The sequence below is a fragment of the Phoenix dactylifera genome, chromosome 3 (genome assembly GCF_009389715.1).
Source record: "Phoenix dactylifera cultivar Barhee BC4 chromosome 3, palm_55x_up_171113_PBpolish2nd_filt_p, whole genome shotgun sequence".
In the NCBI taxonomy this organism is placed as follows: Eukaryota; Viridiplantae; Streptophyta; class Magnoliopsida; order Arecales; family Arecaceae; genus Phoenix; species Phoenix dactylifera.
In genome coordinates, this window is record NC_052394.1 from 16286029 (window position 1) to 16491087 (window position 205059).

Genomic DNA, 205059 nt, shown 5'->3' on the forward strand with positions numbered 1-205059 from the left:
TTTGACTCGTGACCGGATCGGAATTAGGATGGGATGTGAATACTACAAAAGAGTAGGGATTAGATTTTGGAGGATTGAGGTATTGCCATTTTTCTATAGAATTGAAATGAAATTTAGAATTCCTAAACCAAATGATTAGAACGGGAGTCACTCATTAACATTTCAATTTTAGAGTCTAACTACCCCCAACCAAATATACCCTATGTCTCTATCATAAATAGAAAAACAAAATCCGAATTCTCTATCTAAATTGAGGGTGCGAAAAGAATGATCGATCTTGGTTCATGACGTGGACTATTGGATCACACATTGCACAGATCTTCAAGCACTCCGAACATTTTTATTCATCCATCTGCATGGATCTCAAAGTGACTACTATATGATCCAAAAGCGGATACGCGTGAAGGAAGGTGAATCCTTCTTTCACACAAAAGATACACCCCCCAACCCCACAATTGATTTGAGGACAATAATCTCTCTCTCTCTCTCTCTCTCTCTCTCTCACTCAGTTAGTGTATAAAAGTGATTAAATTTTTAATTCTAAAAACTCTAATTTTGTCGAAATTCAAATATCTTTATAATATTTTTAATTTGTTTTCAAAAGAACTTAAGTATGCTATGTTTTTTTTTTATAAACGAGGGAATTGTAATATTTTTTTATAGCATAACTCTAATTGCAAAAGGTATTATCAGATTTTAATGTTAAAACATGACATTGAGTTGAAATTTGAAGAGTGGCATATCTTCTACGACCAACAACATCGTAATGTTAGCTTTTACCTAATCTAAGTTCCAATTAATCCTGATTAAACTCTAGCAACAAACATAATGATGAACCTGATCTAGATTAGACATGCCAATTACTTCATGAATTTGATTATGATCTTATGTCATGCTCAAAGTGGGAACAAATTAAAGCAAGTCCAGCAAACATAGGATCATTTTAATGGTATGAAACAACACGAGTTTCTAAGTCATATTGTGAGATTCATAATATGAGCGGTGCTTCAATCCTAGCACCTATATAACATGGAGATGGATTCTCCCATTTCACGCCACAAGCAATAAGTCATTATAAGTCTTTCACTTTGTTTTGATCGCATACTATAAACACTTCACGAGGAGAAATTTTTGCCTACACTGCATTCAACAGCATGGCCATGCATGCAGCCAACGACGGCCTTTAGTTCCTACGATGGTGCACCGAGATACATGCTTAATGAATGGAGCTCAGAAAATTGGCAGCTATTATTGGTTGCATGCACCACCATGAGGGTCTCTCATGCTTGGCACATGAAGCCAGATCCTCATCTCCATGGATCTGAAATCAACATGATAAATATCAACTGATATTAGCTAATCTATGTGCTCCTATGTGCAATTATGCATCATTAAATAAAATGGTTAGCATGCCGGATTTTCTTTCTTTCTATTTTTATGACAAATAGCCGCTGATCCAATTCGTTGGCCAAAAATATCATATTTGTATCTCTTGCAATTTGATAAGCTTTTTAATCTCCTATATTGTTGGAATTGTGAATAAAAAGCGCAGTTTACATAGACCAATCATGCAATGGTTATTTAAGGGACTGCATAGACAAAATATTGCAGCACTCTTGATTGATTGGAGGATGGATCTTTATGAAATATAAACTAGGTATTTTCTTGGGAATTTGTTTCACCAACCCTACCACATGTTAGTTGCTGATGCTAAGAGCTTTCCATGGTTGAAATAACAGGCCCTAACCCTCCATAAGTTCTGGGTGGTGAAGAACAATAGGCATGCATGCTGGGTTTTGTGAGTATGATTGAAACAAATAACCATGTCACCTTTAAAAAAAACTTGCAGCTTTTCAATCTTTTTCCAACACTGGTCTAAAATAAAATAAAATAAAATAAAATCTCTTTAAATAAAATAAAATATAATATTTCTTGAGGTCTGTGTTCTACCTACGACATCTATTAGACTAAGCCAGACAAGTTGAGATAAAGTGGAGGCCAACCTATGGGGTCCGAAAGTGGTGCAAGCCCGTTCAAGCTTATTCATTTTTGCCCATCCATTACACTCCGTGGGAATTGCTATGTATCCGTTTCTCACGTTGGTCACTTGCAAGCGGTCCATATCAACCTACCATATCAAACCAACTAAAGAAAACTAACTCCACCTCCAAATGAGGCCAACCATCCGCAAACATCCCTTGTTTTTCCTTCTATAACAACCTGCGTCTCCTCTCCAATCTCCATTCCCTTTAAGCAGCCTTGGGTTCTCCAAGGGTGGTGTCACTCCTCAAACTACCCAATATGGAGGCCTTAGGCCGCTCCCTACCCTTCCTCTTCCTCCTCCTTTTCTCCTCATCCCTTATCTTTTCATCATCAGCCCTCTCCGATGCCGAAGCAGCCTTCATCGCTCATCGCCAGCTACTTACTCTTCGAGAGAATGGGGACCTCCCTGACGATTTCGAATTTGACATCAAGATCGGCGTCCGCATTGCCAACCCTCGCCTTCGCCGCGCCTACATCGCCCTCCAAGCATGGAAGAAAGCCATCTACTCTGACCCCCTCAATTTCACCGGCAATTGGGTCGGCCCCGAAGTGTGCACCTATAATGGTGTCTTCTGCTCCAAGGCCCTTGATGATCCTAATGTCACCGTTGTCGCTGGTGTCGACCTCAATGGTGCCGACATTGCTGGCTATCTTCCTGTCGAGCTTGGCCTCCTCAATGACATTGCCATCTTCCATATCAACTCCAACCGTTTCTGTGGCGTCATCCCAAAGAGCTTCTCCCGCCTCGCTCTCCTCCACGAGCTCGATGTAAGCAACAATCGCTTTGTCGGGTCCTTCCCCATGGTTGTCATTGGCCTACCCAATCTCAAGTACCTTGATCTTAGGTTCAATGACTTTGAGGGCCCCATCCCATCAGAGCTCTTCGATAAGGAGCTCGATGCCATCTTCCTCAATGACAACCGTTTCAACTCCCATATCCCTGAAAACTTCGGTAACTCGACAGCCTCCGTCATCGTCCTCGCCAACAACAAGCTTGGAGGGTGTATTCCAACTAGTGTTGGAAGAATGGGAGCTACCCTCAATGAAATGGTCTTGATGAATAATGGGCTGGTTGGCTGCTTACCATGGGAGATTGGATCATTGGGCAATGCAACAGTGTTCGATGCTAGCTGGAACTCATTAATTGGAGTGTTGCCCAAGAGCTTTGTCGGGTTGACCAAAGTTGAGGCATTAGATTTTTCGCACAACATCCTCACTGGCATCGTACCAGAGAGTCTTTGTCGACTACCAAGCCTCATCAACCTTACGTTCTCATATAATTTTTTCAAAGGTGAGGCTAAGGAGTGCATGCCAGGAGCAAGATCGGATATTGTGTTTGACGACATCAACAATTGCCTTCCAAAGAGGCCAAAGCAAAAATCTGCAAGGATGTGTGCACCAATTGTGAATCGTCCAGTGGATTGTAGCCGATTTAAGTGTAGAGCTTCTCCCAGCATCCCCTCAAAGCCATCACCATCTCCGAAGCCGACGAAGCCATCTCCATCTCCGAAGCCTGTGAAGCCATCGCCATCTCCGAAGCCAGTGAAGCCATCGGCTCCAAAGCCAATGACACCAACACATCCATCTGTTCATTCACCACCACCAGTTCAGTCATCACCTCCACCATCTCCAACAACAGTGCACTCACCTCCACCTCCACAAGAAAAGGAAATAGTTGTCCCCCCAGTATACTTCCCACCACCAGTTCAATCACCACCCTCACCATCTCCAGTGTACTCACCTCCACCTCCATCACCAAGTGACACTCCTATAGCTCCATTGCATTCTCCTCCGCCACCGCCTTTGGTGTTCTCACCACCACCACCACAATCCACGGAGGCACCTGATACACGTGTTCACTCACCACCACCGCCGACTCAATCTCTTCCCCCTCCAACACCAATAAGCTCACCACCACTACCAGTGTATTCCCAACCTCCTCCAGTACACTCAGCACCCTCTCCAATAGCCCAGTCTCCACCTCCTCCAATCTTCTCACCACCTCCTCCGGTGAACTCACCACCCCCACCTAATGTCCCTTCCCCACCTCCTCCAATGAGTTCACCACCCCCACCAATTGTTGTTCACTCACCACCACCTCCACATGTCCAATCACCACCTCCACCTGTCCACTCACCACCGCCACCCATCTTCTCACCACCCCCTCCAATTCACTCACCACCCCCACCAGTGGTCCATTCTCCCCCACCTCCAATCCAGTCACCACCGCCACCTATCTTCTCACCACCCCCTCCAGTTCACTCACCACCCCCCACCAGTGGGTCCATTCTCCCCCACCTCCAATCCAGTCACCACCACCACCTATCTTCTCACCACCCCCTCCAGTTCACTCACCACCCCCACCAGTGGTCCATTCTCCCCCACCTCCGATCCACTCACCACCGCCGCCACTAGCATCTCCTCCACCACCGATGCATTCACCCCACCACCAGTTGCTTCTCCACCACCATCACCTATCTTCTCCCCACCACCACCTGTCTTCTCTCCTCCTGCACCAGTCTCCTCACCTCCACCACCACCAATTTCATCTCCTCCACCGCCTCAAGATGACTTCATCCTTCCACCAATTAGTGGAACAAGCTATGCATCACCGCCTCCACCAATCTACGCAGGCTATAACTAGATTTAGTTAGCCCTCTGTTCTCTGAGAACCACAACTTCTCTTAGCAAATTGTTACGAGAAAGCAATCTCCCACAATTTGTCATATTATAACGGAGCACTTGGTTTTTACTTTTTTATATATGGCCATTCAAAGGAGGGGGCAGGGCAAGGCAACAACTTGTAAATCTATCATTTCTTCGTTAAATGAATCTTATTTAAATGTTCATATTTACTCTGGAAAAATATGTGATTGTGAATTCTACTGATTTTTTTTTAGGGAAGACTTATTTTAGAACCAATCCTCCCTAGTTAGTTTACATAAACTTTATTTTGTCATGCATGCATTTATAGTGTGCTTTTCGAATAATAGATTGATGACAGCACAAGTATGTTTTATGCTTCATATGAGGTCATTGAGGGTAGCAATTAGGGCTCGTTTGGTTCGCGGGAAGCATTTTCCTTTCTAGGAATATGATTCCTGGGAAACAAATTCCTAGGAAGAGGATGCCTAGGAAAGTATTTTTGGCATGTTTGGTTGACCATGGGAAAGTGACAAATTTCCAAGGTGCTTATGTTTGGTTGGCCATCCACTTTCCTAGGAAAGTTATATATAATTCCTATTATGCCCTTAATAAAAATTAGGTTTTAATGCCTCTTTAATGCTTCTTTAATACTGAAGGGACTTTTTGGGAAAAAGTAAAAATGAAGTGATTCCCGCCTCATGGGAAAGTAACTTTCCCATGTTTCTCATGGGAAAGACTTTTCCATGAAATGTGGGAATCACATTCCCATGGGAATACAACTTTCCCTTCTCTCTCCTTTGAAAACTCCAACCAAACAAGAGGCATCTCATTACTTTCCCGTTGACCACACTTTTCCCCCTTCTTTTCCCGCGAACCAAACGAGCCCTTAATGGGAAGGGAAGCAAATAGAATGATGCGAGCACTTTGAGCGTGACTAAGATAATCGCATGATATTGCACATACCTATGTTACATTACTACCAGCTAGCTAGTCAAAGGTTATGTTCTCGTCGAAGTTCAGATGACTAACGAGAAGTTACTTTTCTAGAACTGTGGCAAAGATGTGTCTATGCCGAGACCGAGAAATACTGGCTAACACTAGTTAATGGGGTTTTCATCTCAGTAGATGCATCATAAACCAAAGCACTTATAATCACAACTTTCCTTGGGAATTTTTATTTCTATCATCTGGGAATGCATGTGATCAGAATTTAACTGATCTATAAGCATTGTCTGAACTATTTGCTGTGGATCACTTTATGATACCTTACTCTCCAAGTTCATATTAAGTGCAAACTTTGGTGTTATTATTAGAAGTTTTTTCTAGTGTTTTCTCATAGCTTTCATTTATATGTTAGCTAGCTGAGGTTTTCCTTTCCCTTTTTCTGGAGACCCTCTAGCAATTTGGATGCCTTTCCTAGTAGGGGCTATCTTTGTATCATCTTAATGACTTCTTCATCACTGTCCTTAATTGGTGCAATTTCCATGCTAGTTCTACATTTCTTTCAAATTCCTTATCTTCTTATTTTCGTCTCTTCTACTCACACATACATATGTTAACATGTCCGGGGTATCAAAGGATTGCTTGTCACTGCTGCTGCCACTGATCACCAACAGTTAGATGGTCATTCTACGTGAGAACATTCTTGCAGTTTCTCCTTGATCTCCTCTGGTGGTGGTTCACATATTGGTTTTGTTCCGAGTATCATGGTTGATGTGGATCACTACAGGAAACTAGGCCTTTCCCGACTTACTTTTACCGACGCTAGGGGAAAGCGTCGGTAAAGGTTGGCTCACAGCCAACCTTTCCCGACGCTTTGGTACAATGACGCTATAAAGCGTCGTTATAAGTTTGAGAAACAACGACGCTTATAAGCGTCGTTAGAAACCTTACACTACAACGAATGGGAGTTTTGGGGACTGTGTTTTCCCGACGCTAGGGAAAGCGTCGGGAAAGTTTGGCCTAGCCCAACCTTTGCCGACGCTTTTAATAAGCGTCGGTAAATCCAAAGAAACGACGACGCGTTGATGCGTCGGTCAAATATTTAGAATCTACGACGCTTAAAAGCGTCGTTAGGAAACATTAAACCCCCCCACCGCCCCGTCTCCTCCATTTTCTATCGGTCGAGTCAGTCGATGCCCTAGCTCCATCGCCGTCTTCTCAGCTCCGTCGCGATCCGTGGCTTCCCCGCTGCCGTCTTCCTCCTCCTTCTCCTCCTCCTCCTCCTCCTCCTTCTCGTCCTCCTCCTCTTCTTTGTTTTCAGGGCTTGCAAACTGATCTCACCTCCATCCGTAGCCTCGATCGGCGATCGAAGATTCCGCTTCTCCGCCGCCGTCGACCTCGCCGTCGTCTGAGGTAAGCCTCCTCCTCCTCCTTCTCTTCCTCCTCCTCCTCCTCCTCCTGTTTGTTTTCTTCTTGTCTTTAACGCTCGCCCGGCCCCCTCTCCTCATCCTCTCTCGGTCGATGCCCTAGCTGCGCGCCGACATCAAACCTCCATCCCGAGCCCTAGCTACTCGGCGGTCGTCTGAGGTAAGTGATCCTCATACTCTCTTTTAAGATTCTTGACAACCTTTCTAGAATTACTGAACTAGATAGTCACTAGTTTCTGGTGATTTACAGCCGTCAAAAGCATTATAGCATAATCTGGAACCATAGTGTTTTTGGTTTTTAGCATCAAAAGACTTGAAACTAGTTGATTGCTTGTAAAATGTCAAAGGACTAATAGAGTTGAAGATTACATGTCTGATGCTTTCAAGCTGACAGACTTGTAATTGCCCCCTTTCCTTTACATCCTGTTTCTGAAGAGAAACTAGCATGATTTATAAAATAATATATAACTCTTACTTTGATATCTATACTGAACTGGTTGTCTTAAATTGATTGCTGTTGTGATAAATTGTGCTCATTCAGGTTTAATTTTGTCATGTCCGGTTTCACTTGATGCATCCCTGAACTTGTATGAAACTAAGGATTGTTTTGGCCCTCGCCTAGCCAAGTGATAAGGATATCTCCTATGGTTTGGGTCTATATGGTTTGTTGGATCCTTCACATTTACATTCATGGCGCACATGAATTGGATATTTTTCTTGCAATCATTAACTGTTTTATCGGAATTAGTCGAGGAAAAATGTCTGATCGTAGATCTATTTGGATTTTTGTGTTTATGCCAATACTTGGGTGCAGTTTTTAGATGCTTTTTGAGAACTTTTTTAAGATCTTCTAGGCAGCATATGGGTCGGGAACAGAACTGGCATGAGGCTTGAAATCAATCAGCATTTTGGAAATAGGTATGAGCATAAAATACTTTTTCCAGTCAAACTTGTTTATCCCAGGATAACTATTCTAAAAAGGTTTTGGTTCTACATCATAGTCCTATTGTTCTTGAAAATCCAGTTCATTCCAGAAGGGAGAAACTAGTTATTTTTCACTATCATCTTCTTTGTTTATTAAAAACAACTGATTTTCACTTCTGGCTACAGATTTACACTTCTTACTAGGAGAATGACAATTTCAATATCCTCTCCTCACATCAAATTTTACCTCTTATTGATTTCGCTCTGTGCAGTCTTTCATTCAAAGCCAGTTTAAATTCCATTTTTTTTTCCCGGTTATAGTTTAAACATCTGATAAACCTTAAACAAGTCCACTTTCTCTGAAGACTTTACTTTGGTTGTCACGACGACCATTTATAAGAATGGATTTATTTCCTTCCACCTGTTTGATCTATACATAACAAAATATCTAGGTGAGCATATATATTAGAAATGAACAACAATAGGTTACTTGCATCTTTTTGAAAACCTAGAATAATATTGTACTTTGCAAGTGATAAAAAAATTGCTAATGATCCAAAAAATGACTCAAAAAGATTTTATATTTTGATTTCGTATTGGTGATTCATACCCTAATTTCGTTTAATATTTTTTTATGTTACTTGCAGTTCAATCAGTATTTTAATAGAATGGACAAAAGTTGGATAAATAAGTCGAGATCCAGTGCCGAATATTTGAATGGAGTTCAGAATTTCGTTAAATTTGCTTCTGAGAAATCTGAAATGAATGGGAATATTTTTTGTCCATGTCAAAAATGTGTAAATTGTTATGCTATCGCTCCACAAATTATTGAAGAACATTTGGTATGGAATGGTTTTCTGAAGGGTTATACAGAATGGATATTTCATGGAGAGTCTAAATTGTCGTCTTCATCTAACCAACCCTTAGTTATAGAACACACTGCTAGTATTGGATCTAGTAACACAGACAGAAATCCTGTTGTAGAAGATGATATGAGGGGCTTACTCAGAGATGCTCTTGAACATAATATTAGAAATTTAACAGATTTTAGTGGAGAGCAAGAAGGAGCTCCAATAGGTGATGAGCTACATTTTTGACTTTGATGTAGACAAAATTTGTCCTTCCTGCAAATAGTCATGATTGGGTGCTGAAGTCCGTCAACCGCAAATGGAAAGAATATAAGGCGAAGCTAAAGGCGGATTGGAAGCACGAGGGCATGACTGAAGAGGAGGTGGCCCGTGTTTGTCCTCCAGATGTAATCTCTCATCAGTGGAGGGAGCTTGTCCACTACTGGTTTTCCGAGAGAGCTCAGGTTGTGTATATTTTTTCAATACCTTAGATTGTATTTACTATTATTATTTAGATTAGAAATTTATACATTTTATGCATTACATTGTTTATTGTTTTTCGGGGAAGACATATTCCAATATTGGTAGAGCTGCTCGAGCATCACAGACTGTTCCTCACACTTCAGGCTCCATGAGTTATGCGAGGCGTAGAGCTGAATTCGTAAGCTTTCTTGAAATAATTTAAATTTATTTTAAATTATTCTATCATATAGCATGAATACTCTTGAAATATACTTTTTGTTGTAGATGGATGATAATGGGAGGGAGCCTGGTAGGGTGGAGTTTTATAGGATGACTCACACCCACCGAGATGGCAGCTTTGTCCGGGAGGAGTCAAGAGATATAGTTGTATGTATTCATCTTTGGCTTGTGCTGTATTTTTTTTGGTTTTATTATTGGCATACATTAATTTTAATTTTTTTTGAGAGATATAGGATAGGGCAACAAATCTTATTTCGGAGCGCGTCGGGGGGTCATCATCATCCGACGCGACCCATAATATTGAAGCTGAAGTGCTCGCTGAATTGATGGGCCAAGAGCGTTATGGTCGAGTGCGGGGTTACGGCGTTGGAGTTACCCCCACTCAGTTGTCTTCAGTGGGCACATATACAAGAAATGCCAGAGAATCTAGTAACACTGCAGAAGTTCGTCGGCTTCAAGCAACTATTGATGAGTTGAAGCAAAACCAAGCAAATTTGCAGTCTCAGCTTACGAATATTTCTTCCATGTTACAACGGTTTCTTCCTTCTCAGGTAATTAACTTTATTATATTTCAATACTTTACATATTATCAATTATGATATATGGGTTGATGTATCACATTATTCCTAACTTTTATGTTTTCTCTTTCTTTTTTGTTGTAGATTCCTGATTCTTCAAACGCTACTAGACATGATGATGATGGAGCTGAATTCCGTCCCTGATGCATTCTAGATTATCTTTTATGAGTTTGATATGTATATGTTTCTTATTTTTCAGAGTACATTGTAATTTGCTTTTTCAGAGTACATTGTAATTTGTATGGCAGCTTTTCTGATACATGAGTTAAAAACATGGAGTTTTAATCAGATATATCAATATTCATATTTTGACTGATCTGAGTATTTGTGTCAATGTATCAATGTAATACAGGTTCATATTGTTATAATATATGTTTTGTAATTTGTATTTTATAATACTGATTATTGTTTTATTTTTTTTTAAATCAGGAATTCCTTGGGAACTGGAGGGCTGTGCCTACTAGTACTGGTAATTAAGCTCCTCTAACCTCTCTATCACGCCCTTCTGCGTCCCCTTTTGACAGGATGGCCTCTCATCATATCCAAAATGAGTTAGCTATTTGCTGAGGCTTTATGTAGTTTTGGATCACCAAAAAGGGTGGCCTTCCGTGAACTGGTTAGTTTTCTTGATTCTATTGTGATGTGTTGGTGTGTTGATTAGATATCCTTTTGAGTTCTTCTTGGTTAGTTTTCTTGATTCTGTCGTGATGTGTTAGTGTGTTGATTAGATATCCTCTTGACTTCTTCTTAAATCTCTCCTTCCACATGGTGAGCTTGTTACTAATTGAGACCCTAATTTAGTTTGGATGCAGAGGGTCTACAACTCTAGATCTAAAAAGGTGGTCTTTAGTGTCCAATTTTGTTTACGCTGTGTAGTTATTCGTTTATTAAATCCTCTCTTGTGTTTGGTAGGGCTGATGAGATGCAACAAGAGCTGTAGGCTAAGATGGATCAAGCGAGGCAACTTCACAGAACAAGAGGAGAAGCTCATAATCCATCTCCAAGCTCTTCTTGGCAATAGGTAAAATATCAGCAAACATGCCTTAGATCCCGAAAAAAAAAAACTTTAGAATATATGAGCTTTCTTTGCACAATTTGAGTCAACTTATAAATTAATATATGTTCTTATCATATAATATGAAGTACTTTGGTCCTAGGCTCACTGTGGTTTATGCCTATATTGGTGTGTTAGAAATTAGTTTCTTTTGGGTGGTAACTCTGAGGAAACTAGTGAACTTTACTCGATCTTATATGCCCGTATTTTTTTCTTTATAGGCTTTCTCGGGAATGAAGGCTTTCCGATTTTTTATATTATAAATAGTTTTCCCCCAGGATAATTAGAATGTTTCAGAAATTAAAAATTGTCTTTGTTGAGTTATAAAGCCCAGGAATCAGAAATTTGTGAAGTGTTGCTAAAATATCAGCCTTAGAAGAGGTTGTGTGTTGGATTCCCCGAAGCAGTAATCAGATTAAACCAGTTGTTTGGCTCTTTTTTTTCTTTTGCTAACACTTCAATTAAATTTTCTCAGACCCAAATCCAACCCAAATGTTGGAGGAAGCCTGAAAATTGTGAGGTGCTTCTAGCGCCCTTTTGAGAGAACTAATATAAGGATTGCTCAAATATCAGCCTTAAAAGATGATGTGAGTGCTTGATTATTAAACCCTCTCCATGCTAGTCTAATTCTGTATCTTGGATCACAATTAATCTTTTATACCTGGAGTGACGAAGCTGCATGGCTCGGAAACTGCGAAGTAGTAGCTGTAGGTCCAACTGATTGCTTGCAGTGATACATTAAATGATGGTGGGTTCACTGCTTTGAGCTTTACCGCAAGTCTGTGAGTAAGAATCAAAGAGATTGCTAACCAGACAGGGAGTTCAATCTATAGCCTGGTGAAGTAGTCATGAAACTTGACCCCACATTTGATGATTTATAGGGATTTGAGAATCCGTTTACATAGTTATACAAAATATAAGAAAGAATCTTTTGTGGTTTTCTGGTTCTAATTATTGGACTGCATTTTATATGCAATGGGACCTAGTATAAAGCTTCTCATTTGTGCAATCTTATTTCCATGACTCTTCCCCCAAACTGCAATTATATGTTAACGAGGTTGGCCAACAGGCCTAGTTTTAGGATATATTGAGCCAGGCCTTGAAATATGCATATTGAAAAAATTGAGTTTCTCAGCCCACTCCCGGCCTATTAGAAAGCAAGAACATTTGTCATTGTGCAGTACTGAGGACTAGCAGCAGAGAGGCGCTGTTAAAGCATTGCAGTTCCACTGTATTGTTTGCATTGCTTTGAGCTGATATAGGCAGAGGTCTAACCATTGCTTTTTAACACTTGCCTTCTAGGCTATAGTTGCAAGAAACTTTGTCAAATTACTGTGGATATTCCATGTGATAATTAGCAAACAAGTTGTTCACAGGGCAAGAAGTCATGTTTATTTCATTGCCTATGTAAACTGTTATGCTGCAGCTTAAGTTTTGTTATTTTGAATGCAGAATGGGATCCGTGGGGTGTTCCAGATGATTACGAATGTGAAGTCATTGAGGACGATACTCCAATTCCGAAACATGTTCCTCAACACCGACTTGCTCCACTTCCAGAAGAGTTCTACAAGACGCTGGAGGCGGTAATGTCGAAACCTGCTCCAAAGGATGAACCTTCCACTCAATCGAAGGCTTAAAATTATGATGTTGTTTGGCTTGAACAAATTTTCATATTTGGAGCTATTGTCATGCCTCTTGGTTGCTGGCTTGCTGCTGTGGCTTTTATGTCAATGTTTGTCATGGATAAACTGGCTTCCTCTTATGAGAAAAATAATGATAAGAAATACCTGCTGCTGATGTATCTTTAACTGATGAACCTTCATTGCCTTAAATTTTTATTGCCATGGGTTGAAAATTTATGCATGACTTTGGTAGATGTGGTAGTTATGATTTTGCTTATTCTGTGAAATGAAAATTTTGTTTTGATGGTCTCAAGTGCTGTAAATCCCGAGAAAGCCTATAAAGAAAAAAATACGGGCATATAAGATCGAGTAAAGTTCACTAGTTTCCTCAGAGTTACCACCCAAAAGAAACTAATTTCTAATTGCTCTCTGTACACGGATTAAAGAGGTCCATGATGCTTGTGCCGACGCTTTATAAAGAAGTCCCTGATGCTTGTGCCGACGCTTCGAAAGCGTCGGCAATTGAGCAATTTCCGACGCTTTAAAGCGTCGGGGAAAACTTAATCTGGGACAACGCTCGGAGAAAATCAGGAATTGCCGACGCACATAAGCGTCGGTAAATCAGGATGGCCGACGCAAAAAAGCGTCGGTAAAAAAGGAAGTGGCACCACCGGCAATTGAGGAATTTACGACGCTTAAAAGCGTCGGGGAAACCGACATCGCCGACGCTATATAAGCGTCGGTAAAGCGATGTTTTTGCCGACGCTTTACTCAAGCGTCGGCAAAAACTTTTCCCACTCTGGTATATCCGACGCTTTGCCAACGCTTGGCTTTGCGTCGGGGGTATTTTAGCCGACGCTAATTAGCGTCGGCAAAGCTCCAAAAATACGTCGGGAAAGGTCCTTTTTCCTGTAGTGGATGCTTACTGTGGAAAATAATGACAGAATGAGACAGTAAATTCTGAAAATTCCCTAAGATACAGTGAAAGAGAATTCGCAAGAAGAATTTGTTCCTGTGATTTTTCTTTCTTTCTTTTTTTTGCTGCTTTATATGACTTTTTATTTGCATGCAAAATACTATTTCTGCCAATGCCTTGTTGATTTCCCCACTCTTTCTTTCTGTATACTTGCTTCCCTTCAATTCTTATCTCCTTGCTGCTTTGGTGCCTGCTGCTCATTGTGTCAATGTTTGTTTCATATGCTTTGGTCTTCAATTGGATGTTGCTGATGATTACTGCAAAATGCTTCATGTTCTACTTTCTATGGATATTTCCAACATACTGATTTGGTACAACTGTGGTTGCTCTTATTTCTCAAACTCCAAAGTTACCCATGAATCTCTTCTTGAGATCTTACCACCGAACTGACCTTCTGCGCTCTTCGAAACCTTTTCTGATTCGGCAGAATGGTAGTTTTCAATCTCATTTGAGTAGGTGAGAAGTATCGAGCTTTCATCCGATTTCTTCAGCTCAGGGATCCTTGGGACCACCATCAAACCGAGTCCATAGGGAAGACATATACTTCAGTCATGCCCTAAATGGCGAGTAATTTTTTTAAATTATAGTGCTGCTTTAAGATGTCATGGTGGATGTGGGCCTATTTGTGTGTGAACATGGATCCTTCTGCAGGTTCTTCATGCTTAACTTGACAGAACTGCAATAGCAGTTCTAAGCTTTATATATTTTCCTTTTATCTCATGAAATCTCACCACATCATCATAATCTTGTAGAGGGGCATAATATGATCACAGCTAAATGCTTCAGAAGAGAGGATGATGAAGCTGCATATTAATCTGGCACAGTTCAGAGTTACACTGGGCAACAAGAGGAATAATTTGGAATAAGCGTGGCATTAGTTGTGTTCTACCACCAAATTATCTTCTTTTTTTTTGCTAGGAACCAATTTATCTTTTATAAAAGTGGCTGATGAAACAATGTTGTCCTCATCATTTGGGTCCACTATTTGGTTGATGCAAAGTCTTATAACCCAGATCTTGCTTTTCTGAGCTTTCTATTGGGAGGTCTATTTTAAGAGATATTGGCCGTATGAAACTATCTCAACCAAAATAATATTTTGCAGCGGTAGTATTGGTAATGCGTACCTCCTGCCATAATTGTTTAAGTATTTTGATTAGAGTTTATCCAAAAAAACTTGAAGGTGAAGGAGTGTTCTAACCTATGCCTCCGCAAAAGCCATAAAACCAATGGATATCACAAGCTTAAAAAAAAAAAAAAAAACTAGGCTAGAGACCCTTATCAGATAACCAAAACATCGTTCGCTAGTTTCTTTTCATCAAGAAAACTATCTTAAACGTAACTATATTTAGTGGATAGTTGCCTACCATCCAAAGTCATTCAACAACTAAACCTTATAGACCACATAGAAACGTGCCCAACATTTGTCAAATCATGTAAGTACTTAATTTGTGGGCACAATTGAGAAAACAGAAAAGAAGGATCAACTTGAGAGATCAAAGATGATCTCTTCCTTCAAAGAAAAGAATTAAAGATGGGAATTCAGATAACAAATAGAAGGAAAGGAGGTACAGAAATCACTACAACTTGGGTTCATGCAAGTCAGGCTTTTGGGCTGAAGGCAATGCTGGTTTTACTACATTACACCCACTCTATTCATCTATTATGCTCTTGAATTTCTACTATCATGTAGCAGTTTCGCAGAAGTGATTAAAACATAGAAATAGGTTACACAAAGATATAATAATTTCTTGCTCATCCCAATAAGAACTTGCATATAATAATTATCCGAAGATGCTAATTTTTAATCTTTGGCATCATATTTAAATATGTAAGCATCAAAATAACAACTTACGAGGCTCGTCATCTTGTTATTTATCTATAGTTCTTGCTATCTACTTTCACTAAATATCAGGATAATCTTTGCTAATTGTACATAAAAGGACTTCCTCGGCCAGTGAAGTGCCTGTTAGGTTATTTTGCACTATAGTCCAAAACATTATGATAATTAAAGTGCCGGCGTATCGAGCTCCCTTTCTCAGAACAAAAAAAAAGAAAAAAATTTGGCGTCACTCCCTTCCTTTACCCTCCCTTTCTTTTTTATTAAAAAAAATCTGGTCTTAGAGAATTATCTCCAATTCCATCTATCTCCTTCAAATTTGGACATAGTTATAATGGCCAAACCACGTTTTTACTTTTTGTAAAATTTAACTTTAAATTTACATGCATCCAATTTTGTCGAGGTGCATACCCACCATCATTAAAGCATGAGTCTAAATTTTGGATCAGCATGTCATAAAATGACCGTTTGAATAAATTAAGAGTGAATAACTACACTCGAGGCAATTTCTTGTGCACATTATAAGTTCGCTAATTACAATTAATGAAGGAAATGTAGCAGACATAGAATTAACACCAACATAAAATACATTTTAATCAGCTAAGAAAACTTTGTATAGGAGATTCAAAAAAAAGTGTACACAAAGGCAAACTTTATATAAGCTTATAATTGAACATTGCAAGGAAGGAGACCCAAGCAAGACATGGCTTGACGAGATTGCCAGCAATCGGATTCACCCGGTGGAAGCTCTGAGAGCAAGCAAAGAGAGTGGCGAAGAGGGTGATGCAGACCGCCAGGCCCATCCTAGTGGCGCCGAGCCGAAAAACAAGAGGGCCCCAGAAGAGGCCCAATAAGAGCTGAGCCACGAAGAGGGGCAGGGTGGTGGGCTGGCGGTGGAAGCCACCTTCAGCCCAAACAAGCCAGGCTGAGAGGCCCATGAGGCATGAGGTGGAGATGGAGGCAAGATGGAAGGCCCACATTGGCAGGTGCCAGAAGGGCTTCGAGACGGTGGAGGCAGCGGTGCCGGAGATGTAGGTGGTGAGGGCCGTGAGGATGAAAGGGACGGCGATGGCGATGGCGAGTGAGCGGAGGCCTCGCTTGGCCATGGCCAGCTTCTTGGCCTTTTTATTCTTCATAGTGGTGGTGTTGGTGGTGGTAGTGGTGCGTTCATCTTTGGGCCGGTGTTTCAAGCTTTGGGAGGCCATGGGAGAGAAGGAAGGGAGGGAGGGGAGGTGGTGAAAAAGGAGAGAAGGGGAGAAGTGGAGGAAAAGGTCATCGAGGCCATGTTATAAAGGAGCTAGTGTTACTCTGGGGATGACACATGTAAGAACAAGGGGCAATATGGGTTCGGAGAGGCGTAGCACGTGTAGGAGTGGGTTGCCAGCGATGCATGGATGGATTTGGTCCAAGTCGGGTGTCTAGATTGTATAAATTAATGGGACAATCTTATCGAGTTCAAATTCTCTTCGGTATAATTTTTGCACTAAAAAAATTTATATTCTCATAGGTAGCCACCATATCTAGAGTATGATAAGGCACCGTTAGTGTGATGCATGGTACATTGTGGCTGTAAGGACCCGTGCGGGCGTGTGTTTAGTCCCACATCGGTTATTCGCTGGGTAGATCTTGGATATTTATACAGGATCAAGGAACCCAAATAATAACTTTCGGCTAGCCATTTTGGGTGAGGTTCTGGGTTGTTACAAATGGTATCAGAGCGGATCCAGCCCATAACCTATATGAACTAGGAGACACTGCAGCACAGATCCATTGGGGCTGACCACGGGCCAATCGTGGTGTTTGTGATTAGATTTGAATAGATATGAACCCTTGGCCTGACGAGGACGTCAGGGCTTGAATGGGGGGAGTATGTGAGGATCCGTGCGGGCGTGTGTTTAGTCCCACATCGGTTATTCGCTGGGTAGATCTTGGGTATTTATACAAGATCAAGAAACCTAAATAATAACTTCCGGCTAGCCATTTTGGGTGAGGTTCTGGGTTGTTACAGTGGCGATGAAGAAAAACCGTCCATCTCTGCAATAGATGACATGGTGAATATCCATGATGGTATAGAATTCTACGATGCAAAAGTAGCATGGTTGAGAATCCTCCGGTGATTGGTGGGTCCCTCCTTTGCAATTGAGTTGGGCTGGTGAGAAATGAACCGGATTCACTTTGTTCTTATCACTCATCAGGCAATATACACAAAGAAAGGTACATGGAAACTGATTGCTGGATCGGTTCATCTATTAAACATGGCAAAGCCATGTAATGCAAAAAGTGGTTTCATGGACGTGACACTTAGATGCCCTTCTTAGCTTGCATACAACTTTGAGACTTCTAAGCTACTGCTTAGAGGAGAAAGAAAGATCAAAAAAAAAAAAAATTGAGCACTGCCAACACAGAAAGTTGGGGTCACATTTTTGCTAATGATGTGAGCTTTTGCCAATGGATAGAAGTTTTATTAATTATTCACCACCACGAACAAGAGCTTTCATCAAGATATGGATATACTAATGAACATGTTCATTATGAAACAAGATCTTAAAGGTTCAGTTACTACTCAGTAAATATGTGTCAGATACTACTCAGTAAATATGTGGTTATGTGCGGGCGTGTGTTTAATCTCACATCGATTATTCGCTGGGTAGATCTTGCGTATTTATACAGAATCAAGAAATTCAAATAATACCTTCCGGCTAGCCATTTTGGGTAAGGTCTTGAGTTGTTACAAATGGTATCAGAACGGACCCGGCCCATAACCTATGTGGACTAGGGAACACTGCAGCTCGGATCCATTGAGGCTGACCACGGGCCAATCGTGGTGTTTGTGATTAGATTTGAATAGATTTCAATACTTAGTCTGACGAGGACGTCGGGACTTGAACGGAGGGAGTATGTGAGGACCCGTGCGGACGTGTGTTTAGTCCCACATCGGTTATTCGCCGGGTAAATCTTGGGTACTTATACCGGATCAAGAAACCCAAATAATACCTTCCGGCTAGCCATTTTGGGTGAGGTCTTAGGTTGTTACAGGTTATATTAGAAGAAATGAATTATGTAGATATAAAATTTTGGCTAATCCTTCAGTGAGAAGCCTTCTTCTGACAGTTGTGCCCTATCTTTCAATTATATTTCCGGCTTTTCAATCGAGTGGGTAATGCTGGCTCGAACTCGATCTTGATCATGAGTTCAAATATGAAATCTAGACATCTGAATCCATTTGTGTCAGGATCTAAGAACATCTAAAGCATACCAACAGAAATATAGCTCAGATTTTTGTATCTGAAGTAATCATATTTAATGCTCTGAATCAAACTGCAACTGAACCTCATGGTTCAGCTTATCCCGTAGTGTTAAAAGACTGCATGTGGCCTTCTATGATTCAGGAGAAGTGGCCCTGAGACTGCTGGGTAACTAAGTTCCTTGCAATGCCCTACCAAAAGGGCCATCTCTTGGAAGGAGGACCACAGACCAAAAAGATCAATCCAATTAATTGTCTCCTGCCATCTTTTGGACTATTCTGTGGATGGATTCTCTTTCATATTCCTAAATTGATTGGTGATCACAGGTAGCCTGTCTCTCAGTTTCATGAGGGAGAGGGATAGATTTGACTATACTCGAATGGATCTTCACTTAGATTCGATCAAATCTATATCGAAAGATAAAGGTTCCATATCGATGAATGATATAGCGGCTCAGGGAAATAAAGAAATGGTGAACAGTGGCTTGATGCACTCCTGGCTGAACTGGGTAAATAATGGCCAGCAGTTATGGAATGGGTCTGTTACATGGGGAAATATGAGATCATGCATTATTGAATTCTTGCTTGATTCCAATGTCGAACTCCTACAAAGAGATATGCTTGTTCTTTAGGTTTGAATGGAAACATTAGAGCCCAAAAGGAGCCTCATCATATAAATATTTATATATGTGACAGCCATCCACTTTTTTTTCATAGGAATCTTCCTGCCATTAAGGTCTCATAGCACATGGACATTATTTAATTACAGAACTTGGGTGTTTTAGGTTTGAAACACTCCTACCCACAATGCAAGTTGTAATCTTAAATTGCAGGATATCAATGTCCTGCCAAAACTCCAGCTGGCTATGGCTGGTACTTGTTGGAAATCCATAGAAATCAGATAAGAAACAATTTGAGAAGAGGCATGAGAAATATAAACAAAAAGTTTTTTTTTTTAATTAAAGGCCGTTCTAGAAGTAGTTTATTTCAAAGTTCATAACTGTGATATTAATATTTTCTTATTAGACACCATCTTCCATTGCAAAGGAATTTGTACAAGAGTGGGTGGGTACCAATGGATTAGTGTATTGCAACTCCCCTTGTTGTGATTTGAGGTAGAAACAAGCTAATAAAGACAGAAATAAAAGCTCTAAGTGGACTAATAAGGTTTGAATTATAGGAAATTGAAAACGATGTCGCAGCAACCATTCAGAAAAAGAGGAAATCTTAAAATGAAGAGAGCATTTACTTTCTCAAGCTCTAATTACTCGATGATTTCCCGACTGGTGTCGAGTCTCTATCATTGTAGCTTTCCTCCATGGGTAATTGCCCTAGCCCCATATAAGTTCTTGATAGTTTCAATTAATTTGAGTTAAAATGACATGAGTTAGTTTTTTGTTTTTTTACATCTATCTTGTAACATTAGGAAAGCATGAATTCTTCAATTTAAAATCATAAGCATTTTTTTATTTATCATATTATAACAAGATGTAATGAATTGTCGACAAATATTGAGATAGTAGTTGAGGAAGTGATTATAGATTACTTACCATAGATGAAGAATGTATAGTGGTTCATGATCCAAAGGCATCTTGATCTCCTAGGTTATTTACAGTAACGATATCTGCATCTATGTATATATATATATATTTTTTTTTAAGATCGAGAGGGGCTAATCCCCATGCACCCCAACCCTCGAGGCTGACTCCAACAGTAATTGAATCCTTGTCCCCTTCCCAAGTAGAATGGTTTGGTGTTAAAATCAAATCTTATACACCATCAAAGTCTTCTCTATCCTACATTGCAATCTAAATATTAGTTTCATCTTTGGCTAATACTTAAAACCAATCTTCATGTGCAAACTATTTCAAACAGTTTCCTCTCACTTACACACCATCTTAAAAAGAGGGCCAACTTGGGGAAGTCAAAAGAAATCACTCGTGAATGGTTAATAATATATAAAAAGATTTTTTTTTCACATGAATACCCCATTAAAAATTCAAATTTACGTAAATACTTTCTTAAAATTTATATTTATTTCTGTATTCTCATAAAATACTATTTTTGCACAAATGCTCCTAATATAACTGTTCTTCTAACACCGTTAATAAAAATCATATTTATTTTAATTAAAAATAAAATAAAATTTTGAAATTTTGTTTTTGTCCCCATCACAATTGTCGTATAAATATTTATTTTTATACATCTGCCATTTAAGGATATTTAAGTTATTTTAATTTGAAACCGTTAATTTTTTAACAGCGTTAGATGGCACGGATATATATGCAAAAATAAGAATACAAAAATAGAATAGCAAAATAATTATTCTACAAGAATATATATATATATTAATATTAATTTTGAAAAAATATTTGTAAAAAATTGATATTTAGAAGGGTAACCCTGTTAAAAAAAAACTCTATATAAAAATCCAATCAAGGTAGGAGAGAGAGTGAGTAACAAAACCATAAAAATTTATAAAAGGTAGCCAGTCCACATCACCCATTATTGGAATTCAAAGTCGTGGAAGAGTTCATCTCTCTTTCTCTTTTTATCTCTCTCTCTTTTTTTAACAGGCCCTACTATAGTTTCCCCCGTGCACATCACATGGGTGGTTACTGACGTTAGAATTAAAGTTCACCCATCCCACCGAATCACAGCCGTTAGAACTCTGATAAAAAAGTACTTCTCTAATAATTTATACAGCAAAGTTTTAGATGCTCTTATTACCGTTTCCTTTCCCTTTATTTTATTTACCCCCTTTTGGCCTCCCATTCCTTCCTTCCTTCCTATGCTTCCTTCTCTTTTCCTTTTTCTTTGACAAGTAGAACAAGAGACGCCGACCAACCACCCAAATCAACAGCAACACTCTAATTCCCTACCAAATGAACTTTAATTAAGCTACTTAATTATCATTACCCGACACCCAAAAACCAAAAAAAGTAGAAGAATCCTCTTAATTCCATTAAACCAATTTATACCAACCAGTAACTCTAATCATAATTTTCTAAGATAACATTTGTTTTATAAACAGAAAATTCAACAATATTTTACTTACATAAATCACAATATGAGCATTGGTGGTTCAACAAAAAAAAATCATGAAAGATTAGCACTCACAATTTTTTTTTTTTTTACATTGATGGCATATAAAGCATGGTTACAAATACAATACAACAACAGCAGCAACAATAGCAAGCAGTATCAATTATTTATATAGTTTTGAAGAGGAGAACAACAACAACATCACATACCAAATTAATCTCTCTCTCAAGTTTTTTTTTTTAGCGAAGAACGGAGAACAGGGGGAGAGAGAGAGTTAGCGCCGGCAGCGGGTTATGGCAGAGCAGCCGCGGTTGTAGGGGTTGGCCTGGGCGCCGGGGCGGCAGTTGTAGTAGGAGGCGCCGCGGCGGGAGCAGGGGACGTTGTTGCGCTTGAGGGCGTTGTAGGAGATGTAGTTGGAGGTGGCCAGCATGCGGCGGGCCACGTCGGAGCTCAGATCGAACTCCTCCCCGGCGAGGCACTCCGCTATGGTCCCCTGGCACGTCGACAGCCCCGGGATCCAGCTCAAGGGCGCCGCGCCTTCCCCTACTCCGCCGCCGGAGTGGGAAGCGCCGGTGGCGAGAAGGAGGAGGAGGAGGGAGAGAAGAAGAAAAGGAAGTTCCGCTCGTCTCGCCATGGAGTGGTCGTGGCGAGGAATGCAGATGAAGTGTTTGCTTTAATTCCTCTCCTTCCCTCTCTCTCTCTCTTAGAAGAAGGGGAAAAAAAGGTCTTTTTATTTTCTACTGGTATCTCTCTCTTTACCTCAGCTCCAAGCAAACAGAGGGAGAGGGGAATGGAAGAGGGTGTCTGGGGGGAGAGAGAGAGAGAGAGAGAGAGAGAGAGAGGAGGGGATTATAAGGGCTTGGAGTTGGAGTGTGATTAATTGGGATTGGTATTGTGGGGGAATTACAAGGTGTGGCCTTTGACTTGGAGGGCAGAGGGGGTAGAATGAAGTTCACTGCACTGGCGAAGGAGGTGGAGAGAGAGAGTGTAGTAATTCTTTTTCTATTGTCTTCTACTCTTATGTTTGTAGTTTGTACTAGCTAGTGGACAAATTCAGTGACCGTTACCTATTTGTATTTATTTTTGTATTTGTCCACTAAATTTATTTGTCCTTCTGTGTTTTTTTTCATATTCACTTTGTCAAGGAAATTATTTGTTAAAGGTTCTTGTGTCTAGATATATGACATTTGTTTCAATTAAATTAATCAATAAGATATCATATGGTTGTGTTGCCTAGAAAGATTCAATTACATGCTACATTTCGAATGCTTACAATTGAAATTAAAATTATAGAAAAGGGCCAATTAAAATTATAAAATTATTTGGTTGTATACAAATAAAAATTGCAATTATAATCACAAATTTTTTATTTGGTTGTTTGATGTAGCAAGAGATATAGTTATCCTTTTTTTATTATAATATAATATTTATAATATTATTTTTACAATTATAACAGAAAAATGAAATACTGTCGCAACACAATTGCATTTAAGACTTATAAATTTACATTTAAGATGAAAGACCAGATCTCTAGATTGCAATCCATCTATGGGCACAATTTCTTTATGTAGGGAAACACATCTATTAGGTATATGAAAAAATTATTGTGTTTATATAGCACTAGAATTGCGTCATGCATGTGCATGCATACATGGGAGATTGTGATTAAATGTGATTTCATGAAAAAATTATTTACTAATTAGGCTTAAGAAAGAGGGGTTAGGCGACCTGCCGTATTTATTTCTTTTCAATTTTGAGTCTCTCTCTAATTATAAAATATTAGTTTTAACAAAAAGTTTTAAATGCATAAGCAATCTAATTAAAAAGAAAACTTAGAAACTCTATAGCATTCTAAAACTTCAGTAAAAGATAAAGCAAAAAGATATTAAGAAAAATAAAAAAAAATTGTGGGCAATGGGCCCAAGATGCATATAGTAAAAGAAAAGTATTATAACTTTTTCTTATAGGAGGATTTTCCATTATATACAGTAGATAGTAGATGGTACATATATTAGAATTAAATCAATAAGTTAGATAATGGCCACCCTTAAGGCAGGGTGCTCTTCTAGGAGCGTTAGTGCTATTGGGGATCAAAGTTAACATAAAAAATTTAACAAAAAGCTTAATGAGAGCACACAGCGTGGTGCCCTAATTTAGATATGCAAGTATTCAAGAATGGACAATTATAATACAATTAAATATTCTTTTTCTCTGAATTTTTTTAAAAAATTAATAAAAATCTACTCCAATCAAAATTGAAAATCCCTAAAGCCTTAAAATTGCAGAGAATTTTTTTTTTTGGTACAACGGTGGCTCATATGCGACGATTGTGAATACAGTCAACAAAATCAGAAAAAAGAAGACAATACAACACATGGTCTATCCAACTAAAGCTCCAGAATGGTGAGCTACAAAGGAGACCATCTAATTGGTAGCGCTATTTACCTTCCTATAGGCGTGTGAAGCCGACGAGAGATTATACTCATCTAAAAGTCTACGGATATTGTAGAGCAGCGGTCCTAGCGCCGCGTCTTTGACTCGGGATCCACTCTGTCTTAAAAACCATAACTACTTCAATAGAAAAGTGGAGAGCCGCGTCAGTGATACGGAGCGACCCTCACATCCTTTTGAAGGGCCCCACCAAGAAGCGTCGGTGTCTCCGCGTCCTCAATGTCCCCTGGAAGCAGTCTTCTTCCTCACTCTCCTCGTCTTCTTATCATAAAACTTTCGTCTTCTTAGTTTAATTGCCAAAACCCAATGGAATTAAACCCAGCCACATTCTTTCCTCTTTTCCTATGTTCTCCCACATGCCGCCATTTTCGCCTGGCCTACACTCACATCATGCAGCCTGCCAACTCTTAGACCAGATAAATTAAGCATCAACCACCCCTCATGGGAAAACATAAACATTGACTTCCTACCTTTCTCTTAAGCCTAGCAAACTTTATTAGTTTACAACAGTGAAGAAGATGACTTTGTCAGAACCTACTTTTGTTGTGTCCACATTTAGAAGAAAAGATAGTGCTGAAAGATTCCATAGGCAATGTTTCTACTTTATGTCCATCTTGTTCCTAATGATTAAAAGCTTGGGTTGGTAAATGTTGTATCACTGATATCACAAAGCTGATGGCAAGCTAGAATTACAAAATTGATGCAATTTTTGGTGGTATTCATGTATGCAATTGTGAGCTTAAAGCAAATGGATGACCACATTAATTTTCATGGCTCACTAATCACTTGAGTGGCATTCAGCAAAAGTCTATAGGAGAGCAAGGTGGCAAGATGTGTCTAAAGGTAGCATCTTTTGAGTTTTCTTGTCATACATTTGCTCGATCTCTGACGATCCTTACAACTAGATGTTAGTTCTTTGCTGAAATTTTCATGATCCTTGACGGTTTTCGCATCCATGCACATAGTTGATTGGTGCTTTCCTATTCAGAAAACCATGAGATTCAACTGCACCCAACTATGAGGCCTGATTTGAGGCCTAGGTTTTCATAGCAATGATTCACTTGGAAAAGGCTTTCGCAACATAAATGAATGAATAATTTGCAACACAAGAAGCTTCGGAAGAAAAATTGTACTGCAAACATTACATAAACTGGAAAGGACAATTAACATGATTAATATCCTGAAAATAGGTGGGAAAAATTGTAGCTTTGTTGTGCTAATTTGATATTAGGTGGACTTTTTTCTGTAAAAACCCCAATATAAATATTTAATGATAACACAATCTTTGGTTCACACTGTTCTCACCAAGCAAAAGCATCACTAAAATTATTTTTTCAGAGGAAGTCTTTAACCAAAAGCATTGATCTCAACAAATCATGAGATTAATATGAAAACTTGGTCAATTGAGTGTATGCATACTCAAAATAAACACATGACTGATATAGACTTCCCAATTTAAAAACCTTTGAAGTTGGTGACTGAATCAGCCCTCCCAGCTTCATCAAAAAAAAAACAAAAAGAAATCTGCCCTCCAAATTCCAGAAGCCAGTTCTGGTCTTCTCTATAAAATAATCACATCAAATAGGAGCTGCCACTGGCGATAAATCCTGTTATAATAAGAATCAGAAGAATATTTTTTCTAAATATTACAGAAGCCTCAAGCATAGCAGCAAGGCCTCATGATTGTTAGCCACCAACTACCTTGCATCACCAGTTTAGAAACCTACTCACAACTAACAAGTTTGAAACATTCCAGTTGTTGTATTAGCTTCCGGTCTTCAATCTTGCCAAGCCATCAGCAACTTGTTTGCATCATACATGTCGGGTACATGAAGTTTCAGACAAATGAAATCAAAGAATCATTATATACTGTAAATTATCCATCTTACTCCTATCTTGTATCTTCTTTATATACATAATATAAGAAAATATAAAATACTTAAATAAATCCACCTCATCCTATTAATTTAAATTTTTGGGACAAGTGGTAATTTTAATATGGTATAAGAACAGAGGTCCTAAGTTCGAACTCTATCTCCGCACTCTTTAACCTCATTATTAAAAATGTCACATGTTGGGCTGACCCATTAAAGGGAAGTCCGGCCCATATGTGAGGGGAAGTGTAGGAAAATACAAAATATATAAATAAATCTATCTCACCGCTCTTTAAAAGAAAAGGAAAAAAAGGAAAAGAAACAGAATGAGAGCTGCTAAAAACTTTAATTGATCCATCAAAGGAATCAGTTTGCATTACCATCTACCAACACGCACTTAAAAGCCAAGAGTGGAATAGGATTGAGAATAAAGTTCAATGGAGGGAACAAGAAGTTTTGTACTGCAAGCAGTATGAAATACCATGATAAATGAAAGGGAGGGAGAACATACTGAGCAGCAAGTTTGACACGAACTTAGCAATCCCTACATTAAAGACAAACCCTAAAGGAAGCTTTTTATGCCTTTTAGTCCCTGCATCAAAGAGTACAACAAACCATTATAACCTAATCTACCATTATCATGTTCGCAGACATCGAAGCATTTAGAAATATGTGAGGTGTATGAGAACTAAAGGAAATTATAAAGTTTGTGTATATAAGATGATGATTGTTCAGGGATATAGACAATGAAAAAGAAAGGCATAAGCACAATGCATTTCATTAACATTGATCAAACAACTCCGCACCAATATTGATCAGACAACTCCTCCTCATTTCAGCTCTCATGCCTTGTCATTTCTTTGTTACAAGGTGCCTATCATGTAAGTGTTTTTATCCTTCTTCTTTTAATGGTGTGTCTGCACTTTTACAGTTTACCTGTATTTTTTTCCTTTGCCTTTTGATGGACAGGCTCAGCTTCCACTCAAAGCTACTAAACCTACCTTCTGTCTGCACTTCCATATCTGAAGCCATGTCACCTTCTCCAAGGGAGTGGCCTTCCATAAATTTTTCTGCTAAGTGTCTATTCTTGATGAAGTCCCTAAACGCCTCCGTTTTAGTTACGGTTCTATGTGGTTGATACCTTTGATTAGTGCTTTAATATCTCAAGTTCACCATCCCCAACGGGAGTATTCTACCAAACAACCTTTGTCTAGTATCTACCTTTTTTAAAGCTTCCCAAGATTCCTCGCTTTTTATTGTGGTTTCATCTGTCCTATTGTAACCCTTTCCTCCTGTTTTTTTCCCCTCCACTTTTGCTCCTGCACTGATTGATTCTCTTGTCCTTGCTTTGTAGTGTTTCTATCATAGCGTTTGAGTCCTCTTCCAGTACAGATGATCAGCTAACAATTTTGCTTCTTCTCCCATGACATATATCTCAATCCAAAATTTACCATCTTGGTACCGGACTTCGTGCATCCCTCGCAAGATATTATCCGCTTTGGGGAGGGGTTTCATAGTCTCTTTCTCCCGCATGGTTTTGCCCCATAAAAGGCGCCTTGCGAGGGAAAGGGTTCCCCCATCCATTTAAGGCACAGACCTTTCCGCTACCTAGCCGATGTGGGACTAAGTTCGAAACTCTTTATTCCCACAACAGTATAGTATCGGTATAATATGCTATAAATTTTTTTTAGAATCCGAGTGTCGGTACGCCACTCGTATCGGATACTGGTACCGAACAGATACGATATGCCTTATACCACTCGGTTCGGACTGCTACGGCATATCTTGTCTCAATTAACATGCCTTGGATAACTAGAATTATGATATTGGCCTTGCTAACCGACCACATCATCATCCTTAGCAATAGATGAAACAAGCCCTAGTCATTGTGTAATTGGCTCAATGTCGTCCCTTAATCTACACAATTACAATATATTTTTTGCAATTCTTAGTGCCGTTGAGAAACCTCATTCGGCCGTTAAGCATGCATAATTAAAGATAGCAATAGGAAAGAGGCTTCAAGTGCTTCACCGTACTCCATCTTATTCATTTTCTCCTCTCTAACTCTCTTGTTAGTTGCCGTTGGTTGTACAAAATCAAAAACATACTCGAATGGCTGGTTTAGCACTACATAACTTATCTAACTACCCAAGATTATATTATAGTATGACATCAAACTATAACAATCTAGAACATTACCTAAAAAACTAGTAAGAAAATATAATTTGAGTTCCTTAGTTCTACATAAGTACCCAAAATCTTTCCAGTAAACAACTGATGTAGGACTAAACACACATTAGCACGTGTTCTCACATACTTTTCCGTTTAAGCCTTAGCATCTTCGCTAGATTAAGGATTCAAATCCATTTGGATTGACCATGATCTGCTCGTGGTCGATCCACATAGGCTCCTGTTGCAGTGTCCTTTAGTCCGCATAGATCGTGGGCTACATCCGCTCTGATACCATTTATAACAAACGATAATTTACTTAAGAAAACTAACCGAAAGGTATTATTTAGATTTCTTAGTCTCGTATAAGTATCCAAGATTTCTCTAATGAATAACCAATATGGGAGAAACACACATCTGCACGGGTCCTAACACAAACTATTGCAATATTTGAATCAGTGATTTTATGGAGAATGCGATCATTTTGTTAAGTTGATTACCATTTGCATTGTTCGATTGACCTAACCATACAATATCGTTCGTGTGCCTACAGTGTGTTACGAACCAATGTTGTGTCAGTGACCATAGGTGTAATACAATAATTCATTTTCGCACTTGCTGATGAAGCTTCCAAAATATTATATATGAAAAAAAAAACCTTACAATAATACGTGAAAGGACCTCTTTATGATTTCGAGTTGACCTAGCGGCATTCTGTTTCAAATTTTCACGCGTTGTTGCATCAGGGCATCTCAATTAATGGACAGAGGACTAGGGCAATTCAGATGAATGCTAAAGATAGAACCCAAGAAAAGACCGATTCCTTCTCCTCTCGTCCCAAGCCAAAGGGAAAAGGGATCGAGATCACCGAGCAGTTTCCCCTTGAACTCCCTGCACAGGCAGTTTTGTTTGCGCAATGCCAAGAAGTCCACTGGCAGCTTCGATCCACTGCGAGGTAACATGCTGAAAACAAGGGCGAGCTATTTGGCAGGAGTCCGCTGCCTAGCTTTTTATCTTCTGTGTTTTCTTCGTCTAGCCAAGGTTTCTTCATTTGGTATTTTTCTATTGCGTGTCCTTTTCCGCCTCCGTCCTTCCCTTCCCTTTCCTCGCTGTTCAGTTTCCTGAGCTCGTTGCTGTCGTCTCTTGCAAGAACCTTTGAAAAAATCCTTCTTGTTCGGGTAGGCGCTCGTGATAGATAAAACGACTTCTGCTTCGGTTGCTTTCCAGCTTTGCCGAATGAAGTTAGTCACCTTCCTTTTCTGTTTCCGCTTTCAGACAAGTAGCTAAGTCGTCTTAATCCAGTGACGAAACTCCTGCGCTAGGAGAAGCAGCGCTCAATCCCGTCGCTTCGTCGCTCAGTCCGTTGCTTCTTCCCTCCTCTTCTTCCTTTCCGGCTCTATACTGATTGTGATTTTGACTCCAAATTATAACTACCATTTTCACTCCAAAATTCAAATACTTGATGATCAAATCAGCTGAAACTGTAGTGGATCATGCAGTCCAACTTCCGGGGCAGTAACTTCCTAAACATGCAAAGGAATTGGTACCATCATTGGTCACGAGAAGCCCTCAAGATCTAGACTTTTCCCCAAATTCAGATCTTTTCAGGATTAAAAAGCTGGCTTTGCCACCGCCAATGTTCAGAGTGAAAACCAGAAACCGGAAAGCGCTAATCTTTCTAAAAGCTGCTTACGGCTACATAGTCAGGCGCAGAAGATTTTTGCTATTTTCAAAAATAAAAAATAAAAATATATTTCATAATGGTCAAATATATTTTAAAAATAAATATGAAGATGGCGGTAAGCCAAAGTGACGATGCCGTTGGTTATAAACTTGGTGGCGAGATAGTAGAGATGATGATAATGACAGTTGTGGCGTTGTGGATGTAACAATAGTGGTAGCGATGGTAGTGGCAATGGTGTTGTGGCAAACGACATTAACAATAAGACAAGCAATGATGACAATGGCAATGGTATGATGGTAGTAATAACATCGAGATAATGGTGATGACAGTGGTGATGGAGATGGAGTATCGACAATATGGTAGAAGCGATGATTATGGCGGCAATTGCAGCAGCAAGGGTGGCGGCGGCAATTGCAGCAGCAAGGGTGGCAGCGGCAATTGTAGTAGCAAGGGTGGCAGCGGCAATAGCAGATTGCGGCGATGGTGGTAAAAAGCAGAAGTTTCTTACTTCTAAAAATATTAAAAGAAGAATTTCTCAATTTTATTTTTTAGACATAATAAAAACTAATTTTTAAAAATCAAGTATAAAAATAATAGTATTAAATATATTTTTATTTTTGATTTTACATTTTATTAAAAAATAAAAAATAAGAAATAAAAGTGACAAGGTCTCAACGTTCCCACTAGATGATATTGAAATCTGGGGGTGGTTTGTGGTCTCACCCTTCCTTTGGAAGGGGGAGGCCCAAATTGATAATATTACTGCAACATAATATAATATTAATAATATTAATATTATATTATATCATAATACATTAATATATTATATTAAATAATTTATTATTATATTATATTATGAAAAGTTAATTTATGCTAATAATTATAATATTTTATATCTTTATTATTGTATTATACTATAAATATTATATTATATTATATTATATTGTAATACATTGATATGTTATGTTAAATAATTTGATATTATATTAAATTATTATCTTATAGTATACAATGTTATAGTACTATATTATAATAATATTATATTACATTACAATAATATTATATTATATCATATATTTATGTATTAATAAATATTATATTTTATTATGCTATGTTGTATAATACTACATAATGTCATTTATGATCATTTTATCATACCATAAGTACTTTCTCAGTTTTTTTACCAAACACATGTTAAAGTGCTACATCACTTTTGAAATGTAGTTATTAAACAGTAAACAACTTTTTATAAAAACTCTACTTCGGAAAGCTCTATTTCCAACAGTTTTACTTCCAAAAGCTCTACTGCCAACAACTTCCCCAAACAAAACCTTGGTGTCCGAGGCGGGAGTCGGCAGGGGGAGCGAAAAGGCCACGAGGATGAGATGAGTCTTTTGGGCTCTAAGACATGGGAGGAGAGGAGGCTCCATGTTTGGCACCAGAGAAGCTGCTGCTGGAGGGCAGCAAACGAAGAAATAAAATGAAACATAAGGGGATTTAGCATTTGAAAGAAAATATAACAAATCTTAAATACAATGCTCTCTCTACTTTTCTTGTTTTTTTTTAAAGTATTTTCCTGCCATTGTTCAAATCATTGTATTAGAAAGCCAAATTCGCACCCAATCTATTATAACTAGATTGGCTTCAGCTAACCCATATTCAACCCAATTATAAAAGACCTCTCATCCAAACCCATTTATTTCAATAGCTTGGTAAGTTCAAGTCAAAAATTATCATCCTTATTTACATTGCCACCTTAATCATACCTACCTTGTTCCAAACTTATATAAGCCGCAAAATTGCCATAGTCTACATATTAACAAACTCCTTGCGGCGCATTAAGTTTTTAATTCAAGCAGAGGAGGAAGCTAATGGTGCATGTCTATATTATGTGTGTTGCTTATCAATATACCTACATTCTTACAGTTTCTCTTTGGCACGGATATGGATGAGATGTTAGTCATATACACAAATTCATGTCCATATTTATTAAGAATGAATGAGTGTGAATATAAGTATGGATATAAATTAGATAGTTAAGCTTTATAATCACCATATTCAAGATATTATTACATATAAGGTAAATTAAGTTAAAAATATGTTAACATGAGCATTTAGTTTTTTAAAAAAATTATGAGAGTTATATAAAATTAAATAAATAGAATCGGATATTAAAATACGGATCAAATAATTGTCTATCTATTTCTATTTCCGCTTTTTTTTTTTGATGAATCTAGATACAGATAAGCAAGATCAATTTTGCCGACCCGTACCTCCCTATATCGATTTTACTGTACTAGTAGGGTATCGACATGGCACAAGGATTCAGTATAGCATATGGACCAAACTCGTTCGTATTAGTCTAAATAGAGTTGAACCATCCTTTATCGTCTAGTTATAGACGGTACCATTACTAAAAGTAAAAAAAATAAAAATAAATTATAAAATTTTCTTGAAGTTTACGTTTATTACATTTATGCCTAATGGTTTGTAAAATGTATACTTACATTAGTTAAATTAACGACATTAGTGAAATTATTTATCTTGTATGAAAAATCAAAATTGTCTTTGAGTGAAAAGGAGAATACATATATTTTTTTTATGTTCTCGGGTAGTTGTTATGTCATTCAAGATTATTTTGGTTATTTTAATTTTTTTTATGTGGCATTAAGGTCCATTTAAGATTAACGTTTAGACTAACGTTTTGTAAAGTTATAGGTTAAAATATTAGATAAATATAAATCTCAAGGGGTAGTGTAGATTTCCAAACTATTGAATGTAAGTGTAACTTATTCCTAATCTTAGAAGAGTTTTATAATTTACTCTTAAAATAATATTGGGTGCCTTTATCGCTATAAGATATATATTCAACTGTATTGACCATATCATACTGAACCAGTAATGTATTGGCATGATCTTCAGTCGAAATTACGAATCTTGGGATACAGATGCCAATTAGATACTCAATTTTTTTTTCATATCCGAATAGTACAGATATGCACATGGATCTCGATAAATATTATTTGGTCCACTTTTTTTTTTGGTAAAATAAAAGAGGGGAAGGGGAGGGACCAGCCCACCCGCGTAGCAGCCCCCACTAGGCCCCCCTTCCACCAGGAAATGTTCCATACAGGTCACAGGTTTTGCGTGCCTTTCCCGACCCGTGGGCTCACCGCCTCACGTATGGGTACATCTGTTGAGGACCCCCCATGAACACCGCTACTGGATTCCACAACTAAGGAGGAGCCCGCGCCCGGATGATGCCAAAGGAGGGTCGTGCAACGATCCTATCAGCCGAAGCCTTTCCGTCAGCATTTCCATCAGCTACAATGTTTCCACTTTTCTCCCAATTCCAATCAACTAGTCCGACTGCCCACCCTATTTTGAGTGGGTGCTCGCAAGGTCAAAGTCACATATACCCCCAAAAAAGAATGGGGTAGCTGAGCGAAAAAAACGGCATCTGCCAAACTAAATATCCGGGCCAACTACTTTGCTTGGAGGGGTGGCCGAGCCTTGGCCAAGCCCTTCATTCGGCCAAGCACATCAATGGTTGGCCTATGCCATGCATGCCAAGTCTCGGCTGAGCGCGGCCAAACTCGGCCAAGCCCACTGTGCGCAGCCCCGAGCTGTGCCACGGCCAAATTCGGGTGCAACCCATGCTGCGAGCGAGGTTCAAACCAAAGAACCTCGCCAGCTACAGTGTGCCAGGCGAGGTTATGGATGCTGAACCTCGCCAGCTACAGTACCGGGCGAGCCTAGGCCAGCAGACAGGCCTGGCAAGGTTCAGGCCAGCGAACCTCGCCAGCTACAGTGCCGCGCGCCTGCTAGCCCGTCAGCACGCCCGTGCATGCCCGCCAGCGCGCCCGCCCGACCAGCTCAGCACACCTGGCGAGGTTCGGCCCAGCGAACCTCACCGCAAGCCGTCCGCGCCCGCCCGCGCACGCGCGCACACCCGCGCACGCGCGCACGCCCTAGTGCTCTCGGGTGAGGTTCAACCTAGCGAACCTCGCTAGAGCCCGCGCCGGCCGCGCCTGGCAGCGTGCCCCTACACGCGTCCCGCACTCGCCTGCGTGCATGGCCATCATACCGCACGCCCATGCCGCACGGCAAGGTGGTGTTGAGGACCTTCCATGAACACCACCGTCGGATCCCACAACCAAGGAGGAGCCCGCGCCCGGATGATGCCAAAGGAGGGTCGTGCAATGGCCAAACTCAAGATCCGGGCCAATTACTTTGCTTGGAGGGGTGGCCGGACATTAGCCAAGCCCCTTCAAACTTGGCCAAGCCTAAGCCAAGCCCATTCACCCATGGCCAAGCCTTGGCCAAGCCAAGGCTCCCAATGCTTGGCCAAGCATCTCCAAGGTCGGCCAAGACATGGCCCAAGCCGCGCCCGTGCATGCCCGCCGCATGCGCCCGTGCGCGCCCGCGTGCGCCCCGGCCACGCGCGCGCCGGTCGCGCCCGCCCGCTCCCGCTCGCAAGCACGCGCCCGGTATCGGGCGAGGTTCGCCCGCCCGAACCTCGCCAGCTGCAGGACTGCGTGCGTGGGCCAAACCTCGCCGGTCGCAGGATCGCGCGTGCCCGACCACATGCCTGCACGCGCGTACGGCCGCACGGCGCCTGTCGGCCCACGCGCGCTCGCTGCCGACTACGCCCGCATGCGCGCGCCCGACAGCGGCCTGCTGCGGCCGCCCATGCGCTCCAGGCCCCTGCCAGCGCACCGAGCGAGGTTCGTGCCAGCGAACCTCGCCGAAGACCGCGCCCTGCCAGTGCCCCTACGCGCGCCGCCTACGCCCTGCCGCGCCTCGGCGCCCATGCCGCGCCCTGCCGTGCCGCCTGCTGTGCGCCTTGCCCCACTGCCTACCGCGCCCCTTGCCGCGCCGCCTGTCGCGCCCGCCGCGTCCCTTGCCACGTCACCCGCCGCGCCCTGCCGCGCGCCCCGACGCCCTGCCGCGCGCCCTGGCGCCCGGCTAGTGCCCCTGCCGCCCTAGCCGCACGCCCAGCGCCCCTGCCGAGCACCCAGCGCCCTGCCAGCGCCCTTGCCGCACGCCACAACCTGCCAGCCGCGCCCTGCCACGCCCCTGCTGCGCGCCCTGCCTCCCCCAGCGCCCACAGAACCCTGTCAGTAGCCTTGCAGCGCCCAAAGAAGCCTGCCAGCAGCTGCCATGCGCCTAGCGAGCCATGTGCCTAGCCTGCCCAAAAGCCTTGGCCTTGGCCCTTAGCTACTTGGCCAAGCCTCTAGCTTGTCATGATGAGGTTGGCCCATCACTTGGCCACTTGGGCAACCTCATGAAGTCTATAAATAGGAGAGATTGGGGAAGCCATGGAATCTTTTTGTCATCTTGAGAGTCTTGAATTTTTGGCCTTAGGCTTGGAAGGGCTTTGCCTTATTGTATTCGGTCCTTGAGCTTGCTCTTGGACTTCGGCTAGGGGAGACCAATCATAGTTTCCTCTAGATTTATGCTTGTAGCTTCATTTGGGAAGAGAATCAATCCTTTAAGCTTTCCTCTATATATCTTCTTGTGAGTGATTGTCTTCTTCTCAAGTCAAGGGTCGGGTCAAGCTACAGCCAGTAGGCCCTCCCCTTGTCTTGGTTCCCATGGTCACTTAAGAGCTTGGCACATCGCGGCACAAGCTTGATCCACCACGGCCTTACCCGTTCAGCCTGTATTCTTATATTTCTAAGGCATCCGCAAGGAGCCAAGGTGCAAGGTTTGGTGTGGCGACTCGGGGCCGAGAGCCGCCCTCCAACAGGTGGCCTGCGCGCGGCCAGCGCCAGGCCAACCCTGCCGCGCCCATGCCGTCTAGCCCGAGCTAGGCCCCTGCCAGCGCCCAACCAAGAGCCTGGCCGCCCATGCCCTGCCGTTAGCACCCTGCTAGGGCCATGCCAAGCCCTGTCCAGCCCTGCCGCGCCCATGCTGCCCAGGCCAGGCCAGCCAACCTGCCCAGCACCAGGCCATGGCCAGCCAGCCCCTGCCAGGCCGAGGCCATGCCCTGCCAGACCATGGCCCGCCAGCCTGCAGCCATGCCCAACCTTGTCCTGCCGCCAGCCAGGCCATGCCCAGTGTTTGCCCAGGCCCTGCCAGCACCATGCCGCTTGCCAGGCCATGCTGCCCAGCCTGCCAGCCATGTCCATGGCCCTACAGGCCCTGCAGCCATGTCCATGGCCTTGCAGTTCCTGCAGCCATGCCCATGCCCTGCCAGCCACTTGCCATTAGCCTGCCAAGGCCTTGCCACAGCCATGCCTTGCCCAGCTTGCTGCCAAGCCTGCTACTATGCCCTGCCAAGACCTGCAGCAGGCTGCCAAAGCCAAGTCAGCAGCCACTATGCCCTGCCTTGCTGCCAGCCCTGCCAAACCTTGCTGCCAGCCTTGCCAAGGCATGCCACACCCTGCCAGCCACTGCAGAACAGCAGCCACAGCCCAGCCATGCCAAAGGGTTGCAACCACCATGCCAAGGCTGCAGCCTTGTGCCACATGTCACCTAGGCCTTGGCCATGTCTAGGCCCTAGGAAGCCATGCCTTAGCCTCTTCTTGGGGCAGCCACATGGGGACTTGGAAGCCTATAAATAAGCCTTGGAGAGGCACCATTGGAAATCTTTAGATCTTTGAACATTGTAGTCTCTTGTATTTCAGCCTTAGGCTTGGGAGGGCTTTGCCCTATTGTATTCGGTCCTTGAGCTTGCTCTTGGACTTGGGCTAGGGGAGACCAATCATTGTTTCCTCTAGATATTTTGCTTGTAGCTTCATTTGGGAATAGAACCAATCCTTTAAGCTTTCCTCTACATATCTTCTTGTAAGTGATTGTCTTCTTCTCAAGTCAAGGGTCAGGTCAAGCTGCAGCCAGTAGGCTCTCCCCTTGCCTTGGTTCCCACGGTCACTTAAAAGCTTAGCACACCGCGGCACAAGCTCGGTACACAACCGGCGTTACCCGTTCGGCCCACATTCCTATATTTCTGAGGCATCCGCAAGGAGCAAAGGTGCAAAGCTTGGTGTGGCGACTTGGGGCCGAGAGCCGCCCTCCAACAATGGTGTTTTCATTGAGAGATTTCATCAGGAGAAGTTCCTAGAGAAGCTCCATCGAAGATCTCTCTTCCTAAGAGGTAACGTCTAAAACCTCAAGAAAAATTCAGATTACATATTGGGTTGAGTTAGGTGCTTTACTTTTCTTTGCATGCCTAGTAGTGAAGTTTACTTCTTACTACGTTCATATTACTTGTTGAATTTGAGAGGGGGTACATTAGAAGTTATGTTGCATGCAAGTAGTGCTCAAATTTCTGCATTTATCTTTCCTATTAGAAAAAGAGGTGAGAGCATTTTTGTTGTAAGGATAACAAATTGTTTTCTATTTTGCTCATCATAGGGATGGTGCTAACGGGGAGGCTACTAGTAGTACCCGGCATTATTTGACCCAACTATTCGGTGTTAGGGTATATGAGGGACGGCACAAGAGGGAGGCTATTAGTAGTACCTCGTGCCCTTCTAACTACACCGGGCAGGGAGCAAGTAGAGCAACAACACGTTTCTCTCGGGTTGTGAGGAACTTTATCTTGTAAACTTTTGATTGTAATGTACAACCCATGTTCAAATAAAAGAGGAGGGCCGGATCTTTCCGTGGGTGACGGCTAAAGGAGGTTTGGAGTTAAAATGTGGGATGAGGATGCACGGCTTGAGGCCTTAGAGGAAAAATCTTAACTCCTAAACCAAACCCTTGAAAGTCAAAACCAAGCCCTTGAGAAGGTATCCTCTACCTTAGCCGATGTAAATGCCCATCTAGAGAGGTTGGAAAGGAGAGTAGAGGAGAGTGGAAAAAAGAGGGTGAATAGAAGGGTTGAGGGAGATGAGCATTGGTCGCACGCCTCTCGGCGGGGCCAAGTGAGGGATCAAGAAGAAAAGATAAGGGGAGAAAGGAGAAGAGAAGAAAAGAAAGAGAGTTGGTGGAGAGAAAAAGAAAGAAAAGAAAAGCATAGGAGAGGCCGGTGGGAAGAAGCCCAAGAAGAGGAGTATGGGAGAAGTCCTTGGCTACATGAAAGAGGGCTAAGGAGGCCTCAGATTGACCTCCCCCAATTCGGAGGTGACAACCCATATGAATGGCTAGACGAAGTGGTGCTATGCTTTAAGGCCTATGAAGTTCCAAGAGCCAACCGGGTCACCCTTGCTAGCTCCCACCTTGAAGGGAAGGCGAGACGGTGGTGGGAATGGATCCAGGATATCTATGATAAGGAGGAAAGAAGGCTTGGTTGGAACACATTTGTGAGGGAGTTTGTATCTCAATGGGGACCCTCATCGGTAATCAACCACCATGAGCGCATGGCCAAGACTAAGCAAGAGGAGAAAGTGCAAACACGCACCAAACAAAATTTCAGCAACTATGCATCTTCTTCCTTGCAACCAAAAATCTCTTGCGAAGACAAAGAAGAAATTAAAAATGGCAATGAGGACCAACCCGAGGAAGTCAAGAGCTTGCCAATAGAAGAGCCACAAGTCATTGAGGAAAGAAAGTTAGGCTCCAAGCATGAGGATGAGTGGAGCACTGAGCACCAATGCAAGACCGAGCAAGCATCTCTCCTAGAAGTGGGTGGCAAAGAAGAAGCCATCAAATCTGAAAATTTAGAAGAAGAAAGTGAAGCGCTTGAGCATGATGATGAGGTCGGACATAGTACAAAAGAGGAGAAGGTCGAGCCCCCTTTGCATACCATGCAAAGATCGTCCATCCTTCAAGCTACAACAAATGAGGTACCCTGGCCTTGCTTGACAAATTTTGCTTCCTTTGATCATATTTTGGTACCTTCCCAACCCATGGAGCAACACAAGGAACATGTGCGAATTGTCATTCTTTACGTCCTGCAAAACGCATCTTAGTAGCGGCTGGGAAGCCTTCGATACCGGGGACGTTGTGATGTCCGTTTTGGATATGCACCACTTCCACATCAAGCTTGCAATACATATCCTCACCCAACCGGAGTTGAAGAGCTTTGCCCTCATTACTTTGGGAAAGGAAATGGAGGATGATCAATCAAAATTTGAGGCCATGATTAATTGGCCCTTGCCCAAGGTTGAGCCGGCATTAAAAAGATCCTTGGAGTTTATCGGCCAACAACATGATGAAGGCAACCGGCAAGAAGAAGAGTTGGAGGGGCTACCTCCAAAAATTTGAAGGTTGCTTGAAACTCACCGAGGGATCTTAAAGAAGGAGAAAGAAAGAAGAAAAATATGGCAAGTGTTCATTCAATGGAAGCTATTTGAAAAGACCATGCCAAGGTTACCAGGCGGTATCCACACTATATCCTTGAGGACAAGGATAGTTTTCAAGGGAGAGGGAATGTTGAGGACCCCCCATGAACACCGCCACCGGATTTCACAACCAAGGAGGAGCCCGCGCCCGGATGATGCCAAAGGAGGGTCGTGCAACGGCCAAACTAAAGATCCGGGCCAACTACCTTGCTTGGAGGGGTGGCCGAGCCTTGCCCAAGCCCTTCATTCGGCCAAGCACATCAATGGTTGGCCCATGCCATGCATGCCAAGTCTCGGCCGAGCACGCCCAAACTCGGCCGAGCCCACTATGCGCATCCCCGAGCCGTGCCGCGGTCAAATCCGGCCGCAACCCATGCTGCGGGTGAGGTTCAGACCAAAGAACCTCGCTAGCTACAGTGTGTCAGGCGAGGTTCTGGATGCTGAACGTCGCCAACTACAGTACCGGGCGCACCCAGGCCAGCAGACAGGCCTGGCGAGGTTCAGGCCAGCGAACCTAGCCAGCTACAGTGTCGCGCGCCCGCCAGCCCGTCAACACGCCCGTGCGCGCTCGCCCGACCAGCCCAGCGCACCTGGCGAGGTTCGCTGGACCTCGCCACATGCCGCCCGTGCCCGCTCGCGCACGTGCGCGCGCCCTAGTGCTCCCGGGCGAGGTTCGGCCGGAGCCCACGCCGGCTGCGCCTGGCAGCGCGCCCCCACGCACGCCCCGTGCCCGCCCGCGCCTGGCACGGGCCCGCCCGCGCGCGCACCCGCACACGCCTGCCCGTGCGCGCACCCGAGCGCGCCCGGCACGCGCCCGCCTGCGCGCGTGGCTGCTGTACCGCGTGCCCATGCCGCACGGCAGGGTGGCCTGCGTGCGTACAGCGCCAGGCCAGCCATGCAGCGCCCATGCTGGGCGCCTGCAGCGCTCATGCCGTCTAGCCCGAGCCAGCGCCCAGCCAAGAGCCTGGCCGCCCATGCCCTTCCGCGAGCACCCTGCCAGAGCCATGCCAAGCCCTGCCCAGCCCTGTCGCGCCCATGCTGCCCAGGCCAGGCCAACCAGCCTGCCCAGCACCTGCCAAGGCCATGCCCTGGCCTGCCCAGTGCTGGGCCAGGGCCAGCCAGCCCCTGCCAGCCCTGCTAGGCCGTGGCCATGCCCTGTCAGACCATGGCCAGCCAGCCTGCGGCCGTGCACAGCCTTGTCCTGCCGCCAGCCAGGCCATGCCCAGCGCCTACCTAGGCCCTGCCAGCACCATGCCGCTTGCTAGGCCATGCCGGCCATGCTGCCCAGCCTGCCAGCCATGTCCATAGCCCTCCAGGACCTGCAGCCACGTCCATGGCCCTGCAGTTCCTGCAGCCACGCCCATGCCCTGCTAGCCACCTGTCATTAGCCTGCCAAGGCCTTGCCACAGCCATGCCTTACCCAGCTTGCTGCCATGCCCTGCCAAGACCTGCAGCAGGCTGCCATAGCCAAGTCAGCAGCCACCATGCCCTGCCTTACTGCCAGCCCTGCCAAACCTTGCTGCCAGCCTTGCTAAGGCATGCCACACCCTGCCAGCCATTGCAGAACAGCAGCCACAGCCCAGCCACCGCAGCTATGCCAAAGGGCTGCAGCCACCATGCCAAGGCTGCAGCCTTGTGCCACATGTCACCTAGGCCTTGGCCATATCTAGGCCCTAGGAAGCCATGCCTTAGCCTCTTCTTGGGGCAGCCATGTGGGGACTTGGAAGCCTATAAATAAGCCTTGGAGAGGCACCATTGGAAATCTTTAGATCTTTGAACATTGTAGTCTCTTGTATTTCGGCCTTAGGCTTGGGAGGGCTTTGCCCTATTGTATTCGGTCCTTGAGCTTGGTCTTGGACTTGGGCTAGGGGAGACCAATCATAATTTTCTCTAGATATTTTGCTTGTAGCTTCATTTGGGAATAAAACCAATCCTTTAAGCTTTCCTCTACATATCTTCTTGTGAGTGATTGTTTTCTTCTCAAGTCAAGGGTCGGGTCAAGCTGCAGCCAGTAGGCTCTCCCCTTGCCTTGGTTCCCACGGTCATTTAAAAGCTTGGCACACCGCGGCACAAGCTCGGCACACAGCCGGCGTTACCCATTCGGCCCGCATTCCTACATTTCTAAGGCATCCGCAAGGAGCAAACGTGCAAGGCTTGGTGTGGCGACTTGGGGCCGAGAGCCGCCCTCCAACAACGTCACCCCAGCGCCACCTTGGTACAAGTGGAAGAAAAGCATAACCGCCAGCAAGCCATCCGGGCGTGAGGCATCCGGTCCCCTAATTTAATCGACGCCCGCGCGTTTCGAACCCAGGCAACTTGGGCGGAATTATCGCCTCCTTACCACCAGGCCCCTTATTTGTTCCGCTTTCAGCTCTACCTATGGGCATCTCTCTGGAAGCTTCTTGTGTCAAAGTTGAGCTTCTAAATGTTGGGAAGGAACACTTTGCACCTCTTCCCAACATTATCGTCAGCTTTATAAAATTACCCTTTGTGGTTCTCAGAGCTTGCTACAGTCATTTCTCACTCACAACCAAGCTCCCCTTTATCAGATTCAAATGCTTCATCAATTAAACACTTCATTTAACTAATGTAATCATGCATGGAAAAGAAACAATGAGAAATGAGAAATCTCAAAATATGAAGACTCCTAAACAATAGTTTGATACCTGGAGGTTGCATTTATATCTGGCATAATTATAAGGAGAAGAGCAGAATTGAAATTCAATAAGTTAGGGCAAAAATACAAACAAGACCAATCCAGAAAATTTATTCTTATCGCAAAATTTGACCAATGCAATCTAAAATAACATTTTTCTCTCTCATTAGCTGAAAGGAATAATAAAAAAAAATACTGGGAGCTAATAACGTTATAGGATCTGTATTGAACTGTATTAATCATATCATACCCAACCAGTAATATTCTGGTATAATTTTCGGTCGATTTTACGAATGTAAAACAATAATTTTCTCTCTCATTAGATGATATAGTTTAGATATAAAATATTTAACTAAGGGATCAGATCTAAATTTAGGAGAATCATTCTTCACAATCTCAATAATCATGTTCTCTTGCTTGAGTCAATTCAACATTAAAGTTGGCTGGTATATTTTTGATGCACCTCTGAGTCTAATAATTGGAGCCAAATTTGAAGTGGACTTAAAAGCATATCATGTTCCCTTGTCAAATTAGGTCTTGGTCTAGCCATGTTTCAGCAAACCCACAAACACTCATCAACCATATTGTGGAGTGATTGATTAAAACCCCATTTGATTTTGATGAGCTCAAAGCAATTGAGTATATCTTGTGATTACTAATGAATTCAATTGAGTGTTTCAGTGAAAATCCTGTCTAAGTGTTTCTAGACTTGGTTCATAGTATTTTGGATAAGTTAAGAAGTCTGCATGAACCAATGTCTGAGACACGAGTCGACTCCCGAGTATCACGAGTCGACTCCAAGCGTATCAAGTTCACTGGCACGAGCTCGAGTCGACTCCAGATTAGTACGAGTCGACTCCGACTGAGAACAGAAAGAGGAACAGAAAGCTTCATCTCAGAACCTGTCAACGAGTCGACTCCTGAAGTGCGCGAGTCGACTCCAATGTTCACCAAGTCGACTCCAGGGAAGTAAGAGTCAACTCCAAGCAGTCACAGGCAGAAAAAGTCAGAGAACGATTTTCGGACTCTGAGATTCGAGTCGACTCCCGCAGTACACGAGTCGACTCCGAGATTGAGCGACCATCAACAGACAGAAGACCATGTTACTGCCTCTGAGATTCGAGTCGACTCCCAGACAGCTCGGGTCGACTCCAAGACAAGCTACACGTCAAAAGGCAGAAGACCAACTTTCGGAAACTGAGAGCCGAGTCGACTCCAAGGAGGTTCGAGTCGACTCCAAGACTGGATGAGCCAAACGACAGAGAATCGAGAGTTCGGGCTCTGAGATTCGAGTCGACTCCCAGGACAGTCGAGTCGACTCGAGTGGACAAAATTCAAATTTGGATCCACGGACTTCAGTGGATGAGCCGACTCCAAAAATTGCCAGGACAACTCCAGAAGTTGGCGAGTCGACTCCAGGTCAAGACGAGTCGACTCCTAGTCAAGACGGCAACTTCAATTCAAATTTGGAACAGTTGTCGAGTCGACTCCGGAAAAGCGTGAGTCGACTCCTGCTACAGCCGAGTCGACTCCTGATCGCGCGAGTCGACTCCAACCCACCAACGGTCATATTGTCAGGCTGCGCAGAGTGTGCAGAACGGCCAGAAAAAGCAGAGTAACGGCTAGTTTCCGTGGGGATTGGCTTAAATAGCCACAGAGGACTGTAGCAAGGTAGAGAACAGATATTCCACTCCAAGCATTCAAGTTTTCAAGCTCTCCAAGTGCTCTTAAACGAAAAAGGGGAGATCTGCATTTACTGCTCCAACAACTTCTTCCCAACAATCAAAGCTTCCTCCTCCTGCATTCAAGTCGACCACTCTTTCAAGAGGAGACCGGAGTTCCAGAAGCCATACCTCTTCACCAGCTTAAAAGCGTTTGAGGGCTTCTAACTCCTTTACGATTATATTGTCTTAAATCTGCTTTTTGAGAAGCTATTTTCTGTTTTCTTCTATCTCTTGTATTTACTTGATTCAATCGGGGGATTGAATCAAGGGGTTTAAGGTTGGTTGGTGAGCCAAGTTAAAACCAACGTGTGTAAGGGTTTGATTGTGAGCCCGGGAAAACAATCGGGGTTGGTTCTAGTCGGTGAGCCTGGAAAAACCGACCGAGTTCGTTGTGAGCTCGTAAAACAACAAGTTTGGTTGTGAGCTTGCAAAACAACCGGCTGTAATCCAAGGGGGTTATAGTGAAATTCCCAAGTGAGACTTGGGGAGTGGACGTAGGAGCAAGGGTTAGCTCCGAACCACTATAAAACTTTGTGTTTGTAGTGCATTGTCTCTCATCTTCTTCCCCGCACATTACTCACAGCACTAGGCGTTAATTAAATAACTTGCTATAGTTTTTAATTAATCATCCATAAAGTTTTAATTAGTCAAATTATATTAAAAACCCAATTCACCCCCCCTCTTGGGATGTCTATCTGGGCAACAAGTGGTATCAGAGCCAAAAACTCTTCCACTCAAGAGTTAAAAGATCAAAATGACAACCCCATTTGGATCTTCTCACATTGAGGGTCAGTCCACCCAAAGACCCCCTTTCTTCAATGGATCTGACTACTCATACTGGAAGGCTAGGATGAGAATATTCATCCAAGCCCAAGACTATGAGATGTGGTCCATTGTAGTAAATGGGCCATACATCCCATCCATATACGTAGATGGTGTTAAGGTACCTAAACTTGAAATGGACTGGGATGAACATGACATGAGGAAGGCACAATTAAACTCTAAAGCAATGAATGTCTTCTATTGTGCCTTAGACCGTAATGAATTCAATAGGGTCTCTACTTGCAATTCTGCAAAAGAGATTTGGGACAGACTTGAAGTGACCCATGAGGGCACGAATCAAGTGAAAGAGTCCAAAATAAATATTTTGGTTCATAAATATGAACTATTTAAAATGGACTCTAACGAAACAATTACATGCATGTTCACTAGGTTTACTGATATTGTCAATGGCCTAAAAAGCCTTGGCAAGAACTATACTAACAGTGAACTTGTCAGAAAAATCCTTCGGTGTCTACCAAGGTCGTGGGAAGCTAAAGTGACGGCAATCCAAGAAGCTAAAGACTTGAACAAGCTTCCACTTGAAGAGCTCCTTGGATCCCTTATGACGCATGAGCTTACCATGAAACAACACAACGAGGAAGAGTCCTCCCATAAGAAAAAGATAATAGCTTTAAAATCTACTTCTTCTAACAAGGACTTGTCTTGCAGCAGCAGCAGTGAAGAAGAAGAAGATGAGAAAGATGGTGGTGAGGCTCTTCTTGTGCGCAAGTTCAAGAAATTCATCAACCACAAGAAGTCCTATCATCAAAGGAGAGGCCCCTCAAATTCCTACCGCAAGGACAAAGGTAAGGAAAGGGAAAGTGAGGGGACCGGCTGCTATGAGTGCAAAAAGCCGGGACACATCCGAGCTGAGTGTCCCTTACTAAAGAAGAGCAGCAAGTACAAGAAGAAGAAGAAAGCCCTTGTCACCACCCTATCGGACTCCGACGCATCATCTTCATCATCGGATGAAGAACAAGAAGAGAAGGCCAATTTCTGTTTCATGGCCAACGAAAATGAGGTAACTTCCGATACGCACTATGATTTTTCATTTGATGAACTTTATGATGCATTTAATGAATTAATGGTAGAATATAAGGCTATAAATCTTAAGAATAAAGAACTGAAAATAACTAATCAATCATACCTACATAAATACGATAAATTAGTTAAGGATAAGGATTTAATCACCAAAGAAAATATAGAACTTAAAACAAGCAACCAACTTTTAACTCAAAAGACCAACACCTTAACTAAAGAAAATGAAAAACTAACTAAGGAATTTTCAGAACTTAAAAAATATAAACAAACCTTAGATAAGGATCTTACTAAAAAACTTAATGATCTAAAAGCCGAAAATCAGACACTAACTAAAGAACTTAACAAATACAAACCCTTAGTTGAAAGATTTACCTATAGTTCTGAAAAATTAAACATGATACTAAATAGTCAACGTGCAGTGTTTAATAAAGCCGGTTTAGGATATAAACCAAGGAATAAGCAAAAACTTCTTAGTAACTTCTTTGTTAAAGCTGGGGAAACAAAAACTAAGAAAATAACCTGCTTTTGTTGTGGTACAGTAGGCCATAAAGCAAATGTATGTAATTTTAGGAAAAGTAAAACTAAAAGAAAAATTAAAAGGGTATGGGTTCCAAAAGGAACCAACTTGACTAACCATGAAGGATCCAAAAAAACTTGGGTACCTAAGATGACATGATTTGCTTGTGTAGGAGTGTCTTGCAGCCAAGGTCAACAAAAATTGCTGGTATTTGGATAGTGGCTGCTCAAGGCACATGACGGGTGATAAAGACCAATTTTTCACTCTTGAAGCTAAGAAGGGAGGTGCTGTGACGTTTGGAGACAACAACCAAGGTCACATCATTGGTATTGGTAAAGTTCAAATCACCCCTTCTACTTTTATAGATAATGTTAGATATGTTGATGGTCTTAAGCATAACTTGTTAAGCATTAGTCAATTATGTGATAAAGGATATGATGTTATGTTTAAACCATCACTGTGCATTATAACAAATACTAATGATAATAGTTTAGTTTTTAAAGGGATTAGACGTGGAAATGTATATGTGGTAGACCTAGAAGACCTTGCAAAACATAACCAATGTTTAGTTGTTAATGAAACTAAAGATAATAATGCTGGTTGGTTATGGCACCGTAAGTTAGGTCATGCAAGCATGGACACAATAACTAAATTAGTTAAAAGAGATTCCGTGATAGGTTTGCCAAAGTTAAAATTTGAAAAGAACAAAATCTGTGAAGCATGTCAATTTGGCAAACAATCTAGGAATTCTTTTAAACCCATAAAATGTGTCTCTACCTCTAGGCCTCTAGAATTATTACACATGGACCTATTTGGTCCAACTAGAACAACAAGCCTAGGTGGAAATAAATATGGTCTAGTCATAGTAGATGATTACTCTAGGTACACATGGGTCATGTTTCTAGCACATAAGGACCAAGCATTTTCCATGTTTAAAAAGTTCCATAAGGAAGTAACAAATGCTAGAGAGTTTTCAGTCATAGCCATTAGAAGTGACCATGGTACCGAATTCGAAAATCAATTATTTGATGAATTTTGTAGTAAAAAGGGGATAACCCATAATTTTTCTGCACCTAGGACACCACAACAAAATGGAGTTGTGGAAAGGAAAAATAAAACACTAGAGGAAATGGCTAGAACGATGTTATGTGAAAGTAACCTTCCTAAGTACTTTTGGGAAGAAGCCATTAATACTTCTTGCCATATATTAAATAGAGTTCTATTAAGACCCATCATAAAGAAAACACCTTATGAACTGTGGAAAAACAGAAAACCAAAGGTTAACTATTTTCATGTTTTTGGATGTAGGTGTTTTGTACATAATAATGGGAAAGATAATCTAGGGAAATTTGACCCTAAATCTGATGAAGGAATATTCTTAGGTTATTCTACAACTAGTAAAGCCTATAGAGTCTTTAATAAAAGAACACTAGTTATAGAAGAATCTATACATGTTGTATTTGATGACTCTAGTGACATCTCCTCTAGTAAGAAAGCCAATCTTGATGATGATATTGAAATACTTGAAGAAAAGATAGATGAGGTGGGATTACAAGATGGTAATCAAAAGTTGATTGAAGGAGAATCATCAAACCAAGAGCCTATAGTGGATCATGGGCTAACTAAAGCTTGGAGGTATGCTCACGGGCATCCTAAGGAACTAATTCTAGATGATCCATCACAACCGGTTAGGACTAGAGCATCTCTTAGAAATTTGAACAACCATCTAGCTTTTGTTTCACACTTTGAGCCCAAACATATAGAAGAAGCCGAAAATGATGTAAATTGGATAAATGCAATGCAAGAAGAACTAAACCAATTTACTAGAAACAAAGTGTGGGATCTAGTAGAGAGACCTTCTGAATATCCAATAATAGGTACAAAATGGATATATAAAAATAAACTAGATGAAAATGGAATTGTTATAAGGAATAAGGCTAGACTAGTAGCAAAGGTTTATAATCAAGAAGAAGGCATAGATTTTGATGAAACCTTTGCTCCCGTAGCTAGACTTGAGGCGATTAGACTTCTATTAGCATATGCATGCTCTAAGGACTTCAAGCTATATCAAATGGATGTAAAAAGTGCTTTTCTAAATGGGTTTATTAATGAGGAGGTGTATGTAGAACAACCTCCTGGTTTTGAAAATCATCAATACCCTAATCATGTGTATAAACTGAACAAAGCGCTTTATGGACTAAAACAAGCACCTAGAGCATGGTATGAGAGACTTAGTAAATTCCTATTAGAACATGATTCTCTAGGGAAAATGTAGATACAACATTATTTCTGAAAAAGAAAAATAAGGATATGTTATTAGTACAGATCTATGTTGATGATATCATTTTCGGTGCTACTAACAATCGCCTCTGCGAGGAATTTGCTGATTTGATGCAGAGTGAGTTTGAGATGAGCATGATGGGAGAGCTGAACTATTTCCTCGGGCTTCAAATCAAACAATCTGAAGGAGGCATCTTCATCAATCAAGCAAAATATATCAAGGAGATGCTCAAGAAGTTTGATATGGAGGGAAACAAGTCAATCAGCACCCCCATGAGCTCATCATGCAAGTTAGACCAAGATGAATCAGGTAAATCTGTAGATCAAAAACTTTATAGAGGTATGATAGGTTCTTTACTGTATCTTACTGCAAGTAGGCCTGATATTATGTTTAGTGTGTGCATGTGTGCTAGATATCAGGCTAATCCTAAAGAATCACACCTAGCTGCAGTTAAGAGAATCTTTAAATACTTAATTGGAACTAAGAACATAGGGCTGTGGTACTCTAAAGAATCTAGCCTAAACTTAATAGGGTACACAGATTCAGACTTCGCTGGATGTAAGCTTGATAGAAAAAGTACCAGCGGGTCTTGTCAATTTCTAGGAGAAAACCTAATCTCATGGTTTAGCAAGAAACAAAACTCGGTTGCATTATCCACTGCAGAAGCTGAATATGTTGCAGCCGGGAGTTGTTGTGCTCAAATCTTATGGATTAAACAATAATTAGAAGATTATGGCATTAAACAAGATAAAATTCCCATTAATTGTGATAACACAAGTGCCATAAATCTAACTAAAAATCCAATTCAACACTCAAGAACTAAACACATTGAGATAAGACATCACTTCATAAGAGATCATGTATTGAATGGTGATGTGTCACTCCAATTTGTGTGTACTGATAATCAATTAGCAGATATTTTTACAAAACCCCTAAGTGAAGAGAGGTTTAGTGTGCTTAGAAGGGGATTAGGAGTGATTGATCCATCCTAGTGGGAGTTTTTCACTAGATTAATTGATTTTGATGATTAGAATGAGGTTAAAATAGAGTTTCTATGCAGTGATCATCAAATCAGTCCTTAATTAGGTGATTTTCCCTCATTTGGCACGATTATGGCATGGTTTTTAGGTGCGTGCCAAGGTTAGAGACGACTCGAGTAAGTTTCAGAGCCGGCTCCTAAGGGAGAGTCGACTCGCGCATTAGCGGGAGTCGACTCGCAAAGTTGGCAGCTGAGGGGGAGTCGACTCGCACACGGTCGGGAGTCTACTCGAAGTCTACATGCGCTAACAGAGAAGTCGACTCGCGCATATTCTGGAGTCGACTCGAGGTCGAGTCGACTCGCGACTCAGGGGAGTCGACTCGCAGTCGGGATCCGACTTTTTAACCCTAGGTTTGTCGTTTCGCAAACACTTTTCCTCAAGCCGCCACTGTTCACAAAGCCCTAGAGCCGACTCCTAGGTCATCCCCGATCGTCTCCAAGCCCTTTTCCCGTCGATTCTTCGCCAGACATTGAGTTTCCGTCCGTTCCTAGGTCATTTCCGGTCCGTCCCGAGCTTCCTCTGTCGGTTCTTCACCGTCCTCTAGGTATTTTTCTTTCCGTTTAAGTCAAGATGCCTCGTAAGACCGTCGTTAGGAAGAGGTCCCGTCCCGAGGCCGGTCCCGAGCGACGCTCCAAGGCGCGGCACGATCCCGCGAGGCAACCACCTCCGGATCGGTCCCCGCCTAGGGTGGTTCTCGTTAGGCCGTTGGCCGGGAAGGCCGTCACCTCCGGAAGGTTTGTCGATTTCGACTATCTCTCCCAGGAGGGGTTCACCATAGGCGATAGGCTTAGAGCCAAGGGCCTAGAGTACCTCCTCACCTTGGACCTTCCCACCTATCCTGGCCTAGTTCAAGAGTTTTACAGTACCGTCCATCGGGGAGATGGAGGTATCGAGGGTACGGTAGTAGGTGTCCCGTTGCGTGTCACAGAGGACCTCATTGCCCATATCCTTCACCTTCCATTAGTAGGGGTGGCTCCCGCACACCCTGAGGATAGAGTTGCGGCCCTTACGGTCGTCTTAGGGCATCCACCTCAGTCCCCCCTAGATGAGGTATCTGTTAGCTCACTTCCTATTGAAGTGAGAATCCTTTTGAGCATTCTGTCCAGGTCCATCTTCCCTAAGACAGGGAGATTTGATTTTGTGAATGAGAGGGACTTAGCTATTATGTCTTATATCCTTCAGGACACCCCGATCAACTTCCCAAAGCTCATTTATAGGTATATCTGTGAGCCCCTAGATAGACCTAGGCTCTCACTTCCATACGGGATGTTATTCACTCTTCTTTTTAGGTAGTACGAGATTCCCATTCCTGAGAGGGAACCCTCTCGTGCCTTGCGATGGACTGATCGCTTGTGTACGGGGACTATGCACAGGATGGGATTTCGGAAGAGAGAAGGGATCTGGGTTAGGAAGTCTACTCTCACTGCTCAGACCACCAGACCATCACCCAGTCCTGAGCCAGATTCAGACTACCCAGACCTTCCAGACCATCCAGACCTCCCATCCACTCCTCCTGCTCCTACCACCTTTGCCGGACCTTCCTCCTCAGCTACACCATCTATGGAGGTTCGGATTGATCCAGAGCAGCTCCGGGAGCTGCGGCAGGAGATCGTCCGAGATCTGAGGGACGAGCTGCTTCGGGAGCTCCGAGGTGCGGTGCCTGCTCCCACTCCTGCACCCGTATCTTCTCAGTTGGTCCCTTCCTTGACAGCCGTGACTGACATGACGGCTCATGTACGGGAAGAGATCTACAATATCCGGAGTTTGGTCCAGGCCCAGTTCCACAGCATGAGTGAGGTCACGAGCTCCACTCGACAGATGCGAGAGGAGATAGGTCGTGAAATGCACACCACCACTGAGGGGGCCGAGCGCTTGTCGAATGTACTCATCGACAAGCTGGACGCACTTCAGACATCGGTGACTGGGCTTCAGGCGTCGGTGACAGAGCTCTCCACTACACATAGCAGAGCCACCACGTCTATCATCGCACAGCTTGGCCAGTGACAGATGCAGTCACCCTCCTCATGGAGCAGAGCCGATTGAGAGGAGGAGCCACATCCTCGAGAGGAGGAGCCACATCCTCCAGAGGAGGAGATGCATCCTCGAGAGGGGGAGCCTCATCCTCGAGGAGGCCATAGATGTTTTTGTGTTTTGTCTTGTTTTGCTTTACTTATTGTATTCTCAAATGTATTCACATTCATATCAATACAATGAGTAGACATTTTATCTTCAATTATGTGCCATTTGATGTGCCATGTGTTGATTGTGCCATTGATTGTGTGTGATTACCTCCTTTTTGGTATGATAACAAAAAGGGGGAGAAATATGTATAAAATATGGTAAAATATGTAAAAGGGAAGAAATATTAAAAAAATATGTAAAAGAAATCAATGGAAATAAATATAACGATAAACTCTTAAAAACACACACAAATTTGTTCTAAGTGGATTCGGTACCTCGAGGCTCATTATCTCTCTTTTGGGGCTCCTAATGAAGTAATCTCCAGAATCTATTCAAGGGATATTCGGAGATTAGCTGAATCCTACTCAAGAACAAATTGACAGATTTTCCCTCTAAAAAGATAAAATTCAGTTCAAAAACTTCAAAGCATTAAAAGGAAATTCAGAGAATCAAAACATAGTTGAATGCATATGTTGAGGGGGAGAATCTGAATTTTAATCAAGCTAAATCATTAATGACATATAAGCCAAACAATTGATTGCATAATATGAAGGCTTATATAATTCCAAATGAAAGGGGGAGCTTTAACTCCGAAATTTAATGGTTCACTCCTTTCAAACTTGGATAAATTAATTTATCAGACATTTGAATTCATTTATGGATTTTACTTCATTGTTTTATGAGCAATTCATTTTACATATACTCAAAGTTTTGTCATCATCAAAAAGGGGGAGATTGTGGAGTGATTGATTAAAACCCCATTTGATTTTGATGAGCTCAAAGCAATTGAGTATATCTTGTGATTACTAATGAATTCAATTGAGTGTTTCAGTGAAAATCCTGTCCAAGTGTTTCTAGACTTGGTTCATAGTATTTTGGATAAGTTAAGAAGTCTGCATGAACCAATGTCTGAGACTCGAGTCGACTCCCGAGTATCACGAGTCGACTCCAAGCGTATCAAGTTCACTGGCACGAGCTCGAGTCGACTCCAGATTAGTACGAGTCGACTCCGACTGAGAACAGAAAGAGGAACAGAAAGCTTCATCTCAGAACCTGTCAACGAGTCGACTCCTGAAGTGCGCGAGTCGACTCCAATGTTCACCAAGTCGACTCCAGGGAAGTAAGAGTCGACTCCAAGCAGTCACAGGCAGAAAAAGTCAGAGAACGATTTTCGGACTCTGAGATTCGAGTCGACTCCCGCAGTACACGAGTCGACTCCGAGATTGAGCGACCATCAACAGACAGAAGACCATGTTACTGCCTCTGAGATTCGAGTCGACTCCCAGACAGCTCGGGTCGACTCCAAGACAAGCTACACGTCAAAAGGCAGAAGACCAACTTTCGGAAACTGAGAGCCGAGTCGACTCCAAGGAGGTTCGAGTCGACTCCAAGACTGGATGAGCCAAACGACAGAGAATCGAGAGTTCGGGCTCTGAGATTCGAGTCGACTCCCAGGACAGTCGAGTCGACTCGAGTGGACAAAATTCAAAATTGGATCCACGGACTTCAGTGGATGAGCCGACTCCAAAAATTGCCAGGACAACTCCAGAAGTTGGCGAGTCGACTCCAGGTCAAGACGAGTCGACTCCCAGTCAAGATGGCAACTTCAATTCAAATTTGGAACAGTTGCCGAGTCGACTCCGGAAAAGCGTGAGTCGACTCCTGCTACAGCCGAGTCGACTCCTGATCGCGCGAGTCGACTCCAACCCACCAACGGTCATATTGTCAGGCTGCGCAGAGTGTGCAGAACGGCCAGAAAAAGCAAAGTAACGGCTAGTTTCCGTGGGGATTGGCTTAAATAGCCACAGAGGACTGTAGCAAGGTAGAGAACAGATATTCCACTCTAAGCATTCAAGTTTTCAAGCTCTCCAAGTGCTCTTAAACGAAAAAGGGGAGATCTGCATTTACTGCTCCAACAACTTCTTCCCAACAATCAAAGCTTCCTCCTCCTGCATTCAAGTCGACCACTCTTTCAAGAGGAGACCGGAGTTCCAGAAGCCATACCTCTTCACCAGCTTAAAAGCATTTGAGGGCTTCTAACTCCTTTACGATTATATTGTCTTAAATCTGCTTTTTGAGAAGCTATTTTCTGTTTTCTTCTATCTCTTGTATTTACTTGATTCAATCGGGGGATTGAATCAAGGGGTTTAAGGTTGGTTGGTGAGCCAAGTTAAAACCAACGTGTGTAAGGGTTTGATTGTGAGCCCGGAAAAACAATCGGGGTTGGTTCTAGTCGGTGAGCCTGGAAAAACCGACCGAGTTCGTTGTGAGCTCGTAAAACAACAAGTTTGGTTGTGAGCTTGCAAAACAACCGGCTGTAATCCAAGGGGGTTATAGTGAAATTCCCAAGTGAGACTTGGGGAGTGGACGTAGGAGCAAGGGTTAGCTCCGAACCACTATAAAACTTTGTGTTTGTAGTGCATTGTCTCTCATCTTCTTCCCCGCACATTACTCACAGCACTAGGCGTTAATTAAATAACTTGCTATAGTTTTTAATTAATCATCCACAAAGTTTTAATTAGTCAAATTATATTAAAAACCCAATTCACCCCCCCTCTTGGGTTGTCTATCTGGGCAACACATATGATGAAACGCAAACATGGATCATATCCACCTTGACCTGCACATGGGTTCGAATTGCAATGCTTGAAGGTGATTCATGAGTGGCCTTTTCCATTTGATCCATAATCCTATAATGGGGTTGCTGAACGACATCCTAACTATTTGAATCATTTTTATTGAGTCTATATGGATCTGATTAGGTCAGAAGCAGCCCCATAGGCGCGCGACTTGGACATCCAGATGTGATTCCAAGATGGATAGGAGCGTAAGCCTCAGGCACATCGGATAGCCCACTGCACCAGCCTAGACTCCCGACCATTGCGCACGGGATGCGCATCTTGGCCGGCCTTGTTTGCATTGCTTCTCGGTACTTTGGAACTCCTAGGGTGGACTTTATAGCATATCGGCAGCTATACACCTGTTGGCTCACAGTGGACGTGCTGTGCTTTATTGCTCCGATGATTTGCGCTGCCATGCAGCTCGTGCGCCATTAACCCCACGTGGCGGTTATGCGCAATGCATCGCCACCCTAACTATTGGAGCTCAGATTTAGGAAATATTTGGCTTTTTTTTTATTTTTAATTTTATTTTTAAAATAAAATTATAGACTTTAAAACAAAAAAAATGATGTTATTTTTATTTTTAAAAAATATTTTTATTAAGCTAGCCAATACTAACGGATAGTTAGAGCGAGAAGCTCCAGTTAGAGAGGGAAAGTCTTAACGGCTAGTTGGCGGCGTCTCTATCGGCGTCCGACGAGGCTCCGGCCGTCCGGTGTGACACTCACGGCGGGCGGGCGGGGCGGTGTGAAGCACAGCAACCTGGTTTCGGCAAGCCTTCCCGGATCGGCAAATTTCTCCTCGGCTGCCGGTGCTCCTCGGGCGGCTTGGGGGAAACTCCATGGATCGCAAGGGGAAGGCACCGATGGGGAAGACGACGGAGGGAGCGGCTAGAGGACCGGGTAAGTTTAACAACCCCGGGCGCGGAGGCAAATCCGGTGCTTGGTCACGGCCGGGGCCGTGGGTTACTCAGTGGCCCACGGCCGCGGAGGTGGAGCGGCTGAGCCGCCGCTTCCCGGACGTTCTCCGGCTACCGGAGGAGCCGATAGCGGCGGCCCGGCTGAAATGGGAGGGGCGCGCATTGGTGGCGCGCAGCTTCGGCCGCCGCATCCCGGCGGAGTGGGTGGCCAAAGACGTGGCCGCCCGAGCAAAGTTGAAAGATGTGGTGGCCGTCCCGCTCGCGGACGACCACCTCGCCCTCCGGTTCCGGTCGACGGAGGACCGGGACCGAGCTCTGAGCGAGGGCCCGTGGGTGGTGGCGGGGCAGCTCCTCGCCATGAGCCCATGGGTCCCGGATTTTGAGCCGGACGCCGACACGGTGAAGACGGCTTTAGTTTGGCTTCGCCTGCCCCGCCTTCCGCCGGAGTATTGGTCGACCTCGACCATCCTCCACATTGCGGCTAAGGCGGGCCGGCCGATTGCGGTGGACGAAGTAACAGAGCAACAGGGGGCCATGGGTTTTGCCCGTGTCAAGGTGGCTCTCGACACTACGGCGCCACTGCTGCCAGGGGTGCTGATCCAGGGAATGACGAGGGTGCGCTGGCAGCCCTTCGTCTTCGAAAACGTGCCGGCGATCTGCCCCCGGTGTGGACGCATGGATCATGCGGACGCCGCCGCATGCCGCTCTCTGGCGACTGGCCGAGCTGCGGGCGGCCCGACCTCGGGAGCGGAGGACCCTGAGGGCGGGACAGACCGGACGCCTCCGGCCACTGAGGAGGAGAACCAAGGGCCAGTGTACGGCCCTTGGATGGTGGCGACACAGCGGAGAGTTCCACGGGAGAACCCTCCGCCGCGACCGGGGGAGACGATCGGGCCCGATAAGGGGCCTGGGCCGTCATCGACCCGGCCGCCACCCCCTGCGGTCAACCCGACCTCGCCGGCGTCACCGGCGGACACCGACGGTTGGCAGAAGCCAACGAAAGTCGCGCGCCGCCGGTCCCCGCTGGCCAGTGGGGGGGACAGGCCGGTCCCGGCCGCCCTTACAGGGGCCGTCTGGTTTGCCTTGGCCGGCAACCCGGGACCCGACCCGGGACCTGACTCGGTCGAACCGGGGCCAAGCCGGCGGGTCGACCCGGTCGTCTCGGTTGACCCGGCCCCCCCGCGGGCTGACCCTGGGCCCAATGGGGCGGTCGTGGCCCGGGCCCAAAACCAAAAACGGCCCAGGCCCCTAGCGGGCCTAGGCCCACATGGGGGCCCAGGCCCGCTCGCCCAAACTACGGGGCAGGCCCAGCGCGCACGGGCCCAGCGGGCTGGGCGCCGTGGCCGTGGGCCGGCCCTTTTGATCGGCGCGCCCTGCGCCATCGGCGCGCCGCGCCTCGACGGCGCGCCAGGCGCAGGAGCCGCGCTGCCGGCTGCGGGCGCGCCCTGCACCGGGTCCGCGCCCATTGGCGCGGGCGCGCCCTGCACTGGGTCCGCGCCCGTTGTCGCGGGCGCGCCTACTGCTGAGGGCGCGCCCGTTGCTGGGGCCTCTCCCGGTGAGTGGGCCGCACAGGCCTTGGAACAGCAGGGCCCGCGGGCCCAATTTGCTATAGGGCCGCAGGCCCTGCTAACTCCGGGCCTTGGAGCTGGTATGGAGGCCCAGGCGACCCAGGATCTGGCTGGTGGGGGCCCACGGGACTCTGCCCAGCCAGCTTTGGGTGCGGGGGATCTGGCTCACCTGTCTTCCTTGGCCCAGGATGAGCTGACCGTGGCCGGGGGACCTGTGGCACCAGCAGGGCCCTTCCAGTTCACCCCACCACACCAGGAGCTGGCGGTGGGTCTGGGGTTCTCGCAGGCCGACGGCCAGGACCACCCCATGGTGGGTGTGCCGAGCGAGCCGCGACCGTGGGATGCTTTCGTGGACCCTGGGGGTGGCCCGGATGGAGTCTTCCGCTTTGGCCCCCCCCCCCCCGGCTGCGGGAGTGCGGGAGGATGCCACCCCAGGTGGGTGTGTGGTGGGGGACCACCCCATCCCACACACGGAGGGGAGCATGGCTAAGGCACCACCATTAGGAGGGGGTACGGACCACTCTATTGCCGTGCAGCGCGTCAGGGCTGCAGTCACGAGGGTTGCATCCGCAGTTGGCGGCGAGGAGGAGGGGCGAGACTGCCGGGGCGCCGGGCCTGAGGATGGCCCTGCGACTCTGGGGGAGGATGAGTCTGAGGCCGACTATGTGGACTGTGACCCATGATGATACTTGCTTGGAACTGTAGAGGGGCGGCCAAGCCGTCCTTCATGTCTACTTTCAAACGATTAGTACAGGTCCATAGTCCGGAGATTTGTTTCCTATGTGAGACCCGATTATCTGGCGATGGGCTCAGCCGCTTGAGACGTCGCATGGAGAGGGATTGGGAGACCTATGCAGTTGACTCCCAGGGGCTGTCGGGGGGCATCTTGGTTTTGTGGAGGCGGGGTGTGGCGACAGTTGATGTCTTCCACAACTGCTCCCAACAAGTCATTATGATCATATCACGACCCGACGCCCCTCCATGGGTACTATGCGGTGTGTATGCTAGCACGGACCACCGAGCCAGGAGAGTCCTCTGGCAGGAGATCACCAACCTGACCGCCCAGGGCATTCCGACGGTAGCAATTGGTGATTTCAACTGTATCCAGAGTGAGGATGAGAAGCGGGGGGGCGCGGCATTTACGGATCGAGTGGACAGGAGAGAGTTTCGGGATTTTGTGTTGCGGAACGGCCTGGTAGACTTGGGGTTCACCGGACCTCAGTTTACTTGGTGCAATAATCAGCTGGGCAGTGCTAGGGTTTGGGAGCGATTAGATAGGGCCCTTGCGTCCCCTGATTGGATCCTCCGATTCCCGACAGGCCGGGTCAGCCATTTGCCTCGGATTGCCTCGGACCATTGCCCATTGCTGCTATCCACCTCATTCGGCTCTACGCATCGCAGCCCCTTCCGCTTTGAGAAGGTTTGGTTGTCGTACCCTCAGTCCTGGGATATCGTCCGCGACGCGTGGCAGGCCCCGGTGCACGGCGATGCCATGCAACGGGTCTCACGCAAACTTGAGCTGACTAGACGGCGCCTTCACCGGTGGAATCGTGAGGTTGTGGGCAATATCTTTCGGCGACTGGAGGGGGTTGAGACTTCGATCGCCGAGCTACAGAGGAAGGAAGACTTGGGAGGCGTGCTTCCGGAGGACGATATGGCTGATCTCCGGGGACTCCTTGCGACTCACCACTCGCTACTACGGCAGCATGAGATATTCTGGCGACAGAAATCTCGGGTGCAGTGGGTAAGCGAAGGTGATCGTAATACTAGGTTCTTTCATCGGTCGACGGTTATCCGGAGACAGAGGAGCATGATCCACTCTCTGCGAGCTGCGTCTGGACATTGAGTGGAGGGTGAGCCTGCCATCCGACAGGTCTTACTCGATTTTTTTCATACTAGGTGGACGGAGGATGAGGAGGCCAGTGATGGGGACCCTCTTCTGACGGCGGACGTGGGTATTGGTGATTCTGAGAGCGTACTCCTCACCCGGCCAGTGTCGGCACAGGAGGTACAGGAGGCAGTATGGGCCTTGGCCGCAGACAAGGCCCCGGGACCTGACGGTTTCCCCCCGTTCTTCTTTCGGCAGTATTGGGGTATTATCCGACTGGCGGTGGTGGAGGCTATCCAGTGTTTTTTTGCCCAGGAAGCTATGCCTGAGGACAGGAAGGCCACCTTTGTGGAGTGATTGATTAAAACCCCATTTGATTTTGATGAGCTCAAAGCATTTGAGTATATCTTTTAATTACTAATAAATTCAATTGAGTGTTTCAGTGAAAATCCTGTCTAAGTGTCCCAAGACTTGGTTCATAATTGTTGGATAAGTTAAGGAGTCTGTTTGAACCAATGTCTGAGACTCGAGTCGACTCCCGAGTATCACGAGTCGACTCCAAGCATATCAAGTTCACTGGCACGAGCTCGAGTCGACTCCAGATGAGTACGAGTCGACTCCGACTGAGAACAGACAGAAGAACAGAAAGGATCAACTCAGAACCTGTCAACGAGTCGACTCCTGAAGTGCGCGAGTCGACTCCAATGTTCACCAAGTCGACTCCAGGGAAGTAAGAGTCGACTCCAAGCAGTCACAGGCAGAAAAGTCAGAGAGCAGTTTTCGGGTCTGAGATTCGAGTCGACTCCAGTGGAACGCGAGTCGACTCCGATGGTTGACAGGTCGACTCCAAAGAAAGCAAGAATCGACTCTCAGCGGTACACAAAGAAAGTCAGAGACCATTTTATGGACTCTGAGATTCGAGTCGACTCCCGCAATACGCGAGTCGACTCCAAGACACCGCGACCCCAAGACAGACAGAAAACCAAGTTACTGCCTCTGAGATTCGAGTCGACTCCCAGACAGCTCGAGTCGACTCCAAGACAGCTTCACGTCAAAAGGCAGAAGACCATCTTTCGGAAACTGAGAGCCGAGTCGACTTCAAGGAAGTTCGAGTCGACTCCAAGACTGGACGAGCCAAAAGACAGAGGATCGGGAGTTCGGGCTCTGAGATTCGAGTCGACTCCCAGGACAGTCGAGTCGACTCGAGTGGACAAAATTCAAAATTGGATCCACGGACTTCAGTGGATGAGCCGACTCCAAAATTGCCAAGTCAGCTCCAGAAGTTGACGAGTCGACTCCAGGTCAAGACGAGTCGACTCCCAGTCGTGAAGGCAACTTTAATTCAAATTTGGAACAGTTGCCGAGTCGACTCCGGAAAAGCTTGAGTCGACTCCCGCTACAGCCGAGTCGACTCCTGATCGCGCGAGTCGACTCCAACCCACCAACGGTCATATTGTCAGGCTGCGCAGAGTGTTCAGAACGGGCAGAAAAAGCACTCTAACGGCTAGTTTCCGTGGGGGTTGGCTTAAATAGCCACAGAGGACTGTAGCAAGGGATAGAACAACTATTTTTTCACTCCAACTAATCAAGCATTCAAGCTCCGCAACGTGCTCTTCAACGAAAAAGAGGAAGATCTGCATTTACTGCTTCCAACTACATCTTCCCAGCAATTAAAGCCTCCTTCTCCTGCATTCAAGTCGACTACTCTTTCAAGAGGAGACCAGAAGTTTAAGAAGCCATTCCTCATCTCCAATCTAAAAGCGTTTGAGGCTTCTTAACTTCATTTATTGTTCATATTGTTTTCATCTGCTTTTTGAGAAGCTCATTTTCTGTTTTCTTTTTACAACTTGTATTTACTTGGTTCAATCGGGGATTGAATCAAGGGGATTGAGGTTGGTTGGTGAGCCGAGTTAAAACCAACGTGTGTAAGGGTTCGATTGTGATCCCGGGAAAACAATCGGGGGTGGTTCTAGTCGGTGAGCCTGGGAAAACCGACCGAGTTCGTTGTGAGCTCGTAAACAACAAGTTTGGTTGTGAGCTTGGAAAACAACCGGCTGTAATCCAAGGGGATTATAGTGAATTCCTAAGTGAGACTTGGGGAGTGGACGTAGGAGCAAGGGTTAGCTCCGAACCACTATAAAACTTGTGTTTGTGATTGATTGTCTCTCCTTCTTCTCATTTCATATTACTCACAGCACATAGTAATTAATTAAATAACTTGCAATAGTTTTTAATTAATCATCCATAACGTTTTAAATTATCTAAATTATTTTAAAACCCAATTCACCCCCCCCCCCTCTTGGGTTGTCTATCTGGGCAACAAGTGGTATCAGAGCCTAAACTCTTCCACCCAAGAGTAAAAGATCGAAATGACAACCCCATTTGGATCTTCCCACATTGAGGGTCAGTCCACCCAAAGACCTCCATTCTTTAATGGGTCTGACTACTCATATTGGAAGGCTAGGATGAGAATATTCATCCAAGCCCAAAACTATGAGATGTGGACTATTGTAGTAAATGGGCCATACATCCCATCCATATATGTAGATGGTGTCAAGGTACCCAAACTAGAAACGGATTGGGATGAACATGACATGAGAAAGGCACAACTAAACTCTAAAGCTATGAATGTGTTTTATTGTGCCTTAGATAGAAATGAATTCAATAGGGTCTCTACTTGCAACTCTGCAAAAGAGATTTGGGATAGACTTGAAGTGACCCATGAGGGCACAAATCAAGTTAAAGAATCCAAAATAAATATACTGGTTCATAAGTATGAACTATTTAGAATGGATTCTAATGAAACAATCACTAGCATGTTCACTAGGTGTACAGACATTGTCAATGGCCTAAAAAGCCTTGGCAAGAGCTATACTAACAGTGATCTTGTCAGGAAAATCCTTCGGTGTCTACCTAGGTCGTGGGAAGCTAAAGTGACGGCAATCCAAGAAGCCAAGGACTTGAACAAGTTACCACTAGAGGAGCTTCTTGGATCCCTAATGACGCACGAGCTAACCATGAAGCAACACAACGAGGAAGAGTCCTCCCATAAGAAAAAGGTAATAGCTCTAAAATCTACTTCATCTAACAAGGACTTATCTTGCAGTAGCAGCAGTGACGAAGAAGAGGATGAGGAAGATGATGGTGAGGCTCTTCTTGTGCGCAAGTTCAAGAGATTCATCAACCACAAGAAGTCCTATCATCAAAGGAGAGGCCCCTCAAATTTCTACCGCAAGGACAAAGGTAAGGAAAGGGAAAACGAGGGGATTGGGTGTTACGAGTGCAAGAAGCCGAGTCACATAAGAGCTGAATGCCCGTTACTGAAAAAGGGGAGCAAGTACAAAAAGAAGAAGGCTCTTGTCACGACTCTATCCGACTCCGACTCATTATCCTCTTCATCGGATGAGGAACAAGAGGAAAAGGCCAATCTCTGCTTCATGGCCAATGAAAGTGAGGTAACATCCGAATCACCTTTAGATTTTACTTTTGATGAGCTTTATGATGCTTTTAATGAATTAATGATAGAATATAAGGCAATAAATCTGAAGAATAAAGAACTAAAAATAGCTAATCAATCATACATACTTAAGTACGATAAATTAGTTAAGGATAAGGACTTAATCACCAAAGAAAATATGGAACTTAAGACAAGCAATAAACTTTTAACTCAAAAGACTAATACCTTAACTGAAGAAAATGAAAGGCTAAATAAAGAAACATTAGAACCCAAAAACCATAAACAAATCCTAAACAAGGATCTCACAAAAGAACTTAATGATCTAAAAGCAGAAAATCAAACACTAACTAAAGAACTTAACAAATACAAACCCTTAGTTGAAAAATTTACCTATAGTTCTGAAAAGTTAAACATGATACTTAATAGTCAATGAGCCGTATTTAATAAAGCGGGGTTAGGATATAAACCAAGAAATAAACAAAAACTTCTTAGTAACTTCTTTGTTAAAGCTGGGGAAACTAAAACTAAGAAAATAACCTGCTTTTGTTGTGGAACTATCGGACATAAGGTAAATGTATGTGACTATAGGAAAAGTAAAACAAAAAGGAAAATAAAAAGGGTATGGGTTCCAAAAGGAACCAACTTGACTAACCATGAAGGACCCAAGAAAACTTGGGTACCTAAGATGACATGATTTGCTTGTGTAGGAGTGTCTTGCAGCCAAGGTCAACAAAAACTGCTGGTATTTGGATAGTGGCTGCTCAAGACACATGACGGGTGATAAAGATCAATTCTTCACCCTCGAAGCTAAGAAGGGAGGTGCTGTGACTTTTGGAGACAACAACCAAGGTCACATCATTGGTATTGGTAAAGTTCAAATCACCCCTTCTACTTTTATAGATAATGTTAGATATGTTGATGGTCTTAAGCATAACTTGTTAAGCATTAGTCAATTATGTGATAAAGGATATGATGTTATGTTTAAACCATCACTATGCATTATAACAAATCCTAATGATAATAGTTTAGTTTTTAAAGGGATTAGGCGTGGAAATGTATATGTTGTAGACCTAGAAGATCTTGCAAAACATAACCAATGTTTAGTTGTTAATGAAACTAAAGAAAATGATGCTAGTTGGTTATGGCACCGTAAGTTAGGTCATGCAAGCATGGACACAATAACTAAACTAGTTAAAAGAGACTCCGTGATAGGTTTGCCAAAATTAAAATTTGAAAAGAACAAAATATGTGAAGCATGTCAATTTGGCAAACAATCTAGGAACTCATTTAAATCCATAAAATGTGTCTCTACTTCTAGACCTCTAGAATTATTACACATGGATCTATTCGGTCCAACTAGAACAACAAGCCTAGGTGGAAATAAATATGGTCTAGTCATTGTAGATGATTATTCTAGGTACACATGGGTCATGTTCCTAGCACATAAGGATCAAGCATTTTCTGTCTTTAAGAAATTGCATAAAGAAGTAACCAATGCTAGAGATAACTCAGTAATAGCTATTAGAAGTGACCATGGTACCGAATTCGAAAATCAGTCATTTGAGGAGTTTTGTAGTAAAAAGGGGATAACCCATAATTTTTCAGCACCTAGGACACCACAACAAAATGGAGTTGTGGAAAGAAAAAATAGAACACTAGAAGAAATGGCTAGAACTATGTTATGTGAAAGTAACCTCCCTAAGTACTTTTGGGGAGAAGCCATTAATACTTCTTGCCATATATTAAATAGAGTTTTGTTAAGACCCATTATAAAGAAAACACCGTATGAACTTTGGAAAAACAGAAAACCAAAGGTTAATTACTTTCATGTTTTTGGATGTAGGTGTTTTGTTCATAATAATGGGAAAGATAATCTAGGTAAATTTGACTCTAAATCGGATGAAGGAATATTCTTAGGTTATTCTACAACTAGTAAAGCCTATAGAGTCTTTAATAAAAGAACCTTAGTTATAGAAGAATCTATACATGTTGTTTTTGATGACTCTAGTGACATCTCGTCTAGTAAGAAGATTAATTTTGATGATGATGTTGAAATACTTGAAGAAAAGATAGATGAGATGGGATTTCAAGATAATAATCAAAAGTTGATTGAAGGAGAATCATCAAGCCAAGAGGGTATTGTGGATCATGGGCTAACTAAAGCTTGGAGGTATGCTCACGGGCATCCTAAGGAACTAATTCTAGATGATCCATCACAACCGGTTAGGACTAGAGCATCTCTTAGAAATTTGAACAACCATCTAGCTTTTGTTTCACACTTTGAGCCCAAACATATAGAAGAAGCCGAAAATGATGTAAATTGGATAAATGCAATGCAAGAAGAACTAAACCAATTTACTAGAAACAAAGTGTGGGATCTAGTAGAGAGACCTTCTGAATATCCAATAATAGGTACAAAATGGATATATAAAAATAAACTAGATGAAAATGGAATTGTTATAAGGAATAAGGCTAGACTAGTAGCAAAGGTTTATAATCAAGAAGAAGGCATAGATTTTGATGAAACCTTTGCTCCCGTAGCTAGACTTGAGGCGATTAGACTTCTATTAGCATATGCATGCTCTAAGGACTTCAAGCTATATCAAATGGATGTAAAAAGTGCTTTTCTAAATGGGTTTATTAATGAGGAGGTGTATGTAGAACAACCTCCTGGTTTTGAAAATCATCAATACCCTAATCATGTGTATAAACTGAACAAAGCGCTTTATGGACTAAAACAAGCACCTAGAGCATGGTATGAGAGGCTTAGCAAATTCCTATTAGAACATGAATTCTCTAGGGGAAATGTAGATACAACATTATTTCTGAAAAAGCAAAATAAGGATATGTTATGAGTACAGATTTATGTTGATGATATCATTTTCGGTGGTACTAACAATCGCCTCTGCGAAGAGTTTGCTGATTTGATGCAGAGTGAGTTTGAGATGAGCATGATGGGAGAGCTGAACTACTTCCTCGGGCTTCAAATCAAACAGTCTGAAGGAGGCATCTTCATCAATCAAGCTAAATATATCAAGGAGATGCTCAAGAAGTTTGATATGGAGGGAAACAAATCAATCAGCACCCCCATGAGCTCATCATGCAAATTAGACCAAGATGAATCAGGTAAATCTGTAGATCAAAAACTTTATAGAGGTATGATAGGTTCTTTACTGTATCTTACTGCAAGTAGGCCTGATATTATGTTTAGTGTGTGCATGTGTGCTAGATATCAGGCTAATCCTAAAGAATCACACCTAGCTGCAGTTAAGAGAATCTTTAAATACTTAATTGGAACTAAGAACATAGGGCTGTGGTACTCTAAAGAATCTAGCCTAAACTTAATAGGGTACACAGATTCAGACTTCGCTGGATGTAAGCTTGATAGAAAAAGTACCAGCGGGTCGTGTCAATTTCTAGGAGAAAACCTTATCTCATGGTTGAGCAAGAAACAAAACTCGGTTGCATTATCCACTGCAGAAGCTGAATATGTTGCAGCCGGGAGTTGTTGTGCTCAAATCTTATGGATTAAACAACAGTTAGAAGATTATGGCATTAAACAAGATAAAATTTCCATTAATTATGATAATACAAGTGCCATAAATCTAACTAAAAATCCAATTCAACATTCAAGAACTAAACACATTGAGATAAGACATCACTTCATAAGAGATCATGTATTGAATGGTGATGTGACACTCTAATTTGTTTGTACTGATAATCAATTAGCAGATATTTTTACAAAACCCCTAAGTGAAGAGAGGTTTAGTGTGCTTAGGAGGGGATTAGGAGTGATTGATCCATCCTAGTGGTAGTTTCCACTAGATTCATTGATTTTGATGATTACAATATGGTTAAAATAGAGTTCCTTTTCAATGATCATCAAATCAGATCTTAATTAGGTGATTTTCCCTCATTTGGCACGATTATAGCATGATTTTTAGGTGCGTGCCAAGGTTAGAGACGACTCGAGTAAGTTACAGAGCCGGCTCCTAAGGGGGAGTCGACTCGCGCATTGGCGGGAGTCGACTCGCAAAGATGGCAGCAGAGGGGAGTCGACTCGCATATTGTCGGGAGTCGACTCGAAGCCTACAGGCGCATAAGGAGAGTCGACTCGCGCATATTCTGGAGTCGACTCGAGGTCGAGTCGACTCGCGACTCAGTGGAGTCGACTCACAGTCGGGATCCGACTTTTTAACCCTAGATTTGTCGTTTCGAAAACACTTTTCTCTCAAGCCGCCACTGTTCAAAAAGCCCTAGAGCCGACTCCTAGGTCGTCCCCGATCGTCTCCAACCCTTTTTCCGTCGATTTTTCACCGGTTCTTAGGGTTTTCGTCCGTTCCTAGGTCGTCTCCGGTCCGTCCCAAGCTTCCTCCGTCGACCCTTCTCCGTCCTTTAGGTTCTTCATTCCATTTTAGGTCAAAATGCCACGTAAGACCGTGGTTAGGAAGAGGTCTCGTCCCGAGGCCGGTCCCGAGCGGCGCTCCAAGGCGCGGCACGATCCCGCGAGGCAACCACCTCCGGCTCGTTCCCCGCCTAGGGCGGTTCCCGCGAGGCCATTGGCCGGGAAGGTCGTCTCCACCGGGAGGTATGTCGATTTCGACTTCCTCTCCCGGGAAGGTTTCACCATAGGTGAAAGACTTAGGGTCCAGGGCTTAGAGTTCTTCCTTACATTGGACCTCCCCACATATCCAGGGCTCGTTAGAGAGTTTTACGGTACCGTCCATCGAGGAGATGGGGGTATCGAGGGCACAGTAGCCGGTGTCCCTGTGTTTGTCACGGAGGATCTTATTGGCCACATCCTCCACCCTCCACTAGTAGGGGTGGCTCCCACACATCCCGAGGACAGAGTTGAGGCCCTTACGGCCGTTCTCGGGCATCCACCCCAGTCACCGGTAGACGAGGTATCCGCCAGCTCACTACCGATTGAGATGCGGATCCTCTTGAGTATACTGTCTAGGTCCATCTTCCCTAAGACAGGGAGATTTGATTTTGTAAATGAGAGGGACCTAGCTCTTATGTTCTATATGCTTCACGACACCCCAATCAACTTCCCTAAACTCATATATCGATACATGTGTGAGCCCCTAGATAGACCTAGGCTCACCCTCCCATATGGCATGATATTCACCCTTCTGTTTAGGGAGTACGAGGTTCCCATTCCTGAGGGGGAGCCCTTTCGCGCTTTGCGATGGACTGATCGCACGCGTGCGGGGACCCTACACAGGATGGGGTTTCGGAAGAGAGAGGGGGTATGGGTTAGGAAGTCTACCCTCACCGCTCAGACCACCAGACCTTCACCCAGTCCTGAGCCCGATTCAGACTACCCAGACCTTTCAGACCATCCAGACCTTCCATCCACTCCTCCTGCTCCTACCACCTCCGCCGGACCTTCCTCCTCGGCACCACCCTCTATGGCGGTCCGGATTGATCCTGAGCAGCTCCGGGAGCTGCGACAGGAGATAGTCAGAGAGGTGAGGGATGAGCTGCTTCGGGAGCTCCGAGGTGCGGTGCCTGCTCCCACTCCTGCACCCGTATCTTCTCAGTTGGTCCCTTCCTTGACAGCCGTGACTGACATGACGGCTCATGTACGGGAAGAGATCTACAATGTCCGGAGTTTGGTCCAGGCCCAGTTCCAGAGCATGAGTGAGGTCACGAGCACCACTCGACAGATGCGAGAGGACATAGGTCGTGACATGCACACCACCACCGAGGGGGCCGAGCGCTTGTCGAATGTACTCATCGACAAGCTGGACGCACTTCAGACGTCAGTGACTGGGCTTCAGACGTCGGTGACTGAGCTCTCCACTACACATAGCAGAGCCACTACGTCTATTATCACGCAGCTTGGACATGTTACAGATGCAGTCACCCTCCTCATGGAGCAGAGCCGATTGAGAGGAGGAGCACCATCCTCGAGAGGAGGAGCCACATCCTCGAGAGGAGGAGCCACCTCATCGAGAGGGGGAGATACATCCTCGAGGGGGGATCTTCATTCTCGAGGAGACCATAGATGTTCTTTTTGTTTTGTTTTGTATTGTTTTGCTTTACTTATTGTATGCTCAAATGTATTCACATTCATATCAATACAATGAGTAGACATCTTATCTTTATTTCTGTGCCATTTGATGATTGGTTGTGCCATTTGTGCCATTGATTGTGTGTGATTACCTCCTTTTTGATATGATGACAAAAAGGGGGAGAAATATATATAAAATATGTAAAAGGGGAGAAACATGGATAAAATATGTAAAAGAAATCAATAAAAAGATAAACTCTTAAAAACACACACAAATTTGTTCTAAGTGGATTCGGTACCTCGAGGCTCATTATCTCTCTTTTGGGGCTCCTAATGGAGTAATCTCCAGAATCTATTCAAGGGATATTCGGAGATTAGCTGAATCTTACTCATGAACAAATTGACAGATTTTTCCCTCTAAAAACCAAAAAATTCAGTTCAAAAACTTCAAAGCATTAAAAGGAAATTCAGAGAATCAAAACATAGTTGAATGCATATGTTGAGGGGGAGAATCTGAATTTTAATCAAACTAAATCATTAATGACATATAAGCCAAACAATTGATTGCATAATATGAAGGCTTATATAATTCCAAATGAAAGGGGGAGCTTTAACTCCGAAATTTAATGTTTCACTCCTTTCAAGCTTGGATAAATTGAATTACCAGATATTTGAATTCATTTATGGATTTTATTTCATTATTTATTGAGCAATTCATTTTACATATACTCAATGTTTTGTCATCATCAAAAAGGGGGAGATTGTGGAGTGATTGATTAAAACCCCATTTGATTTTGATGAGCTCAAAGCATTTGAGTATATCTTTTAATTACTAATGAATTCAATTGAGTGTTTCAGTGAAAATCCTGTCTAAGTGTCCCAAGACTTGGTTCATAATTGTTGGATAAGTTAAGGAGTCTGTTTGAACCAATGTCTGAGACTCGAGTCGACTCCCGAGTATCACGAGTCGACTCCAAGCGTATCAAGTTCACTGGCACGAGCTCGAGTCGACTCCAGATGAGTACGAGTCGACTCCGACTGAGAACAGACAGAAGAACAGAAAGGATCAACTCAGAACCTGTCAACGAGTCGACTCCTGAAGTGCGCGAGTCGACTCCAATGTTCACCAAGTCGACTCCAGGGAAGTAAGAGTCGACTCCAAGCAGTCACAGGCAGAAAAGTCAGAGAGCAGTTTTCGGGTCTGAGATTCGAGTCGACTCCAGTGGAACGCGAGTCGACTCCGATGGTTGACAGGTCGACTCCAAAGAAAGCAAGAGTCGACTCTCAGCGGTACACAAAGAAAGTCAGAGACCATTTTATGGACTCTGAGATTCGAGTCGACTCCCGCAATACGCGAGTCGACTCCAAGACACCGCGACCCCAAGACAGACAGAAAACCAAGTTACTGCCTCTGAGATTCGAGTCGACTCCCAGACAGCTCGAGTCGACTCCAAGACAGCTTCACGTCAAAAGGCAGAAGACCATCTTTCGGAAACTGAGAGCCGAGTCGACTCCAAGGAAGTTCGAGTCGACTCCAAGACTGGACGAGCCAAAAGACAGAGGATAGGGAGTTCGGGCTCTGAGATTCGAGTCGACTCCCAGGACAGTCGAGTCGACTCGAGTGGACAAAATTCAAAATTGGATCCACGGACTTCAGTGGATGAGCCGACTCCAAAATTGCCAAGTCAGCTCCAGAAGTTGACGAGTCGACTCCAGGTCAAGACGAGTCGACTCCCAGTCGTGAAGGCAACTTTAATTCAAATTTGGAACAGTTGCCGAGTCGACTCCGGAAAAGCTTGAGTCGACTCCCGCTACAGCCGAGTCGACTCCTGATCGCGCGAGTCGACTCCAACCCACCAACGGTCATATTGTCAGGCTGCGCAGAGTGTTCAGAACGGGCAGAAAAAGCACTCTAACGGCTAGTTTCCGTGGGGGTTGGCTTAAATAGCCACAGAGGACTGTAGCAAGGGATAGAACAACTATTTTTTCACTCCAACTAATCAAGCATTCAAGCTCCGCAACGTGCTCTTCAACGAAAAAGAGGAAGATCTGCATTTACTGCTTCCAACTACATCTTCCCAGCAATTAAAGCCTCCTTCTCCTGCATTCAAGTCGACCACTCTTTCAAGAGGAGACCAGAAGTTTAAGAAGCCATTCCTCATCTCCAATCTAAAAGCGTTTGAGGCTTCTTAACTTCATTTATTGTTCATATTGTTTTCATCTGCTTTTTGAGAAGCTCATTTTCTGTTTTCTTTTTACAACTTGTATTTACTTGGTTCAATCGGGGATTGAATCAAGGGGATTGAGGTTGGTTGGTGAGCCGAGTTAAAACCAACGTGTGTAAGGGTTCGATTGTGATCCCGGGAAAACAATCGGGGGTGGTTCTAGTCGGTGAGCCTGGGAAAACCGACCGAGTTCGTTGTGAGCTCGTAAAACAACAAGTTTGGTTGTGAGCTTGGAAAACAACCGGCTGTAATCCAAGGGGATTATAGTGAATTCCCAAGTGAGACTTGGGGAGTGGACGTAGGAGCAAGGGTTAGCTCCGAACCACTATAAAACTTGTGTTTGTGATTGATTGTCTCTCCTTCTTCTCATTTCATATTACTCACAGCACATAGTAATTAATTAAATAACTTGCAATAGTTTTTAATTAATCATCCATAATGTTTTAAATTATCTAAATTATTTTAAAACCCAATTCACCCCCCCTCTTGGGTTGTCTATCTGGGCAACAACCTTCATCACGCTAATACCTAAATGCCAAAATGCGGCTGAACCTTGTCACTTTAGGCCCATCAGCTTGTGCACAACCCTATACAAGGTTGTCGCAAGAATCATGGTAGGCAGAATGAAGCCCCTCCTGCCTGGTATCATTAGCCAGGAGCAGGGGCCTTTGTGGCTGGCAGAAATATTTCTCATAATGTTATGTTGGCCCAGGAAATGATGTGGGATCTCCGACGCGCATCGAAGCGGCACAGTCTGATGGCAGTCAAGCTGGATATGGAACGGGCTTACGACAGGATCAGGTGGAGCTTTCTTCAGCAGGCGTTGGAGGCTTACAGCTTCCCCGGGCAGTGGATCGACTGGGTTATGGGGTGTGTTCGGGGGCCAAAGTTCTCTATCTTGGTCAATGGCACACCGTCACCTTACTTTGAGTCCTCTATTGGGCTACGGCAGGGATGTCCCTTATCCCCTTACTTGTTTATTATCTGTGCTGATATTTTATCTCGGTCTTTGCAGAGAGCGTGCGCCAGCCGTGAGCTGGAGGCCTACACCCCAGCCACGGGGGCTCACCCTATCACACATTTACTTTTTGCTGACGACTGCCTTCTTCTGGCCAGGGCACAGACTACAGAGGCTCGGGTCCTTCGCAGGGTGGTGGCGGCCTACTGCGCGGCATCCGGCCAGAGAGTGAATTTTTCCAAATCTACTATCTCTTTCAGCCCCAGCACAGAGAGCGAAGTCAGACAGGAGATCAGAGGGATCCTTCAGATACTGGAGCAGGAAGGGACGCTTACCTACCTAGGCGTGCCTATCACTGGCCGGAGACTGCAGGTGGCAGAGTGTTCCGGCTTGGTACAGCGAGTCCAGAGCAGGCTGGAGGGATGGAGGGCGTCCTCATTATCCATGATGGGGAGAGTGACACTGGTCAGGGCAGTGCTGGGATCTCTACCGGTTTATATTATGGCCAACACAGTGGTTCCCAAGACGATCCTGTTAAGGATCGAGCGCCTTCTTAGGGATTTCCTGTGGGGGTCATACGGTGGAGGTCACAGAGTGCACCTGGTTGCCTGGGAGCAGGTCTGCCGCCCCACTAGTGAGGGCGGTCTGGGAGTGCAGTCCCTTATTGAGAGGCACGAGGCTTTCATTGCTCAGCATGCGGCTCGGTTCATCTTAGAGCCACACGGCTTCTGGAGTCAGGTGATGGCAGCCAGATATGGCAGAGGGGCTTCAGGGGTGGCACAGCAGGGCCGCCGAGTCTCCTTCATGTGGCGTGAGATCGGGAGGCACCTGCCGTCAGTATTGGCACACATCAGGGTTCTGATTGGTGACGGCCGGAGTATTGATGTGGCTAGCAACTCATGGGTGGACTCCTTGGCCCTGAGCCGCTGGCCAACTATGTTTGACACAGAGGCAGTTGAGGGGTTACGGGTGTGCGATCTCCTTGTACCAGGAGAGGCAGTATGGGATGAGGCCAGACTCAGGCTATTGTTTGGGGTACACCTAGCTGCGAGGATCCGATCCCTCCCGTTACCAGGATGTGGGGGGCCAGATGTCAGAGTGTGGGGCACCTCGAGCCAGGCCAGTGTCAGGTTGGGAGACATCACGCGCGCCATTCAGCCAGGGCATGCGCCGGGGCCGGACTGCACCTGGATTTGGAGGTCCGGACTTCATCCGAGGGTTGCTCTCTTTCTATGGAAGGTGTTCTGGAACCGACTTCCTACGAGAGCAGAGTTGAGCAGGCGTGGTTGGGGGGTCCCAACGGAGTGCGGGACGTGCGGAGCTGAGGAGTCAGCGGACCATGTGCTCTTCCAGTGTACATGGGCGCGGACGACATGGCAGTGGGCTGGGATCCCGCGGGGGGCCCGGAGTGAGCGGCTGCAGTTTCTCAGGGTGACACGGCAGTGGTTAGCCAGTTTACGGACCCGCGAGGAGGGCATTAGAGCTACTTGCACAGCACTTCAGATCTGGCTGCCAAGGAATGCCCGCACTCTCGGTGAGCGCAGGGTGTCACCGAGGTTTGTGGCAGAGCTCGCTCGAGCATAGGCCTTGGAGATCAGACCCGCCGTTCTTACAGATAGACCTTTGACAGCTCGGGACACCTGGGGTTCCCCCCTGCTTCGGCAGCTTCCCAGTTGGTGTTTTTCACCTGGGAGCCCCCACCCCTGAGCTTCCTCAAGGTCAACTTCGATGGGTCGGTTCTGGATGGCGGCACGCGAGGCGGTGCAGGCTTTGTCATACGAGGCCCGCACTCCAGGGTAGTGGCCGCAGGTGGCTGTTAGTTGTTTGATACATCGGTGCCTGGAGCAGAGTTGCACGCCGCCTGGGCAGGCCTTCGACATGCGAGGGTAGTACTGCGGGCCAGCTCGATTATTTTGGAGGGGGACTCGGCCACTGTTGTCCGATGGATTCAGAGGGGATTGGGGGGTGAGAGCACAGACCATCCCTTGATTCGCGATATTGTGATGATGAGTCAGGGAGGGGCCACCTTGGCCAAACATGTATTCAGGGAGGCCAATGGGGCAGCCGATTGGGTGGCTGGCCATGTGGCCCACCACTCGGGGTATGCCCTCTGGTCAGGAGAGGCGGAGCTGACATTGGCACTCCGTGAGGTCTTGTATTTTGACTTTATTGGGTGTATTCGTACCCGTACTGTATGAAGTACCCGCTTTTAGCAAAAAAAAAAAAAAAAAAAAAAATTATTATTTTTAAAAATGTAACTAAAAATATTCTTACTTCTAAAATTTTTAAAAGTAATTAATTCACGTTTTTTTACCATCACAAAAAAACCAATGCCTTCTCTTTTAACTTTCGGTAAGGATGGGGTATTAATCGGGTCGGATCCCGGTCATCCAAAGTCTCCTCTTCGAAAACCCTAGGGTTTCTGGGGACCGTATATAACGAGCTCTCAAGACTCCGCCGCCACCCCCATCGTTCCTCCTCTCGTTCTCGCCAAGGTACGAACTTATCTCAGTACCTGTCTTCCATTGTTCCTAGCTTTTCTCTAGAACCCGAGAGGTCTAAAGGTTTCCATCTTTCGATTCTTTTTCTCGTTCTTTAGCAAAGATTAGGTTTGATCCACGATTTTTCTCTTATTTTTTGGAAATTTTTGCTCACCTGCTTATTCTATTATGAATTCGTTATGTTTTCCTAAATTTTTGATCTGATATAAGGTTTGCTTGTTTGTTTGTTGTTTGGAAATGCTAGAAATTAGGGTTTCTTTGTGTATCAGTGTTAATGTTTCTCTTGTTGATTAATTTTGTGTTTATTTATCTTTTTCCTTATACACTGATCAACGTATTGCGTGCAATTTCATGCACTTAGATTGCTAAATTCTCGTTTCCTAGCACTAGATATTATTGTTATAAAGATGATTTTTTGTTCTTGGCCAGTGAGCTACGTACATGCTTCTCTATAAATTTTATAGAAAACTGTCTTTGACTCGTTTTTGGCATTTTACAATAATTATCATCATTTTAGCACAGCGGAAGTGTGAGAAATTCGGGATTTTTAATCGACCTTCCTTGATGTTTCTATTATTTATAGCTTTTTTCGTTTCATTTTTTTCCACAGTAAATTCATGTAGCAGGCCCCTTTTTTTCTTAGATCATTTAGTTACAGTTTGAGGATATTTTTCCGCATCCTAATAATATGCTTGATTAACTCCTTTTTCTCTAGAAAAGGATTGCTTGTTAATTGAATTTCTTCTTTTGCTAGCATTACGGATTGTTATATTTGGCATTTTTTATCATGAAATGCATTCTAAATCTTTATCAGATGACCTATTAAAGATTTCTCTCTTTTTTCTGATTGTTAATTTTGAGTTTATGCAATCCTTATAATGGAGAAAAACTTGAATATTGAAAGAGAAGAGTCCTGCAGTGGATGTGGCATCAAAAAAAATCTGATTGAAATTGTGGAAGAACTATTTTTTAACTTCCTCTTGTATTTTTGTTGTGAAGGTTTTTGTTCTCTTTCTTTCAGGCTATTTCCTTGTTGTATAAACTGCTGTACAACCAAATTCACCAACAAGATGCAGAACGAAGAGGGAAAGATGATGGATCTCTACATCCCGAGGAAATGGTATATTTTGATGGGGATCACTTTGTCATAGCATAACTTTAGTTGTTATTTTGTAATCAATTTATTTAAAATCATATTTTAGCTTCCACCTTATTGGTGCTTAATTCTTGAACAATTTTTCATGTAGTTCGGCAACAAATAGGCTTATCACTGCAAAGGACCATGCATCAGTCCAAATTAACATAGGGCATTTGGATGAGAATGGGGTTTACACTGGGCAGTTTACCACTTTTGCACTCAGCGGCTTCATCCGTGCTCAGGTATGTATCCTTTATCTGGAAAGTTTAATTTATTTTAGTTAGAAGTTGTCTCTTTTGAAGCTGGCAGAGTTGCATTTTGTTAATTTGACTTTACTTGATAGTTTTATTACGCTCTTTAATTCTGTGAGAGATGATGAATAGCTTTGAAGGCAACCTTTCTACCCAGGAAAGGTTTAACAGATAGACTTATATCAGATTATGACTGCTTGGCCATTTGTAAACATGAAGATATTGCTGAAATTGTGAATTCGTATCGGAAAATTTTTATGTGAAGTCAACACATTGTCTAGAATCGTAATATAAGTTTTTGTTTTTCATGTCCAATGTGATGCTCTTCTAAAAAGCTCCTTTTCTGAATTTCTGCGTGCTGTCAGCATGTGATCAGATGAACCCAATGGAGAAAAAGTTGAAGAACGAGTGCAATACGTTCCTCTAAATGCAAGAGACTTGGATGTTGTTGATTGTTGATTAAACTGTTGTTTTTCATGCAAGCTTGTGCTATTATACTTGCTGGATTGCATAATTTGAAGACAAATGCTAGAGTTAGGGCCTTTATTGGGTTTTTGAGAGATTGGATAGGCTTGGCATGCACGTCGCATCGGCTGTGACTGTTTTTTGATAGTATAGTTCTTGTTCACGTCTTCTTCTATTAGTGTATGGTAGAATGTTAAGTACTTCAATATTTTAATGTTCTAATGTTCTGTTTGGTTTTTAATACTTGGCTTGTTTACAAAATGATGGGTAGTATTGCCAACCTTATTACCAACAACAATGAAGTCTTCCTGTCTCTTTTATCTTGGGAATCATCAATCTAAGGTAAATTAATGCCTTAGACAGTGAACAAGTCATCGTAGCCCTTCCTGTAGCAAAAACAATCCAGCTGATGCGAGAGTTCTAGCTCAAGCACCTATTTTTAATATAAACCAGCTTAATTCTTGCTCATGCTTCAGTAATTCCTTTTGTTCAGGTTTATGTAACATTGGCAGGATCCTAATCAAGGTTCGCCGTACCGAGTCCTGTAGGCTAATCAAGGTCCGCCGTACCGGGTTCGGTAGGCTAATCAAGGTCCGCCGTACCGGATCCGGTAGGCTAATCAAGGTCCGCCATACCGGGTCTGGTAGGCGTACCGGTTGCTTACCGGACCGGTACGGTTCCAGTTCATACCGAAATTGGGCGGTACAAACCGGAAAGCTCTTCTCCGCCAGAGTCGGAGAAAAAGAGAACGAGAGAGAGCACGGGAAAGAGAGGGAGGGAGACCACCTGTGGCTGCCATCGGAGAGCCGCGGAGGGGCGGCGAAGCCCGGCGGGGGGCGGGGGATCCCGTGGGGGCGTGGCCAGGCTTTTTAATTTAGGGTTGTTAAGTGAAGTCGGCATATCAGTTGCCGACTTCACTTAAAAATTCTTAAATTTTTTTGTTCCCCTGCCCCCCGCCGGGCTTCGCTGCCCCCACCTACCTCCGACACCCCTCTGCGGCTCTCCGATGGAGGCCACATGTGATCTCCCTCCCTCTCTTCCCTACGCTCTCTCTTTTTCTCTTCATTTTTTTCGTCTCCGGCACGGAACCGACCTGTACCGGTTTCCACGGCTCCAGCGTACCGGTAGCTGGCCGGACGGGTTCGTACCGGCCCATACCGGCTGGTGGGCCGATTCGGCATACCATGATCCTAATCATAATAGTAAACATTGAAAATAGACATTGGATAGACTATCATCTATTTACTCTCATTTTTTTTAGTCAACAGTTTTCTCACCATTTTTTTTAAGTAATTAGGCCCAAATTGCTACTTTGTTGGGAAATCAGAATGAAATGTGCTAGAGGTAGTAATTGAAAAAGGAAACATAAATGATGGTGTTCCTATGAAACAAGCCAAACACCTAATATGGAGGGGCCCAAAAGGAGCCAAAAACGAGGCATATCATTTGATCAGATTCTTTGAGACCTCATGATAGTTTATTGGAGCTAAAAGCTCATATAAGCAAGAAAAAGCTCTGCTCAACTCAGTTGCTTAATGACTTCCATTCCTTTTTGTCCCTTAGTTTGTAGATTTCAACAGTCAGCGAGGATTTAAAAGTAAAATGCCTGAAGAGCATGCAATACAGTGTTGCGTAATTTCCAGAGTTTTGTAAGAATGTTAATTAAATAGTTACAATGACCATTATAACAGTTTTAATCTATTGTCCATTTCTAACATTTATAATGGCAGAAAGAATGAAACCCATGATATGTGCCTTAGTTGTCACGACACTTGAAACAGTAGGAAACATGCTATTAAAGCCATCTTTTCATTTTCTTTTACTGGTCTATTGTGTTCTTTTCTTTACAAATTTGGTTTCTTGTGATTAGCAGAGACCAGCTGAATGCAACTTGACATTTTGTAATGGTTCACTTGATTAAATACACAACATGTTCTGAATGATCTGTATCTGTTCTAATTGATGGATTTGCTGCTTTTTGTGCCTAGCCTTTCATTTGTGCATCTACGTGAATCTTATATTGCCTTCTGTTCTTCAGGGAGATGCTGACAGCGCTCTGGATAGACTCTGGCAGAAGAAGAAGGCTGAAGTCAGGCAGCAATAGACGTCAAGATTTAGTCATGGTGGTTTAGCGATCTTTCCTTTACCATGGAAAGGATTTGGTTTTACTTGGTGCTTTTTTAGTTAGGCTACTAGCATATGGTTTGCTCTAAATTTCGTTTTGTGACTATTGATTGCTGCTGTTCGATCTTTTTAAACCCCCTGCAACTATCAATGCCTTTCAGTCTCGTAATTGGTGCTGTGATTATTCACATTTAAGGCTTTGAGCTCATTAATCTCATGTGTAGGGAATGTTGAGCTAATTCCACAGATGTCTTACCGGATCTTGGAAAACAGAGTTCATTTCACCTTTTGTAGTTTTTATCCACCGTACGTCGTACATGCGAGGCATCTCAAGAGATAACCAGTCTTGTCGGCATAACTAAGCGCCCCCTTAATTTTAAGTTATTAAAGCTAAGGGCTGGTGTTTGTACGATAAAGAGCTTCTTGTCGTCCTTTATCAAAAGAGTGAGAGAGATTGTCGTTCGGTGCATTTATTTGGAGGATGTTCTTTTCTACACTAATACTAGTTTATGTTTGTGCGCTTAATAATATCTTCAATAACCGCTGTTGAATTCAGCGTATATTCATTTTGAATGTATAGCTGCTGAGCGAATTTTACGGATTTCCTTCTAGTTCTTTTAAGTCTAGTTGGAGCCACTCTGATCAGATTGGTATTGTGTTCTATGTCTGTTTATTTTGTCCAACGCAGTAGTTTCGAAGATTGTACTGACAGAAATTGAGCGGCTTTTTTGGAGTTTTTTCTGAGAATTTCTACGGTGGTGGCTGTGGTAGGAGATGATTTGTCAGCCGACATGCAAGGAAAGGTCAGGGGTGCTCTCTTTTTTGTTGAGAGTTGTTGATTGCCCAATATTATGTAAGTTTTTTTTTGGAGCCGCACTATTTTTGGAGCCAGGTGGTGGTAGCCTGTTATAGAGGTGATGATAGCCCGTTATGGTCCAGGATGGATTGTTGAGGCAACTCAAAAAGGTATAAGGTACTCCTTGATTTGCAGGAGATCTGCAGTGTTTATGGCCATGACCAACTCTAGGTGGTTAATTGGGTGGAGTGTTGATGTGGTAGAGAATCCTTGGGTGGACTCATTCCTGGTGAGGCTTTGGCCGACCATGGGATGGACTTCGAGGCTACGATCTTTGCCAAAGAGGGGTTGGGTGGGATACCATCTGAATCGGTTAGCTATTTAGGGATTATCTTGCGGAGAGAATTCAGTCGCTTCCAGTCTTGGGGTGTGTCAGTCCGGACGTAAGGGTGTGGAGTATGATCTGCAATCTTGGGGTTAGAGTGGGCGATGTCTTCAGCACTCTCCAGAGTGAGTAGTGTCCGGAGCTAGATTGTGCATGGATCTAGTGGTTTGGCCTCTACTCGAGGATGGGCTTATTTTTTTGTAAGGTGGCCTGGGGCCGGCTTCCGACGAGACTAGTGCTGAGTGGGAGGGGACTGGGCATTCTCCCTCAGTGCCTAGTTAAATGAGATTGTGGACCATGCCATGTTTCACTGCTAGCGCGCGAGGGGGTTTTGGAGGCTGGCCGCATTCTCGCTGAAGGTTTTTGTGTCACTTGATGTCTTTCCTACAGGTGCTCAAACGGTAGGTTGTCGCCTCATAGTCCCGAGAAGCCGCCATTGGGGGGGGGGGGGGGGGGGGGGGGGGGGGGGGGGGGGGGTGGGGTAACCTAACCAAATCTAGTTGGCCAGGAATGTTCGAATCTGTTGGATGGACCTTTAATAGCTTGGGGCATTTGGGGCTTTACTTTTACTCGAGTAGCATCTCGTATGGCGTTCTTCCCATGGGAGTCCCCACCTCCGAGTTTTCTTAAGGTTAATTCCAATGGGTGCGAGCTGGACTACATTAGGAGGGGAGGTGCAGGCTTTGTTATCAGAGGTCTAGATTCTAGGGTGGTAGAGGCTGGTGGTTGCTAAAGCTTTGACATCTCGGTCCCGAGGGCCGAGCTGGGGTTGGCTTGGACTGATTTGGGTTATGCTCGACGGGCGCCGCAGACTAGAGCTATACTGCTCGAGGATGATTTGACTACAGTCATTGGCTGGATTCAGCGGAGCGCTGGCGGTGTGGGCGAGTGCCACCCTCCGCTGCGAGACATCCGGGCCATATTTTGTGGCGAGATGGTCTTTCAAGCTATGCACGTGTATAGAAAGGCCAACGAGGCTACTGATTGGGTGGCCTTGTACGTGGCCAACTATTCTAGAGATACCCCGAGGGTTGGGGAGAGGGAGCTGCCTAGTGCACTCTGAGATCTGTTGTCCTTTGATTTTTTTGAATGTATTCGTATGGGCACTATATGAATCATTCGCTTCAGCAAAAAAAAAAAAAGAAAAGGTATAGTTAGAGATTTATCTTAAATAATAAAGGGAAAAGAAAAGAAAACGTTTGCATATTTTTGATAAAGATTTTTTTAATATTATATAAGGATTTCTTCACTTCAAGATCAGTTTTATTTAGCATCTTTCGAGTTTAAGTGGTTCAATCTGATCTTTGGCATCTAATGCTGTAAGATGTTATTATAAAAGATAATTTTGTCTTTATTGGAATAACTTATGTATCAAAATAACGCCTGCTCTTCTCTCTTCTCGTCCCTCTTTACTCCTACCATCTCCGCCTCCTCTTTAATAATTTATGCCGTTCTCGTCCATTCTTTGCACCCTTATTTCTATTTAACCTAGTCCAATCCAAGTTTCATGCATCCTTATTCTCTTCTTTAAACCTTGCCGTCGTCCCCATCCATCCATCCTCTTCATATAACATGGTCCTCCTCTCTCTCTCTCTCTCTCTTTAAACTCTGCTGCCGTCCTCATTTCTCTTCTCTGTCTAATCTAGTCTTGAGCCTCTCATCCTCCTCTTTAAACTCTCACCATCTTGAGGTTGGCCTTGACACCAATTGGGAGTGGTCCAACCATCATGAACTCCATCCATATCCAAGTGCATCATAGGAGGCAAAAGATCAGTTCCATGTGCCCCAAATTTGGTGGAGAATGCCAGGATCGTGATGATCGGTAGATTAGCCTTGCCACTTAGACGTAGCATAGTAGTGTTTTAGGTTGTATCTTCCGCAAAAAAATAATTAATTTTCTTTCATGATGTCGACCGTAAAATAATAGGTCCCAACCAGAGAAGGAAGGAGTCGAACTGAAAAGAAACACTCTTTATTACAATGCTCCTCTTCGGGTGAGAGCAAGACCACAGGCCATTACACCAGGAAATATTACTCTACTCCCCATCCCAAACCCCCGGCTATTATTTATACTAACGAGCATAACTAACCAACGAAATATCAGGCCTACAGCTAAACGGTCGTCGACGAACTGCCTCCCGCTCCCAACTCGATTGTAGCAGAACCACCTTCTTCATGCGGACCACGTGCATGGCCGACAATCGGAACAGTCGCTTGACTTGGCTCGCCCCTTGGAGATTCCGAAGCTGAGTTCCGCGTGTGTGGGATGTGGTCAATTGCTACCAAGTAGCGGGGATTTGGTTTCCGAGCCTGTTGAGGCCTAGTGAGCTTATCATCCCTCCCCTTTTTTGCCAAAACCGGTACTGTTTATTCAGCTGGTCATAATCCTCCCATGTGGCATCCTCTTCAGGAAATGAACCCCATTACATGAGGACTTCTTCTGTTATCTTTCCTCCTTTTTGGACCCAACGGTAATCCTTAACGATTGCAGGCTCCAACACTAAATTCCCATTCTCATGTATTGGCGGGTGGACCCATACAAGGAACTTGCCCATCTCCAAGCCTCCTTTTGAGAAGCGATACGTGAAACACCAAGTAAACCTTAGCAGTCTCTGGTAACGTAAGCTGATAAGCTACTGAACCTATGTGTGATACGATAGGATCCGAAATACTTCTAGGTGAGCTTTTGGTAAGCTTGACAGAAAACGGTCTGATGTCGATAAGGAGGAAGTTTTAGAAATACCCATTCTTCTTCTGCAAAAGTAACCTCCCTCCTCTTCTTGTTTGCATGTTGTTTCATGCGACCTTGCACCTTCTCCAAGTTACTTTTCAACTCCCTCATCAACTGGTCGCAGTGGGTCAAATTTTTGTCGACCTCATCAACAACCGAAACCCCTTTCATGTACCGGATGATCAAAGGCGGTGTTCTCCTATATAGCGCCTGAAAGGGTGTCATCCCAGCAGTGGAGTGGAAGGTGGTGTTATACCAATACTCCGTCCAAGCCAGATTTTACTCCCACGTCTCTGAAAAATTGGCTACACAAACATCTTACGTATTGCTCCATGCATCTGTTAACTACTTCAGTCTGACCGTCAGATTGCGGGTGATACACTGAACTCATGTTGAGGGAGGTTCCTTGAAGTTTGAAGAACACAGGTTCCGGTCACTAATGATTGACCTCGGCATCCCATGCAAGCAGACCACTTGATTTATGAAAAGTTCTGCCACTCCTTTTGCAGTATACGGGTGAGAGAGAGCCAGAAAATGTGCGTATTTGGTTAGTCGATCGACGATGACCAATATCACATTTTTTCCTCTCGACCACAGTAGCTCTTTGACAAAGTCTAGAAAAATATCCTCCCACACTTGAGTAGGTATCGAAAGTAGTTGGAGTAACCCAGCCGGGGCTTGAGCTTCATACTTATGTTGCTGACAAACCACACATTCTGCCACAAATCTCTATATATCTTTCTTCATCGATTTCTAGGGAAAAGCTCGAGAAATCCGTTTGTAGGTTCTTAGTGCACCCGAATGCCTGCCTATCTTTGTGTTATGGAACTATCCCACCAACTTTGTACCAAGCAGCGACTTGGGTGGAATTAGGACCTTGTCTTTGTAGTATAAGATCCCTCCCTTGAGCTGATAGTTCTTCATGCGATCGGGCGTGGCTTCTAATTGTTGGATCTTGCATCGCAGATAAGGGCCTTCACTGTTGGCAGTCCATATTTCACCCCAAATATCAAAGACTGGGCGACTGAGGGCATTGAGCATGGCTGCTTCGGGTAGGCAAGACAAAGCATCCGCTGCTGTGTTATTCATTTTCAGTCTTATAGAAAATCTCATACTCATACCCCAAGAGTTTAGCCACCCACTTCTGCTACTCCGACGTACTTAATCGTTACTCCAAAAAATGCCGCAAACTTTTTTGATCTGTTCGTTTTTGAAACTTCCTTCCCAACAGATAGGGTCGCCACATTCGCATCGCTTCCATGACTGCCAACGTCTCCTCAACATAAGTGGACCACCCCTTCTTAGTCAAGCCCAACGCCTTGCTCATGTAAGCTATGGGTTTCCCATTTCGTGATAGGACAACCCCAATCCCTTTGTCTAATGCATCGATTTCGATCACAAATGTTTTCGAAAAATTTGGAATGGCAAGCACTGGGGCTGTCATCGTGGCTTGCTTTAGAAGATGGAAGGCTTGCTCAGCCTGAGAACTCCGCTGGCCCTGTCCTTTCTTAAAAACACTGTCAATGGTGCGGCAATGATTCCGTAGTCCTTGACGAACTTCCGAAAACCCCATAGTTCTGTCATGGTAGTGGGATGTTGCCATTCCTGCATAGCTTTTATTTTGTGGCATCTACCTGCACTCCATTAGCCGAAACAATGTGGCCAAGATACTCGACTTGTTGTTACCCAAACAAGCATTTGGATGGTTTAAGTAAAATCGGTGATCAGTGAAGATCTTGAGTGTAATATCGAGATGGGATAAGTAAAGCTCCTAAGTAGCACTATACACCAAGATATCATCAAAAAAGACCAAAATGAATTTACGCAAATATCTTCAGAAGATGGAGTTCATGGCGGCCTGGAATGTTGACTGGGTGTTACACAATCTGAAAGGCATAACAAGGTACTCAAAGTGGCCGTTATGTGTGCAAAAAGCCGTCTTATGGACATCTTCGGGGTGGACTCGAATTTGGTGATAACCCGCTCTAAGATCAAGCTTGGTAAAATAGCATGCTCTGTGTAGTTCATCGAGCTTGTTGTCGACAGTTGGAATAGGGAACTATCCTTGACGGTGGCGGCATTGACTACTTGATAATCCATGCAAAACCTCCAGGTACCGTCTTTCTTATTCACTAGCAGGACTCGGGAGGAAAAGGGACTCTGGCTCTCCTTGATAATCCCAGTTTCCAGCATGTCAGTTACCTGATGCTCAATCTCATTCTTTTGGTAATAAGCATACCGATATGGCCGTACATTGATTGCTGAAGTTTCTTCTTATAAGGGAATTCGGTGGACAAATGCTCACTTTGGTATTAGCCCTCGAGGTTCCTCAAAAAGTTTGGAGTACCTTCCCAACAACTTTCATAGGTCAGTGGGCTGCTCTCCCGTCTCGGCCAAGGATTGGTGTTCGATCAAGTCCTTGACAAATACATCAAATAATTGAATCCTCCCTTTTATCTCTCGCTGCATTTTCTGTGGATCTAAAACTTGGGCAGGTCATGTTGGCTGCTTGGATAGCTCACACTCTTGGCTATTCAACCAGAACTTCATTGTCAGCTGCTTCCAATCGCAAAGCATGGGGCCAAGCATCTCCAGCCATTGTATGCCTAGAACGGCATCCAACCCCACTAACAGCAACGTATAAATGGTCACCAAAAACTTCTTTCCTTACAGCTCAACCTCCACAAATTGGAATATTTCTCGGCATTGGAGGGTTTCTCCATTCACGACTCAGACCCCAAATTTCACCGTGGCATCTATAGGCAGCTGAAGCAACTTGGCAACGTGATCACTCACAAAGTTATGGGTTGACCCACTATCAATAAGGATTGTCAATGGGTGTCCTTGGATGTGAGCCGTCACCCACATCGTTTTCGGCCTGTTCCATCCCGATAGTGCATATAGTGAGATCACCGGGTGTGCGTCGTCTTCGGGCTTGTCTTCAACGTAGTGCTCAAGCTCGCCACCGCTAGATCCTTCCATCTCCTTCACTCGATCCGCTTCTATCAAGTAGACTTGAGGGGTCTTGTACTGGTGTCCCGGAGTGAACTGCTCATTGTATTTGAAGTAGAGTTCTTGCTCCCGGTGCTACTGCATTTCCTCCCAAGTGATGCGTCGGATTAGTGTTGGAGTAGGGAGTCGTGGTACAGCTGTGGGCGCGGTTGGAACTCTTGGGGCGCTGGTGATACGAGGTCCGACATTGCGTGAGGCGTTCCGCTTCTGCTATAACCTTTCCTCCCTCATGCGAGCAATCATGATTGCTTCTCGTAGAGAATGGAGCTGCCTCATGTGCACCTCTTCCGCTATCTCCTCCTTGAGTCCTTCGACGAATGTGCCGATAAGCGCATCCTGTGGCCAGCCTTGGACTCGGTTGGCCAATTTTCCGAATTCTTGTTGGTATTCCCTCACTGTCCCCTTCTGTTGAATACGCGATAGCCTCTCATTGAAGTTCACGTACTCATTGGGCCTAAACCGAGCCAGCAGCTCCCGCTCAAACACCTTCCACGTGATTACTATTCCCTCATCTCGATACACCCATCGTAACCACTGCCACCAGTGGTTCGCTTCCTCGTTCAAGTAAAACGAGGCTGCAGATACCCGTCGGTTGGCTGGGATGCCTTGGTTGTCAAAGTATTGCTCTGGTCGATCGAGCCATACGATCAGATCATCCCCGGTGAACTATGGGAAATCCATCCTCGGATGGCGTTGGCCCCCGACGTAATCCTCCATTCGCCCATGACATCCCTCCCATGGCAACGAAGGAAACGAAGTTGGCAGCTCCAGCGCGGCGGTGGTTGCTGAACTGAGATATGAAGATTACGAATAGTCTCCAAGACTGCGGTGAAACGCCCCTCCACTCATGTTTCCAAGCCGCATAACTCCTCCTGCATGGTGCTCATCTCTACTTCCAAATGCTCTATCCTCTCTTTGTTCGACATAACCTAGCTCTGATACTAGATGATAGGTCCTAACTAGAGAAGGAAGGAGTCAAACTGGAAAGGAAACTCTCTTTATTACAATGCTCCTCTTCGAGTGAGAGCAAGACCACATGGCATTACACCAGAAAATATTACCCTACTCCCCATCCCAAACCTCCAGCTTTTATTTATGCTAACAAGCATAACTAACCAACGAAATATCAGGTCTATCAGCTTTTTTCGTGCAAAAGATATAACCTCTGTCTGGGAGAGACCGAGGTATTCCAACTAGAAGAGAGTAGGAGAGCCATGACGATAGCTCAGGAGAGTGGAGAGAAACTACTGGGCTTTCCGAAGGAATGAAATGGCATGGAAGGTGGGGCCTCCGGGGGAGTCCATGTCACATTATGATGGTATGTTTGTCACGTTTCACGTATTCTTTATTTCGTTATCTAGTTTTGTTTTTTTCAGAAGGGATCAAGAGATGTGCTGTAATTGATACGGATGTTGAGGTGATTTCTCAATTATGATTTGGTGAAAAGGTGTTAACGATCAGTCATAAAATTAACAATTGTGATTTGGTGAAAAGGTGTTAACGATCTACGTTTGCAGTAAATCTAACTTTAGGCCGTAACTTAGGCTGCAACTAGATTGAATTGACCACTTTTATGATATAATTTATCAATAATTTAAGTTGTTGATTAATTTACCAATCAAATTTTATGTAAAATATATTTTTGATAATGTTCGCATGTTGTTCACTATTATTTTATTGCATACTATGTCTATGATACGATCAAGCAATTAATTTATATATGTTTATTATGATTTCTGTTTGAATTACTTGTGACCTGATTTGATCCGGCAAATTCTATAGATTGATAGAATTAACATTAAATCCAGCTCAATCCAGCGCCAAGGGAACTGGAGTTGGTTTAGGTTCAATTTTTTTTTTGACCCGACTCAAATATGGATTAGATTTAGGTTGCGCCCATCCCAACTCCATCTCAACCCACTTGCAGACCAAGCTGTATCAGCGATACCTTTCGGCAAGTTTCATTGAACATTCTTGCCATATATCGCTGTGACCTCAACATTTCACAATAATATTCCAGATGTAATATATGGATATGAAAATACAATACTCGCACATAGAGGTGTTAATGAGTTGCATCTGCTTCCAGGAGCAGCAAGGACTCTGGCAATACAACAATATTGCTGCGACCAACTACAACTGCCTTCTGCCTTGTTGCACCACTCCATGATAGCAGTTCTGGATATCTTTGTAAAGAAACTGCATGAAACAAAACCCAAACTAGCCTTCAAATAATGCCCAAACTTTTATTGATAGTAAGGCTGCAAATGGGTCGGATTGAGCCGTGACCCGACCCGACCCGACCCGAATTAGAGGACCCGCAGGGCCGGATTGCATCCTAAAATTGGACGGGTCTGGGATTACCGAATCTCGACCCAATCCGGACCCGACCCATTGTTTTTCGGGTCAATTTTGGATCGTTTACCCAACAACCCGATCTAACCCTACCCAAGCCCGTATTACCCGTTTGATCCCACAGGCCGCAGCCGCAGGGGAGGAGTTCAGAGTGCTTGGAGATCCAACGGTCCATATCGCAAAATAAGATCAATCATTTTTTCACGCACCCTAGACCCGAACTGGATCCGACTCGGACCCGAACCAGACCCGAATTTGTTGAGTCGGGTCTGGGTTATACATGGACCTGATCCGACCCAAATGACTCATTAGGTCAAAAATTGTAGCCATGGATCCGACCCGATCTTTAATCGGGTTGGGTTTAAGTCGAAAATTAGGATTCAAACAAGAAATCGGATCAGGCCGGGGTTACTGAAGACCCGACCCAATCCGATCCAACTCATTTGCACCCCTAATTGGTAGTTTGCAAGGCCTCTAAGATCCTTAGGACCAAATCATCAGATACAACTTTGGTACAACTTTTTAAAATGGTATGCAAGGTAAATTCTGATATGGATATGACTGGAAAAGCTATCATGACTGGAGGTAGGGTTTTTGATAATCAAATATACCTTTGGAGTGTGCAGGGTACAAATAATGGCTGTTAGCCTTCCATTGCGAGCTCGCCGATATTTAGAAGATGAAATCCATCAACATCTTTTTCAATACTGATTTCCCTTAAAACTTTCTCTTCATTTATGTGTTTTGGCAAGGAAGTTGAACCAGTATTCCTGAAGGTAGGGTAAATCACACCTTCTGTCAAACCTATATTAAATACAACTAACTTATATGGAAAAAAAGGACGAATATTTGGGGTTGTGGTGAACTAATCTCCAGTGTCATTCATGAAATAAAGATTGATTTGGCAAGTTTTATGGTAGTCCAATATAAACCCAGCTTGAACGAGTAACATTAACTATGAGTAAACAAAAAGAAACGTTATCACAGCAGACAAGACATGCAATAGATGAAATCAGAAAGCAACGCCATAAAATAAGAAAAGTAACCAAGGAAAACAATACCACCATAGCACATGAGAGAAAGACAAAGGTCTGTAAGGTCTGCAAAAGAATGGAAGGATAAGTAGCTACAAATACATGAAAGGTTGAAAGGAAGGATACCCCTTGCAACCAAATCAAATGACCAAGTAGTCAAATTCCCCTGTCCATTTTACTTATGCTTCTTCTGTGCAAGTTTGAAGCAGCGTATCGTCCACCTTACAGGGGATGTGATTTTTTTTTTCCTTTTATTTTCTTTTTTTGTGGGATGGACATGTTTATGGGCCTGATCAGTGGATAAATAATTCATATCATTATGCATAATTTGTACTTCTTTTATACTTGGCTATCTATAAAATGTGAAATCAATGCCTTTGCGCAAACTAATGGATAACTATGTCAACTTAATTCTTCAATGCCCTTTTCAAATATCTTCTAAGTTCTTGTCTTGATCCTCTGGGGCAATTGCCATGGAAAACAAGTATATCAATGTCAAAGCTGGAAACATCCAATCTTCACAACATTTTTATTCATATTATAAATTTTTCAGCTCAAATTTCCATCGTAGAGATTACATTGATCGAATTCAATTGGGCTCATATTCGTATATCTGACACTTTCTCTCCCATAAGAGTCTTAACTAAGAGAAGCATGAAAGATTCATAGAGCAGTCTCTATTTACAGCTGTGTGTGACTCCAAGGGCCCAAGAACATCATTAAGAGTGTTAACTAAGAGAAGCATGAAATATTCAAAGTGCAGTGTTTATGTACAGCTCTATGTGTGACTCCAAGGGCCCAAGAACATCATTCTTCTTATGGGGTCTTCGAAGCTTGACTGCCGATGAGCTTTCTTCGACTTTGGAGAATCACATGCCTTCTGAATCAGATCTGTTAAGGAAATCGAAGCGGAAGTATAAGCCTTCCTTGGTTTATCTTCAATAACCTGCTTCATCTCTATCCCCAAATCGCCCTCGCCCGTCTGTGGTGGTTTCATTGATCTGATACTGAATTGATTAATGTAACGCAGCTCAGAAGCATTGGTGAATTTGAATATTTATAGGCAAAGTTCTGCAAGTGGAAGAATAGCTGTCATGGTGACACATCATGGAGAGGAATGCTATCATGTCCTCATTGATCTATCGGGATAAGATATACCTACCACTGTCATTGGTGCGATAGCAGAAAAGAATAGCTGCTCCAGTGGTCCCATCTTTCTCTGTTCATTGGTCTTCTTTTTTCCCATCATCAAGCTGGACTCCATCTACTGGCCTAGTGGCACAAAAAGATAATGACAGCAAGTGAATTATTTCAATGTAGCTCGATCAAAGTTACAGGGATACTCACTTTCCACTGTTCCTTCCACTATTGGCATTTCCAGGGAAACTTATTGGGCAATTCCCCAGATATACCAAAATTTTCAGAGGATAAAATGAGCTTTACTGCAGCTACCAAGCATCAAGTGAATTTTTCATGCATCTATTCAGATACAGTCAAAATATTCCAGTAAGTAATTCTACTAACAAGTCATAAGATTATGATTTATTTTTTACGTTGCATAACCAAGGACCGAAGCAATCATTTTGTGCTCCTACCCTTCACCTTTTTTACTGCTTACACCACATCTAGTTTTCTTGCTACATTTACCTCATAATGTAGATAAGTTCCTTTGTAAATAACCAAGGGCACACATCTTGTTGGCTTCCATTTTCGGTTCGTCTCTCACTTTTGTTGCTGCACATCTTTGTTTTCTTGTAACAAATACTACATACTCGCAATAATTTTCCTTAATAAAAAAGAACATCTGTCACATCCAACATTTCATGCCTTCACCAGTGCCTACTTCCTCCTTTAATTCTGGGATATCATATTTACATGGTATGGTTCAATTTGAATCGCAGACTTTAAAAAAAAAACCTTGAGCTTGTGTTATCAAGTAAGCTGTCAAGGTGCAAACAAGGTGCAAACATTCTATCCTGCTGGCGAAGACCAAGTGCATAAAACATGTGATAAGATTATGATCGATGCTTGTTCTTTAGAATACGAATATTATCCGATTATAAGGAAGTAATCTTTAGGGCACTGTGTAAAGCCAGGGCGAGAGTTGGAGAGAACAATTGGACAGATGAAAGGTGCTTGTAATTGTTCTGTGATTCTCCTTTTCTTCTGTCAGTGACAGCTGCGATCAACATACTTAATTCATTCAATGCAAATGTTTTTCCAAATCTATTATCTAAGATGCATGTTGGGTATCTTTGATGTTAATGTCACATGGCTACCCTTATACTATATCAACATTGGCAGATATGAGGTTATGATAGTTTCCTACAAATACTTGCAGCAGCTGTCATAACAATTTCACTTGATCATTTGATAAAAAAAAGAAAAAGCATGGTATACAGTACCGATCGATGCCTGCCGATACCGGGCATACCATACTAGTACCGGTACACCAGTGTCGGTATGCCTGGCATACCGCATACCATACTGTACCGACACTCGGTACGCTTATGCTAGTGCGACACTGGTACGAAGTCCGGTATCGGTACAGCAAACCTTGAAACAATGTAGACTCATATGTAGACACTAAAAAACTACTGACCACTGTGCTTATGGAATCAATCTCCTCAGTTAGCCACTCTAACATCTAATCAATGCTCAAATCCACGATTAACAATTACATCATGTAAGCACAGGGTAGCAGCTATTGGTTAAATACATAACAAGAAAGCTTAGATCCAGTCCCAGCTAACATTTCGCAGTTTGATATGCTTCTCAGATACAACTATTTACCTAACATCAACCATCGGCCTTCTTCATCCAGTCTTGGGTGGTGCTAGTTGTGAAACCCCTAGCTTAACAATTAGGGATAGGTCCAACCTGGGAGGCCACCCAATTGTCCAGCTTATGAAAATAAAGCAGATATAATGCTTTAAACAATTTTGACAACACAAAATGGGAACATTTAGCACAAATACTTCAAAGAAGCTTGCCTCGGTAAGAACACTAATAGGTTAACAAATTATATTTTCATTAGCATTTCTTTCTTCCAAATGTTATTAGAGAATTGATTTCATATCAGTCTGCTAGATGTACCTGCATTTAAAATGGGGCATATTTTATTCTGGAATAAACTTTATCATTGTGTAAGTTTATAAGATCGCTGATGCGCTGCATCAATTTTCAGTAGCTGGCCTAAATGCGCCCAAACTTATCAACAAGATTTCTCTCAATCTGCATTCTCTTTTTCATCAGCAATGTATACTTGGATATAAGCTCTCTGTCTCCAGCAGGGATTGCAAGTTTTGCACTGAGCGATGTTTTATCCAACTTGTCCTCGTACATGCATGAGATGGGAACAAAAACACTTTCTTTATTGCACAACCACCCATGAGCTGCCCTCAAGGCAGCACCCAGAGAAGCAGAATCTGTTGCAAAAGGCACAGGATAATCCATCATTGCCTAAGTGGATGCAATAAAACTCAATCCAGTGTAATATGTAGAAAAGAAAAAAGGGTGAAACATTAATCTTTATCCAATGCTAATTTTCCAGTCTTAATAATGAACCAGATAGTACACTATTTTGGTGGTATCATCTATGTAACAGATGATACATGGTTTCAAGAAAGGACAAAAACCATAACAAAACGAAACTTGTAGTTGTTATAGATGGTAGCAAATAGAAATGATATGAATTAGAAGCTGTTAGAGTAACTCAAAGTGAAGAACTTAGCATAATAAGATTCGGAAGAATACTGCATGATAGACAAAATATACATGTAGAGGATGAGATGAGAAAATACAAAAGTTTTTAATATTTTTCCCTTTTTGCCAAATAAAAAGTGACAACTGCAAAATGCAGCGACTGATATTTTCTAATGGAAGTTGGTTTGCACTTTATACTCTTTTATATCTCTTCTATTAAAGCTTAGTAGTTGGAGATGAATTAACACCACATTTTTGGCCTTGTATCATAGGAACCACAAATCTAATAGATAACATCAGAGCATGTGTCAGAGATGTGCAGTATGGTATTTCTTTATGTAATGTAAATTGCTTCCAATATAATATGGAGTCAAGTACGACTGTCAGGTGACTTCTCAGAAGATTTAAGCACTGGTTGATCTGAATGCACGAATAAACTATTCAGCCATACACATCTCAGCTTTTGTCATTTTCTATTAAGAGTCCAATAATTATTAATTTGTATGTGCTACAAGTATAGTAAGAATAAATGACAATTTAATCAGCTAAAGGAATACATACAGCTAAGAAACAGTAAGCAACATCTCATTGCATTTAAGAAGGATCAGCTCTTCTACATACCAGGTCTTTGGACTGTATAAACAGGACAGCCAAAAATATTTGCAATCTCTTTAAGTATGCATGCATTTGATGATGCCCCACCAGTTGCTATTATCCGCTTGGGAGTTGGCATACCAATCCTTTCTGCATGACCACGCATTGAGAGAAATTGGCCTTCTATGATGGCACGCACCTAAATCAATAGTAGTTGCTAGCCTTTAACACCTCTTGCATTTAAAGTTCGTGAGTCAATTAACGAGATTTAATATTATGCAGACCTCAGAAGGAGGATCAAACTCCTGCACCTCATGCTCTTTTATTTCACCTAGTGAGTCACAACTTAAGTTTTCCAGAACATATCGGTGGCACCCAACTGAATACCTTAGTCATTCGCATGTCAGAAACAATATTTTTAGCCTTGCATTTGAATAACCCTGCAGGCACTAAAATAATAATAATAATGCAAAGAAAGGGGATACTATCTGTTAATTACCCGGCAGGGGAGGCAATATTTCGTGCTCTTTGTAGAAAAATCCTAACTTTCCACCTATTGCATAAAATAAAAGAATAATCCACAACAATATGAAAGAAAAAATAACAAATTTTTCAAAGGAATAGGGGCCTGAAGCTAGCATTCTAGGAATGATGAATAGCAATAACCTTAAACATAATCATGAAGTCACATTCATTAATGAAAAAACATAATATAAATGCATAGATAGAAAAAAATAATGCAAAGACACAAAGGAATCTGACATGATGAGTTTACTTCTAACAGCTAATATCTGACCAGAAACTAAATGAAATCCAAAAATAGTAAGATAAAGCATTGGAAAATATGATGCTTTATATTTATGATAATGAAAAGGCAAAGAACTTATAAAGAATAAGAAGGAACCAAACAACAAAGATGGTTTCATGCATGAAAAATCATGCCTTACCACGTAGCAGAGCCAGAAAAATGTTGAACTTTCACCCTATGCAGTATACTCTAAACCTCCCAATACAGAATGCAGTTCATGCTTCGAACATGATAAAGGAGACTTTCTAGGTTCATTGCCTTAAGAAACCCATCTAATGGGAGAATACATAAAAAAGATGATATCAAAGAAATTAGCTTTAAATAACAAGCATATACCATTTAGAGGAGGTGTTTTTTCTAGATACTTGTTGAAAACATCCCAAGAGCGCTCTGCATACTGATTGCGCACATCTATGACCATGTTGCAAGTTAGAGTTGGTGAGAGGTCACCAGAAGAACTTACTTGATTAGAATCGACAAAAGTAATCATAGTTACCTTCTCGAGTTAGAGAACCATTTTTGTAGACCAGCATTACCATATAATATGTTGGATCAACAGGATTAGGGAAAACATGTCCTTCTAGGCTTGGTTGAGGCTCACTAGTTATCCCAAAGACCTAACAGCCATGAGCAGATAGTATGCACAAAAGATTAAAATATCCAGTATTTAGATATCGCAACTTATTGTATTGCTGCTACTTACAATATTAAGAATGTAAACAATCATAATCAAAGAAATTTAGATATCACAACTTACTGTATCACTGGTTCCAAGACTGATTGCCATATCACCAGGAGAATGGAGAGCCAAACCTGTGCATGATTAGACAACCATGTGGTGACAATGGTGATAATACTAATTTAACCAAAGTTCCTTTTAATTTTCCTTAACTTATTCACAATTAATTAAAAGAAATACTGCTAATAAACATTAAATATTATATATATATATATATATATATATATATATATATATATATATATATATATATTTATGAAATGCTTGGAACTTGTGATTAGCTGAGAGCAGAAAGCACTATTATGTTTAGGGATTGCTCCATCATTAATAAAATATGTGGCCGGATTGCAATAGATGCCATTATCCATCAACTAACACCCAAGTGACAAAATACTTAGTTATTGAAAAACTATCATTCAAGCTTCATAAGAAGAAAATGTTCATAACAAAGATGCATATCTCATTTAGTATCTTGTTTAGTGTCAGATGTGTGGTCCTGTGGATTGAAGGCTGTCTATTTGATCTTTGAAGTTATTGAAAGATATCACGACAAAATTTCTTTATAGCTCACCTACATATACCAATGAACGACACACTTCAGCAGCATACAAATTTGTAATATACAAGATTAAGAGTTAACAGAGTGGAAGAATAGATAAAAAAACATTATCAAGCACCTGCCAAACTATTAGGATTATCCCCAGACCACTGAATAATTAGACAGCTGTCTTTAAACTGGAACCTGCAAGGATTTAATGCAGTTAAGACTCGTTACTCGCATAATAAGAAATAGCAAGATACCATTCACTATCTTTAAGTCTTATTTGATTTAGACGACATATAAACATCACACAAAATGCAGAGAAGGGTACCAACATCTAAAATTAAAGCAAAATTTCAGATGATAATACCATGTGATGGCACTACTTCATTGTGACATCTTACAAGCTTAGTGTTGGACAGCTATCATTTTGCATTGAGAAGGAAAGCAAAGTTGACTCAGTATTCAAATAAAACACTGAGCACCTAAATGACAAAAGTTGGGTAATATCAAAAATCACCAAGAGGCAGTTAAACTCTACCAATTTATTAAAATAGAAAAATATCAATGTTTAGGACAGATTTGAAGGACCAAACTTTGCCCACTACTACAAACTCAAGAAGTTCCAAATAAATAGCAGAGATAAGGATTTCATTGCCTTCCAATAGCTAGTTCTATTTGGTTGAGTATTTATGAAAGATTCATCAAAACCACTTTTAATGATTACTTGAGTTTCTTTACTAGCACACTTGGTTCTTGCTCACCATGTTGCATAAGGATAATTTATTTCTTTAAAGAAAAGCTGTAGGAGAGGGGATTTAAGCATTGTACTTCATTTTGCAGAGAATAGGGTCTTTCATGTAGCTGTAAAATTTAGGAACAGTGATAGAGTGCTCCACAGTTTTTCCCACCTTCCCTTAAAAAAGAAAGAAAGAAAGAAAGAAGGAAAGATTTATAATACTTAAAATATAGCATGATGGTACTTTGATACTGTGTGACATGGACTCAGGTTTTTGCATTGGGTTCAGGTGTGTGTCTAAGTCCCAGATCCGTTTAATATCTAAGAAATTCTTATATAGCCATGTCCAGAGTCATACCAATGTCTGTTTTTAAGTGTAGGATGCCAGTACTTTAGGCTAAATCAAAGGAACAGGGTATCATAACTTTGATATATACTCTGAAGAAGATTCAATACATCCAGGGTCAAGACCAGTTCTTTCTAATGGAATGGTCATCCTCTTAAACAAAAGTAAATGGCCTCACATGGAGGAATGTTGACAGAATAACAGCTGCAATGGTACTCTAAAGTGTTTATCCAAGAGATTCTTGTTAATCATAATAATGGGTCATCTAATATTCTTAACAAACTATGTGAAATGGAGACAAGTCAAAAAAAAATTTAAAAAATTTAATGCTTCCAGTATAAGGACCTAGATCAAGGTTAGCCGAACCGGTAATGGGACCCGCACGGGTTGACTACTGATTCGGTACGGTACCAGTTTGGTATTGGGTGAACCAGGTGCCTAGTTCACCCCGGTTCGGCGGACCATAAATCCAAGCCTTTTGGAAAAGGGAGGGAGGGGGCGAATTTGTTCAAACCGGTGCGAACTGAGCAGTTCGCACTAGTTCCACTTTGAATTATCTAGTGCTGCTCCGAATTGTTCATTCAGAGTGGTTCACAATATTTTTCGAAAATATCGACCAAACCATGTCAATTCGGTTCGGTATGGGTGAACCGGACAGTTCGGCTCGGTTCGGCAGACCATGGCCTGGATATTAAGAAATCATGACTCTTGGGGCAATGATAGTATCCTTTTGAACATTGTCTTAATTTAGTAATTCTCTTGAACACTTTGATGCTTGTAAGAAAGCTAAATTTTCGTGTTGTAGTCTCTAAGTGCAAGTCAAGAGAAATATCCCAAACCTCTATCATGCAGAAATCAAATCCAACAATCTTTACCGAGACGTTTTAGTGCCTACCATCCTTTGAATCATAACAGAAACATAACCGAAAAAATCATTTTGGACAGAAACTGACAACATTTTTACAATAAATGCAGTAGCAAAATGAACATAACAATCACAAATAAATAATCACAATTCTCACAATGTCTACCATACTAAATACGCAAGTGCTAGTTTACATATTTAGCAAAAAAAATAAACAATTATGACAAGCATACGACTCACCTCTCAACAAAATAAGGAGCTATCAGACCAGCAACTGCATGAGCTGGTGCCAATTTCCCAAGTTTTTCTTCTAAACCTGGTGCTGTTGCCTACCAAAGAATGTGCGAATAAGCAAAAATGGAAGTTATGACCATCCATAACTATTAAGCTAAAGGAGTAATAGACAAACCTCCAATGCAATCTTAGACCAGACACGTCGTTTAATATCCATCAGGTTCATCCCTGCTCCATCCGTCTCATCAATGCTGGCATGGCCTCCAATAAGAAGAGAGGCCATGAAGGAACTAACAAGTGAGATCCTCTCAGTGTCATTGTAAACATCTGGTTGTGTTTCAAATATTTTCCGAATCTGAGGTCCTGGATATCTCTCATGAGCACAAGACCCAGTAAGTTTTGATAACTCGAATGCGCCACCCACAGCATTTTCTATTTCTCTGCACTGTGATGTGGTGCTACAATCCATCCATATTGGTGAGTCCTTCAGAGAGAAAGCATCGCCAACATGAGTTACCAAAGGTTTACAAGGGTCCAAAGAGGCCAACATGGCTTTACTGCCCTTCTTCCAGTACACAGTGCCATGTTGCTGTGCACTCCCTGAAATGGCTGCAACTTTTCTGTAGTCCACTTTTGCTTCTAATTTTTCAAGTAAGAGGTCCAGAGCCTCCACCCACATCAAGGTAGGGGAAACAATCCTACCATCGACCATGGGGTCTCTGTAGACCCCATCTTTGGTGTTGTAGCGTGGCAATTCAGAATCAAAATGGACAAATTCTGAAGCAACAATAACAAGGTTGGCATCCAGCACTGTTGCCTTTAGTGACCTACAGGCAGAGATTGTATATTTTAATTACATAAGAAGTATGCTTTACATTGATCTTAGAGGATCTGACATTCTGCTGTGGGGAAACACAAAAGTTATGCATGACCAACAACAGATAGCCACACTGCTCAGAAAAAGCTAAATATCTTAAAATTCTATAAATGCACAAAATCCTGGAACTTAGTGAGCAATATGTTTCTTTTCTATTATAAACATGTAGAGAAAAAACAAAAAGTTGCCCAATACTCCTAAGTTATTCCTAATAATCAAAATAACGAAATATACAAGAGGAGCTATAGACTAATATCCTACTTAATATTACTGAAGTACATGACATCACTCTTGCATGTCATACCTAAGGGGCTTTATATTCTTTAAAACTGAAAGAATTTCTTCTTACTGATTTCACTAGCAGCTATTCCAAGAAATTTGATTGCCATATTAGTATAGTGAGTACAAAAACCCATGGGTATAGGATCTATAGTACCAAATCAAGGAAAATTGGGATCAGCTGGTCTAGGTCAAGACTATTGATTCTAATGCCATGTCTTATTCCTGAAAATTTCTTTCAAACATCACCACATAAACCAACAAATGAAAATCACATCTAAATCAAGTAAATGGCACCAAGGTTCCATCACAATGGTCTCCACATCGAACCATTATCGATCATTATAACGGCCATTGTTTGGCCCAACCAGTGTGATTTGCAGTTATTTTATGGCATTGAAACGGGCAATACGGAAAAAGAACAGCATTAGTGTGTGACTCAATGTTAGTAAAAAAAAAGTTATATATTCAGGTGACACTAACTTTTTGGAGGGAAAAGTTTTGAAAAATTTGAGCTTTGCGAATAAATGTTATTTTGTTAAGAAAACAGTACAAGTGACTGCATAACACTAAATCACCTATTGTAACAATTCTAACAGTGATTATCTTTCTCCCATGATTATATATAACATAACTGAGGGAGCCCCAGACCACGATAACGGGCATCATTTTAAACCACGAATGATACATAATTCATCACTTCTTATAATATTGTCGTGCTTGTGCGAGGGAAAAAAACCATCTCTCAAAGACTCAGTACACAAATTATCCGCATAAAAATACTAGCAATTGCACAGACGTTCAGACAGAAAAATCAAAACAATAAGCATGAAATCATCCAAATCAAGGACTAAAACACTGAATCGCAATAAATTTTCCATTCAAAAAAGGAGATTGTGAAGAACAACTTACTGGGTAGAGCAGTCAAATCCAAGGAAAAGAGAATCCTTCGGAAGAGTGTAACCCATCGCGATCCACAACCCCGTCTCAGAATCTCCGAAAGCTGGAAGAAGTGGAAGTGAGTCCCGAATTAAATGGTCACTTGGCAGAGAGATCGGAGTCGTAGCTGATATAAGCTTTTTTTTTTCCTTTTTTTTTCCTCAGTGAAGAAATGGCTGAGGGATGGAAAGCAATCACTGTCCAGATAGAGATGTGGGAAGACGGAGAAGGGCACAATGTCAATACCTACACCCGGTGTACCAGATCAGCGGTACACCGGCCAATAGTATGTTGCCACATGGACGGTTTTTTGTCATCCCCACCCGCGTCGCCGCTGAAGCAGCGGGGGTTATTCTTGAGAGGCGCCGCCAGCGGCGGGAGGTAGCAGGGCTTGGATCGGTAGGATTTGAGGAGATCGTCAGCGTCGACGAGGCCAGTGCGGTGACGGGACGGTGTAGGAGCGGAGGGGGGGGGGGGATGGGATGGGGGTGGTTCCTTGGTGACGCATCGGAACCATGCGGGGTCTTCTTCGAGGAAGACGGTGGTGCCGCCGACGTTGAAACCGGACCACATGAGGGAGTCGTGACTGAAACCGAAGACAAGGAAGCTGCAGGGGGCGCGGCAGCGGAGGACGTCGAAGGAGATGCGGATCTCGGCGCGGAACTGCTGGGGAACGGCGCTGTGGTGGCGTAGTGGAGGAGCGGAGGAGGGCGTGGTCGCCGGCGCGGACGAAGCTGGAGACCGGGAGGGCACCCGCCAACAGCGCCGCCGCGGAGGTCTGATGGCCGGCGCGCTTGGGGACGGCGTAGGGCTGGCGGCGATTCTTGGAGAGGTTCGCGTGAACGAAGCGGACGATGTCGGGGCGGATCGAGGCCTTGAGGACGTCCGGGAGGGGGACGGAGTTGGATCCGTCGCAGGCTATGTGTTGAGGACCCCGCAAACACCGCCGTTGGATTCCACTACCAAGAAGAAGTCCGGGCCAGCAGAAATCGAAGGAGGATCATGCCAAGAGCAAGCTCCGTCACCTTTGGACAAGCTCGGCCAAGACAACCATGGCCTGCAGCAACCTTCCCATGCGCCCATGCCGCTACCACACCTTGCAGCAGTATGGTCAGCGCCTGCTAAGCCACTCTCTTGCACTTGCCAATACCCAACCATACTTCTGCAGCCATCCCAGCCCTTGTCAGCCACTGCAGCAGCCTTGCCAACACTCAACCATGCTCCAGCAGCATCCATTGTCGCTACCACACCATGCAGCAACATGCCCAGCGCCTGCCCCAGCATCCAACCGCCTGCCAGAGGCCTGCCAGCGCCCCCAGCAGCCTGCCACAGCACTCCAATGCCCCAGCAGCCCTGCCAAAGCGCCCAGCAAGCCAGCTAAGGGCCTGCCCGATCTAGGCCAAGCCTTGGACGGCCTAGGCCCCGTCATTTGCCCACTTCCATTAAGTGCTTGTTCCTCATGAAGAGCCTATAAATACACCTTGAAGAGAGCTTAGGAGGACCTATCTTATATCTTAGATATTTGCTTTGTATTCAGCCTAAGGGCTTGGGAGGGCTTTATCCTATTGTATTCGGTCTTGGGGTTTATCCAAGACTTTGGCTAGGAAAGATCAATCATAGTTTTCTCTAGATTTATTCTTGTAAGCTTCATTTTGGGAATAGAATCAACCTTAAGCATTCCTCTAAATATCATTATGCTCCTTGGTTGTTTTCATCAAGCCAAAGGACGAGTCAAGTTGCAACCAGTAGACATGCCCTTGTCTTGATTCCCACGACCATTCGAAGAAGTGTGTCAAGTGTTTCCAACAAGCCAAAGGTCGGGCCAAGCTGCAGCCAGTAAACCCGCCCCTTGACTTGTTCTCTACGGCCTTCCGAAGGGCGAATATCAACCGGCATTACCCACATCGGCCCAAATCAGCAACTTAACGAGGTGCGCACAAGAAGCACGAGGAGAGAATTTGGTGTGGTGGCTCCAGGCCAAAAGCCACCCTCTATCATTGGTGCTTTCATTGAGATCTTCATTGGGAAGATCTCTTCCAAGAGGTAACGCCTACAACCCTAAAAATTTCAGATTACACATTGGGTAGAGTTTAGGTGCCTTACCTTTCTTTGCATACCTAGAAGTGAAGTTACTTCTTACTACCTTCATATTACTTGTTGAACTTGAGAGGGGATATATTGGAAGTTATTTTGCATGCAAGTAGTGCTCAAATTTCTGCAACATATCATTCTCATTTGCAAAAGAGGTGTGAGCATTTTTTTATAAGGGTTTGATTGAGCATTGTCGTGTTAACCCATGGATAGCTCAAGAGGAAAGCTATTGGTAATACCTCGGGCTATTTGACCCAACCATTTTGCTGAAGGGTATATTAGGGGCGGCATAAAGGGAGGCTACTGGTAGTACCTTGTGCCCCTTCTCCAACTTCGGTGATTCAGAAACTAGCATTGCTTCAATCAACCTATTGGGTTGTGAGGATCTTCATGTTTGTAAACTTTGATTATAATGAAGGAAGATCGAGTGGTGTACAACCCATTTTCATATAAAAAAGGAGGGCCGGATCATTCCTTGGGTGACGGGCCAAAGGAGGTTCAGAGTGATGACGTGGGATGAAAATGCACGGCTTAAGGCCCTAGAAGAAAGTTAGGCACACTTGAGCCGAACTCTTGAAAACCTTTCCTCCACTCTTAGAGAAACTAATGAGAGCCTAGAAAGGTTGGAGAGGAGTCGGGGAGAATGAAGGGGGAAGGATGTATAGAAAGTTTAATGAAGAGGAGCATTGGTCATACGCCTCTCGGCGGGGCCAAATGAGGGATCAAGAAGCAAGGAGAAGGGAAGAAAAGAGACGAGAAGAAAGAAAAGGAGTTGGTGGAGAGAAGAAGAAAGAAAAGGAGAGTATGGCCCTAAGCAAAACATAAAGAAAAATATGAGGGAGAACATGAAAGGTGAAGATACAATAGAGGGCCGGTTGATGATGATAAAAAGGGAGTTAGAGGAGGCCCGAAAGCGTATGAAGCTTAGGGCAAGCCATGATAGTATGAGACAACCCGAGAAGAAGCTTTTTTATACTCAAAAGCTTGAGGACCGGCCCGAGGAAGCCAAGATGAAGCAAGAGGAGAAAGTGCAAACATGCATCAAAGAAAATTTCAGCAACCATGCATCTTCTTCCTTGCAACCAAGAGCACCTTCGGAGACCAGTAAAGAGGTTAGAAGTGGCAACGAGAACCAACCTGAGAAAGTCAAAAACTTGGCAAGAGAGGAGCCACAAGATATTGAGAAAAGGGAGCTATGCTCCAAGTGTGGAGATTAGTGGAGCCCGGGGCACCCGTGCAAGACCAAGCAAACATCTCTCTTAGGTGGGGATAGCAAAGATGAGGCCGCCAAGCCTGAAAATTCAGAGGAAGAAAGTGAAGAGCTTGAGCATGATGATGGGGCCGGACAAAGTACTAAAAAGGAGGAGACCGACCCCCCTTTGCATGCCTTGTTGGGGGTAGAGAGACCGTCCATCTTTCAAGTTTCAATGAATGTGGTACCTTGGCCAGCTTGACAAATTTTGCTCTTTATTCCTTTGATGATACTTTAGTCTCTTCCCGACCCATGGAGAAACACAAGGAACATGTGGAGGTTGTGTCATCCATCTTGGAGAAACACCATTTCTACATCAAATTCTCAAAGTATGCCCTCACCCAACCAGAATTTAAGTGTTTTGGCCATGTTATTTTAGGAGAAGAAATAAAGGTGGACAAATAGAAGTTCGAGGCCATGGTAGATTGGCCTTTGCCCAAGGTTGTGCCACCATTAAGGAGATTTTTGGAATTGACCGGCCAACATCATGATGAAGGCAACCAGCAAGAAGAGGAGTTGGAGGGGCTACCTCCAAGGGTTAGAAGGTTGCTTGAAGCTGTCCAAGGGGTCTTGAAGGAGGAGTAAGGAAGAAGAAAATTATAGTAAGTGTTCATTCAATGGAGAGAAATGAAACTACTTGAGAAGACTATGCCAAAGTTATCCGGCGGTATCCACACTTTATCCTTGAAGACAAAGATAGTTTTCAAAGGAGGAGAAATGTTGAGAACCCCCACAAACACCGCCGTCGGATCCCACTACCAAGGAGAAGTTCGAGCCCGGTAGAAGCTGAAGAAGGATCATGCCAAGAGCAAGAGCAAGATTCGAGCCAACTCCTTTGCTTGGAGGTTTGGCCGAGCCTTGGTCATAGCCCATTCACTTATGGCCGAGCCTTGGCCAAAGCCCCTATCACTCTTGGTCAAGCTCGGCCAAGACAAACTCGGCCAAGTTAAACTCAACCAAAACAAACTTGGCCAAGTCAAGCTCGGCCAAGACAACCATGTCGCTGCCCATGGCCCGCAACAACCTTCCCATGCACCCATGCCGCTGCCACACCTTGCAGCAGCATGGCCAGCGCCTGCCAAGCCACTCCCCTGCACTTGCCAATGCCCAACCATGCTTCTGCAGCCATCCCAGCCCTTGTCAGCCACTGCAGCAGCCTTGCCAACACTCAACTATGCCCCTGCAACACCCATGCCACTGCCACACCATGCAGCAGCCTACCTAGTGCCTGCCCTAGCATCCAGCCGCCTGCTAGAGGCCTGCCAGCGCCCCCAACAGCCTGCCCCAGCGCCCCAACAGCCCTGCCAAAGCACCCAATAGGCCAGCCAAGGGCCGGCCTAGGCCCCCCCTTGGCCGGCCTAGGCCTTCATTTGCCCACTTCCATTAAGTGCTTGTCCCCCATGAAAAGCCTATAAATACACCTTAAAAAGAGCTTGGGAGGACCTATCTTATGTCTTAGTATTGTCTTTGCTTTGTATTCGGCCTAAGAGCTTGGGAGGGCTTTGCTCTATTGTATTCAGTCTTGGGGTTTATCCAAGACTTGGGCTAGAGGAGATCAATCATAGTTTCATCTAGATTTATGCTTGTAAGCTTCATTTTAGGAATAGAATTAACCTTAAGCGTTCCTTTAAATATCATTGTGCTCATTAGTTGTTTTCATCAAGCCAAGAGATGGGTCAAGCTGCAACCAGTAGACCCACCCCTTGTCTTGGTCCTTACGACCATTCGAAGGAGTGTGTCAAGTGTTTCCAACAAGCCAAGGGTCGGACTAAGTTGCAGCCAATAGACCCGCCCTTTGACTTGTTCTCTACAGCCTTCCGAAGAGGCGAATATCAACCGGCATCATCTGCATCGGCCCAAATCAACAACGTAACGAGGTGCGCACAAGAAGCACGAGAAGAGAATTTGGTGAATTTGGTGCGGTGGCTCTAGGCCGAAAGCCACCCTCCATCACTATGTCGCCCTCAAGGGTCTGGACGGCGACGAGAGGGCGAACGGAGGTCATGGCGGCGGGGTAGGGGAAGGAAGGGCGAGAGGTTAGGATTTTGGTATGAGGGAGTCCAAGTGGCGGAAATGGATTGGCCCGTGTACCGCTGAGCTAGTACACCGGGCTAGGATATGATTTCCTCTTAACATGGCGCAGATGGCATTAAAAAAAGAAAGAAAGAAAGAAAAGTTATCCACAATAATAACCTTTTATTGCAAATATTTGCATTGGATTTGTAAGATAAGAATTTAATGTAAGAATATTTTTATAGTTGATTTATAACAATAAAAATATTTTAGTAGTAATCATGTTATTTGTGGGAAAAGTTTTAAGAGACAAAGGAGTTATATGCTATATGAAAAATGTAGAGTGGGGTTTCCAAAAATATATAATTAATAATATTTAAAATTTTAAGAAGGTTTTTTTTGCATGAATGCCTCCTAAATATCAAATTTTGCATAAATACCCTCCTAAATTGATATTTGCATGTATATCCTTATAAAACACTTGTTTTGTTATTCTACTCTTTTTTATTCTATTTTTGTATATATAGCCACACCATCTAATGCCGTTAAAAATTAACAGTTTCAAATTAAAATAATTAAAATATTCTTAATGGGTAGATGTGCAAAAAGAAATATTTATAAGGCAATCGCGACAGGGAAAAAAAAATAATTTCAAAATTTTATTTATTTTTAATTAAAATAAATATGGTTTTTATTAATAGTGTTAGAAGAACCGTTATATTAGGGATATTTATGCAAAAATAGTGTTTTATGAGGATACAGAAATAAATATAAATTTTAAGAGAGTATCCATGTAAATTTAAATTTTTAGAAGGATTTTTATGTATTTTTTTTTTTAAGAAATAGCGTCAAATATCTTTGTGCTGTTTATCAGCAGTAAATACATGTGTCTTTTTATTAAGTGAATGGAACGTAAAGAATGCAAAGAATTATTTAGTTTTATTATCATGTGATGACTTTTGATATTCCAACTATAAAAGTTTATTCTTTGCCTTCTTTTAGATGGGAGAATGACTGAGACTTGATGGAAAAGGAAGGCAATTTGAGCGCAAACACAATACAAAAGCGATAGAAAAGTAGAAGGCCTTGGAAAAATAAAGCAATAAGAAGAATATAATATATATATATTTGGTGATGCAACATAATCTAAGAATTTAAATGCCACTATCTTTGGAAACGAAGCCATGATCATCTTGACAGCATCCAAGACAAAAAGTATGGTGACTGGAATTTACATGCTCTTGACAGCGTCCAAGATAAAAGTATGATGAGGAATAATAAATGAGAGAATTATATATATGATAAAGACTACCAACATTCTGAAATTATAGTAAATAAGAGTTCAATTGTATAAGAAGTTTCCCGGCTTTTACTGTTGATTAAAATGATAAAAATAAGACGGCGAGAAAAAAATTATGATATAACCAAAAAAAAAAACAAAAATATTTTGATACTCTGCAGCTTAATGCATGATTAGGATTATGAGAGTTGAGATTCTTCAACTAATTGGGAAAACAATTTGTTGATGCCCAAATCTTGCCCAACCAAATTTTGATGATCTGAAGGTATGGAGGGCGTAGATCAATCCACTCGGTCCATAATGGTGGAAGATAGAGCATTGATTGCCATAAAGAGTCGCGAATCTGCACATAAAGAGACGAGAAAGATATGTCGGATGGCTCCAACCAGGCCTCTTCCAATGCTTAAGTCGGGTAGGACTTTGGAATAACAATAAGAAATATCAAAAGAATAAAAAATATTAGAGTAGAGCGATCTTCCTAGATCGTTTGATCTTGAGTGTCTGACCATAAGTGCTCGGCATGGGAGCTCGGCCAAGGAGATCCGCATGGCACTGGTTGCTGGTCGCGTGTCTTGTATGCAAGATGCGTGCATCTCAAGTGGCACGAAAGGGCGACCTCTAGGAACTCATGTCTTAATCTCTGAGGACGCATGGCTTGCGAGCTTGGTTGTAACAACTCAAAGCCTCACCCAAAATGGCTAGTCGGAAGATATTTTTTGGGTTCCTTAATCCTATATAAGTACCCAAGATCTCCTCGGTGAATAACTGATGTAGAACTAAATACATACCCAAATGATCCTCACATACTCTCTCATTCAAGCCTTGATGTCCTTGTTAAGCTAAGAGTTCAAATCCATACAAATCAATCACAAGCACCACGATGGACTCATGGTCAGCCTCTATGAATCCATGCTGCAGTGTCCCCTATTCTATATAGGCTATGGGCCGACTTCGCTCTGATACCATTTGTAATAACCTAAAATCTCATCCAAAAAGGCTAGCCAGAAGGTATTTTTTAAATTTTTTATTCCTATATAAGTATCCAAGATCTCCTCGACGAAGAACCAATATAGGACTAAACATGCCTGCACAGATCACATTGGCATGGGCGGTCATGCATTCCATGCACACAGTGTTCGCATCTTGGGTGGATGAATGGGCAGCCTCCAGGGACTCGTGTCCAAGTCTCTAGGGATGCGCCGCTTGAGAGCTCAGCATGGCTCTGGTTGGTGGTTGCGGATCCCATGTGCTTAGCGCTTGCATCTTAAGTGGCATCGAAGGAACTCTCTAGGGACTCACATCCTGGTCTCTGATGATGCTTAGCTTGTCTAGAGAACAGATAGCATGCGAGGACAGCCATGGAAGAGGAGTCGGGTGCAAAGTAGTCATGAGAGCTTGAAAGCCTCTCCGTAGGAGTCTCTCACCATGAGAGCTTGTTGCTATCTATGCTTGGGAGCCTTTGGCCGTTCCTTTATCTCCCTTTGGGATCCCTTGGCCTCATTTATTTAGAGGAGAGCGTGAATACACTATGATTTGGAGGCGAAAATCAAAGAATTACAGTAACCTGCTTCTTTATCTGGATTTAAATCTACTATAATCTCATTCCTTATTTGAATCCCACCGAGAATTTAAATTTTTTAAATTTATTATTATTTTTTAAAATGCTTGCCATGTGTCGATTCATGATAGATAGATTAGATTTAGGCCACATCATTTATCTCCCACTTTTGTCCCCCACTTTTAAGTCTTAACTATTTTTCAAGTGGGCAAGTTAGCTAATCATAGGTAGGTTCGGGCTCATCTTGCCACATCCATCTTTTAAAGTTATGGGTCGAGAGTGTGATCGAGTGTGCAAACCTCGGCCAGTCATTGAACCCTTTTTTGTTTTGAAAGTCATTGGGGTTGGCATTTTGTGCTAGGAGTTGTGAAGATAAATCAGTTTGCTAGGTACTTGCACCCCCATTTTTAGCCCTACTTGGCCAAGGTGGAGGACTTGGATCTTTTCAAGTGCAAGCTTGTAGGTCAGGAATACTCAAAGGTTCAACACCCGAGCTATTGAGATCTGGAGTTCACATGGATATCAATGAGTTAATAGAGCTGGGCATCTTTAGTCAGTTTAGACTTCAGCCATCTTGGCCTCGTTGGATCCTTTTGGTGGACGAATCCAATCAGCTTTATAGTCGCTTGAAGGTTGCCATCTCCATCAGGCTGTCTCGACCTAAAGAGGTTGGTTAGCTCGCCAAATCATCAATGCAAGTCCGATTCCTCCACTTGGACCATCCCATTCTAGAGAGGTCACTTAGCTTGCCAAGTCTTTGGCATGTGGATCGATTCAGGACAGAGGTGTTGCCTCTTTGGGGCCGTTAAATGGCCTTCCCAACCTGTAGCAGCTACATAGACTTGCAGGACAAGGATGTTACATCCTCGAAGCCGTTAAATAGCTTGCTCGACCTATGGTGGCCATGTAGGCTTGTAGGATGCAGGTATTGCTTCCTCAAAGCCATTAAATGGCTCGCCCGATCTATTACGCTTGAGAGCATCTTCATTGATGGTCATAGTGGGATACCGACTAGTGAGATCGTTGTTGAAAGTACTCAAATCAGGCAAATACAGAAAATAAGATGCATCCTTGTTTCCCATAAAGTCGATGGTCATAGTGGGATACCGACTAGTGACCCTTCCTCTAGCACCAATCTGTTATCGCCGGAAACTGATCTGACCGAGGTGCTGAGTTGGTAGTAGTCACTAGAGTTTCTGGCTCGTTTGACATTTGAATCGAAAAGATCAGGTAGGATTATTGCATGCCTCTACGGCAATGCTTTGGTGGAGTTGGATGGCGAAGGAACTACTTTGGACAATATCCAACACTAGACCTAAAACAACAAATGTAAAGAAGTTCACCCACTAAAGTGTATCCAGTGGAGGACCCTTTAATGCCTAAGTCAGACATGATTGTCAAGAAACAAGAGGAAGTGAGGAGTGGAAAGGCAACACAAGAGTCAAATGAGAACAAACTTATCTAGAAGACCCTCGAGAACGCAATATATATAAGTGAGGGCTAAAACCTATCGCTAAGTAGTTTGAGAGAGACGCTAGTTCATAAGGCAACAAGCTGCATATCTCGCATGTAAATTTTTTCCACATTTCTCGATAGCGGAATTTGCTTGGATACCATGTTTGTTAAGAAATAGCTAGTGATATGACCCATTTGTTACTGTTATAGTTTGAGATGCAGAAGACTCTCTATATATCTTTTGGATATGCTATATGGCAAACTTTCAATTGTTAGTCAATGATTAGATGGTGAGTTTTTATTGGTCAGTTTATCTTTCAAGCATAAGTCGGTTCGGATGGATCCCCATCCAAATTAATTTAAGCGAGCATGCTTTTTCCAAAAGAGAGAGCGTTTGGTTGCATAACGCAATTGACGACCTTCATGTCTGACTTTTCTGGTAAAAAAGCACTGACAATATCACCGGCCTCTAACATTTGGACGGCTAAGATCTGATGGTCATCGACTGATCAAGATCTGACGGCCTTCTGTCTCCAATCTCCAGGTCGTAGCACTCTCTTCCCTCTTTCTTTTTTCCCGGACAAATTGGACCGGACGGTAATCTCTTCGGCGCGGTGTTCGGGTCCGAGCGGCGGCGGTTGAGACTACCGTCCGGAAAAATTTGTCGGGGAAATAGAAGCACCGGAGAGATTCTTGCAGCGGATGGCGACGATGTTAAGCCCGACGAAGCTTGCCTACTTCGATGACATGCGGACTCTTGAATCCACCGCCATTTTTCTATCCTGCCTCCAGGTCTCGCTTCTAAAAACCTTTTTGTAAGCCTTAATTGTTTCGATTCTTTGCCGCTGACAACCTGATTTGGGAATTGGAAGGAAGAGGACGCCCGCCGTGCGGTGATCTTGGATGCCACTATTTTCTACCCCCAGGGCGGTGGGCAGCCGGCCGACACGGGATTCATCACGAACCGTAGCTCCGATTTCAAGTTCATGGTAGAGGACGTGAGATTGAAAGATGGATTGGTGAGAATTCTTGATTTCCGGAACTCCCCATCTTGTGTTCTTCTTCACTTGCAATTTGGGGTCTTTTCTGCGCTTTTGTGTTCATATAATATATGATGTAAATTTGATTATTTATTTCCATATGAGCTCAAATGAGGATCTTGAAATGGATATTTTTATATCATCATCAAATTGTTGAGTTCGAGAAGTTATTAACAAGTGAGAAGGGATCGTCTATCATGATGACCATTTTTTGTTGTTAGTTATGACTGTAATTATAATTAAAGGTACTAGAGGTGAAAAAAGCTTCAGTACTGACTATAATCTTAGTAATCAGGCTTATGCTCCTTGTTTATCAGCTTCGGTAACTTGTAGAATATTGGTCTGAAAGATTTTTCTCTAATGCACCTACTCTACTATAGGGAAGGTGTTTCCATATTTTCTGATTTGGAGGGTATCAACAACCAGGCTTGTGTGTTCCTTTAAGATGTTGCTCTTACTGCTTCTGTAAAAGAAATAAGGATCAACCATGATGCTGTGTTTCGCATGCCCAGTGAAAGGAAATTAAACCATGAATAGTTAAATTGAATTGCTTGCTGAGGCATTCAATAAGTTCCTTGTTAAGGTATATTGATTAACCAAGAACAGCTGGAACAGTTAATTAATAAGTGAACGGGACATCATTATCAATAACCTAAAACTAAATAAATTCCTTAATTAATGGAGCAAGCAAGTCTGATATCATTACCTAATTAAACTTTCATAATCTAATGCAAGAATTGAAGATGCCATTCATTTCTTCACCTGAATTTGGTTTCATGGTCTGCTCTGATCCCTTTCAGATGGAAGGTTTCATATTTCAGTTATGTGGATGTTATTTTGCATTAATGATGATACACTTTGTTAGGTTTTCCATTATGGATTTTTCAAAGATGTGCAAGAGGGATGGGAATCCAAACTCAAAGAGGGACAAGAAGTCAACTTGTATGTTGATGCAGAAAGGCGTGACCTCAATTCCAGGTATAGATTTCTCAGAAAATTGCAATAAGTTATTCTGAAACTGAGTTCTCTCAAAGTTAGGAGTTTATGTATTCAATGTCCAAAGTAATTTAATTTATTCTAGTGAAAACTTTATAGTATCAGCCTCGGCTGAAAGGATAGGAGATCGCGAACTGAAATCGTGGATGACCATTTACTGTATCATCCAATTACTTCTTCAATTATATATTCGATATCTTATAATTTATTCTAGTGAAAACTTTATAGTATCAGCCTCAGCTGAAAGGATAGGAGATGGCGAACTGAAATCCATTCTGTGGATGACCATTTACTGTATCATTCAATTACTTCTACAATGATATATTTGATATCTTGATCAAAATGTTGCTACCTTTATTATATTAAATATTTAATCCCATACTGTGAATAAACATCGTCTTCTCTTATTTGAAGTTGGATTCATAGCTGAGATCACTATGCAATGCACTGTGTCATGAAGCTCATTTCAGAAAGTTCCTGTGCTTACCCACAAGTTCCAATACTGTCATAGTACATCTTCGTGCCATGTCATGATGCCAAAGTTTGCTGTGAGAGGAAATGAATTAAAGCACCCTGATTTTGTCAGATGCAATCTCTTCACTTTTTTATTTCTCTTAAATTCTGCCTGGAGCGTAATTTCACATAATGAAAATCATAATTGTATAACATTTGTTATAACCAGGGTCTGCTGAACCAGTTGGAACCAACCGGTTCAGCCTGTACTGTACTGGTAGTAGCCTCCACCGGTATGGTACAGCGGTGGAATTCGGTTCCGACCCCGTACCGATGCGGTTCGCACCGGTACATGCCCGGTACCGGTCGAACCACACCGGTTCGGGCTTGTACCAGTGCGAACCGCACCGGTTTGCACCGGTACTCACTAGAAAGAAGGGGGGAAGAGAGAAGAAGAGAGGAGGAGAGAGGGGAAGAATACGTCTCGCGCTACCGGGCCTCTTTCTTCCTCCCGAGCACCTCGCGGGGAAGAAGAGCTCCTTTGCTCGCAGGAGAAGGGGGAAAGAGAGGAAAAGAGAGGAGGAGAGAGGGAAGTAGAGAGGAGGAGCTCGGAAAAAAGAAGAGGAGGCAAAAAAAAAAGAAAAGAGAGAGAGAGAGGCCGCGGGGAGCGCGCCAGCGCGGGGACGCAAGCGCGAGTGGGGAAACGCGTCCACGACTCGTGCCCGCGCGCGTTTCACATGGTGGGAATCGCGGTCGATGCGCGGGGAACCGCGTGCACGCGATTTCCCGCGCAGGCTCGCCGTGCGGGCAGCGCGTGGGCACGCGGTTCCCCGCGCAGGCTCGCCGTGCGGGCAGCGAGCCCACGTGCTGCCCCACTTGGCCGCTTTTAATGCGGCAGAGTGGCAGCGCGCGTCCGCGCATTTTTTTTTCAGAACCGGTTCGGTATCGGTTCGGATCGGGTACCGGTCTTAACCGGTACGTTGGTTCGGTCGGTTCATCTAACCTTGGTTATAACAATGTTGGGATAGTGCCATTATATTATAAACTTATATGACGGTCTATAGAAATGCTCATATTGGCTTGTTTGTTGCTATAATGGTGTTATATAATGGTCATAACAGCCATAATTAACACTTTCGCTATTTCAATAATTTGATTTATTCTTATATTATTGTCGTAGTATTATTATTTATTTACAAAATAATACTGTATGGTTCCATGATATTCATAAGGTCCTCATTTTTCTGTTATAACCTGTTGTTTGCCATTGGAACTAATAATTGCCATTTACTGAGTCGCAATCTGTTATAATGGTATAATGGCTTGTAAGTTGTAAGTGTAACTGTTTAATTTCATGGCTGTTATATGGCTATAATGGCATTATTACAACCATGTAAGGAGATAACTACAGTGAATGTGTATCTAATAGAAAATGAAGTGCATGCATCACTATCAAGAGAGAAGCTCCTGGATCTTATCTTATCCATTCATAAACTAGATAGTGAAAGCCTTGTGCGCCTGTTGCCTCTCTCTCACACACTCTCTCTCATGCACACATTTTTCTGAGAGTCACCTCCTTTGTTTATCTCATAACTCTGTATACAGATGGAGCTGGATAGGGGCTATCATGTGCATTTTACCTGCCCACTGTTACTGCACCTAAGCTTTTTGATACAAGGGTTTTTGCCTTAACTTGTTATTTATTTATGTTGCAGACTTCATTCAGCAGGGCATTTGTTGGATATATGCATGCGCAAGTTAGGCTTATCTCATCTCGAGCCTGGGAAAGGTTATCATTTTCCTGATGGGTATGATGTGGGAGCAGTTTTGGACCCTATTTATCATTTGTTTCTTTCTTTAATTTCCTTTTGATAAGGCCATGACTCTGAGTTTATTGTCTATTTATCAATGTCATCATCAAGGTGGATCTATATAGATTTGTCTATTATAAAATATTGATGTCTGGTACATTTTAGTTTTGGTATTGTTGCTTGGAAGATAGTTGAGATTTCATACATTTTATTCTTTCAGTTTGTCTTGTGTAATTGTACGTTGTTCTGGCTGCCAGATTCAACTTGCAAAATTCTCAAAATTCTCAAAATTTGACATCAAGGGAGAGCCTTGTTTTTCTAAAATTAAGATTTAAAGTTTCATCCATTCTTCTAGTTTCTTATGGGAGCTAAAAGCTTTCATGCTAGTCCATAACTGTATCATCCAAAATAGCTGCTGTTGTGGTGCACTATATTTGTTATAATATTTGCTCCAGTACCTGCCATATTATAGCTGAAAGATTTTAAAGCTGCTGCAATCAACAAAATTTCTTTTACTTGCTCTGCTACAATGTCTCAGTGACTTGCATGGCTTGCAAAACTCTGAATGGTCCTGGAAATTGTCATGCTCACTGCACGGTGCACACTATTTGTCCCTGGAGTTGTGCCTAGAATGATCTGTTGCCTAATATGATTGAGGCCATCCCAGTTCATTGCCATTGCTTCTTTTAATACAAAATATTTTCACGGATTTCTGCCGTTCACTATGTTAGCATCTGATCATGTGACTCCAGATAAATCTGTTATGGTTCAATGTGATCCTATGTTATCCTCTGTCAGCATTTCTTCTAGTACATCTGTACAGCACCCCATGACAGGTTGAACTTGTGCGTGCATTGTATTCCATGCTGCTCAGAATATATACTTGTTATAACTCAATATTAGTTGGGACCTAAATCAACCACTGGAAGCCATTTCATTCTTCATGCATGTATGTCGTCTTTGATCACGTTTTCTGAGCAAGTATCACCTGCCGCTCTTATTTAATTATTTTTTGTCTGCCATGAAAGTGGCATACAACATCAAGAAGCAAATATAGTTGTCTCTTCTTATCTTATCATTTTTATAGTTTTTTGAATATGTACTCATTCCACAAACTTGTTACATTTTAGGACTGACATCTTTGCTTCTGTAATGAGGATCTTGCGAACTGGATTAAATATTATTAATTCTTTCACTTTATCAGGCCGTTTGTTGAGTATAAGGGCATAATCCCAAAAGATCAATTGCAGACTAAACAGAGGGAGTTGGAAGTAGAAGCAAATGCGTTAATTTCTTCTGGTGTGAAGGTGGGCATCAGATCATGAAAGTAATTGCTGGTTTTGTAACATTGCCTTCTGTCTGTTGCCATGTTCTCTTCATCACTTTATTTTATGATGAATATTCCCTCAGGTGAAGGCTTCTGTTTTACCATATGAAGAGGCTTCTAAATGGTGTGGTGGTGATCTCCCTAGTTATATTTCTAAGGTATGTCTGACACTTTTTCCATAGTATGTATTTTTAGTATTAGTATTCTCAAAGATGATATCTGTTACTCTTAAAACATTTTATCAAGAATTGGTTGTTATGAAAATCTGATATCATCATCACAATACCTTAAAATACCTTAAGGTTCGGCTTGCCTCATGCATCAAGATGTGGCTTGCCAAAAAGTTGCTTGAGGCTCATAGGTGAGGTTGTCTGAAACTGATACAGGCCCGTCATGTATGGAGGCTTATGTGAGGCATGCACCTTGTGCCTCATCTTAGGCCTTCCATGGGAGGCAATAAGGCATAGACACTAAGATTTAATTATTTCCACTATAATAGAAGGAAGCAGATGTTCCTATATCCACTGTTTTAAATCGCGGTGGGATGGGGGTTGTCCCATCCATCCTGTCCCATTCTTGTGAGAAAATAGGTGTGGGACTCCAAAACCAATCCATGCAGGAAAAGAAGAAGAAACAAGAAGAATGAAATGAAGAAAAAAGAAGAGAAGGAAAAAAAAAAGAAAGGAACAAAAGAAGAAGAAAAAGAAAGGAAAAACAGGAAGGAAAGAAGGAAGAAGGGAAGAAAGAAGAAGAAAAAAGAAAAGAAAGAAAGGAAGGAAAGAAGAAAGGAAAGAAAAGAAACAAAGAAAGAAAGGAAAGAAGAAGGGATAGAGAGAGTACCTACTTGACACTCAACAATAATGGTTGTTGGGATAGGGCAGGACGGCAGGGCATCCTTTTCCACGAAGAAATCAGACACCCCCATCTCATGAGATTTAAAATCTTTTTATATCTATTTTGGCTGTACTTATGAATTCTTTAAAATGCAAAAATTAGCTATCATTGAATGCTATTGTGCAACTACAAATTTCTGCACAAACTACAAGGTGTAATAGAGCCAAATGTTAGATTCTTGTTTGGTTATACACTACTTGTAACCTTTACTCTAATTATCCTCTTTTTTATTTTCTATATATTTTTTATTTGAAGAAAAATCCATAAAGCTTGTGCCTCACAACTTAAGCTTGAGACCTAAGCCTCGTTGAGAATCAAAATGCCTGACCTTATGCCTCCACCTTTCTAAACATTGATGCAAAGAATCAGTTTATGATTATGAAGTAACATAGGCCATGTAATTATGTACTTTAGATGTGGATATCAAGAGAGACTTAATCGGTGTGATAAGTTCCAGCTTAGATCACACTGGAAGGTTAGATGGCATTGGTGGAAGACTTTTCGCGGGGCATGAGTTAGCGTTGTGATGTATTGTCAGAGGAAAATAAGTATTAGAAGTTGAAGCTTCCATCAAAGGCACAGTATCTCGTATTCTTTCAGCAGGATTTCCTGGTACCGACACCCACTTAACTTTACTATTATGCACAACAAACAAAATATGGAATTTTAAAGATGTTACTTTCTTAGGCAAGATATGCCGTCTAAATGGATACATAATTTGTATATACTTATCATAGTTTGAGACTGGGAAGGTGCAATACTTCTCTGTTAATGGAGTATTCTTATATTCAATTTGGATTGGATGTATTATGAGAAATAGTTGGCAGTGATCCATTGAGATTTTTTTTTTTAAAAAAAAATGATTGGAAGTGAATGTAGCAAATTGCGAAGCGAAAAGAGTTAAGCGAACAACTTTCTTGTTTCTTTCTTATTTCCCTTTCTTCCCCCTGTTGTGTGTCTATTCTCAAATGACATGTATTTAAACCATAAGAAGCTTGGCACTTAGAATGAAAATTGTGGTTAATAAGTTGCACATCGTGATTAAAAGATAAAACTGCGGAAAAGCTTTAAAATGACTAGTTATGAGTTGAACTTACCTTTATGATTTTGTTAAGATTGCAATACCCATTTTTTTCATGCAACTGTTAATCTAATGATCATGAAATCATTCAGGGTAGCACTCCACGGATTGTGAAGTTTGGTGACCACCCTGGATGCCCTTGTGGAGGGACTCATGTGGCTGATATTGCAAATATTAGGAGCTTGAAGGTAATAATGGCTTAATTACTTGCAACTGAACCTCCACATCTGATTTGAGCATTATTAATATAATATTATAACAATAAGCTGCATTCTTTTTCATGTTTATTTCTTTCCCCCCAGGTGGGTGCATGCTTTTTCTTTTTTTGGTGATAAGGTGGATGTGCTTTGTTTTTTGTTTGAGTTTATATTATGTTTTATGCATATATATGTGCTTATATCTCTATGGATTCATAATCGAGCCGAAGCCTGAGGCACCCCTTGACCGACACTCCCCCACTTCTCAGTTATTTATGCCAACTCCCATGGCGGGACCGACCATCTTAGTGATGTGTTCAATTTTGAATATCGAGAGAGATATAGAGATGGCGAGAGAGAGAGAGAGAGAGAGAGTAAAACTCCACCTTTCAAGCTTCCCTTTCCTCGCACTCTGAAACACAAACCCTATTTTCATTGGCCCCGACATCAACTCTTCACAATCTAACCTCAAAGGCTCAAACTTCCATCCAATTGCTGAATGACCTCATCACCCACGGCCTCAAGCATCACCCGCAGCTGATGGATCCTCCTCAACTCCATGGCTCATTACCTCACTCTCACAATGCTGAATCCATAATCCCTCCTTCCTCTGTCCTCTAGTCTTTTTAACATATCCACTTCCACGACCATCTATTCACCATTTGTCCCTATATCCTGCAGTGCTAAGCCCACAGCTCTCTCTCTTACCTTGAATCTTTTCACAAAGATCAAGCCCTGAGGCCTGAACCGTGCCCTTCTTGCCAGCTTCCACCCCTCAAAGCTTGCTCTTACCTTGTTGTAGTCTATGATGCTACAAAACAACAACGGCATCATCATCATCTTCTTCATCATCATAATCTTCATCATCTTGCTATCTGTATGTCTTCATCTTCATCTCCTTTTAAAGCAGGGTCGCAGAAATTTTCATCAGCTTCTTCATCATCATAATCTTCATCATCTTGCTATCTGTATGTCTTCATCTTCATCTCCTTTTAAAGCAGGGGTCGCAGAAATTTCAATTTTTTGTTGTCTTTGTGGGGTTTTATTTGCTGCTGCTGCTGCTGAACATCATGATAGTTTTGTTTTCTTGATGAATTGTATTTTTGCTGAACAGATTTATGTCCCATTAGGTTTATTTTAGTGCTTATATCATGCACTATATCTACAGTATATCTCATAGATTCATGGTTTATGTTAAATATTGTTTTTCTGGAATAAATATTGGTTTCTTTTCATTGTAGTTGTAACATGTTATAATTAGATTTATAGCCATTTTGGATTTTGTGGTTATAAGATACCTTTGAATAGATGCCGCTTTATGTATGCTTAATAAATTTTCTTGAATAAAAACAATAGTTTATGTGCTGAAGTTTACTAATTTGAATATCTGGGTGGCTGGAGAATCAATTGAAACCAACCTGATCTTGGCTGGGTTGTGCTGTTTGAGTTCGGACCTTGAGATTTCAGTTCTGAAAATTGAGGATTAATGAGGATTATTGTTAGTTGCAGTTAGCTTCTAACTTGAACCAACCAAACCCATGTACATCCCTATCGGAGGCTGCAAAACTACTTGCACTCGATTACTTCATCAACTTATAATTAATGTTCGCTTCTGGGCATGTTCAGAATATTGATTGGAAAATTGGCGCATACATGTATGATATTTAGTTATTCTGCAATCTCCTAAGAGATTTAATAATTTCTTTGGTCCCTCTCAGATGCCACTAGATATGCTACAGCTATATAGGACAAGCTTATCTCAGAAAAAATCTGAGTCTAGCCAAACTCTTAATCTAAATGGTCTTCTGATATCTTTAAGGGACCAATAATAGTGGTGCAGCAGATTTCTTTACCTATTCGAACCCAATATCTTTTATTACACTTGAATCTTGTGAAACATGTTTAGATTGTGAACCCAGTCTCCAAGTAACAAAAATATTCAAAAAAAAAAAAACTAATCAGATGCTTATAAATGGTAATGATGATGCTTGAGGATTACGCCATGTAAGGTCATTTTACGATATTTGCTTTCAACTTCTCTCCTTTTTTTTCTTATTTGTTTGCTTTCTAGCTTGTACCAAACAGTCCAGTTGTGTAGACTTGTAAGGTGGGCCATGGACCCCCACACCACAACCGGATGTAACTAAAATTTTTTTGTGTATACTTGTAACTAATTTCCCTCATCAGAAATATCCCTTTTAGGCAACACCAGAACTTTGGTAGGAGTCCTTTCCAAATATAATCCATATCTTGATACACAAACAATATCCTGAATTGAACCAAGAACAAAAAAATTTCTCCTGTACGCACTCATTAAGGACAAGCAATGAGAACGAAGGTGCTGCCATTCTGCACATCCAGGCAAGGCCACACTGATTCATTACATACTAGCAATGCATGCATGAAAAATTTTAAAGAGATATATTTGTTATTGTCATCAGAACCTTCTATTTTTCCATTGAATAATGCTTCTTTAAGAAAATATAGTAACCTGGTAATTGCTATGGAATAACATCATGAAGCATAGTTAGGACATATATAATTAATTCCATATATTGTTAGCCCTTATAATGGAAAACCCTGGCTCTACTGCTGCCTGAGACCTAAAGTGTTGATGAAAAAGTTGGAAATTGGAGGATCTCCTTGGGTAAACATGTGCCTTGTCAATCGATGACAGAGATGCTAGAAGGCATTCCAAGGACTTGCCTGAATTGACTTTTAATCGAAGGCAAGCCTTTTAAGCATGAGAAGAGTCAAGCATGCATTACATGACTTTGTGCGCCGTCCATTGCTTATTCTTGGCCTTAAAATTACTACCTTGTGCACTTTCCTTTGGATATGGCCATCATGGTAACAGCCTGCAACATGAAATAGTACAACATATCAGATGTTCATAGTAAAACTTGGTTTCTGCATTTTATTTGGCATTTTAACATGGAACATTCATTTGGCCCTGGTACCTTTTTTCAGGTTATGCAAATCCGGACGAAGAAAGGATTCACTAAAGTATTTTATAACATCAGTTCCTGATCATTTATCATCAGTATACTCTATGGCATGAATCGTACCCCATGGGGAGAATAGAATCACAACATGCAGGCCAACTCAAACCTTAAATTTGTCCATCTTTGCCAAGCTAGATGCTGGCAATTTTGGGAGCATTCTGTAGTACATCAGAAGGGTCCGAGTTGAAGAAATGAATGTAATCCTTATCATTGGATTGCTGTTTCCATTGTGAGAAATGACAAAAGAAATACATGAAAGAGTGAAAACACACACAGATTATATCAGAAGCTATTGATGACTGCAGTCTATGTTTCGACTTTTAATTGTCTTGTTTCCCTTTTGATTAATCGATGCATGATTATCTTTTTCTAGAGAATCTCTCTTCTGCAGCATACTAGATAATTATTGTTTGTGGATTCCTGTTTTGCACACTCTCCATGAGGGTTGTCATTTAATAACCCTAATATATATATATATATATATATATATATATATATATATATATATATATATATATATATATATATATTGCTAGGATGGGTAACTCACACTTGACGAGTATGAATATACTCAATAAAATCGGAAAACAGAATATCTCGGAGTGCCCAGGCCAACTCCCTATCCCTAGCCTATAGGGTACCACTCGGTCCACTTGCATGGCTGGCCACATAGGCGGTCACCCAATCCGCAGCTCCATTGGTTTCGTGAAATATATGCTTGGCATGGAAGGCTCCTCCATTCCTCGTCATTGCCCATATGTCACGAAGGAACGAATGGTTGCCGCCAGCACCCTTTGGATCCTCCTGAATCTAACTGATAACCGTGGTCGAGTCACCCTTTAGGATGGCTGAACTGGCTCGTAACTCAAGCCGAGCGTGTCGAAGGCCTGCCCAAACAGCCCTCAACTCCGCACCAGGCACAGAAATGTCGAATAGCTGACAGTCGCCTGCTGCTACCACTTTAGTGTCTGGGTCCCTGATAACAAAACTCGCGCCTCCCCTTTACCTCTGTCGGCAACGTATCTATCAAAATTGACCTTGAGGAAACTCGGAGGTGGGGGCTTCCTGATGAAGAACACCGTACGGGGTACTATTCGAGCAGAATAAAAATTCTAGATATCCCAAGCTATCAAAGGCCCTTTTAACGATGAGATATGACTAATTTTCGCTACCGACGCTTGAGCGCTTTCTACCACGAGCCTCGGCGACATTCTGTACTCGCCAAAAGTTCGAGCATTTTTTGCCAGCCAAATCTAGTAGGCTGTGCAGGTCGCTCTGACAGCCTCTTGGCGTAATAGTGGCATACCCGACTATCGGCGGATGGTCAGTAAGAACTGGTCCTGCTGGCTCCAAGCCCTCCACAGGAATCCTGCCACCCGCCATGTCATTCTCGCCTATATGCACTGAAACATCACATGGTCCACCATCTCGTCAACACCGCACATCTCGCATACTAAGGGAATCCTCAAACCACATCCACTAAGCACTGTTCTCGTCGATAAGCGGTCCCAGACCACCTTTCATAAGAACAGTACTACCCTCGGATGAAGACCAAAGCGTCAGATCCAAGCACATTCCGGTCCTAGCTCATACTTCCGCTGAAAGAGGTGGGAGAGATCTCCCACTCTGACATCAGTCTTATTCGAGATACTTCAAACTCAGACATCTGGACCTGCACACCTTGGAACCGGCAAAGAGCGGACTCTCTCCACAAGGTGCACCCCAAATAGCTGACGCAAAACCCTAATATATTTCGGATGTCAAAATTTGCCTAAAATTGTGATTTTTTATGTCCGAAATATCTTGGGAAGGTGGGACCTTTACCTCTATCAGACTTTATTTCTCTTCAATATTTGTGTATAAAAAAGCCACTCGGGGGGTTTCTACATAGCAGTGAAGGAGAAAGAGTCTGATCTTATCCTTTAGCATCATTTTCAAGAGAATTCCTAGGGCAAAAGGTGCTCAACGTGTTGCTTCTTTTCACCTCATAATAATGATAACATTTATACAGAAAGAAAAAAAAAATGGTAGTCATGATGACATCTGAAGTTGATTATAGGCTACTTAATTTATATGGTGGCGTGTTGAGACATGATTAATACTTTGATTGGCAAGTTCTCATTATATCAAGTTCTGGCGTGTTGGACATGCACATGTTCTTCCTCATCTCTCTGTTTTCTAAAAAAATGTAGAATGAGAACCTCAAGCCAGATTTTGTATCCCTTAAGCAATGTCTACTTTAGGGATCTATTCTTGTAGTCTTATATTTGGTCCAACAAAGTTAATGGGGCAAATATAAGGACAAAAAGAAAGGGAAAACTGAGAGGGAGATTCCTGATCACCTTGAACGGGGTCACGATTAAAAAATGGGACTCAATCAAAAAAGGTGGGAGGGTCTAAATTTGAATATTATCCTATATCTTTGCAATTTCTATTCTCAAATCCACTGTATTTTTTGACACCGCTTGATTTTTGCGTTCACAGTTATGCTAGCGGTCGTGGGAGAAGAAATCTTGAACCCAAATAAAGACAAGAATCCATGTCACTTGATGACCCCTCTACTAAAAAAGAGACAAATATGTCCCATCCCATTTCATGTGCACAAGATTTAAAACGTCATGGACTTTGGCTTCTTATCCTACGCTAGAGGATTCTAAAGACTCACATTGAGATGCTATTACATGAGAGACTTGAAGTCCTCTTTCACCTATGCTTGCGAACATTTATCTGCACAAGCTCGATCAAGAGATAATGTCAAATGATATTTTTGCAACTGTTCTGCAACCTATGTTTCATGTCAAGCCAAACCAACCATAATGGTGAATATGGTAGCTCGACATACTATTGGCGAGCCAAATCAAGTCTCAATCACCTAGGACTATGGTAGCTATGAACAACATTGCATATGAGAACAATTGGCCTCGGAGCTAAGTGAATATCAAGCTCATCGTCTTAGTTAAGAAAATCATACAAGCATCCATATTTCTTCAGCATCTTCCATTTCTATGTATTAAACTCAAAAGCTAGCAAAAGATTTAAGGTTGCTATAAAACGCACCAAGTTGACTTGTGCAGTGTCATTTGTAAATCATTTACTACTTTTACCATGCATTTGAGCATAGATCTCCAAGAGGAACTTCTTAATGAATAAATAGACAGAGCACCCAAGACACCCATCCACATAAAATGCTCGTACCTATCAAACTTAGATGCTATAAAATCAATACCTCCAACATGCGGATGTTGTTTGGATCTATTTTAAAAAGACAAAATTTATACACATGCACACACAAGCAAAATCATCTATTTGCAACATATTATCTTAATGTGGTATCCAAACTACAATTTTACAACTCATATAGCAATATATTAATTAGCATAAGAAAAATAATATGATGGTATAGAGTTTTCTTTCAAATATATACATAAAACTTTTATGTTGGGAATATAATCCTAATATTTTTTTAGCATCTTTTTAAGATATAAACAGAGATATATCTGCACTATAATTATCTAAATCCTGATGTTTAGGGATATACCTTTCCCAATTCAAATCCGAGATCTTTAGTTGCCAAATAGTGGGTATCACCACTAAGATAAATAGTAGAAAATATCATTCTTATCAAGAAAGAGAAACAATGCCATTCTTACTATAATGCAAAGTTCTCGGCATAGTTGTGCAAAGAAAGAGAAACAGTATGACTGCACCAGCCCAAATTAAAAATAGATTAACCAATTCTAAAAAGTACAGAAAAAAATAAATAAATCAAGCTTTCTATCATGCGCATTGCACGTGTCCTAGTTGCCTTACGTGACCTAGTTTTGTTTCTCTAGGGAGTCCGCAGAGAAGAGGCCAACCACGCCCGCCAATTTCACCGCTTGGAGTCCGCACAGGCTGCGAGAAGCCACAACTTCGTCTCCTCTCTCGCCTTCCCATCCGTTTCTCTCCTCCCTTCTGAAATCGAACAAAGCCGGGGAGAATCAAGAGCAGAGTGCTCACACCAAGTCTAGTTCAAGTTCTTCTGGGTACTGCTTTTTTTTTTTTTTTTAATCTCTCTTCGACGCTACTTTTGGCACCATCGAGTTCTTGTTCTCCTCTTTTTGGAATGTTTGATTCGTGCTTCATCAGAAATTCAAAATTTCTATATTGTCCTTCTTTTACTTTATTTACCAGGCTACTATTATAGTTTGTTTTGAAGATTCTCTGGATTTATTGCGCTACTACTACTAATATTTGATGGAAGAGACTCATCTCCCTTCATTTATTCTTCTTCTTCTTCTTCTTTTAAATTAACTTTTTGTGATTATCTATGGCTTTGATTTAGAAATGTTTATTTGGAGGATATGGATGTGAAAATCCTTTAGTCCACCTAAAATTATGAGGGAGAGATGCAAAGGCTTAGGACTCATCCTGTACAATGGCCAAAAGCTTAGGTCTTCATAAGGTTTGGGAGATGCAGACAACCTTAGATCTGCTTCTTCTTTTTTTTTATGTCGATTTTCGACACAAAATGTTCAAACACTGCAATTTTGGTACAATACTGAATTTGAATCCGCTTATGTCAGCCCTCGACTTTTTTCATTTGGGTTTGGGACTGGTATAGGTCGTGTTGTGCATATCAAAGTAATGGTAAGAGTTGCAAAAATTAAGAACAGAGTGATGGTAAAAATTAACTAAAATAGTATGGGCACGTAAACAAATATCTGAGGGTGCTCCGAAAGGGGAGGATTGTGTTAAAGGATGTAAAACAAGGAAGGGAAGACCCTAGGTTACATTAATGGAGGTTGTGAAAAAGGATATGAAATAGAAGTAAACCAAAATAGAAATGCTTACTGAATAAGTATCCATATATCTTAACCTAATATTTGGGAGAGGCTAGATGGTTATGGTTGTAGTGGGTCGATGGTAAATACTCGGATTCTAATAAAACACCGAAACTGCTTGAGCATTAAAGGTGTGGAAGGCCCTGGTCTTGACCAAGATAATAACAATTGAATTATTCTAGTCAGTTGTTTTCCAATCACCTTGTTTCCCTTCCTCTCCCTCACTTTTAAACTCTATCTCATGTTTATTGCTGGGATTCATTTGGGATTTGAATGTTCTATTTCACTATACTTGATGAATCCCTTAATCAGAAGACTTTAATGCTGATTTTATCAATTGTTAAAACTTCTTTTCTTTTTTGTTGCCTCTTATGAATCAGAGGCATGGAACTTTTTGTGGATTTTGAATTTCAATAGCCAAGAAAGGTTCCACTGTTCCACTACTGTAGAAACATGTCAGAATTCTCACTCAATAATATTGGTATAATGGAATTAAAAAACAAACAAAAAAAACCACAAAGTTGGGGGCGGGGGCAGGTGGAGGGGGTGTTGAATCTTGAGGCTTTCCTTAGCTTCTTTATAGGAAAACATCTGACATCCTTCTTAGGAGAGCAGTTGTCTCAACTGCCAGTTATGTGATAAAATTAAGACGAGGTAGAAGTACCCTATGTTTTGAATTTTTAACTGCAAGAGTTCAGCAGGTTCATGTTCATCATAAATAGGCAGGTGGAGTTACAAAACAAGAGCTTTGGAATGCAAGTGAACGCCACTACAGACCACATGTGATGGCATTAGGAAATAATGATAACTTGAGTTTTTTCTGTTACTGTAGGAAGCTTATATGCAGAACCAAACTAACAGATTTATACAACCGAATCAAAGCTTATGGGGTTATAAGCAACAGGACATGAACAAACATTTGACAACATGTGTCTCAACATTAGTTACTGCAATTACGCATCATTAGTTACTGCAATTATGCATCATTAGTTTTTGAGTGATTTTTTTTTTTTTAATGCAAAGATGTTTTTGATATTGGTGTTCAGATCTTATAATAGAGGCTTCTATACTTTGAAGTTCAGTTGGTTATTTTGAAAATATTTTATTTGCTAAATGCAAAAAATACTACAGCATGACGGATTCATTTATATTTATTTTTTTTAATAATTTAATGCAATATTAATTTGAGGAGACCATGTGCAACTTTATGTTTCGGTTTAATGCAAACGTTTTAATATTGTTTGTGAAAGCCAAGTATTGAAATATGCATATTCATACTTTATATGTTGTGCAATACATCCTGGTGTGGTCGACAGTCCTCTCGTCTTGAAGTACAAGAGAGTGGAGAGGTAAAAAGCAAAAGCCAAGTAAGGTTTTGTTGCCACTTCACATGTAAATAGGATAGAAATTTGGATCACATGAACATGAAGTAAGAGACAAAAATTAAACTCCATATGTGAGCTGTAAATGATAGATCAGACAATATCCATAAATTTCATGTATCTTAGCCAAGTTTACACAGTGGAGCTATCTGCGGTATGTGCATAGAGAATGACATGTAAACTTTTTCCAAGAATAACACAGATTGGACAGATATTAAACACTCGATGTGGCAAGTTGTCTGCATATTTCCTTAGTTGTCACATGCTGCATTTTAGAACTCTAGAACCACAATTGTGAGGGGGAACACAGTAACCAAATACCAGTGAGTTTATAAATTAACCTAGTGCATTTTTTATTTCCAAGCTTTTATTTCAGTATCGATGTATAGCAGCAGATAGTATGGTAAATTACTACATGTTTTCAGCAATATTTATGTGGCACTATTATTAAGTAACTAAATTGCCATATATTCTATGGAAAAATTTCAATGTGTATGATTTTAATACTTAAAAGGAAATTCGATGTGCTCAGCATATCATAGTAATCTATTCGTCATCTTAAAATTCTCATGGGCGTGGGAGCGTATTAAATTACTTGAAAATATCTACTTTTTCTTAATTATGTACGAAGGTTTCGAGGCTGTCTTGTGAAAGTTGCTAACTATTGCCAACCATCTGAATAGTTAACTTATGGAAAGCTTCATACTGGTATATTTACTAATTTTTCAATTGCATAAGTTTGTATATGCTTTGGAGTTATTGTATCTGTTATGGTAACTGTCTTGGAGTTAAGTTTTTATCTGTTGTGCTCTTCTAACTATCAAGAATACTTATGAAGGGCAAAAAATCATATGACTAATACATCTCTTTTCTATAAAATGGTCATTGTAAATAGTTCTTTTTCCTGATTCTTTACCCGATTTATTGTCTGATAGATATTGTTCTCAATCTAATACGTAATCTAAATTCTTTTTCCAGCTAAAAGCACTTCCAAAGAATTTGTTGATAGGTTCAGTTGTAAATTATGGTAAGCAAATCTGATGGGAAATTTAATGTTAGTTTTGGCTACCAATGTTTGGGTAGAAAAGGAACTGCATGTGATGACAATGAGAAGGTTCAAATGTGCAAAAGTTCATTTTTTTGCTTCTCAGGAGCTGCTCTAAGTGCAAATTTCACTTTAGCAAACACAAATATTTGCAATGGTTTGATTGGAACAGGGATATTACCCAGTTTGGATTCTCCAAAGACATTCCAAAGAGTACCTTCTTCACCATCACTGTCTAGTTTGGATATTTTATCATCTTCTATGCAAAGTAATACATCGAATTTAAGTGGGTGCATATCTTCTCAAAGTGATTGTTCGGATTGGGATGCAAGCATGCTGAAATCTATGAGTGCTCCTTCCCATAGTGAAGGCTTTCTTAATGCTATGGAAGTGGAAATAGCTGGTGGGGCTGCTGGGGAAGATAGAGTCCAAGCAGTTTGTTCTGAAGAAAATGGATGGCTTTTCTGTGCAATTTATGATGGTTTTAATGGGCGAGATGCAGCTGATTTTTTAGCTGGAACTTTATATGAAAATATTAGGTTATATTTGAACACATTAAACTCAAAAATGATGACTAGCAATATTATGATGCCAGATGACTTTTGTCCAGATGGTCCCCTCCCATATCTTATAGAAGACCATAGTTTTCATGAAAATATGTCTTTGGAAGCTAGCAGCATCAATGACATGGGTGTTGCCATGGTGCAAAAGGAGGAAGGCTCATCTGATGTGTTCAAAAATTGTGTCATTAGTTGTCTTGAACAAGCTCTTGCACAAGCAGAAAGTGATTTCTTGTATATGGTTGAACAGGAAATGGATGACCGACCTGATTTGGTGTCTATAGGATCTTGTGTTTTGGTTGTGCTTATCCATGGGCAGGATTTATATTCACTTAACTTAGGTGATAGCCGAGCCATATTGGCGAAAACAAAAGGCATCAATGCTGAAAATTTGGAAGCAATTCAGCTTACTGATTGTCACTCGGTTGATAATGAGGCAGAGAGAATGAGGCTTTTGTCTGATCACCCTGATGATCCAAAGATAATTTCACATGGAAAGGTGAAAGGGAAACTCAAGCTAACTCGTGCATTTGGAGTAGGTTATTTGAAAAAGGTAAAACATTAACTAAAAAATTATACTTTTTTTCTCTCATGTTCTTTTTTAAAAGAAAATACATTCAACCTTTTTAACCAGAATTTTATATTTTCCTAATATTTGCAGAAGAAATTGAATGATGCTTTAATGGGCATTCTTCAAGTTCCAAACCTTTTGAGTCCACCATATATTTCAACGCAGCCGTCACTCAACATTCATAGAATTTCAAAAGATGATCAATTTGTTCTGGTTGCAAGTGATGGACTGTTTGACTTCTTTAGTAATGAGGAAGTTGTAAAGATTGTACGCTCTTTTATTATCACCTCACCATCAAGCAATCCGGCAAAATTTCTAGTGGAGCAACTTATGTCACGAGCAGCTAAAAGGGCAGGTATAATCATATCCTATGCTTTAATAATTTAACTCCTTTGTGTTTAGGTAGACAACTTTCATTATGCTTTTCTATGAAATTATGCTTTCTTGCCATTACTTTTTTGTTTTAGCTCTGCGCATTATATAAGTTTAGGCTAAAAGTGCCTCCTTGATTCTGTTTATTTCTAAATTCTATAGCTGCACCTCAGAATTCTCTGTTCTTAACTTTAGAGCATTGGACCTAAATTAGTGATTCTTATGAAAACTAGATATCATGAAAAAGTATAAATGTAATTTTTGAGTTGCACTGCTTGTATAACAAAGGATTATTGCATTTCTTGAGAGTTAATTAGAAGTTTGAATCATACATAGTTTAGTGATTCAGGAGGAGATAGTATTTTGGTCCATAAACAAATATGGTTTTGCCAACAGCTGTTTAGCTAGCTCAGCTGGTGGGACTCCTCTCCTAAGGACTCGCCTTTGGAGGGAGGTCCAGGGGTTCGAATCCTGGAGTTGGCAAATTACCATCACTGCTCAGAAAAACAAAAACTAAATATGGTTTTAAAAAAGGCTATGGGTGGGTCTGGATGTGGAAGGAAGGTGGATATGGCTTTTGGGTTTAGTTGTCAATTGCAAATGTCCAAGGCTTTGAACTATTGAAGATGAAGGAAAAATATTTAGGGTTGCTTAAGAACGATGTTTCTTGTGAAAAGATTCACTTATTTTCTTCTTAGCTCCGCCAACATGAGAATAGAAGTATTTATAGACATAGAAATATGATTAGTTGAGTAGGCAATTGAATGTGTGGCATATGGGTTGGCTTCTAGGTTGGTGATAGAATGACTTGCATAGAGTAGCTATAAAGTGGCTTTAAGGTGCCTAATTAAATTGCACTTCTCAGGTCAAGGAGGAGGTTCTTTTTTTGGGCTTTCCATAATGGAATTGTATTAGGCTGGGCTCATCTAGTTGGATAATAGATAGGATTGGCTATTCAGGCATGGTTTCATAGTTTGAGATTTATTGCCTTGGCTAGTTGGTTGCAGAGGAGCTTGGTCTTTGCTAGCCAAGTAAAATTTAGATTTAGCTTGGGGAAAGGAAACATTTAGTTAATTGAGCTTCACATTGTGGTTATGTTTATGGATTTGTGTTTGGATGGATGTGGTTTAGAAAGTTTAGACTAATGAGAAAATGTTAGGTCGGATTTTGGTAGTTATTGGATTTGGGTGAACTAGTTTTAGTCACTTGAGTTATAGTTTGTGGTTTGGACTAACTACTAACTAGAAAATATTTAGGTTACTAATATTGGGCTGAAGTAGTTTAAGGTATGGAGAAGAAATGGACTTGCTCGTGGTGTTTCCAGTTGGATAAGCTAGAGAGAGAGAGTCTTCTGTAATCAAAATGACAATGTTTAACATGGTAGTTGGTTGGTAGCTTTTCGTTTGGGAAGATGAAGATGGATCCTGTAACCTTTAGCATTGTCTGTTCTTGTTTTAGAAGCCTTTATGATATCACAATCATTTCATAAATAAAAATAATCAGTTGTTTCCTGTTCATGTTGCCTTGGTTTTCATCTTGATGAACTGTCATGTTATTTATCCTACTCTATTGTCTTTTTGCTTGCAAGTTACAACAACATGCATGGATCATTCAATGTAATCCAGGATGCACAGCTTTTTTCGAGTACGAATGCTTCCCATGGTCTGCAATTATTGGTTGGGTTTGTGACGTACTTGTCCTTTTGTGTTGGTCTTTAGTTGAACACAAATCCAAATTACATTCAGTGATAAATGATTGTGGTGATTCACCATTAATAATTTTAAATAGAGAATGTGTGTTTTCTGGCTATCAGCACCAACTTTCAGTGGATCTAAGAAAAATGACAATCTTCGACAGTTTGATTCTGAGTACCTAATATAATATCATGAAGTTCTGCTTAAGCTTGAGCCAGTTCTGTAGTACATCCAGTGATAAATGATTGTGGGGATTCACCACTAATATTTGCATGTTTTCTGGCTGTCAACACCTACTTTCGGTGTATTTAACCAAAACGACAATTTGATTTCTGAGTACCTGATATATTTTCATTAGATTCTGCTCAAGCTTGGGCTGTTCTTAAACTTCTCATAAAGTTGATTGAGCTTTGCACATGACTCTGTGTAAATATCCTAATCCCTGCATCTGGTTGGCTTCAGGGTTGAGTCTTGACGAGTTGATGGACATCCCTGCTGGTATGAGAAGAGAATATCACGACGACGTGACTGTCATTGTGATTCTCCTCGGCACTGGCCATCAAACATCTACTGCATCAACACATCAATAATCATCCAGTTGTTGAAAATTCAAGTTTTTGACAGCATGTAAGATTGCCTGTGATTATTGCATGAATTGCATGTTCCTTTCATCTTTCATTGCCTCATTGTACAAACCTTTTACAGAGATCAGGCTTTCCAGCTCCACAGTGATGCTGTGATCCATAGGACCCTGGGTAATTGTCCTACAAATACACGATCCTTCCTGCTCTTGGATCTATCCTTGGCTAGTCAAAGATCTTTTGAGTAATCAATTAATGTGCCATTTTTAATGAACTCCATTTGTTGCTAATTACATTCTGCTCTTGAAGTTATGAACATCGATTCAAGTGGGCCAAATCTCAACTTTTGGTGCGGCATAACATGGCTCATGAGCCATAATTATATTCTTTTGTTCTTTAGATTGGTAGATTCCCACTTTTAGTAGAAGGCATCACTAGCTCTAGTATTTTTCACTAAAAATATGCCCTAGTGCCTCTTAGGGACACTATTCTAAATGTTCTTCAAATCGATCTTAGGGCATTCATCTCGCCTTGATGCATATTGAGATCTTGGCCTGATGGGGGACATGATCTGCAGATTTGAGTTGATGTGTACCTAAGAATACCCTTGTGGTCCCATAAGGAGTTTGGGTGGGGATAAATGTTGGATACCAATGGCATTGTTCTCAGAAGGGTGTAAAATAGAGAAAAATGTAGCCAATTGGCCATGGTACAAAGTGGATGCCTTTTTTCTCCTGTTAGATAGATGCCTCCAGTCATACCAACAACAATTTGGGATGGGAATGACCACCATCACTCAAGAAATCACATCTCACCTTCATCTTTAAGTTTCCACACACACACACACACACACACACACACACACACACACACACACACACACACAGAGAGAGAGAGAGAGAGAGAGAGAGAGAGATTGTGGTCTCTAGTGGAAGACTTTGACAGGAAAAGAAGGTTCCCATCTGAGCTAAATCAAACATGGTCAGATGGAGAGTCAGAGGCCTAGGCATTTCGTAAGGATAACCCTGGGCATCTTGCAATTGGGAAATAGCATGGAATAAACCTTTACTGAGTGGCTTGTGTGAAATATCTGGACTCGAATATTCTACTTTACCATTTCTTAGATATTCAAATATCTCAAAATATCCAAGCCATGCCCTTATATTTAAGAAGTTGCATTAACTGAGCTGGGTGGACATGAGCAAGTTGTATACAAGTTGGAGAACTGCATCTACCTACCAAACCAAAAAGACTTGAAAAACAAAGTTTTATAGGAAAATAGATGATAAGAGTACAGCAGCAGTGCTGCTAAGTGGACCCAAATTTGGGACACAGGTAGGATAGACTACATGGCCTCTCTCTTTTTCTGTGTCTCTCTCAGTTGAAACATAAAAGTAGTCTTGGAAGGAAATATATCACACCAAGAACTTGTGGCCTTTAATGTTTCTTTCTTCCCTAGTTTTTTATCACCTTAGGGCTTGTTTGGTTCGCGGGAAAAGAAGGGGGGAAAGTGTGATCAATGAAAAAATAATGAGATACCTCTTGTTTGGTTGGAATTTTCAAAGAAGAGAGACGGAAAAGTTGTATTCCCATGGGAATATGATTCCCACATTTCATGGAAAAATCTTTTCCATGAGAAACATGGAAAAGTTACTTTCCCATGAGGCGGGAATCACTCCATTTTTATTTTTTCCCAAAAAGACCCTTCAGCATTAAAGAAGCATTAAAGAGATATTAAAGACCTAATTTTTATTAAGGGCATAATACAAATTATACATAACTTTCTCAGAAAAGTGGATGGTCAACCAAACATAAGTACTTTGGAAATTTGTCACTTTTCCATGGTTAACCAAACATGCCAAAAATACTTTTCTAGGCATCTACTTCCTAGGAATCTGTTTTCCAGGAATCATATTCCTAGGAGGGAAAATGCTTTGTGCGAACCAAACGAGTCCTTAATGGCTAGTGGCTAGAATGAATAAACGTCAGGGGGCAGAGCTTTTTATTATTATTATTATTTTTACAAACTCAGTCAACTTTTTCAAAAGAAAGGATCAACACAGTCAAACTTGGTCATGATAGAAGAGCTAGTTCTGCACCATCAGGTTTAGCTCGTGTCTTGAAACAGAAGTGTCAGTCCGCTGCACTCAAGATGAGGCCCTGTGCATTTTATTATCAACCTATTTCTTTTTACCCCGCTAACTTTTACATTATCAGTTGATACAGCAGTTAAAATCCCACCTGACCCAAGAAGCTTAAACTTTGGTGTTTGTCTTCATTATTGACCTATGGAATATATCTGCAACATTGCACATGAGCTGATGGAATTCGCTTTATTGAGAAGGGGCCCTCACAGTAAGAGTAAACATGACAATTGTCATTCAAATTCTTCTGACAACCATTCAAAATTCTTCTAAGCAATATGAGACAAAGATGCTTTAAATTATAATAAGATGGAGAGAGAGAGAGAGAGAGAGAGAGAGAGAGAGAGAGAGAGAGCGTTTAAAATAAAACTACAGTATTATGGAAGCCAAGGTGAGCAATAGTGTGGTACTATCAGGTGATGATGAATGGTCACAAGTTTGCATGTCATAAAACATAGGCTAGGAAGGAATTCAAGAACTAAAAGGAAAGAGAAACTGTAAAAAAAAAAACAATATATGAATGCACAAGCAGTGCTGGAAGTACTCATATATTTTGCATGATTCATGAACTACCAAATATTCATCAGTTACTTGATCATTTCAGATTAAACTCAGGGCATCTTCCAATTAAATGTTTTTTTTTCTTAAATACTTGGTTGGAGAAAACTACTACTTTCAATACAGTATAAATAAGAGTAATCTAGATAAATTTAATAATACCAACATGACAAGGTTGCAAGTATCTAGATTCAGATAGAAATCCTTATATGATATACACAAGTTAGACCAAAATTCACAAGGATATCTGTAGACAAAGCTGCACTGTCTCCAATTGAGCATGCAGCACCAATAATTCTTGCTATCAGACAAAATTCTTGCTTGGAGGTGAATACATATATTTGTCATCTATTAAGTATATCCTCATGCTGAGAGAAGGTTAGTTAATATCTGACAAATATACTTGCTTTTCAACCACAAAAGTAAATGAAGTTTGCCAAATTTACATTGTTATCAAACAGAAGTTGTTGCTCTCTCTTCAAATCCAAGGCCCCACATGAATCAAATTGCCACATATGCAACATGTAGATAAAAGCTGCCAATTGCCATACATCTAGCAGTCCTGAAAATAAATTACACAGCTCAAAGGTAAATGTAACTCCACCAGGTACTACACATCTTGAAATCATTGTCCTCTCTCCCCCTCAACAAAGGAGGGAAACCCTAACTCAAAAAACAAGATGTCACCTTTGCTTCCTGCAACCACCACCTAATGGAAAACAACAAAACCCTCAACTTTTCCCATCTTTTCCACCATCTACACAGTTAAAAAGCTACAAGAATCATCCAAACTACAATGTTCACCTCCACTTTCCACCATTATGCTTACACAAGTAGTATAAGCTTAACACTCTCACATTCATTCATCATTCATTCATTCATACATACTTTCAGTCTCACACCTAGAACTACTGCAAATTACACTGCACCATGGGAACAAAAGGCCTGCATAAGATCAGGATTCCAGCATCCTCACATAATTCTGCAAGCATTGGCGTTCTCATCACTAAAGATATAATATGAACCTGGCGCCGTCGCCGCTGTTGCACCGGAGTAGAAATAGCTGCTCTGATTCATCGACATCGGGTAGTAGGCACCGCCGTAGCTTGCACTCGGCTGCACTGAGCTGTAGCTCACCATATAGGCCGGCGGCTGCGATGTCGGGTACACCGGATAATTGAATGCCGGCAAGCCGCCACCACCGTCGCCACTTGCTTTGCCGCCCATCTCCTCTGACACCACTTGAAGTTCACCCCCACCGCCGGCGCCCTTGTTCTCCTTCTGACCCTTCTTCCCTTTCTTCTTGCCGCCGCCACCGCTGCTGGCGGCAGCGGCGCCGTCCTGTTTCTCAGGTGGTGGGGAGTTTCCAGCCTCCTTTTTATCGGCCTTTGGGCAATCCTTGCCGCTGTTCTTCGGGGCTTTGTCATCGTGCTGAGCAGAGGAATCAGGGGAAGAATCGTCGCCGGAGGCCTTGGGGGTTTGATTGGTGTCAGGGTTTTCCGACTGCTCGTTTGGTTTGCCGGAGGCCTTGTTCTTGTTCTTGTTCTTCTTGCCGCCACCGCTGCTGCTGTTGTTGTTGGCGGGGTTGTTGGGCTTCTTCTCCGGCCAGAGCTCGGCGTGTTTCCCGGTCTTGACGAGCTTCTTGATGAGGGTCTCCGCCTCAACGTTTCCGGTGACGACCACCTTCTGCTGCTGGGAGTCGATGGTAGTCTTATAGACGCCTGAGAAATTCCCAAGATAACCCAATAAAAATCCAATCTTGGTGAAGAGAACCCAATAAAAATCCAGTCTTTGTGAAGAGAACTCAAGAACAGAGAAGAACAGGGGAATCCTAAACTGACAGAGTTTACCTTCGATGCTTTGGAGGACCTTCTTCACTTTCTTCTTGCAACCTTCACAGTGGATGGCGACCTTCAAGGTCAAAGTCTAGAGGACCAAAAAAACCATTACGTTGAACCTTGTTCTCAATGAAACTTTTCATTGGAAAAAACAGAGCACAACTAAGGAAAGACTTGGATTGCAAACTCAAGTACCTGGTATTTCAGCGGTTCTGGACCTTCTTCAGCTGAGGCCATGAGAGAAAGAGAGGAATAAAGAGATAGTGGGAGTAGGGGTTGGGGGGGTAAAGGAGGGAGGGAGAGAGAGAGAGAGAGAGAGAGAGGAATGTAGGCAAGGGAAACGAGCGGAGGAGAGGGAAAGGGGGATGGTAAAGAGAGAGAAGAAATGGAAGAGGGGAGCAAGGAGAGGAGGGAGGGGGGCGGGGGGGATTTGTCGGTGTTTTATTGGTGGGTTTTATGGAACAAAAATCATACGACAGCAGGATATCATAGAGCACTTAACTTTTATTTTGCTATATTTACTCTAACACTTTTAAAAAAATAAATAAATAAAAATAAAATTTCTGCATTGGCCGATCCAGTAACTTCAAAAAAAAAAAAAAAAAATTATAGACGTCAAGAAAGACTCGGTATCTTCTTTCTTTTTCATCAAACCTCTCCATCGATCTACTGTGTACTAGTGAACACCATATTCTCGATATTGTATATCGATTTATCTAAATGTATGTATTGGCTTGTTATATGACTAATTTACTTAATATGTATTACTTAGCCTAGTATGTATCGATAAAAAGCATGTTCTAAAAATGAGGAAGAAAAAGAGTACTGTGTATAATTTTTTATTTTTTTTTTTAATTACAGAACTGACAACTCCGTTAGTAGAAGTTTCAGACTTTTGGATTTTCTCTTTAAGATGGTTGCTAGAGAAAATATGAAAAAGTAGAAGTTTCTCTATTCTATGATGCATGCTCTAATATGATTTTTGTTTGGTTTTGTGGAAGGGAGCATATGGCACATGCTCGTGTATTGGTATTGGAGGGTATGGGAGGTGGAAACTGACAGACTAGGCTTTAGTATCCGGACAAAAGTGCCATCCAGGCAAAGAGGGTTAATCATGGCCATCCATATGGCTTGATGAAGCAAAGATTGGAAGCATGAAATTGATTGAGACAATAAGACCCATGCTCAAAAAATCCACTCATATCATTATCATTAGATGATGGCATGTCCCATTCCTTTTGGATCATGGATCAGCTGGGTTAGGTCATTAGGAGTCCCAAAATTTTGATTCAATCATATGACTGATTAATAGGTTATGCCTTTGTAAGAACCTATAAGGACATGTATTTAATTCTATATCAATTATATATTAGGTAGATTCTAAGTACTTATATAAGATGAAGAAGTCCAAATAACATCTTTTGATTAACCTTTTTTTAGTAGAATAAGGAGCTCATTGAGCTGTATTGATAGCAAACAGTGATAGTTACAAAACCAAGATATGCAATAGCCTACCCCTAAGTACAAAAGTCAGCATTAGCTGTACAAGATAGGCTAGCAAAGTGAAGGATATCAGTGCAAGAACTAATAGAGGGTAATGAGAGGGACAAAAACCCAGCAGAAAAGTGAGCCACAAGTAGTACAAAGTGATTCACTCATAATACAACAAAAACAACCAAAGATATCAGAACCAGGACATCTGAAGTATTCCAAAACTTGTGCAATCAGAAAGCAAAGGAGCACTGAAATTTGGTGCCTCATATAGGAAGTAACAGCAAAGAGAAACAGAAAACCTGGTAGCCCCTTGGAAACTGATATCTGATAGCTGTGATGTAGATAAGAATCCGAAACTACTAAATGCTGGGGCAAAGAAAATCTGAAAACTAGAATCAGCAGCGAAGCCTGTATAAGAGAGCACACCATATTCCAGAACCAGAAAAGTTGGCACTGGTAGCCACCAAGTGAAAGCCATCCAGCAACCACCAAGCCATATACTATCTGATCAGACAAAAGTTGCCCCTCCTGAACAAAAAGAGGAGAACAAAAAATAACAACCCATGGAGAATGAGCAAATCAATCATCCTCTTGCTCGAGTAAAAGGCCACCTGCCAACAGTCGGCATTGACAATAGCAGCAAGACCATTAGGCAAAGGATCAAAAAAGTGAAACTTACTTACAAATAGTATCATAGTGGATCTTATGCATGATCTATATGGACTAGAGAATTCTATAGCGTAGGCTCATTTGAGACTGACTGCGGGCAGATCAGGATGTTTATAATTGAGTTTGATCTGACTTGTAATTAGATTTGGACTTTTAGTGTGGCATGGAGCGTATGCAACAACCTGTGATTAATAAGATATGCCTTCTTTTCTTTTCTTTTCTTTTCCCCCCTTTAGAAATGCTTATTGATGATCAACATGGAAAAGACATAGGGTACATTGAATTCTTTCTACAAATGGCTAATGTTGCTACTGCCACTTTCTCGTGATCCAATCTTTTGATCTACAGGCTTTTTATCTGGCTATTATATGATAATATTGAAAATTTTTGGCAATCTATTATTGTAAGGAAAAGAGAAGTGGATTATCACAAAAAAGAAAAAGCCATTATATATATATATATATATATATATATATATATATATATATATATATATATATATATATATATATATATATATATATATATATACACACACACATACACACACACACACATACATATGTAACCTATCAGCAATCTTTATTTTTAATTTCAAGTCCCTCAAGTCCTAGCAATTAACCTTCTCTAAGAAATGGTGGCATGTCAACCTTGGTAATTTTGATTTCAAAAATGATTTTATATCACATGATGGAAGAACATCCATACATGATTTATCCAATAGTTTTTCAAGTTACAATAGGTGTTGTCTCAATATGGTAAAATTCAATCAATTTTCTTCAACAAAATCTTTGAAATGCATCGAGTATTGTTTGAAGAAGAATATGTCATCAAATATTAGCTTGATGTCTAGTTGCAGGCGGTACCAATTTGGATCGATGATATTAACACAAAAGCTTTTGAATCTAGTTGCCTATGATGCCCAACATTTTAGTTTTCATACACGAAATTTCTACCTTTTATGACAAAGCAGACGAAGGCCCTCTTTGCCACAATCACGCACTCTTCTCATTTAATAGCTATTCCCATTTCTAAAAGCATATCTAACTTGGTTAAATCCTCGAAGGAATAAAATAGGAGAAGTGCATCCCTCAAAAATTGAAATATATTTACCAATTCGTATTATTAATTATTTTTAATTGGATGTACAATTAAAACTGTCCTACTTTTAGGCAACTATTTATCATATAAACATTGAAAAATTTTAAACTTATTAGGAACATTTTGGATATGGAAAGTGAAGAATTTCTTTATGCAAAGAAAACAATATTGTTTAGGACATCACATGAAGTAAGAAATAAAAGAAACGAAAGAAAGTCAAAATTACATAAATTACTTCTTAGTATTTCATTTATTCCATCAAGCTATTTATAAGCTCTTTGAAGAATCTTGGAGCAAAGAGCCCATAATATCAACATTTGAACCAAGGATATGAGGTGGGTGGGAGTACAATAAATCTGCTGTTTTTTTTTATGTTGAAGGAGAAATAGCGTCATAATAAATTAAGATGCCCCGTGATCGCATGCACCATTATTACCGAACTATTCAAGATCAGAATGTACTTTCTTGGATCAGAAGGAGGAGAATCAATTCCATCATGGATGATGCAATTGTAAGAGCCAAGCCAATGCTGCACAAAGCTGCCGCATTTCTATCGTAGTCCTCTGTATAATTAATGGCTGGCATCAGATATTTCAGAAGGAAAGAAAAACGCCTGGTTCTAAAAGCTTTTTATTGCTTAGCTTCTTTTCTTACACCCATTAAATGCTCATGCTCGCTCTCTCTCTCTCTCTCCTCTCTCTCTTTCTTTAGAGTTTTTGGGAGAGCCAGCCCTAGCTAGTGCATTGACTTCTCTAGGGCAGGACGCAAGAAAGAAGGCAGGTGGTGGGTGGTTTTTTTAACTCATTAATGAGTGTAGTTTATAATTTCCTCACCAACCCTTTAGCCTATTGATCCTCTATTATAAACTATAAAGACAAAAGAAAAGGAATGATAGAACTCACTTGTCATATCAAACTGGTGTTTCCTTTAAGTAAGAGAGGGAGATTGGAGCTTTCATATAGGTTCAGTTAACTGAGCTGTGGTTTGAGCTTGCTAATGGAAGAATGAGAGGTGACTTCACACCTTTGTGGAGAGGGGGGGGGGAGAGAGAGAGAGAGAGGTACGTGGGTCATATCTGGTGGAATGGCCACCCCTTATCATGCGATCTGATTGGTGGTCCCCCTGTCTTCCCGTCACCATTAGCCTTGCATGGCTTTTTACCTGTCAGGTAAAATATGTGATCCAGATTAGTAACTTTGATGTTGATTGTTTGGTTTAGATTCAGTGCTAGTATGCTTTTGAGAAAAAGGTCTGATGCTAACGTAAAAAATGGCCATTTTAGTAGGAAGGTAAGGTTTGCTAGGCTTTCTGATGGTGGCAATATTTAGGATCCAAGTCAGGATGGAGTGAGCAGTCTAAAGCAAAAGGAGCCATGAAACATCACAGGCCACACATGACACGTTTCTTGTTTGGATTTAGATCATCTTACTATTATGAAAAAAAGAAGAGAACGTTGCTGTATCCAATGAATAGAAGGTTGCCTTCTTCTTTCTTATCGAATGCCAATCCCAAACCTAATTTTCTATGCTTAAATCCAATAACCCACTTGGGTAGTCTTTTGGAAAGTTGGAGTGCAAAGTGATTGGATTTGTTTATTAGTAGGCTAGAGGGACAAGAGAACTGAGGCAAGTGGAGGGTAAAAAGCTTCTCGACACTTGACAGCAGATGGGATAGTTATTAGCTCACGAGTTTTCATTTTTCCAAGGTATCCAATATACTGTACATCTCAAAACTATGAATATTTTTTTATGTGGTTGCAAAAGTGCATGCTGGAAAAGAATACATCACCATATATTGCTACTGTGGCGCCACCCAGCATGTCTTAGTTTGTGGTTCCCCGCCTGGCATAACAAAGACTGTGAGCTCGTTCAGTAGCTCCATTTGCACTGCTCCAAGTTTAGCTGTGTAAATCTAGCAGAAGTTTAGGTTATAAATGTATTTTTGAACAAACGAATGCTTTAAAAGTGTCCATTAAGGTAGGAAGCTGGGAGTAGGTTCTGCTGTGTGTTGTTTTAGTCTAGAAGTGAAGCAGTCAGATTAAGCTCTACAATGAGGAAAGATAGGAAGGCAAACCTGTAATTAATGCAGCATATCGAGTGAATTTAACCATCATGAGACTCAAAGTGAGCCTTAAACTAAGTGCGCTCCCTCAAAACATCCTCAAACTTTAGATAGATAACCCCAAAGAAAAAGATAAAAGATCCAATGAGAGGCTTTGATCTGAAAGATAGACATGCATGCACTGACAAGCAAAGCACAAGATGCCAAGATTAGTGCAGTATGAGCCGTTTTGTGGATCCTACCTCAATTAGTTGCCGTGGGACCATCGATTCAGAAGACTGCTAAAGCTGAGAATGACATATATACTGTGAGCATCCATAATAGATATAGATTGGATCCTGATATCTGCTGATCATCTCCATATATATGTGTCCTGGTAAGTGAATCTAATAGCTTAGCGGCATGGGGCACTCCGTGAATCAATGTCCCTGCTTGCAGCTCTTTAAGTTGCATGTTATTGTTATGCTGGTGGCTTTTTAGGTGATGCCACCTTGCTCAATTATTCATCCTTTTCTCCGTCCTTGTCTGAGAGGACACCATGCAACTGGCGCCCATGATAAAGCTTCGTAAAGCTTAGCTTTATAACCCCCCATGCATGATACTTTCACATGTCAGTAGTGTGGCCATCATAATATTTGTCTCGGCCTTAATGTATATCTGCTGCCTATCTATTTATCTGTTCCAATATAGAATGCCAAATATTCGGTCTGTGACTGTGATCTTATAATTTGTCTAACCTAAATGCATGGTGTTAGCAAGTATGCCACTTTCATGAGAAAAAAAAATAATGCATTGTTTGTATCTCTCTCAAAACCCTAAACATTAAACCCATCAACCCCTTAATTGACATGGTCAGTGTGTAGTAACCTGTGTTTGGCACCAAGCATCAAAACTATACATAACTGCATTGATGATGTCTTCGCATATTTCCTTATCACACACACCTCGAAAAAAAAAAATCCTTTTGACACTAAAACCATATATCACTTACGTAGATATGATGACTCCTCGAGCAATTCTGACTCTGCAAAGCTTCAACAACACAGTGCATGCAAGTGATTTCAAGATCTCACTCTGCTTAAACTTTGAGAGCATGCCCTCCAGTGCAGGATGCCATCTGGTAATAACAGTAACCCATGCAAAGTTACATGAGTAACAGTCAATAGATAGAAAACTGTGGTATAATCGAGCAGCGGGAGGTGGATGGATGAACATCCAGTAATATCTAACAGTGCTTATTTATAAGTCCCGGAGGGACATAATTAGATCTTGCATGATTTAAAGTATTTGATGTTCAGTAAATAATAGAGTTAAAAACAATAATGAAGGTAGAATATTTGATGTCTAGTAATAAGCTCAAAAAAATTGGTTCTTATCCCTATTCCCTAAACATCTGAACAAGGGGGATTACTACTGAGCAGCATGTGATGACATAGGAGATTGAGGCAAAGGAAATGGTACAGGAGCATACTGAAAGAAATAAAATGCTGAAAATCTTTCATGGAAGCAGATTTCAATTACATCTTATCCCTGTCTAAACTGACATGTTACAGCATGTTCGCTACCGACTGAAAAAGAAAAAAAAGTAAATTGACTCAAGAAAGAAACTGAAGGGTTCAACATAGCATGACTAAAGAAGAGTTGTCTTAGCATTCAAATTGTTAAAAACAGATGAAAATGTAAATCAGTTCAATTGAGAAACCAAGTGTTTACTGTTCCCCAATCAGTAAGTGCAGGACTCCAAGAGAAACAACAAAATGCAGCCCTAGTTAGACTGAGCAGTTAAGCAGAATGCAAGATGTTTTGATTCGCATTAAAAAAGGTTGTCAGGAAGCAGAACTGCGAAGCTTATAACAAGCTAGTTCAATAAATTAAATATAAATTGCATAATCTCATTTTGCGTAAGTGTGATCAACAGAGAAGTTCACTGATAGGTAATGCTCATTATCACTTTAAATTTTTCTGCACCACTAAAACACCTACAATTGCAGATAAAAAAACCCAGAAAACACCTTCCCTGGATAGTGCGAGTTCCTTCCATGTTAAAGGCCTGGAAACCTGGTTCAGGACCTCCTGAAACTGTAGTTCTGTTTCTTCAATTGTACCTGAGTTATTGATGACTATATCTGCTTTTGTCTTCTTCCAGTCTAGTGCAGTCTGAGCATTAATCTTGTTTCTAGCTTGTTCTTCAGGTATGCCATCTCTTGCCACTAGACGTTGTACCTGAGTTTCAGGATCAACCCATACAACAATAATAGGAGCAGTCCATTTGTCCATCTTAGCCTCAAACAACAATGGGATGTCAAGAACGATAACCTTGGACCCCTTGAGCCATAGCTTCATTACTTCCCAAAAGATGTCAGAAGAAATATATGGTGCCAGCAGACTGCAAAGAGAGAGACAAAAAAATTGCAACAATTTGAAATTAATAAAAAATACATACTTTTTCTTTCTTTCGCTAGATAACTAAAAGACCTCAATTCCTCCGACTGTAACCATTATAAAAGCAAAAAATCATAAAAGTGCACAAGTTTTCTTTCTTTTCTTTTCTTTTCTTTTCTTTTTATTAAGAAGGGAAGTCACAAGCCAAAATTACAGAAAGTGAGAATAAGCAAAATAATTCAGCCATAATCTAGTCAATTTTATACCTTCATGATTGAATTGGCCACACAAAAATAATGCAAGCAACCTATATTATTGCGTTAAGTTATAGGTAATGACTTTTCACAAAGAACATTAATATTAACATGAAATTAAGTTGTTCTTCCACAATCCCAAGGGTGACTTGGAAGGCTATACTGGTAGCAACCAAGTTCACTGTTATCAGTTAAGCATTAAAATAAATGTTAAGCAGATATCCTCCAACAAGCTTATTCCCTTGTTAAGAATCCTTCTTCTCATTCCTTTTGTTTAGAGGCTACAACCAACTTCAATTACATACCGATTGAGAAGTTGACGCTTCGTTGAATCAGAAAAAACAATTTGACCTAGGCGTGCTCTATCAATTTCTCCATTCTCTAGCAAAATATCATTGCCAAATGCAGCTACAACCTTTTTCCAACCACCAGTGCCCTTTCTTACTACATCCTGAAATAAATTAGCTCCAGAATTAGCAATATCTTCCAACAAAGAGTAAGTTTCAATGTTGTTTTGCATTTTTTTTAAAAAAAAAAAGATGATAGACAATGGGAAAAAATAAAAATGTTTACAAAGATAATGGAACATGATTATGAGACATCATAGCTCAAATATCCTGAACATAATGAAAGGTATTATAACACAAAGTGCACAGTAAAACTACAAGTTACTGCACAGAAAATACTACGAGATTATATAACCATAGGTTAACATGAAAAAAATTATTTACATAACAGTATACAACATAGGGGATAGTGCTGCATGTGCAAAATTTTATAATTTGATGAAAGATCAAATCAGTCAAAGGATGCTCAGAAGATTAAGATCACCCAGATATTCATGAAAGATGAATACTAGATTGAGAGGTCACATGTAAAAGAATGTTGACACTAGGTAAGAGTAAAAAGGTCGTGGTAGGCATCAAGTTAAATTGATGGAGTAGACTGACATGTCCAATTTAGCTATAAGAAGGTAAAGGACCAATAATGATTCTAAAAGATTGGTGGAAAACTGCAAAGTTAAATGAAATAAAGTAGATGTGCAGGAAAGGGCATGAGATCAATATCCTAGAATCTTACGTTTAGTTTGTATGTAATATAGAGCTCTGAGAGTTGAAACTCAAGAACGCCTAAAGTTGGACCAAGATCAGTTGCCCGATGGAACGATCAAAGTACAGTTTCTCAAGAAATCATTGTACAGGGTAACAGCCATCACCAACTCTACAGCTTGAAGACATATCCAGAAAGACGAAGATGACGGATTTTTTAACAAAGCTCAATATTTCACAAAAAGATTCCTCACTACTATTACATGTTCATAAAAGAATCAAAGCAATTTGAGACACATTCGTGAATAAGTTTAGACTCTTCTAACCCAATATCATACTCAATATGAACTCTTTTATATCATTTCTTCCTCCTGTAACCCAACATCATACTCAGTATGAACTCTTTTAGATCATTTCTTCTCAGATAAGACTCATACACTCAAAAGTAGGATTCTCACATGACTTGCAACTCCAAAAATATTACCCAAATCCAGAAATATTAATTTCTAACCAAAAATAAATTAAAGATCAACTGAAGATATCAAAACCCCTCCTTGCACTCCTAAAAATCAAATGTGCTATGAATACTGGGCAAAAGGTTTTGTTCCATTTGCAACTGTCAATGACTTAAGCTGACATCATATGTAGCTCGTTATGTTGGTTTTCTGCATTAGTGGTATTTCCATGGGTCTCATTATCTATGATCTCAATACGGTCCAATGCCCGCATATATTGTTGCATATAACTTGATCCTAAAGTGCAGCACTTCCAAGGAAATGTGAGTAATTAGGACAATGCCCCATAAGAAAGGAAGCAATTTACCTATTTATGCAAATAGAAGCAATATATGAGATTATGACAACTGTTATGGAATCAGTTTTCAGGGTCATAATGGGGAGGCATGGAAAAGGGAGGTAAAACTAAAAGAAACTAAAGAACAAAGTAGTAGAAGCAATAAGGACCGGTACAGATACAAGAATGCAGAATCTAAATGATATATAATATTTTCAATTAGCACATGAAAGGATAATTAAATGAATTGTAATTATGGATATTATACTTTAGACCCTGATGACATCATGCTTTTTGTTGAATAAGAAGCATAAGATAAGAGAATTGTATTTCTGTCTTTTTGTTACAATGTACAGGAGCAGCCTTTATATAGATTAGGAGACTGACAAAGTTTGGTAAGGCCGACTAAGTTTGGCCCAATCAATCACAAATTAATCAAGGTCCTAATCAATCATACGATTTTAACATCCCCCTCAAACTCAAAGTGGTAAAGTGGACACCAACTTGAGTTTGCAAACAAGAGATTGAAAGATGCCAGAAGAATGAGCTTTGGTGAAGACGTCTGCAAGCTGATCAGCTGTGAAAACTGGATCACGAATGTACTAAAAAACTGACATACTATATGAAAAGGAGTAAGAGCTGCTGAGGTTTGGACCGAGACCGTGTCTACCAATTTTACCCACCAAGCTTCTGACGGTACGATTTGACGTGCTGCTGCTAGGGTTTGGAGCGAGACCGCGCTACCAAGTTTACTCGTCAAGCTTTTGACGGTATAGTTACACGCGTTGCTGCTGGGGTTTGGAGCGAGACCGCGCTTGCCAAATTTACCTGCCAAGTTTTTGACGGTACGGTTTGACGCGCTGCAGCTACGGTTTTAAAACGAAACCGCGCCTGTCAAATTTACCCACCAAGCTTCTGATGGTATGGTTTGGCGCGTTGCTTCATGCTCAACGATGCTGTGGAGGAGAAGGTCACCGGCACAGAGGAACAAGAGCACGTGCTCAAGGAGCTTAACTCACTCAATAAGAGCATTAGAAGCGGATGCTCAGGGAGCTTAACTCCCTCAACAGGAGCACTGAAAACAGGTGCTCAGGGAGCTTAACTCCCTCAATAGGAGCATTAGATGCGGGTGCTCAGGGAGCTTAACTCTCTTATCTCCGGTGGAGCAAAAACCGTGTGCAGCATAACAAATAATATGTAAAACAAGGTCAAGAAATTGCAACAGGTCCCAATGATGGAAAGGACACATAAACCAGCAATCAGCACGAAAAAGCATGCCAACCAAACTAGGAAGAATGAGATGTAGAGAAGATCATGGAAACGGGATACCAATGAAGGGAGAAAAAGCTTGATGTCTTCCGCACGCTTGCTAAGAGCCAGAGCCCCAAGTTCATGGTGTTCGCATGTGCAGACTCGAACGTGTGCCCGTCGGTGGTGTTCGATGATGGAGTGGAGCTTCACCATGCGGCTCGTCGGAGGGCTGACCGTAGAAGCAGGCGTTTGCCTCGGTCAAAGGGGAGGGCAAGAGAGAATCACCACGGGCATCGAAACTCTCCTTTGTAGATTTTTTGGTACATGGCCTTGATGTTCTGGTCATGGAAGAAGGTTCAACCTATATTGGGGCAACATGCGGTGGTATGACTGGTGGCAAAGGGAGCAAGCCTTCTTTCCCAACTTCATCCTTAGGTGAAGCCATGCTCAAAGAGAAAAAATTGAATCCTCTAATGCCTTCGGAAGAGAAGAACAAGAAGGAGATGAAGGCTAGGAGAAGAAGAAGGCCTCCATGGCTCCCTTGCTCTCTCTGTTTCTATCTCTCGGTCTCCGCGACGGAGGAGGGAGGGAACAAAGGGAGGGAAACGAAAGCTAGCTAAGAGCCCCTCACATGAAGCACTTGGAAAAAAAAATCCCCCCTTCGTGAGAAGAAAGCACCCACAGCAACCCATATTTTTTTTAAAATTTAGAGTGAAACAAAAAAAAAATAATGGGAAAATACAAAAAAATAATTAAAGAGAAAAAGAAGAAAGAAAGAAGGCTAGAATTTTATTGAGATCTCGACGAGAAGAAGGGGGCTTTGAAAGCCGCCGAGGCCAGAGCCCCAGCTACCCCCCAAACGAGGTAAGAGAAATAGAGGATCTGCAAGCGACGAGGATGACCACAGAAAAGGCGGAAAAGAGGACGGCAGTAGGTTAAGTGATCGGTGGCTCTGATACTATATTGAAAAAAAAAAAGAGAGAAGAAAATTATATTTCTGTCTTTTTGTTACAATGTACCGGAGCAGCCTTTATATAGACTAGGAGGTTTACAAAGTTTGGTAAGACTTTGGCACAATCAATCACAAATCAATCAAGGTTCTAATCAATCATATGATTTTAACACTTTTTGTGCAGTAACAATGAGAAATCAAATTAACTACTTAAAAGAATTTCCTCATAAAGCATGTCATCTGCCTCGATCTATATGTTTAGCCTTTTAACCATCCTTATGCCCTATTACATTTGAATTTATGCGTCCAGACAAGATACATTTAAGTTTGAAGGTATTTCTACTACCAGATCTTAACCTGACCTCAACACCATAAATTGTTGCTGAATTCCTAGCTGAAAGAGCTCTGGAAACTTGGCAGGATCTACAATTCAAGCTAATGCAATCTAACTGCGCGGCCCATATCCACAACTTCGTCACAAAATCTATCACTCAAACGCAAAATCATGAACAAAAAACTTCCCTAATAATCTTATAGAGAAAAATGGAATTCCCTCTATTTTCTTTTTTGAGCGAAGAATTCCCTTTATCTTGTTCATTTTTTTTATAAAAAACAAAGGGATAAACTTAAAAAAACAAATCTATACTTTCGAGAATTTGACGGTAAGAATCATGCGTGTGAGGGAGAGAGAGTTACATGGGCGACGAGGTCGGCGTCGACGACGGGAACTCCGTGGGATTTGAAGAGATTGGAGACGGTGCTCTTGCCGGAGGCGATCCCGCCCGTCAATCCTACGATCCTCATCGCCCTCACACTCCGACGGCCGGATAATAGCCGGCGGGGAGGGCCAACTACGAGGGGTTCGAGGGTAAGTATTCCCACTTCCCATTTCCCACCAACCAACTAATTTGAAGGCTTGATCTGAGCTGTACACGTGTCTCCATCTGCTGACTCATCGTGACCGTCAAAAACTCCCAACCCCATTGGAGATTTAAACGCGTTCTATCTTTCAGTACCAAGCAAAATTTTCCACCATGGCTCCTCCGCCGTTGCCATCAAAAGATTCAAAACCTTCAAACTTTTTTTCTCTCTTACTTCTTCTTGTCGATAACGTGTGATGGTTGAACAGATCCAACATATTGATATTTGTATGTTTATCTTTATAAAATAATTGGTACAACAAGCTTCACGTGAATCTTCCGATGCATGACAAGTAAATTGCATGCTTTGAATTTTAATAATTGTAGTATATTTACTTTTTTTTTTTTTTTTTTTTTTGCTGAAGCGGGTGCTTCATACAGAACATGTATGAATACACCCAATAAGATCAAAATCCAATATCTCGCGGAGTGCCAGTGGCAGCTCCCCCTCCCCTGACCAAAGGGCGTAACTCGAATGGTGGGCCGCATAGGCGACCACCCAATCAGCCGCCCCATTGGCCTCCCGAAATACATGCTTGGCCTGGATGGCCCCCCCATCTCTCATCATTCTGACTATATCGCGGATCAAGGGGTGGTCTAAGCTCTCACCCCTCAACCCCTTCTGAATCCATCCAAGAACAGTAGCTGAGTCGCCCTTCAAAATAATCGAGCTGGTCCGCGTCATCGCCCGTGCATGTCGAAGCCCCGCCCAGGCAGCGCGCAGCTCTGCTCCCGGGACTGATGTAGCGAACAACTGGCAGCCACCTACGGCCACAACCCTGGAATGCAGGTCCCGTATGACAAAACCTGCACCACCTCACGAGCCGCCATCCAACACAGACCCATCAAAGTTGACCTTGAGGAAGCTCGGGGGTGGGGGCTCCCAGGTGAAAAACACCATCTGAGGAGCTGCCGGAGCAAGGGGGGAACCCCAGGTGTCCCGAGCTGTCAAAGGTCTAACTAAGGAAGGGATATGGCTGATCTCCGTGGCTTGTGCTCGAGCAAACTCTGCTGCAAACCTCGGTGACACCCTGCGCTGGCCGAGAGTACGAGCATTCCTTGCCAGCTAGATCTGAAGGGCTGTGCAAGTCGCTCTGATGCCCTCCTCATGAGTCTGCGGACTAGCTAGCCACTGCCGCGTCACACTAAGGAACTGTATTCGCGCACATCGGGCCCCCTGCGGGATCCCTGTCCACTGCCATGTCGACATCGCCCAAGTACACTGAAAGAGCACATGGTCCACTATCTCCTCAGCTCCACACGTCCCGCACTCCGCAGGGATCCCCCAGCCACGCCTGCTCAGCACTGCTCTCGTCGGAAGGCGGTCCCAGAACACCTTCCACAAAAAGAGAGCTGCCCTCGGGTGGAGGCCGGACCTCCAGATCCAAGCGCAATCTGACCCCGGCTTGTGCTCTGGCTGAATGGCGCGGGAGAGGTCTCCCAGTCTAACACCGGCCCGGCTCGAAGTGCCCCAAACTCTGACATCCGGCCCCCCACATCCTGGTAGCGGAAGGGACCGAATCCTCACAGCTAGGTGTACCCCGAAGAACAGCCGTAACCTGGCCTCATCCCACTCTGCCTCTCCTGGTACTAGGAGATCGCACACCCGTAGCCCCTCCACTGCCTCTGTATCAACCATGGTCGGCCAGCGACTCAGGGGAAGGGTGTCCACCCACGCATCACTGGTCACATCAATACTCCGGCCATCGCCGATCAACCACCTGGTATGTGCTGCAACTGATGGCAGGTACCTCCCGATCTCGCGCCACATGAAGGAGACTCGACGACCGGTCCGTGCTGCTGCTGAAGCCCCCCGACCATATCTAGCTGCCATCACCTGACTCCAGAAGCTGTGTGGCACTAACATAAACTGGGTCGCGTGCCGGGCAATGAGTGCCTCACGCCTCTCAATGAGGGACTGCACCCCTAGACCACCCTCGCTAGTAGGAAGGCAAACCTGCTCCCAAGCTACCAGATGCACTCCATGGCCTCCACTATATGACCCCCACAGAAAGCTCCGAAGAAGGCGCTCGATTCTCAGCAGAATCGTCTTCGGTACCACTGTGTTGGCCATAAGGTACACCGGAATAGATCCCAGCACTGATCTGACCAATGTCACTCTCCCCATCATGGATAGGGAGGATGCCCTCCATCCCTCCAGCCTGCTCTGGACCCGCTGCACCAAGCCCAAGCACTCGGCCACCCGTAGCCTCCGACCCGTGATAGGGACGCCAAGGTAGGTCAGCGTCCCCTCCTGCTCCGGTACCTGCAGTATCCCTCTGATCTCCTGTCTGACTCCGCTCTCTGTGCTGGGGCTGAAGAAAATGGCAGACTTGAGGAAGTTCACTCTTTGACCGGATGCCACGCAATAGTCTGCCACCACCCTGCGTAGGACCCGTGCCTCTGGAATCCGTGCCCTGGCCAAGAGAAGACAGTCATCAGCAAAGAGTAAATGGGAGATAGGGCGAGCCCCCGGTGCTGGCACATAGGCCTCCAGCTCTCGGCTGGCACACGCTCCCTGCAAAGCACGGGATAAAATATCAGCACAGATAATAAACAAATAAGGGGATAAGGGACATCCCTGTCGTAATCCCATCGTGGACTCGAAGAAAATTGATGGAGTGTCGTTGACCAAGATAGAAAACTTTGGCCCCCGGACACACCCCATAATCCACCCAATCCACTGCCTGGGGAAGCCGTGCACCTCCAGTACCCGCTGGAGAAAACTCCACCTGATCCTGTCGTAAGCCCGCTCCATGTCCAGCTTGACTGCCATCAAGCTGTGCCGCTTCGATGCCCGCCGAAGATCCCACATCATTTCCTGGGCTAACATAACATTATGAGAAATATTTCTACCAGCTACAAAGGCCCCCTGTTCCTGACTAATGATGCCAAGTAAAAGGGGCTTCATCCTGCCCACCAAAATCCTTGCCACAACCTTGTATAAGGTTGTGGACAGGCTAATGGGCCTAAAGTGACAAGGCTCAGCCGCATCCTGGCGCTTAGGCATAAGCGTGATGAAGGTGGCCTTCCAATCCTCAGGGATCGCTGCCTGGGTGAAGAAGCACTGGATGGCCTCCACCACTGCTGGTCGGATAATACCCCAATACCGCCGGAAGAAGAAAGGGGGGAAACCATCGGGTCCCGGGGCCTTGTCAGCTGCCAAGGCCCAGACCGCCTCATGCACCTCCTGTGCCATCACTGGTCGGATCAGGGATGCACACTCAACCTCACCAATACCCACGTCCACCCTGAGAGGGTAGTGACCATCATGGGCCTCCTCATCCTCTGTCCCTCTAGCGCGGAAAAAATCAAGCAAGACCTGTCGAATGGCAGGCTCACCCTCCACCCGATGGCCGGACCTATCGCGCAGGGAATGGATCATGCTCCGTCGTCTCCGGATAACTGTCGTCCGATGAAAGAAGCTTGTATTACGATCACCCTCGCTTACCCACTGCACACGAGATTTCTGTCTCCAGAAGACCTCATGTTGCCGTAGCAGCGAATGGTGAGTCGCAAGTAGGCTCCGAAGGTCAACCATATCGTCCTCCGGAAGCACGCCCCCTAGGTCTTCCTTCCTTTGCAGCTCAGCGATCGAGGTCTCTATCCCCTCCAAACGCCGGAAAATGTTACCCACAACCTCGCGGTTCCAACGGCGCAAGCGCCTCTTGGTCAACTCAAGTTTGCGCGAGACCCGCTGCATGGCATCCCCGTGCACCGGGATCTGCCATGCGTCGCGGATAATATCCCAAGACTGGAGGTACGACAGCCAAACCTTCTCAAAGCGGAAGGGGCTATGGTGGGTGGGACTCGATGAGGTAGAAAGTAGCAGAGGGCAGTGATCCGAGGCAATCCGAGGGAGGTGAGTGACCCTACAAGTGGGGAATCAAAGGATCCAATCTGGGGACGCAAGAGCCCTATCTAATCTCTCCCAGACCCTAGCACTGCCACGCTGATTATTACACCAAGTAAACTGTGGTCCCGAAAAACCTAAGTCTACCAGGCCATTCCGCGACACAAAATCACGGAACTCCCTCCTATCCACTCTATCAGTAAAGGCAGCGCCCCCCCGCTTCTCATTCTCACACTGGATGCAATTGAAATCACCAACCACAACCGTCGGGATACCCTGGGCGGCTAGGTTGGTGATCTCCTGCCAAAGGACTCTCCTAACCCTATGGTCCGTGCTCGCGTACACACCGCACAGCACCCACGGGGCAACATCAGGTCTCGACACGACCATGACTACCTGTTGGGGGCAGTTGTGAAAGACATCAACTGTCGTCACTCCACGCCTCCACAGGACCAAAATGCCTCCCGACAGCCCCCGAGAGTCGATCGCATAGGTCTGCCAGTCCCTCTCAAGGTGCCGCCTCAAACGTCCGAGTCCCTCGCCAAATAATCGGGTCTCACAGAGGAAACAGATCTCCGGACAATGGACCTATACTAACCGTTTGAAAGAAGTCATGAAGGACGGCTTGGCCGCCCCCCTACAATTCCAAGCGAGAATCATCATGGGTCACAGTCCACATAGTCGGCCTCAGACTCCTCCTCTCCTAGAGTCGCGGGAACATCCTCAGGCTCGACGCCCAGGGTGCCTCGCTCCTCCTCCACATCGCCGGTCGTGGGTACAACCCCCATAACTGCCGCCCTGACATGCTGCAAGGCAGTAGAGTGGTCCATGCCCCCTCCTGCCACGGCCGTACTCCCCTCCAGGCGTGGGGTGGGGTGGTCCCCCACCACACACCTACCTGGGGTGGTATCCTCCAGCACGCTCGGGGTCAGGGGTGTAAGGCCAAAACGAACGACCCCATCTAGGCCCGCACCCAACATAGGAAGGTCCTGGCTAGCAGCCTGGGGGATCCCCAGCCGCGAATCCAGCTCCCGACAGGGTGGGCTATACTGGAAAGGCCCTGTGAGTGCCTCAGGGCCCCTGACCAAGGTCCGCTCGTCCTGGGCCAAAGTGTCCGGCTCAGGGGGACCCGGGCTGCGCATACCCTGGCCCTGTAGGCCCCCGACATTGTGGACCAGGGGGACCTGGGCTCGCGGGCCATCCCCATGGCCCAACACCAGTTCAACCGGCGGCCCCGTCGCAGAATGGGCCTGCTGGCCCTGCGCAGCTAAAAACCCCCCGGCCCGGTCGCAAGGCGCGGCCCCATCCCCACGCGCGCCCCCGACGCGGGCCAGGAGCTCCCCTCCATGCGCATCCCCGACGCGGGGCGCGTCACCCGCTTGGAGCGCGCCGTCAGCGCGGGGCGCGCCACCAGCTCGGAGCGCGCCGTCAGCGCGTGGCGCGCCACCGGCTCGAGGCGCGCCCTGGGCTACACCAGCCGGCCCACGGCCCCGACGCCCGGCCCTCTGGGCCCGGGCGCGTTGGGCCAGTACTCGATTGGCCTGCTGGGCCAATTGGGTCACCGGACCCGGGCCCCCTTGTGGGCCAAGGCCCGCTGGGGGCCTGGGCCTTTTTTGGGTTGGGCCCCGGGCCTTGCCCACCCCACTAGGCCCCGGGTCGGCCCGCGGAGGGGGCGAGTCGCCTTGCTGGCTCAGCTCCGGGTCCCCGGACTCGGCCGAGCCGTCTCCTGGTTCATCGACCAGGGCAAGTCGGCAGTAGCCAATGGGAGGTTCCGGGGGCAGCCCTTCCCCTCCTCCGGCCAGCGGCGACCGGCGGCGCGCGACCTTCGTCGGCTTTTGCCAGCCATCAGTGTTTGCTATGTAACTAATTATCAATTTTAAACTTGTAGCGTGATACCACGGAGGTCGCTGTAGTCAAGTCTAGCTTTTTATTTTTATTTGTAAGAAATTTAATTTTTACAAATTCAACACGAGCTAATTCTATCTTAAACGAAATTCAGGTTGGACAATGGGTCACGCCGAACTAGATCATACTAATTGGATCAGATGAGATTGAATATGAAATCGAAAATGTGGAAGGTTTGCAATGTTTAGATTTTAAGCCAATCTCTTATCCAAAGAGCAAGTTGAATGGTTAGATTCAGGTTATGTTCTTAAATAGTAGTTAAAGCTTTGGTTGGGTCTAAAGACCATTTCCACGCGACAACTCGGCATGGATCCTCCACAAGCAACGAGATCAACTACATGCAAAAATTAAAATAAAAAAATAAAAGATTTTTTTTACATACACACTTTTCTAAATATTGAAATTTGCATGAATATCCTCCTCAACTTGATATTTGTATATTTACCTTTATAAAATACTTGTTTTGCATGTATATCCTTTATTTTTATTTTTTCTAGCATATATACCTACACAACGCCGTCAAAAAATTAGCGGTTTCAAATTAAAAATGACTGAAATATCCTTAATGAGTAGATATGCAAAAAAAAACATTGAGAAGCAGGTACTAGACAAATTCGAGTGTTAAAATAGGTTGAAATAAAAAAAATGAAATTAAAATTTTTTGCATGTAAACCCTCCTAAATATGTGAAATTGCATGAATACCCTCGCAAAGTATTATTTATATATATACCCATATAAATATTTTCTTTTGCATATCTAACCATTAAAGATATTTAAGTCAATTTTAATTTTAAACTATTAATTTTTTGATGGCATTAGATGGCGTGGGCACATATGCAAGTAAAAAAAAATAAAAGGCATGTATGCAAAACAAGTATTTTATAAGAATATACATATAAATATTAATTTTAAGCGGGTATTTATGTAAATTTTTATATTTAGATGGTTATCTGCGCAAAAAAAACTCAAAAGTAAATTATACTTTTGGCCCTCTAGGTCTGGCTCAAACCGGATCGGATGCTGAACCGGAATCGACTCACGGTTCGGTCCAGAAGGTTCGCCGGTCTCCTCTCCTTTAAAGTCGAAACCGGTTTACCAAAGGCCCAGAACGGAGGTACGCTTCCCCCGCCCTCTCTCTCTCTCTCTCTCTCTCCCCCCCCCTCCTCTCCCTCCCGCTCCTCTCCTCTGCCTATCCTTTGGTCCGCCCCCGACCACAGTAACCCGACGCCACCCTCCTCGCCGGAACCCTAGTCGGGCCAGCGATCTCCGTCGCTGCACATTTTTTCTTAACCCACCGCCGCGGTCGTGGCTCAGGCCCCATCCACTCCCCCAATCCCTTGTCTCTTCCTTCGGCCTACCCCCACTCCCCGGGCAATCCCAATCCCCCGGTGAGACCTTCCAAGGAATCCAATTCCTTGGTCGAACGGGCCGGTCTGCGAGGGTTAGACCGGTTCATGCGGTGGTCGGAGAGGACAAAGCGTGCGGCTTATACGGTTCGTTTTCATTCCTTTTAATTAGCTTGTTTGGGATTTTTGCGTATATGCCTCTCGAAAGTCCCTTATTGATTTCTCTACAGTTAAAATAACTGAAGTTACATTCATGTTTCGTAACATTCACTTCCGTCATTCAAAATTTCAAACCTCAATTTGGTTGAATGAATGAAAGTTAATTGAACTTGTTCATTGACTATCTGTGCGTGCTTATGTCTCTATGTAGTCTACAGGCACAAATTCTGAAAAGAGGAAAAAAGAAAAATAATGAAAATTTAAAGATGACAATGTAAAATGAAACATGGGACTAGTTTTTGAGGGCAGATAACAACAACTAAGTGGTAATATAAGATGGTAATGTTATTTCTTATCTGGAGGATGTCACTTGATGCACTTTTCAGATTATTTTTGAGCGCATATATGCAAGTTTTAGACTTTCAGATGGACATTTATGCTTTAATGTTTCAAGCGGCACGAAAGCAAAAAAGCACTTTCTCAAGTGTATATATGCAAAACACCAAATTCTTTGCAAAATTTTTGGGTGCCATTCATTGAGAATGATTATCATCAAGAAGTTATTTGGAAATGTGAGGTTTCAATCATGCTGTAATCCTGCTGGAAAGGCCTAATTGATTGAATTTTTTTTGGTAGTTAAGCTGTTCTAACAAGAAATAATGGGTGATAACAGCAAAGTAACAGTTCTATTTGACAAAATAATTGGCTCAAAGATGAACAAGATATGTCAAAGAATATAGTTTAACCTTGTGCCTTACGAGAAAAACAAGGACCATTACAATGTTATAATGCCCATCCTAATGGTTTTGGAGGGCTCTCTTCAAGGCAAATTGACAAATAAGCCATCATTTAACGGTAAAATAAGAGTTGTTACTCTACATTTCCTCTGTTCAACTAAATGAAATAATATATTCTTTGCATATTCAAACCTCTTGGCCAGCTAAAAAAAAATATCTTAGTGAACAATTGCTTGAGCAGAAATGCCAATGTTATCCCTATAATTTTCCATTACCATTACAGCAGTCATTGTTTTTTATCCGAACCCAGAAATAATTGGCTGAGCTGCGAAATATTGACTGCTATATCTATTGTAATGGTAAATAATGGTTTCAGATGAGGTCCACTATTTGGTGATGTCGGCATCATTGAAACATTGCTTACAAGCACATCATATAAATATGCTCTATCCGAAGATTTATCAGACAGTAGGCAATTGATTTTAACATATTTCTGTTTCTTGGCTTTGTCTCCAGGCATCTCCAACAATCCCAGCCTTCACTAGTTCCATTGCTAGCTAACGTGCCCTGCTTTTTTGCTTTGCTATTAAATTGCTCAACTCATGATTCAGTGTCTAACCTGGACTGGCAATTTTTTTCAGCTATTCATTGATTACTGTTCCATGGTGACCTGGAGTTGTGAATAAGAGATCACAATATCCAGCTGAGGTGTATGTATTGCCTAACTATGAGCTTGTTCAAGAACCACTGAGTTTTGCTAAGTGATAGAGTTACAACAATGGGTGAGAATGATGTTTTTGCTGATCACATCATTGCTGAATTAATTGATATGGGCTTTGAGTTTGCAAAAGCTATAGAAGCTATAGAAGCTGTAGGCCCATGCCTCGATGATGCAGTAGAATTCATTTTAAATGGTTCTTCTGATAGCAAAATGGCTAAAAATGGACAGGTTTCAAGTAATTTTACTAGCTTCACTAGTCAAAAACGTTCTTTGGGCAAAGTTGTCATGTCATCACATCCTTCAAATAGGATGGAACAGTCAAGCATATCACACCATATTTCTTCATTTGGTAGAACAAAAAGAAGCATTTCCCACAGTGCTTCTGGCACTTCCTTTTCTGGAATGAAAAAATTAAGGTCTAGCAATTTAAATCACCCCAAAGTCCCTGATGTTTGTATGAATTCTAATATGGAGCTTGCATCCCAATCTTTTCAACAAGATGTACAAACTCATGTGCCTCCCATAGAGTTAACGGAGTTGCCACAGGAAAATGGAAGCTTTCGGAGTGAACAGATTTCACATTTATGCAACTTTGAGAGTGAAGAAGCTGAATTGGACTGGGAAGACAAAGTTAGTAGTGTTTTGCAAAAGCATTTTGGATTTTCATCCTTGAAGGGTTTCCAGAAGGAAGCTTTGGAGGCTTGGTTAGCTCATAGGGATTGTCTAGTTCTTGCTGCCACAGGATCTGGTATTTCACCTTTTCTTAATATATATATATATATATATATATATATATATATATATATATATATATATATATATATATATATATATATATATATCTTCTGCATCTGTATTATATTCATGATGTTGAGTATGTTTTTGAAGCTATTTAATATAAGATCATCTTGCATCTGAATCAGCTACTGATTGTGCAGGCAAGTCTCTCTGTTTTCAAATTCCAGCATTATTGACTAGCAAGATTGTGATTGTGATTTCACCCTTGATTAGTTTGATGCATGATCAGTGTTTAAATCTAGCAAAACATAGGATATCAGCATGCTTCCTTGGATCTGGACAACCTGATAGAAGTGTTCAGTGCAAAGCCATGAATGGTGTATATAGGATAGTATATGTTTGCCCTGAGACAATACTAAGGTACTAGACAACTAGCCTTATTCCTTTTGCCTGATTCATGCTCTTAGTATGGCTATTTCTATATACACTGATAATATGGAACTATCTTCATACAGACTCATGGAGCCACTTAAAAGGCTTGCAGAGAATCCTGGGATTGCACTTTTTGCAATTGATGAAGTTCATTGTGTTTCTAAGTGGGGCCACGATTTTCGACCTGACTACGGGTCTGACCTCCTGCTTGATAGCTTAATTTACTATTTTGATTGGGTCCCGCCCACCCCCGTTTTGTGTCTTAGGCTGGAGTAGTAACAATTTTTATTATCTTACAATTGTTCTTTCTATGTATGATAGGAAATTGTCAGTGTTGAGAGAAAACTTCAATACCTGCAATTTGAAGTTCTTAAAGTTTGATATTCCACTGATGGCGTTGACTGCTACTGCAACAATACCTGTTCGCAAAGACATTTTCAAGTTATTGCACATGTCCAAGGAAACAAGGATTGTACTGACTTCTTTTTTCCGACCAAACCTTCGATTTTCTGTAAGTCCCAGTTTTCACTTTCTGGATAACCACTAATTTTTCCTCTCAATTACCTAAAATATAGAATGGTCCATTCCCTATATTTGTTGTTTACTAATGTTTTGTAATGTGATGTTAGCTTTTAATTGATATCATGCGCATATTTTTTGCAAAAATTGGTTTTCCTTGAAATGTTGAAAAAGCCATACACAACCCTGCAAAATTGAGATCCTTCCAGAGATACCCACCATCAAGGCATCAATCTCCATTACTTGCCACATGGACATTCCCCTTTCCCTCCTAATACTTATATGTATGTACATATGTAAACAATAAGAAAACAAACATACAAATATGTTTTTGGATGACAAATTAGTATTTAACATAGTTGTTGAGTGTGACTCACAAAATAAAGTAACTAATGGTTAGATTGGCCCATACTTCAACTTATTTGGACTCTATGTTGCAATATGGCCTGATAGTGTGGCACAGCAGCCCCAACCTGGTACCACCCGCACATGAAATGCTCCCCAATATCATGTTGATAGATGGCCAGGATGGTACAATATATACACTATGTAATAATATTGTGGTCCTTGTATGATGGTTAATGTGTGCTTTCTTCCTACCATGAAAGTATTCTGTACCTGTCAGAGTGAAAGCAGAATGGAACTTGATGGAGACAAATTGAAACCTGGATGTGGATTGTGCTTGGATGGTTCTAATGAACGGAGCATGTTAGGGGCATAAAAGGTGTTTACAATATATATTCCATCACTATAAAATTATAATAGTTAAGAGCCAAACATTAACTTTGAATTACAAAAAAAATAATATTAGCTTGCTTTTCACTTTAAAGAAACCATATCAAGTAATCCAGAAAATAATCCTTTTCCCACAAAAAAAAATTTGTTAGCTCAATAACAGTCTTTTATGAAGATCAATATTTTATTAGGAAGTAAAAAGAAAATTTGTGAGCATGGTTGTAACTTGTAAGTATATTTCCTTTGAAAAAAATGTAACATTACAAGGGAGAGGATTTCCGGTAGTTGCAAGGTACCACTTGGGATGCCGATTCCAACAAAGTGGAAGTTCCACCAGGATTTTCAAGTTCAATCTTTTATTACACTGCTTCTCTCATTGACAAGCTAAAAATGGTCTTTAAAATGCTACATCTAGGGCAAAACGTGATAATAAGGATTGTGTGGACGTGCAAGCATTACAAGTAGAGGTATTGATTTTGGCAGTGCATATCATGTGCATATGTAAACTCCTAGTCACCTGACCTTTCTCGTTAGCTGTTCTTTCTGCAACTTTCTTGTCAGATTTTAATGTTCAAAATGAAAACAAAAATCATGGATCATGCTTTGCATTCTTACTTTTTTCCCCCATAATTTGTAGGTAAAACATAGTAGAACGACTGCATCATCATATGAGAAAGATTTTCATGAACTAATAAAAACATACACTATGGCAAGGATGAGTGGGAAGAAAGGATTGAAACATCTTTTAAATGATTTAGAAGATGATTCTAACAGCTCCTGCAAGGCTTCAGATGATGGCATGTCTGATGAAAATGGAAAGTTGGTAAATGGTATCAAAAGTCTTGAGGATGATCACTTTTATGAAGATAGTGATGATGCAAGTTCAGCAAATGAAGATTCTATTGTTCCTCCCTTAAGGCAAAATCAACTGACAGCTGAATATCTTGAAGATGACCTAGACCTTCCTGACAGTGTGAATGAATTTGATGGTAATGATATTCCATCATTTTTACGGTATCTTCTCTTGAATTCTATCATCTATGTCAGTCTGCTGTAGCTCTTAAAATAATTTCCTCATTTTCTCATTTTAAGTTACAGGTTCAATACCTTGTGCAAACTTTTCATTATTGTATTCTTTTTTAAGAGAACATGACTTCCCATGAATGAGATGTCAGTTAATATCTTAAACTTCTGTTCTCTATATGCTTAGTGGTATATATGCAGGTCCTTTCCAAGATCATACACTTGTGCATGCACATCTTCTTTTCATGATAAAAGCTAGTCAAAAAGAATTGAATGATATAATCTATTGTATAAACAATGTATATTTCTTGGAAACACCTATTTCAGTACACTCACACTCAATGTGTGGACGTTATTTGCTATTAATTAGTTGGAATTCATGGCTGTACAAACATATGTGAATGTGCTCCAGCAAGGTCCCGGTTTCAATTCTTCTTGTGGAGTTTTGGGTGTTTCTAAAGTTCCGTTAAGTTTTTGAGCTTTAGTCAAAATAATTAGGAATAATCAAAATAATGAAAATTATAAAAATAAAAGAAGTTAATAAATGTTATCACATACTATTTTGTAATATTTTGGCTAATATAGGATCTTTTTAATTTTGTATAGATACTGTAGGTTTAGGGTGAACTTAGTATTGTATAAAAATATACTTTATAAAGTCTACTGATAATTGAAGATTTAATTATCGAACTTCAGTTGTTCGAGAATTTGTTTTGTTCAACAATTATGAAGCTTTTAGTGCCTAATGTATTATTTTTCATTATCATTTTGAGTAGTACCCGCAAGCATCTAGCAGTTGGGAATTTCCTTGTGTTCTTTGGTGTTATGTAGCCATTTAACTAAATACATATAGTGTGACCATTCAACTGAGCATGTTTTTTATATAGTAAAATTAATTATATTCCCTTTATATAAAGTGTTAATGACATGGTTGTTTTTATTCTCATTGTGTCTTGTTAATTTGTTAATACTAGTCTAAAGGTTGTCTCAAGTTTAATTGTTAAGGTACTTTATTAGGGGACCTCTATGGAGGCCTTAACCCATTAAGGAAAATCTACCTTTTCATTGAATTTCTTAGAACCAAAGTCCTAAATGCTTCTAATGCTAAAAAAAATTGAAAAATGAAAAAAATCCATTCTACCTAAAGAAAATACTTCTAGAAGGTCAAATTTATCATCCATGAGCAAGCATCTACTCTTTTGACCAAAACAAGAGGTGAAAATTGTTGGCATATTGAAATTTTCTAGCTAATTGAAGAAATGAATAGATGGCACCGAGGTCTGTACCGACCTATACCATCCATGTTGATTGTACCTTATTGCTATGGTACCAAGGCTCGTTTTGGTAGATGAGCCAAATCGATCTGTTCCGGTATGAATCAAGCGGAATTGCCCCATATTGCTTGATTTCGGATAATACCGGGGCGAAGAGCGAGGAAAAGTGTTGGAAGAGTATCTCAGTGCGGGATGCATACCATTCCAAACTAGTAATTTATCGGTATAATTCTTAGTTCCAGTTTTGCAGACCTTAACTAATTTCAATATATCGAGTCAACAGAGCATCCATGATCAGTTTTGGTTAGTTTCAACCAAAATTTACTGAAATCACTGAAAACAAATTGAAACCATTGACAAAACTGACTGAAACTGCCAAACTTTTTCACCACATTTCCTAGAACCAAAATCCTAAATGCTTCTAATGTTAAAAAAATGAAAAATAAAAAATTCATTTTACCTAAAGAAAATACTTCTTAAAGGTCAAATTTATCATCCATAGCAAGCATCTGCTCTTTTGACCAAAACAAGAGGTGAAAATTGTTGGCATATTGAAATTTTCTAGCTAATTAAAGAAATGAAGAAATGGCACCGAGGTCTGCTGTACCTTATTCCATTCTACCTAAAGAAAATACTTCTAGAAGGTCAAATTTATCATCCATGAGCAAGCATCTACTCTTTTAACCAAAACAAGAGGTGAAAATTGTTGGCATATTGAAATTTTCTAGCTAATTAAAGAAATGAATAGATGGCACCGAGGACTGTACCGACCCGTACCATCCATGTTGACTGTACCTTATTGCTATGGTACCGAGGCTCGTTTTGGTAGATGAGCCAAATCGATCTGTTCCGGTATGAATCAAGCGGAATTGCCCCATATTGCTTGATTTCAGATAATACCGGGACGGAGAGCGAGGAAAAGTGTTGGAAGAGTATCTCAGTGCGGGATACATACCATTCCAAACTAGTAATTTATCGTTATAATTCTTAGTTCCAGTTTTGCGGACCTTAACTAATACCAATATGTCGAGTCAACAGAGCATTCATGATCGGTTTTGGTTAGTTTCAACCAAAATTTGCTGAAATCACTGAAAATGAATTGAAACCATTGACAAAACTGACTGAAACTGCCAAACCTTTTCACGACATTTCCTAGAACCAAAGTCCTAAATGCTTCTAATGTTAAAAAAATGAAAAATAAAACAAATTCATTTTACCTAAAGAAAATACTTCTTAGAGGTCAAATTTATCATCCATAGCAAGCATCTGCTCTTTTGACCAAAACAAGAGGTGAAAATTGTTGGCATATTGAAATTTTCTAACTAATTAAAGAAATGAATAAATGGCACTGAGGTCTGCTGTACCGACCTGTATCCATGTCGACTGTACCTTATTGCTATAGTACTGAGGCTCGGTTTGGTATATGACCCGAATTGATCCGTCTTCCGGTATGAATCAAGTGGAACGACCCCGTATTGCCTGATTTTGGATAATATTGGGGCGAAGAGCGAGGAAAAGTGTTGGAAGAGTATCTCGGTGCGGGATGCATACCATTCCGAACTAGTAATTTACCGGTATGGTTCTTAGTACCAGTTTTGTGGACCTTAACTAATGCCATTATGTCGAGTCAACAGAGCATCCATGATCAGTTTTGGTTAGTTTCAACCAAAATTTGCTGAAATCACCGAAAGCAAATTGAAACCATTGACAAAACTAACTGAAACTGCCAAAGCAAACGGGAACCAAATTTCAGTAGACAGTTTCAGCTTGTTTCCAGATAAAAAGAATTTTTCAGTTATTAATATTTTTTACCAGGATTTGTTTAAACCCAACTGGTTAAAGAATTCATGTATGAAATAATTTTTTCAACGTATATGTATTCCATTGGGTTTTTACAAGTAACATACACCAATAGCATTTCAATTGATAACTAAAAATATATTGTAAATAAAATTAATGTGGACTTATTATTTTGCTTCAAACTCTATAGATTTGAGAATCTAGACTGATGTTTATTAAAAAATATGACAAATATTGGAATTGACAAAGTAATTTTTGAGGCCTTTCCTTGTAGTTTTGCTTTGGACTTTACCATTGTAAGATATGCTTAGCTATGTTCTCAATTTTGTTTATGTTTCTTCTTCAGCTTGTTGTCTGATTCTAATTACAAGATCAATGGATGCATATTTTTTGGCAGTTTCTTGTGGAGAATTCCTTGGAACTTATCCAGCTGAGAGCTCTGAGTTTTGTGGGGCATCTGAGGTATCTGATCTTCAAGGCTTTGTAGAACAAGGTCCTACAATTATATACATGCCTACCAGAAAAGAAACACAAGAATTAGCAAAATATCTCTGTAGATCTGGTGTTAGGGCTGCAGCATATCATGCAAAGGTATAATATTTGCTTTTGTTATAATGTGATCTGTGCTTGTTAGTAGTGAGAATGGCCTAGATAAAGGATTCTAGAAACAGAGTCCTTTAATTTCCTGTAGGCCAGCACAAGTTTCACTATGTTATTGGGATATGAAACATCAAGGACAGAGACATTCCTTGGGTTAATGGCAGTAGCTTGTAGGGATGAATATTGATACTTCTGAAAGCATTTGGTATTAATTGTCCTTCAAATGTGCACCTTCACTAAATGATTTGGCTTTTATTTTCTTGCATTGTGTGCACATGGCTCATTCCTTAAAATACTAATACCCATTTCGGAACATTTTTTGATGAAAATGGTGGAATCCAATCTCAAGTTCAAGTGTCTGGACTTGGTTAGTTATCCCTAATTACAGACGGCTTTTGATGCTTTTTGCCAGCTCTGGCAGTTTCTGGTGCTAGTCTAAGCAGGTGGGTTTTCACAGCACATCTGAAACAAGTTGAGACTTAGGTTGGAATTTCATTAGATTGGCCAGCCAAAAGTCCAAATGTGTTATTTTAGCACAAACTTTAAACTAAGCAAGAACCTGATTTCCCATCACCACCTAGTCTCTTTCCAAGCTTTGTGAGACTTGCCCTCGGTTTTGCAATAACTTGTTTTTCAGAAACTTTGAGGTCATTGTTTTCCTAGCTTTCTAGGTATTTTCTCATAAACATGGGTGCCAAAAATTTTCTTACGTGAAGATAAGGAACTATAGCCAATTCTTGGCAAATCATGTCTCTTCTTCTTATTAAGTGGTCAATCTCAAATTGCCCTCTTATTTTTTTTGGTCCTAGCCATACTAATTAAGAATTATCTCTCTGTTGTTAACTGTCACTGATTTATTTTACATATTCAGAATCTTTAGGTTCACATGCAACCTTGTTCTGTTGTTTGCAACCTTTCAGCACTAAGATACTAATCAAAGTATATATTTTTGCATGAACAATTTGCAGATGCCTAAAAGCCATCTGAGGCGTGTCCATGAAGATTTTCATCAAAATTTGTTGGAGGTAATCTGGATTAGATAGCAAGGTTGGTTATTTAATATATGCTGGATGTTGCAGAGTTTCCTCCCCAGGCTTATGCTAGAGTGGTGTATGCCATATTATGGTTGCTGATCTAATAAACATGATTTCCTTTTATATTTCTAGTAGTACTATCTCCATTTCAGATATCTGTCTTCTAAGCTCGTTTTATTCCCGTACTAAAAGGAATTCTAGCATATTACCATAGACTATCACCTTTTGTTAATAAACTGTAGTCAATAGCCCTACATCAAGGCTTCCCAGTAGTATCCAAGTTGGAAGGTTTTTGCAACCACGGGCTTGTATCGCTGTTGATCTCATCCAGTGCATTTTGTCTTTTTTAACAATGACAAGTCTCCTCAGGGCTATGATACTTTGACCATATTACCTTTGATACTTAGTCAAGTTGCATGATGAATTTTCTTTTTTAAGTCAAGTATTAGCTTTCAGCAAAAAAAAAAAAGTCAATTATTAGTTCTGTGATGCTAAAAAAAAATCTTAACCTAAGTTTATGTCATCTATGTCTTGATTTGATTAACAACATTTATTTTTTCCTTCTATACATATTATGTCTCCCCTAAGTAACCTCTACTTGGTTTTTTGCGGTTCTCAACTTCTTTGTCCTCGTTTATCATGGACTACAATATTAACGGGAAAGTTGACTTCTACCAGAATGGATCAGCTCACTCAGAAAATAACATCAATTTTTTTTTTTTTTTATATTGCAAGAATGTTGATCAAGTGAACATACCAGAAAGTTGAAATTACATGCTTGCTGCTTCTAATTTTCTCCATTTCAATATACTTGGAATTGGTTCCAGGTTGTTGTGGCTACAATTGCTTTTGGAATGGGAATTGATAAATCTAATGTTCGAAGAATCATCCACTATGGTTGGCCACAGGTGTGTATTCGATTTCTTAATAAAATATATAGAGTAATCATTTTGAAAATAGCAGAAGACATATCTTAATGTCTTTTCGCTTTGCACATTTGTTTTTGAATCTCGTTTTTTTGAGACTTCAGCATAAATTTAACACTTCTGCCTATTCTGTTCAATTGCTGTTATCAGAATCCTTAACCAAGTTGGAATCATTAAGAGTTTTGTCGTGCATCTGAAAAATATTAATAGCATATATTCTGATTTTATTTTGCGATGAAACCTAAGAGGGTCTAAGACGTCAACTCTAGAAGCTCTAGTTTTAGAACAATTGAAAAGGTGGAAAATAGTAATAGTATTGTAGAATCAGTTGGTTGACTTCTTAAGCTAACACCTTTAATTCATAGGTGGTGATGGCTTTGTTTTTGGATTATATATGGTTCTAAAATTATTATTCTGGTCCACTGACAAAACCATACTGCTTAAAGCCAGTACAGGTACTAGCCATTATCCTACTTATTCCATGAGATGGATGAGAGGATGATAAACTGCATTTGTAATTAAGCACATAGCATCCTTGGTTAGATGCTTCGCATATATGAATATGCATGCATATGTTATCCTCGTTTTTTTTTTAATGAGCCAGTTAACTGAAAGTAGGTCAGAAGATTTGAGATTGATACTTAGAAGTTCTCTCTGACTTGGAAAGACATGTGGTAGATATTTCAATGCCCAGGCCAGGTCTGTTATCCATGTAATAATCCTCAATTCTTGAACAGCATATAGACTGAGGAATGCAGGGGGGAAAGTAGGGAAAGGGGAGGCCACTGATCTTGGAATCCTGTTTTGAGACACTGGAATCCATATAAGAATGGTGATTTCCGGAATCCCGGATAACTTTAGAATGTGAAACCAGTCACCTTTTCCAAGCCCCACCAAATCTTTTCACCACCTTATTTCTTCAGCAACTCCAACTTGTATATGGGATATCATGCATATATCGGAGTTGGACACGTAATCCTTCTCAGCCATGCGCATCAGTAGTCTTTGTTTTGTTCTTGGTATAGAGCAAAGAATACCTCGATACCTATTCTCTAGTTAATGTTCTTTTCTTGTTTGGCATGTTATTTGGAACTTAATAGTAAGCTTCTCAAAGCCATTTTATGTGATTCTCCATTCATTCTCTTGCATTGACCAACACAGTTCTTAGTTAACAACTTTGTATATAATTATAGCCGGACTACTGCTGCTGCTTCTTACTGATGCCAATGCAACTTATGCTTGAGAGAGTACTCATTGTGCAGTAGTCGTTGCTTGTATTTTAGTACGTTATTACCAATTACGGTTGTTATGTTATTGTGTCTCGTCTTCTCTTCTGCATTTCTATAGAGGTTTTTGATTTTTTTAATAATATCTTCTTCCATAGTCATCTGTTCTTGTTTTGGCTGCAGAGTTTGGATGCTTATTATCAAGAAGTTGGTCGAGCTGGAAGAGATGGAAAACCATCAGATTGCAGTATGTCCATGGACTATTTCTAAACTTGGTGCACTGAAATTTATAGCATTTTATTATGAATTCAGTTGTAATTCACAGCTTAGCATCTCTATCTTTCCATGAGAGCAACATTAGTTTTTCTGAAAAAACTAATCACAATAAGTTGTATGGGTACGTAATATTTTAAACGCTTGCTTAACTAAGTTGGTTTTCGTAGGATATGTTGTCCCAGTGGTATCATATGGATTAAGGTGATTAAACTTAACTATAAAATTGCTAAAGTTCTAGCCATTTAGTTAGTATGTTTGTAGCGGCTAGAATATACCTGAGTATGCCTTTCTCCTCTCCGCACAAAATGGACTATACGTGGTTTGATGGCAATAGGTTATTGTTCCCTTAAGTCTTGCATGTATAACATGATTTTTTCGCCTTCTTTATCAATCTTTCTTAACAAAAGATACATTTAATACTTGCATAAATCGCTGCACAGTTCATGACAGCTTTCTAGGGCTTTAAACATGACATTTACTTCTGACTGTCAGATACAAACCCAAATGAATATATGAATTCTGGCTCAGAATGTATATTTAGTCAGAGACTCAGAGGTATTCAAATCCAATTTGCTTCTGAAAATGGGATTGAATCTGGATAATCATATCTGCATCCAGAAGTGATTGGAATTGGGGTTTTTATCTTTCTTTTATCATATCTATGTGCGACTGATGTTGAAATATATTATCAAACAACATCGTTATATATTAGTTCTTGGTCTTGAATCTGAGAAGAACCGCAAGCCTGATTTTTTTAAAAATATTTATTAGATTTTAATCCAACCATGTATATTTTTTGATCTAAATCTCAAATCTTAGGTCATCTGGATAAGAACATCTAGATTTAGTTACAGCTATTACAATCATACCGAGATGATTATTGGTTCACTTCTAGTCTTGCATAGGAAAGTGTGAAAGTTAATGGGAAGTTAATCTAAATAAACTTTGGAAGAAACTGTTTAGAGGGAAAATAACCAGACCTAGAGTTTAGTATTCCATGGTTTTCCTATTAAAAAAATACAAAGCATGCCTATGTGTTATACCCGATCAAGGGCCTTCATTCTCAGCTTCCAAAATAGTGCAAGGGAAGGACCAATTGACAGAGAGAAGGTTGCACAAGTGCTTCTAGATCTCGGCGGAGGAAAGGAGGCGACTAGTCGCTTCTGGCGAAGCAGCGAGTTCATGGGCAAGCGAATGAACGAGCCAGTGAGCAGCGAGTGTAAATGCAATAAGAAGTGAGATTTTACGACAGTATCTGCCTATGAGATTTGTAGATGTCAAAAATATTTGTCATCAAAGATGCATCTGATGTCACAGTCTATTTAAATATTTTTCAGAATTCATCTAGTTTTTTATGAAATTTTGACGCCTCTTTGTTGTCTCTTTCATCATGGAAATTGATTAACCATCATCATTCACCTGAAATTAGCGTTGAAGCCTCTGAATTTCCTTATTATGCTCAGTATCCTGAGGTCTAGTGGTAACTTCCATTAACATAGTTGGAGGAAGGCTAGTGCTTCTTGGGGAAATATACTGTTTTCTTGCTAAGATCACTCTTTGCTTTTTGTCCCCTATGTTTTGCTGCTGAAGTGATCTGTGGCATGCCCAAATTTTACTGACCTGAGACAGGTATATCATATCTCAAGCATCAATTGATCTTGCTGTGAGAAACTTGTACTCTTAAATGGAAACTTTGAAATGCAAATGATTTGTAGAATATCAGTTCCTGATCCAAACAATTAAGCTTAATTATCAAGATTGAAATTTTCGTTGGAGACCTTAGTAGACATACAACTCAACTGTTTTCTTTTAACTCTGTCTGTATATCTCATAGTGTACTTCTAAATTTGTTTGGGATTTGTGGCACAGCTTTATATGCTAATTTATCAAGAATACCATCACTACTTCCTAGTCAAAGAAGTGAAGAACAGACAAAACAGGCATACAAAATGCTATCCAACTGTTTCCGGTAAATATTTCTTGACTTCTCTATCCTGAGAATCAGACTTTCCCATCTTTCCATCATATAACTTGCATAAAAAGGTGTGTATGCAATTTTACAGATATGGTATGAATACTGCAACTTGCCGAGCTAAAGTGCTAGTAAAATACTTCGGGGAAGAGTTTAGTTATGACAAATGCAACTTGTATGTTCATCTTCTTTTGCTCTCTCACTCTCTCTTCTTTCTATCTCCCTCATGTTCTATACATGACCCTGAGTCAAACCAGCACAAATATTAACTCCTATTGCCTCAAACATCTAGGAAACAATTTAGACAATCTAATTGGGAGTTAAAATTATCTCAGCAATAGGTGTTTATTCTCACAGAAATTTATTGATAATGTTGCGTGCTTGAAATGGATATCTTGAAATACTGTACACCTCTTGTAGTTATTAAATGGTCAAAATTCTGGGGTCAATCTTTGAAGTATTATTAGTTGAACTTTCCTGCTGCATTAACCTCTCTTGCATACCCAGCTTCATTTTATAATGGTATTCCTGGAGGTCCTTTTTTGGTAATGCTGAAGGCATTATTGATGAAAACAATTGTTGATTCTGATGAAAATTTATGTTAATATTTCTATGCATATGCAGTTGTATCTATATATCTCAATAACAAAGTTATTTACATTTCACAAGATGTTGATGGAAAACCTTTGCTATTTGCCTTTTTAATTAATATGGAAGCTATATAACTATTGGAAACAATAACATGATTATATTTGGCAATTTAGAAATTATTTTGTGAGTCTTGCATTTAGTTCCATATATTTTCCATTAGTTTACGTGTTTTAATGATAGGTAGAATTGGAGCTAGGTGGATGGAGTGGTGCTAGGTAATCAACATAAAAGTCAAAAGGAAGAAGTTGTACAATAGAAGAAAGGCTATTCTTGGTCTGAATGTTGTGTTGTAAGAAATGTTCCTAGCATTTAAGCTGAGCACCGAAATGATGTGAATGGAAGGTGCATGGGTGGTCTAGGTAGGACTGCATACATTAGAGGAAGCAAAGGTGTTGAACCAATTAAGAAACTATTGAGTTGATATGGATGCAGAAAGAGGAGTGATCTAAGGTAGGATGCATGAAAGAGAGGTTTTGGAGAAGCTTGAGATGAAGATGGATGTAGCTCATGGTAGAAATAACTTTCTAAGAAGGATTTAAAGAACTCCAAATAATTAATGATTATAGTTATGGTTAGGTTTGATAAGTGAGTGCATGCAGTTTATTTCTAAATTTGGTTAGCATCAGAATTTATTGTCATTAAAAATGTTAGAGTTGACTTCTTATGAAGTAACAATGTTCTAAAATGTGACGTGCATCTATGTTTCCTTTGGTTTCTTAAGGTTAGATTATTTCTTTACATTGTGTTATCTGCCAATGTAACAGGGACAAATCATACCATAAAATGTAGGTGGTCAGGACATATCAGTCATGGATCATAAGTTCATTTTAATTATATTGGCTATGAACTAGATCATGTTCATTATATTCAAATAAAGAGTAAAGAACTGTAAATGTAACTTTTACAAGATTCCCTCCTCAATTCCTTTTTTGTATGTAGCACGCTATTTGTCTTTACATTGTTCATCTCCTCTTTTAGGCTTTTCTTCTTTTTTCTCGTAGAAAAAAAACACTTCTGGTGTGCAGGTGTGACATCTGTGTTACTGGAGCTCCTGAAATGCAAAATCTGAAGGAGGAAGCAGATATTTTTTTGAGGGTTCTCAGAGCTGAATGCGTGAGTTTTTGTAGCACTTACATACTATGTAATATGTATTATCTGCATTTGATATTTGATCATCTACCCTTTCTCGGGTTCAGAGTTCCATTGTCTTGCTAGACTGGTTTTCCATTTATAGTAGTTAATATTATCATTTCTGTTCCAAACAAGCTAGCAAGCATTGTACATGTGATCTGTTTTGCTTCTGGATGTTTTCTCAAAAAAGTGATCAGGGCTCAAAGGCGTCAAGGAGGGGCTCAGTTTCATTACTGCCAGCTGCAGAAAATAGATTTCTTTTTCACATAGAGTGCAAAGGAACTGCTCTTGCATCCAAAAAAGTATTGGCATAAAATTCTTAAGTTTTTATTGCAAAAATAGATGTTCCAGGTTCAGAATTTGTAAATACTTTCTTCTCTTGATTGAAAAGCATTTACAGTGAAAAATATATGATGTCTACATTTTAAAAATGGATTTTCTAACCGTCTATTTTTCTAATTTCTTATCTATTCAGTTTGTTCACTAATATTTATATTTGTTAAAATAGGGAGAGTTGAGCAACAAGAGTTTTCTTGTTATGATGAGCAGCAGCAATATTTATTTTAAATTCCTCCAGATTTTATGTGCCTAGTTTTTTTTTGAAGGAAAATACATATAAAAATCACATTTGCTACCCTAAATCTCCATCCCTCAAATATTTTGCAGTGTTTTCATTGAAATTAATGTCTATGAACCTAATGACAAATATATGATAGTGAAGATTTCTCCGTCATGGCTTCTTTAGTTGCCTGCAACTATGTTTTCCTCAGTGAAAGCAACATGAATTAGTTTGTATATGTATGCTTGGGAACCGGTCTAATGATTCTTGGGCAAAGTACTCTCAAAAAGAGAAGTTTATGCCAAATACAGAAGTGCATCGTGGGCCATCCAAATCAACAATCCACAGCATTTATCAGCATATGCATTTGCTAAAACAAATTTGAACAAAAATTCAAGTGGTTAGGAACTTAGGATACTTTCCAACTATCGTCTGAGCTAAGTATACTTCTTGTTGTTTAGAAATTATTCAACTCATGACTGCTTGATGCTTAGGTAAAAAGCACCCAACATGGTATATTTAGACTAATAAAACCTATAAAACCTGCAAACATATAATTTTAGTCTACATTTATAATTGTTTATTAATCTTTAGATTATGTTACAGAAAGAAATTTCTTATGCATAGATTCTTCATCTTTGTCTAGTAAGGCTTCTTAGATTAGCATATGTTCCTCTATTAAAAAAAATTTCTAAGATTTATGCTAGCAAAGATGTAATTAAGTGATATTTGTTTGTGATATGTATGTTGGGTATGAAATGTTTAATTATATGTCATCTATATTTGTTCTTCTTTTCAGGGGTCGTCAAGTATTGGCACTGTATCACACGATGGTGCAATATACAGTGGATCTGGTAGCAGGAGGTTCATTGAGAAGCCCAACTTCAAGATGGTCATCAGTAAAATAAGGGAACAGGTTTGTATTGAGTATACTATTGCTGACATATGCAAAGCTAGGGAGACTGATCTCAAATTGATTTAGGCAAACTGTGGAGAGTTATTGAAACATTCATTGTAAAACATGGGATCCTCATGTAGATTTTTAAACATCTGCTTCAGGCATATATTACACAATTATTAAATGAGGTTTATCATCAGAAATTTGTCTTCTTAATTAACAACGTGATATTATGCTATCATTAAATATATATCTAATCATTAGTGTAGGGAAAAAGAGGAAATAAGAAAAGAACAAGTGTGGGAGGTCAGCTTTATGAGTCCTTCATAGTTTGTGCCTGTTAAAAGGCTAGATCCTTTATCCATGCCAGCTCTCGTGTGCATAGAATTCATTAGCATTAGCAGAAAAATATCAAGATTTAATGCATAATTGATGTTTCTTTGTGGAAATTATTGTCCTGGACCTGCCAACCCACCCTCACCCACCTGAAGTTAATGGTTTTGGGTGAGGGTTGGGTTTGGTGTGGGTTAGCCAAGACCAACCCAATTATAATGGTGTGGTCCTTCCAACTTGATGGATCAGCATGAGCTTAACAAACCTTTCAAATCCATTCCCAAACCCCCTGGGATAGTGGTAATTGTAAGATTTCTGAATGATGTACTCTGCAGCCCTGCTGCTATGGCAATTACATGACTAGATTTTTTTTATTTACAAAGGAATAACAAAATAATAAGATACTGCATCTTCGAGGTTAGATTGATGAACAAGCTATAGTTAGCCCTTATTTCAACCAACTTATCAGAAGACGTTAGAATGATACTAGATAAACAAGGCAACATTCATTGAAGTCTAAGAACTATATTCACCATCTTTTAACGTATAAATTGGTGCTGAGGACTTGGTAAAGGCAACATTAGGCAAGAAAGAGACCTACCATGGAAACCTAGAAATTAGTTATTGCATATGGAGTAGACACAGCAAAGAAGGCAATATTTAGCAGAGGGAATTATAGTTATTTGTGAGGTGCAATTACAGGTTCCTCCCTAATTTGATGCTGAGAAAAGAATTGTACTTCAAGTTGCATGAGTACTGCTAATTGTTTTTAAATTTAAGTGCATAAGATCTCAGTTCTTCAGATGTTTCTAACAAGATCTTGGGAACTCATGACCTGTGTACAGTTCCATAAGTTTGCTGCAAGTGATCGTTTATGGTGGCAAGGTCTTGCACGCATATTGGAAAATATGGGATATGTTAGAGAAGGAGATATCTCGGTGAGAACTTGATATTGCAACAGCTCTGTATGGTTAATTCTCAGACATGTTTGGCTTTTTTTTTTGACATCTGAAAGACATATTATCTTGTTCAATTATTCAATGTTTTAGTGTTCTTATTCGTATTATCATTATGTGAGGCTTCAATTCAAAACCTTGTTGCTTAGCTATCTAGAACTGACACATAACCGTTGGCATTTTCATGTTATTGCTAAGTAGGAAACTGATGATGAGAAGAAACTATGATGCAATGAATAGATACATTGCAAGAACCTGCTGCAATGAATAATGATTAGGAAGACACAATGAGCACTACTGAATAGCTGAAGGACTCTATTGAGGAAAACGTTAATGTAAATTCATGCAGTGTGGCTAAAAGTCTCCAATCTGCCCTGTTCGGACAATAACCCTGCCACAGACACATCGAGACATATATGGACACGCACACGTCCATGTGAACATACAGACTCACTCAGATATATAAGCACATACATTCATGTCTGTCTACAGACACAAACTCATACAATTTATGTAACTATTTTAATAGAGTGACTGACATAGCACCTACCTAAATTTGACAAGAAAGTCCTCAAGTACATGGCTATACATATGTTAGACTGATCACTTATTCATGATCTAATTTTATGGTTGTATATTTGCAGCCCCACGTATCTATACGGTACCCAGAGCTGACGGACTTGGGATTGCGATTTCTGCATTTAGAGTCAGAGAAAACTTTGTATGCATACCCTGAAGCTGACATGTTACTATCAGTGCAAAAGCATAAGCCACACTCTTCTTTCTCAGAGTGGGGACGAGGGTGGGCTGACCCTGAGATCCGGCGCCAGCGACTACAAGCGAAAAAATTTAGGACAAGGAAAAGGAAAAGACAGTCTAGGAAGCATAATCAGGATCTGAACACTGTCAGAGGAAGGTTAGCAGCAAAACTATCAAAATATAAACATTAAGGAATGACGGATGATCGCAAGAATTCACGATTGCTCTATTATTGCTGGAACTTGACAGTAGGATGTAGAAAGGCAAGAGAGGATCAAACACAAAACCTTTTATCTGCATCATCAAAGGAAGGTGGTTTTTTTTTACCGTAATATATGTCAAAAGTGGAATATTCTACTTTGATTAGTGGCATGATGACTGCCACAAGCATAGCTTAGTTTCCTTTTCAATATTTCATTCATTGCATTACCAATTTTTAAGTGACATTTGTTCGGTCTTTTCCTTTTTCTTTTTCTTCCTTTTTGTTTCTTTGAGAAGAAAATGGGTCAACCTTTTCTGATTCTTGTATTGTAACTTTATAAGAATGATTATAGGAAAGTTGTTCCGCAACTTGCAAGCAATGGGTAGCTGTTTGATGTTATATCATACTCCCATCTTCCACATTGTTGCTTCATTACCAGTCTGCCTTATGCAATTTAAGATCTATTAGAGCCCTAGGAGTCTGAATGAGCAACTGTTGGTGCCATTTTATAGATCTCATTAGCATTTATACTTAATGTAGTTGATGGCATCTAGTGCTGATGGAACTCTTTTCTCATCTTTTATTTGCTGATGATTTATTACTTGTATCAAGGGCAACGACCAGTAATGCTATTCTACTGAAGATGATTATGATCGATTGTTGCACTCAGTCTGGGCCCTGGGCAGAGTTTTAATTTATCCAAGTCACACATTTTATTTAGCCCCAATATTGAGCCAAGAATCAAGCAGCAGGTTTATTCTTACATTGCAATTCCTCAAAAAGATGGTACATGGCCTTACCTTGGAATTCCTATGTCTACCTCTGCTCTTAGATCCAATGATTTCAGCCCTGGAAAGCTGGAAGTGGAAATATTTATCTCAATCAGGTAGAGTTTGGCTGCTACAATCAGTTTTGACTTCTTTTCGAATGTACATGATAGCCAATAGCTCAATTCCTTTGAATGTGCTTGATAATTAGAGATGATGTTTAAAGGTTCTCTTTGGGGGATGAGTTGGATAGGAGGAAGGTTCATTTGCCAATCTAAAGTTAATGGTGGGCTGGGGTGCTCAAGTTTGAGGAGCAAGCGTTACTACCTTTGTGGCTAGAGCTGCAGGAAAACTTATTTTGCAATCAAATTTATTCCGGAGCCTATTTATCATTCACAAATATGACTTTCAGAGTGGCTGGTCTAATTATAGTTCTAAAAGATCTTCATCAGTTTGGAAGGCCGTGTGCAAGAATTTTCATATAGTGGAGGGGCTGTTTCATTGGCAGATTCACAATGGGAAGAACATTTAATTTAGATCTATAGATTGATATTCCTATAAATATAATGGCTATTCCCATTAATTAGTCCCTTGGTCATGAAAACTGCTTATTGTGCCACTATGTAACCTGGGAGAAGGAATAAGATGTCAACAATTAAATGATATGCTGCCTACGGAGCTCCTCACTAAGATTCATTCCAATTTCTAAAAGTCTATTTAGATAATTGGGCTGAAAATCCTATTAGATTTGTAGGCTAGGCCAGTGCAACCAACAAGATCATAGGATAACAGGTTGGGCCAGGTCAATATTCATAAATATCTAGGAATAATTTTGGAGTGGGTCGGTCCAATTTCCATAGAGAGTAAAAAAAGAACTAGCGCCACTTTAAAGCTATTTCTAGGTATTTATAAATATAAACCTATTCCAACTTATAATCCTATGATTTTGCGGGTTATACTAGCCCAATCTACAAATCCAATAGAATTTTTAGCCCAATCATCTAAACAGACTATGGAGATCGCTGGTTGCTCCTTGGATAAGGATCGTTTGATGGAAGATTCGTGGCATTTCTATTGTTCAGCACTTAATTCAATTTTCAGCAAGAAAATAAAATTGCTGACAATGTTTCAGAAGTATATTATTTGTCGCACTAGCTTGGCTATTTTGTCTTCTAGGAATCAGAGCGTTCCAAAAATCTTCTATTTAGATGGCATCTCAGATATGGGTGCAACCAACAAAATCAGAAAAAAAATAGATAGCACAAAGGATAAGGCACAAATACGTAGTTCTTCTAAATGAAACTTCTAAAATGATGAGCTGTGAAGAAGATAACCCGACCAACAGCACCATTTACCTCTCTGTAGACATATGTGGCCCGGTGGGAGCCACATATACAAATATCGTGGAGCAGCAGCCTTCCGCCCGCAGCGCATCTCTGACCTCAAACCTACTCGATCACTATAGCCGAGTCTCTCTCGAAAATAATACGGTCCGCCCATCTCCTACCATTATTCAGTAGATCAACCGAGCTTCACAATAGTCATCCAACTCCCATCTTCTCTTTATAGACATTTTCTACTCCCAGGTTTCTTTTGAGCAATTGGCCGGCTGATCCGACCCTAGTTATCATTTATAGTTCAGTTAAGACGAATTCGTTCCATCAAGCGCATCTGGTGTAGTGGTATCATAGTACCCTCCCACGGTACTGACCGGGGTTCGATTCCCCGGATGCGCAAGCTTTTTTTTTTTTTTGATTTCTTTAGTCTCACATGTTCTCTTTCCTTCGATGCTTCGCCCTCTCTGTTTCTCCCTCCCATAGACATCACTCCGAGACACCCTTAACCTTCTCTCCCCTGAGATGTCCTCCATCCCTCCTCTTAGAACCACCTCCAAAACCCTCACCCCCAGAGCCCAAAGAATCCTCCACTCCCTCAACACCTGCACCTCCCCCTCCCAACTCCTCCAAATCCAAGCTCAAATCCTCCTCCACAACCTCCACCCCAACACCACCATCGCCGCCTCCTTCATCGACACCTGCCGCTCCCTCGGCCACCTCCCCCCGCCTTCGCCCTCTTCTCCTCCCTCCGCCGCCCCCACGTCTTCGTCTGCAACACCCTCATCCGCGCGGCCCTCCTCCTCCCCTCCTCCTCCTCCTCCTCCTCCCCTCCCCCCCTCCTCATCTACTCCCACATGCTCCACTCCTCCGTCCCCCCCAACAACTACACCTTCCCCTTGCTCCTCAAGTCCCTCTCCGATCTCCGACAAGGCCGGATGCTCCATTCCCAGGCCCTAAGGACCGGCCTTTCCGCCGACGTCTACGTCCAAAACTCCCTGCTGAATTTCTACTCATCGTGCGTCGACATGGCGACGTGCGAGCAGCTGTTCGACGAAATGCCTGTGAAGGAAGTCATCGCCTGGACTACGATGATCGCGGGGTACAGGAATTGCGGCAGGCCTGACGAGGCCTTGATCGCCTTCGAGCGGATGCAGTTTGCTGGCGTGCAGCCGAACCGTGTCACCATGGTCAATGCTCTCACCGCGTGCGCCTCCCACGGCGCGCTTGAGATGGGCGTGTGGATTCATGACTACGTGAGGAGGAGCGGGTGGGAACTGGACGTGATCTTGGGGACTTCTTTGGTCGACATGTATGGCAAGTGTGGGAGGGTGGATGCTGGTGTGAGCGTTTTCTCGAGCATGGTGGAGAGGAATGTGTACACCTGGAATTCGCTTATAGGAGGGCTTGCATTGGCTGAGACTGGGGAGGAGGCATTGAGATGGTTCTTTAGGATGGAACAGGAGGGAGTGAAACCCGACGCAGTTACTCTAATAGGAGTCTTGTGTGCTTGCAGCCATGCGGGGTTGGTGGAGATGGGCCGGCGAATCTTTGATTGGGTGGTGAGTGGAAGATACGGGTTTTCTCCCGGAGTAAAGCACTATGGATGCATGGTTGATCTTTTGGGACGTGCGGGCTTTCTCGATGCAGCAGTTGAATTCATAGAGAGGATGCCTTTCAAGCCTAATATGGTTATATGGGGGTCGCTGCTGAGAGGTTGTAGAGCTCATGGGGACTTGAGGTTGAGCGAGCTTGCAGTGAAGAAGCTTGTGGAGTTGGAGCCTACGAATGTTGCGCACTATGTCTTGCTGTCTAATTTGTACGCTGAGATGGGGAGGTGGAGGGATGCTGAGGAGGTGAGGAGGTTGATGAAGGAGACGGGTCTGAGGAAGGATGCTGGTTGGAGCTTTACGGAAGGCGGGGACCTTGTCGAAGAGTGTGTCGGATAGTTTGCTTGCTCGAGTTATGGTCATGGTTGATTAAAAAGGGCTAACTGCAAGATGAGTTCTTTGTGAGCAGCCAGAAGTTTTGGCAAATTTGATCTTGGTTTTATCCACATCTCACATGGAATTTACTGACATAGTCACATCCATAAATCACTGAAAGGTGCTTTATATGACTAAGATTAAGAGCCTTTAAAGTAGAATTTGTATAGGCTAACCAAAGTAAATCTTTTTTGCAGCATATGTAAAATGTTTTACCTTATTCTTGTATGCAATTTGGCCAAAGAACACTGTCAGTGTTGCCACTTATTATTATGTATAGGGAACAAAGTTGTGCCATAAATCTTGTGTTTGGTAAAGTCTCCTTTCCCTGTTCAAATAAAAAGGCCATCCTTTGCTGTTTCAATGGGACAAGCAAGGAACAAAACCTTCCCGTTTCTCTTTTCAAACTGTTGTATGAATCCTTAAAAATGCTAACAAAAATTTTGTTTGCTGCTTTACAGCTGTTTTTGTTGTCTATACTTCAAAGGGTGGAATCCCCTACTCTACTCTAGTCCCTCTCCATTTCCTCTCATTGTAATCCAGGGGTTTGGTTCACATCCTCTTTTCACTTGCAGGCCTCTCTTCATTGGTTCTGCTCAGCTCACAGGACCTGAAGAAATGCAACGGGCTACTGATCATCTCAGAGAAACTGGGGCCCTTGAGCAAGAAGACGAAAGGGTGTCGAGATCTTAAGAGAGGCATGATGAGATCTTTTTTGAGATAAAATCACACTATCTAAGCCACAAAGAAATGGAAGAAGCATTGGCTGGTGCTCGCCAGGACACGGATGAAGCCCTTGCATTCTTGATTAGCCTACGTCGCACGCAGTTGAAGATTCTTAGTTTTTACCCTTATGGTGTTTGTGATGTGTTTACAACAATAGATAAGTTTGATTGATGCTTTGAAAGTAGGAGGTGACTTTATATTGATGGTGATTTTGTTTTATCTCTTTCCCCCTTTTTTCCTTTCACATTTTACTCACAAATCATTCAATTACCATAATTATAAGAAACATTCCTTGTTCCAATTTTTTGGGGTTTACATTGTAAACACCTCCAATGATTGCATATAGACAATCTTGTAAGCATCATATTTTATCAGAAGATGAAGCTTCCAAACCTCTAAATAATGATTCTGTGTGAACGCCGCAGTCCTCAGGATCATTGAGAGAATACCTGTTCGTGCTGCAGTTGTAGATCATTGTTGATCCATCAAAGAGGGAGAAAAGGTAAGAATGAATTCAACTCAATATTTTTCAGACATTGTAGCATACTGTTGGAGAGCAGAAGCATAATATATGTCTATCTCAAAAATAAAATGGTCAGATTGATCAGTATTTCTATTACAATGATATTACAAACATGAGCATGTCCAATGAAAATGAAACCACATCCCAATAATGCAAAGCTGACTTTTTGACTGAGAACTTCACATTATGTATTAAATTTGGAAATAAGTGTGTGTTAATAAATCAAATAACATGCATGTGTAGAGTGTGAATTGGTGTTGGGGATCATGCTGATGTGAACAGAATGAGTTTATCAATCAGGAATTTACAGAATGAACTTTTCTGCATTCATGGTAGTTGTATAAATAACTTTGAAGTTCGAACCCTTGATAACAATTTCTCTCAATTATTACTATATAGCTGTTAGTGAGGGACCTCTTGGTGTGAATGGCTACGGAAGATAGCATACCAAATGAATTTACCAAAGGTTCAATCCTATGGTAACTTGTTTACATGGACCATGCTTTCACATTTCCCAAATGAAACATATATAGATCAAAATTTACATGAGATCGGCAACTTAAATAGAGCACTGAGCATGGTTAATGTATATCATTGTTGACATTTTTTTAGGTTCAGGAGACTAAGGCTTGCAGCCAGGAATGACAGTATAATCCTCGCATGCACACACCTGAGCAAATGACAGGATGAGCCAACAACAGAAGTCCTCATTCGTCTCATCTCCATGCCACTGAACCTTTTTCACCTAGATTTCACCATTGCATCAATCACCTTCTTGACCACAGGTCTCTCGACAACCAGTCTCCCACCATTCCTTCAGATGTGGGCACGATCTGAAGAGCAATGGTGTCATGAAGAAGTGAGTTAAGATCAGCAAGATTGAAGAAGTCTCCAGCCAAGTATTTGGACTTAGCAGCCGGGCCTCGTATATGTCAAGGACCTTCTCTGCTCCACCACACTGTCGTCGTTGATCTGCTGAAGAGGGAGCCCTCCATGCATGGGGATAACAATCAACTGGAGAACAATAGTAGGATGGCTGGGTTGTATTGATGAGGCTCAACTTCCATCCATTGATCCACCATTGCTGACTCCTGCAAAGCACCCTCCCTCAGGAGGTCAGGATCAGAGGACTTGTACTTGCGTGCCACATATGTTGCAATTGCTCTTGATTCTGGTAGATTCAGATTTTTAACTGGTTACAATGATATACTGATTGTGATTATGATTATGATGATGATGATGACGACGAAAATGATACCAGATTTTATGCAAGATAGAAAGGCGCATGCCAACTCTAGCCATAAGGCCCTGTAGTCCCTCAGTAGCCTAATCCAATTTTGATGCAGCATAAAAAATAGCACAGTTGCACAAGAGCACAAGCAGTGCAGGTGAGTTGGATGACCATGTTGCTATTTAATTTAGGTGTTGCTAATTTTCTAGTTAAGCATATGATAGATGCACTTCTAATTTCACTTTGTTTTCATTTTTAGCTTTATCTAGAAGATGAAAACTAATTAACCTTTGCAAAGCAAGTGCATGGGATGAGACTTACGGATCACCATCTCAACTCACAATCAGGCTTTCGCATTGTATCTATATTCTTAAAATTTCTTTGTTATAATATTTTGAGTATTTCTTATATTGGAACTCTGTTGGGAGATTAGTATGATTTCAGATCGTAACTATTGTTTCTCTATTAAAAAATAGAGCCCGTGTATCGTGAGGCCCACAGATTAGGTAGCCTCGTATGTAGCTAACCATTCTGGAGAGATCCTGTGGCTAGAAAAGAGGAGATTATCTAGTGCACTCCAGGACTTGTTATCTTTTGACTTTTTTTGATGTATTCAAATCCAACATGTACGATGCATCAGCTTCAGCAAAAAAAAAAAAAAAATAAATAAAGCTAGAGATAACATAAAAAAATCAAATGATTTAACTAAGCAAGAGAGTATGATGTAGACCTTTTACCTAACCATTAGGATATTATAATAGACTTTGGGACTAGGTAAGATGTCCACATCAAATATGACATCTATTCATGGGATAAAATGAATATCTTATACTAAGCTCTCGATGAAAATAGGAGATGGCGTGACATGCCCTGGTCGATCAGAAGTTTCAATACACCCATCGCATTCGTCATTAGATCACATTCAGTGGTAGTGCATTAACAGAAGCAAAAAAAATACTAGAGTTATTTTACCAATTACTGTTCGCTTGATATAAAAAATATTATTTTTTCGGATCATACAATTTATTAGAAAAAAATTAATTCAAAAAATTTAAATTTACAAATAATATTTATTACAATAATAATATAGAAAAACTAATAGTAGTTATTTGCATAATAGCAGGTTGTTATAATTCTAAATAACATGTTAAAAGATAGTTATGAACAACAATCTTATATATAATAACATAATGGAGGGGCTCAAAAACGTTACAAATGGCCATTAAAATATTATTAATGGCTCCCGCTCTAATTAAGATTAGAGATGGGCATCGGGCCTACCGGGCCACAGACCAAACGGACCGTGCCTGGCCCGGCTTGTTACTAAACGGGTCGTGCCTGGCATGGCCCGCTTAACCTAAAGGCTAAGCCCGGCACGGCCCTAGGCCTGTGGGGTGGCGGGCCATGCCGGGCCCGGCACGGGCTGTGCCAGACACGAGACGGGCCGTGCCTGGCACGGCCTGGTAGGTGCCGGCGTTGGGCCACATCCCCTTGCCGATCATCTCGAGCAGGTACTTCTGGGCCTCGGGGAGCTTGTCGTCCCTTGTGAGGCCCTTGATGAGGATGGTGTAGGTGTAGGCGTTGGGGGAGACGCCGGAGACGAGCATGCGGTCGAAGGTGCGGAGGGTGTCCTTGGAGTGGCCGCCGGCGTTGGCATAGGCCTCGATGACGGCGGTGTGGGCGACGACGTCGGGCATCGAGCCCTTGTCCTTGATGACGGAGAAGAGCTCGAGGGCCTCGTGGGTGAGGCCGTCCTTGGACAGGGCGTCAAACATCTTGACAGCGTGGTTGGTGAGGCCCTCGGTGCACATCTTGTGGAAGATCTCCGGGAGGTTGGACGGGTCGCTGGGCTCCTCGATCACCGGCTTCTTGCTGAAGGGATCATAGGGTGGGGGAAGATTGCGGCTTTTGTTGTCGACCGTCGTCGTCTTCTTCTTCGACTTGGCGGTGGCGGTGCCGTCCTCGCCGTCATTCTTGTCGTCAGACCAGTCGAAGGAGGTGGTGGGGTTGGTCAAGCTGGAACCGGAGGAGGAAGAGGCGGCGAAGCCACGGGCGGAGAGGGAGAGGGAGAGAGGAGGTTTGGGCCTGGGGTTAGAGCAAGGGATTGGGAGGTTGCGGTGGAGGTAGTGGGGTTTTAGGAAGAGGAGAGGTTGCGGTTCAGGCTCTTATGGGCCGTTCCGGGCTGGCTCGCGGGCCGTGCCGTGCTTGGCCCACGAATCGTACCAGCCCAGGCCCTTATGGGCCGTACCGGGCTCGGCCCGCGGGCCAGAAATCCTTAACCCAGCTCGACCCCCTTTTACGAGCCGTGCCTAGCACGGCCCGTTACTGTAGCTAGTGGGCCATGCCGGGCACGGCTCGCTTCGTGCCGGGCCATGGGCGGCCCGGCCCAATGCCCACCTCTAATTAATATAACTCACTTTGAAGTAATGATAAAAAGATGCTAAATAAGAGTGTTTCGGATTTTTAGCTTTTGGTTGAGAAAAGATTACGCAAAAGCTTAAGCTCTTTCACGAAAGAAGAGCAGAGCAAAAACGGAGTAGTAGAGATTTCTAAAGTTATTTTTCGGTGTCTTCTTTTATTATATATATATATATACATATATATTATAAAATACACACAAGGAGAAAAGAAAGTCGCGATAAACTGGGATGGGGAGAGCTCACCAAAGAGCATGACATCATCGTCCTTCAACACGGGGCTAACAGTATCATCTTTGAAGAAGACTCAGCCACAGTAATCGAGTGAATACAGGATAAGAGGTAGAGGAGAGATGGACACTTGCTGCTGTGCAATATTCGTTGGCTGGCGAGTGAGTGTAGTGCCTTCTAGGCCGTGTATATATATTGTGAGACAAGCAGAGCAGCAAACTGAATTGCCTCTTTTGCTATCCAATACTCTGGAGATGTCCCCGAAACATGTCATGTAATTGTTTCTCTACTCCTGTGCCATCTTTTATCTCTTGACTCTATTGACTGTACTTATGCTAGATCTGTGTGAGTAGCCAGTATACCATAAAAAAAAATAGCTGCAAACATTGACCGAAGGTAAAGTTAAGGAACAAAACGGTGTTTATTATTATACCTATGGATGCTGCAAACATTGATCGAAGGTAAAGCTAAGGAACAAGACGGTGTTTATTATTATACCTGTGGATGGTGGAGATAGGGGAAATGGGGCCAAAGTTGGCAGGTATAAATGGTGGTCCGAGTCGATGTATAACCAGTTAACATGGACATAAATATGGAATCAAATTTGCAAAGATTGGCACCTTAATTCTGAGCCGGGCGGCCAGCTTCTGCTCCATGACATTTGGAAGCTTGCAGGGTCTGTCGGTTCTTTTGGGCTATCCATGTTTATCGGAAAACGAACAGTGCAGCAAACTGGATGGCCTCCTATATGACGTATCACGCTAGTGCGTTCCTTTGGGTGAACCAAGCAGATGTTTCTCATTTTCTTCGCCAGCTTTTTTTTTTTTTTCTGATTTTGTTGGCTACTCTCACATGCGTGTAGCCTGAGGTGCTGATGCACAAAAAAAAAAATAAATAAAACAAAATAATAGGGTTATGAGGAAGGACTGATTTAGTTTCATATCCAACATATTATTTGAGAAACAGCAAAGCTATTCAGTACTCGCAACAAGAACTGAGAAGCAAGAGCAGAAACTTCACACATGAACACTCATGGGGGCGCAAAAGATACTAAAACAAGAACAGAAACTAAAACAAGAACAGAATCGTATTCCTTCCATCTCCATGACCATTAAACTTCTTCACCCGGCCATGGGCATTCCAGCGGTCGTCTTCCTGACGGCAGGCCTTGATGACAAGTCCTCCCACCACGCCTTAACATGCGGGCGGGATTCGAAGAGCGATGCGTGAGGGGTGGCCATGAAGTACTGAGAGTAAGGCATGTGGTTGAGGTCAGCGAGACTGAAGAAGTCTCCGGCCAGGAACTTCGTCTTTGAGAGTCGATCCTCGTACAGGTCGAGCAGCTTCCCTAGCTTCTCCACATTCGCATCGATGAGCTTCCGATCAGGGACGCCTCCATAGATGGGGCTGATGAGGCACTCGTAGACGATTGAAGAGATGATTGGGTTGTATTGCTGGGACTCCACTTCCAACCACAGATCCACCATTGCCGACTCCTGTAGGTTGCCTTCCCTCAAAAGGTCAGGACCAGAGGACTTGTGCTTGCGCGCCACGTACCTTGCAATTGCTCGCGATTCTGGTAATGATTACGGGGATATAATGATAAGAACAATGATCTTGAGAGTGTCAGAAAGGCCATTGCCAACTCTAGCCACAAGGATCTAGGGGAGATATTTTAAATTTATAATAACAATAAAAAGAAAAACTTGAATCAAGAAAAGAAAAGGAGTGCTCATGGTTGTTGATAGAACTAATTATTTTGGTTAAAAGTTTTTTGTATTATGAAGGTGTACAAGATAATTAACAAGGAAACTTGTCTATAAAATTTAGTAGCAAATGGTACGTTAATAATACTCTCTGATCCAGGAGGATTTTTAGACTTAATATTGACTATTTTGATCACTATAAGTATCTAGGAGGATCGTTAGACTCAATATGGATTATCTTTGCTAGTCGCAGTATTTAAAAGGATCACCAAACTCGATGTGGAATATTTTGACCGCTATGAATATTTAGGAGAATCTGGATATGGTTCAGGAGCGAGATCTGCTACATCGAAAAACCGAGTCATATGCCAAACTTCCGAAGTCCATAACTTGGTCATTTGATGATCGATTAAGAGATTTTTTTCATTAAAAAAATAGATAGCCTTTTGAGATCTACAACTAGAAGGTTAAATTAGGAAGGAATTCTCTTATTTAAACCCCAAAACGGGCTGGTCAAACCAAATATTATTCTTTCGAATAAAACTTTTACTGAATGTAGCTCTTTATCCAAAAAGAATCAGACGAAATAACATAAGACAAAGTTGATAAATAAGTCGAGATTTATCTTCTCAAAAATTTTGGTTTTTTCAAAATATTTTGAAGTTTTAGATTTTCTAAAATATTTCTATTGGTTATATTTATTTTAAGATACCTAGTCCTATTTAAACTAGAAAAAGAGTCCAACTCAAATTTTAAAGGGGAACTTCGCTAATATTATAGATAGGAGATATGTACCTCTATTTAAAAGGTAGAGGTGATCGATGAAGAAAATGAAATTTAAGTCCTACTTTTGCAAGTTTCCTATTTTTTTCTAGTTATTTTTGAGGGATTCAAATATATAGGTTGAAAATATTCTTCTTTCTTTGCGATTGGATCACCGTTCTTACAAAGTTTTACCATAACCATGCCATCTTAAGTGGTATGATATATTTTACAGAATTCTTATACGATTAAACTTTAAACCTTAGGAAACAAAAAAAAAGAAGAAAATCATTAAAATGATCTCGCCGCATGAGATGAAACAAGACTGCTGATGTAGTTATCTTTCATGGTGTTTCTTTTGTTAAATCGAACAAAATTAATATTCGTATGTATATATGACGAAGAAAGCTCACCGAAGAGCATGAGATCGCCGTCCTCGAACGCCGGCACCTGACCGAAGGGCTGCAAAGATTGACCGGCGGTAAGATCAAGGAGCAGATCACCATACCATGATCAAATTAAAAACTAGAAGAAGAGGAAGCGGAAGGGGAAGCGAGCAAGAGGGATCCAAAGAGTAAGTACGTTTCGGGCGAGGTGAGCGGGATGCTTATGTTCGCCAGCAGCGAAGTCGATCGGCACCACCTCGTAGTCGGCCCCCATCTCCTCCAGCACCGCGATCACACGTGCCGCGGACGTGAAAGTCGGCGGCCCATATACCTTCACCCCCATCACCCCCTCTCTCTCTCTCTCTCGTTCTGAACACATGGCGAGAATGGAAGGGGTGGTGTTGTTTGTTGCGGGGACGGTCTTTGGCCGGAGCCTCACACAACAGAATAGCCCACATTAAGCTAGCAGAAAAAGAGGACTGCGTTCCTCCCGAAGTATTGTCCGCTTTGGGCGCTCCGGCCCGCGCGTCCAGCGCAGACGGGGGGAGACCACTGCCCTTTGGGTGCTCCGGCCCGCGTGTCCAGCGCAGACGGGGGAGACCACTGTCCTCACGGTTTTACCCTTCAAAAGGTGCCTCGAGAGAAAAGAATTTTCATCCTCCATTTAAGGCACAGAACCTTTCCGCTACTAGCCAATGTGGGACTAAATTCAAGGCCCCCTCCCCCCCTGCAACACTGGATGGCGAGAATGGAAGGGATGGTGTTGTTTAAATAGGAGGCGTGGGGTTGGTTGTCGCTGGTTCGCTTTCCCGCACTGTTCCTCCAGGAGCTTCCGCCATCCCCTTATTTCTATGAGTCTTATTCTTTCATCGGGTCAAACTTCGTTGTTTCCTAAAGACTTTGCAATCACCTTTGTCTCTCTAAAATAGATCGGATCGGATCGGATCGGATCACAGGTCAACCCGACGTATTTACAATCTTATTTACCAACCCTCTATCTCCATGATCGACTGATATGATAGCTACCGAGTATTGTACAACACTTTGCAGTGATCTCAACGCGCACAATAAACCACCATATTTCGCATGCAGCAGTGTTTAGAGTCTAGATAGTTCTTATTCTTCATCCGTTAATCTTTCTTTTCCAAGTAATCCTTTTCATGTCAGTGATCGATGCACCAAAAATGTCGAGATAATGGAGACATAATAAAATAATAACTTAATCAGACACAGCAAATTAAAAAGATCCAATCTTATAACTATGATCATTCATGTATCATGCAAAGGTCTACATGACATGGAATACACTATCCAACGTTCTCCCTGAGATGTGTGTAATTATACATAATCATACAATGCAAGAACAATCATGGCTATAGGACTTGATCTCTCTAGCTCAAGTCAGAACTTAAGAGGTTCCCCTCACAAATACACAGATGGCAGATATCCAGCTCCATCATATATCTGGCCTTAATGGAAACGCCAATAATGAGTAATTGAACTGGAGCACCTAATTTTTAACAAGAACTTTAGACAATAGTAATGCGTTCACTACTCGTGTCTAGCATTGTACTGCAAGGGAAGTTTAGATTTAGATGTGTTGATCTTCAAAAATTCTCGCTACCGTCACACTATCGTTTCGGAAGGTAAATTTAGATAGGATGTAGCCAAATCTAAGGTAGAAAAGAACTACTTTATAGGTATTTCTATGGTAGAGTCCTGTTGGTGATCTAAGTACGAGATAAAATAAAAATAAAATAAAAAATAATTAAGATAAAACTGGATTGCTTGATGTGTCGAAGTTTTTATAAAGTATAACTCTACTTATTTATACTAAGAAACAGACTGTAAGTAACTAACCACTCCTAGTAACATTTTTATTGCTGGTGGTTTTGGTAACTGAAACCAACTGTTCTCTCACTATTCTTGCCAGTCGAAACGGCTAGATCTGGTACGAGCCTAATCTCATCGTTAGTCTTCATTCGGCCTGCCTCCTTTGGTCGTCTCTCTCTAATCCGCTTATAGTACGGTCTTTTGTACTCCGAGGTACTCTTTAAATTGGTTCAGTCAACTCACCTCAAGGATTTCTTTTACCAGCCAATTGGACAACCATACTGCCTTTAGATCTTAGCTTAAGGCTGGAGGTTCCTGTTTGGTCCTGCTTTAGAGCTATCATGTGTGTATAGTGATCCATAATATCACGTTGCAGTGTATATGCTATTTTTATCACATATATTTACTCTATATTTTATTCACTAAAAAAATTAGGATAGAGGGTAAATGCGTATAAATATTTGATTATACGCTTTGAATTGCGTGTGGCATTTTGACCTGGTTATGTGACATTACTATATATATTTTTAACAACTTATAACAATATTAGAGCTTGTTTTATGTGACATGAAGAAGATAGACATAATTAGCAATTTTTTAATAGTAGGTATAATATATTAAGGCTTCATTACCTCCCTTATCATAACAAGAAAATAATAATACTTTAAAGCTATGGAAAAGAGGATATATAGAGTGCGGTAGAGTTGTTTGGCATAATGACAAAGAAAGCCACAGTTGAAGATTAGAGATGGAGGCGAATATGCTATTAAAATTCTATCCTCCACGATACGTAATCATCACATCACCTTGGCAATAGACACCATCACCTGCCTCCCAGTATTTGGTTGGTCCACTGGGCCATCCCCATGTGCTAAGTTATTCATAAACACCAAGAGTCGTACCCCAAAAACAATATAAAACATTAACAAACAGGAGTTATACGTTTGGCATGTTGCATAAAAAGTCTACTTCCACGACGTGGCCCCGGCGCTGCACACCTCTTCCTTTTCTCCGTGTTGTGACACCAAAGCAAAGTACACGAACCCTCTGTGTACTGTAATCGAGCGCTTCTTTAATCATGGCCGTCAGAGAACCAAAGGCTGGTGGTCCAGCTGCTATTCGCTTCTCATTTTCGAGCATTGGTTTTATTCAAAAATATTGAGAATAAAGTGGATCTCCTGTAAATATCTGTGAGAGAGAGAGAGAGAGAGAGAGAGAGAGAGAGAGAGAGAGGATCTCATTTTATATATATATATCCTTTTAAAAATTTAAATTCAGATAAGCATTTTTTTTAAATTTATATTAATTTTTGTACCTCTATAATACACTATTTTTACATAAATATTGCTAATCTAATGATTCTTCTAACACTAACATCATTAATAAAAACTATATTTATTTAATTAAAAATAAAATAAAATTTGCCAATCATATTTTATTTTTTATTGCGTTCGTCTTATAAATGTTGTTTTTACACATCTGCTTATTAAAAATATTTTAATTATTTTAATTTGAAATCGTTAATTTTTTAGCATATAATATGAATATATATATATATATATGTAAAAATAAAAATAATAAAAATAAAATAACAAAATAAATATTTTATGAATATATATATATATATATATTAATTTTAATAAAAAATCATACAAAATTCAATATTTAGAAAAATATTTATACCCAAAAATTTAAAAAAAATCTAAAATTTAATATGTAGGACAATACAAATACCACCTTCATCTGATGTTGCACCTCTTCATGCCTGGCTCTTTCAGCAAAGCCCTTGGATTGATGTCATTTCAATAAAATGAGATGACCTTTCTATGTATCTACCAAGGATTCGAGCTAGGTATGCGCAACACATGTAAGGGGAAGTATGAATGCTGTAATCATGTGAAATAATTAAGACTTTGGTTGCCACCTTTTTCCAGAAGCTTTCCGATTCAAACTCCCAAGATCTCATTCCCACAATGTTTTCTTACATAATAGTAAAAGAAAAAGAAAAGGATACATTTGCACATATTTGTCAACAGGATGATCAAAATGCATAGAAACTCAAAGTGGATGCAAGAAAAGATAGATAACAACATATTTTATTTTCCAACATGCCATCCTAAGCACAAAAAAGTGCTTCAGGAGACTTGGACTCACAACATGGCACGCACCAAAACACAGACAACTTAGACCAACAACTAAAGGAGAGACAATTTATTCATTTCCTCTGATCTCCATGGCCACCAACTGATCCTTTCATGCAGATGCAGGCATGGCAGCGGTCACCTTCTTGCACGCCGGCCTCGACGAAACGCCCTCCCACCATGCCTTGACATGCGGGCGCGAATTGACGACGGATGCATGAGGGGTGGCCATGAAGTAATGGAGCAAAGGTACGTGACTGAGATCGGCAAGGCTGAAGAAGTCTCCAGCCAAGTACTTGGTCTTTGAGAGCCTGGCCTCATACACGTCGAGCACCTTGCAGAGCTTCTCCAAGTTGGTGTCGATGACCGCCTGATCCGGGACGTTTCCGAACCTAGGGAAGATGAAGATTTGGTAGAAGATGGGACCAATGGCTGGGTTGAATTGCTGGGATTCCACTTCCAACCACAAATCCACCATGGCTGACTCCTCCAAGCTACCCTCCTTCAAAAGGTCACCACCAGAGGACTTGTATTTGCGAAGAATGTATCTTGCAATTGCTCGAGATTCTGATCATTTCATAGTTTTAAGGGATCGGGACAATCAAAAAAGATAGTAGCAGACCATGATGTTGAAAATTATACCTAGAAGCAAAGATTTCTTGGCCCACCTTAGCTAAGGTCCTGCAATTTTTGACTACTTTGGTCGGCCACGATATTTCCTGGCTATTGTATCCTTTAATTATATCTTTTGACAAAGCATTTCATTTCAGAGTCTGCTTGGATATTCTTATTCTTATAGGATTGGACTGAAAATCCAATAGGATTCATGGATTAGACCATCGATTTAAGCATAAACCTATATCAACCAAACATAAAGGCTAGAATCTAGACTGAATTTGGACAGACTTTTAGAAAATATAAGTTATATGGGTCCTTTAATTATATCTTTTGACAAAGCATTTCATTTCAGAGTTTGCTTGGATATTCTTATAGGATTGGACTAAAAATCCAATAGGACTCATGGATTAGACCATCGATTTAAGCAAAAACCTATATCAACCAGACATAAAGGCTAGAATCTAGACTGAGTTTGGACAGACTTTTAGAAAATATAAGTTATATGGGTCCTTTAATTATATCTTTTGACAAGGCGTTTCATTTCAAAGTTTTCTTGGACATTCTTATAGGATTGGACTGAAATCCAATAGAATTCATGGACTAGACCATCGATTTAAGCATAAACGTATATCAACCAAACATAAAGGCTAGAATCTAGACTGAGTTTGGATAGACTTTTAGAAAATATAAGTTATATGGGTCCTTTAATTATATCTTTTGACAAAGCATTTCATTTCAGAGTTTGCATGGATATTATTACAGGATTGGACTGAAAATCCAATAGGATTCATGAATCAGACCATCCATTTAAGCATAACCCTATATCAACCAGACACAAAAGCTAGAATCTAGGCTGAGTTTGGATTTACATGGGTCCATAGACCCGATTCTCACAGGATTTTTATCCCAAATCATGTAAAAATATTCAAACTGACCCTCAATGTCACAACTATCCATTGGGAGAGAATGGGGCAAATATCTAGAGGATAGCAGATGTGTGAAGCTGGAAGTAGGTTGAATTAAACCTAACCTAAATCCAACTCAAAATGGGCTTAGAGTGGGAGATTAAGACTGGAATCCGATGCATCCCCTTGATAGGTATGGTTTACCGGATCATCTTTTGGGGTTTGCTTCAAAGTCCAGGTTTGAAATGTTGGACCAAAATTTATTTAACTTATTGGTTCCTCAATCATTATCCAATTCTGATCCCAATTTGTCCTCTATTTGCCACGTAATTGGAGTTCAATTCATGCTCAATCCATGATTCTAAACCATAGTTATCTAAATTGGGTAACTTGAGATAGGATAAAATAATCTACTTTCGTAGATTTATACAATTTAAAACCAAAATTGTTCTTTGTTGTCCAATAACTTTGTGGGAAGGAAGATGGAAGAAATTAACATAAATTATTTTAATAAATTCCAAATGAACTTCCTACCTTGCTTATACTTTCACTTTGTGAACTTTTTCTTTTCAAATCAATTAGCAATTCACTTGATTTTCAACAAATTAGGCATCCACGACCTCAAAAGTATGTCAAATTGAAAGCCAATCATCTCAAAATTAACCTCCACTATAAACAAAAAGGTCTAAAAATAAGAAGTATGAAGGGAGCTCACCGTAGAGAATCAGAGCACCGTCCTCAAAGGCAGGCACCTGGCCGAAGGGCTGCATAGAAGAACCGAGGGGGTAGGAATAAGAAGGCGATCACCATCAGAGAAAAAGAAGGAAAAGGAGAACAAAGGGCTAATGAAGGAGGGTTATTAGGAGGAATCTCAGAATTAAGGTTTAAGGAAGAGGATACATACGTTGCGGGCGAGGTGAGCGGGCTGCTTATGTTCGCCAGTGGAGAAGTCGATGGGCACCAGCTCGTACTCGGCCCCCATCTCCTCCAAGCACAGGAGCACACGTGCCGTGCACGTGGACATGGTTGCGCCATAGACCTTCACCCCCATCTTCTCCCTCTCTCTCTCTCTCCCCCTCCTGCACTGGAAATGAGTCCGAGCACCGACTGGTGAAGCGGGGAATGGGGATTTATAGAGAGGGAAAGGGTTAATTGGTCGGTGCCCCCGTACTCCTTCCGGAAGCTTCACTTGGACCGTCACTTTTTTCTTTTTCAATTTTTGTTACATAGATACCCTCCTCAATATCAAATTTTGTATGTATATCCCTCTATTTACCTATAAGCTCTTGTAGGACACTTATTTTCTCATTCTATTTTTTATCCTTATTATTATTATTATTATAATATATATATATATATGTATGTATATATATATATATGTATGTATGTATATGTATATGTATGTATGTATGTATGTATATGTATGTATATGTATATGTATGTATGTATATGTATGTATATGTATATGTATGTATATGTATGTATATATGTATGTGTATATATATATATATACACCAAAATAACGGTTTCAAATTAAAATGACTGAAATATTCTTAATAGGTAAATGTAAAAAATAAAAATATTTACAAGATAAAAAGTAATTTTAAAATTTTATTTTATTTTTAATCACAATAAATATAATTTGTATTAACGGTTTTAGAAGAGAGGTATTTGTACAAAAATAGTATTTTATAAAGTATAAAAATGAATATAAATTTTAGAAAAAATATTTATGTAAATTTAAATTTTGAATAGGATATTCATATAAAAAAACTTTTTTTTTAAACAGTCCTTGGTCTTCTATTTCTTTGCTCCTTTTTTTTTCAGTGGAGGGAATCTTGCCAAAAGGCGTGGGTCCAAGAGGAAAGAAACCCAGCGCGATTCTTCCAGGGAAAATATATCTTTTGAGATTTGAACTCAGACAATCACGATTGTTCCTCCTTTAATAATCCCAAATCAAGGACTAGAAATAGAGTAATGACCTTAATTTATTTATGCTGTCATGAGTGATGGCAGCCTTTAAGGATGGGGTTGTATCTTTAGCGCGAAAGAAGATCTAAGCTTCTTCCGCATGTAACCATCGTTGGATCGCACAATAATCACTTTAAGATCTATGCAGTGAATGAATTCAAATTACTTTAAGGACAGGGTGAAGTGTGATTTTAATAGTCGTAAAATGAACATCATTGTGATGGATGCTTGTTTCTACCGATAAATGAATCCTGTCGCATAAGTTACGCACCTACCATTCTCGTGACTTTCTTTTTCAATTATTTTTGTACAATAAAATGGGATAGAGTATCCGAGTACATACATAAATTATATTTGTTTATTATACAATGCACAATGACTGCTTTATGATCTGTGCAGTATATGAATAGATGAATTCGAATTACTTTGAGAACAGTGTGAGATGATCCAACAGTCTAAAAGAACATCACTCTGTTAGACACACAATTAGTTCTTAACAATGAACTTAACATAATTACTTCGACTTTATTTGTATATCTTTAATTAATTGGTTTTTGCATAAGAGAGTTTGTAAAAGTGATAATTTGAGATTTATTTCTAAACAATAAATAAATATTGCTGACGATTGGGGATAATATCACCCCTTCTCACTCCAATAATGAGTGGGGTACAACTCGGATTAGTCAATTACTTGCTTATTAAAAGGCATCAACATGGGTTCTTGATAGGTTTGGCAGAACTGTATTTCTGTATTGTTTTCTAATTTGATTAGAAGAACAGAGATTACGCTTTAAAAAACTAGGGGAACAAAAGTTGCACTTCCTTCAATCACTAAGAAGAGAAGGAACTTGGAGAGAAAGTTGTTCACCGACAAGCAGGCTTGTGCCAGCGGAATGCCAATGCAGGTATGGCATTCATATCCCACGGCCAATAGAAGGTGAGAGATCTGCATCATTAAAGGTCTGCCAACGAATAGGCCCAAGTAAGCCAACCAAGTAGTTCCGAGTTCGAAATGCACAAGCGTCGATTAAATTGTGGAGACCGGATGCTCCATGCTCGAACACGGAATTTGGAAGGACTACTGGTCCGCTTGTAGCCTCGATGGTGCCATGTGTGACGTACTCAAATGGATGATTCGTGCCCAACACACGGTCATTTCTGTCCGCATCGAACATTCTTCTGACAGGGTGGGGGCCCAGTGGAGGCTACTACGCGGGCGTGGGCTCGTCTCTTCCTCCCCCTCTTCCCCTTTTTTTTAAAGCAAAAAAAGAAAAAAGAAGCCCAAGTAAGCAGCGTATGGCAATCTATGTAACAATCAGGAACTATAAATGTAAAACATTAGCGCTGTAAAAATTTAAAGTAACTTGGCAACCGGACAAAGCTAGGAGTATTAGATTGCACACGTTAACAAACACAGATAGCTTAGTTTAACCAACCTTGTGCTTCATCATCATCATCGGAGCTAGAGCTCTAAATTAACCACAATGAATTATTCAATATCATTTTTTTCTTAACCATAAGTGTTTACCATTGCACAAGAATGTTGTTGCAAGTAGCCAAATATTACTCTATATTTGTGGCATGTAAATTAGATTTCTTTTCTCACAAATTAACTACATTTTATTTAGAAAAAAATAGGTACTCCAATATTATTGTTTTAAATAGTCTGAATTTCGTCGTAAGTCCTCATAATCACATTTCCCAGCATAGCAATTAAATCTTGATGTGCATAGACTTTCTTCTCTTTCTCTAAAAAAAATAGAAAAATCATTTTTCTCTAAGAAATAAAAGTCCCCATATCATACTTTTCTTGATGCAAATTCATTTTGTTCTACATAAATTCTTTTTTCCACTTTTTAATAAATAATTTACAAAAAAAGTACAAGTGTTCATTAACAACATGTCACATTATCTCACTAATAATATATTTCCTATCCTAAAATAGATTAGTATTAATGTATTTATAGTGGATAGTTCTAGGTGTGCATTAGTCCTTATTATCATTCAGTTTATCATTTCTTACACATGGCTTCCCAAGTCATGCCAAATTAACATAATATATTTGAAGAACATAATGGCCAATCATTTCTTACACAAGCAATCATTAGATGAATGATTGCTTGTGTTGTCGTGAATTCATTCTATTCTCCTGCTTTCATGGCCAAAGAAAAATTATGAGGCATGAGTAAATAGTATTCAGGGCCAAAGTTATTATTATGTTAGATCTCCAGCTTGCTAAATATTTGGGAAGCATTAGATATTCATATGCATACAATTGAAAACTTCCTCAATGCAATGCAAGCCACAATACCTCCCTTTTTATTTTGGTTTCGATTCATCATTTTGCAGGGGACAGGAGGGCATGACCCACCTGAGAAAATTCTCTAAGAAAATGGGATGAAAGAGAGATGAAGAGTTTGCAGAAGGTGCAGGCTTTGTCATCCAGGACCCGAACTTCAGGATGGTGGCAGCGGGCGGCTGTTAAATATTCGACATTTCGGTCCCCAATGCGAAGCTGAGGGTGCCTAGGAGGGCCTTTGACATGCACGACGAGTGCTACAGGTTAACTCAATTATTCTGGAGGGTTACCCGACCATGGTGATCAGGTGGATTCAGGAGGGTCCGAAGGGTGCTGGTTTGGATCATCCTTTGCTTCGAGACATCTTAATGATGGTGAGAGATGGCGGAACTTTTCAGGCCAAGCATGTATTTAAATAAGCAACGGGGCTACGGATTAGGTGGCTTCCTACGTGGCCAGCCATACCGGAAAGCACCATGTAAGCCAGAAAGGGGGAGTTACCTAGGGCACTCCGTGATCTGTTGTTTTTTTACTTTATTGAGTGTATTCGTATACATAATGTATGAACTATCTATTTTAATTAAAAAAAATCATCTTTTATGACATGGCCATGCAATGCGTGCATCTTAAGCAAAGGCGTGCACATTAAGAGCATGTGTTTCCACCAACATGTTCTCGCAGTTAGCACTTTTAACTTTTCTTTTTAAAAAAATGAATTAATTAATATCTTTAGAATTAGGAGAAGCTAATCTCTTTCTTTTATTCCATACCTACTCCATTGAAGATGAACCCCACATAAAATAGAACCCTTTTCCGATGCCGGTGATATTATATGAGCAAGAGAGCCATATGATGCCCAGTGGCAGGATTTCCAACTTCAAAAATTTTATGAGCTGTCCGGAGAATCACTTGCATACATTATACCGGCTTCTAAGTAATTAATGTTCCACTTCATACCAACCGAGAAGATACACTTCATACCAACCGAGAAGATAAGATGGTCGTAGGGTTCTTTTTCCATTTGTTTAATTACCTTGGTCCAATTCACTGGAAATGAGTAGGTGACTGATAAAAAAATTCATGCCTTTTTTTTTAGAAAGGGACCTATTAGAGTACTTTAATATAACATATATTCTATCATATCGCTCTTCTTCTTTTTTTTTTTTTTTAAGTAGACCCAAACTGCCAAACACAATATATAATCCCTATCATATTTTTTTTAACCGTTAGGAAGTTATTCAGTAATTAAATCTTCATAAATCAATTTTTATTCTTTCATTTCAGTCTTTGCTCATGAACGACGGAAGTAGAAAGACAAACAGAAAGAGGGATATGCTCTTCTTCTTCTTCTTTTTTTTGTAATCGCTGAAATTGTACAGCAAACCTTCTTGTTCTAGGCGTGCAACCCACCAATTTGGATGCCCGATGTTGGAGGAAAAACGGATTGCTCCAAAACGCATGAACGCATCACCGGCACGTGACCAAGACGTCCGATCTGGAAGCGCCCGACCTGGAAGCACCTGATCTGGAGGCGCCCAACCTAAAGGCGCCCGACCTGAAGGCGCCCCACTTCAAGGTTCCCGACCTGGCGCTCGACTTTGAGGCGTCCGACCTGGGCACCCGACATCAGCATTTTTGACCTCGGAAGCCCGACCTCAGTATCCACCCGCTGCGATCACATCCTTCCGCAGCTCGACCGGGAACCATGCCCTGCTACCGCACTCAACAGTTAATGCGCATGGCCTCCGCAAATCTCCGGCTCACTCAACAATTAATGCGCATGGCCTCCGCAGATCTACGGCTCACTCAACAGTTAATGCGCATGGCCTCCGCTGATCTCCGGCTCACTCAACAATTAATGTGCATGCTATCCACGGATCTCAGGCCCTCCACGGCGAACAGTTTACCCACTCAACTACGTCCGATCAGCCACAACGACTCACTGGCTCCGGCCTGATCTCCCACGGCAATGCATTAATTCACACGATCGTGCATTAATTCATACGATCGTGCTCAATCATGACGGTAACTCGTTCGTCCCGTCACATCACAGGTAATCCTGTACCCCTCTACAAAAGGGAAACCCCTCCCCCTTAGAGCGGTCCGGAGTCTGAAACTCTAGGAGATATTTTCTCCCCCTCTACACATTAGCCCCCTCTGACTTAAGCATCGGAGGGCCGGCGCCGGAAACCCCGACCACCGGCTTTTTGCAAGTCCCCCGGAGGACGCCGCCCGCCAACGGACCGCCACCCGCCACTCTTGCCGAAGCTCCCTCCTTCTCAGCCAGTGGTCGCCCCCGGGTCCAATTTTCAACAACACCCGAAATACCTAATCAAATAATACATATTATCATCTTCTAGAGAGGGAAACACTTTGACAGCTAAAATATGAAAAAAAAATGCAAATATAAGATGGGGCAACATGGACCGGCTCAATTCGAACTTGACCAACCTAACTGGTGGTTTTAGTTAGGTTGAGTTAAATTTCATGAGGTTGAGTTAGACTTGGGTTCATATGTTCCAATCCTATCCCAAGTTAGGTTGCATTAGGATTGAGCTCAAATAGTTAGAACAATTTTTAACCTAACTCAGACTTAACCCAACCAAACAAATAATTAGATAGAAATATTTATTTCTATTATAAATATATACATAGATAGATAGATAGATAAATTAAATATATCTCTAATACTATTGATCAATGTTCCAACGCAACCAGATATGAACCAAATCAAATGTGTCAAACCTTTTCTCAATCTTAAATTCTTTATACAAGCAACTTGATTGATGTGATCCAACCAAATCTAATCTAACCTAATCTGAGTTTAACATAAGATGTGTCGGATTGGGTTGCGATGGACTCAAGATATCTCAACATAAGGCTGAATTGGATAAAATAGGTTAGCCATCAATCTGACTTTTACTCATCCAAGTTACAATACTGGTCTGAACAAGCTTAGGGACCATCACTTCCATTACCTAAAATGTTTAGGGTTAAAGACCAATTTAATAAAATCACCCCCATTAGCTTTGTGAGCCCCCCTCCTCCAAGAAAAAGGTTGGTTTAGATGCATCCATAACACAAATAAGGAATATGTCTTTTTATTTTGTAGTTTCCTGATACTTCAACAGCTTGTAAAGATGATGATGGTGCTGAATCCGGTCCCTGATACTTTTTAGACTATTATTTAAGGAGTTTTATGTATATCTTTCTTATATTTTTCAAAGTACATTGTAATTCTAAACTTATTAATCATATGTGACAATATGAATGTTTTGAATGATTTGAATATTTGTGTTGATGTAAATGTAATGCAGGTTCATATTGATGCAAATGTTGATTTATGATATGCATGTGTTTTTCTAATATATTTTTTTAAAAAAAATATTTCACACCCGACGCTATAAAGCGTCGTAAAAAACCAGTTTTGACACGGGCTGGCACGCTTTCGCTAATGCCTCTAAAGCATCGGTAAAACAAAGATTCGCCGACGCTTATAAGCGTCGGCAAAAACCCCCACAACTATGTCGGCACGCGCAAGTAGTAGTTTATGCCGACGCTAAGATGCATCGGCAAAAGTACCAATACCGACGTTTTATTAAGCGTTGGTAAATCCTGGATTTTGCCGGCGCTTTCTTTTGGCGTCGGCAAAAAACATCGGTAAAGGTTATGAAAAATGCCGATAAAAGTTACTATTCCTGCTGTATCAGTCAGTAACTAATATATCCCTATGAAGGAAGTCTTTAGAAGTTGGTGCCAAAGAGCTGCATCCGAATCCCACTCTCACCTCAATTTTGGCTTAGATTCTCTGTTCAGTAATGCTTTGAAGACTTCAGGCTGTGACGAGAGCTTCCCCAAAACTTGATTCACTTCGTTAAGCTCAGATCAATTTATTATATCAAGAAAAAATCTTCTTCTACAAAGAAGATTTTATTTTTATATTTCTAAATATTAATTCATAAATGAGGGAGAGAGAAATGACCTACCAACTTGTATAACTAGTATTAACACTTACAAACTAAGGGCTCGTTTGGTTCGCGGGAAAAGAAGGGGGGAAAGTGTGGTCAACGGGATAGTAATGAGATGCCTCTTGTTTGGTTGGAGTTTTCAAAGGAGAGAGAAGGAAAAGTTGTATTCCCATAGGAACATGATTTCCATATTTTATGGAAAAGTCTTTCCCATATGGGGAAAGTCTTTTCCATGAGAAACATAAAAAAGTTACTTTCCCATGAGGCAGGAATCACTCCATTTTTACTTTTTTCCAAAAAGTCCCTTCAGCATTAAAGAAGCATTAAAGAGGCATTAAAAACCTAATTTTGATTAAGGGCATAATAGAAATTATACATAACTTTTCTAGGAAAGTGGATGGCCAACCAAACATAAGCACTTTGGAAATTTATCACTTTCCTACGGTCAACCAAACATGCCAAAAGTACTTTTCTAGGTATTCTCTTTCTAGGAATTTGTTTCCTAGGAATCATATTCCTAGGAGGGAAAATGCTTTCCGCGAACCAAACGAGCCCTAAATTATTGTAATGAGGATGTTTACATTTGTCCAATATTGTGACGGGTTGGGTTGAAGAATAACTTTATAAGAAAACTAGAAAAGTCCTAACCTGAACTCAATCTAACTCGGTGACAATTCTAAGCAATCAAATCGAAAGGCATTCCAACTCCAACTCTTCAACTCATACACAATTCAAGTTGCCTGGGCTAGGTCGGCTTGGAAGAAGTTGTTCAAGTACAAACTTAGATTGGGTTGAAAAACAAATAGTAGAAATATGGGAAACTTTACTCGTGCATGAGTTGTAATTTCTTTAAAAAAGTATAAGGCTTCAGAATAAGGTTGTGTTGGCTTCAGAGCTCCTAGTATTATAGGGTTACAAGTAGGCTTAGGCTCGCTCCAAAGCCATGCATTTTTCATTTTTTACAACCAAGACCATGCCTAAAAATTAAACATAGAACAGATTTGAAGCCACATTTAGCCTAAACTGAGCCCAATATGAACTTGAACCAATGTAAAGATGTATCAATACACACATACACAAAATACATATAGGTAAATATGTATCCATATATACATATCTACATATTTACAAATATGTATGTATATATATACGCATGTATATATGTACATGAATGTATACATGTATGTATATATGTAGATGTATGGTGCATGTATGTAGATATATGTATATGCATGGATACATACATATAATTGCTGAAGTACACTCCTTACTCCGTTCCTCTTGATGCTAAGTACCCCTTTCATCTTACCTTTTCGCAAATCATGCTGCTCCCATATTTAATCCTTCTACTTTCCATCTTCCATCACCACCACCAACACCATTGTTGCAATGGCTTGATGTTATGATGGGCCACTTGTCTCACTACAAGCACCTTCTAGCATGTACGCCTTACCGGCCCAATTCAGACGGTACAGGGCATACCGTACTATACCAGTTCGGTACCAATACTCGGTACGAGTAGCGTACCAACACTCGGTACACCAAAAAATCTCGTACCGTATCATGCCGACACTATGCTAGTATAGCACTGATACAGGGTCTGATACCGAGACGGTGAATCTTGCGTTCTAGTCTAGGACAAGTCGATTTGCAATCTTGCATTACAGTTACCACCATCAACTCAATACTAATTCAAGTTATATATTGGTTCAACCCAACCCAACTTATGGACTGGTTCAACTCAATACCAATCCAAGTTTTCATAGGTTCTCTAAGTGCACTCTGCTGCACTCTCCTTATGCTACCACTCTGCTGTACTCTCAACACCTCCATTGTTACTCGATAGTTAAGTCTAAATTAGGCATCGTAGGATTACTGCCCCCCCCCCCCCCCCCCCCAAACACTCTTCGACAAGCGGATTTTCTCTATTTGTAGTGTTTCATATTATAGTGCAGCATCAGAGTGACTATTTGAGCAGAACCTTCTCTATTCTTTTTGCCTCATAGATGTGCCTCAACCTTCAAGCTAACCTCTCCTATTGGGATAGCAGGCCAGCCAATCTCTCCAATGACCTCATCAGCTCGGCACCTAGGTCGAGTCAGGTCTCGGTACGACTGTAAAGGGGTTAGGTTGAGCTGTGACCCAACCCGATCTGATCCACTTAGACCCGACCCGACCCGTTTTGGAGGATCCGTGGGGCCGGGTCAGGTCCTAAAATTGGACTCGTTCTATTTTTTGGGTTAGGTCTGGATTTACTGAATTCAGACCCGATTGACCTGAACCGGTTTCGATTCAACCCGAATGACCCGTGGGTCAAAAATTGTAGCAGTGGACTTGACCCAACCAAACCGAATCTTCTATTGGATTAGGTCTGGATTCAAAATTAGGATCCAAACAAGAAATCGAATTGGGTCAGGATCACTCATAACCCAACCCGATCCGACCTATTTGCATTCCTAGATCTCAGCGACAATAAAAGCCATGGAGAACTAGAACATCTATTAAGGAATTTTATTAATAATTATTTTTGGTTGAGTAGTTTTTAAGCTTCTCGCTGCAAATTGCGTCTAGTCCTGCACAAAGGCTATAAGTTAAAATTTAGTGGTGTTGACCCAAACTAGTACTGGCATGGGATGGAGGGAGAAGAAGAAGGGACAAAAGAGAAGAAAGAGGAGAAGAAAAGAAGAGAGAAGAGAAGAACAAAAGGAGAGAGTAAGGCAAAGATGGAGAGAAAGGGGATATCTCAATATTCTATTTTCTCGGTGTTATAAATTATATTCTCAATTAATATAGCAATAAGTTTACACTAGCAATCAAAAATTTTAATAAAAGTTCACATAAAAATAAAATTTCAGTATCTAAATAAAATTCGAAAACACAAATAATATAATTGTTTTAATTTTTAAATAAAATATTTTTTTATTACTATATTTGCATGTAATACAACTATGTCTAATTTTTTTATTAATGGATGGTCCTCTATTAGGTTCAGGTTTAAAGTCTTGGCCTCATATTAGGTAGGTACCTTCAAATACAACCCAATTTTGTCGATAAACTAATAAGGATTTTTAGATAAAAAGCAAATAGACGGGAAGATTAGATTGCACTAGGTGTAATAAAATAGACTCCGACAGATATTCATGCAGACCAACTAAATAGCCTCCTTTTTTTTTTTTGGTAAACACTAAACAACCTTCTTTCGACTTTAGTCTTTACTGACCATTTTTTGACTAGGCTAATTTCAGTATCCAAATCAAAGGATCAACCACACGAATGAAAAACAAAGAATAAAAAAAAGGATCCCCTTACCAATAATAATCCATGTTCCTGAAACACCATCACAGATTTTGCACGGCTGACACAACTCTGTATTCTAAAAATCCATCTATTCTCGTCATTATTAAAAGAAAAAATGTAAGATATTGAGCATCTAATTATTTGGTGACAAATGATCATAAAGAATATTTATTCCTACACTTGCATCATTCATCCAAGATGCATCCAATTTCTTTGAACTCTAAAAACAAAGCATTGGGAAGAATTTACAAAATACATCCTAACTCCTCTGCACACTCAAAGAGACCGCATAGGAAGTGATGGGGGCAAAATGAATCGTCCAGCCCACAACAAAAGGGTCACCCAATTTCGGCCCAATAAGTACCGACACCGACCAGACGTATCCTCGGTCCGGCCTAGAATCTGCCCGACCTCGGACTCCGCCAAAGGCTCCCCCGACCTCCTGTACCCGCCGACTCGCCCGACTAAGTCCAGAACGTCCTCTTCAGCAATATGCCTCGACCCTTGAGCTCGGGGCACTTCGCCAAGCGCATCTCTGAATCCGAGGTGCTGGGCTTATCACACCACCCATCAGGCCGACCTCATCGAATGCATGATGCTACCTCTCAACATGTTCGGCCTCGCCAACGGCTGCAACCATGTGCGCACCCACGCCCTCCTACATGGTCGTACGTTGCAATGCCACTATGTCATGCTTCACTAGTTGGTTCACGACGGTCAAAGGACGGCTCCGTGACTACTCCGGCCATGCCTTGCTACGACTGTCAACACCTTACCGTTCTCAGGAATGGGAGGGCACCGCACGCTACCGCCCAGCTCTAGCTACGCGCCATTCGGCTAAGAACCATCCCCCTCATGATGAAGGCAGACAATGCCTCCGCCATCTGGGCCTCTCCACCGGGTACTATAAATAATCCCGTCAGGTAACCCTAAAGGGGAGACTCTCTCTCTCTTTTGAGAAAAACCAAATATACACTTTTCTAACTTAATCGTCGGAGGGTCCTCATCGGAAATACCGGTGAGGCTTTATGCAGGTACTCCGGCACGCGGGTGGCAGATCTTGCCCCCTTTTCTCTAATGCCCCGGCAACTCCCTCGACTCTTCCGGCGTGGTCACCCTCGGGCCAAATTTGAACCACAACAAGAAGGTTTAAGACGGCAAAGTAAACTCATATTCAGAAAACATGGACAGAAAATTTAGTGAATTTTCATTTAACATACCATAGCCTCTCCATCCATCATTACATTCTGTTTGTTACCATCCAGGCTAAATGAACCGAGGCCTATTCCAGTGGTCCCGCGCTGCCTAACAACTAAAAGTTCTAAATTCAAACCTTGGATGGTACATCTTCAAATATTTGAACTTGGACACTTATATACTAGATCTCTTTAAAAAAATTCCAGACTAAAACTGGATCATCATTTTTTTCTCATGAATAAACGGAAAATTTGTGGGTAAAATATCATATGCCAATCAAAGAACAGTAGTCCACCGCCTTCAAGAGAAGGTGCTGACTTCACCCTCGTTCCCCACGGAGACAAAAGAAATATATATATATATATATATATATATAGAGAGAGAGAGAGAGAGAGAGAGAGAAAGAGAGAGAGAGTTGG

The 205059-nt window shown here is 41.6% G+C and overlaps 13 protein-coding genes, 1 non-coding gene and 3 pseudogenes across 30 annotated transcripts; 7 read left to right on the forward strand and 10 right to left on the reverse strand.

The window, feature by feature from the left end:
* Positions 1 to 2251: 2251 nt before the first annotated feature.
* On the forward strand, positions 2252 to 4890 carry LOC103695909 (annotated as a pseudogene).
* Positions 4891 to 16193: 11303 nt separating this feature from the next.
* Positions 16194 to 16837, reverse strand: LOC103695917 (translocator protein homolog). The gene has a single exon (XM_008777364.4). It carries the CDS (start codon positions 16802 to 16804, stop codon positions 16253 to 16255), a length of 552 nt encoding a protein of 183 aa, XP_008775586.2. The 5' UTR covers positions 16805 to 16837; the 3' UTR covers positions 16194 to 16252.
* Positions 16838 to 21948: 5111 nt separating this feature from the next.
* On the reverse strand, positions 21949 to 22834 carry LOC120110265 (protein RALF-like 33). The gene has a single exon (XM_039124757.1). It carries the CDS (start codon positions 22520 to 22522, stop codon positions 22163 to 22165), a length of 360 nt encoding a protein of 119 aa, XP_038980685.1. The 5' UTR covers positions 22523 to 22834; the 3' UTR covers positions 21949 to 22162.
* Positions 22835 to 73504: 50670 nt separating this feature from the next.
* On the forward strand, positions 73505 to 78044 carry LOC103718617 (40S ribosomal protein S21). 2 transcript variants are annotated; one of them, XM_008807527.4, is made up of 4 exons: positions 73505 to 73648; positions 74676 to 74774; positions 74902 to 75034; positions 77547 to 78044. In XM_008807527.4, exons 2-4 carry the CDS (start codon positions 74725 to 74727, stop codon positions 77610 to 77612), a joined length of 249 nt encoding a protein of 82 aa, XP_008805749.1. In that variant the 5' UTR covers positions 73505 to 73648; positions 74676 to 74724; the 3' UTR covers positions 77613 to 78044. The 2 variants fall into 2 exon arrangements, with proteins under 2 accessions (XP_008805749.1, XP_008805750.1); XM_008807528.4 differs by having other exon boundaries at positions 73562 to 73648; positions 74654 to 74774.
* Positions 78045 to 88447: 10403 nt separating this feature from the next.
* Positions 88448 to 98997, reverse strand: LOC103718618 (xylulose kinase 2-like). 3 transcript variants are annotated; one of them, XM_017845592.3, is made up of 13 exons: positions 98858 to 98997; positions 98585 to 98675; positions 96692 to 97343; positions 96523 to 96611; positions 94469 to 94533; positions 93810 to 93865; positions 93549 to 93669; positions 93389 to 93463; positions 92744 to 92797; positions 92529 to 92623; positions 92272 to 92443; positions 89108 to 91373; positions 88448 to 89016 (listed from the first exon to the last, which is right to left on the reverse strand). In XM_017845592.3, exons 2-12 carry the CDS (start codon positions 98638 to 98640, stop codon positions 91141 to 91143), a joined length of 1668 nt encoding a protein of 555 aa, XP_017701081.2. In that variant the 5' UTR covers positions 98641 to 98675; positions 98858 to 98997; the 3' UTR covers positions 88448 to 89016; positions 89108 to 91140. The 3 variants fall into 3 exon arrangements, with proteins under 3 accessions (XP_017701081.2, XP_026664883.2, XP_038980686.1); XM_026809082.2 differs by lacking the exon at positions 98858 to 98997 and having other exon boundaries at positions 89108 to 89217; positions 91042 to 91373; positions 98585 to 98819; XM_039124758.1 differs by lacking the exon at positions 98858 to 98997 and having other exon boundaries at positions 98585 to 98819.
* A 9670-nt stretch (positions 98998 to 108667) lies between these two features.
* Positions 108668 to 119456, forward strand: LOC103718619 (alanine--tRNA ligase 1). Its single transcript, XM_008807530.4, has 8 exons — positions 108668 to 109072; positions 109153 to 109299; positions 110186 to 110298; positions 112485 to 112577; positions 113785 to 113887; positions 113991 to 114065; positions 115975 to 116070; positions 119050 to 119456. Exons 1-8 carry the CDS (start codon positions 108983 to 108985, stop codon positions 119107 to 119109), a joined length of 777 nt encoding a protein of 258 aa, XP_008805752.1. The 5' UTR covers positions 108668 to 108982; the 3' UTR covers positions 119110 to 119456.
* A 3458-nt stretch (positions 119457 to 122914) lies between these two features.
* Positions 122915 to 130449, forward strand: LOC120103767 (probable protein phosphatase 2C 40). Of its 3 annotated transcripts, none has more exons than XM_039124759.1 (5): positions 122915 to 123108; positions 126268 to 127447; positions 127556 to 127820; positions 129994 to 130158; positions 130237 to 130449. In XM_039124759.1, exons 2-4 carry the CDS (start codon positions 126314 to 126316, stop codon positions 130119 to 130121), a joined length of 1527 nt encoding a protein of 508 aa, XP_038980687.1. In that variant the 5' UTR covers positions 122915 to 123108; positions 126268 to 126313; the 3' UTR covers positions 130122 to 130158; positions 130237 to 130449. The 3 variants fall into 3 exon arrangements, with proteins under 3 accessions (XP_038980687.1, XP_026664884.2, XP_038980688.1); XM_039124760.1 differs by having other exon boundaries at positions 122917 to 123108; positions 126268 to 126316; positions 126507 to 127447; positions 129994 to 130439; XM_026809083.2 differs by having other exon boundaries at positions 129994 to 130439.
* A 2890-nt stretch (positions 130450 to 133339) lies between these two features.
* Positions 133340 to 135230, reverse strand: LOC120110267 (heavy metal-associated isoprenylated plant protein 35-like). The gene is made up of 3 exons (XM_039124762.1): positions 134848 to 135230; positions 134665 to 134740; positions 133340 to 134535 (listed from the first exon to the last, which is right to left on the reverse strand). Exons 1-3 carry the CDS (start codon positions 134887 to 134889, stop codon positions 133787 to 133789), a joined length of 867 nt encoding a protein of 288 aa, XP_038980690.1. The 5' UTR covers positions 134890 to 135230; the 3' UTR covers positions 133340 to 133786.
* A 2890-nt stretch (positions 135231 to 138120) lies between these two features.
* Positions 138121 to 147538, reverse strand: LOC103718622 (dephospho-CoA kinase). Of its 10 annotated transcripts, XR_005511105.1 has the most exons (7): positions 147354 to 147538; positions 142919 to 143064; positions 142083 to 142363; positions 140220 to 141094; positions 139990 to 140081; positions 139705 to 139817; positions 138121 to 139077 (listed from the first exon to the last, which is right to left on the reverse strand). XR_005511105.1 is itself a non-coding variant. In XM_026809086.2 (4 exons), the coding sequence occupies exons 1-4, from the start codon at positions 147459 to 147461 to the stop codon at positions 141039 to 141041; spliced, it is 591 nt and encodes a 196-aa protein (XP_026664887.2). In that variant the 5' UTR covers positions 147462 to 147538; the 3' UTR covers positions 139703 to 141038. The 10 variants fall into 10 exon arrangements, 3 of the variants coding, with proteins under 3 accessions (XP_026664887.2, XP_026664886.2, XP_008805755.2); XR_005511107.1 differs by having other exon boundaries at positions 139705 to 141094; positions 142083 to 142200; positions 142294 to 142363; XR_005511106.1 differs by lacking the exon at positions 139990 to 140081 and having other exon boundaries at positions 140969 to 141094.
* Positions 147539 to 148643: 1105 nt separating this feature from the next.
* Positions 148644 to 151820, reverse strand: LOC103699864. Its single transcript, XM_039124052.1, has 3 exons — positions 151552 to 151820; positions 150291 to 151449; positions 148644 to 150095 (listed from the first exon to the last, which is right to left on the reverse strand). The coding sequence occupies exons 1-3, from the start codon at positions 151818 to 151820 to the stop codon at positions 148644 to 148646; spliced, it is 2880 nt and encodes a 959-aa protein (XP_038979980.1).
* A 2659-nt stretch (positions 151821 to 154479) lies between these two features.
* LOC103718623 (ATP-dependent DNA helicase Q-like SIM) lies at positions 154480 to 174747 on the forward strand. 3 transcript variants are annotated; one of them, XM_008807534.3, is made up of 16 exons: positions 154480 to 154829; positions 156095 to 157047; positions 157238 to 157457; positions 157553 to 157663; positions 157791 to 157980; positions 159361 to 159712; positions 163218 to 163411; positions 164389 to 164445; positions 165282 to 165362; positions 166790 to 166853; positions 168752 to 168851; positions 168946 to 169029; positions 170531 to 170618; positions 171995 to 172111; positions 173272 to 173364; positions 174027 to 174747. In XM_008807534.3, the coding sequence occupies exons 2-16, from the start codon at positions 156357 to 156359 to the stop codon at positions 174330 to 174332; spliced, it is 2748 nt and encodes a 915-aa protein (XP_008805756.2). In that variant the 5' UTR covers positions 154480 to 154829; positions 156095 to 156356; the 3' UTR covers positions 174333 to 174747. The 3 variants fall into 3 exon arrangements, with proteins under 3 accessions (XP_008805756.2, XP_008805757.2, XP_038980691.1); XM_008807535.4 differs by having other exon boundaries at positions 156220 to 157047; XM_039124763.1 differs by lacking the exon at positions 168946 to 169029.
* Positions 174748 to 176775: 2028 nt separating this feature from the next.
* Positions 176776 to 176846, forward strand: TRNAG-CCC. The gene has a single exon. It is a non-coding gene; the product is annotated as a tRNA-Gly (tRNA).
* A 24-nt stretch (positions 176847 to 176870) lies between these two features.
* Positions 176871 to 179455, forward strand: LOC120110268 (annotated as a pseudogene).
* Positions 179456 to 180256: 801 nt separating this feature from the next.
* LOC120110114 lies at positions 180257 to 181266 on the reverse strand (annotated as a pseudogene).
* Positions 181267 to 182273: 1007 nt separating this feature from the next.
* On the reverse strand, positions 182274 to 184260 carry LOC120110115 (pentatricopeptide repeat-containing protein At4g38150-like). Its single transcript, XM_039124053.1, has 2 exons — positions 184178 to 184260; positions 182274 to 182994 (listed from the first exon to the last, which is right to left on the reverse strand). The coding sequence occupies exons 1-2, from the start codon at positions 184258 to 184260 to the stop codon at positions 182274 to 182276; spliced, it is 804 nt and encodes a 267-aa protein (XP_038979981.1).
* A 210-nt stretch (positions 184261 to 184470) lies between these two features.
* Positions 184471 to 186792, reverse strand: LOC103718625 (probable glutathione S-transferase GSTF1). The gene is made up of 3 exons (XM_008807538.3): positions 186608 to 186792; positions 186439 to 186487; positions 184471 to 185133 (listed from the first exon to the last, which is right to left on the reverse strand). Exons 1-3 carry the CDS (start codon positions 186788 to 186790, stop codon positions 184679 to 184681), a joined length of 687 nt encoding a protein of 228 aa, XP_008805760.2. The 5' UTR covers positions 186791 to 186792; the 3' UTR covers positions 184471 to 184678.
* Positions 186793 to 190186: 3394 nt separating this feature from the next.
* On the reverse strand, positions 190187 to 193031 carry LOC103718626 (probable glutathione S-transferase GSTF1). The gene is made up of 3 exons (XM_008807539.3): positions 192813 to 193031; positions 192624 to 192672; positions 190187 to 190952 (listed from the first exon to the last, which is right to left on the reverse strand). Exons 1-3 carry the CDS (start codon positions 192957 to 192959, stop codon positions 190498 to 190500), a joined length of 651 nt encoding a protein of 216 aa, XP_008805761.2. The 5' UTR covers positions 192960 to 193031; the 3' UTR covers positions 190187 to 190497.
* Between the last annotated feature and the right edge of the window lie 12028 nt (positions 193032 to 205059).

Coding starts and splice junctions, on each gene's coding strand:
- LOC103695917 (XM_008777364.4), bottom strand. CDS start 16,804: ATGGCCTCCCAAAGCTTGAAACACCGGCCCAAAGATGAACGCACCACT.
- LOC120110265 (XM_039124757.1), bottom strand. CDS start 22,522: ATGGCGAGACGAGCGGAACTTCCTTTTCTTCTTCTCTCCCTCCTCCTC.
- LOC103718617 (XM_008807527.4), top strand. CDS start 74,725: ATGCAGAACGAAGAGGGAAAGATGATGGATCTCTACATCCCGAGGAAA. Junction 74,775..74,901: donor CTCTACATCCCGAGGAAATG/GTATATTTTGAT, acceptor TTTTTCATGTAG/TTCGGCAACAAATAGGCTTA. Junction 75,035..77,546: donor GCGGCTTCATCCGTGCTCAG/GTATGTATCCTT, acceptor TCTGTTCTTCAG/GGAGATGCTGACAGCGCTCT.
- LOC103718618 (XM_017845592.3), bottom strand. CDS start 98,640: ATGGGTTACACTCTTCCGAAGGATTCTCTTTTCCTTGGATTTGACTGC. Junction 93,866..94,468: donor TAATCCTAATAGTTTGGCAG/GTGCTTGATAAT, acceptor AATCATGCACAG/GTTTGGCTCTCCATTCTCCT. Junction 92,444..92,528: donor AGTTTGATCCTCCTTCTGAG/GTCTGCATAATA, acceptor CTATTGATTTAG/GTGCGTGCCATCATAGAAGG.
- LOC103718619 (XM_008807530.4), top strand. CDS start 108,983: ATGGCGACGATGTTAAGCCCGACGAAGCTTGCCTACTTCGATGACATG. Junction 110,299..112,484: donor AGGCGTGACCTCAATTCCAG/GTATAGATTTCT, acceptor TTTATGTTGCAG/ACTTCATTCAGCAGGGCATT. Junction 114,066..115,974: donor TCCCTAGTTATATTTCTAAG/GTATGTCTGACA, acceptor GAAATCATTCAG/GGTAGCACTCCACGGATTGT.
- LOC120103767 (XM_039124759.1), top strand. CDS start 126,314: ATGGTAAGCAAATCTGATGGGAAATTTAATGTTAGTTTTGGCTACCAA. Junction 127,448..127,555: donor GAGTAGGTTATTTGAAAAAG/GTAAAACATTAA, acceptor TAATATTTGCAG/AAGAAATTGAATGATGCTTT. Junction 127,821..129,993: donor ACGAGCAGCTAAAAGGGCAG/GTATAATCATAT, acceptor GGTTGGCTTCAG/GGTTGAGTCTTGACGAGTTG.
- LOC120110267 (XM_039124762.1), bottom strand. CDS start 134,889: ATGGCCTCAGCTGAAGAAGGTCCAGAACCGCTGAAATACCAG. Junction 134,741..134,847: donor CAGAACCGCTGAAATACCAG/GTACTTGAGTTT, acceptor TTGGTCCTCTAG/ACTTTGACCTTGAAGGTCGC. Junction 134,536..134,664: donor GGTCCTCCAAAGCATCGAAG/GTAAACTCTGTC, acceptor GGAATTTCTCAG/GCGTCTATAAGACTACCATC.
- LOC103718622 (XM_008807533.3), bottom strand. CDS start 147,461: ATGAGGATCGTAGGATTGACGGGCGGGATCGCCTCCGGCAAGAGCACC. Junction 143,065..147,353: donor ACGCCGACCTCGTCGCCCAT/GTAACTCTCTCT, acceptor AATTTATTTCAG/GATGTAGTAAGAAAGGGCAC. Junction 142,364..142,918: donor AAGCGTCAACTTCTCAATCG/GTATGTAATTGA, acceptor CTCTCTTTGCAG/TCTGCTGGCACCATATATTT.
- LOC103699864 (XM_039124052.1), bottom strand. CDS start 151,820: ATGGTCGTGTCGAGACCTGATGTTGCCCCGTGGGTGCTGTGCGGTGTG. Junction 151,450..151,551: donor TTAGGTTTTTCGGGACCACA/GTTTACTTGGTG, acceptor CCCCACTTGTAG/GGTCACTCACCTCCCTCGGA. Junction 150,096..150,290: donor GGTGGAGTTTTCTCCAGCGG/GTACTGGAGGTG, acceptor CGTGCTTTGCAG/GGAGCGTGTGCCAGCCGAGA.
- LOC103718623 (XM_008807534.3), top strand. CDS start 156,357: ATGGGTGAGAATGATGTTTTTGCTGATCACATCATTGCTGAATTAATT. Junction 157,458..157,552: donor TGCCCTGAGACAATACTAAG/GTACTAGACAAC, acceptor ATCTTCATACAG/ACTCATGGAGCCACTTAAAA. Junction 173,365..174,026: donor TTAGAGAAGGAGATATCTCG/GTGAGAACTTGA, acceptor GTATATTTGCAG/CCCCACGTATCTATACGGTA.
- LOC120110115 (XM_039124053.1), bottom strand. CDS start 184,260: ATGGATAGCCCAAAAGAACCGACAGACCCTGCAAGCTTCCAAATGTCA. Junction 182,995..184,177: donor CCGCCCGGCTCAGAATTAAG/GTGCCAATCTTT, acceptor CTCTAACCCCAG/GCCCAAACCTCCTCTCTCCC.
- LOC103718625 (XM_008807538.3), bottom strand. CDS start 186,790: ATGTGTTCAGAACGAGAGAGAGAGAGAGAGGGGGTGATGGGGGTGAAG. Junction 186,488..186,607: donor CCGCTCACCTCGCCCGAAAC/GTACTTACTCTT, acceptor CAATCTTTGCAG/CCCTTCGGTCAGGTGCCGGC. Junction 185,134..186,438: donor CGGCGATCTCATGCTCTTCG/GTGAGCTTTCTT, acceptor AATCATTACCAG/AATCGCGAGCAATTGCAAGG.
- LOC103718626 (XM_008807539.3), bottom strand. CDS start 192,959: ATGGGGGTGAAGGTCTATGGCGCAACCATGTCCACGTGCACGGCACGT. Junction 192,673..192,812: donor CCGCTCACCTCGCCCGCAAC/GTATGTATCCTC, acceptor TCTTCTATGCAG/CCCTTCGGCCAGGTGCCTGC. Junction 190,953..192,623: donor CGGTGCTCTGATTCTCTACG/GTGAGCTCCCTT, acceptor TGAAATGATCAG/AATCTCGAGCAATTGCAAGA.